Source organism: Camelina sativa, chromosome 20 (genome assembly GCF_030686135.1).
Source record: "Camelina sativa cultivar CO46 ecotype springtype chromosome 20, ASM3068613v1".
NCBI classification, from domain to species: Eukaryota; Viridiplantae; Streptophyta; class Magnoliopsida; order Brassicales; family Brassicaceae; genus Camelina; species Camelina sativa.
Window position 1 is genome coordinate 11,117,150 of NC_141899.1, and position 275,670 is coordinate 11,392,819.

The window sequence follows — 275,670 nt, forward strand, 5'->3', positions numbered from 1 at the left end:
TAAATAGTTTGTTTTTACAAGTAATTACATAAAATTTCAGTAGCACAGATGGTAAATTCTGTACTGTTGACCTCTCCATACCCGAGTTCGAACCTCCAATATGACAAAATTTTATATTCTATCTAATAACAAATTTCATGTAATTAGGTTATAAAATATATAAAACGTAAGAAGAAGAAAAAACATTCTAAACAAAATTTTTATTTTAATTAGATAAAATTTAATTAATTGGAAATTTGAAAACTAAATAAATTAAAAATTATTATTTAAAATATATTAATCTATAATTTAGTCTTGCAGTGTATCACGGGTGAAAACTTAGTGTACATACATAGTTGTAAAGTTATAAAAACATTACAGATACATTGTCTTTAATTAAGAAACCAATTAGGTTAAGAGAAAAAGAAAAACAGAAAATTCTAGGTAAGGTCGAAGGAGCCTTATGGTCTGAGCGCTTTGGGGCCACCGTACCAATCGCGGTGAGATTGACGGATCCTATTGGAGGAATTATCGGAAGTGGGGTGAAAGGACCGAACGCAACGTACGTAGCCACAAATATATGCTAAATGGTGTACAACCTGAAGGAATTTTTATCGTTTCATAATATTCTTTATTATCTCTTTGAGAGACAATTTAATTATAATAAAAGAGAGAGATATGATATCATATCACTTTACTGTTTCTCTCGACCATCCAATTAAAACAAAGGATATATGATCTCATGCAAATTCGTACGGTAAACATGTATGATATATTCCCACGTGAGTCTCGTAGATCCCAAGTTATTTGCCATATTTGTATGTCACGTGTTAATGTGTTATGGATTGGATTGGATACACCACTTACTAATTTCTTGAGAATCCACTTCACAATCTTGCACGATTTAGCTCATGCGTGAGTTGTGAAATTTATAATAGGGATATAATCCTTTTAAAATGAAGAACAAGAAGAAGATATATATACATGGTTCGTATCGTGTACTCCAACTGATTTACAAATTTATGTATGATGTATAAATTTCTTGGATATTTAATCGATATTTAAATTATATGTATAAGAGGATTATAATTTATCGTGTATTCCAACTGATTGTAATTAGTATTTGCAAAATGGAAAAATTACTCTTATATATATATACTAGAATATGATCCGTGCTAGAACATGGGTTGAAATTCCTTCATTTTGTTTATTTTGGTAATTTTTATTTAAAATATTGTATATATAATTATTTTATTTGTTTTAAAAGGTTTTTTTGATGGAAATACTATGACATGAAATCATATACTTAATATGACTTATGAAAATTTACTTGTAATCTACGAAAAAGTGATTAATTTCTATTAATAATGAGATTTTTTTTTTGTCTATATATGGTTAGTTAAATATTCTTTGAGATTTTATTTTATTCTTTGGAATATCTTTTTAATAAGATCATAATCCTAAATCTATATAACATATCAAATAATTAATCTATATAATCTATCAAATAATTAATCTTAGTTATAACCAATATTAATATTATATGATCTACCAATTTGAAGTCGTGTACTTCTGTTTTATTAAATAGAGGATATTTGTTTTTTTGGCAAACACTCTTATATATATTCATGTTTTTTAATTAGTAAACTGTAAACACAAGTATACCACAAACATTTAATTAGTAAACACTCTCATATATGGACAAAATTGGATGAACACCCCAGTAGTCCTAGCCGTAAACGATGGATACTAGGCGCTGCACGTATCGACCGTGCAGTGCTGTAGCTAACGCGTTAAGTATCCCGCCTGGAGAGTACGTTCGCAAGAATGAAACTCAAAGGAATTGACCACTACAAGAAAACATGGATTTACCGACTGCAAAAACAGTAACTATACAGTCGCTAACTACTTAGTCACGACTGCTTGGCGACTGACATACGTAGTCGCTAAACAGTGCGTCGCTAAAAAAATCAGTCGCTAAAAAGTCGCTATGGAGCTACTAATTGGCGACTGTTAATTGGGGTCGCTCTTCCCTCGCCAAACAGTCGCTAAAGTTGCGACTGAATTGCAACGCTTTAGCGACTGATATGGTTACTAATTTGCGACTGTTTGAGTTCTGTTTTGTTTACGTTTTGGTGACTCTTTTGCGACTGTTTAATTATCATGTTTTTTAAAAAATTATGCTAAAAATGCATTATTTGATTTTGTAATACCAAAACTGATTAAGAAAACATGTACTAAAACATAACAAACATGAAATTAAACAACGACATAAGTACCATGTTTTTACAAAAGTTGCAAAAGGTCCAAAAAACATCTAAATATCCAAGAGTATTGCAAATATTACATGAAGGAACCTAACTTTGAAAATCATCAGGGTTTGGGTCATTGGTTTGAGACTCAAGGAAGGCGACATAGTTCGGGTTGGTCTTGAGAAAACTCACCAAGCGTGAGATCTCTGCTTGTTGCTCAGATGCAACCCGCAAAGCCTCAGCTGCAACCCGTGAAGCCTCTGCGTCACGCTGTGCTTGTAGAGCTGCTTGTTCCTCTATCTTGCGGTTAGCGTCTTCAAGCTGTTGTTGTAGGGTTGTGAAAGTAGAAGAGCTTCCAGGGTACTTCCGCTTCCCGTTGATGTAACTTCCTAGGCTTCCAACTCCAAAGTATGTTCCTCTATCATTGACGTAAGTAGACTCCATACACAAAACAGAGAGAAAGAGTTATTATAATTACTTAACAATGAAAAACTTAATAGCTTATTAGAAAGAAGCAAATTACCTGAAGAAAGAGTTCATCATCCTCCTCGTGAGATAGCTCTGATCGACGTGAAGTACCATCTGAAGACTCATCATTATCCTGAGCAGCCAACTTAGCTTCCCTTCTTTTCTTATATGCCTCATGAACTGCTTGCGCTTTCTTATCCACAAAAGTACCATCTTTTTTAGTATGAGTCCTGAGAAAAACTTCAGGAATAGTTGGCGGCCTTCCCAATTCTACTTCCTGGAATGTTAGACAATGAAAAGGTTAGGAACCAGTTGATGTCAAGTAATTAAACAATGAAAAGGTTATGATGTAACTCACCATCTCTTGTTCGATTTGTAAGTAAGACTTCGGCCCTGATACATGTTTGTGAGGGCCAAGACCATTACGGTCAGACATTCGAGCTGCTGAAGTGGTTGCACTCTTTGCCATGGCTTCTTCGGTGTCCCAATAGTCACACATTTCTTTCCAAAGAGTTCTCTCAATCCACCTCGGTTTCACTTCCTGTCGCTGAGCTGCTGCCTTGGAAACCATGTCTTTCATACGGTTTTGACAAATCCTATAGAACTTTACTTGAACCACACCGGTTAGAGAGGGATCCCAGGTGTGTGTTTTCTACAAAAAAAGACTAGTGTTAGTGATAAAAAAAACCAAGACAAAAAGCTATAAATACAGAAATCAAATTGAAAGGAGTAGAAGTTTACCGCGAATTCCAAGAAGTAACCTTCTCTTCTTGAATTCGGAACACAACCCCAACTGTAAAATGGACCATCAAACTTGTTTGTAAACACTTTTGTAATCTGTCGGGTAAGTGATGACTTGTCATGTCCAAACCTTCAAACAAAAACAAATCAGTAGTTAAATTCTAATCAAACACAAACAAATCGATCAATCCAAGTAAACCGGCGTAAATGATTGATCAAAAATAAATTCTAATCCAAATTCTAGTCACAAACAAACACAATCAAATTCTAGTCACAAAATTTAATTCTCATAGTACTATGATTCTATGAATTCTAATCCAAATTCTAGTCACAAACAAACAAACACAATCAAATTCTAATCCAAACAAACAAACACAATCAAATTCTAATCCAAAATTCAAAATTCTAATCCAAATTCTTACCAAGTGGTTCCACGCTCTAATGAGGGAGAGAGGACAGTGGTATACTTCTCACGGCCTGGTTGGACAAGCATGTCATGTAAAGAAGCGAGTACATCAGCTGGGAGATTTGCTTCTCTTGCACCATCATCCTCCGAATTAGCTTCTTCCTCATGTGAGTTTTGCGCTTGAGAACTGTGAAGCGATGCAGAAGCTGCTCGAGGTTGACCAGGTTGAGAAGGGGGTGGTCGATGAGACTGTCGAGGTAGAGGAGACTCTCGTGGTAGATTCGAGACTTGAGGAGACTGTCTATGACGATTCGAGACTGACGGTTGAGGAGACTCTCGAAGTTGACTCGAGAATTCTGGTGGATTCGTCGCGGAGGCCAGAGGTTGAGGAAAAGGACGCCTGGTTGGATCTTCGCCGGAAGGGGATGTTCCGGGAAAGGTCCTCGAGTGCTGGAACAGATTGGTTGGAGGTGGATAGTCTCGGTAAGAAGGTGTAGGTCTCGCTGGAGCCTGGAGGTTTGGGACAGGAGTTCCCTGAGAATCAGTCTCTGGAACTCGATGGTTCGCCGGCGTGAAGGTATACTGGGGAGGAAGATTGTCGGGTCTGTGATTCGCCGTTTGTGAGGTTCCAGAGGTTCGATTAGAGGTGTTTCTTCTTCCTACGCCTCTTTTCTTTTGTCCAGCCATCAAGGGTTTACGGTTTCGTCGAGTGAGGGAAATTTAGATCTAGGGTTTGTGAGGTTTCGCCGTTTCGTCTCGAAGAAGAAGAAGAAGAAGAAGAAGAAGAAGAAGAAATGAGAAAAGATTAGGGTTTTCGTGTTTTGTCACGAAATTAATGGGTTTTCGATTTTTTGTCACGGCCCAAATTTTGTTAAGGCCCAAATTTATTAAAGCAGTCGCTAAATAGTAGCTCTTTAGTCGCAATCTTTTAGCGACTGTCAAACTGGTCTCTAAATTAGTCGTAAATTGGCGACTACACTACGACAATATGCATCAGTCTCCAATTAGCGTCTACTAGGCGACTGATTTATTTTAGTAGGCATTCAGTAGCTAAACAATCGCAAATCAGTCGCTAAATTTAGCGACTGTGTTTTTAGTCGCAAATTGCAGTAACCAATTACATGTTTTCTTGTAGTGGACGGGGGCCCGCACAAGCGGTGGAGCATGTGGTTTAATTCGATGCAAAGCGAAGAACCTTACCAGGGCTTGACATGCCGTGAATCCTCTTGAAAGAGAGGGATGCCTTCGGGAACGCGGACACAGGTGGTGCATGGCTGTCATGGAAGATAGTATATAATACTTTGCATTATCCTCTGTCACCGAACGAGAAATCCAAACGGGTAACATAAAATTTTGGTAAAGATTTTAATATCAGTGATCTAACTATGCAAAACTAAGGATTTCTAAATAATCCTCTTTAAATTGCGGTGCTCTTTTCTTTGCATATTATTGTCCTTTGAGATTTTCAATGCAACATACATTTTATGTGAAAACTAGTTTAGAACGTTATATAAGTACTGATTGATAGAAATCAAGCTTGTAATAAGTTGTAAGTAAATTACGATGTATTCAATGATTCAAGATGTTCCGTAACAAAACCAAAGAGGATAAGAAAGAAAGGTGGCCGACAACAAATAAATAAGGATTCAGAAGGCACCGATTCATGAGACTAGGCATACAACAAAAGATGAAAAGAAAAGCAGCTTTCATTGTTATAAATATATTTTTGTATGTGGTTACAACTTATTTTCTAATTCAAAATTTAGTTTTGAGAATAAAAATAGCAAGGATCAAATACACACCTTACAAACACGCACCTGCAAGTAGCATTCAAACAAGTAGAACAATTTAAAATCATGTTACAATTTCCATGTCAGCTTTTTAAATATGTTTACTCGGAAATATTTTTTATTTAACAATCATATTCAATGGATGCTAGTGTTTCACGTCTATCCAATTGTCATTGTATTATTCTCGTTAGAAATAGCTTTAGTTACATCAAAACCTCAAGATTGATAGTAAATTTGAGGTTGTAATTTGAGCTAACTGAAGTGGTGCATATATGTAAGATGAAATGGTAAACTAAAGGACCAAGATGCAAAATGAAAGTGGAAAGCAAGAAGACTTGAGTTGGATAGTGAGTTGTACGGACAAAACTATGCGTTTTAGATCTAATTGTCCGTACAATCGAATTATACGGGTTTAATCGCAATTTAAGAGGTTGTAATTAATGTCTTTTTCTCTTTTGTTTGACGAGACATCGCTTTTGTTTGTTTTTTTTTTCCTAAAAGAAAGAAAAAAGCTAATGTCTTTGGTATATTTTGTGTTTGGTAATCAGTCACACCCATGTTTTCTTGTTTTCTTTTGTGCCAAATCTTTTGATTTGCAAAATAGAACCTTGCTTACGGTAGTGGAATTTTGTTTGGAACGTTTACAATACTATTGTTAAATTGGTATATTGTAATTAACTTTACAAATAATAAGGCTAGTTAGATGACTGTTAATTAAATGATGAATGTAATTGCTACATTAAAGCATTTTGAAACACACATGTATCTGCGTAAAATGAGAGATGTATATGTTCGTAAGAACATTTAACAAATGGGATGGCCCAACACTATAATTCTGTTCAAATCATAAATACTTAGATTGCACTAAAGTTTAATTGTGGCTGTCGTCATTTTATTGGTGACTACTTTTTGGAGATAGCATAAAATCTACAGGGAGAATTTGGTGGGCAATCACTAAAATCTTTGAGTTTTTTTTTTTCTTATAAAAACTTTTAAGTATTTGATTTTGGGTTAGTATTCAAGGAAATTATCATAAATACCACTAAATTAGTTTTTTTTTTTCCTTCCAAAAATACTATTATTACTTTAGTTACCACTAAAAAGTATTTTCTCTAAAAATACCACAAACTAAAACTAAACTTTAAACCTTCAAAACTAAATCATAAATCCTAAAAAGTAAATTTTAAACTCAAAGTATTAAAAAACCTAATTTTTAAAATTATAAATCCTTAAACACTAATTTTTTCGTGTTGGACCAAAACTTTTGTAGTGATATTTTTTAAAAAGTTAATGATGAAATTTTTGGAACAAAACCTTAATTTAGTGGTATTTAGAGTATTTTTCATAATTTAATGTTTAAAGTTTTATTGGTGAACACAAAACAGTAAATTTTCAACTATTTTATTCGTTGAAATGAAAACATTTGTTATATAGTAAAATTTCTATACATAGAGAGTGAGAGTGATTGTTCTAATATTTTTTCTTTCCGTTATATTAGAACTTAACCTGAATGTAGGAACAGAAGTAGAGGGGAAAAAACATTTATGGGCCTAAGGCCTGAATCAGTAAAGCCCAAACGAAAAAATAAAAATAAGCCTCATAAGTGTGAATTTGGTGAGAAGAAGGTCATCGTGGTTGGGATTTAGGGTTTAAGAAATCGTCTGAAAGGGATAGATTCGAGAGAGAGAGAGAGAGAGAGAGAGAAGGCCAGAGGAAAAAAAAAAATGGGCAAGACAAAGAAGATGAAGGGAAGCCAAAGCTTCAGGCAAAGGCTGCTTCTTTCAACACTTTCATCAACACGTATCACAATCGATGAGATTCGTTCCGACGATATGATTCCTGGTCTCCGTCCCCACGAGATTTCTCTTCTCCGCCTCATCGAAACTGTCACCGATGAAGCCGTCGTTGAGGTTAACGAGACCGGTAAGTGTGTTTCACCTTTTCTTTTGAGCTCAAGCTTATATGATTGGACTACAGATTTGTATCAATTTGGGTTCTTTTTATATAAATTTGATTGGTTCTGTTGCAATATCTATTTGGCAGGTACTCAGTTAAAGTACAAGCCTGGAATTATAATGGGAGGGAAGAACTTGGTTCATAACTGTGCCCTGAGTCGATCCATTGGCTATTATCTGGAGCCATTGGTTGTGTTAGCATTATTTGGCAAGAAGCCCCTTTCTATTAGGCTCAGAGGTAACCAACTAGTTTCCTTCTCCAAATTATGCATCTTCAGTACCTGACTTATTGTTAATTTTGCTCTTCGCTGTGAGCTTGAAGAAGATAGAAGCTTTAGAGTAGTTAGGGTATATGAGAAAAATATGAATGTTCTTAGGTGCTATATATGGATCACTGTACTTGGTTTTGACCATATGAAGTTTGGGCTGTAGGCTTGAGTCATTCATTACATTATATTTGAAAAACTGAAAGGTTACAGTTTTAAAAAGCAAGCAAATGGGATTTTGTTATATGATCTGAGGGAGCAATTATATTTAACTTTTGTAGGAATTACAAATGATCCAAGAGACCCGAGCGTTGACACATTCCGTTCCACTACGTTGCAAATCTTAAAGCGTTTTGGAGTCCCTGAAGAGGGTTTAGACCTTAAAATCGAAGCCCGTGGAGTAGCTCCAGATGGGGGTGGAGAAGTTCTCTTAACAGTTCCAACTGTTAAGACTCTAACTGTATGTACTTGTTAATTTCCTTTTTTTTTTTTTCTTCCTCACTGCACACTTCATAAAGATTTCTTATCTGTTATATCGGTGCTTGCTTCAGGCGGTTCATTGGGTAGAAGAAGGAATGGTGAAGAGGATACGTGGTAGCACTTTCTCTACAAGAGTGACTACTGACTTTGAACATTCCATGAGATTCGCAGCTCGTGGAATCTTTAACAATCTCCTGCCTGATGTTCACATTACCCTAGATCACAGAGCTGGCTCTCAGGCTGGAAAGTAAGAAGATATTAACTCAAAAAACAAAAAACGAGAGATACTTGATTGATAAGAGCTGAATCGTTTTGATAAATACGTTATTGCAGATCTCCGGGATATGGGATCTCATTGGTAGCAGAAACAACTACAGGGTGTTACATGTCTGCAGATACAACAGTGTCTTGCTTAAGAACAGACGAAACTGAGCTTGATGTAGAGAAGAAAGAGAGATTGCCAGCAGAAGACACAGGCGCTGAAATAGCTTCATGGCTTCTTCATGAGATTGAGAAAGGTGGAGTTGTCGATTCAACCCACCAGGTACGTTTTAAAATTCTAAGCATTACCATAGACACCCAAATGGATTGCTTTTAAAATAATGATTTTAACTGCGTGTTGTTAATTCTCTGGATTCTACAGGGGTTGCTATTTATACTGTGTGCGTCATGCGAACCAGACTTGTCAAAGGTTCGAGTGGGAACGTTATCTCCTTATGGTGTGGAGACGTTGAGGAACATACAAGAGTTTATGGGAATTCAGTTTACAATCAAACCTGATCCATTGACAGGGACTGTTATACTCAAGTGCGTTGGAAGTGGTTTAGTTAACCTCTCCAGAAAGCTGTCTTGATTTCGTACAATTGTTGTTGTGTTTTGTCAACACAAACAGCTTCACAGTTTTTGTCTAAATGAAACTTTAAATGGATGTGTATTCTCGACCTTGTTGTAATGGCAGTTTTACATTTAAATTTATGCATTTTCGTCCTGGATATACTTTGTTTTGACAATTTAGATACACTGATATAATAGCACATACTCGTCCGGATTGAACTGAATTTATGAATAACTTTTGGGTTACATTAACGACATCCTATAAGGGGTACTGTAATAAGAGTACAACAGAGAAGCAAAGAATAGGATACGAAGTACTTTTAAGCTCAGACTTGTCTGCTAATTGATCTTCATGGAATGTTAAAGGAGAATCACAAAGCAGAGCGTTCGACTTTTTGATTCGAAGGTCGATAAGCTACAAAGGTGCTATCAGTTGAGAAGGAGCCTGGATTGAAACATGTGGTTCCCCCGAATCTGCATACCGCTTGCTCACTCTTGTCACCTAATACTATCTGTTTTAAAACAACAGGTAACTCTTTATTCTAAGAAATTTTTGGAGTGGACTTAAATCTACAATAAGAAGATTTATGAATACCGTATGAGGAGTTGGGTACAGTCGAAGAGAGTGATCGTAGTTCCAAATGATGGGTTGCACCATGAGAGGTAGAGGGCACAGATGGCTCTGATGAGTTATTGTGTATACAAGCTGCACCAACAAGTTTCAGGAGTTGTCCATCATTACCCAAATTTTTTTAAAATCATTAGTAAAAAAATAATGGAGACGAGAAATGTGTTTACATGCTTAAAAGGGTCCTCAGTTTCTTCCGAGGAAGGGGTTACTAAGCATGAACGACGCATCCTATACAGAAGATCTTGTCGGAAGAACACAATCTCTTGGTTATAGAACTTTACTCTGCATTGTATAAACACAAGATTATGCTGCCGCTTTATAAAGACACATCGTTCACACACCGTATAGAAAAGTCACCTGCAAGGATTGCTTGAAAATATTGCATTGGGTATAATGTTCCTAAGCTCTTCTGTTAAATAGTTCGGTAAAGCGCATCTTGGCAAGACTGTTGAGGGACCTGTCAGATAACATGAGTTTGTTAAAGTCATCTCGCCTCATGGACTTCTGTTAAAGATTATTTCGATACTAACGGTGGTGATAGTACCTGCGTCATCAGGACCTGGAATGAATAAAAACCGACTATTTTCTTTCAGCTTTGGATGGTTTTCAATCATCCTCCCAAGTTTACCAAACTGCTCCCTGCAAATGATACAGATACATGTCATCGAGAAAATATAAGAACAAATTTCCATTAACAATTGAAGAGACTCTAACTACAACAATATCTTACCTAAGGCTTGAATAAGAACCAAAGGTTAAGTTGCATGGGCGAGAACAAAAATTTCCCATAAAAACAAACAAGGAGGGTACTGTCTTCACTCTTTCAAAACCGTCAAGAACAGTTTTCAGCTTTCCGATAACCTTCTCTACGGACAACATATTGTGCCGATCAAGCAATGTCACAAAAGGAGCATAGTCATACAGATAAATGCTAAATAGAGTACTTGATACTCCAACTCACCTCTTCGTCGTCCAACCAGATGTCAGACAATATGACATATGTGTCATCCACAGCTTGTCTTTCAAGGTCTGCTAGTCGTATCTGTTTGCAGGCAAACAAAAAACATATTATGTCTGCTGTCACTTTGTAAGGGATGCATTGAAAAGTTACAAAATTCTCAATCTGGGAGTACAAACAACAAATCAAAGATTACCGTCTCTTCTTTAGTGTGTGTGCCGCCTCCGAAGAAGTCACATTCAGAATGTGTCTTTAGTGTTTTGTCCCTGTCTTCTAAGGGAGGAAACCCACAGGTAATCACCTTCACCATTCACCACAAGATGAGAATACAATTTTAGAAGAGGAAGAGTAGGTCAAAGAACGTATTTTGAAAAAAACTGAGCTTTCTTACAGGCCATCATTCTGCTGATGAGAACAAACATTTGCATAATCCCTCGAATCTATTCTAAGTGTTTTACGGAGAATTGTGTACGTATGTTTTGTTAAAGAGGAGACCCTATACATGACTACTATGACTTAGTTCAAAGTTCCTTCATATAGATAGTGACCCTAATATGATCAATAAAATAAAATCTATGTGCCTCTCAATAGATTATCTCCCTGGTTTAAAAGTAACTAACTCAGAATGTGGGAGAGAAAAGGCCCAGCAGCAAAAGTGCCACCTTCAAGTCTAATTTACCTGAAAGATACCGTTGACCTGCATTTCGCCTTCTGCCAAAATTATAGTATTCTCTGTGAAGAATCCTGTTGTTATCTTGTACTGATCGTCAAAGAAAACAATTCATAGGACAAATAACTCAAACACTATTCTTTACTAAGTCTTTATAAGAATGAGACTTCAAATATTCTGTTCAAATGCAATGTCTAGCTTTTGCAGATATTTGATGTTACCAACTTAAAAAAAAGGATATTGCTTTGGACAGATCAATCTCTACAGAAGCTGAAAGGTCTTCCAAGTAGAAATGTCCATCTTCCAACTGTGAAATCACGCCCATCACCCATTTCCTTCCTCTTTGAGAAATTAGAGACTGAATCGAAGATATCTACTAGTAAGAAAGAGACACAACAAACTCCTTAGTATCAGATTTAACAGAAAGAACCCAAAAGAGAAATGGAAAAAACGTAGACCAACCTCATTGTTCTCAAACTGCGACATTTCAGCATCAAACGCTGGCCTAGTAAAATGCTCTGCGCGAGAAACTCTCTGCGACAGCAACATGAATCGTTCCCTGTATAACGCTGTTTTTGCATAAGCCTCACCATGAATAGGCAGGCTCTTCGTATGCCTTAGAATCAATTCACAATTTAACAATCAATCAGTCCAAAATCGGTTCTACAATCAACAACGGGCAAGAGAACGTATCATCACTATAAATATAAAGCTCCAACATCTAACCACCTAACAATTCATCAAACTCATCTTAAGGAACTCAAAATGGAGACAGTCTTAGTAGGAAAAAGTAGAGAGAGGCCTTACTCGTTGAACATTTTTTTAACAGCATCATATCCAAACTTAGGCACTAGAAACGCGTCGATGACGGCCAACGAAGAAGCACTAGTTGTAGGTTCTTCCGGCGCGTTATGAGCTCCCAGCAAACGATTAATCAATCCTCGAACTGATTCAGCGTCCACAGTGGAAGATTCATCTGCAACAAGAAAAATCCAACGACTTCAGAATCGATGATATAATATTCATAATATTAACGCGGAATAATACGAGAAAGGATTGGGCAAAATACGAGATTCCTGGAGGTTATCGAGGAGAAGATCGATAGCTTCTCCGTCAGCGTCGTCGGGAAATTGATCGGCGAAAACGAGAATCTCGTCTAAGGCATCGACCTTGAGTTTGTAGCTTCTGTTTTTGAATTTCTTCTGAATCAGCTTCCTCTTCTGACTGGTACTGCTCATCCTCGCTACTTCTCTTCTTCGTTTCTCTGAATCTGCGAAACGATTTTTTTTTTCTCCTCTTTTTGTTTTTTTTTGTTACTCTTTTCTCTTTAATTTCTTTTTGGGCGGCAAAATTCTGGAAAAAATCCCCAAATCGGCGGGAAACGAATGTCTCCAAAGAGCCCTAGTCTGTGATTTTGCTAATTCGTTATTTTACATTATTGCCCCTCCAGCTAAACCAGGCGAGTCTTGAACTTTGGATGATAGTATAATAACCGGTTCAGATTTCAATTCCAGTTAAACGCTTTCAAACAATTTCATTAGACACACAGAAACACTACAAAACACACATTAGTAACTGCTTACAAGGATCACTCAAGTGTATTGAGGTTGTATATACCAATAAGCAGAGACAATATATAGAACCGATAAAGCCGGAAAATTGAGCAAGCCAAACTGGTATGGTTAATGTCAGTCAGTCATCTCCCCAAGCATCTTCCCGTTGTTTCTGTCTGGAGACAATCCGGTTTTTCCTGGCAGCTTCTTGGTCTCTTAGCTCTTTAGACCCGAATCCAGAAGCTGGTAGCTTCAATCCCATGCTGTGAGCAATCAACCGTTGAGCTGTTCTCGCTGATGTCTTTGGTCTTTGAGACGGCGGTTCCAAATCTAAAGTTGATTTCATTTAAAGATAACATAGTTACACATGTATGTTTTGGTGTTTCATTAATTACACAGCTTGATCAAGCAGATTAAGGAAGGAAGAATGGTGTGTTAACGTTCATAATCTAATGACATACAAGTGAAAGAAACTAGAAAGAGTTTTTCGGATGATACAAGAGGGAATAATTCTGCAGAACCGTCAAAGATAAAGAGTAGTAGATTACCTTTCCCGGAAATCGAGCCCAAAAGAGAATCGTGATCACCAAGAACACGTATGGTGAATGAACACTGAACATGGTTGCACGCCTCTAGAGCTGTGTCAAATATCAAAATACACAGCAAGAGTTAACTGTACAGGAGAAGATCAAATAAGATTTGTAAACTTAGTTAGGTTCAAAGGCAGAAGTTACATCTTCAACCCTAAAACAAGTTCAATGCAATATCTAATAACCCAAGACAACATCAGAACAGGGAAATTCTATTGCTTAGTAGGATAAAACTTAAATTCTTCCTAGTTAATCAGGTGTATGATCAAAATCGAAGTAACATATAAATACCAGCTGAAGGGGTTTTGAAGACTGCAAGTGCTGTTGTATCATTGACCCAACGAATGATAAATCCACTATCTTTGAAGTCTTTAAATAGCTTCTCCAAATCAGTAGTTCTCAAACTTGGAGAAAAACCAGCAAGTACGAGGACATGGCGTGTCCCATACTTGGCTGCATAAAAAAACAGAACAAAATTAAGGGACTGTGCAATCCTAATCCGATTGATTTAAACCTACAACTTATGGTTGTTACAGATACTACAATCCAAAAAGAGAAAGGAAACATTGAGACCAACAACTTACATTTCAGTGCTTCATCAGTCTTCTCTGAATCACGAGATACATCATTATCTTCTAAATCATCAAACCTCGACTCACAAAAGTCACGATCACTGTACATCACATCCCTCTTATAAGTAAATGTCCCCCTTCCACGCCTCTTAGGTCCTTGAACTTTAGGTTCTTCAACCGAAAGCTTTGATATTTCAGGTAACTCTCCTACATGGAGTAATTTTCTCGGTTCAAGATCTGCAAGGGCTTCCCAATCTGCAACAAAATCAAGGTTCTGTAAACATACACACATACATGATCCCATGATAATGAACATTTACAGGAGGTTAATGCATCTGCAAAGTCACAAAAAATGTGACATACCATCATCTGAAGAATCATGAGTAGCCGAAGTATTACTGGACACTTTTGTGGAATCCTTCGTTTTCCCTTTAAAGATCCATGAAAATGAATCAATAACAGCGTAAAAAAGGCGAAATCAGATAAGAAAACAATGAACATTACAGATGAACAACCATCAGGGGGTGAGACATTTGAGTCAGACTTGAGTCCATTGGAAGCAATAATTTGATTCTCTACATCGTCGGAACCACTGCAATCATAATAAACCCTAAGATCGATCATGAAACCAATACAATTTACCAAGCTTTCAAATTTCCCTAGAAAACACATTAAACTCATCTCTCTCCCTAATTCGTAGTACCTTGAAGATGCAAAATCACAATCCAACGCACGTTGCTTAATGAGGGAAGAACGAGTACGAAGCTCGTCGGATTTGAGGGAAAGCCCTTGAGAAGAGTAGAGATCCGCCAATTGGGTGAGCGCGGCTGCTAATTGAAGCCCAAACTCCGTTCTCTCGCCGGAGCCGGAGGAGGAAGAACCCAACCGCGACTGAAGATTGGTCACCAGAGACTCGAGAAACGAGATCGCCGCCGTGACGTCTCCGGCTGATACGAGATCCTCCACCCGCTCGCTCCAATTTGGTTCGTTTAGCCGCGTGGTCTCCATAGTTAGGTCACAGCGTGTCTGACGCTTTCAGAAATTGCTCACACGTATCCACCACACGAATTAGAAAGCTATGATTATATGATTCTGTGCTTTCTTCTTTATATATATATATTTTTTTTTTTGACGATCACTTCTTTATATATATCTCATCATAATCAATTTGAAATTTTAAAACATGTTAAATTATTTTATGGAAAATTACTATTTTAGTATTTTTCTATTCATAAAACTAGGAGGAAAACCAACAGGTTCTTGGTTCTTGATTCCAAATCCAAGCTGTACATCATAAATTTGTTAAAAAATGAAAAATACCCCATCCATTCACTCCCTCTTCTCTCAGCCAATCAGAATCTTCCATCTAATATTTTATTTAAAAAATAAATTAAAATTAAATTAAAAAGCAACCCAAATTAAGGAAAGAAATTATGTATACTTTTAATTAAGGAAAGTTAAATATTTGGTTTGGTTTAGATTTTTAAAACTAGAGTAGAATTATACGTCGGTTTGGGTTTACAAATGAAGTGGTTAGGGTTTAGATTTTACAATTAAAACGAAATTATATGTCGGTTTGAGTTTACAAATGAGGTGGTTAGGGTTTATATTTTACAATTAGAACAAAATTATATGTCGGTTTGAGTTCATAAATGAGATGGTTATGGTTTAGATTTTACAAGTAGAACAAAATTATATGTCGGTTTGGTTCACAAATGAGATGTTAGGGTTTTAGATTTCACAATTAGAACGAAATTATATGTCGGTTTGGGTTCACAAATAAGATGGTTAGGGTTTAGATTTTACAAGTAAAACGAAATTATATGTCGGTTTGAGTTTACAAATGAGATGGTTAGGGTTTAGATTTCATATATGTCGGTTTGGGTTTATTAAAAAACATTTTAAGTTTTTAATTTTATAATAATGTATACAGATTTTATTTCCTTATTTTATAAAGGATGAATGGAGATGGTTAGGAGTGAACCCAAATATTGTTCTTAAAAAATCTACCTAAATATCTTAAAACTCTACTCAAATCTCTCACAACACCAAAACATACAAACTCCACAACCCTTAGGTAGATTTGTTAGATTTTTTTTTTTATCTAAATGATTGTTGATTATGTGAGATTTACGGGAGTGATTTAGGAAGACTTTGGGTGATTGTGAGAAATCTTTTTAAGAATTAAAAAATGGGAAACAAGAATTTTTTTTTAGAAATTTTTTTTGTAGCACTCTGAATGGCTTCAACATCATCGATTGATGCAGACGCAAGAACAAGTTCAATGTAATTCTTGAGTCTTGCCTTCTTCTTCTCCTTTTGCAATCTAAAATCCTCTCTCTTTCTTGCTCTGTAGCTGTTGGGATTCTCTGTCCTCTTGCACAATCTCTTGGATACACACTCATCTGCACAAACAATTGTTTCCTTTAAACCCCAAGGTTTTTTCCACCTCATCTCCTCAAGCAAATTAGTGTCATTGTAGAAAGAAACTTAACCTAGAACTAATAGAGAATGGAATCTGAAGTAAGAGCTCAACAGCTTCTAAATTCGACAATGTTGTGGTTATAGAACATCATACATACAAACAAAATACCTTCATCGTACGTAAATACAACTATACAAGCATAACCTAGAAACATTACAGAACTAAATCGGAAGTGAGAGCTAGAGAGCTTCTAATTTCAGCACTTCATGTTTAACAGCATCATTCATGAATCAATCTCCTCAACCAATATAGATTTATCCTAACACAAGTAGAAGTCCACCTGAATAATCGATATCAAATATCAAACATAACTAAATAGTAGAAAGAATTGGAGAAGAGAAGTTTGAACCTGACGAAGAGAGAGAGAGAGAGAGAGAAAGAGAGAGAGAGAGAGAGAGAGAGAGAGAGAGAGAGAGAGAGGAGAAAGCTAAAGGAGGTCTAGAGTTTTAAGTCAATTGGGTCTCTCACGATGCAGTTTTTTTTGTGGGCATTTTTCTTTGTTTTGTTTTTAATTCCTTCAAATACCACCTCTCGTGGTGTGATTGTTTTGTTCGTATTTTCCAACTACAAAAGTGAATTCTTTTGAAAATTATTTGTTTAGTTTGAATAACAGTAGATTTGATATGATTTTTAAAAATACTTGATTGAATAACAAAGTATCGTGAATGATATTGGATGATTTTACATAAATTTCATTTTCAATAACATGAGATTTGGGAACAGATTTTAAGATCCTAATTTGAATAACATGTGATTTTGACAAACACTACACCACCGTCGAGGAGATCAAACGTTTCTGCCACCACCGCAGTCATATTTCTAATTATGGTGGAGGGTTCTTGTTTCATCACGTGTGTTGCCTAGTCTTGTTACGGGATACTCGTTTGGTAGCCACGGGAAGCAACCCTTTGATCGTGGACGAGCTGCGATGCAGATGACACAACGGAGGACAAAGTTCTTTTGGAGGGTGGAGTATTAATGGGCCATAGATATCTTAACAGCCCATATGTGCTAAGAAGCTAAATTCTCGCCTTAATTAAGTCGATTGTGTTTGTTGGTTTTCGTTTAGAAATTAGGTTAAATATTTGATTCATGTATATCTTCTATATTCTAGGATCTAGACCCGACATGTATAAATACTTCTACAATATTATGATAAAGGATATGAAGAAAAATAGTTAAAGTCTTGTGTTCTTATAAACTCTGATTGAGACCTTATCATCGTTACCGTGAGGTTCCAACACGGATTGCGTTACATAACATATCTGATATGGTACTACGAGGTGGTGACAGCTCCACGACTAATGGTCACATTGAAATAAGGTTTCAAGGATGCCTTCAAGAAGGCTAGCATATCAGTACCATTTCGTGTGTCTCTTGATGATGAAACAACAGTTAGCAATGACATTGTTGTTACGATATCAGGATAGGATTTGATGGTCCAGAGCAACTTTAACGAAACAACAATACGTAGGATCTTTATATCTACAAAAAGTATCCTAATCAAGACCCCTTTGGCCTATGTTGACGTTGATTTTCTAGGTGATGAGGCCATGCTTCTGGATTTGGGTATCACCATGCCTGCTGATCGTGACCTTGGTATCAAGCCAAACTCTATCTAATTCACTCGGCATGATCGTGTCATTTACACGAGACGTTCATGCACGGACATCTTTATATTCAATATCGCAACAAATACCTTCAAACGCTTGCCGGGTCTCTCTAACTTAAAGCTCATGGATGCTCGATGGTCTCTTCCGTCTTGATATGATTCTTTCTGCATTCCTTGTTCTTAAGAGATTTCTTACACCTTTCGTTTTTAATATCTAGTCGCCTTTTCTTTTTCTTTTCAAAACGTACAGGTTCGGGACCAAGGTTCTTAGTGGACATGGTGAATATATTGAAACATTAGAAATCAAAATATTATAAACATAGACACTGAACAATTAGCTGCCGGAAATTTGTTTTTTTATTTTATTTTACTAAGTTTTGAACCCATGCTACGTGTCGGTTTATTTGATATATTTTGATGAAAATTATATATACTCACTCCTTTTCAAAATATAAGAAATGACCACTTTAAAAAAGTTCAACCAATCATAAATAAAACTGCATTAAAAAATATTAAACTAATTTAAATTAGTATTAAGTAAAAATTTAAATTTCAGATACATAATTTTTAAAAATATAAAAATGAGTTATGTTATAAAATCAAATCAGATCAAAAAAATCATAAATTTAATTTGACGTCCATGTGAGGTGAATCAAACTGGTGACCTCACATATCCTAAACCATTTTTTTGACCACCAGAAAAACGAAATAATTTTATATTCTTGAATTTATCTCGTTTTCATATTTAATTGATCGCTACCACCTATGTTTTCGTGTTTTTATTTCAATGATTTTTTTTATTTTTCATACTATTTCTTGTCATTTTCATTGTCGAATTTTATGGTAATTGTCATCGTTACTTTTATCCAGTTCTTTATTATACTATTCTTCTTCTTTTTCGTCGTCAACTTTTTCACATTCTTCCACTGAAAAACCTTTTCTTTTAGACTACCATACAACTTGTTAACCCATCAAACTCCAAAACCAAAATCATTTCTTTTCTCGTAAAATTTGTGCAATTCATAAAGATCATCATAGTCAACACATGCATCCAATTATTAATAATTTCATCCATATACTTATTCGGATTTAGATCCACACATATTGAAACTTCTCAAATCAAAATCTTTACTCGCGGAAAAAGTAATATGAACACATGTATAGTTAAAACAATATTTGTGCTTTTCGTCGATCCTTCTTCTTTAAACACAAATAACATCAACTCAAGGTCTTGCGACGTCAATCCTTCTTTCTATAAATTTACTTTTTACTTTTTTTTTTCTAAAAAATCTTAATAATATAGATTACTACTATATTTCCAAAAATGTTAATTAACACGATTACAGAGACTACAGAGAAACGCCACAGAAATAATATCTTGAAGACGTGGACCTAACAGAAATAATATCCTTTTTACAGAGAAACGCCGAATAATATAGAGACTACGGAGACCTAACAAAAACACGATTCAACACTAAACAAGGCTAGAGTCTATAGCTTCATAGTGTATTGGATCTTGTATTTCTACTATCAATAATTTGATAAATAAAAAGACTATATTCGACTATTTTCTTTCGTTCTCCGTAGTCTCTAGACGAACGTTTTATTTTTGTCCAAACTGTGAAATATCTAATTCTTATGATCTTATCGGTTGTTTTAAATCCTATATGGACACCTTTAAGAGTTTATAACTTCAACTTTTTATTAGTATATATATAATAATATAAATTTTCTATGGAGGTTAAGCTTTTTTTTTTCGGCAAACCAAATATATTATATCATAAAGAGTTTTACATTATACATGAACCACTCATATACAACCAATGACACAAATAAAGGAAACTGAACACAATTTCGATGAAGAAGTGGAAGTGACCCTGCTTTGCAATCGAAAGCCTTACAGGCTAACAGAATAAATCTGTTACGCCCCCTCTTCACATACTCGTAACTGGCTATCATCTTATAGATGAAACTCCAAAATGCTTTTCGCATTACTTTTGTTAAATGAAAAATCTGAATTGTTGCTTGAAGTGATTCTGATTCTTGTCTTTGCAAACTCAATATGACATGCTCGAAACGCCAAATGCATTGATGTCGGTTAGTAGCCACAATTTTCCTTTTCATAGAAGCATAATTTTTCGACCAAAGAAAGGAGAGAAGAACACCATCACCACTAGCCGCTGTTATCCTTCCCATCACGACCATTACTTGTGTTAGATTATACCAAAAGCTGATCCCATGAATATAACAATGAACTCGTTCCGGTAAAAAGAAAGCTTCCGACCGAGGAAATTTGTCACCATCATCATAAAGGTTCTTCACCTTAACTTTAAAACCATATACTCCACATCACATACAATCGATCGATAAGATGAAATACTCCAAACATGGTAATGGGAAAACATCACCATTGGAAAATGTTAACGTCACAAGAAGTCCGTTGATATGTTTAGAAGAGTACTCAACCCAAAATTGTACACAAATAACCAGAAATCCAATGATAGAACTTAATCCCAAATCAATTCGAGAAACATACCCCGTTAGATCTCTGCTGTTTATGCCCACTGGTTTGATTCCTCCATTGATTCCAGGATCAAAAACCCAAGTGTAACCTCCATACCCTCGGGTAAGAGGACAAACACCAGTTAATAACCGGAAATACACCGGAAACTATGGAAAGCGCCGGAAACAAACCTTCTACATGGAAGGACATCACGATTCCATCGAATCGACATTAGAGGGGAGGAACGACATTGTAGAAAAGATGATTCTATCATATCTAGTGAAAGTCTTTGGTAGAATTGGTCCATAAACCAGACCAGGGATGGATCCCATACAAGGATAGAATTCTTATATGGAAACGACATACTCAATTCCTTACACAACATAATCGTATGAAGCCAAAGAGCGTGGGTTTGTTAGCCATGATTTGCCATTTCTATGAACTTAAAACCTAATATTAAGAAGTAAATACAAAGATTTAAATCAACAGAAAAGGGAAATGATGGTGGCCGACGCCAGCCGGAAATAGAGAAGAAAAACGAACGGTTGTTTTGCCTCGTTGATATCGCTCACGAGAGAGAAAAGAAGAAACCGTTAGAAGTGACATTTTTTTTTTCTTTAACACCAAATTATCATAGATATCAGAAAGAGTTTACAAAGCACAGAAGCAAATCACATACAACCAATTATCACAAATAAAGGAAATTGAACACAATTTCGATGAAAGAGTGGATTAACCCTGCTTTCCAGTCGGAAGCCTTACAGGCAAACAGATAACATCTGTTAAGTCCCCCTCTCACACACTTGTAAATGGCTATCATCTTTTTGATGAAACTCCAAAATGCACTTGGCATAACCTTGATTAATAAACAGAACTTCATTGTTGCTAGACTTGATTCTGAAACTTGTCTTCTCCTTGATATCATAATCTGATTCGCCTTATTTATCCATAATCCAATGTAAGTTTCATCTTTGGCTATCACCCATATGTAACACCAATACCCTCGCCACATATACTTTACCGATGCCTTTACATAAGCATTGTTACAACGAATAATAACATCCTTCAGACCCATCATCGGCAAGAAGAGAGTACCAATCTCACTTGAAACTGTAAACCGCTTCCAAACAGAGAGATAAGAACCCATAACCGTCAAGTAGAGTATTGAGCGGCTCTTGTTAAAGTGATCCGGCCATGACTTCACTCCATCATCTCCAATCACAAAATTTGATATTCCCGGATCCCAGATCTGGTTTTGAGAAATCTGATGCAAATTAGAGACATTGAAAATCTGGAAGCCAATTAGAATAGTTCTTAGCGGGATGACGCCGGCACTGCTCCGATGGTATCATCGGATTGTGGTCGGAAGATATCTCATTCCATAAAAGAGGAGGATAATAAACCATTGAAAACTCCATATCGATCTATGAAACTTGAGAATCATGTCGATAGATTTTATTGTTAAACTATGTAAACAAAAAAACAGAACGAAAATAAAGGGAGATTAAGCCGACCGACGTTGGAGAAGCCAACGCCGGCCGGAAGCGAAGCAAATAATGAAAAACGGTTGAAGGAAAGAGTCGCCTTGTGATCGCCCTTGGCGAGAGAGAAAAAAAATAAAGAAAATTTTTATTTATTTATTTTGAAGTGAGACATTTTCTATGGAGGTTAAGTAATTGTAATATTTTAAAACATCTTATAAAGTTAAAAATATTTTTTAATATTTGAACTTTTTAAAGGTTTCAATATTTATAATATTTTGAAATTTTAAAATTTATAAATTATAATTTTTAAAAACATTTTAAAAGCTAAGAATTTAAAAGTTGTAATATTTTGAAACTTTTTAAAAGCTAAGACTTTTAGAAGTTTCAATATTTATGATATTTTAAACTCTTAAAAGATTTCAAAATATAATATTTGAACCTTTTAAAAATTTTCAATATTTATATTATTTACCTTTTTTTAAATATTAGAATTTTTTTTTGAAACTTTTTAAAGTTTTAATTTGATCAAATAAAAAACCGGATCAAACCGAATAAAACTTTTAAACTTGGACGCCTGATAAATCAAGCTTTCCTGCTTATTCGTTGTTGGAAGCATATTAATCTTATTTATACCGGTTCTGAACCATTGTTTAAAACATTTCTAGCCGATGTGGGACGTTGTACATAGTTATTTTATTTCTATAAATTTAAAATTTTATTTTTTCTAAAAATTCTTATTATAGAAAATTCTGGAAATTAAAAAAAATGTTAATGAATGACATGTCAAATCCAGATAGGTTGTTTAAAATAATTATTACTATAGAAAATTCTAGAAATTAAAAAAAATGTTAATGAGTGACATGTCAAATCCCGATAGGTTATTTAAAATCCTATGTGGACAGTCTTAGGAGCTTATAGCTCATACTAACTTTTCTAGCCGAGGTGGGACGTTGTACATAGTTATTTTATTTCTATAAATTTAAAATTTTCCTTTTACTAAAAATTCTTAATATAAAAAATTTTAGAAATTTTTAAAAATGTTAATGAATGACATGTCAAATCCTGATAGTTTTGTTTAAAATAATTTTTAGTATAGAAAATTCTGGACCGTCCTAAAAAAAAATAGCTGTCTCTCTTTCTACCAAAAAAAACCCCATCTTTCTCTCTACTTAAGGACGAGAAGCATAGACAATTTTGAGTTCTTTGATCATCACTTCATTACAGTAATTGCGGATTCAATATCTTCTGTTTTGAGGTTATTATATTTCTTATAATTCCAAGGTTAGTTCTTCTCCCAGCTTGTTTTGTTCCTTGGTTTCAATTGATATCTTAGGGTTCTCTCGGTTTTTGCTCGTTTCACTCAGATTCGTGTTTTTGATATTTGGGTTTCTTTCGTGCCATTGGAATTATATGCATGTTAGAAGCTTATACATAGCTATATGAGGGTTTAGAGTTTATGGCCTCTAGGCTCATGCATAGCGATTTAAAGGTTTAAGGTTTAGGTAATCATAGCGAGCCCCTTCTTATTACATGTTAGAACGGTTTTTTCTTGTCTGGTTGGAGTTGACAACGAAAAGCTGAAGTAATAACCCTATTTACATTCTCTTGCTCGTTTGCTTACTTTGTATGAATAAAGCATGAAGACTCCTAATTTTGGCTTCTGGTCGGACCTCCCTATGGACATCTTGAGATCTGTGTTTGAACGTTTGAGTTTTGTGGACTTACACCGCGCTAAGATTGTGTGCTTGAATTGGTATTCGTGTTCGAAACAAACGGTGCTCTGTAAAAGAAGACCTCCATGGCTGATTCTGTTTCCAGAGAATGATGTTTGTGCTCTGTATAACCCGGATGAAGCTAAGGTTTACAAAACTAAACGAGACTTTTCAGGGATACGTTTCTTGGCAAATTCAGGTGAATGGTTCTTGGTTATAGATTCTAAATCCAAGCTCTATATCATTAATTTGTTTAGCGAGAAAAAGATCGAGCTTCCACCTCTAGAGTCAATGACGAGTGATAACTATAGTCTTGAACGAGTCGGAGATAGTAAATTCAAGGAGGTAAGATATTCCTCATCAGCTGTCATGCATTATAATGCGAAAGATCTAAGAGGTCTTTTGTGGCTAGATGAGAAGAAAGACGAGTACGTCGTAGTGTGGTACTTCAATAAGAGTTACTTGTGTATGATTCACTATATAGCCGTTTGCAAGAACGGAGAAGATCATTACCGTGAGGTTTTAACAGGCGTGTGGTTACCAGGCCAATGTCATATGGTGGTACTCGAGCGTGGTGGTGATAGTCTTTACGTTTCAATGAGTGATCAATATATGAATAAACTGGATTTGTTTGGACAAGAAGGTTCCGAAGATTCGTCCATGATATATAGATTAGTACCATTTCATTCGCCAGGTCCTCTAAGTGGTCATAAAAAAACAGTTAGCATTTACAATGTTGTTACAATATCAGGAGAGGTTTTGTTGGTCGAGAACATCTTTTGTGGAAGAACAATGCGTAGGATCTTCCGTCTATACAAAAAGGATCCTAATCCAGACCCCGCTAGTATCATCGAAAACCAGATCCCGTTTTTTGAGGTTGATTCTCTAGGTGATGAGGCCCTGCTTCTTGATTTGGGTATCACCGTGCCTGCTGACCATACTCTTGGTATCGAACCAAACTCCATCTATTTCACCCGTTATGACTGTACTTTTAAGCGAGGCAAAAAAACTTCATGCCCGGACATATGTGTGTTCAACCTTGCAACAAAGAACCTCAAACGCTTCCCTGGTCTCTCCAACTTAAAGCTCACCGATGCTCGATGGTTTCTCCCCTCATGATCTTGATTTGTTTTCTTTTCTTGGAGAGTTCACACTTTTTCTCTTTCGTTTATAATTCTTTATCTGTTCTATGTATAAAATATACTTTGAGAAAAGATTCTGGACATAGTAACTAAAAAAATAATAAATCAAGTCAATTCTTCATAGACACTGAAAACTTTTTTTTTTTTTTTAACTCGCATTAGTTTAATTTAATCTTATACTCAATGTCTAATCTATCTAAAAACGTCATCATTAGCCCTTTTTTTTGCGGAATCAATAACTATGCACCACGATCATGGTGATACCAATTAAGTGTAAGGGTATAGAGAAGCACAACACACTGATTCACACTTGGAACGCGCCAAGCCAATGCTTTTCTATTCAATCTTATTAACAAAATTTATCTTTTACAAGGATACAATTTTGTCTCGGCCCTTACTCAACCTATTCTACCCAATAGGATTGAACCCGACTAAGAATGAATCTGACCCCTCTTCTCTTTTCTATCTAAACACACACCTGTGTAGATCTAAGAGAATAAACTCACCCTCTCTCTTTTTAGCTGAGAGATTAAAACTCACCCTCTCTCTTTTCTATCTAAACTCTCACCAGAGTAGATCTAAGAGAAAGAAAAAACAATTCTCTGCGCACTTAATCACCACACTGATTAACGTCACAGAGAACTGGGAACACCCCTTCTAAACCTTATTTTCATGGCTTCGAAGTTTACAACTGTATCAATATTCTAGAGTGCTCAAATTGGCTCGTGGCCTACTCCTAGAATATATATACACGATTTGAGAAACCCTAGAAGGCGAATCTCCAAGTATCACGGGATAAGGAAACTGCTTGTTTCTCAGCCTTATCCTTTCCTTAACTGTTGCGGAGAATATTCTTCATATCTCCAGACAAACGGAAACTGCTTGCTCCTCAAGCTTATCCTTTCCTTATTTATCGCAGAGAATATTTTCCATATCTCCAAGTACAATCTTGTCTCTATCTTCAAGACCACGTCAACAGCCTTCCTTGACGCATCATCACATCCATTCACGTCTTTCCACGTCAGCTCACACATCCATGTCAGCAACTCGGGCGTCTGTGATCTGATGCAGCTTCCTGATTGGCACAACGCTCTGTTCTGCACAACGACTTGTTCCTCACAGCGAGTTGTTCAAGAATCTGCATTTACAATCTCCCCCTTTTTGACTGAGTTTGATACTCAAGCATCTCTCTGGTTCAACCTGAAAAGACACTCCAACAAACACAAGCCAAAAACAGAACAAGCAACAACTAGACAAAACATCAGACATTATCTAGCAAAATTAACCAACAGCTTGTTCAAACAGAATTATGCATAAGAACCTAACAATCAGAAACCCCAGCGGGCTGCAGCGGAAACCATGTTCTTAATAATTCTCTAATCCAGACTTAATCAATTGGCATATTCTCAATCATTAACAACCTAAGATCAATAACCACCACCATCCTAAGATCAACCAATTAATAAATTAAGTCTCCCCCATAAACAATGATTCTCCCGCTAAACCAAGTAGCTTCAAGAATTCTCCCCCATAAGTACAGAACTCCTTATCATTAGGCGTTGAACAAAACACAAAACCAGAATCATTCTCCCCCAGCTTGAGTGATCAACTAAGTCAAAAACAGACATATGTATCACAACAATATACTGAGTTATGGGAATCACTTACCTGCTAACAGTGCTTCGCATCCTTAAGCACTTTGATGATCAGTCAAGTTGCCTATTGAAACAGCTTCTTGTTTGTAGGCATGTTGACTATCCTTGCAACCACAACTGGATGTTGGGCAATAGGACACTGGTAGCCGAGAATTCGAACAGCAGATAGCACTTTGGTCGAATCACAGTGTGGATGTGACCATACACAAGCTTTGCAGGAAAAACAGCATCTTGTGTATCATGATCTATGCTTTCAGACTTCTGCTTCACTAATCAGATGAGCTAAGCACATATCACTTCTCCAATTCGTCATCTGTAGGGAACTCAAACATATGATCATCTGTTAACTCAACTATCATCAGTCTCACATGTCTAATACCCGTCTAGCCAGTTACTCCACCATAATCAAATAGAGTGTTGATCGGTCTTGTGAGACTCCAAATGCACAGTTCCTTACAAGAACAATCACTATCTTGATCAAACCCTTGACAGTTGACAGATTAGCCCCACAAAACACATATACCTTTAGATAAGTAAGGCTTAATCTCAGACACAGTTTTTCAGAAGCCCAGCAGCTTCAAACATCTTCATACATCATCAGTGAACCCAACCACAAATGTTCGTTCTTCAATGGATGTATCACGATTCTAACAACAGAGTATCACACCTCTGTCTTCATTGCTGATAACATGTCTCATCACAATCATATGCACCTGTAGGTCATTAAGGGGAGATGATCACATGTCCTCTTTTGTTGACTCCACGACACTGAAGTTTCAACACACTTACGTAGATGTACCACTACGAAGGATCGATTCCGCAGGCTGTGACACAGTCTTCTTCCCCTTTGTCTTCTTCGTGTCTTGTTGCTGAAGACTCGGAACAAGACGCTAAGCTTCAAAGAGCTGATGAATACGACTGGGAAACGGTGGACGAAGCCCTGACTTAGCTTGCAGACCCAGCTGTATGATCTGATCATAGATCATTCTCCCAAAATCAAACGGGGTGCAATGCATGATCATGTAGATCACCATGGCTCTGTTTGCTGAAATGTACCCTGTGTTCACCGTGGGAGACCAGTTGCTGCAGCATATCTTATGCACATCCTTGATCACCAGGTCCTTGATTGCAGTTGACACCAGCTGCTTGCAGGTCTTCACTTTGCCACCAGATAGAAAGAGAGCAAGATCCTCCTCCATAATCGCAGCTGTCTGTAGTCTTTGTTCGCGTACATCAACCGCCTGAAGACTGAACAAGGCATTAATGCGGCTTGGGGAAAACTCATACACCCAATCTCTGACAAGTACATCAACTGAGTTCTCTTCAATTTTAATTGCTGGAAGATTTGCCCAGAACTCATAGACACCATCAAAATCATAAGACCCAATTTGAGTGACAGTTTTCAGCTGACCGGCTTGATCAAGCAGCTCCCTAGCTGGATCATCTACTTCCAGAGAATAGCAAACCTCAGCAGCAATGGTTCGAGAAGCAAAGAAACTATACCTTCGAGCAGCATCAACGGATATGAATCGTTTTGAGTCAAATCCCTTTGAAGGAGCCCCGCGAGACGATAATGCACACGTCAAACAGCTGATGGGACATAGACACTTGCTTTGTAGCACAATCCATCTTCTGGTAACAGTCCCTTGCATCAAATACATTGATCAAAGACGGAACTCTAATGAATAACCACCTGTTGTACACACATGAAATAACAACTTGCAAGCACAATCTTCTGTCTAGGAGCACTCATCAGCCTCCAGTACATGTAGCTTCATTCCTTCGTATCATGGAACTGACACTATACTCATTTATCAATACAAAATGAGTATCAGTCTTTCGAATCATCCTCATATGCATGATGACTCAAACAACAATCCTCTAAAGCCCTTTCACAACTTGAACCAGGTTGCAGTAACAGCTACTTCCAACCCTTCAGAACTCATGGGACACTTATTTTCACCCAAATAATTAGATGAACACGCAACTCTTTGATCTTACTTCCATGATCAATCCATCACTCAAGATGTTAGACCCTTGATCCATTGCTGCTCTCTGGAGTTTACTTATTAGAGAGTCATGATCATTCCTATAAGCTGAAACAGATGAGCTTAAACCTGAAACACTTAACACACACATCAGTGCACACTTGTTGAAAACATACAAACATTTCTTATCAACAATATTTACAATCAGCCTCGTGTTTCAACAATCAATCATATGAATTTAACTACAAAACATTGATTTTGCAACACATTTTTTCTTTTCAGCCTTTTATACACAACCTCAGACATCCAGAACATAGTTAATCACAGGAAGTGAGGGAACCAGAAAAGCAATATACCATCAAGAGCACTTGTATATTAATTTTACTTCTTAAAGTAAGCGGCTTTCATACCTTGAGATATGTTATGTGAGGTGTGCCAACCACTTGTTTAGGACTTCACCAGAAGCTACCACAACCTTTTGTGAATCTTCAAAGAACAGCTCTATGATCAGTGGCTAGTCTTTCGCTCTGGCATGCCTTTGATTCTCATGGTTCATCATCAACGTGAAGTAGGCAGCTGGAATTTCCTTTGGAGAGTGCATTGATAGGAGTGTATCAAGTCTTTTTTTTTTTTTTTTTTTTTTAACTTTTCATGATACACTACCTTAGAGCTTAGATCCAACAGGCATGAATGATCTTCACAGTTTGATGATATGAACGATCTTCTGCTGAATCTCCTGATTTCTATCAGCGATATCACTTGACTTCTCAACCGCGTATATTTGTGCATTCCCTTGTTATTATTCTTCAGGACTCTGTTACAGACGTACCAGCCACATAACTCTGTTTTTTTTAAAGTTACAAACAACTGGTACTTCTTTCAGAATGGAATGCATAATAATGCCACTCCTCAGCTCTTTGACCTCCTTCTTCACGACAACGTTTTACGAGATCCCCATATGAATTGGCATGACAGGCAGCTGTTTTCCACTGATTCTTCGTTTAGACAGAGTGTTGCTCTTTTATACATTCTAGGAATTCCATGGCCTGTTCTGATGCATGTCCCTGTATCTGATCAACACAACTCACATAACATATTAGATCCCACAAACACCAATGACATTTCTCAGAATCATGTGTTGATCCAAGTCCAAGGGTTTTGTAAACAAATCAGCAATTCGCAAATCAATACTCTGATGTTCTATTACTTATCAGTTTCTCCACAACTACCCTATGAATAAACTAATATTCAGGATCTTATAATTGTAATTCTAGTATGTGACACATGATCTACAACAATATTAACAAACAAACAATTATCACACAACATTGATGCAAGGTCTAAGAATGTACCGTACGCTGTTCTCAATTGTTTGATTTTCATCAGGTGATGAAAACAAGTTCCCAAGGCATTAACCTCATATTTAAAAATTGAACGAGGTACCTTGACAAGCTTCTGAGCGTAGCAGAAGATCAGATTTGTTCTCAGAAGGCAACAGCCACAGGATCCTTCACAATGACTCAAAGAGCGAGATCTCTTCAGGTTTCTGCTAGCTCCTTTCGTCAACACCAACCCTATGTTGGATGTGCCTTTAAAATACTTGACAATCCTTTTAGCAGCTCGCATGTGTGATACTTTACGATCATGGATGTGGCTTCATCTCCACTTCTCTGTAACTCATATGCACTGATCAAACCTTTGGCATACTTGCATTAGTATATGAATATTTCATCATCTCGTGATGAAGTGAATGTGTTTTGTCTAGCGAACTCTCCTTAGAGCTTTGTACGACCAATCGGGCCTTGTGCTCCACAACTTTTCCAACTTGTCCATCTTCTGTTTTCCACAATCGTCACCCATAAACAACAAAGTTCCTTCAGCACAATGAATTCATCAGCCAAGCACTGACCTGCAATAGCATCTACAGACCTAGTACAACCTTTGTAGCTTCACCCATGTTTCAACTTAACTCCATTGGCAAAGCTCTGACATGCAACGCCACTAACTGCATCTGAACAACTCTGTGTAATAGCAGCAGAAACAACAACTCTGCCCTCCTGAATCCTTCCAGCAGCTTCTTGATGGAAGTGATTCTCACAGTTTTCTGAGTGCTACAACTTACACTTGACAAACAGCTAGTTAATACACTCCTTCTCAGATCATGTCTCTAGACATCATAGAACTTTGCTGATTGAACTTTTTTGTTTGTGGATTTGACAACTTCGAAATATAATAGCTATTATCAGAGCACTGACCTTGGACTCAAATATTGTCGCGCTCATCAACCACCTGACATCTTTCCTTGGTGAATGTAACAGCTAAACCTTCGTCACACAACTGACTGATGCTAATCAGATTGACTTTTAGACCATCGACAAGGTAGACAGATTCCATAGTGGGCTGGTCTTTACCTCGAGATACACCTCTGCCCCTGATTGAACCTACAACTTCATCCCCAAAAGTGACCTTGTCAGCTGAGCCTTCTTCAAAGTCGTATAGCCTTCCATGATTCACAGTCATGTACCCTGAACAACCATAGTTCTTCAATACAACAATCTGTTGACCATGAACAATGTGCAAAACATAACGGTTCATGTCACTCTTCTTGAAGTTTACTCGCATGTATCTTCGAACATTTTGTGACACTCCTTCAGATGCGTGAGTGGTATAGTACAATCCAGACACTCAAAGCAGACAGCTTTGTGGAGGCTCTGACTTGCATACTAACAGCGACATGTTCTTTTGTTCAGATCTTCGACACTTCACAGTCTTACCCTAACTTCTAATATTGTCCTCTTCTTCCAACCTTGTGGAACTTCTACTGGACAATGACACAGTTTCCCTCTCAGGTTGTTCATAACAGTCATCTGTTTAGTCTTCTGCAAGTTGAACTGAGACACCCGTTTGACAGCCTCACCTCTATGGTTCCTTATGCCATATTTTGCAATTATAGTACCCTCGTGAGTAATCAGCCCTCTGTGCAGATCTTTTGCTCCTTTACTCATCTTCTTGTTATTCCTTAGCTAATCCTCAAGGCGTTGTCTCAACAAAGACGAAATGACTTTTCCTCAGACAACAATTTCTCAAGAGTGGAGACTCTACAAAGCAGCTCTTCTTTCTCAGACACCAGACCATAATTCTCCTTCTTTTGCAGAATCAGATCTTTAGACAGAGCGATGACTTATTTCTCAACAGATAAGCCAGCCACATCATCCTTAGGTTTCAAAACAGACTCCTGATTCTCATCATCTTCTTGGGCTGAACCAAGATCACTCCATGTCAGACAAAATATCGAATGACCACAGCCTTAACGGTTGTAAAACTTCAACACGCTTCTTCCTTCAAGTGCAGAACATTCTGATTGGAAGTGTCCATAACCTTGATAGTCAGAACTCTGAGATTCTTTCTCTGCACCAGATCTGGATGATGAAGATTGACACTGACGTTGTACACTCTTCAGCCTTCTAAACTGCTTCTTGCTCAGCACTTCCTCATTACCTTGAACAGACGTCTGAGTTTCTACAGTCTTCAAAGTGAATGATTCCTCAGCCTTCTGATCATTCTTTCTCATATGCAGTTCATCTTTCTGAACTAATTTCACACATTGATCAACCTTTTGTTCATCAGAACTTAAGGCACCTTTACCATCAGATTTGTGAGAAAGATATCCATGTGATAAGCTTCTGAGAAATTCCTTGACAAACCTCTTATCCTTATATACCTTCTTCAGCACTACACCTTCCTCACACGGCGAGCTTAGTTGACTGTTGAAATGACAGGATAGTGAGACATCAGATTTTTCCTTCTTCACCCTTCTGGTTTCCTCAACGAAGGCTTCCAAAATATCCCAAGCTTCTTTCGCCGACATACACTCTTGTACCATCGCGAACAGATCCATAGGCAAGCAGCTGAAAATAGTAGATAATGCTTCAGCGTTCTGTTTTCCCTTTAACTTCTCCTCAGCCGTCCATAGCTTACAGGGCTTTACTACAGTTTCTCCTCTCATGTTCGTAAGTGTTGGAAGTGACCATCCATCTTTAACAGCGAACAGGCTTCCATATCACGACTCTGAATCATCTGTCTGATTTGTGCTTTCCAATCATCATAATACTCAACATCAAGCTTCAGCGGATTGTTCTCATCAACGAACTGTTGTGGATTCTCCATACCTCGTCTCAAGATCTCACCTGTTGAAAAGATACACAATTCTTTTATCAGGCGTCTGCTCTGATACCAATTGTAAGGGTATAGAGAAGCACAACACACTGATTCACACTTGGAACGCGCCAAGCCAACGCTTTTCTATTCAATCTTATTAACAAAATTTATCTTTTACAAGGATACAATTTTGTCTCGGCCCTTACTCAACCTATTCTACCCAATAGGATTGAACCCGACTAAGAATGAATCTGACCCCTCTTCTCTTTTCTATCTAAACACACACCTGTGTAGATCTAAGAGAATAAACTCACCCTCTCTCTTTTTAGCTGAGAGATTAAAACTCACCCTCTCTCTTTTCTATCTAAACTCTCACCAGAGTAGATCTAAGAGAAAGAAAAAACAATTCTCTGCGCACTTAATCACCACCCTGATTAACGTCACAGAGAACTGGGAACACCCCTTCTAAGCCTTATTTTCATGGCTTCGAAGTTTACAACTGTATCAATATTCTAGAGTGCTCAAATTGGCTCGTGGCCTACTCCTAGAATATATATACACGATTTGAGAAACCCTAGAAGGCGAATCTCCAAGTATCACGGGATAAGGAAACTGCTTGTTTCTCAGCCTTATCCTTTCCTTAACTGTTGCGGAGAATATTCTTCATATCTCCAGACAAACGGAAACTGCTTGCTCCTCAAGCTTATCCTTTCCTTATTTATCGCAGAGAATATTTTCCATATCTCCAAGTACAATCTTGTCTCTATCTTCAAGACCACGTCAACAGCCTTCCTTGACGCATCATCACATCCATTCACGTCTTTCCACGTCAGCTCACACATCCATGTCAGCAACTCGGGCGTCTGTGATCTGATGCAGCTTCCTGATTGGCACAACGCTCTGTTCGGCACAACGACTTGTTCCTCACAGCGAGTTGTTCTAGAATCTGCATTTACATTAAGTGTGAGAACTTATGTATCGAGTGGTTAGTTGTTGCCAGCTTGTGCAATTCTAGGTACTGAAATATACATGTTAGAAGCTTATATACATAGCAATAATCCAATTTGAAGATTAGTTTGAATCAGAGGTATAATGAAGGGATTGCATTTTCTTTAATCAGGGTTCTGAAATTACTGTGAGTTTTTTTGGACAGATTCTTGTATTGATGTTCTGCTGCAACTTTTTTACTTTGTCTGCTTTGAATTGATAATGTACAGCTGAAATGGTGTAACCAGAGCCACCTTCTATTGCTCGTTTGATTCCTTCTGTTTTCTATTACCTCTGATTGACTATTTCTCAGTTTTGCAGCTAAAATTTTTGTTCGATATAAAAGCTTATGGAGACTCCTAGATAACAGAACTTCACATATATGGAGTTTAATCTCGTGATCAACAGGAAACTTAGAGACCATCCCATTCCCACTACTTCCTGCTTCAAAAGAAGAAGCAAACGGATTTTGCGTTACATGGATTAGAATTTGCTGGTTCTTCTGTTTCACCCTCCAAAGATGGCCTCTTCTCAACATCACTCCACCGTGGAATTTGATCCAAAGTCATAACGTAATCCCCACTCTCTGTTGGGGTTCCTCCACAAGAGGTTGTCGCCATGGGAATGGCCTCTTACATCATTGCAGATCACACAAGAAACCACTCTAAAGAGGATCTTCCCAAGACTTTGTATGTTCTTGTCAAAAGCATATTCACTGGAAAATGGGAGACAAACAATACAAGTAAGTAAGTAACAATACTATCAAAATAGAGTCATCAAGTTAATTTACAATGACCAAGCTAAATTACATTCAAAATCAATCCAATCCCGAGTGAAGAAACTAGCAGAAAGTGTTACAAAATCAACATCAAAAGGAGAAAAAAAATCAAAACTTTAAAATAATCTAATCTAAATCATTGAGCTTTTCCCACAAAATCGAAAAATAAGAAAACCGAAAGGTCGACACATTTAGGATTCACCTGAAATTTGTAACAGACTAAGAGACGTTTGTTTCTTCTCTTTTAGAGAAGACAAGAAATGAGAAATAAACTCTAATTAACTGGAACTTGTTATTTACATCAACGACAACACTGTGGTATATTGAAAACAAACAGACACTAATACATCATAATGAGTTGTGTCTATTTGTACTTGTGACTCTTGGATGAAACGACACAAACCAAAACGTCAGGACTTAAAATCGTTGTGACTCTAAAACTCAATTATCGACCAACAGTAAAACTCAAAGAGGAGAACCATGAAATTGAAAGCGGCAAATTATATGGAGACTAAAGAACACTTCGAAGGAGTGTGATGCTTGAACGAAGCAGTGTGAACGTGTGGACGCAATCCTTGCTGCGAAGGGGTGAGAAGAAAAAACTATTTTCAACCGTAAGATCAATTTTCTTTTATCTAAACCGTTAGATTATGCTATGACGTGAGCAAACCCTTAAAAAATGGGTTTGATATAGATTGCCATTTCAATTCCTCAATAAACTATTCTTGAGAAAATCCTAAAGAACCTTAAGAATACATTCTGAAACAAAAAAAAAGCATGAATCATTAAGGTCTTAGTAGATGGTAATGACCAAGAAGGTGTAAACGCCTTTTGATTAGTCTCAGTGAAGTTTCTTAACATGCTTTGGTGGGGAGGATTCATATCGTCTGAAGAGAGGTGAGAATCGATGGCGCTGTATGATTTTGACGAGGACAAAAGTGTTTGCAGCAAGAAATAGCAAACCCGCAACCCAAAGCTGTAAGAAGACGTTAAGGCCCTTGAACTCGAGCATGTATCCCCATAAAAGCCAATGTGTCTGAGCTCCAATCCAGAGAATGATGCATAACAAGCCTTCCCATTTCAGCTTCATACGGCTCCATGGTAGAATCAAGGGTAGCAGGCAATAGAACCACACAAAGTATTGTGCGGTTATCACCTAGAAGACAAATGGAATCGAAACGAGAACGTTTTATAGCACACTATGGACAAAATAGAGTCATGCATTATATACCTTATTGAAAGCCACAAATGCAACGGTTTGGAGAAAGATGCAGAACACTAGATCCTGCCAGAAGCAGGAGACTAGAGCAAACTGTACTGTAAACTGAGGTAAGAACGAGATAAGCTTCTCCAAAGCTGAAAACTGGCGCTCATAGTGAAGATATATGTGATAAAAGTAGATGGAGAAGTTGTGCCTTGGATCTGTACGAGTCAGGTGATATAAGAGAGCCTCGTGCAAGAACTCGTGTCCATAGAAATAAAAAGAAACAGCATTGCAAGCTAGAAAAACTCCCCCGGATACCAAAGCAAACATGATTCTCTCCCTGGAAAATAAACTTTTCAAGGCAGTGAAGAGACTGAAAAGGAATGTTTTTTTCTCTGTGTTGCTGGTAGGTGTCTTGGCCTGACCGGTATTCCAATCCTCAAGAGGCGGCTTTTGACCAGATCTAAATACTTGGGAATCGAGAACTAAGATGATCGGTAAAGCATAGATAATAGGATATACCCTGAAATGCACAACAAGCCCGTACCAAAGTGCAGCTTGTGACAAATTACCTACACAACATAACATATAGTTGTTATTGTGCCATTTGTATCTATCTCTGTGAAGAAATGAACACAAGAACAATAGCAAACCAAAACCACAGAAGCCTAAAAGAAGTCCCCAAACCACTTCCCAAATACTCAACATTCCTTAATCTGTTACTCTCTGTCTTAAACAGTTCATAAAGAAGACCTTATGCATGAACTTGTAAGAAGGTAAATAAACCCTATTTTGCAACACTTCTCTTTTGCAGCATGTCAACCACATCCAGTACATTTCTTCTACTTTTTAAAAGTCTTGTTATAACCACCTAATGTGAAAGATACACACATCTGAATTGCATTGATATAAACTAGTTCATGGAACTCAATTCAGGGTATCAAAGCATAAAAGCAGCAAGCTTAGTAAAACTCTACAGAGAAAACATTCACTTGAGTTGTACTAGTCTCGAAGTAAGTGTCTACCTCGCATAAGAGAGATGATGATCCATAATACCATGGCACAAACGATGGGTTCACAGTTCCCTCTGGTTCCAATAGTGAATGTAAACGGATTGAAAAGCCAAACCATTACAGAATACGTACATATCTTCTCAGGCACCTTACGTTCTTTCAGAATAGTATGGATAAACCAGCCTACCAACAAATCTGAAACATGAAAATTAAATTCAGAACGACTTAAGAACAAATCATCAAAAATTAATCAATTGAACAAAAAAGGTTGAAACTTTCTACAAAAGAAGGATGAGATAACTCTTAAGAAATTTGCATACCAGAAGCTGAGAAGAGAAACTTTCCAAATGACCGATGAAAGAAGGAATTAGGAGTCAGAAGAAGGGCGAGCAAAGGCGAGTAACGGTATGTGGTTCTCTTGTAAGGAGATTCACCAGATGCCATCAACGACGCAGCATCAGAAAAAACAATGTAATCAACATCAGTGTACCGGACCTCCATGTTAGCATCTTGCCATTCTCCATAAACAATCAAGAAGACTCGCAAAAACATGGAGAATACGAGCAGTGACCGGAAACTCAACCCTACATAATCAGAATTCAATAACCCCAAATTGTTATCCTGAAGTGCCATAGAAGAAGCAACAAGTTCAACAGCTCCAAGATCACAGTATATGCAATTACTAATCCTAATCAAGTTAACCTAACAAAACAGACTAATTAAAAAGAGATTTGAGTGATTCAATGCATCTTTAAGCTTATTACAGATCCTAAAAAGACAAAGGAAACACTTAGAGGAACGAAGTACATACATTTCGGTGGTTCATCATCAGTGTTCTCTGAACCACGAGACATATCGTTATCTTCTGAAAAACCTTGACTCATACAAGTAAACGTTCTCTTAGATCCTTGAAATTTTACGTTCTTCAAGGCGTTTTACGGTGATGATTGAAGTCGCCGGTGTACGCTTCTCCCTCCGGCGATCTCCGATCCAACCTAAAAAAACAGAACACTGAACGGCAAAAGGTTTTGAGCTGTACTGTAAAATGGTTTGTTCTGGTTTACGTTTGATTTCCGGTTTTAATTTGATTTTTTTCGGTTTATTTTTCCGGTTTAGATAATCTGGGGAAGAACATTTTTTGGATTGCAAGTGAAATTTGGAACTCAACCAATTTATTTTATTTACATAAAGATCATAAGCAAACCACACACACTCACTCCACACTGAAACAATGAGATGAACACAAAAACACAAACAAGATTACATATTGCACAAAAGCTGAAACACACTAAAGACCTCAACCTTGTACAAGTTTAGGATTTAGCCCTCTTGACTTCCTCGTCTTCCCCACAAACAGATCCTTCGACTTGATCAACCCGGGGAGGCAACCAACAACTGTCACAAACGGAAACTGAGCCACCGAGTCTTTTCTTCCTAAAGATACAATAGCCATCTCTGAACCGGGCTTGTAAGTTGACATCTTCTTCTTTTTCCCACCCGACATCATCATTACCTTTATGTTCTTCACAACCACATTAGCATGAGTCTCTGCTATATATCCTTGTTTCATCTCCTGTAATTAAGAATCATATAATCAAAACAAGACTCTAACCCCAGAAAATACTATGTAAAAACTGTACTTACCGGGATATTAGTGATATCTCCAATCGCAAATACATTGCTTCGACCCCTAATCCGCAAGTACTCATCAACCATGACCCTGCCTTTACCATCCAAGCTGTCTTCCAAAACAGTTTTATTGAGCCATTGTGAAGACAAAGGTTTCCCAACACAGAGAAAATGACAATCAGCGTGTATAGTTTCTCCTCCTGAAGTCCGGTACATTTTGTTTCCGTCTGAAGCTGAACTCAAATCCACAGATTGGTTCAATATCACTTCCACTTTCTTTGATTCTAACCAGTCAGATGCTTTGTCAGCAGCTTTTTGTCCAACAAATTCAAGCAACCTTGGTCCTTTGTGTACCAGAGTGACCTTCTTCTCCGGGAAATCAACAGCGATCTCGGCAGCTAGCTCCACACCAGATGGACCTCCACCAACAATCAGAACTGATCCAGAAGATTTGATATTTTCATATTCTGCAACCAAATAGACATAAATCACAAATGTGAGGATATCATCATCACTCACAATCTCAATACCAACAGAAATCACAAATGTGAGGATTAAGAAGAGTCATACCAGCTTGGTAATGTGACAGCTTCTCTTGTCTAGTTTTAGGGAACAAGTCAGTGTGGCCTGTAGCAATCACAAGATAATCATAACCAATCACAGATCCATCTTCAGTCATAACATCACCATCAGTGATATTGATCGCCGGAGAAGTTACAACACGGCCATGTTTCAAGTAAGTCTTGTGGTTAATAACTGTTCTTTCAGCAAACTTAGGCTCCACCATTGATCTCAAACTTGCCCATGTAATCTCAAAATACTCCTTCCTAATCTCAACACAAGTTTTAAGCTTTAAGACCAAAACGAAGGAAAATATAAAAAAAAATGATGTTTTTAAGAATTTGGTGAAAGAAACTTACGGATCGATGAGGGTTACGTCAGCATCGATAATCTTTTAATTATTTTATCGATGTGCTTAGTTAAAATTATTTTCCATTTTGTCGTTGGATTGTTATTTGGTATTATTATATGTGGTTGTAGATAATCTTTTAATTATTTTATTATTTAATTAGTAACCTGTGCGAGTAGTTTTTTGTCATTAATTGTTATTTGGTATTATTATATGTGGTTGTAGATAATCTTTTAATTATTTTATTATTTAATTAGTAACCTGTGCGAGTAGTTTTTTGTCATTAATTTTGTGTTTGTAGTGATAGGTTAGTGGTTTTGATTAAAAATGTTTACAAATCTCAGTTAATTACAATTCTGTTTTCATTGTTTTTTATTTCTTATTGTATTTCGAGAATTTGTTAAAAATGCCCCTTTTGTTATACCCTTTTTCAAAAATACCCTCTTTTCTGGCCATTTTTATTTATGCCCTCTTTTAATTTTTAATGACCATTTTACCCTTAGATGAAAATTATTTTATTCAATAAAAAGAAAAACAAAATTTTCCCGCCAAAAAATTTCCGACATATTTTCCCGCCAAAAATTTTTCAAAAAAATTTTCCCGCCAAAAATTTTTTTGTCAAAAAACTTTTGATAAAAAATTTCGAAAAAAAAAATTTTCCCGCCAAAATTTTTCCCGCCAAAAAAAATTTACAAGGTTTTTAAAAGGTTTTATAAGGTTTCTACCTTATAAAAGCCTTATAAACACCTTGTAAAGGCTTTTACAAGATTTTTTAAAGATTTTTAAAAGGTTTTTTAAACAACTTATAAACGCTTTTACAAGATTTTTAAAAGGTTTTTAAAAGGTTTTAAAAGGTTTTTAAAAGGTTTTTAAAAAGTTTTCAAATGGTTTTTAAAAGGATTTTTAAAAGGTTTTTAAACACCTTCTAAACCCTTTTACAATGTTTTTAAAAACCTTGTAAAAGTTTTTATAAAATTTTTAAAAGGTTTTTAAACACCTTTTAAATGCTTTTAAAAAGTTTTTAAAAGCGTTTACAAGGTGTTTAAAAACCTTTTAAAGCATTTACAAGCTTTTTAAAAACATTTACAAGGTTTTTAAAAGCGTTTACAATGTGTTTAAAAACCTTTTAAAAACCTTGTAAACGCTTTTAAAAGTTTTTTAAAAGCATTTACAAGGTTTTTAAAAGGTATAAATTTCAATATTTTTGGCGGGAAAATTTTTTTTTTGGCGGGAAAAAATAATATTTTCGGGAAAAATTTTCGATTTTGGCGGGAAAAAAAATTTTGGCGGGAAATTTTTTTGGCGGGAAAATATTTTCGATTTTGATGACTGTACATTCTTGCTGTCACTCAAAAAGGGTAATTTGGTCATTTTGTATATAAAAAGGGGTAGTTTTAAAAATGGTCAACATGAAGGGGTATTTTTAAAAAGAGATATGGAAAAAGGGGCATTTTGAGAATGCCCCTTGTGTTTCTGCCGTTATGCCTTATTTTCTGTAAGCCTTAAAATTGTGTTGGCCCATTGGGTCTTTATTTTCTGTAAGCCATTGGGTTTTTTTTCATTTTTTCGATCTACAGGACAGTAAGAGTTTTGAAACTATTTTTTTGATGCTTGTAATCCTTCTTCATCCATCCCTTTCATTGATGCACAATTTTTTTTTGGGTGTATTTGGGTGTTTTTCTCTTTGCTTCGCATCTGTAGGAGGTAATTAGTTCTCCCCTCATGTTTTCGTTCCAATTAAGTGTTAATTGGTGTGCAAATCTGTTTTTTTTTTTATAAATTGTTTTCTTCCTTTCATTTTCTATTTAATTTATGCATTGTTTTTGAGATCTAAGTTTTAAGTTTTGTTTCGGTTGGCCCTATAGTGTGGTTTTCGATTGGATGTGAATGGTGTGTTGTAAAATTTAATTTTTGCTTCTATTATGCTTTTTAAAAAATCATTTTGGGGTGTATATTTTTGTGGCCGGTTTAGTAAGTCATTCAGTTTAAGTCTAATGTGAACAAAATCTGGAACTCGAATTTCAGCATCTTTTCCTTCAACTAACGGTGTATGTATCACTTACATTTTCTTCTATTTGGTGATGGTTTTGTCAATTCTGGTGATTAATGTTAATAGAATTTTAGTTGTGTTTCCCTGATCCCCTATAAGTGTTTGTCTTTTTTTTTGTTTGAGTTGTTTTTTCTTTTGAATTTTAAGTAGTCCTGTTTTTCGAAGCCAACAATTTTTATAATTTAGGTGTCCCTGAAGCTAAAGACCTCTTTGCATATGTCTATGTCCTGGTGGTCCTAATACTTTTAAACCTGTTTTTGAGATTGTTTGTGGAAATTTTCTTCAATATGTTGATCTTGTATGTTTTGTTTTTGTTGTCATGGTGGTGGACTTTTTTTCCCCCCAATCGTTTGTATTCTTAGAGGATGATAATTATATTGGTGAACCTTACTGTTTTTTCTTAAGCTAAAAGATTAATTTCAGAGATATCCTTTAGGTGTTCCGAGATGAAAGAATAAAGAAGGGGAGAGACGTTTCAGGTTGCATACCGGCGGACGGCGGAGTGGAGCTTCATGGAGAAGGTTTATTTCTACAGCATATAAAACATGTATTATTAATGGATTGAGCTTTTAAAGAAATATGAAACAAAAGAATAGGAATAGTTTAGTGGGTTATATCAAAAAATTGGGCTTATTAAATTAAGGGAGTGGCTGATGTGGCAGCACCAGGAGAGAGCAAAGTTAACTTTATATATATACTAGGGATGAGAACCCGCGCGTTGCGCGGGCTTGCATGCTAATCAGTTTTAATTTTATTTTTATGTAGACTCAGAGGTATATTTCATTAATTAAAAATCTACATATATACTATTCTATAAAATTATTATAATTAACATTTTATTTTTTGAATCTAGTGTTTTTGCACTCTTATCACATGAGCTTAGTTGGCATTGATTGTGAAACCCCGGCTTGAAATTATAAATTAGGGGTTAAAAAATATATTTGAAATTAAATGTTCCCATGAAAGTGATATTTACATTAATTTTTTTTCTTTTTACTATATAATTATATATGATAGTATTTTGTCTGATTTAGCATTTGGTTTAAATGTGCCATCTGTTAGGCAATTATCGAAAATTTATTTCTTTCCATTTGATGAGCCTATTTGTTTTTTTAGTATTTGATATTTTTGCTTATTATATTTTTTTTTTTTGGTTTAGTTCTGTAATTATTTACTTGTTCTTCCTTTTTTTTTTTTTCTCTGTGAACGCATTGGCTTTGCTCTGTTTCTCTATTTTTTTGTTCTTTCTTCATCCATTAATCCTCTGTTTCCAGCTTCAGCTTTCTCTTTTGTTGTACCAACTTGGATTGCAATTTATGATGTAGTGTGGATACTAAGTGAGTTTCCTATTTCCTGGCTGGGAGATGTTTTTTTTTTTTTTTGATTAAGTTTGTTTTTTAAAATTTTTAATTGTTATATTGTTTGATGGTAATAGTTTCTCCCCCAATTTGATTTATAGGATGAAGAAGGGAAGTAAAGATTTGGGTTGTTTGTCAAATATTTTTGTTTTTAATGCCAAAATATACATACAACTTATTTGTGTGGTTGGATTACAAATCTTACTATACAATTACAATTTTTTTTTTCCTTTATATCTTCTAAACACAGTCAATTTAAGTAACAAACTAACAATGACGGTTAAAGACCATTATTTTTAATTTGTGAAATTGACTAAAAAGTCAATCACGTGAGAGAGAGAACTAAACTTTACCCTCTTCTTTATTTGGAAGCAACACCACATTCTTCTCGCCCGATACTCGCCGGCTCCGATTTGCTTCTTGTAAACACCGGCCGCTGTAGAAACGTTAGTTCTACTTCATCTCAATAACCAGATGAAACAATTATATGGATCATATGAGAACCGACTGGAAGACAGACATGAATAAATGAAACTCTATAAACATAAATGAAACTCATTGTGTATCAAAATGCTTCTATATATAGAATAAGAACTCAAAAAAGAACTCAATGTTCGAAAGAACTTCTATCTTCCTAGGTTTAGACAAAACAAACAGCAAATGTTAAGACTAAGCAGACATGACAAAACTCAATGTGTCGAGAAGAGCTTCTATCAAGCACTTGATCACAAACTTGATGAGCTCTACATGAAAGCTTATCCATATATATATTTGGCAATTTATAACTCTTTCGGCTCAGACTCTCACAATTTGGCTTAAAACCATTAAATAGATGGGTCCTAAGTGTCATGAAACAGCCTCCTAATCTGATCCACGCTGGCCGGTATCAATGTCACCGGACATCGCTTGTACTGTGTGATTACCACAAAAGACGGATATAAGCTTATACCGAGGTTGGGTTTTGGGAATATAGAGAAATGATTCGGAGAACTTACCTTTGTAACATACTTAAATACACATGAGTAGCAGAAAACAAATCCAGAGACCGTGACAACTGATGGATTTGCACGTTTTTGCAAGCACAACGCGCAGAGGGATCTGTTGGGAGGTAGAGGGATTCCTTCTTGGCCATCTGTTAGAAAAATAACCAAAAAGCACTTAGTTGATTGAGTGAAAGAAGTCTACATTAGTTTCAGTAATGCCTACGAACTGACTGATTACCGTTGGGGCTGGAGGAGGTGGAGGGTACACTGTTGGAGCTGATAATCTCTCTTCAGCTGATTGATACCACCATTCCATCATCTAAAAAAAACAAAACACACGAATATGAATGAAAAGGTTCAACTATTTTATAGATGCGATGAAAAATATACCGAGAGACAAAGACACCAAAAATATAGCAATTAGCTTTATGGCTTAACGCTGTGGCTGTAGCATACAAAATCCAACTTATGTAATCTATGCTTAGGACTATTTCCAAAGGATTCTTCTTCAGAATGTGCTGGAAGCTTTCAGACAGTATAATAAGAGAAGAACCATATACTGAAAATATTTGTGGATACTAACTTTAAAGATAAAAACTGCTGCAATCAGACCGGTTTGGGCGTAGTCAAGCACTGCATATGAGCAGCTAAGAAGTGCCCCTTGCACTGTCTAATTCAATATTCAAAACAATACTATCAGACCTTGGATCACTAAAGTGAGCAGTATTAAGAGTCAGCCTATCTCATTCACTAAGTTACAGGAAGTTTAAGAAAACAGAAATCATACTTTTAACCAAGGAGGACCACGAAGCCTCTCACGCTCACGAAGCCTCTAAAAGGAGGGTAATGAAGGCATATCGATTATGGAACTTAGCTTCAACAAATCGAATTAAGCTTAGAAACAGTAAACATTGAGACGGTTTGAACAAAACCGTTCAACAATTCGACTTAATATTGGAAACAGTTAACATTGAAAGGGTTTAAACTAAACGGACCTGGAAGATCAGAATTGGTATTGGCTAGAGAAACCAACTCCTCATGAGTACGGAACCTGAAAAACTCTTTTGGGAAAATACCAAAAGACTCGTCAAGCTTTTCGAAAACAGTAGTGGATATGAGACGGATTGAGAAAGGAGAATCAGTGAGCTTGAAACGTGAGTTGCTTCTGGTGACTTCAAAGTCTGACATGATATATACATGCCCATCACACAGCGAGTTCTCAAATTTGGAAAGGAGGCTAACATTGATCGACCCTTGAATGACACAACTCTAGAGAAAAAACAGAGAAATTAGATAACGCTATCGTAATCAAATGAGAGGTAAATCAAGTAGAGATTGAAGAAACCTTTTCGTCAATGAGAAGGAAGTCAATTCCCATTAGTTTCCCTCCTTTTTTGACGTTTCGGGCCGGCCAGTGACGAAGCATCCTCCCTACAATCTGTTGGTGTAGGCTACCGGCCTTGAGAGTTGCGAATGACCCAACACTGGAATCCATAATAGATAATAGAATTTTCAGATAGTGAAGAAATTGTAAGATGAATGAAATTGGAGAAGAGGGCATTATATAGGATTTGAAGTAACCCAAATTGAATGGTAAGTAGTGGGACTACTATTGAAAGAGAAAACATTGAAGGACTGATTAGGGGGTTTCAAACGTAAACGAAACAATAGCTTTAGAACGGAGGAAACATGAAAAGGCGTGGCGCTTGAGGTCCAACAGCGGCGGCCGGTGGAGAAGACAATCGTGCAGAAAGGGTTAGATTTGTAGATAAACGGATCATTAGATTAGGGGCCCTGAGATTTTAATTAAACAGGGCTTCGGAAAACAGAAGAAGGATATAGTGAAGAAATTGGACTATCAAGGAGACTATAGGATACGTAAATGGGCTTAATTAATTCGTTAAGGCCTTATTTAAACAATTGGGATGCTGACGTGGCTGCACCATGAAAGAGGAAAGTGTACTTTATATATATAGATATATGATTACAAGTTGTTATTTTTTTTTTCATTAGGAGGTGTTAAACTTGCAAGGAATGGAAAATTATCAATGTATCTCTTGTGACCTCAATCACCAACGTTGCAAATGTCACCGGCAAACTTCAACCACCCCTCCAGACATGCCCCTCGATGTTACTCCAGCTTTTTGTTGCCAATGTTATTTTACTATCATTGGTTCCTTTTTTTTTGATAAATATGTGAATTTCATTGAACTAATAGTTCGAGGAACTTACAAAAGCTTGAAACAGAGGTTACTTCTTGCCAAAAAAAAAACTAAAAACAAGGAAGGAACCAAAAGAGAGATATAATACGTCTAAACATACTTTAACCACATCGCCACAGCGGCCTTAAAATGCTTCCTAGTCTTCTTCGCCATGATAGCGTCCCTAATCTGCCTGTCAAGACCCTTGAATAAGATAATAGTCTCAGTGGAGATGTTGTGGTGATGTCTGGCGTTACGTTCCCACCATAGTGCGTAAACAGTGGCTTGAGCAACTAGCCTTCGGAGGGAGCGTGTTGATGTTTTGTCTTTCATGTCCAACCAGCTGGTGAATGCTTCCCAAGTGTGAAAGGAGAATGACCGGTAGCCAAGTATTCTAGTTACTTCAGACCAGAGATCCTCGCTGACCTCACAATGGAGGAATAGGTGATCACGGGTTTCCTGGTACCGTCCACAGAGGCAACAGCTTGCGTCGATGTGTGTGTCCCATCTAGCCAGTCTCGCTTTTGTAGGTAACCTGTCTAGATGCAGAAGCCACATCATGAACGCATGTCTAGGTATTGCGCCCTTAAACCAAACCTGAGAAGTCCAAGGAAGAGGGTTTTGTCTCGGTCTGACCTCCTCCCAGGTCCTCTTTGTTGAGAACGTTTGAAACTCGACCGGACCTGTCATCTAGAAGAAGCTATCTTGTTCCAACGCAAGGTGTGGACTCTGAATCGTAGTAAGGTACATATGGAGATCCAAAGCTTGATTTGTGCGAGCAGGCCTAAGGATCCATCCTGTTGTCGAACAAGCATGGGCCACTTTACCTTGAAGAGGGATTCCCATTTGATTTGGACCGGAAGGTCCGAGGTAGTCTATTAAGGGGCCAAAGGGCGTCCACCAGAAATTTATCAGCTGACCGTTACCGAGCCTTGCCTTGAGGAAGCGTCTTGCAGTGTGTCTAAGATTCAACATGGCCTTCCAGGTCCATGAGGAATGTTTCTTTGCATCCATAGCCCAGAAAGATCCATCCTTTATCTTGGTATTGCGCAACCACAAAGCCCACAGCGAATCGGAAGCAGCAAACAGTCTCCAAATTAATTTGAGACAGAGTGTTCTGTTCCAAAGGCTTAAGTTTCTCAGACCCAATCCCCCTTCTTCTTTTGGGAGACAAACATTACTCCAGGCGACTTTTGCTGACCCTCGCTTGGTTACATCACCATTACTCTCAATCTTCTTGATGCAGCCTTTTGGAAGGATAAAAGCCGAGATCCAGAAGTTTAGAGTACCATGGATCACGGAGGATAGGAGTTGCAGTCTGCCCGCATAAGAAAGAGCTCTAGCTGCCCACGAACTGAAACGCTTTGTTAATGCATCCAGCCGTGGCCTATATTCTGATATCCAGCAGTGGCCTATCATTGGTTCCTTCTTCCTTTTCCTTCTCTTAGTTCAAGTTTTAATCTGTCTCATTCTCATCGCAAAACAAAGTTGTTACGTAGAGCTTTTTGCCGATTCCGTCTCCGTCTCAAACGCAAACGTTTCATCCGCTGATTGGAGGATTGGTTTCGTCGCGAGGAGTCCAGTCACCAGCTGTGATATCTCTCTACGTACTCTCAATTCGCGTTTACTCCGAGGCAGCCAAGTTATCTCCAAATCATCATCTTCCTCGATGTATTCTTCAGGAAACCATATAGAGGTCGTTTTCGAGAAGGTGGTTATGCCGGAAGTTACTGGAGACGTGATTTGGGATCTTTGTGTTGATATTATGTATGCAATGAAGACAGATTCTAATATATATATAAAAGGTTTTTTGATGGCCTTTTGTCCCAATATCCCGGTGAATATCACGATGGATCCGACGGGGAAGGTGATGGGATCGTTGCTTGGAAATGTGAGACGGTGTGAGTATGATTTCCGCAGAGACTTGGCTTAATTCTCTCAGATCATGATGAATCATATATGGTCTCTATTTCTTGGCTTTAGATTATTGTTATTGTATTTTCTGCAACATTAGTTTTGGTTTACTTTATTTTTAAGATTTGATAAAATAATATGAGACATTATAAGAACATGGTTACAACCTTTTTTTTTTGTAAACAAAAGAACATGGTTATAGTCTAATTTATAATTTTTTTCTATTCCATTTGTTCTCATCTTAAAAAAAAGAAGAGTTCAAACATATATAAATCATAATAAAATGAGACATATATATTGTTGAATCTTTGGTCGACGTCCGATCATATCAATGATTTGAGATAAGATATCCTCAAAAAGAACAGACATAAGATATCATGCTGACATGCTTCATGCTTCATGCATTCCCCATTCAATGCAATTGCCTCTCGTAAAAGAATTGCATTTCATTTCGTGTAATTAAGAATCCCATTTGCGTCCAAGTCTATGCAATTAAACGTAGTAATATACATTTGTGTCAATTAAAAACACTCAAAATGATATATGTCTGCCACTTTTGGTTTTGGATACTTATATCACAGCTTAATTTACCAATATTCTAGGCTAACTAGGCTCTGACGATTTATCTTCGATCTTCCGCAATTATGTAATAGGCAAAATCCTCACACCCCATTTTCCCTTCAACTTTGCTAGTGAATTTCCGAGCTAGCAACCTGAGTGGAAATTAATCTAACCCTATATCCGAGTCCGAGAGATTTTTTTTTTTTTTGAACTATAACTCTGTTAATATTTGATAAGTTCTTCGTTAACATAGAGATAAAAAGTTTTCAAGGCCAGTTATTTAGTATGATTTGGAAGCTTGCATTGCAGCGCATTAATAATGTTGTTGATCTGCCAATCGGTTTATCTCTATTGCTGGCTCTCCCTGATCCTTTATCCTACATATTACCATTAACTCAACTGTTCCAGTGTCAACTTGTAATTAGGATAGTCTGAACTCTACTCTTTCTCTTTCTAGTCAATGGTTGCTTAGATTAAGGATACCGCTAGTCCGAAGACTGCTAGTGAACCTTAACCAGCATCGGTTGCTTGTTTGGCCAAAGAGTCTCTTAAGAACCCTGTTACTCGAAGCAAAATCGGATGACCCTCTCAAAGGAGACAGTTTGGGGAAGCTTGGCATTATGATCCCACCTCTAAGGAGTGGGGGTTACCGATGCTTCACCAACTCTCTACCTATACCTTGCTTATTCTCAATGATCTTTAAACCGCTAATCAACTACTTCTTGAAGTCTTCTCATTTTAGCTTGAAGACTAGTGGCATTATGACCCTCACTCCAAGGAAGAGTGGTTACCACAACCTCTTTAAGTATTCTTCTATCAACCTCGGACCAATAACTACATGTGTAGCAACCGGTCATCAGAGCCATAGCAACCCTGCTCGTCCTCTTGGCATCTCAGCTGTGCCAGTTTCATCTCCGCCCAGTTTTCGAAGTCTCAAGACAGTGGCTCCCTACTCCTTTGACTTGCTCATGGAGTCTGCATCGATTTATCTTGATCTCACAAGTTCCATATTGCTCCTAAGCAGATGGTTCACAGCTCTCAAGCTTTTCACATCGATTCCCCATATCTATCTTTGTACTTTTGTTCCTCTATGCTTTTATTTAGCTTACCCTGTGTTGTAACTATCCTGTATGTTACTTTCTGTTTGAATGGAATGATAATATCTATTTGATCAAAAAAAAAAAAATGTAGGATAAAGGATCAGAAAAAGGATAAAAAAAAACATGTAGGATATATGATACTTTTTTTTTTTTTTTTTTTTTTTTTTTTTTTTTTTTTTGGTTGAGTTGCATTTTTAACAGGTAAAATTCAACTCTGGATTGGTTATCCCACAAACTTTCTTTTCTAGTTTGAATGGATAAACTTTTTTTTGCCGTAAAAATTTTTAAAAACATGAAATTAAAATTCTAAACATGTAAAAGCAAGAATAGAAGATTTGAGTAATGGTATAATTTCGGAAAATTACAAAATCAAAATCTTTAAAAATGATTCAAAAGATGTTAAAATCACATGAAAAAAGAGGTTGGAGTTTTTATGTATTTTGAAAATTCATATTTCAAATTGGAATAAAACAATAAAATTGTTAAAGGTCTTTGAGCGAGTTGTCAAAAAATTAGAGGATGCTACATTATATATGAGATTGGATTTTTCAGAGAGTGTTTTCTTTTTTCTTGCAAATTAATTGGGTTAATAATCAGAAGTTAAGAATATTGTAGGCGGAACTATATATATATCCGGTGTGTTCTCGAGTATTAAAATTAATATTTTTCTATCGTTGGTATATATAGTGCAAGATTGTCAATAAAAGTATCCGAATATTGCGGAGAGAGCTGCTCTACATTGTCGTTCATCATAATATCGCATGTAGGTACCATCTCTTTTTTAATAAAAGGGTAGTACACAACCTAAAATTGGTAGACCATATAATATTACAATAAATTATAACTAAGATTAATTATTTGATAGGTTATATGGATTAATTATTTGATAGATTATATAGATTTAGGATTATAATCTTCTTAAAAAGGATATTTTAAAGAATTAAATAAAATCTCAAAAAATATTTAACTAACTATATATAGACAAAAAATCTCAGAAATTAACAGAAATTAATCACTTTTTCATATATTACAAATGATTTCTGATTATACTAAAAATCAAATTTTACCTAACTTTATTTGAAAATTTTGACTGAGTAACGGGTCAAAATTTGAATATTTAAATTCATTTCATATATTTCTTTTGTTGAATTGTATAGTTTTGTATATTTATTAAACTTTTTAAATAATTTAATTTGGAATCTTTAAAAATAGTTTAATTTGATATTATCAAGAATAGTATCAATATATGATACATCAAAAAGTTAAAAATTATAAACACTCTAATTTGATTTGTTATAGCACAGATCAATAATATATCACTATAATATGAACAAAAATTCAAGAAATATGATTTTTTTTGCTAAAGCACGGGTTAAAATTTCAAAAATATGATCTCTTAGATTAAATTTAAGTTTGGAATAATATTGTTAGATAGTTTTTTGCGGGATGATTTTGACAAACATATGTTACATATTTGGTCCTAAAATTAATATGAGCTATACTATATGTAAAATCATAGAATAACAATCAAAATATAATATTTAATTTTAAACACTAAACAAATCAAATAAATTAACAAACAAAAATTAATTTTTTTATCACACAACTTAATCCGCATTATACCGCGGGTCAAAATATAGATATAGTAGAATATATCTTACAAATATATGTTATTTTCATAAGTCATATTCAATATATGATTTCATGCCATAATATTTTATCAAAACAAATAAAATAATCACATATATAATGTTTAAATAAAAATTACCAAACAAAACAAAAAGAACGAATTTAAACCCGTGCTCTACCACGGGTCATATTCTAGTTTATAATATAATTAGATCAAAACTATATACTTATAATGTAGGAGACGATTCAAAGGAAAAATTTGTTTATAAATAGAAAAATTTCACATTTATTTGTATTTTGAAATCAATAATATCTTCAAAACATAATCTGAATCCTATCGACATAAAATTTTAAAGAAAAAAATAAAGTAAATAGGAGATTAAATCGATCTTATCAACACATAAACAAAATATTATATATATTACACATATTCTTTCTTTTCGTCTCTATAAACTAAGAAGTCTTTTTGTCCTCTCCAAACTAAAACACACGTACAAACAGAGAGAACAAAAAATTAAGAATGGGTTACAAAACCAATTCTTACGACATGGCAGAAGAAGCAACTTTGCCGAAAACGCAAGATCGTGAACCCACAGGCAAAGAAGGTGGACTGGTATGCACAGGTTTTTGCGGCGGTATCTTCACCGTCATCGCCTTATTGGTGTATCTCTATAACTTCGTCGACAATGCTCCCTGCGACGCCAAATTCTCAATCGAATCCATTGCCCTATCTCCCTCCTCCGCTACATGGCATGTTGATTTCCTCGTCAAAAACCCGAGCTCTAGGTATCATATATATAGCTTCATCTATATATCAACCCTAGTTTCATCTATATTGTCATATTAATATATGTCTATATATGGTCATATTGCAGGTATTCTATCCTCTACGGAGGCGACGAAACTACGGTGAGGCTAGGTCCCTTAAACGCTGCCGTTTTAAATACTTCTCACGAACGTAAGTCTCCAAGTCACACGGCTTTCTCAGTGGATTTCGTTGCCGAGGGTAATACAAACGGCGTTGTTTTTGAACAATTAGATATCAAGTTAAGGGCAAAGCATAAAAATTACGGAGAGAGCGATAACGCTGGACATGTTGATATAAGGTGTCACAATCTAACCCGAAGACATGAGAACGTTGAGAAGATTCATTGTCACTCTTCTTTCACAAAGTTGGAGATTTTATCACGATATCATTACAGTAATACTACTAATTAGGTGTTTTTCATCTTACAATTCCTGTACTATTTACTCAAGATCTTTTTTCTTCCATACAATTTTGCAAATTAAACTACATAATTTTTCTTTTCATTTGTTTAAGATCTTATTTCATTCTCTTTAACCAAACTATATTTATGTATTTATGACAATACTAGAATTATCATGTTTTCAAATATTTACTACGTTAGATATTGTTAGCTCTTTTCACAAATTCAAACCGAAACTCCTGAAGACAAGGAGGGCCGTCTGTTCTAGCTTTGATGTTCCAACAAGCATATAAGATCCATGATCACTTTTGAAAAAATCGAGGCATTGTTTAACAAACCCAAGAGTATCAGAGGTAGCTGCCAATTCGTTATTGAAAGGTTATTATGCTCTTTTTTTAGTTATCTTGATGGAGTTGGGTCTTTATTTGCATCATCAATTAATAGGATGATCGGACCTTTATCCGGGTTAGCATGTATAGGTTTTAATATCATGTAAATTGAAGTCTTCTAAAAATCTGTTTTGGATTGTTAGAGAAATTTAAGTGATTTCCTAATAATTATATAAATATATTTAGAATATAAATGGTAATTTCGAATTTGAAGTTAATTACTTAAACTAACTGATGAAATATTTGGTGGTATTACATATTGAAATCTAATTATATATGGTTGACTGGTTGCTAAACTTTATTTATTGATTGTTTCCAAATTGAATAATTTTGCATATGCTAATGTTACAATGTTTTCCATTTTTTTAGGTAATTCAAAATTGGTAAAGATATGTGGAAATCTCAGAAAATCTTTCCGTATTTTTTTATTATCATTTTTTTTATTATACATATTAGAAATGATAACAAAATTGATAAAAAGATTTGAATGTAATTATAAATATCTCATTAATTCTCATTAGTATTTTCGTTTTTGTATATTTTTAAAATTTATTTTTCAGATCTTTAAAATTAATTATATAATCATTATTTATGAATTATATATATATATTAAATTGGATTTTCATTTCCGGAAATATATACTAATATATAACCAAATTAATTTAGTTTACATATATAAAAAATTGAGATCTTACTGATTGATAGTATAGATATTTACTAAAGATTGAGATCTTACTGATTTGTACAACCAATTATCTTGTTGCTTAGGAACGTTTTTGGTAGGATTTTATATTGGACCGTTGGACGACATAGTTTTCCTATTTATGTTAGGGTGAATTACTCAAATGTTACTCATTTTAGGTAATATTACCAGAATCTACAAAAAAACTTTTTTATTACTAGAATGTTTCGGGTATTTTCAAAATACCTAGCGTGCCCCTGTTTTATGTTACCGGAAAAAACGTTATTACAAAAATGCCATTGCCACGTCAGACGCCACGTCAGAAATCGCTGACGTGTAACCATAACTCAGCCGTAACGCGATACAGAGTATGTTGCGGCTGAGTTATAGGTATGTTGCGGCTGAGTTATCGGAAAAACATTTGAGTAAGAGCGGACGGCTGACTTATGAAACTCTGGCTGAGTTATGCTCATAAGTCAGCCAAGCGTTATGGCTGACTTATTAAATTTGACTGAGTTATGCGCATAACTCAGCTGTAGTAATGGCTGAGTTTTCACCTGATGGTTGAGTTGTCAAGATTTTGGCTGAGTTATCGCTACGACACGGTTGAGTTGTCAAAATTTTGACTGAGTTATCACAATGACACGGCTGAGTTGCCATTTTCTGACTGGCTGAGTTATGAAAAATGGCTGACTTATGAGATGTAGTTGCGGCTGAGTTATGGTAAAAAAACTATAACTCAGCCGTCATAGGCTGACTTATCGACAAGTCAGTCGTTTGACGGCTAAGTTATAGGCAAAAGATTAATTACTAGAATGTTTTTCAGTTACGGCTGACTTATCAAACGATACGGCTGAGTTACATATTTTCAGTTCATGAAGCGGCTGAGTTTGGCAGCAAATTTTTTTGCTTTTTAATTACTGTAATGTTTTTCGTGTTGTGGCTGAGTTTTAGTTAGGCTGAGTTATGGTATTGTTTCATGGCTGATTTGCCACGTCGGATGCAGCATCCATGTCAGCATTCCATGTCATCATCTTTTTTCTCCGGAAATACGAAACGTCGTTCGACTCTGGTTCTTCAACTGGTTTAATAAGTGAACTATTTACCTTCTTATTCACCTTGTTCTTCTACTTCTTCTTCACTTTCTTTTTCACACCTTGTTCTTCTACTTTTGTTCTACTCCACCTTGTTCTTCATTATATTTCATGGATCCAGTGCCGGTACTAGTTGTGTCCGGTAATTGGATAAAGACACAGAGATATGTATTTAACTCCGACGAGAGAGGGTGTATAGTTGTGCAGATAGATGGAGGCACAACATACGACAAGCTTGTTAAGCTTGTTCTTGAAGACTACGGATTGGACTCGTTTAGACATGAGCTAAAGCTGAGCTACATGTTCTCGAACAGGGCAATGAAACATATGGCGCATGATACTCCACCAGTTTTTGTCTCCAATGATCGACAGTTGCAATGTTTTTTGGGGCTATGAAAAACCGATCAGCTACGTCTCTGTGTAGAGTTTTCGGCGAAAGAGTCTACAGAAACTAGTGGAGCTAGAGGAAGTATGATTCGGCGAAGCAGAGACTCGAAAGCAGAATCTACATACGAAGTGTGTGGTGGGGGATTTGAAGGCACTTGTTTTGATTATGGTATGATTGTTGACAAAGAAAACGAAGAAGAAGCTGTCGAAGTAGCATCTGACGAAGAAGAAGACGATGAATTTTCAACCCGATTTGATGTTTTCGACGACTCCGATGGTGAGTCATCTGATGACGAGAAGTTTTCTGTATTGGGCGAGCCTCAGAGTACAGTGGAAGACCCACCTACTCCGCCTCCTCAGAAGAAAGCTCATAGAGATGATAACTTTGCCGGATCGAAGATGAATCCGGAGGCTATTAGGTTGGAGGTGTCAACGCTAAAAATTGCTGTAGGACAACGATACAGTAGCAAAAAGCAGTTCAGGAATCACGTGAAACTTATTTTGGTTAGAGATGGATTTGATTTTAATGTACCAGTCTCAAATCCGAGACAAGTGGTTTTTAGGTGTTGGGTTAAAGGATGTCTTTGGAGAGTTCGTGCATCTGTACAAGGGGATGACCCGGATTTTCATGTTCGTGTATACAATTCGGAACACACATGTTCTGTGACGGAACGTTCTACTAGATGCCGTCAATCAACAGCTGATGTACTGGCAGGTCTTTACAGGGACTATCTTGGTGATCTTGGTCCGGATGTTAAACCTAAAAGTGTCGGAGTCATTTTCAATAAGCAATTTAGTCTAAAGGTAATTACTATGTTTCGACTGACTTTATTGATAACAATGGCTGAGTTATAGGTATGTATAGGCTGAGTTATTTACATTTTACGGCTCATTTATTGATTATTTAAGGCTGACTTATTCGAATGTATCGGCTGAGTTATTTATATATTATGGCTGATTTATTAATTTGTTGGTGTCGACAGATGGGTTATTGGAAGGCATATCGAACGCTGCTGAATGCAAGGCAGATCCATCAGGGAACTCCTGAGGAAAGTTTTAGCGAGTTGCCTTCTTACATATTCAAGTTAAAAAGGGAAAATCCGGGTACAGTCACGCGTCTTCAAATAGGTGATGAAGATAGATTCAAATATGTTTTTATTGCTTTTGGTGCGAGTATTGCTGGGTTTTCTTTCATGCGCAAAGTTGTTGTTGTCGACGGAACGTTTCTCCATGGTAGTTACAAAGGGACACTTCTAACAGCCCTAGCTCAGGATGGTAACTTTCAAATTTTCCCATTAGCTTTCGCTGTTGTTGACACTGAAAATGATGATTCTTGGCTTCACGTGGAATTTGCACTTACCATTTGTATAAGAACATCTTTGTGAAGTTCAAAGGAAAACATTTGTTCCCTCTGGTGAAAAAAGCGGCAAAGTGTTTTAGGCTAACTGATTTTAATGAGGCTTTCAATGAGATTGAAGCACGTCATCCCGAACTATATGGATACCTCCAACGAGCTGGTGTCCGAATGTGGGCGCGTGTTCATTTCCCGGGTGAAAGGTACAATTTAATGACAACGAATATTGCAGAATCAATGAACCATGCACTGTCAAATGCTAGAAGTCTTCCCATAGTTCAACTTCTAGAATCGATACGGAATATGATGACCAGATGGTTTTCTGAACGGAGAGAGGATGCGAAATCGCAGCAAACAACGCTCACTCGAGGTGTTGAGAAACTATTATAGGTAATTTTACATAAGTCAGTCGTCAATGTTGATAACTCAGCCGTAACAGTTACCATATCTCTGCCGTAATTGTTTCCTTATCTCAGCCATTACCATTATAGTTTTCATAACTCAGCCTAAAACGTTTTTGTTTTTTGTTCTACTCCCTTATAGGACCGTGTCACCGGAGCAAGACTTATGGAGGTACAAACGATTGATGCTGTACGCGTTGAAGTGAAATATGGATCATCTTTGCATGTTGTAAATTTAGAAATAAAAAGTTGCACATGCCGTCGTTTCGACCACGAGAAAATACCATGCATCCATGCAATCGCAGCTGCAGAGCATATGGATGTGTCTCGTATATCCATGTGCGATACGAAATTTAGGAGTGTCGATTTGGTTAACGGATGGGCTGGTTCAATCATGCCTCCAGATGAATCATTCCCTGCTCTTGAAGTTGTGGATAATCAGAAGTGCTTGCCTCCGATTGTTGTGAACCAGCCAGGAAGACCAAAGAAGCGTAGGATTAAATTATCTTTGGAAGTTGCCACTGAAAATAAACGCCCTAGGAAGCAACACGCATGTTCGCGATGTAAGCAAGTTGGACACAATGCAAAAACTTGTGCTCTATAGTTTATTTTGTGTTATTACTCATCTGTCAAAGTATTATTACTTTATTTTGTGGTATTACTCATCTGTCAAGTAGTATAACTCAGCCATAACACACTATAACTCAGCCATCATATGAATCGACGAGATATTTTGTCCTGTATCATGATAACTCAGTCGTAATAAACTATAACTCAGCCATATAATCAGTCGTATAAATCAGTCGTTTGTTTTCATATTGTTTCTTTGATAACTCAGTCATGACATGAATCGACTTTATATTTCGTTTTCCCGTAAAAGCTATAACTCAGCCGTAAATTTTATAACTCAGCCATGACATTAAACTTCGCTAAAATCGTTTTGATTAGTTTCCATTACACTTCATCCAAATAACAACAAAAAATATATATAATAACAACGCCTAAACGAGAGATCTCTGGTCGGGGGAGCCCGATCGAAAAGTTTCGCCACCAACCCTCTAGCGTTCTGGACGGTCCTGCAATCGCAGAACGGGAGCTGGGCCAGATATGTCAGTCTCCAATGGTTCCTCCACTGCGAGTTCGTTCACCGCAATTCGACAGAAATCTCGTACCCGTTGTAAGGCCTCTAGCCTTTCGATTGGCAATCCGGAGCCTCTGGACATCATGTCCTCTATAAAGGCACATGGGCCTTCAAGAAAATGGCGCTCGCGGAAGGCTTCACCCGACGACTCCAGGAAATTGACGTATCGGATTAACCTACTCAAGCAAGCTCGATAGGCCCAGACATCCGTCACGAACGGGAAGGCGGTTTCCCTCAGGGGTTCGCGATCGCCTTTCGGGAGATCGGGTACATCCATCTGATCGACCAGTTCTTTGCACGCCTTGTGCTCATCAAGTAGACGGACCATTCGCCAGTGTGCCAAGAAGTAACCTTCGACGATAAGGTCTTCCAGGACTAGAATGGTTCCCTCTAAACGGTAAAAACGATGGAGCTGGTCAAGTTTCAGCCGAAGCGCCCGAATATACGCGCCCATCCTCTTTCGCCGAGCTCGGTACTCTCGGAGTTCTAGCTGAAGGGGAGACACACCAGGGTCGACAGTATTTGAGTTCGGAGCGACCTCACGAGATCGGGACGTCTCTCCTACCTCCTGTGGAATGGGATTTTCCGGCTCCCGATTGCCGGATGCGGCGGCTATCCTTTCCCGGGCCTGTCTCAGCAATGCAGAACGAGTTCTTGCTGGCATCCTTCTATTTCTTACGCTGGTAGAAGTTAGAATGATTTATTCCCCCAACCTTCATCCTTATTTATATAGAGTCATGGGATGTAACCGCCGCTGAGTCCACCAATCAGACTGCAGCGAAAATTCCGCTGTGTCCCGAGAATAACTATAAAAGACCGTGCAACACATTTAATGAAACGCGTCTTTCGTTTTCCCGTAAAGCTATAACTCAGCCGTTAAGAAATATTTTGGCAAGTTAACCTAATAATTACAAAAACATTTCTTTTGATAACTCAGCCGTTTGTTTTCATATTGTCTTTTTCGATAACTCAGTCATAACTCACTATAACTCAACCATGACATGAATCGACTATATCTTTCGTTTTCCCGTAAGGCTATAACTCAGCCGTTAAGCAATATTTTGGCAAGTTAACCTAATAATAGAATCGACCTTTTTTTTGATAACTCAGCCATATAGATTGTTCATTTTGATAACTCATCCGTTATTCACTATAACTCAGCCGTCACATGAATCGACGTGACCTTTCGTGTTCCCATAAAACTATAACTCAGCCAATACATGAGAGTAGATACTAAAATGTAGAAGCATGAAAGGTGGATACATAGAATTAGCCGAAGAAAAAAAGGGACGTTTAATACATGAAAAAGATGGGAAACTATACGAATAAATGGAAAACAATTATTTTAAAATAAACAGAAATTAGAGTCACGAATTGATAAGGTAAAACTAAAAATCACTGCTGGAAACCCTAAAGGATCTCCGAGACTTTGAGGGACAACCACAGAAGGTAACAGTTTTCGCACGTGATTTCATAGTCTCCATAGCGGAGAGAATGGAAACCATAATACAAACAACACATCACAGCACAAACGGGTTTAAGGAGTGACGGGCTGTCAGGATAGCGATGGGAGGCTGAGTATGAGTTTTTCCGGGCCGTCTTATAACGAGATAAATCATCCAGAAAATAATTACCGGTTACAATGGCATCCGAAGACTTCAGAGGATAATGATTTGCATCAAACAGCTGGAGGTAATGGACGGCCATATCCTCATTCCCTTGACAAATACTTAGTACCCCACATGCTAAGGTGGCATAACCATCGGCCGGTACAATACGACTGAGAATATCAATCCCACGCTGGATATCTCTATCCTCAGCCACAACCCTTAGCCCTTCGAAGTAAATGGCAATGGGGTTGCCGGCGTCAAAGCATTTGACGAAGAAAGGCCTGTGCCGCCCTTCATTTTGGAGGCTACCATCAGGGGCATTGGATGTGTTGATTTCTGATGGATCAGTACAAAGGCAATATATAACAGCTGTCTTTAGAACTTCATCATTGTATACTGCATTTTTCCCCCTACGACCAGCCCTTAAAATAGAACCAAGTGCGGTCCATCCACCATATTCTGCAGCATTTTCTGCAACAAGGGAAACGATTTTGATGAAAACGTCGTCGGGGAGATCCGGCATCTTGGGTGCTAGCGCGGACATAGTGTTGAAAAAAAAAAATTTATTCTAGTTTGTAGTTGAGAGGTAATAGACTAAAAACGGGAATATTATAACTCAGACACTTGGTTCTATTTGTAGTTGAGAAGTAATAAATAGACTAATAATTTTAGGGTTAAGCATATTTTGGCGGGAAACCATAAGTTAAAACTATAACTCAGCCATAACATGAATCGACGTGACTTTTCGCTTTCCCGTAAAACTATAACTCAGCCGTAAAGCAATATTTTGGCGGGAAACTAAACAATAAAATTATTGCAAGTTAACCTAATTTATTGGTAAGCAATATTTTGGCGGGAAACCATAAGTTATTCCTGTAATAGACGCATCGACGAAACCTTTTCAGATTATTCCTACTGATAATTCAGCCATTACTAACTAGAAATCAGTCAATACATGAATCGATGAGAATTATGGCTGAGTTATCATTAGAAACGAAGGTCATTTCTTCAAATTGTTTATAATGATAACTCAGCCGTGACATGACCTGTAACTCAGCCATATAGATTGTTCCTATAACTCAGTCATAACTCACTATAACTCGGCCGTTAAGCAATATTTTGGCAAGTTAACCTAATAATAGAATCGACCTTTCTTTTGATAACTCAGCCATATATATTGTTCATTTTGATAACTCATCCGTTATTCACTATAACTCAGCCGTCACATGAATCGACGTGACCTTTCGTGTTCCCGTAAAACTATAACTCAGCCAATACATGAGAGTAGATACTAAAATGTGGAAGCATGAAAGGTGGATACATAGAATTAGCCGAAGAAAAAAAGGGACGTTTAATACATGAAAAAGATGGGAAACTATACGAATAAATTGAAAACAATTATTTTAAAATAAACAGAAATTAGAGTCACAAATTGATAAGGTAAAACTGGAAATCACTGCTAGAAACCCTAAAGGATCTTAGAGACTTTGAGGGACAACCACCAAAGGTAACAGTTTTTGCACTTGATTTCAAAGTCTCCGAAGCAGAGAGAACGGGAACACATCACAGCACAAGTGGGTGAAGGGAGTGGCGGGCTGTCAGGATAGCGATGGGAGGCTGAGTATGACTTTTTCCGGGCCGTATCAAAACGAGATAAATCATCCAGAAAATAATTACAGCTTACAATGGCATCCGAAGACATCAGAGGATAATGATTTGCATCAAACAGCTGGAGATAATGGATGGCCATATCCTCATTCCCTTGACAAATACTTAGTACGCCACATGCTAAGGTGGCATAACCATCGGCCGGTACAATACGACTGAGAATATCAATCCCACGCTGGATATCTCTATCCTCAGCCACAACCCGTAGCCCTTCGTAGTAAATGGCAATGGGGTTGCCGGCCTCAAAGCATTTGACGAAGAAAGGCCTGTGCCGCCCTTCATTTTGGAGGCCACCATCAGGGGCTTCGGATGTATTGATTTCTGCTGGATCAGTACAAAGCCAATATATAGAAGCTGTCTTTAGAACTTCATCACTATATACTGCATTTTTCCCCCTACGACCAGCCCTTAAAATAGAACCAAGTGCGGTCCATCCACCATATTCTGCAGCATTTTCTGCAACAAGGGAAACGATTTTGATGAAAACGTCGTCGGGGAGATCCGGCATCTTGGGTGCTAGCGCGGACATAGTGTTGTAAAAAATAATTTTATTCTAGTTTGTAGTTGAGAGGTAATAGACTAAAAACGGGAATATTATAACTCAGACACTTGGTTCTATTTGTAGTTGAGAGGTAATAAATAGACTAATGATTTTAGGGTTAAGCATATTTTGGCGGGAAACCATAAGTTAAAACTATAACTCAGCCATAACATGAATCGACGTGACCTTTCGCTTTCCCGTAAAACTATAACTCAGCCGTAAAGCAATATTTTGGCGGGAAACTAAACAATAAAATTATTGCAAGTTAACCTAATTTATTGGTAAGCAATATTTTGGCGGGAAACCATAAGTTATTCCTGTAATAGACGCATCGACGAGACCTTTTCAGATTATTCCTACTGATAATTCAGCCATTACTAACTAGAACTCAGTCAATACATGAATCGATGAGAACTATGGGTGAGTTATTCATGTAATAGACTAATAATCCTAGTGATAACTCAGCCGTCAAGTCATATATATATTTCAGCCATCACTTACTATAACTCAGCCATTACATGAATATACGAGACCTTTCGTTTTCCCGTAAAACTATAACTCAGCCATTAAGCAAAATTTTGGCGGGAAACCGTAAGTTAACCTAATAATAGACGCGACCTTTCTTTTGATATCTATAACTCAGCCATCACATGAATCCGTAAAACTATAACTCAGCTGTTAACTAATATTTTAGCGGGAAACCAGAAGTTAACCTAATAATCGACGTGACCTTTCGTTTTTCTATTGTTTTTCCTTTATATTCTCTTAATTCATTGTATCGTATTTTGGCGGGAAACCATAAGTTATTCATGTAATAGACTAATAATCCTAGTGATAACTCAGCCGTCAAGTTATATATATATATATATATAACAAAGCCATTACATGAATATACGAGACCTTTCGTTTTCCCGTAAAACTATAACTCAGCCGTTAAGTGATATTTTGGCGGGAAACCGTAAGTTAACCTAATAATAGACGCGACCTGTCTTTTGCTAACTATAACTCAGCTATCACATGAATCCGTAAAACTATAACTCAGCCGTAAAGCAATATTTTGGCGGGAAACCATAAGTTAACCTAATAATCGACGTGACCTTTCGTTTTTCCATAAGTTAACCTATTGTTTTTCCTTTATATTCTCTTAATTCATTGTATCGTTTCGGTTTCTTACTCATTGTATCGTTTCCTTCTGCTCCGCTCACAATATATTGCACCTACAAATCTCCTCTACAACCAATATCAATATATCCTTCGATCATTGCATACGTAAGTCTCCTCTCCATCCCCTCTCAATCTATTGCATATTTTCTGATCATTGCACCTATCAGTTGGTGACGGTTGTTTTTATTTTGATAGCCAAGCTATGGACGGAGAGGGTTCCAGTAGACGTCAAAAACGCAAGGCAGACGAAGCATTATCGTCAGCAAGAGTCCCAGATTACGAGTGGGAAGAGGAATCACTATTGGCCGTGTCCGAAGCCTTTTCTCAGACAAGAGCCGCGGTCGAGGCGGAGTCAAAGCGTCGCTACACAAAAATTCTGCGTATGATGGATGAGCATATGAAGAAGAAGGAAGAGAAGACCGTCCTCCGGCATCAACTGGATCTAATCGACGCTCAACTAAACCAACTGAATCAAATCTTGGGTGGAGAACTTGTCGACTTAGCCACAGAGCACAAGAAGTTAGAGGAGATGAAAAAGATTGCGGAGGCCGATGCCGACCAGTGTGTGGTTCCTCCTCCTCTTGATTGGTTTTTACAAGCTCATGGTTCCTCCTCCTCTTAATCGGTTTTTAGAAGTTAATTCCATTGTAATGTCGTCTCTTCTTCTTTATGAACCCTGAACTTGTTTTATTTTTATTTCTTTTTGTAATGTTTCATATTAATATAACTCAGCCGGTATTATGATAAATCAGCCACTAAATATTTTTAAATCAGCCGTCACATGAATCGTTGAGAGTTTTCGTTTTCCCATAAATATTGTAACTCAGCCGCAAAGTCATATATATCAGCCATTTATTTTCATAAAGTTTCTTGAGGTAACTCAGCCATACTCACTCTAACTCAGCCGTAACATGAATCGGTGCGACATTTCGAATTCCCGTAAATATGATATCTCAGCCGTCAAATCATATATATCATTCATTTACTTTCAAATTTTTTCTTGTGATAACTCAGCCATAAGTCACTATAACTCAGCCGTTACGTGACCTTTCGTTTTCCAATAATGGTTATAACTCAGCCGTAAAGCGATATTTTGGCGGGAAACCATAAGTTAACCTAATAATTTTAAAATCCAGTTGTTGGCGGGAAACCATAAGTTAACCTAATAATATTAATATTCAATTGTCGAGTGATGTTCTTCTTCTTAAAAACGAAAATCCCCAAATGTCGAATGCTTAAACCCTAAAAAATCAAATTCTCGTAAATCATGAGCAATGTATCTGGAGATTCGAGTTGTGCATCAAATGTCCGAGAGAGAGGACGAGGTACAGTTGTTGGCGTACCTAAGAGATGTTGGTGTGGAGAAGCAATCGTGGCCAAAAATTCGAAATCGGAGTCAAATCCTTGTCGACGATACTTCCGTTGTGGGTATGCAGCTGCGAAGAAGGTAGAGTCTGTTGTTGGTTATGTTGAATCTGTTCTTGTTGGTTTATATTGAATCTGTTCTTGTTCCAATTGTTGTCTCCATCACCTTGATAGCTTATGAATGATGAACACGTCTTCAAGTGGGTCGATGAGGCACTGTTGGATGAGGTAGAGTCTTTCTCTGTTCAAACTGAAAAACTACAAATGGAGCTTGGGAAGGAGCTATTTGAGAGGGTTGAAGATGCAAAATCAGAATTGAAAGCAAGGATGAAGGTTATGATAGTTGTGATAGTTTTTGGTTATATAATCATGTTTGGTCTATTTAAGATAGCAGGATGAGATAGTGTATCATGGGATTATGTTTCCATAATGTTGTTGTTAATGGGTATTGATTCCAAGCAAACTAATGTTGTTGTTAGTGGTGTTTTATCAATCTTTTTTACTAACTCAGCCATATATTTACTATAACTCATCCATAACTCACTATAACTCAGCCGTCACATGACTTTTCGTTTTCCCGTAAATATTATAACTCAGCCGTCAAGTCATTTATATCACTCATTTACTTTCAAATTGTTTCTTGTGATACCTCAGCCATAACTTACTATAACTCAGCCGTCACATGACCTTTCGTTTTCCCGTAAATATTATAACTCAGCCGTCAAGTTATATATATCATTCATTTACAAGAGTATATCTGGTTTTGAGAAAGTTTTAAAAGGTTTTACAAATTGTTTATAATGATATAAATCAATTTTATTTGCTTTTCTAAAAGCTTTACAAGTTGTTTCTAATATTAAAACAGTAGACTCTGAATAAAATATTTTTTAAAATAGAGTTTACAAGAGCAGTGACTGAAATATTTTATTAAAAAGTACAAAAACAAGATAAATTATTCAAGAGTTCTTAAAATAGATTTGAACTATTTAAGTTCATATTTCAGTTTCCTCTCCCAGCATATTGAATTGTCATCTCTCTAGCCATTGCTTCAAACCTTCTCCTATCAGATTTGTAGAGGTTGGCAAGATATTCAATGGTCTGTTCCTCATCATTGACCTCTGGTTCAATCAACTTCTCCACTAATCTCTTGAAAAGCGTAACAATCGGCAAGGCAGTGGGAATCCAACGGTCGGTCCTCAAAACTTTTAGGTAAATGCCTCCACTATCTGATACATTTGGGTGGCAAATTCTTCTGATGAAAACAACCTGCATTATCAAGAAATTTTATTTAAAAAACTATTTAGTTGCTCAAAAAGAGGAGTCCTAATAAACATGCTTGCTAAAATAAAAAGGAGTATACAAAAATATAGATACCTTGGGGGGGGGACTTCTTGGGTAATCAGGTGGAAAATTAAGCCTCATTTTAAACACTCCCCCTTCATATGGGGTGTTCGCCGGTCCGATTAGAGTGGCCTCCCAATGGAAAATGTCGTCATCAACAGTTACTAATAAAAAGGCAAACACTCAATCTCTTTTATCCTTAACAGTAAAACAAATCTAAACTGAAGATGTATATGTTTACCTGCTGTGACGTTTGGCGAAAGATTCCTATTCAGATATTTCAAATCAGTCCTTATATAGTTTGAAGGAGGACGACAGTCCTACCTACCAAAAGAAATACAAATGTTTTTTACGTGAACTGATTCATAAAATCAGGTGACTCATCGAAGATTTCTGCTGCCATTTTAACACGTATACCCTGGATGTTTTTATCACAGATTCCATCGAAAGACACACCAAGCGCTAGACATTCTATAAACTTTAAAGCGTACACGCCACAGTCACCAACCTGTACGTTTTGCGGGACCTTGGAGACTGTCCTCCTCCTGAAGGTAAACTGTTTGTAAGTAGGTGTACGAATTTCGTGAGGAACGTTTGCGTTCATCATTGCTGGAATCATCCGCGTAAACGCCCTACAAGCATTCAGCATTCTAAGCTCACTCTCTCCGGTTACTTGTCCCACGATGCTATCATAGCAATCAATATGCCTTCTGTTGAGATCCACGTGCAGCGCCACCCAGTGATCGCCTCCAGTTTGTGGAGCAATATACAGGTGATCCACATCTTCTATCCACTTCAAATTAGTTTGTTCGTCTGATGGAATCAAACCTTTAACTAATTCTTCATAACAATTGCCAGTCATTGTAAAAAACTTGGGTGCGGACATGAACATCGGATAATGACGGTGAACCATTTCACTGGTGAACCACGGGTCTATAAACGCAATGCGTTTGTTGTGGAATGGGAAGGGATCTCGTTTGTACCTACACCTAAGGACTCTCATAAACGCACCCAAGTGCTGTACAACTGAAAACTGAGTAGTAAACAACAACGCAGCCATAATGTAATATAAGTCAGACAACGACAACAATAACTAAGACATTAAGATAAACTTACTTCATCAGTAAGCCACCCATATTTACCATATTCTTCTGGCTTCTCTGGCTTCTCTGGCCAGTCCTTTCGTTTGGTGATTAGCACCCTATAGAATTCAATTTCCATTCCGCCTTTGCCTAACGGGATATTCCTAACAAACAAATAAACACAAGTTAATATAATGTTAACAAGCTGTTATTAACTTGTTAAGCAAAAGGGTCTAAAGGGTCATACTCGGCTTTCTTTAGGTGCTCCAAAAGTTTCTGAACCTTGACCGGATCAACAGGTGCCAGAGGATCATATATTCCCGGTCCAGGTGAACAGTTCTTCCTCATGCACGTCAGTCCGTTGTCTCCAATAGTAGGGAAAATCCAGCTTGGATGATCTTGTTGTGTATTCAATGCACTCCCATCCGCTGACAGCTTAACACTCTCCAGCCTTAAAGCTTTAATTCTATCAAGCCTAATCTTTTCCTCCTCATCATCCTCAGATTCAGGTTCAAGTGAGTCGGCTTCAGCAAAATACTCGTCTGTAATATCTTCTGCACCAGCTTCTGCACCAGCTTCTGAACCTCCAGGTAGTACAAATTTCAACGGCTTAACACCAGCAGCCACAACAGCAGCAGTAGGATTTTTAGGCGCCCTACCTCTACCTCTACCTCTACCTCTACCTCTACCTCTACCTCTACCTCTACCTCCACCTCTACCTCCAGCCGCAGCTACTTCTTTAGCCTGCTTTGCCGCAGCTACTTCTTTGGGCTTCTTTAACGCAGCTACTTCTTTGGCCTTCTCTGCCGCCTCTAACTCTTTGGCCTCCTCTAACTCTTTAACATTTCTCCTCGTGGAAGGCCGTGTTTTCGTATCAGCTGGTCTCTTAGTAGCTGGAGACTTCTTAGCATCTGGAGAAGTCAAATAGTTCTTTTCCTGTATATTAAAATTATAATAACTCAGCCTAAACATTCTGAAAAATCAGCCATAAAACAAAGATAAATCAGACATTATAATAACTCAGCCTAAACATTCTGAAAAATCAGCCATAAAACAAAGATAAACCAGACATTACCTTCTCTCCCGCCTCTAACTCTTTGGCCTTCTCTGACGCCTCTAACTCTTTGGCATTTCTCCTCGTGGAAGGCCCTGTTTTCGTATCAGCTGGTTTCTTAGCATCTGGAGACTTCTTAGGAGAAGTCAAAGAGTTCTTTTCCTGTATATCATAGCGAAGACAATTAAAATTATAATAACTCAGCCTAAACATTCTGAAAAATCAGCCATAAAACAAAGATAAACCAGACATTATTGGCTCTCCCGCCTCTAACTCTTTGGCCTTCTCTGACGCCTCTAACTCTTTGGCATTTCTCCTCGTGGAAGGCCCTGTTTTCGTATCAGCTGGTTTCTTAGCATCTGGAGACTTCTTAGGAGAAGTCAAAGAGTTCTTTTCCTGTATATCATAGCGAAGACAATTAAAATTATAATAACTCAGCCTAAACATTCTGAAAAATCAGCCATAAAACAAAGATAAACCAGACATTACCGGAACTTTTGGTGGACCTTTTGATGTCTGGTCAGTCGTGCTCTTTGGAAGCACGAACTCTTTCATCTGCTTGAGGTCCGTCTCAAAAGATCCAAGCCTGGTTTCAATCCTTTCATCCATCTTCTTCTCCAGATTCGCCGATACATTTTCAATGTTCCTATCAACGGTGTCAAACCTTGTGTATAACTTAGAGATCAATTCGTAGAGATCATTTTCCCCAACATCTTCCTCCTCACTTACCTTTTTTTCTTTCTTCTTCCTCTCCTGTGCAACTCCTTCACTAGCTTCCTGACTGTTGGAAACTTTCATCTTCTGAACTTTCCGCTTCTTTGCGGGAGGAGATTCAGACTCAACAACTGCTTCAACTTTCTTTTTCTTTTTCTTCTTATCACTCCCCTTAACATCCCAAAAACCTTTAACAAACGTATTCAGATGTATGTCTTCGATCAGGCGATCGATTGCTGGGTCGTCTTCTTCTTCTGGCCACGAATGAAATAGCTCGCAGCCATTTTCCTTCATAACCATATTAATCACACGCAGATGTAACATAAGAGATTATGAAACCCATCAGTAAGTTTTAACTCAGACAAGACTAAAGTCATTACTAAAACATAACTCAGCCAACACTAAAACATAAATCAGCCATTACTAAAACATAACTCAGCCGTTACTAAACAATAACTCAGCCATAACTAATCATACTCATCCATTACTAAACAATCACTCAACCATATATAAACCTTACCTCACCAAGCGCTTTGATCTCTTCAGCAATTGCGGTTTCCAGCGATGAACATGTACGGTTTCCACCCCATTGAAGTATCGGTATGCCACCATCTTCAGCTAATGCATTCCCAAACCATTCTCCAAAGCATTTGATGGACTCATACGCCCAAACCTGTAACACGGGTGTAAACCCGCTAAGGGTGTACGACTTTCCCGTAGGGTTCAGCATCTTTATGGAATCAACAAGAGCTTCAAATGCTGACCGACCCCACAGATACGTCTTCATTGCTTCATCATCAAAAACTCTTTTGGCACTTTCATATGGAATTCTAGAGTTATGATGCAAACCATAAAGTCCAATGTGTTGAAGAAGCAACAGCCCCAACCATTTACGATGATCAAGGTTAACCCATCCCCGGCACACTTTTAATGCTTCCCTGAGTTCAAGTAGCGTTGGACCTGCCCCACCAGGCACTTTCAAAAGTCGGAAGAACTTTTTGTGTTCCTCTTCAAGTTCAAACTGTTCAGTAGGCATTGCGTCTATGTTTAACCCCGTCAGATAATGAAATTCATTCAACCCAAACCTGATAGGTTGACCGCCGACCACAAACCAAAGCTCCTTCTTATGTACCCTTAACTGGTTACATAGTAGGAAATGAACAACCTTACCAGACCAGACGAATTGGCTATCAACTAGCTTAGAGATTATTCCAATTGGTACTTTCTTCGTTTCATCCCATGCATCCAGTCCTATTGATTCCCTAATCTGAGGGAATTCTTTCATCCTAAAATTTGTGTTTATATCTCTAGACTCTATTTTAGCATATAGTCTTGGGGGAGGTAATCCCTTGCTTGTTCTTCAGAAGAAATAATCACCATCGACATCTGTTATAGTTCATAAGTAAATCATAACATAAATCAGCCATAACATAAAACAAACTCATACATAAAGCATAACATAACTCAGCCACAAACACATAACTCAGATCTAAAGCACAAAATATCTCAGTCACAACTCATCCGTCCGCAAAATAAAACAAACAGTAAATCAGCCATCGAATCGAATAAATCTAACAAATCAGCCATAAACCCTAAAATAACTGAGCTGCAACATAAAACAAAAACTAAATCAGCCATCGAATCGAATAGATCTAACAAATCAGCCGTAAACCCTAAAATAACTGAGCCGCAACATAAAACAAAAAGTAAATCAGCCATCGAATCGAATAAATCTAACAAATCAGCGTCATTAACAACGGCAACAATCAGCCGTAAATCATCGAAAAAACCCACATTCAGCCGGAAAACTCGAAATTAAACAGTCGACACATACCGGATAGACGAAGACGAAGAAGACGAAGAAGACGAAGAGAGAGAGAGAGCCAATTGAAGAAAGAGAGTGCGACGACGAAGGAAGACGGTGAGAGATGACGGTGAGAGATGACGGCGAGAGATGACGGCGGAAGATTGATGGCAAGAGAGTGGACAATGACAGTATCGCCGGCGACGAGAGACGAGAGTTTCGATAATTTTTTTTTCTCGCGGTTTGTGAATAGTTAAAACTATTCACTTTCCCTCTCTTTGATATAAACGAGAGAAAACAAAACTGTGGATCTAAAAAAAACTGCTTAATGACGTGTTAATTCATATCTGATGTGTATTTTAATTTGTTGATGTGTATTTTTTTTTTTTTACTCAAATTCGGAAAACAAAACCCAAGGGGTAAATTGTAATTACACCCAGGGCACTAAACATTCTAGTAATTTTCAAAAGATTTATAGATTTGAATAATAAACCAACTTTTGAATAACATTTGAGTAATTCTTTCTTTATGTTATACTCAGTTTGATATTTTCAGTTAAGTTTGTTTCGCCAATTTAATATTAATAAATTTAAATAAACATTATTTATGTATGTTAGTTAGGGCATCTCCAGTGAAAGTGCTCATCAAAACACTTGTTTAAAAAAAATTAATAAAAAAGAAAAGAGAATCGGTACAAAAATTGTTTCAACAAAAACCGGTTTTCAGCAAAAACTTACAGCCCTCACTTTGTTATTGACTGTTATTAATAAAAAAAATATATATAAATATGATAAAAATAATATATTTTTTTTTGTTAAATTAACTTAGACAGTTGCTGTGGTGGATTTGGTCTTAGTTTCCTAAATTGTAGGAACGATATATATTATCCTAACTATTATGGTTTATTTTTGGGAGAATTTATTGATGTTTATATTTATAATTTATTTTTTGGAAACCCGATAGGGACATACTCAGTATAATGGTTCATATTACATTTTTAGTTATCAACTTATTATATGTTAATTTATTTACATGTATCGTCAAACAAAACTATATAGTAAATTTGACAAGTTATTCTTATTACTCACGTATTGGATATATATATTATTTTATTGAAAATATCACGTATTGGATATTGATCGTAAAATTATAGATTTAAGTAGATAATCATGTCAGTTTTAGGTTTGCCAAAAAAAAAAAAAGTAGAGAATCATATCAAAATTACTAAAATAAAAATATATATAATTAATTGATTATGGGAACAGATGATACCTACCTAATTGAACTTTTTTTATTTGTAAAGATAAACATAAATGAGACTACTTCCCACAAGGAAAAGGATGGCAAATATATATACTTTTTACTTTGGACTCAATATATATAAGTTGTTATTTTTTTTTCATTAGGGGAGGTGTTAATTAAACTTGTAAGGATGGCAAATTCTCAATGTACCTCTTGCGGCCTCATTCACCAACGTTGCCAATGTCGCTGGGAAACTTCAACCAGTCATCCCGCTGAGTCCGTCGAAAAAATTCCGTGTCCACTTCTGTGCTTCATGGCATGCTCTTGTTACATTATTACCGTCGTGCTCTTCCTTCTTATTATAGGCTTTTTAACTCTTGTCTCAAGTGAAGCCAATTATACAAGTTGTTACGTGGAGCTTTTTGCTAATTCAGTCTCCGTCTCAAACGCAAACGTTTCAGCCGCTGATTGGAGGATTGGTTTCGTCGCAAGGAGTCCAAATACAGGCTGTGAAATCTCTCTACATCCTCTCAGTTCGCGTTTACTCCGTGGCAGCCATGTTATCTCCAACCCATCATCTCCCTCGCCGCTTTCTTTAGGAAACAGTACTGATGTCGTTTTCGAGAAGGTGGTTTTGCCGCAAGTTACTGAAGACGTGATTTGGGATCTTCGTGTTGAGATTTTGTATGCTATGAAGACACGTGTTAGAGATGTAAGAGGTTTATTGACGGCTGTTTGTCCCGATATTCCGGTGAAATTCACGACGGATCCGGCGGGAAAGATGACGGGATCGTTGCTAGGATATATGAGACGGTGTGAGCTTGAATTGCGCGCAGACTTGGCTTAGTTTCTCCGATCATGAATCTGTTATCTCTAGTTTCTTGGCTTTTAGGTTATTGTTTGCAACATTATTTTTATTTTCGTAGATTTGATAAATTATATGGGATATATCATAAGTAGGGCTGTCAAAATAGGTAATCCGACCCGACCCATGTGACCCATTTCCACATGGGTTCGAGATTTTTGTGGGCGGGTTCAATCTGACCCATTTATTATAATATGTTGAATTTATATATCTAAATCCAATAATATAAAATCCAATGGCTAAATAGGTTATATAGGTTACCTATATATAAATAAAATAAAATTAATTAATTAATATTAAATCCATAACATATTAAATAAAATAGAATTATTAAACCATTTTTTTTGTTTTTACCAAAGAAGAAAAACATAACATTTATTTTAGATATTTTACATAAATTAGTTGCAAAAATAAGATATTTTACATATTAATATAAACATATATATTATATATATATGTATATTTTTTTATTAACCTATTGGTAACTCATAACCTAATGGGTTTACCCCGATAAACCAATGAACCCGTTGGACGAATCCATCAAAACCCATTTATTTATAAGTGTATAAAAACTTAACCCATACCCGTTAAAATAATAGATAAACAGGGTAAACCCATGGGTTTCTACCCATTTTGACACCCCTAATCATAAGAGCGTGGTTATAATCTAATCCTATACATTTTTTCCTAAGTTATAAGAATTAATTAGTCTATATATCTTTTATAGGTTTAATCATAACCGTTGACAATAATAAAATAAAAAAGTCATAAAACAACATGGGTTTACTTTTCCTTTTCCCAGTTTCTCACACACAGTTTTTGTTCCTAACTAGGTTATATTAAAATTGAATACCAAAAAGAAAAAATGATATTTTTCTTGGTATGAAACGGGAGACAATTGCCTCCTATGATTTTATTAAGAAACTATAAAAAATTATACACGAGCAGTTCGTGGAACAATTGTCCCAACGGCATCCTCCATTAGAATCCCACGGACCCATCAGCTAGCACTACAAAAAAACTCAACATTGATAGCACATTGTTATAGCACGGTTTGCTCAACTGCTATTGAAGGTAATTTACAATTTATGTTATCATATAATAGCTATTCAGTAACGCTATAATAGGATTTCAATAAGCGGGAAACTAAAATCTCTAATTCCGCCAAATACTTAGGCAAAAATAAGACTTTTTGCCTTCACTCTCTCTCATTTCTTTCTTCCTCGATAAACCCTATGACATAAACTTTTTGCCTTCACTCTCATTTCCTCGATTTCAAAAGTTATTGTTAATTTCAAACCCTAAAATTTGTTCCGCCGTCACCTCTGTCACCTTCGTCCCCTCCGTCCTAGAAGCTAATCAGCCGCGACATCACCGGAACTATCGGCCGCCCTAAATCCACCAAAATCTGTCAGCGTTGAGCTCCAATCAAAGGCAAAATTCTATCTTACTCTGTTAATTTCTTCCTTTAATCTGAATTTATCACCGAATATATTCTTGTTGCGTCTGAAAATTGTTTTTTCACAAAGAACAGATTTTTTGTGTCTTTGTTGGATCTGTTCTGAAAATCCGATTTGGTTTGCCACATGCGTATAAGCTATTATATGATTTGGTCGAGAATCTCCTCTTATTGCATGTCTGTTCTTGCAAAGTTTTCTTAAAATCGAGTTTGTTGGATATGTTATCGAATCTGTTTTACCTTCATATGTTCGAAGAATCTGCAGATCTGTTATAACTTTACTGATTCTGTAATATTATATTGTTTTGCAAGTGTTATCGAGTAAAACAATGGGAGTTTGAAGCTTATCTTTCTCTTATCACACAACAGGTTAGTACCATCTTCTCTTTGATTCTGTAAACAAATCGAGTTTGTTGTCTTTTTTTTGGTGTGTTTTCAGATTGCTTTGTTTAAAATATACAAAATTATAGAGTTTGTTATGGTTGAGTTATACATTATATGTGTTTGAGTAATTATATGTGTTTGAGTAATTATATGTGTTTGAGTAGTTTGTTAATTGGTTCTAAAGGTTTAAATTAAGGTTAGAACTTATAATGGTGGACAAGGATTGGGTGCATCTTTGCAGGTAAGAATTTTAGTTATGTAACTTAGATGTTAGTAGGTGTTTGGAGTCTTTACTTGGTTTTTTTTTCGTTAACTCTGCAAAAAAATGAAGAGCTGATCCTGCGTATGAGAGAGGGGCTACAAATTTTGTTCGAGCTGTGTCTGCGGATATGGGAGACGTTGATTTGATTGTATGTCCTTGCATTGATTGCCGTATATTGATCGGCATGCTGGCAGTATAGTAGTTGATCATCTGGTAACAAGAGGAATGGATGAAGCATATAAGATGCAGTCTGATTGGTATCATCATGGAGAATTGAATCCAGTGGTTGATGGTGAAAGCAATCAAAGTCAGTGGAATGATGAGATTTTTGGGTTATATCAAGCGGCTGAATATCTGGATGAGGAGTTTGCTAATACGGATAAGTTGAGTCAGATTGCATAGGGTGAGGATTTGAAAGAAGATGAGTTCCTTGCAAAGCTTGGGGATGCTGAAACACCATTATATCCATCATGTGTCAACCATAGCAAGCTGTCAGCTATTGTATCACTGTTCAGACTAAAGACACAGAATGGCTGGTCTGACAAGAGCTTCAATGATCTGTTGGAGACATTGCCAGAGATGTTACCAGAAGACAATGTGCTGCACACATCACTATATGAGGTGAAGAAATTTTTGAAATCCTTTGATATGGGTTACCAGAAGATTCATGCATGTGTCAATGATTGCATCCTATTCAGAAAAAAGTACCAGACGCTTGAGAACTGTCCTAAATGCAAAGCTTCAAGATGGAAGACTAACATGCATACTGGAGAAGTAAAGAAAGGTGTCCCTCATAAAGTATTACGGTACTTCCCCATAATCCCACGCTTTAAGAGAATGTTTAGGTCTGTTGATATGGCTAAGGATTTAAGGTGGCACTTTAATAACAAGAGTAGCGATGGAAAACTCCGCCACCCTGTGGATTCAGTCACATGGGATCAGATGAATGCTAAATACCCTTCATTTGCATCTGAAGAAAGAAATCTGAGGCTTGGACTTTCCACTGATGGATTTAATCCATTCAACATGAAGAATACCATGTATAGTTGCTGGCCTGTTATGTTAGTAAACTACAATCTGCCACCTGACTTATGCATGAAGAAGGAGAACATCATGCTTACATTGCTAATTCCTGGTCCACAACAGCCGGGTAATAATATAGATGTGTACTTAGAACCACTCATTGAGGATCTACAACATATGTGGAACGATGGGGAGTTAACATATGATGCTGTTAGTAAATCAACTTTTACTCTTAAGGCAATCCTGCTATGGACGATTAGTGATTTTCCTGCTTATGGGAATCTTGCAGGCTGCAAAGTAAAAGGTAAAATGGGATGTCCTTTATGTGGGAAAAATACAGACAATATGTGGTTGAAGTTCAGTAGAAAACATGTCTACATGTGCCATAGAAAGGATCTGCCACCAACTCATAGTTTTCGGTGGAAGAAGTCTTGGTTTGATGGAAAAGCTGAACATGGGAGAAAGAAAAGAGTATTAAGTGGGCAGGAAATTTCTCAACATTTGAAAAATTTCAAAAACAACTTTGGCAATTTGAAACAGTCTGCATGTAAGAGGAAAAGGATGACATCAACTGGATTGGGTTCTGATAGTGAGGATTTATCTAGTGAATCTGAGGAAGATGAAGAGGAAGAGATAGACGAGGAGGAGATATCAAGATGGAAGAAACGGTCAATCTTTTTTAGACTACCTTATTGGGAGGTGTGTTAAGTCTTTTGACATGTTCTATTTTATTGATATTTTCAATTAGGCTTTGTTTGAGACTTATTTGTGTTTTTTGTTTGTATGTTGGTTAGGAGCTACCTGTAAGACATAACCTTGATGTAATGCATGTGGAGAGAAATGTGGCTGTGAGTATAGTATCGACATTGTTGCATTGTGGGAAATCTAAGGATGGTCTTAATGCTCGCAAAGATCTGGAGGTCCTTGGTATTAGGAAGGAATTGCATCCTAGAACACAAGGAAAAAGAACATACTTACCTGCAGCAGTTTGGTCTTTGTCCAAGGGAGAGAAAAAGATTTTTTGTAGGCGACTTTTTGATTTCAAAGGCCCAGATGGATACTGCTCAAACATATCAAGAGGCGTATCATTACAAGACTGTAAGGTCACAGGTCTGAAATCCCATGATTATCACGTGATAATGCAACAACTTCTTCCAATTGCACTTAGAGGTTTGTTACCCAAAGGTCCGAGGGTAGCAATTGTACGCTTATGCGCATTCTTCAATCAGTTGTGTCAGCGAGTAATTGATAGGGATCAGATATTGGCAATGGAAGCTGAGATTGTTGAAACTCTTTGCATGTTTGAAAGATATTTTCCTCCAACTTTCTTCGATATCATGGTGCATTTGACGGTACATCTAGGACGTGAAGCTCGGCTAGGTGGTCCAGTTCATTTTAGATGGATGTACCCATTTGAGAGGTATATGAAAGTTCTTAAAGACTATGTGAGAAACACTGCAAGACCAGAGGGGTGTATTGCTGAATGCTACCTTTCAGAAGAATGCATCCGGTTTTGTAGTGAATTTTTGAAAAAGACTACAAATGTTCAAGAAAAGATGGATAGAAACACTGACTTTGAGAACAACACGATTCTGGAAGGACGTCCAATATCTGCAGGCACTCCAATCACTCTTACTGAAACGGAGAAGAAAATAGCCCATATGGCTGTCATACAAAATATGGCTGTCGTTGATCCGTATGTTGAGTAAGTGCCACAAATTTCACAAATTTCACATATTTCTATTTATATATATTAATTATTATGCCTGTCGTTGACCCTTCTTGTCTATAGACGGTTAGCTTTTCTATATACGTGGTTAATCTCGATTAGACAGTTTCTTGAAAAGAAGCCTTGGCACAAATATACCAGAAAGGACATCAGATGAGCATTACTAACCCCTGTATGAAAAAACTCAACCACCAATTTCGAATCCACCTCCAACTCCACCCGGCAGAAACCTCTTCCCCAAGCCATATGCAAACCATAGTAAACTCCGCACAGTTCTGCCAATGGAGCGGTAAAGACCCTTATGCTAATCGCAAAGCCTCCCAACCATACTCCCTCCCGATCCCGGATAGCTCCATCTGCAGCAGCCAAACCTGGATTACCGCGAGAAGCTCCATCTGTTGTACGTTTAATTTAACCCAACCAACACTCGTTATCTCCCACTTGATTAGCCATTCTACTCCGACTGTCCTCTGCATGGTGCAAGCAACCATAGAGTGTGCTCTCTGCACCTCCTCAGCCATATCCTTGAAAAAGTTCAACTGATCCCTACAAGTCCTTCTCTCACCAAACACATCACTACACCTCCATTTCCAAGCCACCAAACCGTCATACTAAACAACGTAGACCAATTCCCACTGCTATCATCTGAGCCAACCCTCAGATTCCTAAATAACCAAGGCAGCAAAGTCTGCTAAAAAAAGACATGCTGCTTGCGATGAGGAACCAAGTGCCTCCAAATCCCAGAAATTGCAGGACAGTCCCGCAAAACATGTAAAATCGGCTCCTTTTCCCCAGAAAACACACTTTGCAGACTGGAAAAAATACTTGGGATCTGTAAAATATCACAAATTTTTCTTTTTAAAAATTATTTTACTTAAAAATATAATAAACTAGTAGTCACTACGTGCTACGTACGAATTTAGTTTACATTTTTTTTGAATAAATTTTTGTAATTTTGAAGATTGTTAGTTAAAACAATATTAATTAAATAAAATATTATGTAAGATTTGAGATTTGAGGGTTATTAGTAAAATATGTAACTTTTTATTTATAAAAGAAATTGTAGTTAAGAGCATATGAAAATTTATTATTTGATTGGATAATAAATGCTCTAATCTTTATATCAATTAGGTAAATTTAATTCATACTTTATCCGGTTTTGTAAATTTGTTGTTTTTAGTTTTCTTACACAAACTAAAAAAACTATTAAATTGTCTGTTTTATTCTTTATTAATATATTTCATAAATATTTCTAATACTATTATTAATCATTCATTGCAGTCCTATAAATATTATGAAAGTTACAAAAATGAGAGTTAGAACAAAATATAGGATTGATGAAATGGAATAGAAAAATTAATAAAAAATGTGTCAGGTTTATAAATATACATTATTGTGAATGAATAACTAAAATTGTATATTGGTTTAAATATATATTCAAGAGTTAGATATTATAAATATAGATCTATGAACGAGCATCATAGCTAATCAAATTATGAATTTAAATATATATTCACTTCTCTCTTTAAACAGAAATATATAGAGTTATCTCTTTACCAAAAAAACAAATATTTATTCAATCCTCATTTAGTTATTTAGAAATTATATATTAAAATATATTAGTTAATTTTAAATGGATTGAAAATGAAATAAAATAATGTAATATCAAGATCATGTGAATTATTTATATTAAAGTATAGAAATAAAACAGCCAATTATTACTCGACATTCTCCTATACAACCCAAATATTATAATCTTATATTCCTAAACTATTCAATCATCAAATTCTTTGTTAAGTGAAAATTTTATTATGTAAATTCAATTGAATAAATTTGTTACACTAAAAATTAAAAGAAACAAAAGACACTTGTGAAGGAAGAGAGCATCAAATAACAATCTTTTGGAGCTTTGCAAAAGAAAACTTTACTTTATTATTAGATGATATAATATAGTAAGATTTCTCTCATCTCTTACTCTAAGAATCTGACGCCTAACATCATTATATATTCAAATTCTTTTAAAATCAAATACAAATGAAATTATTTATTTTCTTTTATAAATATTTTAAAATGATTGCACAAATCATCAAAAGATGAACAATAGTAAAATTAATTTACATTTGTGGAAAAAATATTCAAGACTTAGTAAGATAATATTTCTTCTAAAGTTAGGAACTTTTCAAAAATGGATGATCCAAACAACGATACTATTGTTACCGGTGTTTTGTTGTTCGTTGGAGATTGAATCGAGGATATAATAGAAAGTAAATGTTTTAGTTTTTACAATATTATGAAAGAGGATGTGCTTGTATGGTAATAGGTTGTTTTTAGAAAACTAAACTTATAGAATGTTTGAGCCTTTAAGAGAGAGAAGGAAGTGAAATCAAATATTAATGATCATAAATTCGCAAGTGTTTCAAAACAATAAGTTAAAAATGAGAAGTAATATAAACAAAAATAATAATTAAGGAAAATAGTGGATAGATATAAGGCAATGCAAAAAATGATGGTATTAACTCATCCCCGTATGAATTGGGCGAAGAAGGTTACGGGGAGTAACGTGAGTGGGAGATTTAGACCAGAAGATCTGATGGACGATGCTTTTGTGGATGAGCGAGTGCAGCTGGTGTTTCCCGATGGTGAGGATGGAGAACCGGTTGTTACCATTGAGAAGGAGGTGTTAGATGTTATGAATTAAACGCCATGAATGAATCTACCCAAAGCCACCATCCTCTTCCTCCCTTGCCTTCGTCACACGAGCTGGTCAGCCACTATAATCCTGATCATCGGACCTTTCTTTTCCTGCGTCATTAAAAGGAGGTGTAAGTAAACAAAGTTTACTTAGTGGAGCGGTCATCCCGTCTCACTAGGCTCAGTTCAACGATCTCAATCTAACACAGGGTATATTCCAATCAAGTCACGCAAGTCAAACAATTCCCATTGGATAGTTGCCTAATTCGTTTAGGCCAACCACCATTCATATTGCAGTAGAACACATTAACCATTAACAAGACAAGAAATCAACGAGATTAAATAAACCACGGGTCAAGAGAATCAACCATGGAACTCGGCCACAGTCACGCACTCATCTTCGGTATCGACCTAAGGTATTGAACTCTCGGTTCCTATGCTCGGATATGATCCCCTCTTCTACACGGACAGATCGATACCATTAATATCCGATATACATGCCATAACCATCGACATATCAAGGTGGAAGGACACTTACCGTTCCTCTCTCGATTTGGACGTAGGATCTTTCGGTTTAAGCTTCGATGGAACTCTTCTTTTTCTCTCTTGCGGTGGCTCTCAGATGCTTATGCAAAACAAGAGAATTTTAAGGGTTTCGTCCCTTATATAGGGTCGACGAAACCGCCCTAAGTTACCTTAGAACGATAAGTCTCATCGCCCCCAACTTCCCTTGTTTCTCGCATCTATCCCTATCTGACTGCCTTTCCTTTTCCGCGAGTTTCCATTTCTCTCGGGTTTCCTTACCCGTGAGTCGGCTTAAATCTCCGCGAGATTACCGAGTCCTTTAGGCCACCCACCAGCCCATAGTCCGATCGATCCATCCTTGTCCATCGGCCCGATCCATCGTTCACCGATGCATTAATTTCTGGATAGTACACTTACTATCACTCTACTTCACTATCACTATCACTTCACTATCACTATCACTATCACTAGGACTTTCACTCATATTTTACTCGAACTGTCTCTCGGACTAAGTACCGAAACCTCTCTTTACTTTATTCGGCAACTTACAGGCCTGTATCTTCGGAAACGAAGATCCCCATTTTCATCCAGGAACTTGCAAGCCTGAACACAATAAACTTGGGATTCCATTTCTTCAATTCAAACGTCTGTGCACTACTTCAGTAGTCTCGAACTCTCCATTTCTATACCAATCCCCTTAACCTATCGCGTTCTATCGTCGCTGACTTCCGCATTCTATCAGCATTCCTCGATACCAAGTATCGGCAACTCTCGGCATTCCTCGATACCAAGTATCGGCAACTATCGGCATTCCTCGATACCAAGTATCGGCAACTATCGGCATTCCTCGATACCAAGTATCGACAACTATCGGCATTCCTCGATACCAAGTATCGGCAACTATCAGCACTGGCTACCGGTATTCCTTGATACTAAGTATCGGTAACTCTCGGCACTAGTTTTCAGCAACTATCGGCACTGCTTCTCGGTAACTTCCGATACTGACTCTCGGTCATTCTCGGTACCGTTTCTCGGCACTTCTCGGTACTGTTTTTCAGCACTTCTCGGTACCGTTTCTCAGCACTTCTCGGTACCGATTCTTCGGCAACTCTCCGTACTACCGCTACCGAGGTTCCGGGTCATTACACTAGGTCCCTTAAACGCTGCCGTTTAAAATACTTCTCACGAACGTAAGTCTCCAAGTCACACGGCTTCCTCAGTGGATTTCGTTGCCGAGGGTAATACACACGGCGTTGTTTTTGAACAATTTGATATCAAGTTAAGGGCAAAGCATAAAAATTACGAACAGAGCGATAACGCTGGACATGTTGATATAAGGTGTCACAATCTAACCAGAAGCCATGAGAACGTTGAGAAGATTCATTGTCACTCTTCTTTCACAAAGTTGAAGATTTTATCAGGATATCATTACAGTAATACTACTAAGTAGGTGTTTTCATCTTACAATTCTTTGGTTTCTTTTTTTTTCCCTCTGTTATTTTTACTCAAGATATTTTTTCTTTTTACAATTACATGTGCAAACTATATTATATTCGTTTATTTTTTTAAGATATCTTTTCATCTAATGTTTTACCAACTAAGATTATCTAACCCCCCCCCCCCCCCCCCCCCCCACCACGCTATGAGAGGGACAGTAATAACAAATAACAATAGTAAAATTATCATGTTTTCAAAATTACGACGTTATAAGCGTACCATCGGGGTAAAGCCAAGTGTGATTTGAGCATATCTCCAAATATTGCTACTATACTGGCAAAGCAAAAACAGATGTTCGTCCCTGGTTCTACTAAATCGTGAAAATAGACAGCAAGTGTTTGAAATAGGTATGCCCCATGAAGCTAACCTTACTCTGAGCCACATTGTGAATGCAGGCTTTGGAGTTGCTCCTTTAACCAGACAGAGTGAAACCACACCTTAACTGAGTTTTAAGGTCTCAAAATTTCTCAAGTCATTGCAGATGAGAAACCTCTGTATTTGACATTTCCAACGAACCAACCACGACTGTCATTCATGGATGATAAGCTAGGTAGCTGGGGCATGGTGAGATGAATGTGTCTTGATCTGATCTTGGTGATGGAAGAGTCGACCACCTTAAATTATAACCTGCAGATACGGAGGCATTGACTGGAATCTGTAACTGTAAGCTACTTGGACCTCCTTCTCCTATATGTATTTGATAAGAGGGCCAAAGGGAGTCCAAATTATCAAACCAGAAACTATAACTCTTTTAAATTAGCCACTACACACTCAGAAACTAGCTCTTTGACCATTACCCACTTCACACTTCAGAAACTTCTCAGCCAAGTGTCTAAGCTTCTAAATAGATTTGTAGTTCCCTGGATCTGCATATGCTATTTTTGTTTCATGGTGTTATCTTTACATTTAATATAGTCAATTTCTTTTGTTTGTGGAAATTAATATAGTCGCGACAGCGACACATCATTCTTCATTTGCGACACTTTTCCTCTCATCTCTAGCGAAACTGTTTTCTTCTCTTCTGTCGCTGTCCCAGCGTTTATTGATAATCTATGATAAACTGTTTTCTACTGTATATGATAATTTATTTAGCAAATAAACATATATAGATATTATCACACAAAACTTTAGTAAATTAACAAGTTATTACTTAATTAATTATTAGAATATTATTTAAATATTTAAACTAGAGGAAGATTGTTAATCATTTTTTTTAAGAGGATAAACACTAAACAAGACTACCTGAATCTATAATATTTTAGATCTAGTTTCCAAAACATTAAAGGCTAGATATATATATATATATATATATATATATATATATATAAGTTGTTATTGTTATCATTAGGAGGTGTTAAACGTGTAAGGATGGCAAAATCTCTATGTACCTCTTGCGGCCTCATTCAACAACGTTGTCAATGTTGCCGGCAAACTTCAAGCACCCTCCCGGACGAGGCCGTCAAAGTTACGTGTCCAGTACTTTTGTGCTGCAAGACATTCTGTATTTACATTATTACTGTCGGTGCCCTCTTCCTCCCTTTTTTAGGCGTTGTAAGGCTTGCCAGTCTTGCCGAAAAAACAAGTTGTTACGTGGAGCTTTTTGCCAATTCAGTCTCCGTCTCAAGCGCAAACGTTTCAGCCGCTGATTGGAGGATTACTTTCGTTACGAGGAGTCCAGTCACCAGTTGTGAAATCTCTCTACATCCTCTCAATTCACGTTTGCTCCGAGGCGGCATAGCTATCTCCAATTCAACATCACCCTCGTCGTCGTTTTCTTTAGGAAACAAAACAGAAGTCGTTTTCGAGAAGGTGGTTATGCCGGAAGTTATTGGAGATGTGATTTGGGATCTTCGTGTTGAGGTTATGCATGCAGTGAAGACCAATGCTAGAAATTTAAGAGGTATTTTGACGGCGGTTTGTCCCGATATTCCGGTGAAATTCACGACGGATCCAGCGGGGAAGGTGGTGGGATCGTTGCTTGGTAATATGAGACGGTGCGAGTATGAATTACGCACAGACTTGGCTTAATTTTGTCCGTTCATGATGAATCTATGATCTCTAGCTATTTCTTGGCTTAAGGTTATTGTTATTTTATTCTTGGCACAGACTTGGCTCAATTTTGTCTTATTTTTTTCGTATATTTGATAAATCATATGGGATATTATAAGAGCATGGTTATAATATAATCTAGAATTTTTTCTCTTTCTTTTTCTATCCTTAAGTTATAATATCATCCTCACGACTTTGAGCAAATGGCTTACTCCGCCAATTTATAACTCTCAAAGAATATTTGTTTGTGTGTCTAACTTGGGGGAAACTGCGTTACTTACTCGAAGTCAAAGCAAATTTAATTTCAAAGATAAGAGGAATTTTCCTCAATCAAGCACCACATGTAAGTATGTGACATATAAAATTAATTAACAATTTAACATATCATGCATGAAGGACTATAAGTCTATAACCCGTGTGCCGTGTAGGATATAAACCAGACCAAGATAGACTTATGTTTACTTGATAATACTTTGTTAGTCAACTGTCCGTACAAGGTTTAGAAGCTCTCAGGCACTTTCCCCGAAGAAGTCTCACCAACTCCCGAAATGACAATTTCCACCGCACCTACCATCTAAACCGCCGTGCATGAGCTCTACTCCACCGCAGCTAACTTTTCCGATCTCTCTTTTTTCATGTTTTTTCTAGCTTTTCACCGTTTACTTCTTGTAACCTTTTGTCCTGGACTGATTACTACCTCCCCATGAGGTTCTCCACTGTTTTTTAGGCTCTCTGCTTTTTAGTGCAGATCTTGGTGGTGCCCCTCCACTTCTTTTGGAGCTGCCTTTTCACTCTTCTCTGGGTTCTTTTACCCCCTTACTGCGTCGCTGCAGTCCTGTTTCCTTTAAACCCACCTATTACTGGTTGACTCTCTGTCACGTTTTTCCCCTGCTTGATCTTTGTTTACGTAACCTCTAGGTTGTGCTCTGTCTTCTCCCTACTTGACTGTCACAGAATTATCTGACTTTTTCTCTACATTCAGTCTAAAATGTCGCCTAGATATTCCAAATCTGATAAAGCAAAATGGGTAGCAGGCTCCCTACGAAGTGCTCGTAGATCTCCAGTTCGAATTCCTGACAGAGATACCTCCAGACTAGCTGACGAAAACAAGCTCACCCTCATAGGGAGGGTTACTAACCCTAGAGTTCAAAAAGCAAAGGCGATTGTCGAGTACTTACCCCAATTCTGGAACCTCGACAACAGAGTTACTGGTCGAGACCTCGGACCAGAACTCTTCCAGTTCCGTTTTGAAACTGAAACGGATCTGCAAAGCGTTCTCAAGAAAGGTCCATACCACTTCAAGCAATGGATGCTTATCCTTCAACGTTGGGCTCCCATCATTTCGGCTTCCTTTCCCAACACCATCGAGTTTTGGATTCGTATCCATAAGCTCCCTGCACTCCTTTGGGACGACCAGACTGTTCGTACAATTGGTAAGGAGCTGGGACCCGTAACTGGCCAAGACTCAACTGAAGCCAGGGTCCGCGTAGAAATCAATGGCCTTTTACCGTTGGAAAGAAGTGTCCCAATACGTCTTCCCTCAGGAGAGGTCACTTCGGTTGAATTAGAGTATGAGAGACTCGAAAAGCATTGCTTCCACTGCCTCTCTCTCTCTCATGAGAAACGGCACTGCCCTCTACTCTCATCCCCTGAGGAAAACAATAGCAAACCCCTGGGAATCAACCAACAACTCACTCTCAACAAACTCGACGACAAACGCAGAATCGACCGTCGAAGAGATACAAGGACACCAAGGTTTGACTCTACCGTTAATCCTAGAGCTCCTCCCTCTGCTAGCACTTTTCGAAACAAAGAAGATCGGCGTGAAGACTCAGTTCGTAGGCATTCCCCCCCTAGGCGCCCATCTACCCTCTCTCATCACACTCGTCAGTACCAACCTCGCCACCACACTTCTAGTTATTCTCACCGTACTCCTGCAGAACCCTCACGAGGTTTCTCCCAAAGCAGTCCTCAACACTCTTTACCAAGAAATTCCGATAGAGATAACTTCTCCAAAGGAACTAATGATGCTTCTCCAAGGAGAACTGATCCTCGAACTCTTTCTGCTGTTTTGGAGTCGGAAGGTGCACGCACTTCCAGAGGAAGACCTGCAAACAACTCTCCACTTCTTCGTGAAGCTTCAGCCTCTGCTCGACTTGACTTATCACACACGCCATCCCCAAGGCCTACACGAAACCCCCCAACACTACTAATCCTCCCTTCTCACCAAGAGTCTGAGGGTTTGCCTATCTCGTCGCAGAGCAGACGCCCTGCCCTTGAACGACTCTCTTTGGGAGAAGGTACTAGTAATCACCTACAAAGACAAGAGGTCTCTGTCAACTCCAGCAAACTTCAGGATGTTGAGGTACGTTATTTGGCTTCTGATGATCACCCCAATGCTCACCTCTCACCCACCAATCCCTTGTCTGCGAGATCCCCTGTTCTCACCCCTGAGAGAACTCCCATTGCTCTCCGCCTAGGACCCTCCACTGCTCCAACTAAGAGGAAACAAACAAAAGCCAAAGCTGGTTCCACAAGATCAGTCGCTAATACAACCTCAAAATCCATTTCAAAGTCTGCGGGCAAACGGAAAGTCCCTCGAGCTCCGGCTAAACCAAGGGGAGCAAGGAGTCCCCTCCAAGGGGCAAGCATAAGAAAAGTGAACTCCATAAGATCAACTAACCCTCCTAGGAAGCGACTGTGCGCAGGTTCCTCTAGGACTTTACCTTGCGATAAGGACAACAATGCAGGCCCCAGCTTTGTTCCCTCAACGCAGCCTGCTATCAACCTTATTCCTGCTACCGTAAGGGAAGTGGTGGATTTTCGATCCCCACTAAACCCTCTTCCTTAGTTATTTTGAGCTGGAACTGCCAGGGTTTGGGAAGCAACCGGGCAGTTCGTCGTCTTAAGGAATTACACCGATGTTTTTCCCCAGACTTTTTGTTTCTCATGGAGACTAAAAATGCAGATGATTTTATTGTTTCCTCCTTTCAAGAACTTGGTTTCACAAATCATTTCACAGTTCCCCCCATTGGTTTAAGTGGTGGTTTGGCTCTCCTTTGGAAAGAAGGAATCTCTATTGATATTTTGGACTCCTCCCCAAATTTCATAGATGTAAAAGCTACTTTCAAACAAGTTTCCTCTTTCATTACCTTTATTTATGGTCCTCCTCAGCAAGAAAATAGAGCGTTATTTTGGTCACACATGACCACTTTAGGTTCTCTCCGTGAAGAGGCCTGGTTACTTACTGGAGATTTCAATGACATCCTCAACAACGACGAAAAAGTTGGTGGTCCTCCTCGATGGGAAGGTTCTTTTTTAAATTTTCGGAGCTTTGTCTCTCAAAGTGGCTTATGGGACGTCAAGCACACGGGAGAGGCTTTATCCTGGAGGGGTAAACGCTACTCTCACTTCATCCGCTCAAGATTAGATCGCTCTCTAGCTAACTGCTCATGGACAGAAGCCTTCCCCCTTGGGCGTTGTAAGTACCTCCGTTTTGAGGGTTCGGACCACAGACCTCTGGTCACTTTCTTCAACGTTACTGTTTGCAAAAAGACAGGTTTGTTCCGCTTTGATCGCAGACTCACCTCAAAACCTGAAATCCGAGACCTTATCTCCAAAACATGGATGGATCAGACCTCTGCAGAAGATCATGTTATCACTAAGCTTAATAGATGTCGCTCGGAGATCATTAAATGGACTAAAGAGCAACATCACAACAGCAGCAAACTGATCAAAGATTTGCAGCAAGGTTTGGATGAGACTCTCTCCAATGCTGTTCCAAATGATGACCTGATCTCTGAACTTTCCTCAAGCCTGGAGCAAGCTTATAAGGACGAGGAACTCTTTTGGCGACAACGAAGTAGAGTCCAATGGCTTCAAGCCGGGGACAAAAACACATCTTACTTCCACGCGGTCACAAGAGGCAGAAGAGCCATTAATGCTTTCTCTGTCATCGAAAATGAACAAGGAGAGGAATTCACCGAAGAGGAACACATCGCCTCTGTTTTTGCCAACTACTATGGCTCCATCTTTACCTCGAATGACAATGAAGACTTCAAGGTGGTTGAAGAAACCCTTCACTCTTCTATCTCCCAATCAATGAATGAGAAGCTAACAATGATCCCTGACAATGCTGAAATAAAAGCAGCTGCCTTCTCAATCCACCCCGGGAAGGCCCCTGGCCCTGATGGCTTTTCTTCAAGTTTTTACCAGACTTTCTGGGACATTATTAGTGAAGACGTTTGCCGAGACATTCGGAGTTTCTTTGTTACAGGTTATCTGAACCCACGCCAGAACGAAACACATGTGAGACTAATCCCCAAGGTGACTACCCCTAGAAGAGTGAGCGATTATAGACCCATTGCCCTTTGTACCACTCATTACAAAATCATTGCCAAAATTCTCACTAAGCGTCTGCAACCCCTCCTACATCAACTCATCTCGCCTTTTCAATCTGCCTTTGTTCCAAATCGAGCCATCTCAGATAACGTTCTTATAACACATGAGATCTTGCACTTCCTCAGAACATCCGAAGCTAAGAAGTATTGTTCAATGGCGGTTAAGACGGACATGAGCAAAGCTTATGACCGCATTGAATGGGGCTTCCTCAAAGCTGTTCTAAGAAAACTTGGCTTCAGTGACACATGGATTTCTTGGATTCTCACTTGTGTTAACTCAGTTTCTTACTCCTTTCTCATCAATGGAGTTCCTCAAGGTCTAGTCATCCCATCCCGTGGATTGCGTCAAGGAGATCCCCTTTCCTCCTATCTTTTCATTCTTTGTACCGAGGTTCTTTCCGGTTTATGCGTCCAGGCTCAGAATCGAGGCTTACTTCCTGGTATCAAAGTTTGCAGAACAAGCCCTCCGATTAACCATCTTCTATTTGCAGACGATACTATGTTCTTTTGCAAATCAAGTGATGCGTATTGTCAAAACCTGTTGAAGATCTTGAGTACTTATGAAAAAGCTTCGGGTCAGTGCATCAATCTTAACAAATCTACCATTACGTTCTCTTCAAAGACTCCACCTTCAATGAAAACCCGAGTTAGGTCTACTCTCAACATCTCACAAGAAGGTGGTCTCGGTAACTACTTAGGACTCCCGGAGAATTTTGGTCGCAAGAAAAGAGACATTTTTGCCTCAAATGTCGATAAAATCCGCCAAAGAGCTCACAGTTGGTCCTCGCGATGCCTGTCTGGAGCAGGAAAACAAGTTCTCCTCCAATCCGTTCTCACTGCCCTCCCTGTTTATTCTATGTCCTGTTTTAAGCTCCCAGTATCACTCTGCAAACAAATTCAATCTGTCTTCACTCGCTTTTGGTGGGATGACAAGCCTGACAAGAGAAAAATGTGCTGGGTGGCGTGGGAATCTCTTACACAGCCGAAATATGCAGGCGGTTTAGGCTTTCGCAACTTAGAACACTTCAATGACGCTCTTCTCGCCAAGATAGGATGGAGGCTAATCAAAGAACCAGACTCATTACTAGCCAAAGTGCTATTAAACAAGTACTGTAGTTCCTCCACCTTCTTAACTTGTTCCTCCTCTCCCCGTGTAGCCTCTCATGGCTGGCGTAGCATCCTTGTGGGCAGAGACCTCTTGCTCCAAGGGTTAGGTTGGGCAATAGGGAATGGTGCAAACATTAGTGTCTGGAACGACCCGTGGTTGTCACTTTCCCAACCTAAGCGCCCCCTCGGACCCCCAACTCAAACAAGAGCAGACCTTAGAGTCCAAGATCTCATTTGCCAAGATTCCAATGACTGGAATGTGGACGCCATTCGTCAACACTTACCTCAATATGAGGCCGAAATTCGTTCTTTAATCCCAAGCTCTGTCCCCGCAACAGACTCATTGATTTGGTTACCTGAAAAATCAGGTTCTTATTCTTCCAAAACAGGTTATGCCTTGGCAAAGAAGCTTCCTCAGAAATCAGCAGGGAATTCCTTTGATTGGACGAAGCTTATCTGGAACACAAAGCTGCCTCCCAAGCTCAAAACCTTCCTCTGGAAACTCACTTCTGGTGCTCTCGCTGCCGGTTCCAACCTAGCAAAAAGAGGACTCAATGACAATACATGGTGTAAGAGATGCGATGCCTTTGAAGATGAACTTCACATTTTTCTTCACTGTGATTTTGCTGAGCAGGTTTGGAGACTGGCACCCTTCGCAACCCATCTAGATCCCCTCCCTCTTACTTCCCCTCGTCTCCTCTTACAGAAACTTCACCATCTGGTGACCCTTCCTCCTTCGGGAGTATCTTTAACTCCGCTTGCACCCTGGATTTTATGGAATCTTTGGACTGCCCGGAACCTTAACCTCTTTGAAGGTCGTCTCTTCTCTGCCCAAGAAGTTATCCTTAAGGCAATAACAGATGCAATCCAGTGGCAAAACGCCCAACTTGATATCCCGCCTCTACGATCCCCTTCCTCTCCCCCCTTAGTCCCATCGGACATTGTTAGTACACACTCTTGCTTTGTGGATGCAGCTTGGTGTCCAACTACCGGAATGTCTGGTGCGGGGTGGATCATTGAGGATGCGAATGGTCTTATCATCTCGCAGGATACCTCCTCACGTTCTTTTGTTCCTTCAGCTCTCGCAGCTGAAGCTCTGGCGATTCGAAGTGCTCTGGTTCACACCGCTTCACTCGCTCATATCTCTCAAATTCGATCTTTAAAGATCTTCTCGGACTCTCAAGTCCTCATCAAGCTGCTCAATTCTGCTGGTAGCCTCAAGGAGCTCTCAAGACTTCTCCATGACATTTCATGTCTAAAGATTGTCTTCTCCTCTATCTCTTTCAACTTTATTCCTCGTTTAAACAATACTGCTGCTGATGCTCTAGCTAAATCAGCTTTATCTTCCTCTTTGAATCTCATTGTATTACCTTCCTCCTCGTTTGGAGGCTAACTCTTTCCTTTTCTTAATATATGAGTTTGACCAAAAAAAAAAAAGATAGACTTATGTTTAAATGAGCTTATTAACTATGTATGCTGCTGCTATGCCTGTTTGTATTTGCACAAAAAAGACTATTCATATATGTCAAGTTTTTTGTAAGTTGTTTGTTAATTTTTTAAAATATGCTCATTATTTTATTTTATTTTTTAAATTAAAAAGAGATAAAATTGATTGTTTGGATTTTGTCTTTAAGACAAATTAGATTTAACTGTAAACATAAAATATAGCATAACAATTTTTGTTTCTCTACCTTTTATTACAATCTTATCATCATATAAAACTTAAAAGATAGAAAAAGAGAAGAAAAGAAGAGAGATCAATCGAAATATTTGTATATTTACTAATTATGTCCCCCCCAACTCGTCTCTCCCTATTTAGTAGGTTAACATCGAATCATTCTTTCCTGTTTACAGTTAGACAGAAAGAGAGACAGAAAGAGCCAAAAGAATAATGGAATTCCAAACTGATTCCTACAACTCAGCCACTCCTCCTCCTCGTCGTAGATGATGGAAGGGAGTAATGATCTTAAAGCCACTTGCATGGAGAGAGCGGTTTGCCTTACACCCTGTTGCGGCGGTATATTCACCGACCACCGTCAATGCCGTAATGGTATATTTCTTTCGCTTTCATGACCATGCTAACTGCGGCACCAAATTCTCAATCCAATCCATCGCCGTCTCTCCCTGTAACTACTTGTATTTGGCTTCATAATCATGTAAAAATTTAATAAAGAAAGACGTAGAAAATATCATGTTAACAACTGTCATTTTCTCTAATCAAGTAGTTCTGATTTTAGCTTTAAAAACTAATTTTCTGTTTCTTCTAAAAGATATTCTCATATGAACCGATGAAAAATTGTTTACAAACAAAACATTCTGCAGAGATGTAATTACATTTGTGTAGTTTTAGTGTATCTAAAAAATTTATATTTTAAATTTTGTGTAGTGTTTATCTTGAATAAGGTAAGACTTAACAAATTAAGACGATATATGTTATTTGGGATAAGATAACTATTTAAAATTACAAACTGCACGTATATATTCATTTTAATAATTATAGTAGATAAACAAAAACAAGGCTACTTCCCATAAATTTCTCTTCGATTGAGCCGGAAAAAGGGGTAAAATATATCAGTTAGATTTGCTTGGCGAATTAAAAATTAAGTACAAAAAAGTACAAAAAGTCAAAAAGTAATCAAAAGATGATTCAAGTATATATATAAGTTATTTTTTTTTTCATAACGAAGCGTTTAATTAAACATCCACAATGTCAAGTTCTCAATGTACCTCCTGTGGCCTCATTCACCAACCTGGCCGATGTCAACGGCAAACTTCAACCACCGATTCCGACGACTGGGTTATTACTCCAGGTTGTTGCTGCACTTGTTACTTTTCTATCATTGCTTTCTTCTCCCTTACTTGTCTCTTTGGTGTGGGTATTGTTAAACTTGACGGAACACAAGATTGTTTCGTGGAGCTTTTTGCCAATTCCATCTCCGTCTCGAACGCAAACGTGTCATCAGCAGCTGATTGGCGGGTTGGTTTCGTTGCGAGGAGTCCAGTCACCGGCTGTAAAGTCTCTATACATGCACTTAATTAGCGTTTACTACGTGGCGTCCAAGTTATCTCCAATTCATCAAATCCCTCGTCCGATTATTTCGTCAAGGGAGACAAAACAGCTGTCGTTTTCGAGAAGGTGGTTGTGCCGGGAGTTACTGGTGACGTGATTTGGAATATTCGGGTTGATGAGATTATGATTGCTATTAATTCGAAATCTCAAGGTTTAAGCGGTCTTTTGATGGCGGCTTGTCCCGCTATTCCAGTGAAATTTACTACGGATCCGGCCGGGAAGGTGATCGGATCGTTGCTTGGAAATGTGAGACGGTGTGATTATAAATACCAGCATAACCTGGCTTAGGTCTCTCAGATTATGAGACGGTGTGATTGTAGTATTATTATCTCTGTTTTCCGGCTTTAGGTTATTAACTTGAAGAAAAAAAAAAATTTAGGCATCCGTATTTTTGTCTAATTCATCAAACAATGCTAACTTTTTTTTTTCTTTTTTTCCCGAAGAGATAAAAGTAATATATACAGTACCTTATAGATAATCAACAATCCTGGAGAAAAAGAAAAACTTATCTTTGTATTTTAAAGAAGTATTTATTAAATTGTATAATGAAAAAAATGAAACTGTACAATTGAAAATTTCCATAATATTCAAATTTCGCAACAATTAATTCAAAATGTATTTTTTCCTTTGAAATTTCAAATTTATTAATCGATCAATCAAATTGAGTTATATACAAGGAAATAAAGTAAAAATTAGAGAGCATAAAGAAAAAATACTTAGGTTTACCTCTCCATTCACTCCCTCTTCTCTCAGCCAATCAGAATCTTCCATCTAATATTTTATTTCAAAAATAAATTAAAATTAAATTAAAAAGCAAACCAAATTAAGGAAACAAATTCTGTATACTTTTAATTAAGTAAAGTTAAATATTGGCTTGGTTTAGATTTTTAAACTTAAAATAAAATTATGTCGGTTTGGGTTTACAAATGAAGTGGTTAGGGTTTAGATTTTACAATTAAAACGAAATTATATGTCGGTTTGGGTTTACAAATGAGGTGGTTAGGGTTTAGATTTACAATTAGAACGAAATTATATGTCGGTTGCGTTCACAAATGAGATAGTTAGGGTTTAGATTTTACAAGTAGAACAAAATAATATGTCGGTTTGGGTTCACAAATGAGATGTTAGGGTTTAGATTTCACAATTAGAACGAAACTATATGTCGGTTTGGGTTCACAAATAAGATGGTTAGGGTTTAGATTTTATAAATAGAACGAAATTATATACGGTTTGGGTTCACAAATGAGATGGTTATGGTTTAGATTTTATATATGTCGGTTTGGATTTATTAAAGTGCGGTTTAAGTTTTTTAATTTTATAATAATGTATACAGATTTTATTACCTTATTTTATTAGGGGGTGAATGGAAAGGTTCACCCCTAGGGATAAATAAGTATAGATAAACAAGAGATTGAGCAAATGAAGTACATATACAACTATACAAGCTTAAAATCACCGCTAGAGTACACCAAACTTGCTTGTGCTAGTGTAGCATAGGGAGCTTAGTCGAAAACTGATAGTCCTGTCAATGAGGCAAACCATGTAACTCGTCGAATACTGTATACTTTTTCGGTGAGGTCGATCACAACATTCACACCATAAGTGGTACACTCTGGCTTGAAAGCCGAATGAGTGAAATTACCATGAAGAAGATGGTGCATCATGTCGGTCCAATCTTGACTAATGTTCGATCTAAACAACGTATGAAAAATCTCATCACAAATCGTGATTGTGAAGGAGGATAGACAAGCAAAGAACAAATAATCTCTAATTTTATATGGTTCTCTCCATAGTGTACACGTTTGGAATTGACCCCAAGCCCTTGTTCCGTCACCAATAGCAAGCTTGTTACAAAAAGTGATGAATGTAAATCGCCGGATGCTTTGGCTGCTAAACCAATTGATACAATACCGATCTACATGCGATACTTTCTATCAAATATTTGAAATGTTTCATTAGCTACATGCAACATGGGGTAAAGTTTTAGAAAAAAATATATTGATATATGCATATATATATATATATATATCAAATAATTTAATTCTTGATTGTGTTTGAAATATCATAACAAACTTTCTCAGGAACAATTAAAATATTAAAGAAGAAAAAAGAATTGGAATCAATCGAAAATTCGAAATGATTGTAATTTTCCAATTTGGTAAACCATGCTCGCTCCCCTTCGTCTTTAGAATTAATGATTAGGCAAACGTCAAAATCATTATCTCCTCTCCTAACTAACACATCCAGAAAAAAAAAAACAAAAAAAAAAAACATAACACAAATTAATAAGAATGGCTTCCCAAACCATACCAGAAGTAGTGATCGGATATCCAATGCCACAATCCTCAACCACTCATCCTCCTCCTCGTGGATGGTGGTCACGACCACTAGCGACTTTTCCGGCACCGAATGATCGTAACCCCACTTGGAAGGAATATACGGCATATGGTACACCCTTTTGCGTCACCGTATTCACCTACATCGCCATAATAATACCTATTCATCATCGCTTCGTCGAAAATGCTCACTGCCGCACCAAATTCTCAATCCAATCCATCGCCGTCACTCCCTCCTCCTACAGATGGCACGTTAGTTTTCTCGTCCAAAACCCTAGCTCCTGGTATATATATATATATATATATATATATATATATACACGTAACACGTGCATTTTCTTTTTTCCCCTCCACAATTTTGTCATATTAATATCTGATGCTCGAAGCAAGTGGCTTCTCCTGACTATGGTTTTTGCTTTTGTAGGTATTCTATCTTCAACGGAGGTGATGAAACTGCGGTGAGGCTTGGTCCGTTAAACGCTGCCGTTTTAAATACTTCTCACGAACGCAAGTCTCCAAGTCACACGGCTTTCTCAGTTGATTTCGTTGCCGAGGGTAATACAAACGACCCTCGTTTCCAAAGAATTATATATCCAATTAAGAGCGGCATATAAGGTTCCAATAGTTGACTTCTTCAACACGCTGGACATGTTGATATAAGGTGTCATAACCTGACCCGAAGCCATGAGGACGTTGAGAAGATTCATTGTCACTCTTCTTACACAAAACTGAAGACTTTGGGTAAATGAAATCGTTTTGATGATCAGGCCTTTCATCATATTCTGCTTTTCCTTTTCTTTTGTTATTAACTTATTATTCTATTTAGATGTTTTTTTCTCTTATATTTAAACGTTTAAACTATTATAAACATAGTACTTTATAAGTTCCGATAAATAGTGAGAACATTTCGTAAGTAGTTCCGATTCCAGCCTAAGTAGTCCTTGATTGTTTCTATATTAGAGTGGTATTTAGAATTTTTCTTTTCTTTTGTTTCTGGTACAAACTTAAGAAAATAAAATTTGAAGTGTGAAAAGAAAAACTGACGTTGAGATGAAACTTTAAACCAGATTTTTAGCTTCTTTGAAAATGTGTTAAATCTCTTAAAAACTATATTCCCTACATTTTTGAGAAACTAATTTATAAAAAAATGTTTTTGTTAAAGCAAAAAAAAAAAACCACTTAAACCTTTCAAATTTTCAAAAATTCTAGTTTCCTAAAAATAGAAAACTAATTATTTTGTAAGCTTTTAACCATTTCCAAAGAAAACCCAAAATCCCAGTATTTTGGTTCCTCAATTCTCTCACCGACGAGTTTTTGTTTGTTTGTTTATAATATACTTGCAGTATATTACAAATATTGTTATCGTTATCCAAAATCCAAAAATTGAACCAAATTCGAAAACTGAAGTACAAAAAAAGAAAAAGGAAAAATAGTTTATCAAACAATTCAACGTTTATGACCCAAGTAAAAGACTACTTCCTATAGATTTGATTGAGCAAGAAAAAAATAAAATAGAAGGAAATATTTTCCTTAGATCTGCTTTCGAATCAAAACAGTCTTCAAGTAGTTGAAATATATGGCGTATTAGATAGAAGGAAAGAATTGAAGCTAGGCCAAATTTTATTAATTTAGCTACTAAAACCCTATCTATAAAAGTTGTCAATTATTCATCAGGAAGTGTTGTTAAACTTCCATAATGTCAAATTCTCAATGTACCTCTTGTGGCCTCTTTCACCAAGATGGCCAATGTCTCTTACAAACTTCAACCACCGTTCCCGGCGAGCCCATCTATATTACGCCAGCTTATTGCTGCAGTGAGTACCTTAGTTACGTTTGTATATTTTTAGTCGGTATGATTATCATCATTTTAGGTCAATCCGAAATTATTCACCCCAAAGAAAGTTGTTACATGGAGTTTTTTTGTCAATTCTGTCTCTGTCTCAAACGCAAACACAAACGCAAACGTTTCTGGTGCTGATTGGACGATCGGTTTCGTTGTGAGGAGTCCAGTCACCGGCTGTAAGATCTATCTACATACACTCAAGTCTCGTCTACTCCGTGGCAACCAAGTTATCTCCAGTACATCACCTATGATGTCATTTTTTTGGACAATATGTGGCTGGGGACAAAACATATGTAGTTTTCGAGAATGTGGTGATGCCGGAGGTTACTGGCGACGTGATTTGGAACGTTAGGGTTGAGGTTTTGTCCGGAGTGAAAACAGATGCTACATATGGAGACGGCTTTTTTTTGGCAGCTTGTCCTGATATACCGGTAAAATTCACGACGGATTCAACGGGGAAGGTGATGGGATCGTTGCTTGGTAATATGAGACGGTGCGAGTATGAATTCCGAGATCACTTGGAATCCCATTAGATTTTTTAATTAATTCTAAAAAAAAAATTATGATCCATATGTTGGCTGGGTGGGTTATTTGTTTTTGTTTTTTTTAATTTTTATTATGAGTTGTTTATTTGATAAAAGAAGATTGGATATGTTGTCAAAAAAAAAAAAAAAAAAAAAGATTGGATATGGAAGCACATTGAGGTTTCTACATCATCCTCTTCCATACAGTGTGAACTATATCATTTCTATATAAGCTGAGCCTCAGACGACAAAAAAAAAACTATATAAGCTGAGCCTCTACGGAAGAAGACCAAATAACTCTAATCTCAAATGGTAGCTAGATTTTATATAGGTTATGAATTCGAGTACCCTGGAAAAATTATTGGCTCTGTTTTGGAGTCTTGGAGTCAGTCTGTGTGTGTTTTGTGATTAAAATTGTTTTCATCAGTTTTCAAACATTGTTCCTTTACATAAATTAACGTTGATGAAATGATGGAGTTTACTTTATGAGAGAAGACACTTGCAATAATATAACACAAGAAGAGTTCCTAATTCAGTATATCATATATACTCTTATGATCCAACTCTTTGAAAGACGAATGGCACTTGGTCTTCTGATAACCGATGGTCAGATTGTGACACCTGATATAGAAATGTCCATATTCGTTTCCTACTCCAGGATGTTTCTTCTTCGCACTAAGTTTCATGTCCAATTCGAAAACTCTTTTATCACACTCCGTAGGCGTAGCCAAATCCACTGAGAAACTCGTGTGACCACCACGTGAACCAGGCTTGCGAGACGTTTTCAAAACGGCGGCGTTTATGGAACCTAGCTTGGCGTACACGTCGTCTCCATCGTAGTTGATAGGACAAAATGAGCTCGGGTTTCTCGCCAGGAAATCGAAGTGCAGTGCGGCGGAGGAGGAGGGGGAAACGTAGATGGATTCGACGGAGAAGCTGACGTGGCAGAAAAGTTTGTTCATGAACAAAAAGATTCCCATAAACGTTACGATAGTCAAGAAGCCGCACAAATAGGGTTTACAAAATATAGCTGATTTCTCTTCTTTAGTGAGTTCCTTACGACGAAGGAATAATGAATGTAGTTGTGTCCACCACCGTGAAGGAGGAGTGACGGAGGACGGTGGCATTGGTAATCCGGTCACTATTTCCATAGACCTGTTTGCCATTTTTCTGTTTTTGTGTTGTTTTGTTGTTAATAAAGAATGGTTTTGATGTGTGTGATTTTAAACCTTAATTAATATGATTTATATTTTAAGATAACTTTTTTTTTTCTATTTCTTTCGAGATTTTGTAAGTAAGATACGAGAGTTTGTTATGATATATAGGAGATCGGATACTCAAGATTGAATAGGTACGGTGCGAGTATACATATTGTTACGATATTTCAGAAATGAGATACGTGAATATCTGTTTACGTTGCAATAGGTTACTTAGTTAAGCCTATCGTTAAATCATCGAAACATATAACTAGTTAATATCATTCACATGAAAAAATTACAGCAAAAATGACAAGGTCTCTTTGTACTTCTTGTGGTCTCAGGCGCAGATACTGCCAATGTCATCCGCAAGATTCAGCAGCCCTAAATGCAAATGCAAACGGTGATAATTACGGAGAAAGAGCGTTCAAGCTTACACCAGCCTCCTTCTGCGTTTTCTACCTCCTATACACTCTCGGAATGTTTGGATTCGCCCTCATCTTCTATTTGAGTCTAGTCATTCCCAAAAACCTGAAAGGGATCTGTTACTTGGAGGTCTTTGCTGACTCCTTCTCCGTCTCAAACGCCTCAAACACAAACGCGACCGCTGATTGGAACGTCGGGTTTACAACAAGGAATCCAGGTAACGGATGTAAAGCTTCTCTCCACACAATGAAATCGCGTCTCCTCCGCGGAGACAAGCTAATCTCCGAGTCATCCAGTCCTGATTATTTCAGTTCACTCGTAACCAGAAAAATCAATGATGTACCGCTTCCTTATGCCGTTTTCGAAACGGTTACAACACCCCGCAACGGCGTGGTTTGGGATATCCTGGTCGAAGTCGTAACTAGCATTAAGATAAATGGTCGATCCGGTCATGGAGTTGGTGTCTTGATCGTGACTTGCCGCGATTTACCGGTGAATTTTACGGCAGATCCGGCTGGAAATGTGAAGGGATCGTTGATCGGATATATGAGGCCGTGTGAGTATATAGTCCAAGACAAGTATCCGGACATATCCTTTTAGATTTTTTCTCTGATCATGACTCTTTTGCGAGTTTTTGCTTTAGTGTATTTTAAGTTTTTTTTTTTAAGTAAGACACAAATTTCAATATGAAGTGATATCCCTCTTGTAAGCAAACATTCTCTTAGGACTTAAGAGTATGTGCAGTGGCCAGCGGAAGACTCTCAGGCTCTTTATTAAGAATTGTTGGAAGTCAATCTTTGATTAATCCACAAATTGGCATCATCAGAGTGTTTGGAAGAAGAAGAATCGAGGAAGAGCATCGATGTGCTAGAGGAGAAGTCGTGAATGAAGAAGAAGAGTTAATGGTTTCTTTTGGGCCTGTTTAATTGTTAAGCCCATATGTTAATGGGTTTGTTGTTGGTCTACAAAACTATAGGTTAAAGTGTTAACCTAAGTATAAATATGTAATGTATGGTGTATAATGAAGTTAAGGAAGCTTAAGATAAGAGATAAAGGCTGGTATCAGAGCACAGTCGATTCCGGTGATCGTGTTTCTACAAAGTTTCTTGGAACAAATGTCAACAAAAATAAAAGACATGAGAAGACAGTGTACAATCTGTAAAAAGAGCAACCACAATGAAGGTGAGTGCTATTTTTCTCAAAGCTATGAATCCCAGTTCTTTAGCAAGCAATTTAGACCAAGAAACGGTTGTTTTGCCTGTGGAGAACCTGGTCACATAGCTAGAGAATGTCAGAAAAGGCGAATACAACCAGAACTAGAAGAGGAGACTGGTTTGTTTAGTGCAGCACAAGTGGGAAATCATACAAATAGTGATGAAATCTGGTTAATAGATAGTGGTGCTACAAGTCACATGACCAAGGAAGAAAGGCTATTTACAAAAATAGACAAAGCTGTTCAAATCCCTATCAGAATTGGAAATGGAGAAAGAATAATGACTGCAGGAAAGGGAGACATAGAAGTGATGACCAAGAAGGGAGTAAGAGCTATCAAGGATGTTCTACTTGTCCCTGAGATAGACAAAAATCTCCTAAATGTTCCGCAGATGACAAGAAACGGATATAAAGTCGTGTTTGAAGACAACAAATGTACAATCTACAATCAAGGAAAGGAAAAGATTGCAGAAGTAGAAAGGGTAAGAAATGCCTACCTGTTACGAATGCAATTAGCTGAGGAGAGTGTAAGGATGGCCAAACAGGAGAACCTGTCTGAACTTTGGCATAAAAGACTCGGACATTCTGGCTTCCATAACTTACACAACCTGCAGACAAGTCAAATGGTCAAAGGCCTACCAAAATTCAAAGTAATGCAGGAGGTATGTGAAGCATGTGTAAAAGGGAAACAATGCAGAGAAGAGTTCCCTAGGATGTCAGAAACCAAGAGCAGAGGAGTGCTGGACTTAATTCACACAGACATATGTGGCCCAATGCAAACTCCATCTTGTAATGGGAGTGTGTATATACTTACCTTTACAGATGATTTCTCACATATGCTATGGGTGTATTTTTTGAGGCTGAAGTCAGACACATTTGCAACCTTCAAGAAGTTCAAGAGTATGGTGGAAACTCAAACTGGCAAAAGAATTAAAAAAATCAGGTCAGATAGGGGAGGTGAATTCAAGTCAGAGAAATTCTCAACTTTCTTAGAAGAAAACGGTATAGAAAGGCAGTTCACTGTGGCTTACTCACCACAGCAGAATGGTGTGGCTGAACGCAGGAACAGGACCCTGTTGGACATGGCAAGAAGCATGTTAAAAGACAAAGGTATGCCAGATGTGTTCTGGGCTGAAGCAATATTTACAGCAACTTATCTTCAAAATAAACTCCCCACGAAGGCTCTAAACCAGACAACACCACTTGAGGCTTGGAGTGGTCACAAACCCTCTGTTGGTCATCTTAAGGTGTTTGGCTGTGTGTGTCATGTGTGGATACCTGCAGCCAGAAGAAGAAAACTGGATGACAGATCAGAGAAAGCTGTGTTTATGGGATATAACACCATAAGTAAGGGTTACAGAGTGTATGTCTTAAGTACAAAAAGGATAGAAGTATCAAGAGATGTGGTCTTTGAAGAACACAAGAGTTGGAATTGGAGAACTCAAGAAGTTGAAGAGAAAAATGAGGACTCACCCAATAAGACCAGTCCATCTCAGAAAACGGATGAGGAAATTCCAAGGAGAAATGAAACCAGTCCAGAAATCAAAACAAGTATCAGAGATGAAAGACAAGGCATAACTCCGATACCGTTTCAGTTAAGTGAAGGAGAAATTGAGCCTGGGAGCTCCTCGCGAATTGTTCACAAAGTCAGAAGACTAGATGATGTGTATCATGATACAGATGAACAAGGAGAAGACGCAAATCATTTTGCAGAAGCATGTTATCTTACTTGGGAAGAACCTTCTACCTTTGAAGAAGCTATAAACAGCAAGGAATGGAGGATTGCTATGGATGATGAAATTTACATCATAAACAAGAATGAGACATGGGAACTGGTAAGGAAACCTGAAGGTAAGAAAGTGATTTCTGTCAAATGGATATATAAGGTGAAAACAAATGAATGTGGTCAGATTCAAAAACTGAAAGCAAGACTGGTGGCAAGAGGGTTTACCCAAACATATGGAGAAGATTATGGTGAAACGTTTGCTCCAGTATCAAGACACGACACAATCAGAACCATAATTGCTTTAGCCTCACAACATAAGTGGAACCTGCACCAAATGGATGTGAAGTCAGCATTTTTAAATGGGGAAATCACAGAAGAAGTTTATGTTGAACAGCCACCAGGGTTTGAGATAGAGGGAGCAGAGAACATGGTTTACAAGTTAAAGAAAGCCCTGTATGGCTTGAAACAGGCACCTAGAGCGTGGTATAGTAAGATTGACTCTTACTTTATGTCACAAGGATGTAAGAGAAGTGACTGTGATGCAGCAATGTACACACTAGAATGCGAAGGTGAGATTATGGTTATCAGTCTTTATGTTGATGATCTCATCATTACAGGGAGTAGTGAGAAAATGATCAAACAGTTCAAGGAAAATTTGAATAAAACGTTTGAAATGACTGACCTGGGAAAACTCAAGTACTTCCTTGGGTTTGAGATTACTTACACTGAAGAAGGAGTGTTTCTGAGCCAAAGGAAGTATGCTCAACAGTTGTTGGAAAAGTTTGGGATGAGGGATTGCAAACCTGTGAGCACACCTCTAAAACCAAGTGGAAAAGATCAAGGTGAAAGTGATTTTCTTCCAGATGCAAGACTATATCGAAGCATGATCGGAGGACTTCTGTATCTTGCAGCAACTCGGCCTGACCTTGCTTTTGCTGCATCTTACTTGTCTAGGAGCTTATCTAAACCCACTGAACAAAACCTACAAGAAGCAAAACGAGTGTTAAGATACATACAAGGCACTATGGATTATGGATTGAGTTTTCATGAGACCAATCAAGTAGAGTTGATTGGATTCTCGGATTCTGATTTGGGAGGTTGCAAAGAAGATACGCGCAGTACTACGGGTTTGTGTTTTACCTTGGGAAGTGCTGTGTTTACTTGGCAGACACAAAAACAGGACACCATTGCACAATCTACAGCAGAAGCAGAGTATATGGCGTTGTGTGCAGCCACCAATCATGCAGTATGGTTGAAGAGACTGCTGGGAGAATTGAGGGTCGACACCACCAAGGCAGTTCCAATTTATTGCGATAACACATCTGCTATTGCAATTGGGAAGAATCCTGTGCACCACAAGAGAACCAAACACATTCAAATAAAATACCATGTTGTTCGAGAGGCAAACAGAGATGGAGTAATTAATCTAAGACACTGTAGTGGGGAGGAACAAACTGCAGACATTCTTACCAAGCCTCTCGATACAAGACGGTTTGAATATCTTCGGTTCAAACTTGGAGTAGTGCAAAATCCAAACCGAGGAGGAATGATTGAGAGAGATCACACACACAAGAGGAAGCAAACCTTCACACAAAAGAGAAGATTCAGGGAACTAGAATCAAAGGAAAACAAAAGGCAGATGAGAATGGAGCATATACAAGTAAAGTGACGAAACCAAAAAGGACAACAGAGCAATTGAGAAATGGAACAATGAGGAAGAAAGATCACTTATCTCAGAGGGAAGAGATCAGTGATTTGAATCATTCGCATGAGCACCTGCAGAACAAGAAAAAGGATCAAGTTTCAGTTAAGATGGATAAGAATAAAGAAGGAGTCAAGCCAAGAGTCATATCCGAGAAAGTGGAAAGTCAGATCGAATATGATGATATTGTGAAGAGCAAGTCGACGAGGGAGCAAGGAAACAAACCTGTGAGCTACGCAGATGTTGTGAGAAGGAGTCTTGTGGTAGAACAGAAAATCAATGGAAGCAATCAGAGGAAAACAGAAATAAGAACCCTAGTGCCGAATTTGGGGATTAATCGAAAGAATTGAGATGGAGTGTTGGAAGTCAATCTTTGATTAATCCACAAATTGGCATCATCAAAGTATTTGGAAGAAGAAGAATCGAGGAAGAGCATCGATGTGCTAGAGGAGAAGTCGTGAATGAAGAAGAAGAGTTAATGGTTTCTTTTGGGCCTGTTTAATTGTTAAGCCCATATGTTAATGGGTTTGTTGTTGGTCTACAAAACTATAGGTTAAAGTGTTAACCTAAGTATAAATATGTAATGTATGGTGTATAATGAAGTTAAGGAAGCTTAAGATAAGAGATAAAGGCTGCTGCACAGTAACATCGAACAAGAATAACTCAACCATTTATCATCAATACATAAAAAAGAAGATACACAACAACATAAGCAAACCAACACACTCACTCCACGCTGAAACAATGAATCAGGAAAAATATAACACAAACATGATTACATCTCGTACAAAAGCAACTCTTAAGATGAAACCTGAAACACTCTAAAAGACTCAACCTTATCACACAAGTTTAGGATCTAGCCCTCTTGACTTCCTCGTCTTCCCCACAAACAGATCCTTGGACTTGATCAAACCAGGGAGGCAACCAATAACTGTCATAAAAGGGAACTGAGCCACCGAGTCCTTTCTTCCTAAAGATACAATAGCCATCTCTGAACCGGGCTTGTAAGTTGACATCTTTTTCCCACCCGACATCATTACTTTGATGTTCTTGACAACCACATTAGCATGACTCTCTGCTATATATCCTTGTTTCATCTCCTGTAATATAATTAAGAATCGTATAATCAAAGCAAGATACTATGTAAAAGCTTGATATATCCTATGATATCATGTACTTACCGGGATATTAGTGATATCTCCAATGGCAAATACATTGCTTTGACCCCTAATCCGCAAGTACTCATCCACCATGACCCTGCCTTTACCATCCAAGCTATCTCTCAAAACAGTTCCATTGAGCCAGTGTGAAGACAAAGGTTTCCCAACGCAGAGGAAATGACAATCTGCGTGTATAGTTTCTCCTCCTGACGTCCAGTATGTTTTGTTTCCGTCTGAAGCTGAACTCAAATCCACAGATTGGTTCAATATCACTTCCACTTTCTTTGATTCTAACCAGTCAGATGCTTTGTCAGCAGCTTTTTGTCCAACAAATTCAAGCAACCTTGGTCCTTTGTGTACCAGAGTGACCTTCTTCTCCGGGAAATCAACCGCTATTTCCGCAGCTAGCTCCACACCAGAGGGACCTCCACCAACAACCAGAACTGATTCAGAAGATTTGATCTTTTTATATTCTGCAACCAAATACACCATTGAATGTTGTAAATCATACTAGAAGAATAAACCAAATATCATCACTCACAATCTCAATACCAGCAGAAATCAGCATTGCCTAAGGAACCAGAAGAGTCGTACCAGCTTGGTAATGTGACAGCTTCTCTTGTCTAGTTTTAGGGAACAAGTCAGTGTGACCTATAGCAATCACGAGATAATCATAGCCAATCACAGATCCATCTTCAGTCATTACATCACTATTTGTGATATTGATCGCCGGAGAAGTTACAACACGGCCATGTTTCAAGTAAGTCTTGTGGTTAATAACTGTTCTTTCAGCAAACTTAGGCTCCACCATTGATCTCAAACTTGCCCATGTAATCTCAAAATACTCCTTCCTGTTTTAAAATGTATCAAAGACAAACTTTGAAGCTTTTGAAGACCAAAACGAAGAACAGAAAAAATGGTATTTTTAAGAAACTTACGGATCGATGAGGGTTACGTCAGCATCGGACTGAAGCAATTTCGCGGCGAGTGAGCCGGCGATTCCGCCGCCGATCACCACCACCCTGTTGCCTTTTCTAGACCCAGGTTCCATTTTAATCGAACTGAATCTCCAAATACACTCTGAACAAAATCTAAGGTTTTTTCGAATGTTCTTCTTTAGGTTTTTTTTTCTTCTTCTTCCAAATCAAACTGAAGAGTCCGATATATATATATATATATAGAGAGAGAAGTGTTGAAAGGTTGACAGAAGACGAAGAGTCATATGACTGGTTAGACGAAGAGTCACTTCCTCTTACATCATCGAATACGATGAATTAGCAATTTTTAATTTTCCTGAAAGAAACTATTGGGTCTTATAAAAACTATTGGACCTTTGAGTTTGGAAGACTGGGCCGAGGCATAACCTATTTCAGTCATATCCTTTTCTTTTATTTTTTCTCTTAACCAGGTGGATAAACCGGTAAGATTAATCTCTGAACGACTGAAACTATATATACACTAAAACCTCTATAAATTAATAATATTGAGACATTTTATTAATTTATAGTGATATTAATTTATAGATATATGTTTAATAGTTTAAATTTTAAAAATTATGAATTGAGACAATTTTAGTAAAATAAGATTAGACTTTCAGATATTATAAATTTTATGTTACTGGAATTGATTTTGTAATATATAGAAAACATTATTAACAATAAATTACAAATACAATAGAAAAATTCACTTATACACATGACATACATAAATTTAAATTTATGAATAGTAATATCAGTTGTTGTATTTAATAGTCAAACAAACTATCTAAATGTAAATGATGGATATCTAGAAATTGAAAACTTAACTATTTCTATGACATGTTACAGAATATTACCCTTGGTTAAAAACTTAACTACTTCTGTTAGGAAAAAAAAAGAAGTCAATATTACCCTTGGTTAAAAATTCCTGCAATTTCGTTTTTTTTTTGTTTTTTTATAAAAGTCTGCCATACAAGTAATGGCAGATTAATTTGTAAGTGGCAGATTTATTGTCGATGACAGTTTTTTTTTGGTAGACTTATTTTAGATGGCAGATTAATTTGCAGAGTTTGACGGCAGATTTGTTTTCTATGGCAGATTTATTTGAAGTGTGTAACGACAGATTTTTTGTGAACAACAGATTTTCTTAACGCGATAGACTTATTTATAAAGTTATGAGAGATTTTCATTGTTTTGGTCAAATTTCTAGGAATTTTGTGGCAGATTTTTTATGATTGTTGTAACAGTTTTATTTTTCACTTAAAAAATCTGTCACATTGCGACAGATTTATAAACGTAAAAATAATTGCTAGTTTGACATCTAGTGATGACAGATTTTTTTTAAGTTATGACTGATTTTTGGATTGAAGGAAAAATCTGTTGTTTGATAACAGATTTTCGAAAGTCTTTTTAAAATTGCTATATTGACCCACATGCACAATATACGTTATGGCAGAGTTTCTTATGTTATGACAGTTTTTTTTCCTACTAAAAAATCTGCTGCTTGATAACAGATTTATTGTATATGAATACAATGATAACATATTTGTTTTTTGTTGATATAGTGATAGCAGATTTGTTATCTGTAATGAAAAATCTATTATTTCGAGTTTGATAACAGATTTTTTTCAGGGTAATGATAGATTTATTAGTGCCTTTTGTGACAGTTTTTTTTTAAGTTAAGCGACAAACTTTTGTAGCAGTTGCCATATATGGCGAGAATCTAGGGTTTACCTTATTTTTTCTCTTTTGTATCATGCCTCCCCTCCCTCTATATCGACTAAAATTGTTTTCTCTTTTGGGTTCATCTTATTTTTCGATAAATTCTTTTTTCCTCCTCTCCAATGTGGATTTAATCATGTTTTCTTTCCTTTTGGGGTTCATAATCGATTTCTCTATTATTTTCTTGAATTAAATAATTGAGGATTGGTATATGAGGATTACATGCTGGATAACAAGGTATTTGATGTTGTCTTGAGTTAAATAATTGAGGGTCGGGTTTTGTTTTTATGTTTTTTGTATTATTAGATTTTATTTAGTATTTAATTTGCTATTTTTTATTTCCTATTTCAGTTTAGTTGGCCTTTTGGTAATTTAAACATAACATTGTGTCAATCTAGTTTTCCTCTAACGGAGGGTGTCAATCTAGCAATATTTTTTCAATTTTGTGTCAATCTGGTCTATTTTCACATAAAGAAAACTCAAAATTATTAGATCTCAGTTCCTTAGCTACATATCAATCGTTTTCCTAAAGCTTGTTCCTCTTCAACACCTCAAATCTCGATCTCAGTTCCTCAAGGTTGCTACGTTAAGCATCGTCTTTTGTGCTTCCGTCGTCGGTGGTAATATCTCGCTTCGTTAGCTTCCTGTCTCTTTTAATCAACCCGTCGGTGCTACGACGCCGTTTTTCACCGCTCTGTTCGCTTATCTTATGACCTTTAAGAGAGAAGCTTGGGTTACTTATGGTGCTCTCGTCTTTGTTGTTGCCGGTGTTGTCATCGCTAGTGGGGTAATCACAGTTCTTCTCTTCCTCTGTTTTCAGTTATGTTAACAATGCCATATATGAAAGTTTGGGCTTTCCTAGATTTGAAAGATCTGATTTGGATTTTAGATGACTACAAGAATCTATTACAGCATTCAAACTACAAGAAGATAGTTGTCTTGAATCTGCAGGGTCTTCAACGTCCAACATGTAAAGATTAGCAATCCTTCTACCTCTTCCAATTGTCAATCCCCTGATAGGATCCTGTATCAGGCAAGAACTAGGATCAAAGATAACACGAGAACCAAGGTCTGTAGTCAACGAACTTATACTGAGAAGATTTAGCCTGAAATCTGGTATATACAGAACATTCCTCAAACTGATAGAACCATTGATCACCACTGTACCAATACCAGCTACCATAACTAAACTGCCATTGGGAAGATTAACATGCTGACGAATAGACATATCAAGATCATCAAATAAACTCCTATCATGACTGACATGATGAGTAGCACCGGAATCAATAATCCATGATCTTTTATTTGTCACACATTGAGCAACAGTCAATATTCCAATAAAGCAATAGGTAGGATTAGAGAAGAGAATAACAGAAGGTGAAGCTTCATTCGTTGATGTTGGTGTGGTCGGAGAGGTGGACTGAGGAACAAGGTGAGAGCTGAAATACGCAATGAAGTTCTGCAACTGATCTTTAGACAAGTTCCCAATCAAACTCTCCAAACCATCGGATTTCTTGTCAGAAACACCAATCGTACCAGAAACTTGGGCTGTAACAGCAGGGGACATACTAGACGATTGAGAAGATTGAGAAGAAGCAAATTGTTGCTTCCTAGGCTTCCATCCAGGTGGATAACCATGTAGCTTGTAACAACGGTCCACAACATGGCCAGTAAAGCCACAATGAGAGCAAATCGGTTTATCCTTCTTATGAGACTGATATGCAGCATTAACAGATCGAGCAGAGGTGGGAGGAACCGTGACATTCATCACTCCAGGATGTGGCACAACATTCCCAACCTGAAAAGCAGCTGGTACAACACTCACACCAAATTGTCTCTAACTATCATCTTGATCTAAGATGTTGTAAACTTCAGCAATATCAGGTAGAGGCTTCTTCATGATGATTTGACCCCTGATGATAGAGTAAGACTCGTTTAAACCAGCCAAAAACTTAATGAGTTGTCCTCTATCAACCTTCGCTTGAAAATTGCGTTTGCTCACACAGTTGAAAGAACGACAACACAAACATGATTCAGTAGGTTCACTGCCGTCAAGCTGATCCCATAGAGTTTTCAAAGCAGTGTAATAGCTTGACAAATCCATGGAACCCTGACGCAGATCTTGAATCTGCTGAATCAAATGAAAGGTTCTCGGCAAGTTTGTCATATGAAATCTATTGTGCAGATCTTTCCATATCATAGTAGCATCATCAAAGTTCAAAATACTACCATAGATCTGCTTAGAAACAGCATTCAACATCCACGATTTGACCATACTGTTGCATCTAGACCAGATCCGAAAGATAGGATTACCTTCATCCGGACGAGGTAGAGAACCATCGATGAAAGCGAGTTTGTTCTTTGCATCAAGAGCAATCTTCATCGCAGAGCACCAGTGGTTGTAGTTCGTACCATCAAGACGATCTGCAACGAGAGAGAGGCCAGGATGATCAGCGCTGTGAAGAAAAAATGGTGAGTGTGGGCTATCCACAGTATCGATCTCAGAACTGGAAGTGATCGGAACACCCAGAGTTGGATCTGCCAGAATCGAAGAGAAAGAGCTCATCGGAGCTTTCGATTTTGAAGCAGAACTCCCAACACCGGTGGATTTACCCTGACGACGAGTACTTTTCCGGATCGGAACTCCCATATCGACACAAACGAGCACACAACAAATCACCAACAATAAAACGATCAGAGTAAAGAGAAAACAAAATCTGAGCTAAGCGTATAGCTCTGATACCATATTAGTTGAGTGGAACGAACAGAATCGATGAAGATGGTAGAGAAAAGAGGAAGAAGATGAGAATGGAAAATGATGATTTCTGTTATTCACAATTAATGTATGATACAGAGATTATATACAAGTAAAGTTTATCCGGTACAAACCGGTTATTTACATAACCCATATTAAACCGTTGTATATCTAATAGATTCGTAGTTAGATGTTCATATGTTGGTGTGAAAGATCTAAACTTGGACAAAAGGTGTAAACTTTGAAATCAGGGTAAATTTGAGTGTTGAATTATCTAAAAAGCTTTAGCCTTTTTTTGTTTATGGTCTAATTATCAGGTGTAGAAATTTTGGTAGAACAACATTTTGGGATCTAACCTTCCTTATTTCTACTGGAAGGTGATATCTTTAACCGCTTAATCAAGTGGTTGGTTATATCCTTTGTGCAGAGACGATCTTGGTTTTATTATTAAGTTTATGTGTAGTGTGTGTATGATGTTGATCTAAAGCACCAAGTTTTGTTTTTGCAGGGTGAGCCAGGATTTCACTGGTTTGGGTTCATTATGTGCATTAGTGCTATGGCGGCAAGAGCCTTTAAATCTGTTCTTCAAGGCATTCTACTTTCTTCTGAGGGGTAAATAATATATCACGCCTTCATTTGTCTTTAGATTCTGTAAAGCAGTTAAGAGGATCAAATCAGGAAAGTTTTGTTGCCTAATTAAGAAATCTCATAAATGGTTGGTTCTTAGGTAGAATGTTGCAATACACTATTATCAGGTTAAGATTTTAACGCATAGAAGAACTAAATTGTTACCAAAAACACCAACATTTATATATGATGTCTCTGTTGTTCCTCTTCTTCTTTCTTTCTCCTGCAGGGAAAAGTTGAACTCGATAAATCTGGTGTTGTATATGTCTCCAATAGCTGTCATTTCTCTTCTTCCCGTCACGCTAGTTATGGAACCAGACGTGATCAGCTTGACCTTGATACTTGCAAAACAACATCAGTACATGTGGATACTTCTTCTAGTTAACTCGGTGATCAGCTGTGTTGTTTTTTAGATTTATGCTTCAATTACTGTTAATGTCCTGATGATCTGTTATGTATTTATGTGGTTCTTGATTTGCCATAGTGAGTTAGGTCTTTAAATGAGTTTTTTTTTTTTGTGTGGATGGATAAACAGATAATGACCGCAACTTCATCAAATAAAGAACTTGCAGTGTCTGTTTCGTTTGGTAAGTTTGAGAATGATTCACTTTCATGGGAGAAATTTTCATCTTTTTCTCCAAACAAGTACTTGGAAGAAGTGGAGAAGTGTGCAACTGCTGGATCAGTAGCTCAGAAGAAGGCTTATTGCGAATCACATTACAAGAAGATTGCTAAGAGGAGAGCTGATATCATCATGGAGCAGAATCAGAACCGGGGAAAAACATACGATAGTGACAATGACGAGTCAATGATGATTGAATTGACTCTAATGCTTGTTATGAATCTAACAGTGAAAGTACTTCAGAAAAAGATAAGCTTTTTGCCAGCATTGCCAATAAAGTGAATGAAACATGTATTTATGAGCCTCTTGAAGAAACTATGGACTTCGAGGATCGTCAAAGCTTGGCTGATGCAGGGGATGATCTGAATACCTTAAAGTTGGAGAAACTTGAAGATACTTCATCAAAGGATACACGTAAAAAGAATGAAACGCCAATGAAGGAGAAAAAGAAACAGAAAGATCATAATCCAATCAAGAAGACAAATAAAAAATATTGTATATTATTGTAAAATAACATCTTAAGGTATTTGATGTATAGATGTTTGAGAAAAAGGATCAAAGGATGGAGAAATAGTAGAGATGTTTGAGAAAAAAAGTGGGTGCGTTTAATGAAGTGATAGATGGGAAATATATCTGTTTAGAAGCTATTAAGGAGTAGAAGATGGAGCATTTGCAGAAGATAGAAGAGTTGCAACATAGACGAAGGACAGAGATTTGTTTGGTTGTAATTAATAGAATTTTAGGGTGAATGTGAGGTTTTATGTACAACTAAATCACTTAGGTACAACTGAGAAAATTTCAGTATAACTTGAACTATTTGGTGCAACTGTACTAGAGCTACTAAAATAAGTTTAAATATGGATAATGTGAAAACGAAAAAAAATAGATTTTTTGGCGGCGGATATTCATTTAATATCATCACGTGTGGTAAAATGAACCAAAGACAACAGGATATTAGTAAAAAATTATTTGGTATACACATAATTATACATAGTTGTCCAGTTGTACTCTCATATTCATAGTTGAACTTTTGTATTTTTTCGTATTTCCAGTTGGACTATAATATAAATTATTAAGCAGTTGGCCACAAGATTTATCACTATTAATTAGCATATACAAGGTTTTCATAACACAATGTTCATAAAAACTTGGGTTTCACCTCTTTTGCTTCATTTGAGGTGATCACTTACTAAGTCTTCCTTATACTATAAAGAGTGTTTAATGTGAAAATGATAGTATATATTAGAAAGTGATAAATTCTTGTATTGTTGATTAAACATGGTTCTTTAATAGTTCAATATGTTTTAGAAATTCTTATAAACCTTAATTATCATTTTCATATTTTAAATATAAATGCAAATCTAAATATATATTTAGTTGTACCTAGTTGAACTGAGTATTGTATATTTATGTTATCTAAATATTACCCTCTATAGTTAAAATGTAATTTTGTGTGGTTATTGTTCATTACCTCTCGAAAATATGATAAATAAATAAACAATTACGAATTACCTAGAAGAAGATATGTTGAAGATGACTATAAAATTACAATAATATTGTTCATTAAAACGGATTTATGGACCTACACTAAGCAAAAGAACGTTATGTACGTACACTAATCTCAAGAACATTATGTATGTATAAGTTCATATGTATGTACACGTTTATATGTACGTACACGTTCGATTTTAGGTTTAATGAACCCGTTACCAGAATATCCTCGTCTTCTACCTCTAACATACGACTGAAAACCCTAATTTCCCCTGCCTCACTTTATTTTTTCACGACTTATGTCTATTTTTTTGGTTTCACTTGTGGGGTTTTTACTCAAGTATTATAGATTTTCGACTCAACATCTGATTTCTAAATTAAAAACCTATAAAAAGTGAGTTATATAGATTTCCGAAACGATATCTTGCTCTTCCATGGATGAACCCAGAGGAAAGATTTCCGAAACTGAGTAGGAAAAAGACGTTTGCTCCGGCCGATAAACAGAACATGATTGATGAATCTGCTACAAACTTTATTACATGAGCACCATTAATCGGAACTACAGCAAACGTGTTTAGATCTATCCCCAATAAGTCTATCACAACGCTAGACTGTCTTTGCCAGCTCAAACAAATTCGTATTATTCTGGTAAGACTTTACAGCTGTCAAAAATGCCTACTAAATCTACCACAGACTAGAAGTCTACCAATACACTACGAAAACTATTGAGAAAAACAAACAAAGTATACCAAAAATATATGTAAAGGATAAGGTCTGTCGCATAAATCTGTCGCAATAGGCCATTAGTCTACCATAAATATCTTTTGGGTCATATTGACTATCGAAGGTGTACGTCAGATATTTTTGGTACACTTAGTTTTTGATACACATATACGTCCACCGATAAATGTACCAACACTACAACTAAGTGTACCATCTACGTTGACCGATAAGTGTACCAAGACTACAACTAAGTGTACCAAAAATATCTAACGTACACCTTTAATTAGTCCACCTGTATAAATCTACCATCAAAGGATTGGTAGACTTAGTCCTAGTTTCCAATGTTTTTTTTTTACTAATGGCATTACCCGTAATTACGTTTTTTTCTCAACACTAGTTTCAAGGGTAGTATGGGTACAAAGTTTATTCTAGTAATTACCAACAATTATGTGTTACTTTTGTAATAAGGAAGCTTTTATGTAAAATTCTAGTAACTCACCCTATTTTATATGGGAATTTCAAAAAAATTATAATCTTATTATTTTATCGAATTTTGTTATTTTTTACACTGGTCCGACTTGGGACTATCAAAATTTATTAATTTATAGTGTTTTTAATTTATAGAGTATTAATTTATAGAGGTTTTACTGTATAACTTAAGATATGACTATTAATAAAAAATGAAAACAATATATTTTCAAAGTTGCTCATTAATTTCTTTTTCTTCAACAAAACTGTTTCTTTTGTGTTTTTTTTAAATAGAAAAAATATCAAAAAGACTAAAAGAGATAACATAGATTGTTTGGATTTTCTCTTTGAGACATCATGATATAAAAGCATAATATCCTTAAATTTTGTTTTTATGTATTAATATCTTGCTTTTTAATTAATGTAATAAAGATAGGATTTGATTGTTTGGGTTTTGTTTTTATAAGACAAAAGATAGGACATATCATAAGAAATGAATTCAAGGCCAAATATAGTTTAATATTATACATCGACATATATATATCTTATTATATAAAGTTTGATGTCAAAATTACTCATTAACAAGATCGTGACACGTGTCAGTTATATCATTCAGATGTTGACACATGTCAATTCTAAGTTTTTAAAATTTTAAAAAATAAAAATGTAAAAATTCAAAACCTACCATAAAAAGGTTTTATATAAAAGTAAAATAGAGAAAAGAAAACCTAATTTTATTTAATTTTTTTTTTTAAAAACCTACAGCTTTAAATTTTTTAAAAGATCATTATAAGGAGATTATATATATAGACTAGATTGCGGGTTTAAAGTTTTATAAATTAAATTAAATTTAACAAAAATATATTAAAATTTGTTGTATGTTATTTCTAAATTTTATTTTGTTATAATACACTGATTTATATCTATTTACAAATCTTTTAAGTATATAACTTTTAAAAGTGTGTTTTTTTACACCTAAATATACTCTGTGTTACAAATATATTCTTTATCACCACCTAGAAAATGTCTATATGAACACATTAAGCCAACTATTTTACTTTCATTTATGTATAGTTTTTTAATTACTAAAATTGTTGGCTCAAATAACATTTTGAATAAAAAATATATTACATAATATAATAGTCAATGATGTATCATCATAATAATGTATGACCACCATGGAGAAAATCTTGGCTCCGCTTTCATCCCTTTATGGAGAGAACCTTGCGTCCAACCTCCTCCACCTTCCTCTTTTGGAAAGATAACCTTGTGTCCAACCTTCTCCACCAAAGAGAGAACCTCGGATATGCCCTCCACCTGTATGGAGAGAACATGATCACGTTTTTTTGCTATCTCAAAATGGCTTGCTCCGACAACTAATGAAATTAAAAACTTTTTTCTAACATCATAAAATCTTTTGATAGTAACTAATATTAAATTTCCCAATGTATTCGTAGAAGTGTCTTTGACACACCATGATGTAGCCTGTCTCTGTAACGCCTCAACCGCCACCTTGCTTAGTGAGCCTATGTCCACTCTCAGTCCATGGGCCCACCTTCCTAAGTTTCCCTTACATCTATTCCCGGCCCGTGAACCGACCCATATTCGATGGGTGGTTTGTTACGTCTGAGAGACTTTAAAAACTTGTTTACCGATCCTACAAATCTACAAATGATCTTTGCCTGTGTTTTGTCCTCACTCTCACAGTTCTGACAATCACTTCTAGGAGGTCACCCATCATGAAGTTCTCTCATGACTCTTGACCAAAAAAATAAGTGTATTTTGGTGACATATGTGGCCAAATCAATTCTTTTAAACCTTTCCGCAAACGTAGGTGTTACAGTCTTTAAGCTCCTATGAATCTATCAACAATGATTTATGGTTTTCCAATCTATTTATCTATGTTTGTTGTAAGCTTGTGTTTGATTAGCCTATTTTATCTATCCATTAGTTTGATGAGCTTCTACTCGTTATCTCCCTCTGGAATTGAATGAATAATGGTAACAATTATGTTTGCAAAAAAAAAAAGGTTTATGACCAACCAATCAATGTTGAGAAATTAGAAGAAATTAATGTTGCATAATTAAAGAAAAAACAGAAAATTATAAGTATGATAATATATGAATCTCAAATAATTCAAAGATGAAAATATAAATTAAATAAAACAATCTAAAAATACTATAATAAATTTTAAAATACAGTATTAGGAAAAGAAGACGCATATATTAACCTTTTTTTTGGTCAACATATTAATCTTACATATTCCCAACTGAAAAAGGAGAAAATTTTAGTTTAAAAAAATAAGAAAAATTTACCTTCCCATTAAAAAAAATTCCAATTAAACAAAGTTGAAAGCAGCATTTTTGATTATTTCCTTAATCCTTTTTCTATATTTTTTTTGTAGAATTAATAACTTAAAATTAAAAATAAGTAAATAATATTAGAATTTCGAATTTATGAAATATATATATATATATATATATAATCTCCTTATAATTATTTATAATACTTTGTATTATTTGATAAATTCTGTCATTTTTGTTAATTATCCTTTTACATTATTAATATTTTTTATGTAAGCAAATTCTTACTATTAAATATTAACTTTTACACATGTCAAAATCTGAGATTGATAACTTGACACGTGTCATAATCATGTTAATGAATAACTTTGAAAACCAAACTTTATATAATAAGATATCAATAAATTCAAAATTATAGTATAGTTTATTTATTTGTATTTTAATTTGCTAATTTTACAAGAAAATTTACTTTTTATATAAGATAAAAAGATAATTGTAAAAATATACAACTAATTACTGTTTCTAAAAAAATGTAAATACTCACCTTTACATAAAGAAAAAGATGGTTGAAGTAAAAAAAAGATAGATCGTCTCATATTTTTTTTCCACCAATCAAATAATTTATTCAAAAGACTGCTATTGTAATATATAAGATAGGAGTATATAATATTAACGTATGTATTTTTGTAACTATAAAAATGTTAAGAGACATATAATAGGTTATTTAATGTATTCGTAAAGACAATTTGTTGGTAGTAGTAAAGAATAAAGATTATATTTTAACAGTAAAACATATAAAACATATTTGTGTATACAAATACACTTTTAGTGGTAATGTATATAGTAGATTTGTGAATAGATATATTATATATTAGTGTATTATAGCAAAAAAAAAAACTATTTTCTATAATTAAAAAAAATGATTTTTTACTCTGCCAAAAAAAAGATTTTCTACTAGTGATTCTAGTTTAAAAACATAGAAAAGAAATGGCCACAGAGATGGCGACGATTAGATCAGGTTGTTGAATATTGGTTTCCGATGAGTTCGGGAGACGGAGAGAGGGTCTCTCATGTTCTCTGGTGGGTGAGGGTTATCGGGGTCATATCGGAAGTCTGATTCTGAGTATCAATGGGGATTTTTCTCTGGTATGGGTTCCTAGTCCTTTAAGAAGAGATTTGATTCAATCGGATCTTAGAGATTTCATCTGGCTGGTTTTGATGATTCTCTTCTGGGGTAATGGGTGGATTTGAATTAAGGATTTGTTTTCGGATCCGGATTGGGATTCGATGGGGTTTTTGTTGGAGATATCGATTCGCTATTGGGGTAATGGATGGATCGATTTTGAGGGTTTGATTTTGGATTCTGATTGGGATTAGATGGTACTTATGTTGGAGATATCGATCGTGTGTTTTCAGGCTGCGATTCTTTGGTTACTTTGCTATAGAAGATTTTGTTTCCATGTTCGATTGATTCGGGGATACGGATTTGATTGTTTAACGATTCTCGGGTGTGCTTTTGGAATCTTGTTGATTGGAATATCTCAGCATTTGTGTTGAGGCAGCAGGAGTGGTGTTCGGGTATTTATTTGGCGACTGGAACTCATCCGTTCCAACCGTGTTCCTCTCGTTCACAGTTACTTTTGTTCTGTCTGGTGTGTTTTGCGTTGGGTTGTGGTTGGAAAAGTTTGGATATTGAGGCTTGTGATTCCCTCAATGGCTCAATCAGCGCTTATCAAGGGTAAGGCTCCTTTGGTGCGTACAGAGGTAGTGAAAATCCCTAACTCGGTGATGGCTCAAAGGATTCAACAGTTTTCTCTCACCCTTATAGGGAGACTGATGAATCCTTCAGTTCAGCGGATAGAGTCTTCGGTGTCCACTTTGCCTAAGATTTGGAAGCCTGAAGACAAAGTGGTTGGAGCTGATTTGGGTCAAGGTACCTTTCAATTCAACTTTGCTGACTAGTCTGATCTTCAAGGGGTTTTACAAAATGGTCCTTATCATTTTGATGGTTGGATGATCTCTTTGGTTAAGTGGGAGCCAATCGTATCGTCCACTTATCCTTCCGCTATCAACTTCTGGGTGAGAGTTATTGGTATTCCAATGCACCTTTGGGAGATTGCTACTTTGGAGGCTATTGGTAAGAAAGTTTCATTCGAGACATTGATGAAGAGACCGGCAGTGTTTGCTTCACTGTTAATGGTTTCAACCCTCTTCTCTTCAAGATGCTTGTGCCTTTTGAATCTGGAGATGAAGTGGTGGTGACTCTCGAGTATGAGAAACTAACGGGTTTTTGTGAACATTGCTCGCGACTTACTCATGATGAGAGAGGTTGTCCAGAACTCAACAAGGAAGTTGGGAATCAAGTTTTTGTGACTCAAGTGGATACCCGAGGTGTTCAGCAGCGACATCAAGGGAAGGTGAATCAAGGGGTCTTTCACAACGAAGGTGGTTGGGAGAAGCCCAGGAAGTTGCCAAGAGAGCCTTGGACTTTCAAACGCATGATTCTGTTGCTGGAGCGGGTAGCTATGGAGCTTACCAACATGATCGTTACCATGGTTTAGTACGAGATCAGAAACGATCGTACGGTGCGGTTGTGAGGGAGTCAGGTGATAAGCGTGAGGTTCAGAGGTTCCAGGGGGGGGGGGGGGGGGGGGGGGGGGGGTACATGGGGTAGGTTAATTCTCTACCTCTTAATCGTAAGGGTACATGGGCAGTTTGGCCGAAACCGTTATACAAGGTCAAAAGTGGTCATAAAGACAAGAAGATGCAAGAGGTCCTTGGTGATGGTTCTTTTGTAATTGAACATAATTCTTCTCAACAGGATACAAAGATGGAGAGTTCTCCTCCTCATGGGACTGGTAAGAATCTGGCTGGGGACTTTGATGAAGCCAATGATGATCTTTTAGAGGAGGGTGAAGCTCCGCAAGGTAACCTTCTAGAGGAGGATGAGGTTGCGCTTGGGCAAGGGAATGTGGTCTTGACAGGTATGGGGTCGGGCAATACTGCTTCTACTGAAGATGATCTGGAAGGTATGCCTTTATCATCCTTACCGATTGATTTGGATTTGAATGTAATACGTTCTGCTTTGCAAGAGGTTACTTTAGGCCAGAAGATGGATGAGGTCATAAGGAGGACTAACTCTCAGTCTAAGAAACTAGTTAGAAAATATGGTTCGATTTTAGGATCTCCCGGCAAACGTTTGCTTGCTAAAGTTTTATCTAAATCTGCAGGGGAAGGAAACAAGCAGAAAGGGACGGGGAAACAAGGGAATAAGGCTGTGGAAGGCAAACCAGCTGGAGGTGGAATCAGACCAGTTAAGAAGGGGATGGTGGCTCTCCCAAAACCACCGGCTAAAACGTAAAATCATGAGTTGGAACTATCAGGGCTTTGGGGCGGATCTGACAGAGAATTATTTGGGGGATTTATGGAGGAAGCATTAGCCAGATATTTTATTTTTATCAGAAACAAAAAAGTGTAGTTCTTATTTAAAAAAGTTTCAGAATAAATTTGGTTATGAAAAATTATTTTCGGTTGACCCCTGGGGTTCTCGTGGAGGTTTGGCTGTTTTTAATATGGATGAAATTAAACTTTCTATTTTATATGAGAGCAATCGTTTAATTGATGTTCAAGCTTATTTTGGACAGCAATTGGTTTTTTTATCTTTTGTTTACGGGGATCCGGTTCCTCAACATAGACAACAGGTGTGGGATAAGTTAGTTGATATTGGTGCATACCGAATCGATCCATGGTTTATGATTGGTGATTTTAATGAACTTGTTGGGAATCATGAAAAATCAGGAGGGGCTGTGAGACCAGCCTCTTATTTTGTACCTTTTGCTTCTATGATCCGTCACTGTGGTATGCTAGAATTTCCATGCTATGGTGAGCAACTCTCGTGGCGAGGTAATAGACGGAATGATCAGGTTGTTCGTTGTCGTTTAGATCGGGCATTAGGTAATGAGGACTGGCACTGTTTATTTCCACACTCAAAGGTAGATTATTTAGAGATGATTGGATCTGACCATTGTCCTATTTTGACAACTTGTTTTAAAACGAATCTGAGGAGGCAACGGCAGTTTCATTTCGACAAGCGCTGGCTAGGAAAAGATGGTCTATCTCGAGCGGTTGAGTCTGGGTGGAATCGCACAAAGAATTTCCGAATACCGGTTTTCGTGGATAAACTAAAAAATTGTCGAAATTCGATTTCTTGGTAGCGGAGGAATAGTGTTGTTACTGGGCCTTCGGTTATTTCCTCTTTGAAGGCGGCCTTACAGGAAGCTAAGATGGACGATTCAATTTCGCAGGAGGAAATCTGCAGTATTGAAAGGAAACTGAAGGAAAATTATTGGGATGAGGAGGTTTACTGGCAGCAGAAAGTAGGAAGTTTTGGTTATGAGTGGGTGACAAAAACACGAAATTTTTTCACGCTTCCACGAAACAGCGGAGGGTAAGAAATTGAATTATTGGTCTATACAGTTCTAATGATACCTTGACGAATTATTGGTCTATACGGGTCTGATGATACAGCAGAGGGTAAGAAAGTCGGATTTGGGTATGGAGGATATTGCATCAAATTATTTTGCGGATCTTTTTAAATGGTCTGATGTAAGGGGTGTCTCACATATCTTACAGGAAATTCCTCATTTCATCACAGATGGTATGAATAGGTCTGTAATTAGGGAGATCACGGAATCAGAGGTTCGCAAAGCTCTATTTGCTATGCATCCTGAGAAGACACCAGGACCTGATGGGATGACGACATTGTTTTTCCAGAGGTTTTGGTCATCTCTCAAAGGAGATCTGGTGGCCCTGGTAAAAGAATTTTTCCGTACTGAACGTTTTGATCCTCGGTTAAACGAAACGAATATTTGCTTAATTCCTAAGACGGAAAGGCCTGAACAGATGACGGAATTTTGACCGATTAGTCTTTGCAATGTGTGTTATAAGATCATATCTAAAGTACTGTGTTTTCGGCTTAAGCGGTTTCTCCCATCTCTAGTCTCGGAGACCCAATCAGTTTTTGTTTGTGGTCGTCTAATTACAGATAATATTCTGGTGGCCCGTGAGATGTTTCATGGCTTAAATACCAATCCACGATGTAAATCGGAGTTTTTGGCCTTTAAGACGGATATGAGTAAGGCATATGATCGCGTTGAGTGGAATTTTCTGGAGGCGGTTATGGTAAAAATGGGTTTTGATAGAAAATGGATTTCCTGTATTATGTGGTGTGTATCTTCAGTCTCGTAGGGTTTATCTCCATGACTCACAACAAGCAACGGATAGCCCCGAACTGTCACGTGTAAATCGAGTCAGCAACTCGAAGAGGTCTGCGCTCATCTTGATTTTCATATGGTTACCAATTATCGCAAGCCCCACTGCATTACGGACGGTGGAAATCGACAGCTGCGAGAACGCAATCTTCCGACGCGCACAAAAGCTCGTCAAAAATTCCAGGATAGGAAACCACAAACTGCATTCGGTAATCTAGTCTACATAAACGCAGAGGTGACCTTCTGGACAATCCCACGGCCGCGCGTCTTCACTTGGTAACACAAACTTCAGGTCGCCTGGCATTTGGAAGAGATCAAGGATGCAGGCTATGGAACTCTCATCGCATAAGGTACTCCCTGCGTCACGGGAAATAAGTTCGTTATTTCCCGTACGGTCTCTACGACGTCTCGAAGTTCCATCACCAACAGCTAGACCAGCAGCTAGAGACCTAGGAGCATGCTCCACAACGGTTCGTTCTTTGTACGAAAGAACCTTCCCACGACGCCGACCTGGAGGAAGGGGAATCAGACGGAGCGATTGGTTACCCGTTGGGAACATTACTTCGAGCTCCCAAACATCTTCCACCGAAAGATCCGCCAAATCCGTCACAACACCGTTTCCTTCTGATGGTTCCCACCAAGGAAATTCCCTTCCCGTCTCGTCAAGGTCCCCCTCTAACGCGCCATACTGGTCATCTCCAAGCTCTTCCGGAATATCACCAAAGACGTCATCTACCAAAGCCATGGCGCGAGACCTGGCAAAACCAACCAAGCAACCGGTCAGTATGGAGTAAAGACATCTCGAAAGCACCACAAAATCCGGATAGAACGATCACACCCGAACGAACCACGTATTGCGTACTGCGCATCATCACCATCACTTTCCATACTTCGCAGTGCACTGTCCAGTCTCGCCCACATTTCGACTGTGATGAGCTCGATCCTCCGCAAGTGGCGAGCTCGTCAGAAAACGCTCCAGCCAGCTCGATCTCACCACCAAGCATCTTACTCGCGTATGCAGTAACTTCCCAATCCGCAGCAAGGAACTCGCCACAACGTCGATCTCACTAAGTTTCCAGCCCGACACATTGACCTCGAAGTTTTTGATTAGATCCCATCATCCCGCAAACACGCCAATCTCCAGAGCACGCTAATCCTGCCAAGTCGAGCTCGCCATATTCTCGTATTCAAACCCCATGACTCGCTGTGGTCTCGCAAGAGTCCCCATTTAGTCCCCGTACGACGACCATCTCGCCATCTCGCCGTTATGCGCATCTCGCGGAAGGACCATCGACTTCGTCTCTACACGGTCTCACCATTCTCACGATCCCGCCAATCTCGACCCTGCAACTGTCGAACACACTACTCTAGCTTGGTATTTTTTTGAGCTAGCCACTCCCGAGCTCGCCGGTTCTTGAATACCCAATCTCCATACGGAACCCATCTCGCCATTGACTTCACCACCGAAGGTGCAACTCGCCATCAAGACAACCATCTCGCCCCTATACGAAGTCCATTCCGCCGTCAATCCGATACATGGTTCTCGCTATTAACCCCACGGAAAAATCGATTCAGCTACGTCCATCTCGCCATCTTCAACGGGACCTCGCGAACACACAATTTGAGCTCGCCAAATTCAACCTCGCCGTAAAAAAATCCTGATCTCTCCAAGCCTCTACCATGATAGAGGAACAAGCACGCCCCATCTCAAGACTAGCACCACCGCGCCACCGCCCCACAAAGTGTGCCGTCAACATCTTTTCTCTGTTGCTTGTCCGCTACAATCCATCATCGCGTCTCGCGTGGGGGTCGGATCAGGACGCCTCACGGTCCCGATCCAGATGACGGGGCATGGCGGCAAGGCAGGCGAGACCAGAACGCCTAACGGTCCTGGCCCGGATGGCGAAGCACAGCGACGAGGCAGGCCTGACCAGGACGCCTAACGGTCCTGGCCCGGATGGCAAAGCACGGCGGGCGAGACCGGCGAGACCAGGACGTCTAACGGTCCTAGCCCGGATGACGAGCACGGTGGTGCGGCAGGCAAGAGGCACTCGGTGGATTCGGCCAGATCTGGCTGGTCGGGGAGCGGCTGGCGACGATGTAGGAGTAGGGCCTCTCTGGCAAGAGGCGTATGGAGGCGGAGCAACTCGCGGATTTGGTCAGCTCCGTGGCGGCGGAAGGGCTGAGCATGCGCAGATTGGATCCAGCCGCATGGAGGCAACACCGTTGGACTGAACTGACCTCATTAACGGACGAGAAACCAGCGGCGCAGGCATGAGGCGGCTAGGAGAAGGACCTTCCACGGTGGCGGCGAAGATCTCAGGAAGCGGCGGAGATTTCGGGAGGACCACCGGTGAGAACGGACGGGGGCCGGAAACTGAATCCCCCACGGCGGCGAGCTTATGGTCTTACAAACTAAAAAATAAAAATAAATCTAAGAGAAAGAGATAAGGGAAGGAGATAAGAAGCTTACCTTGTGGAGAGAAGAGTAGAAAGTTGAAGTAAAATTAGGTCTAGGTCAAGGGAACATATTTATATGGAGGGACCAGCACGTTGGCCGAGGTAAAAAGGAAAACCCTAATTTTTAAGCTGCCTCTACTTCCCGTGCCTCGGGAAACGCGCAGAACACGAAAACTCTCGTTTAAAGCCCAACGGACCTTGAAAAATGTGCATAATGTGTTATTCATCCCGGAATTCCCGGATGTCTCAAAAAACGTGCGCAATGCACTATTCATCCTGTAATCTACAGAAGGTCATCAAAGTCCCTCAGATCTTCTGTTCCTTCTGCAAAACAGACCTCGAGATACAGAAGTGCATCCGACGAGCTCAAGAAAGCCATTGCTCATCGGACTAGGGGGGACCATTGTTGGATATGGGCTCTGCTCCCAACATTTACAGAAGCCCAAGCAGAAGATTTCAGGAAGATTTGGGCCAGAAGTCTTGGATTTGGCCCAACAGGCCGCAGGAGCAAAATTGTAATTTTACAGAGGGACAGAAAAAACCCTAAGTCATTGGCCCACTATATATAGCAGACATCATTGTCAGAAAGGATGATCCACGTTTTCTTGGGCAATTAGAGAGAGAAGAGCTGTTATTTTTCGTATTAAGCACTTAGCTCCCTAATTGTCATTTTCTGTAAACTCTTCTATTAGATTCTTCATTAAATAAAAGAACCAGATCCGATTCACCCCATTTATATTCCTATTATTTATATTGTCGATTTCATACATCAACACTCAGCAATGCTCACTGCAACACCAAATTCACAATCCAATCCATCACCGTCTCTCCCTCCTCCGCCAGGTGGCACGTCGATTTTCTCGTCGAAAACCTTAACTCCAGGTATCACATATAGACCTTAGTTAATTTTTTTCCCCAAGACTTTTGTGTCATATTATATTAACCTGTCTATGTAGGGTCATCCCAAAAACTTTTGTGTCATATTAATCTATCTCTATATGGTCATATTGCAGGTATACTATCCTCTACGGAGTTAATGAAACTGCTGTGAAGCTCGGTCCCTTGCACGCTGCCGTTTTGAATACTTCTCATGAACGTAAGTCTCCAAGTCACACGGCTTTCTCAGTGGATTTCGTTGCCGAGGGAAACTCAACCGACGTCGTTTTTGAACAATTGGATATTAAGTCAAGGGCGAATCATAAGATTTTCGGAAATAATCCTAAACCTGGACATATTGATATAAGGTGTTATAATCTGACCCGAAACCAAGAGAACGTCGAGAAGGTTCAGTGTTACTCGTCTTTCACAGCATTGGAAGTTATTTAATTAGGCATTCTACTTTTCCGTCATCTTCTTGTTTTAGTTATTTTCTTTCTGTTATGACTTTTGTTATTAACTTATTATGATCTTTTCTTTTCCATACAATTTGTGAAACTATATACTATTAGTTCTTTATAAGCGCCTCTAAGCGATTAAAAAAACAAAAAAAAAAAAGATAAATCCACTTCATATTCTTGATTAGTTTCTGAAAACTTAATTATCAAACAAGAAAAAAAAGTAGATCCGATTTTAGGGTTAAAATAAAAAATTTAGAAAAAAACTAGATAAATAGTCCCGGTTTTTCCTTTAAACACTTTTTATGTTTAGCTTCTGTTGAATGCGTTTCTATTTAGTATATTATACTTTTTTTTTTTTGTCATCTGATAGAACTTCAAAGAGAAAGTGTCTGGAAAAGTACAAACGAAAACCAAAAATGAGCAAAGAAAGACCGAAACAAAACTAAACCGCCTCATTTCTCACTTGATTGTGGAGCCAAGAAGACCCTCCAAGTGAGAGATAAGACTGAAGTCTACCATCTTTTGTTACACTCTTCGCAATTGCCACAGCCACTGTGTTTGCAGAAACCGCGACCGCTGAAGCTCTCCAAAACGTGAAGTTTGATAATTTCTCATGTATGGTACTCAGGAGTATACTGAAACGCGGCCAAGCAGAAGGATTGTTAATCGCCTCTATGACCATCCTGTTATCCAAAGCAAACTCGACTTTGTCAATATGTAGAATAACTAAAGCATCCAATGCCCATAGGAGGCATTGCAGGGCCGCTACAAACCGGGAATCAGCAGGTAGAAGTGCACCCCTCGCATGGTATAGAACCTGGCCAGTCTCATCTCGCAAAATCCATGCACCACCATTTAGATGTGACGAGTTATACCATGAAGACCCAACATTGCATTTAACAAACCCAGCCATCGGTTTTGTCCATTTCTTTTCCACATTACCTTGCTTCATGTGATCTTGTACCGTGATGTCTACTGGCCTAGACTGAGCTTCCTTCCACTGAGTAGAATCTTCCTGTGCTTTTATGACTAACTCTCTTATATCTCCGTTTTTTCCTTGGAACATCACAGTGTTTCTATGTTTCCAGATTCCCCATAGTACCCACGGAATAACTAACCTCACAGAGCTGGGGATCTCCGCATCCTGCATGACCCTCAGTAAGTGTTCCCAGTTTTTATCAATATTCGCAGCAGAGAACCCGCCATTAGGGCTAGGAATATTGGCAAAAGCCAGAGCTTGTCGAGCCACCGGACACTCAAACAGCAGGTGACAGATAGTTTCAACAGTTGTGCCACATCTCAAGCATCTAGTATCTCCACCACATCCTCTTGATGCCAAACGTTCAGAGACCGCTAAGGCACCGGACAGCATCCGCCAGAGGAAAGTTCTGATCTTGGGAACAGTTTCCACCTCCCATACTCTTGCCTTTAGTTCATTGAGCTTAATCAAGTCTTCAGGACGAGGCTCGTAGAGTGTAGCAAGTGTCTGCACCAGCCAGTAACCACTTTTAACCGAGTATGATCCTGACTTTGTGTATGGCCATATAAATCTATCTCGATGATCAAGCTTCAATCGCATAGATAAGATTCTCTTAGCATCATCTGGAGGAAACAAAGAAAGGATTTTTTCCTTATCCCATGTAGCAGAGCCTGGTTCTCTGATCTCAGCTACTTTCAGGTTGATATCAAAGAAAATCTGGGACCGAAATGGGGCTCTTGGATGCTTGTCCATTATCCATTTATCTCTCCAAACCAATGTATCACAACCATCACTAATCGACTTCATCAGACCAGCCTTCAGCAATTCACGCCCATGAAGAATGCTTCTCCACGCATAAGATGGTCGCGATCCAGTACCACACTCAATGATACATGTTTTGCGAAAATACCTACTCTTATAAAACCTCGCTACCAATGAGTCAGGTTTATTGAGAATGCGCCATGCCTGCTTAGCCAATAGAGCCTGATTAAAATCTCCCAGATCCTTGAAGCCCAAACCACCCTCTGACTTTGATTTACACAACTTCTTCCATGCAACCCAAGCAATCTTCCGTTTCCCCTGGCAATTACTCCACCAAAATTCACACATCGCACTCGTTAACTTTCTACATAAGTTTTTACTCAGTCGGAAGCAAGACATGGCGTACACCGGTAATGCCATAGCCACCGCCTTCAACAGCACTTCCTTTCCACCCAAAGATAGTGACTTAGCAAACCAACCCAGCAGTCGGTTTTGGAGTTTATCACCAATGAAGCCCAGAAGCGCCTGTTTAGAACCACTAAAGTACTCAGGAAAGCCTAAGTATGTTCCCGTACCACCCTCTTCATAAATGCTGAGTGTTTGCTTAACAACATTCTTTATTTCCTCACTTGTCTTCTTCCCAAAAGTAACCGCTGACTTTGAGAGATTTATCATTTGGCCAGACGCCTTACCATAACTTTGCAAACAAAGCATAAGCTCCTCACATTCTTCTTTCGTTGATCGGCAGACAAACAAACTATCATCAGCGAAGAGTAGGTTTTGTATAATTGGGCAAGACTCATTGAACCTGAAACCTGTGAGTCGCTCCTGTTGATGACTTCTCTATAGTGCATACACTAAAGCCTCTGCACAAAGGATGAAGAGGAAGGGAGAAAGTGGATCTCCCTGGCGAATACCAAGTCCCGGTTTGATCAACCCAAAGTCGCAACCATTGATGAGAACTGAGAAGGAGACGGATCTCACACACGTCATTATCCACTGGATCCATTGTATGTCAAAACCCATCTTGAGGAATAGCTTCTCCAGAAAATCCCACTCTACTCTATCGTATGCCTTCGACATGTCCGTCTTCACCGCAATGAAACTCTCATCGAACTTCACATTTGTCTTAAGGGCATGACGATCTCATGAGCAATTAATATGTTGTCTGATATCAACCTTCCTGCGAAGAAAGCTCCCTGAGTTTCAGAAACTAGTTCTGGTAGACATCGTGTCAGGCGAGAGCAAAGCACTTTTGATAAAATCTTGTATAAGACAGAGCACAAACTTATAGGCCTCATGTCACTCATTTGGTTTGCATTTGGTTTCTTAGGGATCAGGCAAAGTTGAGTATGATTCCACCCTTGCGGCATCACACCTGTCCGGAAGAAACCTTGTACCTCTGCAATGACATTCGCACCAACAACATGCCAATATCTCCTGAAAAAAGCACCAGTCCATCAATCCGCACCAGGTGCACTATCACCCTTAATGTTAAAGGCAGCTTTTTTGATTTCCTAAGCCGATACTGGAGCTGTTAGACGCACATTCATGTCCTCTGACACTCTCAGTTCCATTCCTTCGAGTAGTTCCTCAATACCAACAGGATTTGAAGTTTGGAACAGCTGAGAGAAATACTCCGCAGCTATATCGCCTTTAGAACCCTCTTCAAAGCATTCAACCCCACTTTTGTCAATCAAAGACACCAGACGATTCTTCAATCTTTTATACTTGACACTCCCAGAGGAAGTATGCTGTGTTTTTATCCCTTGTTTGAAGCCAAGTTTCTCTACTTTTAGTCTTCCAGTACACCTCTTCTTCCCTGAAAGCAACATTTAGTGCCCATTTGATCTGTTGCAGACGCCTAAAGTTTGGACGGATCTTTGTAGATTCAAACTCCAGATCTTTTCTGAGCAACTGGATTTGTGTAGCAGAATTGGTCGTGTGGGTTTTCTTCCAACAAGACAACGCACGACGACATTGAGATAAACTTGTCATCACCGAACTGCTTGTTGTCTTGTTTCCCGCTTCCCACTGCTCTCTAATGATCTTCTCAGTATCAGGTTTGTTGATCCAGCGTTTATCAAACATAAACCTCCCTCTAAAACGTGAGTCAGCATCAACCAGTCGAGTGATTATTGGCCTATGATCTGATCTTAGCAGGTCTAGATACTCAATGTTAACTCTGAGAAATAGATCAAACCAGCCAGTGTTAACTCTTGGGGAGGCAGAAGAGAGAATGTATGGGTGCAGTGTATATTATACCTTTTAAAAATTAAAAATTCATTTATTTTTAGTGTTCTTAAAATACACTAAGAATTACATACATATATATATATTTATATTTATATATATATATGTATATATTTATATATATATTAATAATTGAAGTAGATATACAAGACTACAACCAAAAAAAGATTTAAGAAATCAAAATTGAGCCAAAAAAAAAAAAATTCCCTTAGATTTGCTGTCTCGAACCAAAACTTAAGAAATCAAATTTTATTTTATTTACTTACTAAAACCCTAGCTAGCTATATATAAAAATTATATATATATATATATAAGTTGTTATTTTTCATTAGAAAAGTCTTCACCAACATGGCCAATGTTCCCTGCAAACTTCAACAACCACACATGACATGCCGCAGGATGGTGTTACTCCAGCTTTTTGTTGCTGTGTTTATTTTACTACCATTGGTATATTGTTTTTTCCTATTCTCATCCCTGTAGGTTCTAACAAACTCTTCAACAACGATAATTGTTACATTGAGGTTTTTGCCGATTCCGTCTCCGTATCAAACACAAACGTTTCAGACGCTGATTGGAGGATAGGTCTTGTTGCGACGAGTCCAGTCACCGACTGTAAATTCTCTTTACATACACTCAAGTCACGTTTACTCCGCGGCGATCAAGTTATCTCCAACAAAACGAATGTCGTTTTCGAGAAGGTGGTAATGCCGGAAGTTACTGCAGGCGACGTGATTTGGGATTATCGGGTTGAGACTTGGTTTGCAGTGAACACACGTTTTATGTACGGGAACGGCTTTTTGATGGCCACTTGTCCTGATATTTCAGTGAAATTCACGGGGAATACGACTGGGAATGTGATGGGATCGTTGCTTGGGAATAGAAGACGATGCGATTATATTTTCCAAGAAATGTTGGCTTAATTCAATCTGATCATTATGAGTCTATTTTTTTTTTCTTTTGTCAACCAAACATTAATTTAAAATAGGACTCCAAGGTTGGTTGCCCAAACTGGAGGAAAAATGTTTACAAAAGAATTTGCGGAAAGTAAAGATCTTGAAGATCGAGCAAGGCAATCTGCCCGAACATTGGTCGTGCGTGGAATCTTCAAAAGCTGGAAGGAAGGAAAGGAAGAGGGAAGCAGATTGAACTCATCCAGTAAATTGGAAAAAGCTGGCCACTCATCCGGGCATTGCACCATTGACACTAATTCGGCACATTCTGACTCGAAGAGCTGACAATCAACACCTGACTCCGAAAGGGAGGTCATCGTCAATAACAGCGCCTATAACTCCAAATTTAAGGGTGAAGGACCGCGCCACTGACTTCGTGCTCCTAATAACAACGTTTTATCCTCACTATTATGAAGCCACCAGCCTAAGCCTTCCAAAGGGTCTGAGACTTTCCAAGATCCATCTACCTGGCACCGGGGAACAGAATCTCGAACCTCCAAAGGTAAAGAATCCTGAGGGGCCGCATTGAAGGACCTGGCCTCCTCCCATAGCAGCATGTCAACGTTCGCCTGGTTTATAACCTCAACAGGCTCAGCTTCACAGCCTTGAAAAACTTTTTTATTCATGTCCTTCCAAATTGACCAAACTACCCATAACAATTTCAATCAAAGATCTGAAGCAATCGGCGCCCGCCAAAACAGAAAATCTAAATTCGCAAAAATAGAGGCAAAGGGAAAGCCCTCGATACCAGAGCCAAATGGGGACAAATCCCAAATGCGACGTGATCGGGGACACTCAAAGAGAGCATGATTAATAGTCTCTGCCTCCAAACCACATCTACTACAGAGCATCGCGCACCGGACCCCCCGGTGTGCCAAACGTTCCATCACAGGAGGATAGCCGGAAGCCATTTGCCAGAAAAAGTGCTGGATCTTCGGGGGAACCTGGAGTTCCCAAGCCTGGGCCTTAAAAGCTGTGCACATCGGGCCAGATTAATTCACGTGCAATGCGGTAGCCAGATTTGACCGAATACCTCCCTGATCTAGAATAATGCCAGATTAATTTATCCGGTTTAAAAGATTTACTTATCTCCATCGATGAAATGATTTGAATATCCCCTGGATCCATGTACTCTTCCAAAATTGGTAAATGCCACTCCTTGGTAGAAGGATTAATCAAATGATTGACCATAAGATTTGGATGTAAAAATCTTCCTCTACCATTAGCCGGTCTTGGCTGATTATCCGGGATCCACGGATCTCACCAGACCGATATGTTACAACCCGAACCTATTGCCCATCGTGCTCCCTGTTCCACTATGCCCTTAGTTGAGAAAATACTCCTCCAAGCAAACGAGGGGGAATACGGCTTCTTAGCCTGAAGAGGATGTTTATTTCGAAAATATTGACCTTGCATGACCCGCGCCATCAGAGATGATGGATAATGAATTAACTGCCAATACAGTTTAGCCAGCATTGCGTCATTAAATTGTTCCAGGGCGCGGAAACCCAATCCACCGTCACCTTTATCCTTACATAACTTGTCCCAAGTAACCCAATGCAATCCTCTCTCCTTATCATTAGACTTCCACCAAAACTTTGAGATGGCACCAGTTAATTTAGACGTTAAGTCCGTTGGCAATTTCTAACAAGACATAACATGGGTGGAAAGTACCAAAGTCACCGATTTAATCATTACTTCCTTTCCACCTTTCGATAAAATCTTTGCAGACCAACTATTCACACGATCCTCCAATCGCTCATTAACGTAGCTAAAAACCTTATTTCTCGATCCCTGTAAATTCTCAGGTATACCCAAATACGAACCCATACCACCTTCCTTGGAGATACCCATAACAGATTGTAATTGGGCCCTTAACTCTGGGAGTACTTTTTTGTCAAACATAATTGATGACTTATCCAGATTAACCACCTGTCTCGATGCCTTCCCATAATCACTTATAATTCCCATAACTGTAGTACATTCAGCTGCCTCTGCCTTACAGAAAAATAGACTATCATCAGCAAATAACAAATGGGAGATGGTGGGGCAATCCCTAGCAAACTTAATACCCGTAATCCTCTGTTCGCGTTCCGCCTTCTTAATATTGGCAATCAACACCTCTGTACATAGAATAAACAAATAAGGGGATAAGGGATCCCCCTGCCGTAATCCTCGTTGTGGCTTAATATAGCCACGAGGCTGACCATTAATTAGAACCTGATACGAAACGGTAGATACGCACCACATAATCCAGGATATCCATTTTCTATCAAAACCCAACTTGACCATGACCCCTTCCAAAAAATCCCACTCTACCCGATCATAAGCCTTGCTCATATATGTCTTAAATGCCAAAAACTCCGACTTACACCGTGGATTTGTGTTTAAACCATGAAACATCTCCTGAGCGACCAAAATATTATCTGTAATAAGACGACCTGAAACAAAAGCCGATTGGGTTTCTGAAACAAGAGACGGAAGAAACCGCTTAAGCCGAAAACACAATACTTTAGAAATGATCTTATAACACACATTACAAAGACTAATAGGTCTAAATTCCGTCATCCGTTTGGGCCTTTCCGTTTTAGGAATAAGGCAAATATTCGTTTCGTTCAACCGAGGATCGAAACGGTCTGTACGGAAAAATTCTTTCACTAAAGCCACTAAATCACCTTTGAGATTGGACCAGAACCTTTGGAAGAACAAAGCCGTCATCCCATCCAGCCCTGGAGTCTTCTCAGGATGCATAGGAAACAAAGCTTTACGAATCTCTGATTCCGTGATCTCCCTGGTCAAATTCCTATTCATACTATCCGAAATTAACTGAGGAATTTCCTCAAGCATCTGTGAGACATCCCTCACATCAGACCGTGTAAAGAGATCCGCAAAGTAATTTGATGCAATTTCCTCCATTCCCGAATTAGACTCAGTCCAAATATCATCAGGCCCATACAGACCAGTGATCCTATTCCTTACCCTCCGCTGTTTTGTGGAGGCGTGAAAGAATTTCGTATTTTTATCCCCCACTCTTAACCAAAATTTTCGACTTTTCTGTTGCCAATATACTTCCTCATCCCTGTAAGCCTCCTTTAGTTTCCTTTCAATAGTATATATGTCCTCTTGCATTGTCTATTTTGAGTCTATTTCTTATCATTAGGTTTTTTTTTTGTTTTTTAATTTATTTTAGCATTGTCTTTGTTATTTTTTATTAACTAAAATTGATAAAAAAATATGATGTGATATTAAAGAACATGGTTATAATCTAATCTATAACTCTTTTAATTTTTCTTATTAATTTTTTGTTTCCTAAAATATTTATCTTGCTCAGAGTTTTTTAAAGGACTAAAGACAATTTTTTCCAAATTTCACATTGTACCAAAAATTCTTAATATATCATTTATCTCGTGCTAGTTATTATTAAAAAATTTAAATAAGAAATAACAAAGAAAAAAAAGTAGAATTAAATATTCAAATTCACTAAAAACATAAAATTAAAATACTCAACATGTGTCATTAGCTAGCTATTCTGACTTATTATAAGACCATTTGATATATAACTAAATTTATGTGCTTTCAAAAGAACCATGAAGTAAAAGTTAACAACAATATGGATGAATAGTGAATACTAGACGATATTTTATATTTACATTTATGTGCTTTCAAATGATTTTTTTCATCCAACTGATTGATCACATAATTCAGTAATTCAGTTCAGGATCAAAATAATATCCCCGAAAAATCATAACATAACTGTTTTACCAGCACAAAATTTGAAGAAGAAATGAAATTTGATATGAATCGGAATTATTGTAAATTTGTAAACCTCGCCATAAAAAATGGTTAGGTTTAACATCAAATCTTTCATCCTCTCCAAACCAACACAAGCAGAAACAACAACAAAAAAAGAATGGCTTCCCAGACCCATTCTTACACGGCGCCAATGCCACCGTCCTCAGCCACTCCTCCTTCTCGTCGGGGATGGTGGTCACGTCCAATAGTGACTTTGCCGGCAGAGCATGATCGTGAATCCACTTGCGAGGAATGTACGGTTGCCAGTATACCCTTTTGTAGCGGTATATTCACTGCCCTTGCCGTAGTGGTATGTATCTTTCACTTCATGGACAATCCTCACTGCGACGACAAATTCACAATCCAATCCATCGCCGTCTCTCCATCCTCTGCCACATGGCACGTTGATTTTCTTGTCAAAAACCCGAGATCTAGGTAATATATATAAAATGTGTTCTCATATTAGTCAGATGCTGGACGCAATGACATGTTTTGTCTATGTTCTGTACCGGGTCATGCAGGTGTACTATCTACTACGGAGACGATGAAACTGCGGTGAAGCTCGGTCCCTTAAACGCTGCCGTTATAAATACTTTTTACAAACGTATGTCTCGAAGTCACACGGTTTTCTCAGTGGATTTCGATGCAGAGGGTAATCCGAACGACGACATTTTTAAACAACTATATGTCAGATTAAGGCTAAGCATATAGGTGACTTCGATGATGATGACGCTGGACATGTTGATATTAGGTGTTACAATCTGACCCGAAACATTGAGAACGTCGAAAAGATTCAGTGTTACACTTCTTTCACAGAATTGAAACAAGAACTCAGATTATGATAAAATTTAGGCTTTCGACGTTTTCCAAATTATCTTCTTCTTTCATTTTCTGTTATACGTCTATATATTAAATAAGACCTTTTTCGTCAATAAAATTATGTTATTTCTCTATAAACACTACAAGAAATAAGATGGAAGACGTCGGTTTATTAACGTCACTTATTAAACCGACTTTAAATTTGTTAACAGGACGGGATTTAACGTCACTTAATAAACCGACTATTAATTTTAATAGGATTGGCGTCACTTAATAACTTTGTAATCAATGAATGTGTCAAATAGTAGGATGTTCCAAATTTCTAAGTCCGCCGTACGTAGCTTCTTTGTAGTGCCGTCGTACTCCGAGCCGTTCTTTTAGTTTTCGTCATCTTCTTCTACCTCATCCTCTACAAAATCACTGGTTCTCTCAACATCGACTCCTCCTCTTCGATGCTCTCTCGCATTTTTACCTCTTTCAATGTCTTCTTCGTCTCCCAGTAAGTGTTCTATAATTTGGTATTCGATTTAGGGATTTGATTCTTGTTTGTATCCGGTGAGTGTTCTATAATTTGGTATTCGATTTAGGGATTTGATTTAGTTCTTCGTTGAAATTGGAATCAGTATGGCGACGGTTCTGGAATTTTGTTCTTCGTGTGTTTCGTGCATTGAAATCGCTCCACATTATAAAAATCGTGTTCTTGTTGCTGGTACTGCTAGTAGTAGAATTTGAGTTCGATTTTTGGATCTCACAAGTTCATCTCCAAGTTACTATGTTCTGCATTTTTATTCTAGGATTAGTTACCTATGAGGAAATTGAGGAACCTAAGCTAGAAGATGTGTTGCGTAGAGCTGCAACTAAAGATTACTTTGGATGCTAAAGAGTATTTGCGTTGCAAAGAAATGCATATTGTTTCAGACTTGAAACAGAAGGTGTTGATTTCTCTGGTAGCGAGACTTATTTCATGACTAGTTCTTATTTGAAAATGATGTGGAGAAGAATCGATTTTCTTTCGGACTGTTCTTGAAAAGGATTACAACTTTGTTTTCACGGTATGTTTCTTATACTCTTAGTAACTGAAAGCCAGAACTTAATGGTTCTTATATTGAGTGATTCATTGTCTTCCCTTTTTGATCTCCAGGCTGATAATGTGATGTGGTTCAGGAACTTATTTGTTTCTCAATGCTTTCAGTATCCAATGCTTTCTTTGATGAATTGCATTTGATTGAGAACTCTTGTGAGATCATTGACATTTACAAAGCCTCTGTCTTATTGGCAGAGAATAGTATTATGTCCTTTTTGTATGATAAACTCACAGGACACATAGATCATGCACTTTGGGAGGCTAAACGTGTCATTTCCAAGGTATATATATATTATGGTATTAGCATGAGAATTTGAGCTGTGTCTATGTCTATGTCTCTGCACTGTGATTTCTGAGATTGTCTTGTTTTCTTAATCAAAAAGGGGTCTTCCTAGCCAATTCTGTCTTGACACATTGTCTCATACAACCAGAAACCTCACCACTCTACAATTTGTGTAAGTTAATATAGCCTTTGCTATGTTTGATTATTGTTCTGCAATTTATCTTCTTGCTGAGCTTATGGTTTTGTGGTGAGTGCTCCTTCAGAGTTTCACACCGGTTCTTTTGTTGCCTGTTTTTTAAATTCCAAATCAATTCAGTCTTGTTTCGTTCTTGTTCAGTTGAGTTTTCATGCAATTAAACAATAAGAGTCTTTTCTATTCAAGAGCTAGGGACTCACTCTAGTAGGAGGATTGGTCACAGTGCTCTGTTCTTGCTGTGATTTCATCTGAAACTAGAATGTTATCATCTCTTTTCTGCAACATGTGTAATAAGTGTTTTACCTAAAGCTCTTTCTCTCTTCTTATACTCATCAGTAGCTGTGATTTTCACTTGAAAATAGTAGTCTTTATGGTAAATATAATGTTTTTATTAAAGTTTTTTTGTTTCAGAGAATTTTGGGACTTCGTACAAGCAAGCTTAGCTTACAAAAGACGTTCGGCGAGTAACTGCGAAGACGTAGAGATATACACTTATTTTACAAAATTATATGTATTTTTATAGACAAAGTATGGTTTATGTAAAACTGTATATTCAAATAATCAAATAATTTTTTGGATTAATAGTCTTTCTAATGTTAGTAAATTGCAATTCTAATTAGACTAAATACAAAAATAAAATAAAATAAAACTGTTATGGATTTGTATAATCGTTGTATATGACCCCAAGTAAGAGTTTTAACGTCAATTGAAACCGACGCTAAGTTTAAACAAAAGTGACGTTATAACTCTGACGCTATTTTTAACGTCAATTATATAAGTGAAGCAAAATATTTTCGCGTCGGGAGATATTACGTCACTTTTACAACCGACGTTATTATATTCGCGTCAGTTTTATACCGACGTTAACAATTGAAAAAACCGACGTGAAAAGCCTTATTTTTTGTAGTGAAGCGCCATCTGAGAAAGAAAGATCGAAAAAAAAAACTCCACTTTTAGATGCTCGTAATTAACAACTTAATATAACTCTATAAGTTTCGATTCCCCTGCCAAAACACTATAAGTTTCGATAAATATTGAGAACTTAGCTTCAATTAAATGAGGAGTAAGAACTTATATTAACTATACATCGGTTTTAAATTAACCAAGAAACAAAAAAAAAAAAAGATACTGTTGACAGACGTGATTTTCAAAGTAGTTCCCATTTGATGTAACAAAAAAAAAAGTAGTTTCGATTTTTCTGTTAAAAATAAAAGTAGTTCCGATTTCCTTTTAACACTTCAACTCACTTTTGATATTTTCTTTTGTTCAATACTTGTTTTTACTAGTAATTTATTACTTTTAAAATAAAGCTATAATTTCATTTTCTTTAGTATAATTATTAGAATAAGCTATTTATATGCCGAAAAAATATGGTTTGAAAGATGGCTCTTAGATTTGCTTTCGAATCAAAACATTTTGAATCAAAACATTTAGAACTGATAATTTATTTATTTAGTTACTAACCCATACTAACTATATATAAGTTGTTATTTTTTCCATCCGGAAGTGTTGAACTTAATATCCATAATGTCAAATTCTCAATGTACCTCTTGTGGCCTCATTCACCAAGATGGCCAATGTCGCCTACAAACTTCAACCACCCCTCCCAGCAGGCATTACTCCAGATTTTTGCTGCTTTTCTTATTTTGTTACCATTGGTTTATTTCTCTTCGTCTTTCTAGGTTTTTCAGAAATTCACGCCAAAAGACGCATTTGTTACGTGGAGCTTTTTGCCAACTCCGTCTCCATCTCAAACACAAACGCTTCCACCGCTGACTGGAGGGTCGGTTTCGTTGCGAGGAGTCCAGTCACTGACTGCAAAGTCTCTCTCAGCGGCGGACCCAGGATAAAAATTGAGGGAGGTCAGTTATAGGGAAAAAACTAAAATTTTGTCATATTGGAGGTTTGAATTCGGGTGTGGGGAGGTTAACAGTGCAGAATTTACCATCTGTGCTATTGAAATTTTATGTATTTACGTGTAAAAACAAACTATTTATCTAGTTTACCCAGGTCAGGTGACCCACCTACTTTCTAAGTAGGTCCGCCCCTGGTCTCTCTACAGACACTCAAGTCGCGTTTACTCCGTGGCGACCAAGTTATCTCTGATTCATTATCCCATTTGTCAGGATAGTACGGACAATTTTTGACGAGAGACAAAACAAATGTCGTTTTCGAGAAGGTGGTGATGCCGGAAGTTATTGACGACGTTATATGGGATTTTCGTGTTGAGATTGTGTCTACAGTGAACACAAATGTTGGAGATGTAACAGTTTTTATGATGGCCACTTGTCCCGATATCCCGGTTAAATTCACGACGGATCCGGCCGGAAAGGTGATGGGATCGTTGCATGGAAATATGAGACGGTGTGATTATATATTCCGGCCTAACTTGGGATATTAGCTAGAAAAATATGAGACGGTGTGATGAAATGTAAAGTGACATTCTTTGTGAAACAAAGAAAAAAGTGCAGAATGACACTCTTTGTGAAACGGAAGGAGTATTATTTATCATTTTTGACAATTAGAAAAAAGAGAGTAGTCATATGGTTATGTAATTGTTACATACATATCTTTACGCCTAAGATTTGTTTTAGTTTCGTACAATGTTTTGTTTCCAGTTTCCTAATTGGGTTTATAACTAGAGATACTTAGGGTACAAATGGTTGCATAATTGAAAATGTTGAAGAAGTTGAAAAAAATTATTCAACCAAGTTTCACCATTTGAATGGAAGAGGTTGAAGAAGTTGGAAAAAACTATTCAACCCATTCAACTTAAAAAGTTGAAAAAAAAACTAATCCTACAGCAAATTTATTCAACTTGTTCAACAACTATTTTGGAGATGAATGACTTGAATAATGTTCAACCACTATCTTAGTGTTTTGTTGGAACAAAATTAAGTAGAAGGAAATGAGAAGGAACATTTCGAAGGAAAAGCAAAAGATATAATTTGAAGGAAACTTGAAGGAAAACTTTTCCTACGAAAGGATAGAAGGAAAATAGTCAATACCGCCTTTCCATTTTCCTACTAATTTTCCTTCGCCTCTTCCTTCGAACTGTTTTCATAGGAAATTTCTTATGAATTCCCTTCCAAAACCGATTTCCTACAGGCGTTTACCTCCACAATATTTCGAAGGAAAATGGTAGAAAACATGTGTTTCCTTCCGTTTTCCTTCGTAACTTGCGGTAGGAAATTGAATGTTTTCTTGTAGTGATAGTATACACAATTTTGATCTAAGAGACGAAACGTGTTAACGTTCTGTTGGCCAAACAAAATAATAGAAAAGAGAAAAAAAATTATTTGCGAGAGAATTTCATTTGTTTTCGTCTCTCTCTCTTTCTCTCGCGATCGAAGTCCCAAAACGACAAAGGTTTGAATTTGGAATCGAAGGGTCTGGAGGAAGAGGAGATTGCGGTCGGAGGAGATACGTAACGGAGGCGAATGACTTGGCCGTGTCCCATCGCGATAGACTGAATCTTCTCCGAGATTGTATTACAGGCGATTTGAATTTGGAGTCCACTCAATCGGAAGAGATTGAATCAATTGGAATCAGAGGGTAAGTTTCTCAGTACAATATAGACTGTAATACCGATTAGGGTTCTTTGATTTTGGATCATAATTTAGGGTTATTTGATGTTTCTTAGAAAATTAGGGTTCTTGGTGTTCATGTGTTCCGATATGATCTATATTTTTAGTAGAAGTTGTCTTATTAATGTTTGATTATGATGAAGCAGAAAAGATTTGGGTATGTGTTTGTTCTTCCAATTTATAGTGATGCCTTTGATTGATAAGTGATGCTTTAAACGGATGTGGGTCTGTTTGTGTTCTTGACACATGATTGTATAATTTAAGAGTACATTGTTCTTGTTCGATTTAGCTTGTAGTAATATCCTTTGGTATGCTTGACAAATTCAAATTTATTTGGCCATGAATGATTAATTGTACTTCGAAATTGGGCTTGATTATGATATATATCTCTCTTTTGTTTTGAGGTTAAATGGACAAACATGGATTGATGGATTAATGAGTATAGAGTGTGCTACCTGTTTGGCCATAAAGGAAGGTAATTATCATCCTCTTCTTTCTTCATTTATTTGGTGTTAGTTTAGGTATGAGTCGAGTCAGTCATTGATGTTAAAGCTTTTGTTTGTTGGTTGTGATAAATACGTTTAGTATTTGTTAGTGTAGGTATTAGTCGAGTCAGACATTGATGTTATTGTTTGAAACTTTGTGTTAGTTGGTTGTGAAGATTTTTAATGTGTGGTTGTTGTACTTTAGGTAAACACTTAATTTCAAAATTTAAACCAACTAGTTGTATAAGTAAATTAAACCTAAACCTTAAAATTTAAAGACTTCCTCTTCATAGTAAAAAAACAAAACACAACTCCTTCACCCTTTAGCAATCTCTTCATTCTCCTTTAACAAAAACAAACAAAGTAGGATATAGATTCAGACGACTACATGAATCAATATCGTCCCTCCTCTGGCTTTTTCAATCTGTTACAAAGTCAACTAGATACCCAAAACCTCGAATACACTCCTTCTGAGAGTCCATGTTCTGAAGCTCCATCTGAACATGCATCCCCTCAAGAAAACTGCAAGTCAAGGCATGCATGGTTACCAACAGATGATATCATGCTTGTCTCCGCTTGGCTCAACACGAGGAAGGATCCGATTGCTTCGAATGAGCAAAGACGTGGTGCCTTTTGGGGAAGGATTGTGGATTACTTTGCATCCTGTCCGAATGCTGCAGGTCGGCCAAAGAGGGAGGCGAGTCATTGTAAGCAGAGGTGGGGGAGGATAAAGGACTTGGTGTGCAATTTTGTTGGTTGTTATGAGACTGCAACAAGAGAGAAGTCTAGTGGGCAGAATGAAGATGATGTGATGAAGTTAGAACACCAAATATACTTCAATGATCATGGATAGACGTTTACCTTGGAGCATGCTTGGCGAGACTTAAGATACGATCAAAAATGGTGTGCGTCCACATCTACTAAAGGGAATGGAGTGAAGAGGGGAAGGGTGTGTGTTGATGGGTCTAAACAGGATGCACCGATGATTGATGTCGATGAACCAATGCCCGTCCTCCTGGTGGTGATTGATGTCGATGAACCAATGCCCCGTCCTCCTGGTGTTAAGGCTGCAAAGGGGAAGTCCAAAAAAAGCACTCACGCTAAACCGGATGTGGAGAAAGATGGAAAAGCTTTTCTTGAGTTTCAGTTGGAGCGTGTTGAGAGGATGTATGAGATGAAAGAGAAGGATTTCGCTTTGAAAGAGAAGGAGTTCGCTATGAAGAATGAGCATATGAAGCATGTGATGCTTGAAAATCTGATTGCTAAAAAGGATTCACAAACTGAATCCAAAAATGCTCTTAAGGACAAGCTAATTGATGACATGATGTCATCAGGTTGAATGTTAAAGAATGTAGTGTTTTATTAACTATCTTTGTGTCATTAGTGTTTTATGTATTCAGATGACATATTTGGATGGTTTCTTGTGTTTTTTGTAATCGGGTTCTTATTAATCTGTTTAAGTTTGTGTAATCGACTGGTGTTAACTATAATTTTGTAATGAACTGGTGTTAACTTTGTTCTTGTTTCAGTTTGTTTGTGTTTTTGTTTCATATTTGGATGCTTTATTAATTGGTTGGTGTTTCAGTTTGTTATGTTATGATAATTGTGGGATGTTTTATTAGATGGTTTCAGTTTATAATCGGCTAGTGGTTTATCACTGTCATGCAGGTCAAACAAGAAGCAAATCTCTCACCCGTGGCACCAAAAGAAGCTAGAAGCAATAAGCAAAAAATGACCCGTGACACCAAAAGAAGCTAGAAGCAAATGGATTCATCTCACTATTGTAGCATTGTACTTCTACCACATAATTGTAGAAGTACATATTTACTTTTGTATAATGTTGTACTTTGACCACATATTTTTACAAGTACTTTTGTATTTTTGTACTTCTACCACACATGTTTTCTTATCATTTTAGACCACATATTGTTTCCAATGTTTGTGTACCACAAATTTAAAGTTTTTCTATACCACAAAATTTTCTACATAATCTCCAAAGCCAACACACGAAATGTTCACACCAAACCGATCAAGGTTTCCCAAAAAACACAAATTCTTTTCTAAATTTTAAACACCAAAATTCAAGCTCTTTATTTCCAAACTCTCTAAAAATGGCTTCTTCTTCCCAAAATGATGTTGATGACATAATTGATGAATGTTTTAATCAAACATGTGATCAAATCACCAATCAAGTATGGCAAAATCTTTTTACTCCACCGGTTCAACATCAGCGACCACCTAAACCAAGAAAAAGGCGAGTTTACATTGAAATAAATCGAGAAGTGGGTCATGACCACTAGTGGAACGATTATTTCAGTGAGGATGCAACATACACTCCCAACATTTTTCGACACCGTTTTAGAATGAAAAAGCCATTATTCATTCGTATTGTGGATAAACTCGCAAACGAAGTTCCATTCTTTCAACAAAGAAGAGATGCTACCGGAAGGTTGGATCTGTCTACATTGCAAAGCGTACAGCAGCAATCCGTATGATGACATATGGTTCTGCAGCTGATGCGGTTGACGAATACCTCCAACTTTCTGAAACCACCGCTCTATCATGCTTGGAAAATTTTGTTGAATCAGTCATAAATTTATTTGGAGATGAGTACATGAGAAAACCCACACCAGAAGATCTTCAACGACTACTCGATATTGGCGAGTTTTGTGGATTTCCTGGCATGATAGGAAGCATCGATTGTATGCATTGGGAGTGGAAGAATTGTCCCACCGCATGGAAAGGTCAATACACCTGGGGATCTGGTAAGTCCACAATCGTTTTAGAGGCGGTAGTTTCGCAAGATCTCTGGATCTGGCATGCTTTCTTTGGACCACCAGGTACATTAAACAATATCAATATTCTCTAGGACCATGCAAAATATCATCAAAGACTGGATATCAGTCAAGAATATTGATATCGTTTAATGTACCTGGTAGTCCAAAGAAAGCATGCCAGATCCAGAGATCATATGAAGCCACCGCCTCTAAAACGATTGTGGGCTTTCCAGTTCCGCGGGTGTATTGACCTTTCCATGCGGTGGGACAATTTTTCCACTCCTAATGCATACAATCGATGCTTCCTATCATGCCGGGAAATCCGTGAAACTCGCCAATGTCGAGTAGTCTTTGAATATCTGCTGGTGTGGGTCTTCTCAAGTACTCATCTCCAAATAAATTTACGACTGAATCTGTAAAATTGTCCAAGCATGATAGCGCCACGCATTCAGAAAGTCGGAGGTATTCGTCAAACGCATCAGCTGCACAACCATATGCCATCATACAAATCGCTGCTGTACACTTTTGCAATGTAGACAGACCCAACCTTCCGGTAGCATCTCTTCTTTGTTGAAAATAGGCAACTTCATTTGCGAGCTTATCCGCAATACAAATGAATAATGGCTTGTTCATTCTAAAATGACGACGGAAAATGTTGGTGGGTAAGTAGGATCTTCACAAAAATAATCATTCCACAAGTGGTCATGACCAACTTCTCGATTTCTTTCAGTGTGAATTCGCTTTTTTCTTGGTTTAGGTGGTGGTTGAGTTTGGATTGGTGGAGAAAGAAGATTTTGCCAAACATGATTGGTGATTTGATCACGTGTTTGATTAAAACATTCATCAAGTATGTCATCAACATCATTTTGGGAAGAAGAAGCCATTTTTAGAGAAGGATAATCAAGAAAAGGTGCTTTGGTGTTTAAAATTTTGAGAAGGAGTAGTGTTGGTAATCGGTTTGGTGTGAATATTTTATGTGCTTGCTTTGGACATTATATAGAGAATTTTGTGGTCAAAGAAAAACTATAATTTTGTGGTACACAAACATTGGATACAATATGTGGTCTAAAATGATAGACAAACATGTGGTAGAATTCAAAAAATACAAAATTATAGTACAAACACGGTTTCTTTTTGTGTCACGTGTAACAGTGACTTGTCGTGTACTTGTACAAACACGGCTTCTTTGTGTCACGGGTAAGAGTGACTTGCCTCTTGTCGACCTGCATTACAATGACCAACCAAAACCAACTGATTAATAACAATACAATGACAAAACCAACTGATTAATAACAATGACCAACCGATTAGTAAAGCATCCCAATAAGGAAGCAAACTTAAACATAGTTCATTCGATTAATAAACCAACCGATTAATAATACATCCAAATACACAAACATAAACACAAAGAAGGAAGCAAACTTAAACATATAGTTCATTCGATTAAAAAAACACAAGGAAGCAAACTTAAACATAGTTCATTCGATTACAAAAAACACAAGGAAGCAAACTTAAACATTTTTGATTCGAACAAAACTCATACAACATATGCAAACTTCTAAAGTTCAACCTGATGACATCATGTCATCAATTAGCTTCTCCTTAAGAGCTTTTTCTGATTCAGTGAGTGAATCCTTTTTATCAATCAGATTTTCAAGCATCACATGCTTGATATGCTCCTTCTTCATAGCGAACTCCTTCTCTTTCAATTCAAAGTCCTTCTGCTTCATCTCATACATCTTCGAAACTCGATCCAACTGAAACTCCAAGTAAGCTTTCCCATCTTCTTCCACATCAATCAGTTGGGTGTTAGAGCTTTTTTTGGACTTCCCCTTGGCAGCCTTAACACCTTTTGGACGGGGCAATGGTTCATCCACATCAATCGGATGGTGTGCATCCTGTTCAGACCCATCAATACTCGCTCTTCCCCTTTTCACTCCATTAGCTTTAATAGATGTAAAGGCACACCATTTTTGATCGTATCTTAAGACAAGCCATGCATGCTCCAATGTAAACCTATGTCCATGATCATTAAAGTATATCCCATGTGCTAACTTCATCACATCATCTTCACTCTGTCCACTAGACTTCTCCCTAGTCGCAGCCTCATAACATCCAACGAACTTGCACACCAAGTCGTTTATCCTCCCCCACCTCTGCTTACAGTGACTCGCCTCTCTCTTTGGCCGACCAACAGCATTCAGACAGGATGCAAAGTATTTCGCAACACTCCCCCAAAAGGATGCAAGTCTTTGCTGGTTGGAAGTAATCGGATCCTTGCTAGTGTTGAGCCAAGCGCTGACCAACATGGTATCATCTGTTGGTAACCATGCTTGCCTTGACTTGCCGTTTTCTTGTGGGATGCAGGTGAAGATGGAGCTTCAGAACATGGACTTAGAGAAGGAGAGTAATCGAGGTTTTGGGTATCAAGTTGACTTTGTAATAGATTCAAATAGCTAGAGGTGGGACGATATGGATTCATGTAATTGTTTGGATCCATATTGCCAAAGGGAGAAGGAGATGTGTTTGTTTGTGTTAATCGGAAAACAAGAGATTGCTAAAGCAATCAGATTTGTGTTAATCGAAAAGCAAAAGATTGCTAACACAAGAAGGACTTGTGTTAATCGAAAAGCAAGAGATTGCTAAAACAAGAAGGACTTGTGTTTTGTTAAATGAGAAACAAGAGATTCCTAAAGCAAGAAGGGGTTGTGTTTGGATCCATATTGCTAAAGGGAGAAGGAGATGTGTTTGTTTGTGTTTATCGATAAACAAGAGATTGCTAAAGCAAGAAGGACTTGTGTTTTGTTTGTGTTTGAATTTATAAGGTTTAGTATATATTTATGTTGGTTTAAATTTTGAAATTAAGTGTTTACCTAAACTCCAACAACCACACATTAAAAATCTTCACAACCAACTAACACATCAATGACTGACTAGACTAATACCAACAATAGCAATTACTAAACCTATTTATCACAACCAACAAACAAAAGCTATAACATCAAAGACTACACTAATACCTACACTAGCAAGTACTAATTCTATTTATCACAACCAACAAACAAAAGCTTCAACTAACACCAAATAAATGCAAAAAAGTTGAGGATGATGATTACCTTCCTTCATGGCCGAAGAGATCCATGTTTGTCCACACTCAAGAGATCCTTCACAGTCTATTCTCATCAATGCATCAATCCATGTTTGTCCATTTAACCTCAAAACAAAAGACAGATCCGCGGTTAATGAAGCCCAAATTCAAAATAAAATTAATCATTCATGAACAAGCTAAATCGAACAAGAACAATGTACTCTAAAATTATACAATCATGTGTCAAGAACATAAACATTTACTAAATCATCATTAGCTACCACAAATAACAACATCAAAAACAACTGATAACAACACAAAAAACAATCATGTGTCAAGAACCGGAAATATTACATATCCATCTCCACACATTATCTAAACTTAACCAAAACGGATCATCATTAGCTAACACAAGTAACAACACCAAAAACAACAAATAGCTTATGTTGAATCAAGTTAGTAACTTTATTCAGCATATTGCGATACATTCATGGCCAAATCTTTTCAAATTCATCATAACCGGAGTTAAAAAATACTCATCTGCTAAAGTAAGGATCAAAACGGAACACATGAACACCAAGAATCCTAATTTTCTAAGAAACATCAAAAAATCCTAATTTTCGATCCAAAATCAAAAAACACTAATCGAGATTGATTCAATCAGTAATTGAATTGAGAAACTTACCCTCTGCTTCCAATTGATTCAATCTCTTCCGATTGAGTGGACTCCCAATTCACAAAACCCTAATTTCCAAATCGTCTCTCCTACATGCAATCAGAGCCGATTCACGATTCAATCACAATATCACAATGGGACACGGCTGACTCATCAATTCAGGATGATGAGCATCCCCTCCGACAGCAATCTCCTCTTCCTCCACACCCAGACGATTCCAAAAACAATTCTTCGTTTTCTCTCAATCGCGAGAGAAAGAGAGAAAAAGAGAGAGAGAGAGAGAGAGAGAGAGAGAGAGAGAGAGAGAGAGAGAGAGAGAGAGAGAGAGAGAGAGAGAGAGAGAGAGATAGAGAGAAAGAAAATGAAAGAAATGGGAAGTAAAAAAGAAAAAATTTCCACGTTTTCTATTTTTTCGTCCACCCAATACCACACTGACACGTAGCGTCTCTTAGAGCAATAATGGGTATACTATATAACAACTCCCCTTACATTTTTTTCAATTTGTTCTCATTTATTTTTTGGCACTAAAACACTAAGAGATTGGGGTTGAACCCACCGATAAAGAAGGTCTAAGATCCTCAAAATATGAACCCCCATTGGCCTTGCTCTTACAAGATATTTAAAAAGAAATGGAAGCAACCTATATTACAATAAACTAAAATAACTACATATTGAATTTGTTAAGATAACTACATATTGAAAATATATATTCAGAAATAAAACTAATTTTTGAACTAGTAATAATCAAATATCGTCTGCCACCTTTCCATGAATAAATTTAAATAAATTATCAGTAATCTCGATTCGGTTTAGCTAGATCTCGTTAGTCTTTTAATAATTATATCATATCTCTTTTCAGTTTCTTTTAATTGTTTAAAACTTAGTTAAGAAATCATTTTATGTAAAAAGGTTGACCACCATTACTGGTAGGTACTCTCAAGATTTCTCTTTGGATTGGGCCCCAAAATTGTAATAAAAAATGTATATCCAGGTCCATTAGCCTGAGTATCGATTCTTTGGCTAGCAATTGAAGCAACACAAGAGTAACGTTACGTGGCACACATGTATTGGATGATACAGAAATACAAAAGATAATTTTCTTTTTTCTTCCCATTTTTTTTTCTTTGTTTCGAGAGTCTCTCTTTCCCTTCTCTCTCGACAGAGAAGGCGACTCGACGACGATTAACAAGGGAAACCGGAAAAATCTCTCGATTCACCTCGAAATCTTCGATTTTTCCGGCTAAAACAGAAATACTTTAGTTGAGGAAGGCGTAGGACACTGCGATCGGCTTAACCCGGAAGCTTCGGTTGTGACGACGAGCAACCACCTTCTGCGACAACGACGGCGGCGGTTCTGATGGCGTTAAACGGACGGCGAGATCCACTGGGAGACGAATAAGGAGAGAAGGTTAAGTCTTCTCATCTCTTACTTATTGCATGTTGTTAATGTTAGGGTTTAGGATTAAAATCGATTTGATTAGATGTTCAATTGGTTTTGAGATTTGTTTGGAGAGATGGGATTACTAAGGCTGCTCTGAATGATGGGATTGCAGGTTGGTGGTAATAAGTCGGAGTGTGTTAGCTTCGATCTTCGTCCTTCAGATGCAATTAACATAGCTGTTAGATGCAAGGTATAATTAATTAGTTATATTACTTTAAGTCCATAACCATGTTTTCAGAAACAATCACACAAGAGTTCTCTTCATGAGATCATATTAGCGGAATATTAACTGTTGAAAAATGGTGTCAATACTCACTCTTTTTAGGTACCTATTCAAGTTAACAAGTATGTAGCTTATAGTGATGGAATGAGAGTCATTGATTCGGGAAAGCTATTAAAGCAGACACATGCCTCAGATGGTTTATTATTCACTGAACTAGACAGGTAATCCTTTGAAATGTGAAATTAGTCATTTAAGATCCTTTCTTTTGCTGATAAGTTTACAAACTTAGTAACAATGTTTTCATTGGGTTAGGCCAAATGGTCAGCCTTGTTTTGATACAAAAGAGTTTGACTTATTGAGGAACATGATGCAAGCTGTTGATGAAGAACGGTATGATGAAGCCGGTATGAGTTTACACTATTTCTTTTGCAGTTTCATGTTATGTATATCACAGGTTTACCTTTTAACTTGTGTTTTAACATTGTGTTTTTGCACCCACCCATTAATTTAAGAAGTTGATGGATTTTTTTTTGTAGAGTGATCCGATGGCTGTCATGTATCTGAAGAAAAAGGATGGGAAGCTTGAGGAAGTTGTTCAGACATTAGTGTATGCCACCCCTCAACACCCAACTATTCTTTTCTCATGAGTATTGTTTGACCACTACAATACTGTCAACTTATATGACTTTTTTTTTTGTTTTTCAGTTTTCACGTGTATGATGTTGATACTAGATTTCATAATGTGCCTGTGAAGGTAATATTTTCACTGACAGTACAATCTAGTGACAGTACAATCTAGTTCAGGTCATCATATGTAGCTGTGTTGGTGTCACGTGAAGGGAAACAAGTTTGATGTGAAGTGAATGGAAGATGTTTGAATGTTATCACGGGTTGAATGTGTTGATGTTTTTACCCGTGAATGTCTTTGTTTGTAATGTGTGTCGGCTTTTCACTTTTGTTTTTGTTGTATGTCTTTTGCCCTTTGTAAGGGTTGTATGTCTTTTGCCCTTTGTAAGGGTTATATGTCTTTTGCAAGGACAGTCATGCTTCTCCAACCCGTGAATGTTGTATTTGGTTGTGTGTCTTTTGTAAGTCTATATATTGGACAAGTTTATCACAACTGCATTTGCTTCTCATCCGTTTCTTCTCTTCTGATTCTTCTCATCTATTTTCTCTTATTTTCACATGTTTTGTTACAAAATAACATCTTCAAAATAACATCTTCTTTTCTTTTTTTTACATCTCAACCTATTCTTCAAATCATATCAACAAAAAACCATTTCCAATACAAAATAAACTAAAAAATGTCTAATTGGAGTTCTGATCAAGAAATTGAAGAAATGGTAGAGGAGGAGGTTGATAGTATAGTGGAGGAGATCCAAAACAACTACACTCACCCAGATGTACCACCAGCTCCAATAATCCGAAGAGTGCACATTGAGAGAGACCGCGAAGAAGGCCACACTCGGTTGTGGAATGATTATTTTAGTGATAATCCGACTTACACTAACGCTATGTTCCGTCGTCGCTTTAGAATGAACAAACCATTGTTCCTTCGTATTGTTACCGCTATTGAGAATGGAGTCCCATACTTCAGACAAAGGCGAGATGCTACTGGAAGGCTTGGTCTTTCTGCACTTCAAAAATGTACGTCAGCTATTCGTTTGATGGCTTACGGATATTCGGCAGATGCGGTGGATGAATATTTACGACTCGCTGAAACAACCTCCCACAAATGCCTTCTACATTTTGTTGAGGGAGTTATAAATCTGTTTGGCGATGAGTATCTCAGAAGACCTACAGCGGAAGACCTCCAACGATTACTGAATATTGGAGAACATCGCGGTTTCCCTGGAATGATAGGGAGCATAGATTGTATGCATTGGGAGTGGAAAAATTGTCCCACTGCATGGAAAGGACAATATACATGTGGATCTGGTAAACCGTCAATCGTACTAGAGGCTGTGGCATCACAAGATTTATGGATTTGGCACGCATTTTTTGGACCATCGGGTTCGTTAAATGATATCAATGTCTTGGACTACTCCCCGGTGTTTGATGATATCCTAGAGGGCCGAGCTCCGAGAGTTAGATACATTGTCAATGGACGGCAATACAAAATGGCGTACTACCTCACAAACGGTATCTATCCCAAATGGGCAACTTTCATCCAATCTATTACACTTCCACGTGGTCGAAAAGCAAAACTCTTTGCTCAATGGCAAGAAGGATGTCGTAAAGATGTAGAGCGTGCATTTGGAGTCTTGCAAGCTCGATTTGCAATTGTGAAGAATCCCGCACTTTTTTGGGATAAAGGAAAAATAGGAAAAATAATGAGAGCATCTATCATCCTGTATAACATGATAGTGGAAGACGAACGACATGACTACAATTTCTACGATCCAACGGAATCCCATCATGGATTTGGTGCAACTGCACAATAAATCTTATTCCAAATTCTGTGTAATATGTTTAATATTTTCAATTTTATAAAATATGTTTACTATTCCGAATTTTGTAAAATATGTTTAATATTTTAAAATTTGTAAAATATTGTTTTCTATTTTATGTAATATAAAAAATTAAATAATTGTTTTATTATTTTTGGTAATTAAAGTTTGATAATTAATAAACAAAAATTAAAAAAATTATGATTTAAATACTTGAGTAACCTTCTTTTGGGGTTCTCTAGTAATAGGGTGATTTTGTTTAAGTTTTCTTAGAGTTACTTTACTTAATTTATAATTATTTATATAATTAATTAATGTGAGAGTAACTATGGTGGGTTACTCCACTAATGATGGTCTTAGGAAAAAGAGAGGATGTAGTTGATGTGAAAGAAAAGAAAAAAAAAAAGAAAAAAAAAAGAGAGAGAGCTGATGTCGGTTTAGTGTAGAAGAAAAAACAAATTTTAACGGAGATTAAGGGGGTGTTATTGGATTGAGTATTTTAATAGATTTTAATTAATCCAGGACATTAGTGGATTTAAAAGTCTATTGCATTTATGTGGACTTTATAATGCATATAAGGTGGATTTGAAAGTCATTGATAATGTATTTTTGGTGATTGTTATAGATTTTTTAAAAAGTTATTGTTAGAAAAAAATATATATATATCCATAAACTGTGTTATACACCAAAATTATATTAAATTAATAACACCCAGACTTTTACACATGTCATAGAAAACTTGAATTAAACTGTATTTGTTTTCAATCCAGATTTTTGGTGTAATTAAAGAACCCAGATGTCATGAACCCAGAAAAAAAAAATTAAAGAATACAAAAAAACACAGATCTGATGAATAAGTGTGATTATATACAAAGGGTTTGAGGAGGAAGAAACAGAGATTGAACCCAGAAAAAAAAAGTGTGATTATATCATAAACCAAAAAAAAAAGTTATAGATCATGAACCCAGAAAAAAAAGTTAAAGAACACAAAAAAAAATTCTCAAAAATAATACATATCTGATGAATAAGTGTGATTATATAAAAGGATTGAGAAAAAAAATCAAACAATAATATGTCAAAGGCTAGAGATACATCTGAAGAGAGGAGAAGAAAATGAAATGATTGAGAAAAGTGTGGTATTGTGTTTGTTCATATTTTAGAAGCAAAGTACGTTGAAATCCAAAATTACACAAAATCCTGTAGATATTGAATAACACTAGATTTTAATGGACTTTTAAAAATACCCAATTGAATAACACCTGATTCTTAAATACATCAAACTCCTTTAAAAACCACAGTCCAATAACACCCCCTAAGAAGAGTTCCTGATCATTGTACATACTTTTACCAATGATCCCCCTCTTGTCTCTATATACCTAACGACTAGGTTAACAATCAAAATCTTTCTTTCCTCTCCAAACAAAAAGAGAGAGAACGATATCAGAATGGCTTTCCAAAACACCGAATATCAAATCCCACCATTCTCTGGTCCTCCTCCTCCTCCTCGTAGATGGTGGTCACGACCAATAGTGACTTTGCCGGCAAGAAATGATCGTAAAGCCACTTGCATGGAAACTACGGTCTGCATTTCACCATGTTTCGGCGCAGTATTTACCATCGTCGCTGTAATGGTATATATGTTATACTTCGTCGACAATGCTCAATGCGACGCCAAATTCACCATCCAATCTATCGCCGTCTCTCCATCCTCAGCCATATGGCACGTTGATTTTCTCGTTAAGAACCCAAGCTCTAGGTATTCTCACACCGTGTCCAACAAATATTTTTATATATTTAATTTTCTTCCCATACTTTTTTTTTTCATACATATGAATCTGATGCTCGAAGCAATGGCTTCTTCTGTCCATGGTCTTGCAGGTTTTCTATCTACTACGAAGGCGATGAAACTGCCGTGAGTCTCGGTTCGTTAAGCGCTGCCGTTCTAAATACTTATCACGAACGTAAGTCACCAAGTCACACGGCTTTCTCAGTGGATTTCATTGCGGAGGGTAACCCAAACGACGTGGTTTCCGAACAGCTAGATATCAAATTAAGGGCTAAGCATAAGAGTTTCGGAGACGACTATGATAACGCTGGTTATGTTGATATAATGTGTCATAATCTAACCCGAAGCCATAAGAACGTTGAGAAGATTCATTGTCAGTCTTCTTTCACGAAATTGAAGATTTTGTATGGAAATCATTTTAATAATTAGGCCTTTTTTGCTTCTGAGCTTTTTTATCTTTACATTTTCACCCAAATAAAATACTAAAATCATGTTAATTGATTTCATTTAAGAATACTGAATACCAATTAATTGCATAGTCATCAGAGAGAAGTGTGTATTAAAACAAGCTGTTGGATAATTATTTTGATAATTTAATAATCGCATTTAACCAAAACAAAAATTATTGAATTATACTACTGTTTACATTATTCTATTAAACATACAGTATCCAATCTTGCTAGAAAAATTATCCATTTAAGAGAAGGGCGATTCAACAGTTAATTCCAGGAATATAGATGATTTGTGTATTTTCTCTCCTAATAGAGTTCCTATCCTGCGGCGATGACTTTTTTCACCGATGTGTAGCCTTAACTGATTGTGTAGGTATTGCGAGTAAAGCTTGCCTATAATTTTGGATCGTTTCTCGCAACTGTGGTTTGTTTGTTTCTCCTATATAAGAAATATATATATTATATATATATTCAAAAACATTTGTTATATATCTGTAAACAATCGGAATGCTTAGTCAAACATTTGTTAAACTCCCTTTTAATTTTTTTTTGTAAGTTCTTATTTTTATTTTAAATTGTTTTAAGTTTTATTTATAATAACGTAAAGTACTAAGTGGGATAAACATTTTAGTAGTATAACTGTAAACTTCAATAAAATTAAGAAATTGATAAATGGAGTATATATATTGAAGAAAAAAATAAAGGTTCAATACTATAAAACAAAAGGTGATAAAAACTATAATTCCAGTGTACGTTTATATAAAACTTGTTATTTTCTTTCATTAAAGCGTGTTAAAACCTCCATAATGGCAAGACCTCAATGTACATCTTGTGGCCTCATTCACCAACCTGGCCAATGTAATCCCCAGACTTTAGCCACACCAGCAGACGTTTCCTCGTCGTCGGACATTACTCCAATTTGTTGTTGCACTTGTTACTTTTCTGTGATTGGTTTCTTCATCTTTCTTTATCTCTTTTGTTTTCTTCTTTCACTGATTTCCATAAGAAAAAGTTGTTACGTAGAGCTTTTTGCCAGTTCCGTTTCCGTCTCAAACGTAGACCCAAACGTTACAGCCGCTGATTGGACGATCGGTTTCGTCGCAAGGAGTCCAGCCACCGGCTGTAAAGTCTCTATCCAAACACTCAACTCACGTTTGCTCCGACGCGGCGAAGTTGTCTCCAAATCATCATCTCCCTCGTTGGGTTATTTCGTCACCGGAGACAAAGCGGAAGTCGTTTTCGAGAAGGTGGTTATGTCGGGAGGTATCGGCGACGTGGTTTGGGATTCTCAGGTTGAGATTATGTTTGCGGTGAATACAAATGCTAACAACTTGAACGGTTTTTTGTTGGCGGCTTGTCCAACTATTCCGGTGAAAATCACGACGGATCAGGCGGGGGAGGTGATGGGATCGTTGCTTGGAAATATGAGACGGTGTGATTATATATATCAGAAAAACTTGGCTTGATTCTCTCCGATCTTGTTTTTCATTTTTGTTTTATTTTATTAGTTCGTAATGGTATGTTCTTGATTAAGCGTATTGGTTTATACAGGATCTATACCCATTTTTTTTTTTCTCCCAAAGTTATAATCATGTGGTTACACTGTTTTCATATTTGATGGTAAAGAAAATAGAGAAATCCAAACCATCTTTTAGTAAAAGTTATAAAAACAGTAATTAGCAGAAAGCAACAAGAGTTCCTAATTCAATAACTTATAGTTGTTCCAATGTTTTTGAAAGACAAATAACACATATAATCTTCTAATAACTGAGATTCAGATTCTGACACGAACGTGCATGATATCAAATCGTCCATATTCCTCTCCTAACATATAATTTTCCTCTTCTTCGCACTAAGTTAGTTTCAGATCTTTGAAGTTTTGTGAACTATATATCCTTCATTATTTTTTATTTTTTTTTTAAGATACCATTTTATAACATAACATTTATCCTTCATTATGTTGACTCCGAAAGGTATATAAAATCCGGCCGGTCTTGATTATAAAATGGTATGTTAAAAAAAAATATATATATATATATATATATATATATACAGTATCCGGAAATATCATAACAATCTTTATCAACACAAAATTTTGAAGAACTAAAAAAAGAGATAAAATCTTTCTTTCTTCTCCAAACCAACACACTCACTCACACACACACAAAAGAGATATCGAAAATAAGAAGAGCTTCCCAAACCAATTGTTGTTACACGGTCTGTGCCGAAATAGAAAAGGGATAACCAATGCCATCGACCTCCGCCTCTGCTCGTCGTCGTGGATGGTGGTCACGACCAATTGTGACTTTGCCGGCAAAGTTGTTGGAGCAAATTGTGCTTATCACATATTTGAGAGGATAGAAGAAGTTCTGATTTGGTTTTATCTACATGATTTTGTATTATCTGTATTTTAGTTGTACATGTAGTTAGAGATAATTATGAGATCGATTATTACGGTCCAAGTTTTGTAAGACTATATAAGCCATGTTTTGCTTATGAATGAATTAGAGTTTTCCAGCAATCTAAGCAAAGAGCTTTTACATTAACAAATTGGTATCAGAGCTTTGTTAGAGTGAAAATGGGAGAAGAAAAAATGAAGTTGCCACAGTTCGATGGGCACTGGGATCATTGGAGTGAGGTCATGGAGAACTTCTTCAGATCAAAGGACTTGTGGAACACGATCGAGATCGGTGTCAAGGAATCATCAACCTCGACAGATCTCACGGCGGTGCAGACACAACAACTTGAAGAAGCCAGGAAGAATGACCAAAAGGTGAAGCACTACCTCTATCAATCCATCGATAGAGTGACTCTTGAACAGATCTTGGACAGGAGTACGTCCAAGATCATTTGGAATTCAATGAAAAAGAAGTTCGGTGGAAATGATCGAGTCAAGAAGTCCTTGCTGCAGAAGCTGAGAAGAGACTTTGAAGTGCTAGAGATGAAGGAATCTGAGAGCGTGAAAGAGTATTTCACGAGAGTCCTTGCAGTCACAAATCAGATGAGGAGCAATGGAGAGATGATGAATGAGTCTAAGGTGGTTGAGAAAATTCTCAGAACACTCAGTGAGAAATTCATGTATGTGGTAGTGTCCATTGAAGAATCGAAGGAGATTGAGAACATCTCACTCGATGAGCTGCAGAGTTCTCTCACTGTTCATGAGCAAAAATTCAAAAAACCTGAGAAGACTGAAGATCAAGTGTTGAAGGTGACTCATGGTGAGGGCATGGACTCAAATCGTGGCAGAGGAATGGGATCAAGAGGAAGAGGCTTCAGTGCAAGAGGCAGAGGTAGAGGTCGTGGCAGAGACAAAAGCACAGTGGAGTGCTACAAGTGCCATCGCCTTGGACATTTTCGAAATGAGTGTCCATTGTGGGATGAGGAAGCAAACTACGCTGATTTTGTTGAGAAGGAAGAAATGCTCCTAATGGCACATATCGGAGAAGAAGATGGAAAATATGTTGAGGATGAGATTCAGGAAGTTGCAGATAGGCTATTTATGGCGTATTCTGGGAAGAATAAAGAGATAAGAAAGAAAGTTTGGTTCCTTGACTCTGGCTGCTCTAATCATATGTGTGGAGACCGAGATGCTTTTCACACAATGAATGAGAATTTCAAGCATACTGTCAAGCTGGGAAATGATAAGAAGATGGATGTCATAGGAAAGGGAGTCGTGAAGCTGAGCTTTAATAATGTGAACTGTACAATCAGCGATGTTTATTACATTCCTGAACTCAAGAACAACCTGTTGAGTCTCGGACAACTTCAAGAAAAGGATCTGACAATCATCATACAAAAAGGAGTTTGTAAGATATTTCATGAAGAGAAAGGTCTCATTGCTACAAGCAATATGAGCTCAAACAGGATGTTTCTACTGCTCAATCAAACCGATCATGAAGGAGAAACAAGTCAACAACACTGTCTGCAAACAACAGCAGAAGACACTCTGAAGCTCTGGCATGAGCGTTATGGACATCTCAGCCATACTGGAATGAAGATGTTACAAAGTAAGGAGATGGTGCGAGGTCTACCAAGGTTTGATGTTCTGAAGTTCACGTGTACAGATTGTCTAATAGGGAAGCAATCAAGAAATCCTATTCCCAGAAAGAGCTCGTGGAGAGCAAAGGAGGTTCTTGAGTTGGTACACTCTGACATATGTGGACCTATCAGTCCCATGACCACACATGGAACAAGATACGTGCTGTGTTTCATTGACGACTACAGCAGGAAAGCATGGGCTTATTTTCTCAAGGAGAAGTCTGAGGCATTTAATCAGTTCAAAATGTTTAAGAAGAAGGTAGAGACTGAGACGGGAAAGCAGATCAAGTGTTTGAGGACTGACCGCGGAGGAGAGTTCACCTCAATCGAATTCTCTGATTTCTGCAAAGAACATGGAATTCGAAGACAACTGACCACTGCTTATACTCCACAACAGAATGGCGTAGCGGAGAGGAAAAATCGCACAGTTATGAACATGGTGAGATCAATGTTGTCAATGAGGAAGGTACCAAAGATTTTCTGGGCAGAAGCCGTTAGTTGGTCCTTCTATATTTTGAATAGATGCCCTACTCTAGCTGTCAAGGAGGTTACACCACAAGAGGCTTGGAGCGGATTTAAACCAAGTGTGGAGCATTTCAGGGTGTGGGGAAGCTTAGCACACGCACATGTACCAAGTGAGAAGCGAGGAAAACTTGATGACAAGAGCAACCCGTGTGTTTTGTTTGGCTTCTCAGAAGAATCAAAAGGATATCGACTCTACAATCCAACAACAAAGAAGATTGTGGTGAGTAGAGATGTGGTATTTGAGGAAACAAAAGGGTGGAGCTGGGAAGAAGATCAAGGTTACACCGAGTCTGAGTTGAAATGGAGCGATGATGATCAACCATGGGGAGACGATGACAGTGACGGGGAAGAAGAAGAACCTACAGAGACTGCAGAAGAACCTGCAATTGTTAGAGAAGAGGTTCAAACAGAACCACAAGCTGCAGTCAGGGAGGGAAAACGAATTACAAGAGCTCCACAATATCTTAGAGACTATATCACTGAAGATGATGAAGTGAATATGGCTCAAATAGCTTCGTTTATTCCGTCAACCTTCGAACAAGCTCAGAAATGTCTTAAGTGGAGAGAAGCCATGGACACAGAAATAAACTCCATCGAGAAGAATCATACATGGGAGCTGTCAAATCTACCAAATGGGGCAAAATGCATTGGAGTAAAGTGGATATACAAAACTAAACTTAATGAGCTCGGAGAGGTGAACAAATACAAGGCTTGGTTAGTGGCGAAAGGATACTCTCAAGAGCATGGGGTCGACTATACGGAGGTTTATGCACCTGTTGCTCGCATGGACACTATTAGAACAATAATCTCAACTGCAGCTCAGAAAGGATGGGACATCTTCCAGTTGGATGTCAAGTCAGCGTTTCTTCACGGGGTTCTTGAAGAAGACGTATATATTCAACAACCAAAAGGCTATGAAGTAGACGGAGAAGAGGATAAAGTCTACAAATTACACAAAGCCTTGTACGGACTAAAGCAAGCTCCAAGAGCCTGGTTCAGTAGAATCGAGGAATATTTCACCAAGGAGGGTTTTCAAAAATCAGAGAATGAGGAGACTCTGTTTCTCAAAACAAACGAGCAAGGTAACCTTTTGATTGTTAGTGTATATGTGGATGACTTAATATACACTGGAGATGATATCTCACTGATGAGAGAGTTCAAGTTGTCAATGGAAAAGGAGTTTGATATGACTGATCTTGGAAAAATGAGATATTTTTTGGGGTTAGAAGTGTTGCAGACAAGTCAAGGAATTCACGTTTCTCAGTCAAAGTATGCGTTGGAGATTCTGAAGCGTTTTGAGATGGAGAATTGTAATGCAATCTTGAATCCTATGGTGCCTGGAAGCAAGATTGATTTGGATGAGAAGGGTGAGCGTGTTGATGAGACGTTCTACAAGCAGATTATAGGAAGCCTCATGTATATCACAACAACAAGGCCAGACCTCAAGCAGATTATAGGAAGCCTCATGTATATCACAACAACAAGGCCAGACCTGCAGTTTGCCGTGAGTTTACTAAGTCGATACATGGCAAGACCGACGACACTACATTTGCAGGCTGCTAAGAGAGTTCTAAGATACTTAAAGGGGACAATGGATTTTGGGATTTGGTATAAGAGAGGTGGAACCGGGAAGCTGTTGGTGTATACTGACAGTGATTTCGCAGGAGACATTGATAGCAGGAAGAGTACCTCAGGCTATGTGTTCCTTATGGACAATGCAGCTGTAGCATGGTTGTCAAAGAATCAACCAATTGTCGCGTTATCTACCACGGAGGCAGAGTATGTTGCAGCTTCGACTTGTGCCTGTCAAGCTATTTGGTTCAAAAGAATTTTGAGAGAGTTGGGATATGAAGTAGAGGGAAGTAGCACTGTCATTCTTTGTGGCAACACCTCAACAATTAAGCTGTCAAAGAATCCGGTTTTTCATGGAAGGTGCAAGCATATTGGAGTTCGTTTTCATTTCTTACGTGACTTGGTTAAAGATGGGGAGATACAATTGGAGCATTGTGGCACAGTAGAGCAAGTGGCGGATATCTTTACAAAGCCTTTGAAGAGAGAGACGTTTGAAAGGTTGAGGGATCAGCTTGGGATTTGCTCAGCAACGGATAAGCTAAGCTGTGTTTCACCGAGCTTAGTTTAGGGAGGGTTTGTTGGAGCAAATTGTGCTTATCACATATTTGAGAGGATAGAAGAAGTTCTGATTTGGTTTTATCTACATGATTTTGTATTATCTGTATTTTAGTTGTACATGTAATTAGAGATAATTATGAGATCGATTATTACGGTCCAAGTTTTGTAAGACTATATAAGCCATGTTTTGCTTATGAATGAATTAGAGTTTTCCAGCAATCTAAGCAAAGAGCTTTTACATTAACAAAAGTCTGGTGATCGTAATTGTACTTGGAAGGAAACTACGGTTTGCCTTACACCATGTTGCGGCGGTATCTTCACCTTCATTGCCGTAATGGCATTTCTCTTTCACTTCCTCGACAATGGTCACTGCAACGCCAAATTCTCAATCCAATCCATCGCCGTCTCTCCCTCCTCCCCCTCGTGGCACGTCGATTTCCTCGTCAAAAACCCTAGCTTCAGGTATCATATATAGTTTCATCTATATATAAACCCTATTTCATCTACATATATATAAACCCTAGTATGTATTTGTTCCCAAAACATTTTTGTCATCATATATATATTAGTCTGTCTATGGTCATATTGTAGCTATTCTATTTTATACGGAGGCGACGAAACTACCGTGAGGCTCGGCTCCTTGCACGCTGCCGTTTTAAATACTTCTCACGCACGTAAGTCTCCTAGCCACACAGCTTTCTCAGTGGACTTCGCTGCCGAGGGGAATTCAACCGTCGTTTTCGAACAGTTAGATATCAAATTAAAGGTGAATCATAAGGTTTACATTGGTTATCCTGAACCTGGACATATTGATATAAGGTGTTATAATCTGACCCGAAACCATGAGAACGTGGAGAAGGTTCACTGTTATTCTTCATTCACACCATTGACCGAAGTTATAATTTGATTAGGCAATCTACTTTTCCATCATCTTGTTATTTTTTGTTATGATCATTAATTAAGACTTTTTCCATACAAATAATTGTGAAACTATTTTATTCCTTTGTAAGCGCCTCTAGCTAAGCGATAAGAAAAAGAGGAAAAAAATAACAAGATGATCACTTCTATATATATTAGTAAGACTTTTTTTCCATACAAATTGTGAAACTATTTTATTTCTTTATGAGCGCCTCTCTAAGCGATAACAAAAAGGGAAAAAACGAGACAACTCCACATTCATTGAGAGCTTAATTATAGGAAAAAAAAACAAAAGAAAATAGTGAGAACTTTTTTTTTTTTTTTTTTGTCGTCTGATAGAACTTATTAGAATGTTTAAACAAGGAAAGGAAATGCAGAAAAAAAAACAAAAAACAACAAACCACAAACTAAAATGCCTCATCTCTCACTTAGTTACCGCTTTTAACGAAATATGGGATTTCCTATAATCCTAAGTAGTTCCGATTTTTAGTGTTAAAATAAAAGAATAAAAAACGAATTAAATATTCCTTTAACACTTTTATGTTTAGCTTAAGTTGATATTTTTTTTCATCAGGACGTGTGTTAAGAACTTGGGAAAACTTGCAAGATGGCAAATCCTCAATGTACCTCTTGTCGCGTTACTCACCAAAGTGGCCAATGCCCTCATGACATTCCCCAGGAGATTACTCCAGCTCTTTGCTGCGTTATGTATTTATGGACCATTGGTGTATTGTTCCTTTTTCCTCTTTTCGTTCTAGTTTTTTACAATCTTGCCGAGAAACAACAAAGTTGTTACATAGAGCTTTTTGCCGATTCCGTCTCCGTCTCAAACGCAAACGTTTCGGCCGCTGATTGGAGGATCGGTGTTGTTGCGACGAGTCCAGTCTTCCACCGTAAAATCTCTCTACATACACTCAAGTCGCGTTTACTCCGTGGCGATCAAGTTATCTCCAACTCATCATCTTCTTCGTCGGAGTTTTTCGGAGAGTCTGTCAACGGAGGAAACAAAGCAAACGTCGTTTTCGAGAAGGTGGTGATGCCGGAAGTTGTTGGCGACGTGATTTGGGATTTTCGGGTTGAGATTTTGTTTGCAGTGAGCATTGATGTTAATCATGGGAACGGCTTTTTGATGGCGACTTGTCCCGATATTTCAGTGAAGTTCACGACGGATACGACGACGGGGAATGTGATGGGATCGTTGCTAGGAAATATAAGACGGTGTAATTATATTTTCCAGCATAAGTTGTCTTAATTCAATCTGATCATCTATTTCTTGCATTAACTTTGTTTTATTGCTTGGATATAACAGAAATTTCTTATAAAATACAAATTTTAATATCTATTTTTATTCGATTGTAGAAATAACACTAATTTAACAGTAACAGAAAAGAAAAAAAAAATGTTTTATCGAGAAGAAAATAAAAAGAAATCTAAGAAGAGTGCCTAATTCATGAACTTGTTAGAAAGATTGCTTGAATATTTCGAAAGACGATGAGTGACACTTAATCTTGTCATAACCGATATTGAGATTCTGACACTTGATATCATAATGTCCAATGAGATCATAATCGTCCTTCGCACGAAGTTTCAGTTCCAATTCGAAACCTCTAGGAGAAGAAGCTGCAACGACGTGGCTTTGATTACCTGCCGTAGCTAATTTTACCGAGAAACTCGTGTAGCGGCCACTCGGGTCATCATAATCCATGCGAGAGGTGTTCAAAACGGCGGTGTTGAAGGAACCAAGCTTGGCTTGCACGTTATGGCCGTTGTAGTAGACAAGACATCTCGATAATGAGCTGGGGTTTTCCACGTGGAATACGACGTGCCACCACGTGGCTGAAGCGGAGGAAGTAACGGAGATGGATTCCACGGAGAAGTTGACGTGGCAGTGAGAGTTGTTGAGGACGATGGTGGTAATGACAGCGACGAGTAAGATTGTGAACGTGGAGTACCACATGGGTTTTTCTATAGCTAATTCCTCATTTTTAGTGAGTTCTTTACGACGACGGAATAATGATTGTAACTGTGCCCACCACCGTGAAGGAGGAGGTGTTGTAAAATTAGAGGAGGAGGACGACGGTGACGTTGGCAATCCGGTCACTATATCCAGCGGCCTGTAACTGTAAGCCATTTTTTTTTTTTGCTTTTGTTGGTATGGAATGAAGATAATGATTTTGTTTTTGTAAATTAAAACTTTAATGATTAAATTATCGTTAGCAATATTTTCGATTGATTTTGTTAGAAATCCTATTTTCTCTCTTTCTGATTGATTTTTTAAGTTGTTGTGAGTGGATATGAAAGTTTGTTAGAGTTGAATAGGTAAAAATAGTTGAAAAAATAGAAAAAAAAAAGACTTGGCAATTACGACTACAAATTGTTAGGATACGTGAATGTCTTGTTGCCAAAACCTCCTTTGGTTTATTCATCACAAAGTTTTAGCTTAGTTAATGTTACATTACATTAACTAAGTATCTTCTCATGACAAGGTCTCTTTGTACTGCGTGTGGTCTCAGGAGTAGACACTGCCAATGCCTTCAGCAAGCTTCAAACACAGACAGTGACAGTGACAGTGACGATGCAAGCAGTGAGGGTGCAAACAGTGACAATGAAGAAACTGCGTTTAAACTTACACCAGCTTCCTTCTGCGTTGTATACCTCATGTACGCTCTCGCATTTGCAGGCCTCTACTTCATCTTATCTGTGCCAATAAACTTTTTCATTTTAAATCCAAGATGCTACGTGGATGTCTTTGCTGAGTCATTCTCCGTTTCAAACCCTTCAATCTCAAATACAAGCGCTGATTGGAACGTCGGGTTTACAACAATGAGCCCAGGTAGTAACACTTGTAAAGTCTATCTCCATACAATGAAATCGCGTCTTATCCGCGGAGGCAAGCTAATCTCCGAGTCAGCCAGTCCTGATTATTTCGGTTTACTCGTAAGGGAAAAAATCAACGATGTACCGCTTCCTTATGCTGTTTTCAAAACGGTTGCAACGCCCCGCGACGGCTTGGTTTTGGATATCCGAGTGGAAGTTGTAACTAGCGTTAAGATAGACGGTGGCTCCCGTTATGAACATGGTTTCTTGATCTTGACTTGCGGCAATATACCGGTGAATTTCACGGCAGATCCGGACGGAAATGTGAAGGGATCGTTGCTCGGATATATGAGGCCGTGTGAGTATAAATTCCAGCAGGAGTTCCCACTCGCATCATTTTAGATTTGACTTTTACGAGTCTTACGGTACTTTAGGTTTAGTGAATTGTGTTTTATTCGTTTATCAAAATAAGTTAGGATAATTAGAGTTTAATCACCAATATCAAAGTATTGTATCACTTGAAAAACCATCTAATCTTTTTTTTAGAAACTAAAACTTTTTGTTTTCAGTTATATATTTCAATACAATTTAACATATATCAAGAAAAGTAAATATACTATCGGAAGGGCCACATATTTTTTAGACCGTCATTTCCATTTGACCGGCCCATATATCATAATGTGATACTCAAATTTATTTGTTTCTTGATTTCTTACTTAAAGAATTGTAGTATAAAGAAGATTCGTCGTCTCTCATCCAAAAGTGCTTTTCGTGGTAATTATCACCAAAGAACTGTGGAAGAAAAAAACATTTATTTTGTTCTGAGTTGATAAAGATTAAAAACAGCTTTTTCCCGAATTTCGCATAAAGTTAAATAGAAGCCCATTGGTAAAAAACAAAAAAAAAAGTGTCAAGAGTCAAGACTATAGCTGTGCGATAGCTTAGCAATATGGTTACAAATAGAAATAAATTCATAATTACGATACATTTAACCACCAAGCTCCACTTACATAAATATCCCTCAAAACTCCACTAGTAACCTTCCAATATCTTTCACCCACCAAACAAAACAAACCAACAAACAAATCTCTCTCTGCAAGCCAAAACACTAAACGCCACTTCACGGTACAATGACGGAGAAAGAGTGCGACCACCATGACGAATATGACGAAAGGAAGAGGAGACGCGTAATATGGGCGTTGCTAGGCTTAATCGTTGTGGCTGCGTTTGTCGTTTTCTTGGTCTGGGCTATACTTCACCCGCACGGACCGCGTTTCGTCCTCCAAGACGTAACCATTAATGACTTCAACGTCTCCCAGCCAAATTACCTCACTTCGAATCTTCAGGTTACTGTCTCTTCTCGCAACCCAAACGACAAGATCGGAATTTTCTATGACCGTCTCGACATCTATGCCTCATACCGGAACCAAGAGGTAGCGTTTTGCGTTTAATTGCTATTTTCTTGTTGATTTGTTTGGTGCAATGTGTATGAATCAGCAAGTTTTAGTATGTTATAACGTTAAAACCACATAACATGATCCATCTTAACGTATGTCTTAAGAATATTTAAATATCATCAATTTGATTTCACAAATGTTTTTTTTTTTGTTAAAATTTATATTTATCATCATTTTGGGTTCATAATAATAAACCTGCAATGTTGAAAAATCAATACCACCATATACATATTTGTCTACCAATTGCAGAATTAATCATTTTTTTTTCTTTTTTCTTTCTGGAAGAGTTATAATATATTAACAAGAATAGAATGCTCTAGAGCTAACACTTACTGTTAAGGGATACTCCTATATATTTTTGGTAGAAGCTATTAATCGAAAATTAAAAATACAAGAAGAAACAAAAAGGACCTATAAATCACATTCATAAGGTTTTTTTGTTTTTGTTTTTTTGTTATTTGTCTTCTAAGCGTTTACGTATTAATGTATTATTTAATTATAATGTTATTTTTTCCGTATTAATTAGGTGACGATTGCGAGGCTTTTGCCGACGACGTATCAAGGACATCTGGAAGTTACGGTGTGGTCACCGGTTCTGATTGGCACCGCCGTTTCGGTGGCTCCTTACTTGTCTCCGGCATTGGACGAAGACTTCATGGCCGGGTTGGTGCTCCTCAACATCAAGATAGACGGTTGGGTTAGGTGGAAAGTGGGCTCGTGGGTATCCGGCAGTTATCGCCTCCACGTTAATTGTCCGGCGTACATTAACGTGCCCCGCCAGTTAGTCGTCGGCGTTGGTCCGGCGATGAAGTACCAGCTTGTTCAGCGATGTGCTGTTGACGTATGAAATACAAAAGCAAAGCTAGAATATATATTTTCCAGGGGAATATAAAGTTATAAGGTAAAGGTTAAATAAATTAGAGCATTTTGTTGTCTATTTGTGTGGCTTGTTAATTACTTTTTTTCTAAAAGGTGTTAAAAAGAACAAGACGCTGATTAAGCTTTTTTTGCTTTTCACTAATCTCCAAGGTACTAAAGTATAAGAATTTATCAGTAAGTTGACGTGTGTTCCTTTTAATCAAATGCATAGCTAGTATAATGTTCGAATTGAGAATGCATACTTTCAAATTAGACTAACGTAAGATAAATTTATTTGTGGTGACTTGGAAGGAGATTAAATTGTTCCCTTGATCCTTTTTAATTAAACACCCACGTTAAATTGTAAATTTTACATGAGTTTTAGCATATTATAATATATACCATAATAGTATAATTTTATCCATGAGTGTGATTAACAAGTTGACACTTGACGTTTTTAGTAATCTGCCGTCTGCACACGAAATTGCCAGAATTAGGGAAAACTTACAAGGGTGGGTTTATTTTCTAGTTGGATATGAGTCACATGACAACGACTATGTAGCAAAAATATATTTTAAAATTAGCAATCTAATAATGAGAAGCACTTGCTCTATCACTACCAAAAAAAAAAAAAAACTTGTTATATTTATTAATTGTCAAACTTTTTTGCAATTCGACCTTTTAAAAAAAAAATTACAATCCGACAACACGTACAAATATTTTTAACATGTAGAAATTGTAGAAAAATATAGTTTTAGATTATGTTCCATGGGATGATGGGAACATAACAAAATCATGTGTGTGTACATGTACAGTTCACTTTGTACTATCAGTTCCTTTTGATGGTTTGTTGGGCACTGAATTTTAGTTTTCAAAGACTTTTTGTCGTGAAAGTACTTGAATGCGGACTTCCCAAGTAAATTTATTTCTTTACACCCAAATTGTCTTCTTGTAGGTTCAGCTTTAAATATGGTTATCCTAGTTTCTATTCTAATTTGTAGACATTATTAATTTGGCTGGTTAGTTTTCTACTTCTTATCTATGGCATGAGCTATATAAGAAGCTGATTGGTTAGAACTTTAAAGACTTCAAATAATTTTAGAAACTAATCGAAATCGATTATGACATTTTAGAAACTCCAAACAGCTCAAAAAATGGTCTCATTAGTTATTATTTCAGAAATTAGCTTCTTTTTTAAAAAAATCTAGCTAATTAAAATAAAGATATTATATTATAAATTTTCAAAGTTAGTTGGCTGCAAACTCATGTTTGGTGTGATTTGTACGAGGACTAGGAGTATTCTGAATCAAAACAAGAAGAAGATACTAGATACATACTATATGATATATGATATGGACACTCGAAAAACTCCACCAAAGAAATCCCATGAAATAAAGTGTAGATGATTCGTAGTTATAAGATGACTTAGTCTAATGCATGTGAGTTGTGAAATCATCGTCATGTTGGTGACATTTGCACGCCTTACGGTGTTATGTAGCGTGAAGCACAATAATCTGAGATATTGTATATCTTCATGCTTGGTGACTTCATTTTTTAGAAAACTTGATAACGTGAGAGAAAATAATAAAATTTACTACTTTTATGAACTTTGTAACTTTTGTGATTTTTATAAAAAGTTTCGTTTACAGATTCTTAAAGCCAAAAAAAATAAAAGGAATAGAAAAGAAAAATTGATAACTACTTTAGCGAATATTCGTCAACAAACTTTGTTACTTGCCTGCCGCGTGCAATGACGTTGCAAACTAAACCCACACTTGTAGTCTTGTAGTAGAGAGAGTGTCAGGTACAGGTAGGTAACTTTCTTTGAGCATCCAGTTGCTATATATGTTTCCCACGTTTAAATTATAACATCTGGACCTGAAAGCTAAGGTTTCTTATGATCAACATAAATGAACAAAATTAGCTAATGATGCTGATCTCGTCTTTAGTAGTGGTCCTAAAGGTTAAGTACTTGTATAGCTTCTGACTTATGTAGAACTTCTAAGTCGTTTCTTGTAGACGTGTTATTGATCACAACAATAATATATAACTCATGCTTTTGTATTTGCACATTTTACTATATACAACCATTTCAAAATATTTTATGTTTTAATTAATAAGATGCAATTAAAAAATGTTTAACTTTTTTTAAATTCAACCAATCAGAAACAATACTTCATAATATAAAATATTAAATTAATTTAAAATATTCATAAAAGTTTATAAACATCCTATATTATACTCCGTTGATTACTTTATTGATGTAAATCTAGTTTGATATGTTAAAAGGTTTTAATGGTCCTAAAGCTAAGTACTTCATCTACTATTATCTTGTCTAATCATTCAAATTAGATCCGAGTGTCTGCATTCAGATAACAAATGTTCTTATTGCATTGGTCCTATGATCTGGCATCCCTAGGTTTTCGAGGTTCCACAAAAAAAGTGACAAATACAATTCTGTGATTTTGTTAGGAACAAGAAACCAAAAAAAACAAAAAAAACCTGAAAACTGCTGGGCTTTTATGTCATTGGGCTTAACCAATAAAATGACTTGAATTTTGTGTAAAAGCCCGTACATCTGAGCCCAAACATACGACGTCGTTTTAACTTTGAACTGGAGAAGAGTTCTCGCTTCTGATAGTGTCTGTCTGGTCAGAAATTCTTCAACTCACAATCTCGATTTCTGATGTTTTGTCTCTCTGATTGAAAGGTAAAATCTTTTAGATTTTTGTGTTTCGTTCCCAGGCTTTTTGTATTTGATGATGATCAAGCTACGCTTTTTTCATTTTTGTTTGTTCTGGCTAGGTTTCTTAGTGATAGAAATTGAAGTAAAATCTCCGATTTCCTCAATTGTTCGGAAGTTTTTTTTAAAAAAAATTAGTCGAGTTTCCATATATGTGATTTCAGAAGACAGGGGAATTTCACTAAAACGAAAACTTTTTGATCATATCCTTAGTTACTAGATATTATCATCTATCCTGATGAAGATTTGACTTGTATTGGTGGTGGTGGTTCATAGATGTCTGATGTTGTACATTTCATTTGCTTGAGCTTCATTGTAAAATGGATTCTGATATAAAAATATGTATAGAGTTTGGTCTGTTAATAAAAAAAGGTTTTGATGGTCTTAAAGCTAACTACTTATATAGCAGCAGCTACTATAGAAGCTTTTCAGTCTCTCATGTTCATGACTCTGTTAATAACGAAATAATGCCAGCATTTGTGTATATGAGATTGTATTAAAAAGGCCCACCTGCAGTATTAGTGTGATTGCTGCTTTAGGCGATGCAGAGTTTTGATTTTGTTAAACCCAAAAAATGCTTATACATTGTGGTAAAGTCATCTTTTGCTGAACTATAATATGACTTTATTATCTTTGCGGGTTTTGGACAATGTGATATTTCAATGTTTCAATACACCACTAAAATGTAGGTGTTATAGGTTCTGATTCAAGATGGGTAACAAAGCTACGACTGTGAAAGAAGAACGTGAAGTGATCCACTTGAAGGTTGTACCTCCGTTGGACAAAGTTTTTCTGCGTTGGCTTGCTAGAGATCTCCAGAGAGTTCACGGAGTCAAACCGAGTATCAACACTCGTGCGATCACTCCTCCAGATAGCTACATTGAGTTTATGCGGTTAAATGGATCCCTTGATGTGGATTTAGATGACCCTGCTCTTGCCCATTTGTTCAAGTAAAAACAAAAACAAAAAAAAAGGTTCTTTTGGTGTCTTCTGTGTTTGTTTTGTATGAAGCTTTCAAACTCTTTATATCTCTTACCTTATGATCACTCCATACATAAGCTTTTTGTATTGAAAGCTCGTCTATAGATATTATCTTGATCTAACAGCAGAGCATTCAAATGATATCCGAGTGTCTGCATTCAGATGACACATGTTTTCTATTGTCTTGGTGCTATGATTTGGAATCCCTAGGTTTTCGAGGTTCAACAAAAAAAAAAAAAGGTAATTGATGAGAGACTCATGAGCGTTACAGTTCTCTTCATTAATCCTTACCACCAAAAACAACTCCAAATCTGATATTACCAGTAAAGTTATAGGTTTTACAGTTTTAATGATGTTTTTTTTTTGGGCAATAGTCACTTATGTACCACTTGACAGATATAAGCTTAAAGGGTTTGCAAACCAAACCAAATTTTAGTATAAATCCAAATTTTTTTTCTTTTCTTTTGTCAATCTCTTTTTTTTTTTTTTTGCTTGCCTCTTCTACAAATATTTTTATATATAAAAACGTATATATGTTCGACAGATATTGACGATAATTGCTCACGCTTAACGCGTGTAACAGATGCAACAGTTTGTTGGAATATTTATGCTTCCAATTCTTAACATGAATAAATCCAAATTTATACTTTTTTTTTTTTTTTTTTCAATTTCAAGGAAATATATCCCAAATTAGTTAACTAGCTTTATTATTAACTTCGTTGACAAAAATTTAAAAAATATACAAGTAAATATAATTAATTAATTAAAAAAGAGGATTAATTTTGGTTGAGATATTGGTTAAAGAGAGAAATTAAGAAGATATCAGTAGTGTTGTTGTTACAAGTAGCGCAGCTTCCCTCCACATCAGTAATCTAAACCAAACGCAACTCATTCCCTCGTTTTCTCTCTTTTCTCTTCCACCGTCTCTTTTTTTTTTTTCTTTAATCCCTTCTCCTCCTCTTCTTCTTCCTCTTCTTCTCTCCCGCTTTTTTTTTTTTTTTCGATTCGTCGATCTCTTCACATTCTCATCCCGGAATCTCCGTAATTCTCTCCGTAGATCTGCTTCCGTATACCTAATTGGATCTCTGCTTACCGGAGATCCGTTTTTCCGGATATTGAATTTTCGGTTTCTTTTTTTTTTTTTTTTTTTTTTAATTTCTTATTATCGAGATTCGTTCCTCATGTCGGAGGAACCTCAGCAATTCCCACCTTCGAAGCGGCAGCATCATCCTTCTCTGTCTTCTATGAAGCCTCCTTTAGTTGCTCCCGGCGAGTATCACCGCTTTGATTCGGCGGAGACTCGTCTAGCTGGTGGTGGAGCTGCTCCTGCTCCTGCTGATCACGCCGTCTCTGACTCGATTGTTATTAAATCTACTGTGAGTCCCCCTTCACCCCCCTAGTGTCAATTTTGGTTTTTAAATTCCCCTGTGTTCTCAGAGAATTTAAATTCCCCTGTGTTCTCGATTCTCTGAGGTTTGATTAAATTTGTGATGATGATATCGTAGCCTGAGAATTGTGTTGTGATCTGTATCTGGCTGTGAAATTGCGTTTTGTGTAGTATATGGAATTAGCATTGCGAGTTATTATTTTCTTTTGAGTAGTTTAGTTGTTGAACTAGGGTTTATTTGGTGTTACTGTTCTTGCTATTTTAGAGCTGATTTATGCATTGTTTATGTTTCTGTTTTAGTGAATTAGGCTCTTTTGGTGCTTTTAGATTTCAGCGAAGTGACAGTATGATGCTGATAGGAGTTTTTCCTATAATTGAGTGTTATTTTAGTGGTGTCAGCTTCTGTTAATTCATTTGTTCAAGTATGTTTGTTTTGTTTTCCTTGTTGATGTGTACAATTTTTGGTGTCTTTATTGGCAGCTGAAGCGTAAGACAGATGCGGTAAACCAAATAGCTGAGCCCAATGAATTGAGTACTTGTGTTCTCCAAACACCTGTATCAGGGAAAGGAGGGAAGGCCAAAAAGACTTCTAGGTCTGCCAAGTCTAATAAATCTGGAACGTTAGCTTCTGGTTCTAATGCAGGTGAGTTTCGCCCGAATGCTCTGTTTCCTTTTTTAATCTATATACACGGGCGACTGTTAGTAGGCCAATGATAGATATTGCTTATGTGCTCATCTGAGCTAGACCTTCTATTTTTTTTTGGTTTAGTTGCAATGAAAGAAAGAGTGATATCATTGCAATGTAGTGACAAGGATCTTCTGTGTTGGCAGGTTCTCCTGGAAATAACTTTACACAGGCCGGTACTTGTCGTTATGATAGTTCACTAGGTAATAACTTATTTTCGCAAACCTAAGTTTTTTTATGATCTTTTATACTCCAGGTCTTTTTAATAATAAGTTTTTTTTTTTTTTTTTGTGATCTAATTTGCTTCAGGTCTTTTGACGAAGAAATTTATCAATTTGATAAAACAAGCAGAGGATGGTATTCTTGATCTAAATAAAGCAGCTGATACGTTAGAGGTGGCATATTCAAACTCTAAACTGCCTTCTTGATGTATTACTTTCTGTCAAATCTTAACTGCGTGTTTCTGTTGTTGCAGGTACAAAAGAGACGGATATACGATATAACCAATGTGTTAGAAGGAATAGGTTTGATAGAGAAGACGCTCAAGAACAGGATTCAGTGGAAGTAAGCATGTCTTCCGACTGTCAAATCCTGGATTCCTTCCATTTGGTGCCTCATGTGTGTTGATACTCTGATTTTTTTTGTCTGTCTTAGGGGTCTCGATGTCTCAAAACCAGGAGAAACAATTGAAAACATAGCTAACCTACAGGTACAGTACAGGCCTATGTATTCATTTACCTTTTAGTTACACGTGTGCTCAGTATTATCACCTGTATTATTATTATTTTTACGTTGAGGGTATATGTTAGTTTAGATTGTCTTCTTGAACATCTTGTGAACATTCGTATAATTCATGTTTTGCCTTTTTCCTGAGAGTCCTAGTAACTAGGATACAAGAAAATATATCACAAACACAAAAATTGAAAACCTGTAACCACAAGCTCTGTCTTGTATCCAGTATCCCTCTACTAGCACATTTTGAAATTTGAATGATGTGCTTCTGTTCATGTTTCTCATAGTTAATTACACAGCTGTTGACAAAGTGATTAATTGGTTACTGTTTTCGATCTCATTCATTTGGATTTATTTATTTTTTGGTTCTCTGTTTGAAAAATTATTCGGTCTATACAAATTCCCATTCCCAGTTTCGTTTGACATTTTGTTACCCTCGATCCTCGTACAGGATGAAGTACGTAATCTCACAGTTGAGGAGGCAAAACTAGATGACCAAATCAGGTATTCTCATAGATCATTTTCCTTTCTTTTTCTTATTTTGCTGTTTTTGTGTCTTGTTGATAATCGACTTATTTGCAGAGAATCACAAGACAGACTAACAAGCTTGAGTGAGGATGAAAACAACAAAAGGTAAGCTTCTCCTGCTATTTTTTCCTGGCGAAAGGTATGATACAACATATTTGTTTGTTCTGACTCTCCACATTTTAGGTTACTGTTTGTCACCGAAGACGACATTAAGAATCTACCATGCTTCCAGGTTTGGTCTTCTTCTAGGAATTAGGTGTATATTTTTGCTTTGCATTCTTCTCACTTGGAAACATGTTTTGTGGCGTTTCTCACGCGTACTGTAGAATAAGACGCTGATAGCTGTGAAGGCACCACATGGAACAACTCTTGAGGTGCCAGATCCTGATGAGGTAAGCTTAATAGCACACAAAACCAAATGAGCAACGAACAGTCAGTAACTGTTTCCACCTTCTGCCATTAATCAGGCTGGTGGCTATTCTCAGAGGAGATATAGAATAATTCTGAGAAGCACAATGGGACCAATAGACGTGTACCTAGTCAGGTAATCCCTGTCCTCTAAAGTTATGCTTGCCATTGATAAATCTGTTCAATGAAAGTGGTGAGACTGACAGTGATATTGTGGTTTTTCAGTCAATTCGAAGAGAGTTTTGAGGACATTCCTCACGCTGATGAACCTTCCAATGCTCCTGCTGAGCCTTCAAGTGTTCCTGATGAACCCTCAAATCTTCCATCAACATCTGGTCTCCCTGAGAACCATGATGTAGCCATGCCAATGGAAGAGGACAGCACCGGAAGAAAGATGGAAATACAGGAACTTGATGATACTCAAAGAGTTTACTCTGACATCGAATCTCATGACTTTGTTGATGGTATCATGAAGATTGTTCCTCCAGATTTGGATGTAAGTCCCAACTGCTTCCCCAGCTTTAAAATATTTCACCACATACATAATCATCACAGTTCAGAAACTTCATATAGCCAGGAAAAGTAATAAACAAAGATCATATCTAGAAAAATATGCTCGGCTTGATTCATTATTTGTCTGTATGTTACACAGATGGGTGTAGATTACTGGCTTCGATCAGAGGTAGGTGAAGTCAGCATCACAGACTTGTGGCCAGATGAATGTATCCTTCAACTTCTGTCACTGCTTTTTATCTAATTTCTCTATAAGCTTCTTGAGTTTTCCTCCCCAAATATTTAAATCTGTTAAGAGCTCCTTGACTTATCTTCATTAGCTGGACCGGACTGGAACCATATGGGTTCATTTGATCAAAACCATGCTGGACCGAGCAACACAACCTTGGAGCAGCCACAAACTCCATCGAGCCCAACTCCAGAAGATTCCACTGGTACGAGATCAACAGGTAGCTGAAGTTACCATACCACAGGAAAAGCACCACCATATATCTGTATATAGAATCTGATTTGGGTGAAATCCAGAGTTGTGTTGTACTTGTACAGTAGCTAGCTGCATTGCGTTATCATAGAAGTAGACATTGCAAAATAAAAGTAGAGAAACCAACCCTTCGCTGTATCATGCATTTTCTATTTTTTTAGCATCTTGGCTTATATAGAATAGCCTTAACCCATTAATTTCTTAAGATTGGTCTTAATATAGAGTTTCTTTTAGTCGGGAGCGTAAATAAGCTTTCAAGGTTACTCAAATGAAACCAGAATTATATTTCGGTTTAGATTTATAGATTCAATTCAAGGTTTGGTGATTTCATTTTGGTTGGAATTGGTTTCTATGTCCAATCGATAATTATGAAAGTAAAGGGATACACGATAACACTAGAGGTAGTTCCTTACAAATGATAGCAAGATCGAATTGTTTTTCTTTAAAAAAAAAAGAGAAATCCATCATCAGCATTCAAAATTGTGCACCTCCAAAGCAATGAGCAATGCTGAATCTCCAAGCTAAGTAAGGAAAAAAAAAGGTTCCTCTTTTAACAAACTTTCCCACACCAACATCCTCACTCAATAATCTCAACTTGTTTTCTCTTCCCTCTTTGTAAAAACATAAACATGCATTTCAAGAAGAAGATGAAGTATATACTCAAAACCATATTCAACCCCATCTTCATGGCCTGCCGTAGTGGTTGCGGCTCTACCGTCCGGCCTTCCTCTCACAGCCATTACACCCCGGGGCTACAGGTTTCTCCTACGGTTTTACGCAGTCCATGTCCTAAGATCGACGAGAGCGTCGCGATGGCTAAGGAGTCAAACAACCCCTTCGAAGATTACAAGAAGTCGATGAAACAAATGATTGAAGAGAGATATATCGAGACAGAAGATGATCTTAAGGAGCTTCTAAGGTGTTTCTTGGACATAAACCCTCCTCCTCAACACAATCTCATCGTCCGGGCTTTTGTAGATGTCTGTTCACATCTCCGGCCACCACACGACCGCCGTGGGAAGTCCCTTGGGAAATTACTTCGCTTATATGTTAATAATCCTCTTGATAAGAATGATAATGATGACGACGACTTACACCAACCCTAAGATGAGTATGAGGAACTGATCCTTCCTCGTCATGCATCTCTTTCTATACATAATACATGTAACATGTTACAATATTGTGAATAATTCGATTTTATGATTCCATGCAAGGCTATATGTGAACCCTTAAACAACAAGAACAACAAAGTTCAAAAAAAAAAAAATGCACATTATGTTTTCCAATATGTAGGATAAAGTGAAGTATGGGTTAAACAAATTTCTTTTTCGATTTTTCCTTATGATTACAAAATAAAATGTTATTATATACTTCAAAGGTTAAGCTCTACTCAACATAAAAGTTTGAAGTGTAAATTTGGTAAGATTTAAATCCTATATATATAAGTCCATTCACATTTGATGTTAAAATTGGTCGTTCTCCTCACCAATTATTTCGGTGATATAATTTGGTTAAACGAGGGATGAATAAAATAATTTTGATTAATATTGTATAAAAATGATTAAGAACAATGATTAATTGAGTTAATTAAATCAAAAAGCCTCTAAACCATACAAAACTCCGGCATGTTTCTCAGCCCCATCCTCAACGAAATACAAATCCCTCATCCTCTGAAACGCCTGCCACGTCAGCAAACTATCCGAACCGGCTTGATGACATTTCCCAACCGCCCGGTTAACCTCAAGCGACCGAGCAACCCGGTCCAAACCACCGTACAATCTCCTCTGCTCACAAAACCTCATAATATGTTTCACATCGTAAACCCTCTCACCGAAGAAAGCTCTGAGTAACCCCAAGAACTCACGCAACGCGCCGGGAAGCTCCCGGCGCGTGAGTATCTTCACTAAGTAACCGAAATCGTACGCGCTATGAAACGTCACCCAGCTCACCGACTCGTTACAGATCAACCCCGACGACATCATCAGCTCAGCGAACCTCTCCGATCGAACACCTTCGCGTCGGTTACGCTCGAAATCGATCCCGTGACGACGGAGCAGCTCGATCGAATCCGCCGCGTGGGGGTCACGCTCCACGTCGAAGTCGCGGAAATTGAATTCCCAGATGAAGCGGCGGTTGTTTTGAGATCCGAGATCAGGGAGGTTCCCGTCGGCGTCGGAGAGGGTGAGACCGACTTGGATTAGGCTTAGAGCGTCGACGTTGGATTTGAGAAAGTTGTAGAGGTAATTAGGGTTTCCACGGCGGAGTACGGCGAGATCAGCTTTGAAGATCACGCCGGGGAACTCTGTGTCCATGGAAATGAATGGGTAGTCTTCGACGATCCCGCTGATTAGCTCGAACTCTGATTCGAGATTATGAGCCCAGACGTCACGGATCACAACAGAGAGATCTGAGTTGATCATAGTTTCTAAAAAAATTTCCAAATTCTTGATCTTTTTGGTCGTTGTCTTTAAAGTCTCTGCTTTATTGTTGTTGTTGTTAAATCTGAAGGTTTGAAAATGGTGTGTATGTATAGTGGAGTGAAGGGTTACGAGGAGGAGGAAGAAGAGAGGACAAGTGTGAGAAACGCGCACGTTTATGACTCACTGTGTCTTCTTGACTCGGTCCAAGTTGGCTTCTCCTTGTGACTCCAATTATTGCATACTGATCAACTCGTTGTATTAATTAAAATCTAAAATCGTTACGACCAGTGAACTTACCACGAATATTTGCTATATTGCCAATAAAACATTGAATTATATTTTTTAACGTATTAGATGAATCATATCGGCTTTTTGACTTGATGAATCTAAAAGCCATCATAACTTTTTTCGGCTTATAACTGCTTTCGTGGATTCAAAGCAAACCAAGTCATTCACTTTGTCAATATATAAGAAAGAAATTAGTAAGAAAAGGAATTCAAAGTTTTGATTACCAAATGATGTCAAATTAAAACTTCGCTGGTGGGAGACTCCACTAAGTCAGGTAACTTGAGACGGTCAAATTTCTGGTAATAAGTCACCTGAGGGAAATCTTGGTGACCTCATCTTGCACGTGCTATGCTAGCGTCATATTTTATGGCAGTGAAGGGAAGCTTGGAGACAAGCCTTAAGGTTGTCAAGTAAAACTTGGAATCACGGTTGGAGTATAGGACCCTGGAGCTGGAGCAATCCAGAATTTTTGAAGAAGTTTACGTTTTGGTCCAGGCTGAGTCACCAGGCCTACAGAAACACATCCTACCTCCATAAAACTTTTTGGCCACGACACACGAGTCACCGGGGGAAGTTGTTTCTGTAAATTTATTTTCAGTAGGATTTGGGATAATAAGTTTTTTTTTTCTTGGTATTTTCCCAGCAAATAAATACACGTCGAGGTATACAACTTATGTATTATGATAGTGTCATAGACTCATAGTGAAGGTTCTATATAGCATAAAACTAGAAATAGGCTCGCGCGATGCACGAGATATATTTAATTTTATTTTTATTAATTATGATATATCTTAAATTTACAAATATATTTTCAAATGGATTTTTGTTAAATGTTTAATATGTGTTCTTTTATATATATGGTTCTTAATGTTTGGACGCAAAATAAAATAAACAAAAACATATCAAACAAAATTTGATTGAAGTAATTAAATCCCATAAAGTTTTGTTGTTTTAAATTTTATCGTTTTGTGATAAATTGTTAGGTTCTTAGACCATCTCCATTGCATATACTACTGGTGTCTTTGATTCTTTTTTTAATATAAATGTAAGACATGCTTGAGGAGAGAGACGAAGAAAATGTCTTCTGCAAGACAATTATATTATAATTTTTAATTTAATTTTTGAGTTTCACTTAGACACTCCATCGGTATCACCGATAAAGATGTCCTTAGAGCATCTCCAACCTCATTCTATTTTAAAGTCAATACTCTGTTATAGAGTAATATTTGCTCTAACCCTACTTTATATCTTATTCTAAAATAGAGTGAATGGTATGATTACTCTATATGCAACATTATTCTTTTACACTAACTCTATTTTAGAGTATAAAATAGATTGATACATTGAAAAAACTATGCTCTATTTTAGAGTAAAAATAAAAATATATATTGGAGATAGTCTTAGCACACATGAGGTTAAAAACATATATTATTTTTATACTTTATAATTAGAAAATTGATTCATTTTACTTGAACATAGAAAATAGATATTTCACTAGAACTTTCAAATTATTCTACAATAAATTCTTGGTTATATTTTTAAAACTTTTTTAAAATGAATCCTAATAATAATCCTTTTAATATCCGAAATTCTATTAATTATCTTTTTTCCTATCCTAATCTTATTGTATTGTCATGTGCTTGTATCTTATTATATTTGAAGTTTTCCTAATTTCATTTGTTTTCACAATAATTATATTTTTTTTTCTTTTTTTTTTGGAAATTATGTAACTTTTAATAATTTTAAATTTAATTTTAATCGTATTGTTGTAAATATGTAGTAATAAAATTTTAATTATTACTATAAATGTGTTGTTATCAAATTAAGTAAAAATAAAAATATAAAGTGAAAATAGTAGGGTAAGGAGTTGAATTTTATTAAACAAAACTATTGTAGAGGTTAAAATTGATTTGGGTGTTGAATGATTAGGTGGAGGAAAGAGAAAATGATGTGGAGTGTTAAAAATTGAGGTGGAGGGTGTTGAAAAAAAAACCATTGTACATGGTCTAATGAAAGCATATACCATATAACCTAAAAATAAAACTACTGATCAAACCAATTAAAACAAAAAAAGTTTTTATACTTTAAAAATAAATTGAAATAAATTAATTTATGATAGACTAATTTTAATTAAATATATATGTTATAATATATTTAAAAATCACATTGTATTCAATAATCATATATATTGTATTAAAGACAAAATTCAGATAAAATTAAATTATATTTAATATTCTATAAGTTACAGTTTGACTGTCTTTAAAACGTATGTACTAAAAGAAAATAAATAATAATATAATTGCTTAATCACCCCATGAAATAATAGAAAACTATAGTTTCAAAAAATAATCTAATGGTAATTATACTATTTATTTTAAAATTATTAGAAAATAGAGATAATATATCGAATCTAAAAAATATTAAATATGACACACTTTTCTTTCATGAATTTTATTCAAAATTTAATGGGATATATATTATAAGATATTTCATAAATTTTTAATATGCATTATTCCAAAAATTTTATATTAAGGGTGATTACAAGATTAGAGCGTAAAAACTAGAGCATATGATAAATCGTGAATACACTTATTAATTATTCAAAATAATCATTGGTGATTCTTCTGTTACCTAATAAAAAACATTAAATTTGACACATTTTTTTTCCATGAGTTTTATCCAAAATTTAATGCGAGATATATATATATAGTATAAGATATTTCAAAAAAAAAATTATGACATGAGCCATATTTTAATATGCATTATTCCAAAAAGAATTTTATTAAGGATGATTACAAGATTATAGAGTAAATACTGGAGCATATGCTATATCGCGAATACACTTAATAATTATCAAAATGATCATTGGTGATTCTTCTGTTATCTTGTAAAACATATTGTCTAGATTCATAATCTTATTAGCACAAAATTCAGGTTTTAAAATTTTAGTTTATTGATTGGATGAATTTGAGTCGGTCTGATTTTTTTTCTCACAAATCTTATTTTAAAATCATCAAAATCTGATGGAAAAGTCAACATATAAATTATAAGTTCAAATATAGTTAATTAAAAAAAACATTTAGATGTAAGTTAAAAAAATTAGAAATGTAGTTATGTCAGAAAAATAATTGGAATGTAACTACTGTTGATATCAATTTTTCTGATTTTGTCTTCCCTTCCATCTACACCAATTGACATGTTGGAGAGTTCATTTTTTTGATAATTAAAAAAATATAATGAATAAGAATAGAGACAAGGACCGAGAAATAACCCATCATCATAGAAGTATAACACATTGTAAGCATTCATATAGAGTTTCTAATTCACAAGAAATTTGTTAGGAGGCTAATTGAAGGAAATAACACCATAGCAACATATTGTGGAGTCAAAAAGAAAATCAAATATTAAGATTAAGTTAAAGAATATATAAAGTTGTAAAACCACTCACAAAGAGATAAATATTTATCAACTATTTTTCTTTATGATTGAGAGTAAAACATAAATTTTTTTTTATTTTTTTCATGGTTACTGAGTTTTGATAGTAATTTTATGGTTATAGAGATCTAGCGAATCATCATATAATTCTTGATCGCATCCATATATTAAAGCTTTGGAAAAGATGTAGGGAAAGATGAGATTTATCTATAAATATTTGTAAACTATTATCACTACTCAATTTTTGTTTTGAATGTCTGATATATGGTTTTTACACAAACCTCATTTGTGCTAAGACTATCTCCAATATATATTTTTATTTTTACTCTAAAATAGAGCATAGTTTTTTTCAATGTATCAATCTATTTTATACTCTAAAATAGAGTTACTGTAAAAAAATAATGTTGCATATAGAGTAATCATACCATTTACTCTATTTTAGAGTAAGATGAGTAGGGTTAGAGCAAATGTTACTCTATAACAGAGTATTGACTTTAAAATAGAATGAGGTTGGAGATGCTCTAAGGACATCTTTATCGGTGATATCGATGGAGTGTCTAAGTGAGACTCAAAAATTAAATTAAAGATTATAATATAATTGTCTTGCAGAAGACATTTCTTCGTCTCTCTCCTCAAGCATGTCTTACATTTATATTAAAAAAAGAATCAAAGACACCAGTAGTATATGCGATGGAGATGGTCTAAGAACCTAACAATTTATCACAAAACGATAAAATTTTAAACAACAAAACTTTAAGGGATTTAATTACTTCAATCAAATTTTTTTGATATGTTTTTGTTTATTTTATTTTGCGTCCAAACATTAAGAACCATATATATAAAAGAACACATATTAAACATTTAACAAAACAATTCATACTAAAAATCCATTTCAAAATATATTTGTAAATTTAAGATATATCATAACTAATAAAAATAAAATTAAATATATCTCCCGTATCGCGCGAGCCTATTTCTAGTAGCATGAATGACTTGATTAGGGTAAAAAAGAGAGAGGAATAAGATGTTGGTCACAACTTTGACAAAGAAAAATACGAGGAACTTCCTCATTGTGTTGAACACCGACACACCTTGTGTGTTGCCATACTTCACAAATGTCACAACACACCATCCTCTCTCCATCTTCTTCCTTTGCTCCACACTCACACTCAATCCTCTTATCCTTCTTCTTGTTATCATCTTCATAACATTTCATCACTTCAACGTTCATCATCATTCCTACATTCCCTTCTAACACCAATCCTTTATTCCCATTCATTAACGTTGCCATTTCATCGACCCTTGTGATGATCTCCTTTTGACCGTCCGCCACAGACTCCACCACGACGTCTCTTAGTTCCCAATAGATATCTCTAAAGGCTCTCTCTGCCTCTCCATACACTTCACTCAATGTTGCATCTTTGTTCACCACTATGCATTCTTGTGGAGGCATTGTTATCTCGTTGTTATGATGATGATGATATTTCGGCGCAATTGTGCAGAATATTCCTAATTTGTCCCCTCCATCTAAGTGTAATGTTTTCGCCGATGTATCTCTAATGTAGTGATATTCTTTGATGAAGTACTTAGCATCGAGGATTGCCCTTGAAGCCATTCCAATTTGGTTCAGTATGCCTCCAGTGGGGCTTAACACTCCCTTGTAATCCATGAGAATATGTTTGTAAAAGTAAAACATGTCTTTCATCACTTGACCTCTCGTGATCTTATTGTGACCGTTCGTCGTCATCTTCCCGATTGAGCTTTGATTCTGAGGTGTCACGAGTTCATTGTTACTACTTGGTAACAAATTTGATATGTCCTCCAAGCAATACTCTAGCACTTTCTTCACCGGATTTAGACTACGTCGGACCAAATAGTTCCCGACCACCTGGTTCCCGAGCGACTTCAACACGAAATCAAGCAAACCAGTGTCCCCTATGTAATTTCTAGCTGCATCCCTCACTTCTTGTCTCGATATCCATCGGTATTCAACTCTTTTCAATGACTCTATAACCACTTTGATAGCCATTTGGATCCGTTTTTGAGACCATCTGCAGTTGGTACTATCAATGGAGATGATTTGGTTTCGGGGATTATTCATGTAGTTATCTCTTGGAAGACGTGAATGGAGATGAAGCATAAACCTGAAGAGGTCACTGAGAGTGATCAATGGATCGGTGGATAAACTTTGGTACTTTGACAAGAGGATTGGAGTGTCTCGGTTCAGGCTGGTTAGGTGATGGTTCAGCAAGCACAAGGGTATGTTGCGGACTGATTCAATTGCCTTCTCGTAAATCTTTTGAGTCACTCCGTATGTCCCTGTCCCGAACCGGTAACCCCAACGACCGAACCATGGCTCTCCTTTTGCTACCCCATGCAGCAGCCTCAGCTCCATTCCTTTTTTGTGCGATGCATCGTTCAACCCTATTTTCCTATACATGTAAAGCGGAAATAAAAATGATTAATTATGTGTGAATACCGATTAATAGCTAGGAAGAATCCATTATGATATAAACAACTAATTGAATGGTTTTTACGACCATATATTATATACAAAAAATATAAAGTCTTATTATACATACCTAGCCTTTAAACCGGTGCAGAGCCGATCCCACAAATCCATGACTTGATGACCGGTTAAGTCGGAGCCGGTTTCAATGCCGTTGAGAGAGATCAAGTGACCAAATCCGTTGGAGTGAAAGAAGCCGTGAAGGACATGGCCTTGAAGCTCCACGAGATGCAATAAACTTTCCTTTTCGGGAAAAGCGTAGCTTCCACCTTCCAGTTTTAGAAAGGCTGCCATTGTTTCCTTTGAAGGGATCACGAAATGGTACTTCTTGTTGCATATCATTTGGTTTGCCCAACCTGCAACGTTCAATACAAATCACTGTATAATATATATTTTTGATATGTACATATATAAATGCATCACTTTTTCTGTTTTTTTCCTCTGTTGAGCTAGGTGTTAGCTTAGCTGTTAGCATATGTAAATAGAGGCACCATGTTACTTTCTTTTTTTTTGGTATGAAACATATTACATTTTCCTAGAACATGGAGTAACAAAAACGTATATTTACCAAGTGAGGATCGACCTATAAAATAAAATCATGCAGCGATGAACAGCATATCTCTAGCTATTACCATATCAAACTATTATTATTGCTATTTTTGTTCCTATGTACGTGCCAGCATGCATAGGTATGCAAAGAATAATGCTTACATGCTGAGCTATGTCGAGCCTAGATAGATAGGTATGAAAAAAAATTGTCTACAGAGTCATACAAAGAGAGAAGGGAAAAGAGAGAGAGGACGTTCACCAACATATTGGCAATGGTTGCAGCGGAGGTTGAGAGAGGCTTCGATGGGCTCTTCGACGACAAAGAGAAGCACATAGAGAGGATTTGGGTTGCGATTAACCTCAAGCTGAAAGGACCAACTTCCCATGAGACCGGAACTCTCAAAGTGACCAAACTCAAGTAGCTTCCCGAGGTTGTCTCGAAAAGACAACTCATTCATCTCAGCTGGATGCCCTGTCTCCCCGAACGTCTTCAGCCTAAAAACCCTACTTTCCCCTCTCTTCCTCTTCTTAGGAAGATGCTGATGATGATCTGTTCGGATCAGATTCGCCATGGAATCAGAACTGTGATTTGATGTTGACAAGAGGGGAATGATCGATTTGGATTATATATATCTTATGGGGTTTGTTATAAGAATAGCCCGAGAAGTGTTGAGGAAGTGCGTGAAGGGTTTAGAGATATAGTAGTCATTAAGATGATGATCACACAATTAGTGCTTTGTGGTGAAAAGGAAAAGTGAGTGAGAGAAAGAGAAAGGGTAATTAAATTCTGATTTAACAATTGTTACTATTGGATTGGATGTTAGGTCTTGATATGTGCATGACTTGTAACATTAACAACTTTTCTTTCTTATTCGTAATAGTTAATTGAAAATATTCGAAACCCCCACTGATTCCCAAATGTATTTCATTTCAAAAAGTACTATTCAAAGGATTATAATTATATATAGTTTTATACACATATGTATCATTTGTGTACAATATGTGGCAATGGCATGCAAAAAGATCGAGGGGTGAGGAGGAATGTCACGTGACTTGAGAACATGAGAAGAGAAAATAATAAAATAATGAAGACATGCATTTGAGCTTCTCACTTTTTTAAAGAATCAGATTAACTCTGTGTTCCGTCAATTTCTGTCATGAGCTACCTGCACCTATCTATTTATATGTATATACAGACACGTGTGTATAGTTGGTGTTAATTAGCGTTCGTGGTTGGACAATTTTTTCAATCTCGTAATTCGAATTATGGATTTGTGATAGTGTTGATGATTTGAAAGTTCAAACCCACATAATAATTAAACTTTGGTAGCCACTGATAGCATGAAAGATGGTAGATAGAGTAGAGTGAATAATTTGTTGATAATTTGTATCATTTTTGTTTCACAATTCTCAGTAACAACGACCAACGATATGAATTAACGACACGTCTTATCTTGTTTGGGTCTTTATTCCGTTTTATAGTTGTTGGTTATATATATCTCAATATATCACTGATAGATAGGTCTTACTTAATGATCAACAAAAACATTTAAATACTAAACGTTTTAAATTTTACACCGATAAAATTATTTTCGGCACTCCTTGACTCCTACTAAATCTTTGGAAGGATTATACAACAAAAGACACTCAACGTATAATACAATATAATTTGGGATCATTGCAAACTCAAATGAGATAGAAACTTAGGAGGCGTCAAAACAATGTTTTCATTTTCTTTTGGTTGAGCTTTCTCAATGAAAGAAAATAAGAAAATGTACACAAGAAGTAAATTGGAACCACAATTAGATTAGACCTCTTGTTAGTAAGATTATATATCTTTAGTTTCAAATATTTTGTAAACTTTTCTCTGTATCTTTAGTTCGTTCAATTGAATTTGCCAGTAGTGGTATATATGATGATAAAAATGTGAAAAATCTACTTAGGGTGTGAATGGTTGCATCGGTTGGGGCTGACAAATCTATTTATGGATTAAACCATTCATTAACTTTAGTGCGCAGTGGTACGGTCCAAAAGAAACAGAGAAAAACTGTAGCGGACCAACTGTGTACCGTTTTTGTTTACAAATACAGTTAGACCGCAGCGGTTTGTTGTCAACACTAAAACAGAACGGTTTAGTCTTCAGACGGATTTGTCCGTCCCAACCACGGTTATCATTCAAACCCTTAAAAGGAGACGTGTTGTTTCTTTTGATAGTTGGGAAAGGAACAACGCACACGTAATGTTGAACCCGACATTAATGTGAAAACCAACATGCATTTTTTTATTAGTAAGTCTCTAGTTGAAGATTTTCATATTCCTAATAAGCATAACTCTTTTTCATGATTTTATAAACATTTAATTTGTTAGTTCAACAACTTTGGTAACAAGTAAACCAAACATATTTATTGTTTGATGTGTATATATATGTATATACTTCGCATTTAACGCTAGAATTACTTAGTGCAAAAAATGGAAAAGAAAAAAGTCATTGTTACGTTCCACATTTTTCATATTAAAAACATAACTAAGTATGTCATGTACATGTACATTGAACTTACTACAAGTCAACAACAACCATTTTCCATTTATAAAGTTAAATATCACAATATATAGTCAAAAAAATATAGAGCATCCTAAACCGAATACTATAATTTTTTTGATGAGGACATATCCATCATCATTACTAGCCATTAATCAACCGCTAAAACAATATTATGATGGATTGTAAAACATCATTAGTTTTAGTTCCGTTGCAAAAATCAATATTCATTGCTTATTTTTCCATAAGAAGTTATATTCATCGCTAAATGGTCAGTATTAATACTAATGATATATTTTACAAAATAAAAGTGTATATTTGGATTCCATGAACATAGCCGTTCATCATAGATTATAATAAATGTGGCAACAAATCAAGAAGAAGAAAAAAAAAATAACATTCTTAATTTGATATATATTTTCTTAATTAGTGCTCTTCTTGCTATGGTTTCCGGTGAGAAAATTAAGCAAAACATGGTTGTTGCATCTAGGGCATCTAGGATCACTTTCTAAAGAGATGATGATGTACATGATGCAATTAGGGCAACCAACGACCACCATTGATTTAGCCTCTCCTCCTCCACCCTCAGCTTCCTCCGAGCATAACGATGATGATGAGCTCTCAGTCAGCAAAGAAGAATCCAACGATGGTGAAATGTTTAATTTCAGATCAAGTTCAAGATTACTCGTAGCTCCTTGATTCATGTTTCTTGCTTTCCAAGAAGAATACTATGTGTGTTGGTATATGATTCTACAAGAAACACAATAAGTTTCAAATCGGGGATTGCGTAACAAAAGCTTAGATGGAGATCGATGTTTGTATATCAGTATATACATATATGGAGATCAATCAAAAAGTGAAGATGAAAATAACAATAAGAAAAGTTTTTCGATGAGAACAAATGAACTTGGATCTCGGGTTCCAAAATTAGCTTACCTTAGGGAATATTAGTAGAGTCTAGTATTTGTTCTTGTTCTTGAGATCTAAAGAGAGATAGTTTGACGTCTTCATGTCAGTGGCTGTTGTTATATATAGAGATAGAACATAGAAGATACACGCAAGATGATGAGAGAGAGGGTCTCATTGAATGTATTTAATTAATTAGTGGGATTAGTAGTTTCATCTAGCTTTCGAAATAAATATTCTTGTAGAAAATAATTACAAAATAAGTGTTTTTTTGCAATAAATGTGATTTGAAAATAATATGCAAAAAAAGATTGAGTATATGACTTGGGCTCTCAAATTGCATTTATTACCAAATAGTATTTGGATAAATACAAACAAGATATTTTGTCCTTTTACATATATTCTCATACTTTTATCATGAAAACTGAAATTCAAATGGAGAGAGGGAGAGAAGTAGACAATGCATTTGTTTCAAACTTGTAAGGTTGTAGTGTAGTTAAATCGATGTTCACATAAAAAAAAAATGTAGTCAAATGGGTAGGTGATATTATTAGTTTTCCACTACAAATAAATAACTATTATAACATTCAAAATATATATATTTTTTAAAAGTCGTATCGGATAAAATATTCAATAACAATTTGCTAGCATCAAAAAAGTATTGTTGAAAATTTGAATAATATTGGTGACTATGAATTTGGATAGCTTAGACGCACGGCCAACAAATGATGGAAAGATTGACCCAAAAAGAGATTGAAAAAATTAATGAGTAGGTGAAAATTCCAATGGGATTTGGTTTTAGTTTGACTTAGAGAACAACAAATATGGAGTTTGTGGTTGGTGTCCAAGAGAGATGCAGGCTCTGACCGATGGAATCATGCGAACCATTTAAAAAGCAAAAAAAAAAAAGAATATGACATTCATATGACATAAGATTGCTTTTGTCATCTTAGACTTTCGTTTTTAGTTGAGAAAAAAAGAAACTTTCGTTTAAGCCTCATCAGTCAAAGTAAAATCTAACACCCAGTTACACCACAACCAAAGTTTGACTTTACAAAGACATCGTTTATGTGTTTCATGTGTGCTTTTCTTAGATAATTGATAGAATCGATCAACCATAATAACTAAGGATAATATTGCAAGTACACTAATTCTTAACTTTTTTAAGACACTTAAAAATCTCAAACCTTTTTTCATGAATAAGGTAATACAACACTCCTAATCGAATCATCAGCAAGGTTTGAACACATCAGAAATAAATTACAACATTTTTTTTTACGTACCATTTTGGGTTATTTATTATTAGAGTTTGTGGTAACGGAGGAAACATTTTAGTCTTCCACAATGTGTTTCCTCTCCAGCTCAATGAAGTGTTTGTTTAGATTGGAGGTTTCAGTGGCGTTTCGTGTCTCGTTCTCTCCTTTACATCGCTGTAACTGCAGTTGAAGACTTCGTACAAGGTCATTTAGCCTCTGGATATGTCTCTCTTGTGATAAGATGATCTGTAAACCATTAACATAATACGAGTTAAGAATTGACAGGTCTCCATTTGAAGGTTCAAGAAAAGACAATATGTATATATTAAGGTTGGAAAAACTATGCCGAAACATGAAGTTAGCATACATCCAATGGAACTTCAAGGTCGCAAGACATAAGTTCTTATACTATTTTTTTCTCCACTAACGATTATTTATTTGATGCAATCAGGGGAAAACACAACAGAAGGCTCAAACCAATCCTTATTTCTATGCATAATTAAGAATTCTGATCAGACACTGATGGAATCCAGACACATTCTCTGAAGAAGAAAATGAAGTAAAGATATGAAATCTAATCCCAAAAAAGGTTAACTTTTTGCAAAGTCCCATGTAACTAGAAGCATTTCATTGCTAATAAAAGAAGCCAAACAAGGTATTTAGGAATCTTCAGCATCAGAACGTAACTAACTCATCATAGTCTAATCTCTTCTGACGTTTACTAATCTACAAGACACAATTCCAAAAACCAATTCAGATCCTTCACATACAACTGAAAGCAAATCTACTATTGTGGACACACATAATCTTCCAAAGTTCCAAGAAAAAGAATCAGAATACAAGTAAGTACCTTCTCCTTGACAGCTTCTTCCCTCTTTGCAATTTGCTGATGTTTCTGAGACAAGCTAGGAGCTGCATCAAGCTCAAGAAGTGGTTGCCTCCATTCAAACTGAGACGTAACTATAAGTATAACCAGAAGAAACACAAGCATGATCGGCCTCGACATTTTTCTCTCTAATTCAGCTCCTTACAAAACCTGTTCCAAATTTCCACAATCAAAATAATATAATACCATTTCATACTAATCCTAAACACACATATACAAGAACACGCCTAATCGAAAATGAGATTGATGTAACTAAAAAAAAAATCACCAACCAGTTCAAAAGTTTCTAAAACAAAACCAAAAATAGAACAATTTAATCAGTGTAAGCTACTACTACAAAAAGCAAAATCCATCAATAACCTTGTAGATTTTTTCAACACGAATCCCCAATTCCTTCTTTTAGCTACTACTAAGGAGGATAAGCTAATATCACCTACCAAAACCTAAAGAGCTATAGAAAAAAAAAATTGAATTTTTCTCATTCAGCACCACCATACAAACAAAAATTGAAAGCATCATCTACCAAGATGATCTCTCCAACTTACAGATCAAAATTGAACAGTGAAATCAAACTTCATTATCGAAATCCTCGTCTTCCTCCCTAGGGTTTCTTTTTTGTTTACCGGCGCGGCACCGCGAAAAATTGAAGAAACGAATCGAGATCTTTCGATTCAATTCGTTTTCTAACGGAGTATTTGTAAAAACCTTCGTCTTCTTCTCCCAACTATGGGTTCTTCTTCGTGTAGAAGGCAAATGCAAGAGCAGAGAGGTTTAATGGCGGCGACAAATATCTACAAATCTCAGTGCAAAACCGTCTGGACGAAAACGAAGAGTACGGAATTAGAAAAAAAATACTAATTTACTAAATTGCCCCATCATTTTTCAGTTTTCATTAATTAACACCAACACTCTTATCTTGATCACTTAAAACATCTTCTTCTTAATCCACTTTCTTCTTGGAGTAGAATTATAGAAAACATTAAACTCAAAAAAAAAAAAAAAAAAAAAAAATACAAACATAATCTATTCTTCTTGACAACATGGAGAACAAAAACAACACAGGAGGAGGGACACTGGTTCCTACTTTTTCTTTTTTCTTTTTTTCCATAAGAGACTTTTAGTTATTCTAGATAAAACAGCATTGCTACCAGAGCAACTGCACATATAATTACGTCCCATCGTGCCCTGTTCACTGATTTGATCGAGTATAGACCAACGAAGCAGCTTGATAATGATTCCCTGGCGTCTTGTCCTTTCTTCTTCTGTGATGGCCTTTCCTCTAACAATGATGACATTTGTTTGTCTATCATGTTTGGTAAAGGAAGTACCCTTATCTCCATTGATGCTGATTCAAGTGTTGGCACTTCGTTTGATGTGTTCCCTGTCTTCACCGCTTCATCAAGATTGATGATTTCGTCCCTTAGGATATCCGCAAAGAAATCCTCTTCATTATGCATCTATAACACACACACACACACACACACATCAAATTCATTATGAGAAACAAGAACCTGGACATAGCTTTACATGGATAGGTGGAAAATAAGATAAACAAAACGATGGTGACGAACCTGTAGATTTTCTGATGATTCTGCCATTTCAGCGAGCAACTTGTCCCCTGATTCACCTGCTAGGTAAAAATCAACCAAGTTGTCCCAATCAGATGGGCTCTCTGAACTAATAGCACCATTTTGCAAAGGCATGTGGTTCTCGGCTACTAAATTTGGCTGTGGTGTCTTCTGACTTGTACCACTATGATTTTCTTTGTTCCTCCTAACCCGGCAAACAACCATAGCATCATCCTAGAAAAATGTACAAAAGATAATCAATCAACTCAAGCCAAAGAACAGAATCCTAATTTGTTACTGTATTCCTCAACTATACGGCTTGGAGACTCCCAAAGTAACCAGTGTAGCTAGCTAAAGTAGCCAAAGTCACCACTTATGTAATATGTTTTAACAATCAAATTAAGTAAGACAAAACAAACGCTCAGGAGGAACAGTTTACCAGTGATACCCCTTTCATGCAGTACTCGTGCATAATCCAGTCAGTTCTTTCGCCTTTTGGAGCACGGCCAATATGGAAAACAAGCGTCCGCTTAGTTCCAATGACCTCAGAACCAGACTTGACATCACGTTCTTTCCCAGTGGCTTTCCAGTATCCCATCTTTGTTGCTCTCCTGTTCTGTGAACCATGTGGATACTTCTTGCCACGGGCACAGAAGAAGAACCACTCGTTATCAGATTTAACAATCGACTTATCTGGAAAGCAAAAAAACACACAAACATTGTTTTTGTCAATTCCCAAAGCCAAATCATAGAAACATTAACCATCTCAACATAATCTAAGCAAAGATGTCGTGTAGCAAAGACAACAGTCCTAAAGTTGTCAAAGATATGGACTTTTCTAAAACAGGATAATGCTTAAAGACAACCAAAGCATGTCATAGCCCAAGATATGCCCAATTGTATTAAAATAAGAAGGATTCACTGAGTCATAGCACACTGAAATCATTCAAAATTGATCCAAAAGGTTGCTAAAGTTTCAACAATCCTGTCTCTAGAAATCAATATCTACAAAAAAGATAGTAACAAATTGAAACAAGTTACCCTAACTTCAAATGGTTCCCAAATCTGAAACATCCTCTTTGCCCCCAAAAATAAGACTTTTTTTTTGGTTCTTTCCTAAAACACACAAACAAAAAGAAACCGATCGGTTTCAGAAGACAAACCGGGCAAATCCCAAGGCTCGAAATTGTAAATCTCAGCGTCAGGTATAACCTCGACGGACCTCTCCAAACCATCCATCTTCCTCTTCAAGTAATACGAAATCAGCTCCACATCAGTCGGCGAGAACTTAAACCCAGGAAACACCGTCGACGCTTCTACCGACGCCGCCGTTGCCTTAGACATTCCAAACGCCTCCGTTTCCATGAAGGCTCCCCCGTACACAACAGTCGCCACGAAGCCCGTTAATACTCTTAACTCACCGCTCAAAAACAAAAAAAAAAAAAAAAAAAAAAAAAAAAAGTGGGAATGTTCGAGAAATCTTTTTTTTGGGTTCTTTCGCTCGTAGTGGCTCTCTTCTCACGTTTACTTAGCTTTGAATAATTTGCATTCGATTGGAACACTTCACAGGTGCACACATGGTTTTGTGCGTACGTGTTGCGCGGGTATTGCTTAATCTACGTATAAGTGCCACGTCACTAAACCTAGTAAAAAATTGTCGTTTTATTTCATTTAGACCCTTGTTGTTTTGACGTAATCTCAATTTATGACTTTTAGTTTACGTTTCACTAGTAAATAGCCCCTTGAACTGAATCAAGATCATCGATGCAACAACAAACCAAGCCGAAATCAACATAACCAAATAAGAAAGAAGAGACATTTAATTGTAAAAATGCTTATAAAAATGTTGAAACAAAAAAGTATGATAGAAACTGAATAATAATACAAAACCAAAACTTTTTCAAAATAAAATTGTTTATTTTTGTGAAGGTAATAACTTGAAGCAACAGAGGGGACACTTGTGACCAACTCGAAGCCATGTTTCAATACAAGACCTGTGGAAGACATGAGAGCAAGGCAATCTGGTTGCTTCTTCTCCAAGAAACATCTCCCCAACGCAAATCGTACACGGATCGAGCCGATCCATGTCTGGTCCAAGCACCTTTAAACGCTCTAACCTCGATGAAATCTCCATCCCCACCGCGTCCTTCATTGCCTTCTTTGCTCTCATAGACACATAAGAGGAACCCATAAAATTAGTGAAACCCATCTCCGATATAGCTTCTCTAATTTGTTTTTTCCATGACGACAAAGAAAGCATATCCTCATTCTTCTCCACTCTCTTCTTGATCAGATCCGATTATCTTACTTTTAATCAATTCCTCACATTTTTTGTCCTCACGTCTCATGAGCTTGGTCTCGTAATCAACATGCGTTGACTCAATTCTTCCGCTGACTTGAAGCTTAAGAGTCAACCACATATCATCCAAACAAAACTCATCCTTCTTGATGACTTTCAACTGCTCCACAAGACGTCCGATTTCCTCAGGTTGGTTCACCAACTGACGGAACAAGAAAGGCGAGTTATCGTAAATCTCACTCCGCAAAACCTCGTACATCTTCGAACTAGTAAAATCTGTGAACTCTGTTTCTGTCTCAAGGTACGAACAGGGAACACGAAATCTGTGAGTGGACACTGTTTTTGTATCAATCGTGGATATAGGGTTGTAGATAGTGACCTCGTTATACTCAATCTCTATGAAAAATTGAGCATACGAGAGAGTCTTCTCGCACTCACGCCAACCATTCTGTTTCCCGGGTGATTTCGTCAGAACAATTTGGTTATACGGTTCGAGGGGAGGAGGTCTAAATCTTTTTAACCAAGGGCCATATACGTGTGTTCTTGACGTGGCATTCAAGACACGTTCCTTAGGAAACCTGACCTGGTCGCAATTGCTTTTGACGTGACCAATCATACCACAGTTGTAGCAAAAGTCGCCTAAGTTAACGTATTTGAACTCCACGAACCGGTTTTGGTTTTCGTCTATGTAGAATCCAGGTTTGAGTGGCTTCTTGAGATCTATTTCCACTGTGAAAGAGATATTCCCGTGGCTTATATGGAGAACTGAACCGTCGAATTGAGACTCGAGATTCTTTACGGAGTTTTCGCTGTAATAAAGATACGATGGAAAACCCACGACACGGACAGTGAAGGAAACAACAGTGAAATCAATCATTGCAGAAGATTTTAGATCCTTGATTACTATTTTTCCGTTTGATTCTTGGTCAACTCGTCCTTCCTTGAACACTATGATAACTCCATTAATGAAGTAAAATTCGTCCACTTCAACCATCTTTTTGTCATTCTCTTGTATGAATTCGAACAAGAAGATATCGTCGTCGTCGCCTAGCTTTTGGACAGTCATGTCGCCCGAGAGAACCCATTGTTTCCTGAGCGATTCTTCTGTTTCTTCTAAAGACGGCGGAGTCGTTTTCGTGAAGAATTTTCCAAAGAGACGGTGTGACGAAGACTTATCGGACGACGACATGTTTACTTTCTCACAATCGTATGATCGATGTGTTATGTCACATTGCTAGTTTCATATGTACTTCTATTTATGTTTACACTACGAAAAAAGGAAAAAAAAAAACCTTTTCCTTTTTCTTGTTAGATCTGACTAACTTTTTTAATTCTTTTGTTTTCTAACTAACAAATCATTAATGGAAATATCATAGTAATGATATGAAAACTTCCATTTATCTGTAGAAAAAATCTCATAAAGTGATAAGAATAATAATGTTTTTTTTTTGACATCGATAAGAATAATAATGTTAAATATTGTATTTTTTAATTATTTTTTTTTGTCGGCCAATTTCCATTAGATAGAAAGAAAGAAAGATACAACGTTCAAAGAATTATACACTAACACATATTTAGTGGAAGGTTAGGACGTTCAAAGAATTATACACTAACACATATTTAGTGGAAGGTTAGGCCTTATTTATTGGGAGGTTTTGGGTAAAAAAAATAAATCAGAAATGGAAAAAAATCGTAAGATCTCCCCTTGTATAAGAGATCGAATCTTTGTTTAAGAGGCGATACGTGTCGCCATTCTATTGGTTGAAAGAATAAAACAAAAGAGGAAAAAAACATTTCCTGGATTTTTTTTTTCGTCTCTCTCGGGGTTGCGATTGAATCGACGAAACAAACGATGAATTTGGAATCAGAAGCATGTGTTCCAAATTGATCATTTGATTTGATATTGTTAGTGAAATTGATCATCTTTTTTTTTAATTCCCTCTTTCTCTGTTTTGAAATTGGAATTGAATCTGATATCAATCTTTGTTTTTGGGGGCGGGTTTAATGATGATGATGTCGTCGCTTGGTGGTGGTGGTGGCGGAGGAGGAAGTTGTGGTGGTGGAGTTTGTTGCAGAAATAGTAGATTTCTGTGATTTTCTGTTACCAACACAAGCAGAGAAAGCTGAGCGTGATGAGGCAGTGGCGAGTGTGTCAAGTGTTATTAAGTATATCTGGCCGAGTTGCAAGGTACGAACTTTCGAAACTTCAATCTCTCTCTCTCTGAGTATATTGTTTGATCTCAGAAACTGCAATCTCTAATTCTTGCTTATTCTCTGTTGCAGGTTGAGGTTTTTGGGTCATACAAGACAGGGCTGTATCTTCCAACAAGTGATATAGATGTAAGTGTAGACACCAGTTTTGTTTGATTGACTCTGTGATACATAATTAACAAGAATACCTTATCTCACATCCATTTGGAGCTATTATAATACTGTTTTGATACTTAGACGTTAGCTACTGTATAGATTAGTGTTTGGAAAGATCTTCATGTCTAAATCTTCATCCCTTTTTGCTGTATGTATAGGTGGTGATTCTGGAATCAGGTCTCACTAATCCACAGCTAGGTTTACGCGCACTCTCGAGGGCATTGTCACAAAAGGGAATTGCAAAGAATATCTTGGTATTTTGACTTTTTATTATTACTATGATATGGCAGTATCTCAGTGTGATCATGTCGTATAATTAGCTCTCTAATTGTTCAGGTGATTGCTAAGGCTCGTGTACCAATTATTAAGTTCGTTGAGAAGAAAAGCAACATTTCATTTGATCTAAGCTTTTTTTATCTTCCCATTTCCCTACTATCTTCACTTTTGGATTCAGTGTGCTTTCTTCTTAAGTAAATTGTAATCTCAATATCTTGGATCATCTTCTTAGCTCATATTTGCATCAATCCGGTTCACTTTTTCTTTAAAGCTTCAGTCTTTGTTGTCTTGTGAGATCTTGTAGATTTTGTTTATGCTACATTGTCTGGTTTGATTGAATGCAAATTCCCTTTTTTATCCTTTTACTATAGTGGGTGTTTGCTTATTGTAACTCATATGTCTAGAGTCTACCTGTAATCCGTTTGTATTGTATAGAGATGGTTGACTAATATTATGAGATAGTGCAAGTGAGGTGAGCCCTCATGGTCTGATACTTTTGAAGCTTTTTATTTCAAGCAGGCAGATGATTCTGGTGTTGAGGACAAGTCTCACACAAATAGTGTCATCTGTTGAGATGGATTCGATGAGTTTAGCTTATGGCTGTCCTGATCTCAAAACTCTTGATCTTTGTGGCTGTGTATTAATTACAGGTAAACCTTTAAACTTTACGAAACCCGAATCAAAGCTTTTGATTTCTGCTCTTAAACATTTGTTGTTGTTTTTGTTGTTGTTGCAGATGAGAGTGTTGTGGCTTTGGCAAACCGGTGTGTACACTTGAGGTCATTGGGGTTATACTACTGCAGAAACATTACAGACAGAGCGATGTACTCATTGGTTCAAGCGGTATGCGATACATTCCCAGCGCTCCACACTTGTTCAGGCAGGCATTCACTTGTCATGAGTGGTTGTCTCCATTTACAATCAGTTCACTGTGCATGCATCCTCCAGTCTCACGAAACCCACACCGCTTTCCCTCACCGGCTCATTGAACCGGTGTGTAAGCCAGAAGGTCTTCTCTTTGGTATATGTGTACACATAAAAAAGCCTATGGTGTTAATAAAAACTTCTTTGAGTTTACTTCTTGTCTTTTGATGCAAAATCTCAAGATTTTAACATTATATACAATATATCAATCTTGTAAATGATTGCCAAATACTTATATCTAACAATTTGTTAAGCTTGGTCCAACAATCACACCATCATTAAAACTTGCAAGATGATTTGGTTGAGAATATTTAAGCAAAATTTGAAGCAAATCAGTATTAAAATTAATCATTTTCTCCATTTATGAATTGCACTTCTATTGTAATATGTATTAATGTTTTTATTATGTTTTGTATATTCTAAAATTAATTAAATGTAATATTTTCTAATTTTATAAAATCTTAAATGTTTACACATTTATACCACTTCTATTCTATTTAAAATTTTAAAATTTTAAAAAACAATAATTTCAAAAATAAGAGATCCAAAATAAGAACTTACCAATAAAAGAGAAAATTTTATCTAAGAGATCATAGGTTCTTATATTCCAAACAGTACACAATTAATTCATAAAAGTTTTAAGAACTCCTCTTATATGAACCCCCAATAAATATGCTCTATATCCTTGTTTCCTTTGCTAAAGTGACCGTGATAGTAGCTCATGCCAATGAACTCAAAGTGATACAAGTCTTTAGCTAAAGCTGTGATATTTGTGAGACCCAAGGAGGGGTTGGTATCCTTGTTCAGCAACTTTCATTAGGTGTCCATATAGAGAGAGCGAGTCTCCACATGAAGTGACATTGCCATATTTTAATTAAACACTTCATTTGGAGAACTGCTTCTTTTAAGGCTATAGCTTCTACTTCCATTGCTGATTCTGTAGGATCAATTGATGCAGAGCCCTTAAGGATATATCTTCCTTGGGAGTCATGTAAGCTCAATGCCCGCAACATACGTACCTCTTGGCAGAGCCGGCCAAGGACACAAGCAAGCCCGATTATTGATTAAAAAAATTCGGCCGTAATAATTGGTAGTAAACTTACCTGTAGTCTGGTGGTTATGTTTAGTTAATTCTGACCTTCACCTCCTGAGTTTGAGGTCCAAAGTTATTATTTATTTTTCATTTTTATTCAAAAATAATAGCTTTCAAATTATTTGAAAAATATCTAATAAATATTACTTTTTTAGAAAACCACAGGAAAAAAAATTCAATTAAGGGATCATTTTTTTTCTTTCTCTAGCTTTTTACTTGTTTTAGTTCACTATTGTCTATTTCTCTGGTTCTGAATTTGCCATCCTTTTTGTTCTCAAATCATCAATTTTGCTTATGAATCATATACCTATTATATAGTTCATCTGATAAATTTTGGTTTTATTAATTAGGTAAGCTTTCTTGGCAAAACTTGACTATGAAAGCTTGATGGATGAGGAAGAATCATTTTCAAAGAAAAAAAATAAAATATATATATATATATATATGATGCTTTAGAACTTTTAGTGTTTTTGTTAAACATATCCAGAGTTATTATTTAGTTCGATTAAAAAAATTTAGTATGTACATATGCAAAGCGGCCATTTTTTTCTGCTGGCTTGTAGCCATATAAAACATAGCGCCGGCTCTGCCTCTTGGTGAGTAAGTGGAGTAGGCATCGTATCCTTTCTGTGTTTTATAGTATGTTGAGAAGCAATTATGTTTGCTTCTTTCCACATACGTAGATCTAGAAGGGCCTGATGAAAAATATCAGGGGTAGACCATTGCTTATTGTTAAACAACCAAACAACCAAATCAAGATCATCGATGCAACAAACCAAGCCGAAATCAACATAACCAAATAAGAGAGGAGAGACATTTATTGTAAAAATGTTTATAAATAGTTTGACCAAAAAAGTATGATGAAAGTGAATAATAATACAAAACCAAAAACAAATTCAAAAGAAAATTGTTTATTTTTGTGAAGGTAACGTAACTTGAAACAACATAGGGGACACTTGTGACAACAGTTCGATGAAATCTGCATCTGCACCGCCTTCTCCATCGCATGCTTTGCTCTAATAGACACATAAGAGGGATGCATATGATTAGTGAAACCCATCTCCGATATTGCTTGTCTGATTAGGTTTTCCCAGGACGACAAAGAAAGCAAATCCTCATTCTTCTCCACTCTCTTCTTGATCAGATCCGAGATCTTACTCCCGATCAATTGCTCGCATTTTATGTCCCCACGTATCATGAGCCTGGTCTCATAATCAACATGCGTTGTCATAAATTGTCTGTTGATCTGAAGTTTAAGAGGCAACCACTTATCATCACAACAAAACTCGTTCGTCTTGATTAATTTCAACTGCTTCACGAGGTTTCCGATATCATCAGGTTTGTTCAACGGCTTATGTCCGAAATCGGCGAAAAAAGACGGCGCATTCTCCCTAATCTCCCTCTGTATAACCTCGTACGCCTTGGAAGTAGTGTTGGCAGTAAAATCTGTGGACTCTGCTTCTGTGGTGTCAATTAGGTAAGAACAAGGGAAACGAAATCTGTGAGTGGACACTGTTGTTGTTTCTATCGTGGATATAGGGTTGTACTTGTAGATATTGACCATGTTATACTCAATCTCTATAAAGAATTGAGCATAAGAGAGGGTCTTCTCGTACTCACGAAAACTATTCTGTTTCCCAGGTGATGATTTCGTCAGAACAATTTGGTAATAGGGTCCGAGGGGAGATCTTAACCAAGGGCCATAGACGTGGGTTCTTGACGTGGCATTCAAGACACGTGTCTTAGGAAACCTGACCTGGTCGCAATTGGTTTTGACGTGACCTATCATGCCACATTTGTAGCAAAATTCGCCTAAGGTAGGGTATTTGAACTCCACGAACCGGTTTTGGTTTTCGTCAACGTAAAATCCTGGTTTGAGTGGCTTCTTGAGATCAATATCCACGAGGAAATACATATCCGAGTTGCTTATTTCGAGATATAATACCGGATTGTTGTCGCCTACTAGAGACTTGAGATCTTTCAAGGAGATTTCGCTGTAAAGATACGATGGAAAACCCACGACACGTACAGTGAAGGAAACAACAGTGAAATCAATCATTGCAGAAGAGTTTAGATCCTTGATTACTATTTTTTCGTTTGATTTTTGGGAAACTCGTCCTTCCTTGATCACTATGATAACTCCATTAACGTAGTGAAGTTCTTTCTTTAGAACCATCGCTTTGTCGTTCTCTTGTATGAATTCGAACAAAATAATATCGCTGTCGCCTAGCTTTTGGAGAGTCATGTCGCCCGAGAGAACCCATTGCTTCCTGAGCGATTGTTCTGTTTCTTCTAAAGACGGCGGAGTCGTGTTCGTGAAGAATTTTCCAAAGAGACGGTGTGACGAAGACTTATCGGACGACGACATGTTAACTAACTTTTGCTTGATATAAAACCTTGGTTTTTAAAATTAGTAATTTAGGTGATCCCAATATCGATTCAATATTTTGCCATGTATAAAACAAGAAATTTACTTTTACTAGTTTTTCTTAAAAGTAAAAAGACAATTATAAGAAAATTATAGTTCTCAACGATCTTTTAAAAATGTAAATAAATAATTTTTATACGTATATTAACAATAAAATTTTGTTTAGTAATTTTAAAAATGCAAAGATTATAAGAAAATTATAAAATTAACAATTTTTTTTTTAAAGATCATTCTAATATGTAAATTAAAAAAAAACTGTTTTGTTTTAAAAGTTTTAAGAATGTGAAAAGATAACTATATGAAAATTATAAACTTAAACAAATTTTAAAATGTAAAAAAATAGTTCTAAGATGTATATAAACAAAACAAAACTGTCTTTGTATATTTTAAAAGTGTAAAGAATAATTTTAATAAGTATATTCAAGAAAAATAGAAATTATAAAATTAGTTACTAATTATAATTTTAAGTTACTAATTCTACATGAAAAAACAATACCTTTTTCCTAAAAACATAAAAAGGATAGGAAATGATACAATTCATTCAAATAAATATTAACTTAGAATATTACACGACAAAATGGTAATCCTAAAAGATTTATTTTATATTTCTCTCATATTTTCTCACCAAATAGTATATTATCTTATAAAACTTCACAATTGCTTTGACTTGGTTATATTGGTAAAGATTTATTTTTAAGAAATTCTTATGAAGTTGTCTTATTCTTATGAGAATGTTTTATATTTTAAAGTAAACCTACACGACAACTGTACAAGCGGTCTCATATTTTTAAAAAATTTATGAGGCCAACCTTTTCTAAAAAAATCACGTATAACTCAGAAGATATGTTAATGTATTATGCATATATCAATCTCGTTTATTTTTAACATGAAATAAAATTATTACTTATGAAATAATGATATATAAATAATATTAGCCAGTGTTAGTTTTCCAAAAAACTTAGTGCTTTTTCATTTTGTTCGTCAATTTTTAGTTCTAATTAAGAAATATTTTTGATATGAAGCATAGATTGTGTTTGATATCATTTTAACTATATCCCATATAAGATAAGTATGTAAAATTAAACTATTTCATAATGATGTTACAAATAATTAAATTTTTATTTGAATGATACAATGAAAATAAAAAAAGGAAAAATAAAGGACACATAATTAAATATTTGTTCATATATGCATTATAGGATAAAATTTGGTGATATATGTTTTATATTAATTAAAATTCTATTATACCCTTAATCAAGCTCCACCGTATATATTTTTCAAAGTCATGCATTTAAATATATATATATATATATATATATATATATATGTGTAGTAGTTAATTTAGCATTTTTGTCTTTTTACAAGAGTGTAACTTCAAATCTTACAAGTTCTTCTACTTTTTTTCTTTTTAAGGGCCTACCGGCCTAGACTGTTAAACATGTCAAGCAAATCCAACCGACCTAGCAAATCTTACTATATGAATTGGGAATATGAATTGGGAATATGAATTGGGAAGTACAAATATTAAACTAACTTTAAAATATGTAAAAATTTACATTCAATTGTCATTAGAAAAATTTAATTAAAATAAATGTAATTAATTAAAAATTAAAAATGCTTACAGGTCAAGAATAAAAAAAATCTAGAAAAGTAAAAAAAATCTATTTTACATTCAATTGTCATTAGAAAAATTTAATTAAAATAAATGTAATTAATTAAAAATTAAAAATGCTTACAGGTCAAGAATAAAAAAAATCTAGAAAAGTAAAAAAAATCTATTCAAATCAAAACTAATTTGTATTTGAAAAAAAATAAAAAATAAAAGTTAACAGTTAATATTTTTAAAAAATACTGATAATTATTAGTTTAAAAAATATTTTCTCTCTCTAATAAAGTTATGGACGAAAATTACTAAATATTGTTTTTTAAAATATAAACCAATCAGAATTTTTAAAAATAAGATTTTATATCCAAGTAGACAATAAATTATTTTAATAACTAGATTTTGAAGATTTTATTAAGATTTCAAATTATAATCCTCCTATCATCTTTCTTTTATTTTATTTACAAATTGTTTGAAATTTTCATATAATACTTATGATTAATAAATATGCAGAATTTTTTCTGCATATATTGTGATTAGACTTTTTTAAAACGGAGATATACTACTTCATATTTCACAAAATATTCATGGAAATACAACAAATAAACAGTATAAAACTGTAATATTCATAAAAAATAGGGAAATTACCTAGAATATTGCATAAAAGTAGGTTTATTACTAGACTAACACGTTGAGATTTCTGTCTTACTAGAATAATACATAAAAGTTTGCAAATTACTTCTATATCTGAGTTGTATGTTTTATTACGTTTTATTCCATTTATAATTAAATTTGGTTGAAAAAAAAACTTGAGATTTTATGCTTTTGATCTTGAGATCTGATACACACAACTCAGATCTGATACACACAATTTATAATTAACTTTCTCTCTCTTATCTCTCTCGCATCTTTTAGAGAGAGGAAGTTCTTTCAGATTAAAATCGAAATCTCTTTGATTTTAATCTGGTTTTTTTTGTTGTAACATATTATCCAGCTTAGTCTGGATCTTCTCTCTCGTCTAAGTACGAGTTTTGTTTTAGCCGTTTTGGCTATCTTCTTTTATTTTATTCGGTTTTCCCCTTTTGCAGAAACAAAATCTCTTCAATTGATTCAAGTGAAGGAGACAAACGCCGAGAATGAAGATCAGAGGTTCAGAAGATCATCAACTGCTTGATTTCCTTGCAAGAAAGAATAAATCCTTCATACCCTATTGGTGCCGTAATCGGCTTAGGATGAAGGTCTTTTTCTTTGTTTGTGAATCAGGATGATTGGAAACTTGATGGCTGGTGAAGACAGATTCAACAGATTCAGAAGAGCGTGTTTTGCTGCTGGGTCTAAAGCCTCTTGCTTTGTCATCGGTTCCGGCGATTCACTCTTGTTGGTGTTTGGATCTCTCTTTATTCATGCCCGGAGAAATCTGCAAAAGGAGTTAAGGTGGTGATTCTGAAGAGTAGCTGATTTCAGAGAATCCATTCTGGATTCGATCGAAGGTCAGCCATGGTGGTGATGGCGGTGACGAGTCCAAGACGAGTCGGTGACGATTCCTAGATGAGTCGGGGATGAGTCGGTGACGAGTTGAATGCATCTCCGTGTTCAAAAACGCGGCCGCCAAGACCGATTAATCGCCGATTACACGCTTGGCGGAGGGCAACCGCCGCGATTTCACCTTATGCGGCAAACAAATCGGAATTTTAGGTAACTAATCTTTTATTACCCCTAATTTTGTTTTCTGATTCTGGATTTGCTCTCGATTGATGCTAAATTGGTCACGTTATCTATCAATTTGATGCTTCTATATAGTCGCTATATAGTCGCAGATACGGGTTCGGATGTAATTTGGAGCAATTTCAGGATCTGAGGTGTCCTAGAGATTTCAACGGAGCAAAGATTTAGGGTCTGTATTGATTTAATGCAAATTCTCTTAAGGTTTTAGTGGGATTTTTTTCCGTTTAGAAATATGGAGTTGTCCGTCTCTCCTCAAACCCAGAATATGAACTTGCAAACTCCCCGTAAAAGCTCACTTTCAGGGTCTAGGAAAGATTTGTGGTTTGCTATTCGAGAAGGGTCATTGGTTGATGTGGATTCAGCACTGACCACGCTGAAGAAGAGCAGTGGCAATATTAATTTAAGGAATGCCTATGGTCTGACTCCTCTGCATATTGCTATCTGGAGAAACCACATTCCTATTATTAGTAGACTTCTTGCAGCTGGCGCTGATCCAGATGCTAAGGTTTATGACCTTTCCTCTATTTGTGTGTTTATATATCTAAGTATTTGTTTCTTCTTTGTACTTAGTCCTATCTATTTTACGTCTCTTTTCAGTAAGTTATTTGGTTTCTGTCTCTATGTTTGTTGCAAATATTGTATTCATAATGCTTAGGAAATTGAGCTTGCTCTATATTGTACAATGTCCTTATCAGGATGGAGAATCTGGTTGGAGTAGTCTTCACAGAGCTTTGCATTTTGGACATCTTACGGTAGCTAGCGTACTCATCGAGTCAGGTGCTTCTTTTACTCTAGAAGACATAAAACTGCAGACACCGGTTGATTTGGTCTCAGGTCCAATAGCTCAGGTTATTGGCGAGCAATAGAGTTCAGGTAACTAATCTTTTCTCAACCTTGACCTTTAAAGGAAAACATGATTCTTCTGGTCCTTCTTTTTTAGACTACTTTTGAGAAGCTGAAATGTTATGTTCATTCTTTTGCTTCTTTTTTGTAGTGGCTACAGAGGTTTTCAGCTGGGGAAATGGTGCAAACTACCAACTTGGGGAAATGGTACCATTACTTTTAAATTCCTGCTGAAACAAAAAGCTTGAAACTTCAAACCTCATTTCATCTTTGTTGGATACACTTGTTGATACGTATGTCTTTTAAGTTCCTACTATGTCGCATATGGTGTTTCAGAGCGTCGTTGCTCCCAAACCCTTATCTCCACTCAAACCCTGTTTACCTATCCCTCGTCCACTACCCAATCTGCCTTGTAAGCTCCGTCGTGGCTTCGTTAGGGCTTCCTCCTCTTTTCTTGTTGATGATTCAGTTTCGGGTCTCGAGCGCTGCTTACAATTGCCTACGGGAGTTGAGTTACGCCCTTCTTCCTCTGGTTCCTTCTCTGCTAGTACTCAGATGTGTCTTATGATGAAAGGCAAGTTTGGTTCCGTAGGAGCTGTTACTTTGGAAAAGGGGAAGCTTGATATGACCCTGAAGATATCTGAGACCAGCCCTGAGGTTCAACTCTCTCTCTTTTTGCAAGAATTTTCATTATAACAATCCTAATCCAAGAATTAAGAACTAGTTTGGTGAAATTCTCTCTAAAGGATGTCTCTTTTATCTATGGTTTGGTTATATCAGCATGTCGTTGCTTGTTTTATCATCTTTGTTTGGTTATATCAGCATGTATTAACATGTATTAACATGTATTGCAAAACTCTATCTTTGTTTGGTTATATCAGCATGTATTAACATGTATTGCAAAACTATATCAGCATGTATTAACATCTTTGTTTTATCTATGGTTTGGTTATATCAGCATGTATTGCAAAACTCTATCTTAGGGCTTAGGAAACCTTTAATCTGTGGATCAAGAACGTTGATAAATATGGATGGATTTGGTACAGGATTATGAACGTTCAATTAGGGGAAAATTCAAGACAGGCATGGCTAGGTGTGGAGGCAGACCCATTGGCGCAGTCAGATGATCTGCTGGCAAAGGCATACAACCGACCCTCAGAGGAAGCAGTAGCAAAGCCATCTTCAAGATGGTTTATCTCAAAGAATGCAATTGTCTCAGGGCTACTTGGGAAGAAGCAAGAGGACTCAGTTTCAGATCCTGCACCTCCAAAGGCTAGACAAAAAAGGATTGTGAGGAAGAAGGTGGCTGCATCTGCCTCTTAAATAACCAACAAAACCTCTAAAATGTCACAATTTTCAGAGTCCATGAAAGAGCAACAGTGAGGTTATGTTGTTCATTTGAGGCACACATGAAAAAGTTTTGTTGCCAGAGGAAAAATGAATCACCAAACTAGGGGAATTGGAAATGATCTATAGCTTTTTTTTCTTTATGACTGAATCTCAAGTTTTAAGTTCTTTTGGAAAGACAGTTCTATTTTTTAGGTGTGGTGATGATTGCCATTCTGTATTTTCACCTTTTTTTCCTTACTTTTCTCAAGTGCTAATAAAATTAGCCACATATTTTATGTTGTTAGTGCTTTTTACAATATTTTAAAGTTGGTATATAATGTGGTTTTCAGGTAACCTTTTATGTAGAGTAAACTTTAGACCGTCTGGTCATAATAATTCAAAATTCAAAATTTTGTCCTAAGTATGAACGTAAATTCTATCACTTGAGTGTAGTCAGTTTCACAAGTTTAGGTCAGTCATGATTGCTTAAGGTATCCTGTAAGTCATGATTGCTTAAGGTATCCTGTAATATCTACTTAGAAACTAGAAGGAATAGAAGATGGAGCCTTTGCAGAAGATAAAAGAGTTGCAACAGAGAGAGATTTGTTTGGTTGTAATTAATAGAATTTTAGGGTGAATGTGATGTATAACTAGATCACTTAGGTAGAAAATTTCAGTATAACTTGAACTACTTGGTGCAACTGTACTAGAATTATTAAAATTTAATTTCAATATGGATCATGTGAAAACGAATAAAAAATAGATTTTGGCGGCGGAATATTCATTTAAAATCATCACACTGTGGTAAAATGAACCAAAGACAACATGATATTAGTAAAAAATTATTTGGTATACACATAATTGTACATAGTTATCCAGTTATACTCTCATATCCATAGTTGACCTTTTGCATTTTTTCGTATTTCCAGTTAGACTATAATATAAATTATTAATTAGCAGCTGGCCAAAAGATTTATCACTATTAATTAGCATATACAAGGTTTTCATAACACAATGTTCATAAAAACTTAGGTTTCACCTCTTTTGCTTCATTTGAGGTGATCACTTACTAAGTCTTCCTTATACTATAAAGAGTGTTTTATGTGAAGACGATAGTATATATTAGAAAGTGATAAATTCTTGTATTGTTGATTAAATATGGTTCTTTAATAGTTCAATATGTTTTAGAAATTCTTATAAACCTTAATTATCATTTTCATATTTTAAATATAAATGCAAATCTAAATATATATTTAGTTGTACCTAGTTGAACTGAATATTATATATTTATGTTATCTAAATATTACCCTCTATAGTTAAAATGTAATTTTGTATGGTTATTGTTCATTACCTCTCGAAAATATGATAAATAAACAATTACGAATTACATAGGTTGTTCTAGTAACATCTCTTACTTTTTCTAGTAACATCTCTTACTTGTTCCATTTCCGGTGAACAACAACGACAATATTAGCTAGGGTTATAGAAGAAGATATGTTGAAGATGACTACAAAATTACAATAATATTGTTCATTAAAACGGATTTATGGACCTACACTAAGCAAAAGAACGTTATGTACGTACTCTAATCTCAAGAACATTATGTACGTATGCGTTCATATGTACGTACACGTTTATATGTACATACACGTTCGATTTTAGGTTTAATGAACCCGAAATTACCAGAATATCCTCGTCTTCTATCTCTAACATACGACTGAAAACCCTAATTTTCCCTGCCTTACTTTATTTTTTCACGACTTATGTCTATTTTTTTGGTTTCACTTGTGGGTTTTTTACTCAACTATTATAGATTTCCATCTCAATATCTGATTTCTAAATTAAAAACCTATAAAAAGTGAATTATATAGATTTTCGAACAGATATCTAGCTCTTCCATGGATGAACCCAGAGGAAAGATTAACGAAACAGAGTAGGAAAAAGACGTTTGCTCCGGCCGACAAACAGAATACGATTGATGAATCTGCTACAAACGTTATTACATGAACACCATATATCGGAAGAACAGCAAACGTGTTTAGATCTACCTCCAATAAGTCTATCGCAACGCTAGACTGTCTTTGACAGCTCAAACAAATTCGTGTTATTCTGGTAAGACTTTACAGCTGTCAAAAATGCTTACTAAATCTACCACGGACAAGAAACCTACCATCACACTCCGAAAACTATTTCAGAAAAACAAACAAGTATACCAAAAATATCTGTAAGGAGAGAAGGCTGTCGCAAAAATCTGTCGCAACAGGCCATTAGTCTATCATAAATATCTTCCCACCCTTTTACGTTTGCCGCTACACGCGCTAAAAACAAAAGTCTATCATCAAAGGGAAATTCCTCTACCAACTTAATCTACCGAATCGATTTCATGTACGTCCACCGATAAGTGTACCAACACTACAACTAAGTGTACCATCTACAGTGACCGATAAGTGTACCAAGACTACAACTAAGTGTACCAAAAATATCTGACGTACACCTTTAATCAGTCCACGTGTATAAATCTACCATCAAAGGATAGGTAGACTTAGTCCCAACTTCCAATGTTTTTTTTTTTTTTTTCTAATGGCATTAGCTGTAATTACGTTTTTTCCCAACACTAGTTTCAGGGGTAGTATAGGTACAATGGGTTAGTCTAGTAATAACAAACAATTGTATGTTACTTTTGTAATAAGGAAGCTTTTATGCAATATTCTAGTAACTCACCCTAAAAAATAAAATACTAAAATATTCTGAAATTATAAATATTAAAAAGACATATATAGAATTATAGAATAATTAAAAATAAATATTATCTCAAACAAGTAATTTTTTAAAAATATATAACAATAATTTTTATTATTATATTATTATTATTTAAAAATATGTTGATCCGTGCTTAAAGCACGGGATATCTCTTAGTTCATATATTAATATAATTGATCCATTCAGCTTGAATTTATGGGTTGTAGTGAGTAACCCACAAATATTTAGTAATATTATATAACATTTTTTGTGTACAAAATTTTCTATAACTTTAAAATTATTTTTCTTAGTAAAAATTTAATAAAAAAATTAAAATTAAAAAAATAAACACAGAAAAAATCATAGTTAATAAATTTTGATAGAAAATATCTTATTTTTTAATTTTAATTACTAAAATTTATAAAGTATTAAAATTTATGATTTATTTAAAAACAATTAGCCTGATTTTGCTCTCAATTACAAAATTTATTAAAAATTATATAAATTATTGATATATATATATATATAATGTTTTAAGATGTGTATTTACCCGCGTAATATATATATATATATATTTTTTTCTTTTTTTTCTTCTTTTTTTCTATAAAGTTATATATATATATAACAAAAAATAAAAATCTAATCATTATAAATTTGCATCTTTTACAAAATTTGTTTTTTTAGAGGAATTCCTCAAAATGCCACTAAAAATTTATTTTCCAAAAATACCATTTTTTAGTTTTTTTTTCAAAAATACCACAAATGTTTTTTTTCTTAAATACACAAACACAAAAAAAAAATATGATTTTTAAGGGTGTAGATTTTTTTTTTTAGGTTGGAATTGACAAATTTAGTTTTAGGGTATAGTTCTTAGGAGGTAAGGTTTAGTATTTAGTATTTAGTATTTAGAATTTAGGAATTAATTTTTAGTATTAAAATTTAAATTAATTTTGTGGTAATTTTAAAAAATATATTTTAGTGATATTTTTGAAAAAATTAGTATTGTTGGAAAAAACCTATTTTATTTTAGTGGTATTTATGAAAATTGCTTTCTTATTTTTCAATGTCAGTACGACGAAATTGACTTTTTAAAAATATAATGAAGAAATAAATAACACGATAAAGAGAGAGAGAGAGTTAATTGACCACCACCAAGAATACAAATCACAAATCACAGAATTATCTATCAATCAATACTTCACCTTGATCAAGTCTGAACAGAGCATATAAATTCAACACTCAAATCTGGCTTCTTTAAGTTCCTCTAAAACTAATCGAAACAGTACCAATAGCTCTAAAGCATATAGAGAACACCAAATGAGTCTTCTTTCCCAATTAAACTGAGCATAAGCGTAAGTAACACAGGAACAAGAAAACCCAAAATTGAAAATTTTCACACTTACTTGCTATAATCTCTTCATAGACAGATTCAGAACGCTTAAAATCAACAGCGTATCGCCCAAAACTAAGGATCTGAGTGCTCGAACTATTTATTTCACGGTGAAGTATTTAGTATTTAGTATTTAGAATTTATGAATTAATTTTTAGTATTAAGATTTTAAATCAATTTTGTGGTAATTTTGAAAAAATATATTTTAGTGATATTTTTGAAAAAATTAGTATGGTTGGAAAAAAACCTATTTTATCAGTATTTTATTTTAGTGGTATTTATAAAAATTGCTTTCTTTTTTTTTCAATGTCAGTACGACGAAATTGACTTTTTAAAAGTATAATGAAGAAATAAATAAAAAGAGAGAGAGAGAGTTAATTGACCAGGCACCAACCAAAGAAGAAGATACTACCAGAATCCACTCATTTCCTCTCTCTATCTCTCTCCTAGTGTGATGACCAGTCAGCAAGAAATGTCTCTCGTCACGGCGGCTTCTCCTGTCAACGTCGATCAAATCTTCCCCGAAGTTGACATGTCCACCGCCGCCGACTCCTCCTCCCTCTTCGTACGAGCTACCGTCGTCCAAGCTTCCACCGTCTTCTACGACACTCCCGCCACACTAGGTTCCTCTTCTCTCCTTTTTTTTCTCATCGGAACTTGAGAGTTTATTTTTTCTGAATTTTTTGTTTCCCCTTTGGTTAATTGATGCGATGAGATGAGATTATTTATCTTCCGGGATTTGTTTGCAGATAAGGCGGAGAGATTGCTTGCTGAGGCGGCGGACAATGGTTCACAGCTCGTGGTGTTCCCGGAGGCTTTTATCGGCGGTTATCCTCGTGGCTCTAGCTTCGAATTGGCGATTGGTGCTCGAACTGCTAAAGGAAGAGATGACTTTCGCAAATACCATGCTTCCGCCATTGATGTTCCTGGTATATATATACATAGTCCTCCATCTCTACGATTAGCTTATCGATTCGTCAATTAGTTCGAAATTTTTAGCTAGCTGCTGTGGTTTATGATGTAGTAAGAAATTGAATTAATCTGAAACTGAGATTGTTCCAGAACTCTGAAATTCTGAATCATCAAGTGTGTCTAAGATTACATCTGTGAATCTTTTTATCTAGGTCCTGAAGTGGAACGATTGGGGGAAATGGCCAAGAAGTATAAAGTATTCTTGGTGATGGGTGTGATAGAGAGGGAAGGCTATACGTTATACTGCACTGTTCTTTTCTTTGATTCACAAGGTGAGTTCTTGGGTAAGCATAGGAAACTCATGCCTACAGCTCTGGAACGTTGCATCTGGGGGTTTGGAGATGGATCAACCATCCCTGTTTTCGATACTCCCATTGGGAAGATCGGTGCTGCTATTTGTTGGGAAAATAGGATGCCGTCTTTAAGAACCGCAATGTATGCCAAAGGTTAGTAGTCTTTCTTCTTTAGAGCTTCTACATAGGGACAATGTATTGTATTTTACAGACTAGTTTGTAAAGTATTCATGTGTGGGGTTGTGATTTGATTTTTGTAGGTATTGAGATTTATTGTGCACCTACTGCTGATGCTAGAGAAACTTGGCAAGCATCGATGACTCACATTGCTCTTGAGGGTGGATGTTTTGTTTTGTCGGCTAACCAATTTTGCCTTCGGAAAGATTATCCTCCTCCACCGGATTACTTGTTTTCCGGTTCAGAAGATAGCTTAACTCCGGACTCTGTTGTCTGCGCCGGTGGGAGCTCCATCATTTCACCTTTGGGAATTGTTCTAGCTGGACCAAACTACGAAGGAGAGGGTCTTATCACAGCTGATCTAGGTAAATTACTAACACTTGTTTATCATTTACCTTTCTCATTCTTTACATAAGAAAAAGAAAAAAAAAAAAACAATCATATCCTTAAAATCTCTGAACAGATCTTGGGGACATAGCAAGAGCCAAGTTTGATTTCGATGTGGTTGGGCATTACTCGAGGCCTGAAGTGTTTAGCTTGAACATAAGGGAACATCCGAGAAAAGCTGTCAGCTTCTTGACGACGACTAAAAAGGTAACGAAAGATGAATCCGTCAGTAAATAAACAGACATATTTGTAAGACCCAAACTCTCTCTATAATTTGATGGAGTTTATGTGATGTATAAATAAACATTTGTAAGACCCAAACAAACGTACGTTAGACTTTTGATTGAAATCATTATCAAATCCAAAACGTGTTATATTGAGTTTTTTTTCTTCTTATCCTCGTTCGAATTGTGGTTCTGTTCGTTTCCATGTTCTTTAAATGTGTACATATAAAACTAGTGATTCTTGTGTTTCTTGTGTTAAGGATGAGTTCTTTTTAGATAAGTGATATCAATTAATATAACTTAACCTTTAAATGAATAATCCAATCAAATACCAACAAACCAAACCAAAACTGCATCAAGCCGAATTGAAACTAACCAAAGATTGTTCTATTTGGTTTCAAACCAAATTTCCGAAAACTAAATGTCTGCCCATGTTTGAAAGTTGAAATGATCTGTCCACTGACAGTTGCTAGTTGGAATGTCTACAAAATAGTGTTTTGAAGATTCATTGAATGTATCAAAGATTTTATGCAAGAGACAAAAGGAGACAAAGAGATAAACCACACACGAACTTGATAAGATCATGCTGACAAAATATCTTACCTATTAATCGAATGTTTTTAGCATTTGACATTTCTCATAAAATAAATGGTTTCATTGGGAGAAATTGTTTAGCCTAGTGGCACCAAAATAATGCTCCCTCTCTACTACTATTTGCTAGGTTTCAATTTTGTTATACGAGTTAATAAATTTATCCCCCAAACTTCAACTATGTTAAAAAAAGCTTTGTGAAGATAAACTTTTGGCACCCAAAAACCCTTGTTTCGATTTGATTTGATAATGGTTCTAAGCGAAAATGTTATATTATGTGAAGGAATTGTTATATATGCATTTATCTTTCACACGAATTGCGGAATTGGCCTATTACAAAAGAGAAGAGCCATATTTTGGATGAACAAAAAGAGAGTCATTTTTGGGTTTCTTTCGTCATCTTATTAATTTCGGGTTTGTAACTTTTTGGTAGATTTTTTAGGGGAAAAACGAATAGGGTGAAACGTAACGGATAGTTGTGAGACAAAATCACATGGGAAGATGGAACGATGCTGTCCGATGTCCACACAATAATTAATCGATAAAATGTCGTGTTTCATTTTTTGATTAAGCTCCTTTAAACTAATCCCTCCTTGAGACGATTATATATCACATTAATACATTATTGTCTTTTGATTCGTCTACTAATTGTTGTAATTATTAGTACTATGATTTAATTTACACCAAACCGACGTTTCCATGTGTATATCATCAATGCCACAAAAAAAAACGAAATAAAGTCTTTAATAAATTTCCTCCAATTCAAAGAAGTTGTATATACAATGTATATATCCGAGCATGATTTGATTGATATTCTCATGTTCCCCACATCTGAATGACGGTCTAAATTGTAACCAGCATAAGAGCCCATTCTTAGTGAGTTGTCCTCTAAAACACCGCACGTAAATTAAGTTCCCTAATTGAATTTTACATATCAACTAATAGAAATACAATAATAAAATTTAATTACACAAATAAAAATGTAATATTTCGATGAATCGATTTTGTTTTCCGAAACTAAATCCAAAAACTATTATGCCTGTATAAAAACGGCCAAAAAAGGAAAAACGTAATTTGATTTTGTTTTTGAAATTAAATCCAAAAATTAAATCGAATATATTACAAATAAATCATTATGTATATATAATTTTTTTTTTACTCGCCGGCAGTGTGATTACACAAACTCAGAGCTTGGTAAATTCCGATGATTCCACTGCTCCGGCGATGAAGGACCGATACATCTCACATTCGAAACAATGTAATCTCTCAGAGTCTTTAATGATTCATCTCTCTCTCCATTCTCAACGATCACTGATCTCTTCTCCACAGGATCATCGCCGGAGCCACTTTCTCTCCGGCGATCAACATAACCCCACTTACTTCCACTCTCCATATTCAACTCTATCGACTTAAGATCACTCTCCTCATCATCATCATCAGAACCAGAACCATCAATAATCTCCAAAACCCTACGGATCTCCGACGATGACACATTCCCTTCTTCACCATCAAAAACCCGCCGGAGCTCCTTCTTTATCCGCTCCACGGCGGCGTGTTTCTCCTCGAACTCAAACCTCGCCTCCGTTAGCTTCATCTGAACTCTCTCTTCCCTCAAAACATCAGCTATATGCATCATCTCTCTCTCTTTCTCCATTTCCTTCTTATCATCTCCGATACCTTTCGCTAGCTCATCGCAAACCTCTTCAAGAACGTCTTTAGCTCTCTTCTCTCTCTCCATCTCCTCTTTCATCTTCCTCTCTCTTTCTTTAGCCTCCGCTAGCTCTCTCCCTAGTCTCCTGTTCATCTTCTCCGTTTGTCGCCGGAGCTTTCTCTCAATCGCCGCTTCTTCTTGTAGCCTCTCTATCAATCTCCGCTTCTCATCTTGCTCTGCATCGAATTCACTCATCAGATGCTTTAAAGAAGATCTTGCTCTGTCTAGTTCGCATAACAGAGCAGAGTTTATGCGTTTGTTTGCTGTCTTGTGATCATCTCCGAGCTCACCGATACGTTTTAAAACCTTTACGAGTTCTTTAGACATCGTTAAACCGTCGCTGACATTCTTAAAACGAGTTTTCACCTGTAATTTAACTAATCAGAGGCTTTCTTCTTCCTCAAGGAAGGTTTTTTTTTTGGTTAAGTAAGCAAATCATACCGAGTTTGTGCCGATGGTAATGTATTCGATTAGTTCTAGCTTCTGAGGATTTGTTGATCTTTTACGAACTATATCTTCTTCGTGGAGATCTATTCTCTGTAAGATTTTGAATATCAGTACATGGAAGTTGAGAAAAAAGAAAAAAAAAACAGAGGAAACTTGAAACTGAAGCAAACTCTAACCTCTGAGCTCAGTCGAGAAATCGGATCGGATGATTTTAGCGGGAAATCAATGGAAGAGAACTCTGTTGGTCTCTTCGCTCTGTTTTTTGACGGTTTCTTGCTTTCCAAGCAGTCTTTATTGGAGTTTAGAAGAGGAGGAGGGTCTGTGCCGTCGTTGATCTCCCACAGAGTCGCGGCTAGCTTTCTCGCGGAGACGCTGCTTTTCAGAAACTGATGTTCTGGAGGAAGTTCTTCCGGGGAGAAAGATAAGAGCACAGGAGTTTTAGCGGTGGTGATGGACTTGACTGGAGTTCCTGAGCCGCCATCGCCGCCACCGTCATCTTGAGCTGTTCTTTTCCCGGAGAAAATTCCGCGTTTCAAACGGTTTTGACGAGCAATAGAAGAAGAAGAAGAGGAAGAACCACCTCTCTTCCTGATCTTACAACCTCTCTTCCGTTCCATAGTTATTATAATATAAAACAGACAAAACTGTATCAAAATCTTGCCCTATATATATAAGAAGAAAAAGAATGAGAAAGAGGGTTAAAAATAAGAATTGATTGGTGCTTTTTAGGAGATATGGGTCATGAGGAGTAGGTTGATCATCTTTTTAAGATCAGAAGCAGTTTCTTGAAGATTTTGCTTTTTTTTTTTGTTTGAATCTTTATAAAGTGAGTGAAAGACAGAGAGAGAGAGAGAGAGAGAGAGAGAGAGAGAGAGAGATAATACAAAAAGAGAAAGTTAAGAGGATGATGTTTTCTTGCTTCTTGCTTCTTGCTTCTTTTGCTTTTTCTGTGTTAACAAAAGAAAAAAGGAAGAAGAAGATCAGAAGAAAGACTCAGAATCTTAATTCCGACGTTGAAAAAGAAGTTTGAATCTGGGAAATTGTGTTTTATTTCTTGGGACAAGAGAGAGAGATATGTGGAAGATGAGGAAAGAGAGATGTAGACAAGTGAGTTGTTTTTGTTTGTGTGCGTTGTCTAATTGGGGCATTGTAAAAAAAAAATTGTTTTGTAGGGTTCATGAACCGAAGTTTTCCAATTTCGTCAATTTGTTTTAGAATTAATTTATCACAAATAATATTTCCATAATCAAACAAGTACAAATCTAGTTGCCGCTAACTCATAAATGCAACAATGACTTGCAAAAAAAGGTATCATGGGATCCATCTTTTTCAAATTAGTGCTTTCTAAAGAGTGTAGCATCTTTTAGATCACAATATCAGATTAGACGGGATCCAATCCTACTCTTGATAGGCTTTTCTTTGGGGGGAAAATATATGAGTGTCAAATAAAGACAACGTACTACATTATCAAAACTAGCCTCAACCTCTATGCTACGTCAAAATCTAACATTGTCTCTTCAACAAAACATGTATATAGTGGTTTATGCATAGACAAGATACATGTGCGAAAAATGTATATTGGTTAGAGATTGTGAAGTTTCAAATAAAAGAAAATCCCTGTTAGGAAATTATTTTTAAAATTTTAGTTTTGAACTTTTAACACAAATTCCGAATTTAAATAAGAGTGAACCTAAGTATATTTCTTTAAATAGTAGTATATTGTTATATTTATCAGTAATTTTAGCTAAACAAGCTAAACTCTACATAACTAAATAATTATATTGACACAATAAATAATGAATAAATGAGGGTTTGAGATAAAATTATTAATGAAATATTAGTTATAGGTATAAAAAGAATATGAAAAAGATTTTGAGTAGTGTTAAAAAAAACCTCAAAATTTAAGAGCTTTAGAGATGTCCTTAGATTTCATCAAAAATGTTGAACTCTATATAGCTCCAAAACTTGTTAGTATTTTTAGATTGTTAATCAAACCTAATATTTCCTAGATACACTTAGAAAATTATTAGCATCCAATCAAAAATCACAACTCCAAACCAATGCAAAGAAATGAAATTATAAGAAATGTGAGAATAGAAAATTCGTAGTTTTGTGTTTGGCATATGAAAGACAGGCACATGCTGAGTACAATAATAATAAATACTTATGGAACATCCCAAGAGATGCCTTCTCTGTCAGTCAAATCAAATCCTTTTAACTCTATACTATTTTATACAGTATATATTTTTTTTCAATAATAACGATTTTAAAATAGAATTATACGAGTAAATAATTCATATATATGTGAGGCTAAGAGGGTCCCTACGATGATACAAGAAAATAATACAAAGATGAACGGCTCTAATTAAAATAGGTCCTACTCTGTTTAGCTCTCTTTATCCTTTTTTTTTGAGTCTTTGACTACTACTCGCAACTCACATGGAGAAATTGACAAAAATGTCATACTACAACACTTTTGCAATTATTCCAAGTATTAACCACTCTTATAGCAAACAATTCCTTTTACCGTAAGGTCATTCATGTAAAATCTACATGTGCCCTCCTAGTTGTTTACCTATAACGTCGGATGGTTATGTACTTATGTTAGCATGATTTTTGCAAATTCAGCTAACCTTTGCTCTTTCCAATCTGTTGTTGTCCGGATTAAATAAAAGGAAAAAGAGACTTCTTCTCCCACCATTTACACAATAATTATAATTAATAACGAACACGGTCAAAATGGTCCCATGGTCTAGTGGTCAGGACATTGGACTCTGAATCCAGTAACCCGAGTTCAAGTCTCGGTGGGACCTCTTTCTATAACTCTCTTTTTACGGCACTTTCGTTTAGTCTCTTCTTTTGGTAACAAGTGGTTTATCACTAACCGTTGTTTGTTTCCAAATTAAATGGCTCAATCTCAATGACAAAATTTGAAGTGTATATGTTAAAAACCAAGTGCATTTCACAAAACTGCAAAACCATTTTATAAAGGAGATCGAAATCACTAAACATTTGTTTCTTAACCATATCAGAATATATCAAAATACTTCACCCTAGCCGTTGGATTTTTTTAAGACATAACTGTCCCTTGTCTCTAAAGTGTTGAACGACCTGAGCTTCGGTTTATCCGGTATTATTCCCACTTTGACTCTCCTCCCAACCCGATCTCAACTTCCATGGGAAGATCAATCACTACACTCTTCTTGCTTTGGTTCTTTTCTGTTTGCTTCTTCTTATTCCTATTGTTGTTCTCTATCACTTTCACTAGACCTGTCTCTTGCGCGCTGCTTCTCTCCTTCTTCTTCTCAATATTGTCTCCAGAAGAACCCTTTGACACATCGTCCCGGGCAAAGATTTCTGCGAAAGAGGTTTCTGCATCATCGATAGCATCGAGTTCCTCCTTTGGAATAGCCTTTTTCTGTTTCTTCTCAGTAGCATCATCATCAAATTTGTTACTTGAGGTATTCTTCTTTTTAGGTTCTTCTTTTCTCTCTGTTTCAACTTGATCTACATGTGGGTTGCTCTTAGACTTCTTCTTCTTGCTCTTGTGATCATCATTATCATTGTTGGCTTCTTCTTCTTCGTCTTCTGACTTGTTTCTCTTGGAGCTCTTCTTGCTTTTTCTATCTTCTCTGGATTGTTCTTCTTCTGTCGATTTGTTGTGATGAGCATCAAAGGTTTCATCATCGGTATCAAGCCGGATATGCTTTCCCTTCCTTGAGATTTTATCTAGTGGTTGAGCGTTGAATACATTCACTGAAGAGGGGAGCAACTTTATCACCTGTGACATTACAACATTTTCCCTCATTCTTATTTCAAATCCCCATTCAGTGAGACACTAATCGCAACCGAAAAAACAGAAGTGCAAAAATGGTTTTTACCTGCTTAGCTGACTTATCGTTATCCGAGATCAGGTTTCCTCGAATATTCAAGTTTCGTAAGCAAGATAATGTCCCCAAAACCTGACAATTTTGACAGTTTATTATTAGATCAATGCAAGAACTTGCCACAAGCTAGGGGATGTGCTTTCTTTTATCTGAATTACATAATACCTCTAAACCAGAGAGTTTCGTGATCATGTTGTTTCCCACATCCAAATTCAGTAGTCTTTTGTTGACAGCTAGTTCAGCCGGAAGAGCCTGAAGAGTTTGAGCGTATATGAAATAAGTACCATTCACAACATAAACAATAGATTGTGGTGTGTCCTGTAGATTGTATCAATGGAAGGAAAGATCACCTTAATCTCATTGTGGGCGAGTCGTAGCTCTTTCAAATCAGAGCATGACTTGAGGGAAGCGCCAATAGCTTTTATCTTGCAGTTGGATAAAGAAATCTGAAACCAGCGATTGATTAGACCAAGGACCAGACTTAGTTGTGATTTAGAAATAGGTGAAAACTCGAGCTTACTTTAGTGAGTTTTTTCGACTTTGAAAGCGAGTCACCGATTTCACTGATCGGGTTCCTAGAAAGAACTGCATCCATAACGAAGCAACAAAGTTTAACTTGATGAAAAATCGAGTAACATGTAAAGAAAAAAACATGTTGAACTGATGTAAGAACATATACCGAGACTGTTTAAGTCTTTCAGTTGATCTAGCTTACAAATGGAGGAGATTTCATTGTCTGAAACAAGAAAAGTGTAATCTCATCAGTACTCAGTAGTAGTAACTCGTGGATGCAAAATACAAAACCATTTGTAGAACTCACCGTTCAAAATCAAGGCTCCCAAATTGACAAGAGAAGATACCTCATTCATGGATTTGAGCTTATTCTTTCCAGCATTTAGCACCTTATACAATATAGACACCACACAAATCAATTCAGTTTAGATAAGTGATGCACATCTTCATATGCAAACGAAACAATCAGTTCCAATGATGGTAGAAGAGCATTGAGAACCAAAACAAGAATTGATTTTACTGGAGCTTACTGTAAGCTTAGTTAGTGCTTCGATTCCACTTAAGCTTTGCAATTTATTTTCCACAACTGAAAGCCACTTCAAATTCACACAAGACTTGAGTCCCTAAAACCAATGAAACATGAACATCATAAGCTACTAGCACGTTGGAAAAAAACAAATAAAAAAACACAACTTTGCTTATCAATCAACCTGAAGATCCTTGAGGTTGTTGAAACGAAGGTCAAGCTTCTCCAAGTTTTTGAATTTGCTCAAACAAGACACCTAAAAGGATATAAAATTACACCAATTAGGGCCTTCGTATCACATTTTCTCAGGAGAACAGAGGAGTTTCGAAAAAAAACAATACTAACATCGGTGAGAGCTTTGTGGCCAAGGTTAAGTTCCTTTACGGAATCTGGGTCATGGGTCTTCTTCTCTTTGAGGACTTGTTCAACTGTTAACGAATTCATCGCCGTCTTCGTCTTTCTTCCTTCTCACAGACAAAACAAAACCCTAGTCTTTTGGTTCAGAGCTTGTCACCGTTAGTGAAAAGATTCTCTGTTCCCGACGGTGCTAGGTGTTTTTACAGAAAAACCCAAAAGTTTTCTATTGTGTAGAAATTTGGTCTTATATTATTGTACGAATCAGGGACACCCTCTTAAAACCCTAATCCCAAAGTTTTATAATCTCTGGTAGTAGTAAGTAGACTTTCCTTTACAAATACTAGGATGTCAGCCCGTGCGGTAATATAACTTGAAATGATTAACATTGTTAATTTCACATTTCGAGTGAAATTTTTTTGGTAATTTTTAACTTTATAATATAAAAGTCAGAAATAATGACTAAGATGAATTTACCAAATTAGTTAGATAAAATATTTGTTATACATATAAAAATGAAAAATGGATTTGGTGACAATAAGAGAATAATATTAAAGATATATAAATCTAGGTTTACTGAATCATACTCAGATAATCAATTTTAAAAGATATTCAAAGAGAATAGAATTTAAATCATTATTCTATCAAAATTTATAAAAAAATAATAAGAGAATAAGAGAGAAAGAGCTCATAGCTGTAACTGCAACCAACCAAATTGACTAAAAAGATAAATCTATGAAAAATTAGAAATCACAATTAATTACCTAAATTAATACTTGAAAGAGGTGATCAATACAGTTAGATAGAAAACGACACCAAACAAAAGTTAGATGAATGAATCAATAAATAAAACAATCCAAATTTTTTAACAAAGATGAGTGAATTAATCATACTCAAAAAAAAGAAACTCTTTTCAAAGTCCATAAAAATCTGTATATATATAAAAGCAAAGAGTGTGAAAACAAAGAGGTGTGAAACAAAAATATGTGAAACAAAAAAGGTGCGAAAACTAACAAGTGCAACCATTGAAAGCTGGGGGTACAACGAAGAAACACAATTGTTGGATCAAAACATTGCAACTTTATATAAACAAAGAGGCGTAAAACAAAGAGGTGTGAAAACTAACGGGTGCCAACCTGGAAAGCTGGGGTGCAACGAAGAAACATAATTGTTGGACCAAAACTTTGCAACTTTGAGATCATTAACAAAGGGTGAGATCATTAATAATACTCAAAGAACAAAAACTCTTTTCAAAGTCCATAAAAATCTGTATATATATGAAAATAAAGAGTATGAAAACAAAAAGGTGTGAAACAAAAATGTGTGAAAACTAACAAGTGTAACCATTGAAAGCTAGGAGTACGACGAAGAAACACAATTGTTGGATCAAAACATTGCAACTTTATATAAACAAAGAGGTGTGAAACAAAAATGTACGAAAACTAACAAATGTGAACATTGAAAGCTGGGAGTACGACGAAGAAACACAATTGTTGGATCAAAATATTGCAATTTTTAAGATCATTAACAGATCTAAACAGTTAGATGAGATAATAAAATAATCTCATCCGTTATATTTAAATTGACCCCTGAAAGTGAGTTTGCTATGATATATAAACATATAAATCTATGATTTTATTTATTAACTTGTAAGTTTAAAAAATACTTAGAAGACAATAAATTCGAAACTTGTTTTTGTATTCCATAAAAGTTTATATATAAAAGAGGTGTAAAACATAGAGGAGTGAAAAAATGTGAAAAAAATTAATAGGTGCGATTTTTGAAGATGGAGGTACGACGAAAAGATGCAAAAATATGAAAATAAAGACGTGTGAAACAAAAAGATGCAAAAACTAACAAGTGCAAACATTGAAATCAAGGGATACGACGAAAAAACACAATTGTTGGATCAAAACAATGCAACTTTATATAAACAAAGAGGTGTAAAACAAAAAGGTGTGAAAACTAACGTGTTCCTACATGGAAAGTTGGGATGCGACGAAGAAACACAATTGTTGGATCGAGTCTTTGAAACTTTTGAGATCATTAACAAATTGTGAGATCATTAATAATACTTAAATAATAAAAATTCTTTTCAAAATCCATAAAAATCTATATATATATAAAAACATAAAGATGTGAAAACAAAAATGTGTGAAACAAAAGTGTGAAACAAAAAGGTGCAAAAACTAATAAGTGCAACCATTGAAAGCTAGGGGTACGAAGAAACACAATTGTTAGAACAAAACATTGCAACTTTATATAAGCAAAGAGGTGTAAAACAAAAGGATGTGAAAACTAATAGGTGCCAACATAGAAAACTGGGGGTGCAACGAAGCAACACAATTGTTGGACCAAAACATTGCAACTTTTGATATCATTAACAAATGGTTTAATAGGTGCGATTTTTAAAAGATGGGAGTACGACGAAGAAACACGATTATTGAAAAAAAATTTGCAACTGCTAGGATCATTAATATTTTTAAACCGTTAGATGAGATAATAGAAACAATCTCATCCGTTAGATAAAAATTAATCCTCAAAAGTGAATTTGCTATTATATATAAACTCCCTCTGTTACAGAGGGGAGTACAACTTTGTTCGTTTTGAAGAGTTTGTTCGAAGTCAATTTAAAGAAACCCAACTAGTGTGATCTTACCTAAATCTCGAGACCGCCCAAAGAATTGATGTCTAAGTATTCATTAGTTAGCACCACAAACAAAAAATTTATAAACTAAGAAACTTCATACTAGAAATGACACACAAACATTACGAATTCAGAAAACCAGTTGTACCCCATTGGATTAGCTAGAGTTTTCCATGTCATAGCATTACAAAAAAAAAGTTAAAACGAAGAACTCGCAGAAATTTTTGACAATGTTTTAATGAAATGTTCGATGATTAGTGTTTGTTCTCATGAGATGTATTTTTCTTGTTGCTCATGCAATAGCTTTGCTGAAGATTTGGCATCCAGGTAGAGTGATGTTACTTCCTCTATATCAGCCTGCCAAAAATTAAGAACCAAGGGTATTAACAACATAACACTCTTATTTTTTGTATTTGCTTTATTGTTCTAAGACTCGCAAGTAAAAATATGTACCTTGCAAATATTGTCACGTCCATTCATTTTCGCTACGATGCTGGCAGGAGAAAGAAGCTGCACCGCATGCCTGAAATTGAAAGGTTTTTTAGATTAAAGACAGAAAAAACTCTTGCATCAAAGAAGCAATGATGATTGTTTAGTCTCAAACCTTAGTGAGGTTCTTTGCCCAATGTCACCAAGCAGAACCAAGCATTCTTCATCCACAGTTAATTCTTCCACTTGCGCACGAATGGCTATAATCTGGCGACATTACAAATCTATTAGAATCTTGTCAATTAATTGAAATCCAAAAGACTAAATGACAATTGATTAACCTGTATCATTTCAGAGGGATTATAGATTTGAGTCCGGATAATGACCAACCGATCCAACAGGTCAATAGGGACTCCATGGGGACTGGGCATATCAGTTCCTCTGCAAATAAAGTAAATCACAGTTAACTGAAACTCACTAGATTTCCAAAAATGGTTTTTTTTTTTTTTAACAAAGGTCTAGCGCTTTTCCTCACCTTACGTTGCAGACACCTCTATTTGTTGCAAATATCACTATCGGAGATAATGAGCTCTCAAGAGCACGGTTTAAGTACGAAAAGCACTCCATATCAAGCATATGAACCTGAAGTTTTGTAATTTAGGAATGTTATCCTTACTGCTCCTGAGCCCAAGCAAGATCAAATATGGTGAAATGAAGAAAAATACCTCATCGATAAATAGGACACCTGGAACAAGTTCAGCCACGCCTTCATCTATATAACGGTTCACAACCTGCAATTAGCATACGGATACCATAGGATAATATTAGACATTACAAAGGAGAAGTAAGATTCAAACAAAAAGCAACCACCATGTTCTAGTGAAAATTACCTTGTTAATTTCTTGCCGAAGCTTATCAGTGATCTCAGTCTTCCGGGGTTTCATCATCTGGCCCATCAGAGAAAGTATATCCTGACCACCTTGAGGTCGAGCATTTGCTGCATCCAGATCTTGGAGTGTGACATCCTATCCACAGTGAAGGTAATTTTAGAGTATACCATAAAAAAATGTACAAGTTACAAGTATACAGCATAATAAGCATACGAACTAAGACTAAACCACACATACACATTAATCAAAGAAAGGTAAACAACAAAGATGATAATTACTGCTACACAAAAGGGAGAATTCTTGAGTTAAGCAGAAGTCCTAGAAGGTAAACCTGCACTATCTCTTTCTTTTTGTGAACCTCTCCTTTGGGTAGCGGAACATATTCTTCTGCTTCCAGATCAAACTCAGTGGCAAAAGCATCACTTCTACCTACTCGTTTGACAGCTCCACTGTTTGCTTCGATATATATAACATCACCAACCGCCACCTACGAGTCGAAAAATATAACAAGAAACCAATCAGAATGAAAAAGTAATCAGCAACTTCACTAACCACAACTGTCCAGACAGAATGATATAGTTACAAAACCAAAAAGATTAAGAAAATACTAGGTTTTGAAGCATGATTCTAAATTGATAAGCATAAACTTAGAGAAAAATACACCATCCAAAACGTGCCAAGAATTTACAGAACTGACCTTTTCCTTAATCAAGGCATCGTATATAGTGGGATCCAACTTCAATTGTTTGGTTCCTTTGACTGTCTTGAGTGCGATGATAACATGGCTGATGCTTTTACCATAGCCGCCAGTGAGGCTTTCAGTTTCTTCTGGTGTTAGCTCGGTGACCTAAAACACAAAGAACTCATGTAAAAAATCTAACAGCTAGACATACTATTGCATAAGAACACAGCAAAAGGAAATCGCTTATAGCATCACACCTCTCCTTCATAGACTTCTTTGGTTTCCTTGATACGTAGACCAATGGCACGTCTAAAGTTCTCCATGAGAACCTCTGTTTTCTTAACCTCTGATGAGTAAACCTCAGATCCAACCATTGGACAGAATGGAACCTGCAGGCAAGTAAAAATGCAGATAACATAAGCTGCAAGTAAAATGGAATTGCCTCATATGGTATAAAACGTATCTGATGAAGCCATGTGGAAACATCGCATAAAGAATATGCAAAATAAATTCTTCCAAGATTACCTTACTTCCCAGCTCTTGGGAAATTCCAAGAGCCAATGCTGTTTTGCCGGTTCCAGGAGGTCCAGCAAGCAAAAGAGCCTCGCCCGCCATTTTCTTCTGCTTAATCATGTCCACTACAAGACCAGCTGCCTCTCTAGCCTCAAGTTGACCAACAAATCCAGCCGCCAATGTTATAGGGATACCGGTTGGCTAGAAAAGGAGACACAATGTTAGCAACGGAACTGATGCTACTAGCTATAGAAAGAGATCACACTAACGCTTGAGAAAATACAGTCAATGAAGGAACCACAGAAGTAGAAGAGCACCATCAAGGCAAGGTATGGGTCTAAACACATCCGTCGGTACAATATTTCATATTAGATGCATTGGTATTGAAATTACTTGAACCGAAAAGAGTCTAGGAAGATACCAAACGAATCAATTAACTTCAAAATCTTAAAAAAGCCTACAACTTTAAACCCAAAACCTGAACAACTACGAACAATACAAGCATACTGCAATCTACTAAAACACATCTAGATGCATTATCCCCACAAAATTCAAGACTTTGCAAAAGCTTTGCTAGAACAGAAAAGAGTCACAGAGAGTAACAAAAGAAAGCAAATAGCTTTAAAACCCTAAAAAAGCATAAAACTTTAAAAACCCTAAAACCCTAACTAAGCCCTAAACCCAAGCAAACTGCGAGCAATACGAGCATACTACAAGAGCCAAAGAGAGAGAGAGGAAGAAGAAGAAGAACCTCGAGGCCAAGGCCTTTGATATGGGTGTGAGTAGCAATACGCTGCTTCTTAGCGGTGGACTGAATCTCTTCAATCTTTACTTTATCCATCTCCCTCAACTGGTTACTCTGTGATCTTTTTAGGTCTTTTGCTGTATTCTCCGATGAAGAAGACGACGGCGGAGAAAGAGTTGAGCTTCTTTTGAGTTTGCAAACGCCTCCTCTGCAAAGTTTATATGTTAAACCTTTGTTGCAACAATGGGGCCTTTATTCTCTCTTTTATTTACGAAATCACCCTCACACTTATTAATGTCAAAAACTGAAAGAAACAATTGGAGAAAAGGAAAATTTCTTTAACAGAAGTGACAAAACAAAAGTTACGGGGTGAAATAAAGAACTCAGTAGTCATAAATGTAAATTAAGGGGTGAAAGTAAAATAGACCAATAATGAAAGGGTCTTCGTTTTGGTAACTTTTCGTTTCTCCTCCATTAACACCAATAAGGATAAGCTTCTTCTTCTTCTGGACAAAACCAGAGGCCCCATGGAGACTCTCTCGATTCCCGCCGCTTCTTGGTTTTCCGGCGGCGCTGTTCCTCCACCACAGGTGAGAATTTCTCCGACGTATCACCTTCGGAAACCACCGAACAAGAATATCGCACGTTTGTCCGCCATTAACGCCGCTTCTCGCTCTGGTGACAATCTCTCTCTCTCTCTCTCTACGTTTTATATCTACTATGAAGCTTTTTTCTCAGATGTTCCTTCGCTTTTGTGGGAAATTTCATGTCTTTTTGGTGTGTTTTTGGTTCTTTAGTGAGTGAGCTAGTAGTGGAGGAGGATGTGTTGCAAATGTTCTTGAAAGACAGAGAAGAGAATGGAGATTTCATTTCTAAGGTTTCTGATAGGCTCTGGTTAAGGGACATTCTCGAATCTATTGATCTTAGTTCTAATAGAGCTTCCTCTTCAACTCCTGGACTTGATACTCAGGTAAAATCAGATATGTTATGTGTTTCTTTCAAATGTTCATTTGAAATCAAGTGTTGGTTTGTGCTTTCATGGCGACAATCTTCTACTTGGAACTGTTACTTTTTTTTTTATCAATGTCTATATATTATATATGCAGGAGAGCTCAATTGATGGCGTAGATGAGGATGATGAAAGTGGTTTCTTGAAACTTAAACCAACCCAAGAATGGATTGGTTGGGAAAGTGATTCGGCCCCTATAAACAAGAAAGCTCTAGCTAAGGTGGGTCATCTATTTTTGAATGTTCTAGTTCTCATTGCAGTAGCATCATGCTGCGTATAACCCTTTGGGTTTTGATTGCAGGCACTACAGGATGATAGCGAGAGAAGGAAGAAATTTAACTTGCTGAAATATGAAGCTGTATGATTATTCCTTTCAGTATGTTTCTTAATTAGTCTGCCAGTCAAATCTTTATCATTCAACAAAACGCTCTATAGTGGAAAATGGTTGTTCAGTCTGTGATGGCCGTAGTGGATTTGTATGGTTTAGTTACCGAACTTACTTTGGAATTGCTGCTTTTGTGTCTTTATTTTTGTAGCTGAAGCGTGAGCTTATGTACTTGTCAATTGTAATTGGAACCGGGGGCAGCGGATATTGCTTACTAGCTTTATCAGCCCAGGTAAGCTCTCTTGTGGGTGTTCTTTTCTTTCTTTGCAAGGTCTATTATATGAATCAGCATCCCTAAAAAGCATAGTATTTAATGGGTATATGGAGATACAAAAGTGTTTAAGAGGCATTTTTGGCTTAACTCATAGTAAACCATAACATGTATCTTTGTCACTGTCACTCAGACCACATTTTTTGTCTCATTTTATTACTTTGTTGCAATACAATACACTTTTCTCTGCTGCGTCTCTTTAAATGGACCATATAATCATATCTGTTTGTGTCATCTCTGACAGGCTGCGGTCAGTTATGCAGTTGGAGTTCTTTTCAGGTTTGTTGTCTATTTTAGTTGGTTGACTCACATTGTATTATATAAGTTAAGCAACATGCTTGCTCGTGTATTCCTAACCAAATGTTATTCCAGTGCAGTTGTTTGTACCTTCAGCTTTTGTATGGATACGCTGATGGTGTTTCACGTGAAGCAGTTCCTGATATCTTCCGGAAGAGAAAGTCTAAAAAGTATACACCTTGAGAACTCTGTAGTCTGGTCATATTCTCCGTGGAATAGTTCCTGTTACTCACATTGCTCTTGCTTTTGTATTGTCCGAACTCAGGATTGGAATTAGAAGTGAAGACCTTGAGGACTTTGTAGAGAGGACCCTCAGGGGCAGTGGCATGGCTCTCTCTTCTCCACGCCTGGTGATTCCAGCTGCAATTTATGGTTTGTGGGTACTCTCACACAAGTATTTCCAGAATGACTTGTTCGACTTCCAGGTAGCTATTCTAAGCTAATTGCTTACCACAAATTCAGAAAATTAAAAATCTTTAGTATGTCTTCTTACAAATTTCACCGTCCTTATCCACATAACATTAGAGAAGAGGATCTTTTGCATATTCTTGTCGGTGTTACACAAACATTAGCGTCCGAGAGCTTAAGTCGAATTCTTTATCCAGCTTCTATATCTATATCCTTCAGGAACTTCAAGTTCTGTTTGCTAGGTTTCAGCTTTGTTTATCTGTGTCTCCACAAAGTTTTGATTTTAGTTCCTTTCGACTTCACTGTTAATCGCTTGCTTTTGACATGTTCTTGTGACAAGTTTGAACCTTTTTAATCTCGACAATGGTTGTTACTTGCAGATAGTTCCAGCCATGGTTGGTTTGTTTGTATACAAAGCCGCAGCTCTGGTTCAAGTGTACAGAGACAACCAAGATCTTCAGTTCATCTTCCCAGATGACTACTAACTACAAAGTTCACAAGCATAAACAGACCTTCCGAGATAGACCGCAGGTTTGTGAATTGTCAGTACATATTTGCAGAAGAGAACAGAAGCTGAACTCATCTGATAAGACTGAGGATGTAGTAGTGAGTTATAAATCATAACGGCGTTGTTTGGCTTTTCTTAAAAACAACCTTGTATTTTTGTTCTCTTAGCAAAAGATGTCTTATTTCTTCAATCTTTGTGGAAAGTAGCCCTCTGATGTTCATTTTACTCATATATCAAATTAGTGGCGATTTGAGACAAAGGAGGTTATATGCCTGAAAGTTTTTGCTTATTTTACACACTCAAACGGTCAAATCTCATCGACAAACCAATACAAACGTGAAAAAACTTTCCACTTTCCTTATATCACAAAGGCCACTCCGATAGAGTAGCAGAGATTTTTAGTATTTGGCCTATTGGTAAAACATTATCAGCAAAACTTTATAGGGCAAACTAAAATGAAATGACCCTTTTAAATGGTATCTTCACCTTTTCTTTCTTTCTGCACAACATCTGATTCTCTCAGGCTTCTGTTTCTCCAGCTTTGGACAAATTTTGATTCCGCAAATAAATGTTACAGCAAAGAAGAGTATAAAATTCAAGACCGTAAACTCCATCCGCGTGCAGCCAATTCACGCCGTACTCTTGTAGCTGCCTCTGCTGTGTCATTCAATGGCGGATAACTCCAACTTACCGACATCTATAAATAACCATTGAACCCAAATCAATTAAGACATAGAGAATATAACAAAACTCTTACCAGATATCTCTCTAATATTAAAAAGAATCCATTAGATGGAGAAAAAAAGGGAGAAAAGATAGCTCTACAATGTAACGATACTTACATCTTCGAAACCTGTAAATGGGCGGACAACTCCTCGCTCCCTCAAAGACTTTTGGAAATCTGCAATCTTCCATTTACAGTGATCGGTTCCAACAACATACACTGGTTTTCTGCAGAAGAGAATGTATACACAGATTGTAGTTTTAAGTTGTTGGAAAAAAGAAAAGGTATATCTCAGCATATTACATACCCGGTGCTACAGGCTTCGCTGATCAGACTGACAGAATCTGCTGTCACCACAAACGCATCACCCCAAGCTAGATGTCCCATGTACGGATTTGGTTCTGAAATAGAATTTTAACAACCATAAGAAACTTTTGTCATTGCATTGTACTTACGTACAAAGCTGAAGCAGTAGTTTGCTATGGATTGTCGGTACCTTGGCCATTCCATATGTAAACTTTTGGGTTATCTCCAAGTTCTTTGAAGATTACTCTTGAAACCTGCTTGCGTAGTAAAGTACCAGGTGAGACTCAAGAAGAATATCAGTTATGACTGTGGGTAGAAAAAGAAAAAAGTGTCAAGAGACCTTTGCAGGGGTTTTGTAGGAAAGAGAAATTCTGACACTTCCACAGGTAGCAAGGACATCAAGAATGGAGTCTGTTAGCTGCTTTGCGACGTCTGCTCCATACCGACAGTTACCTGTTCAGAAAGACAAAACAAATCCATGGCAAAAAGGTTAAAGCTCAGTATTCAAGAGATTCAAACGCTCATGTGTTATGTTATATAATGGAAATGTAAGAAATCCTTCTAGTTAACTTAAAAGAGTAAACAGAACCTACTTCTAGGCCAGCCGATGTTGACCACAACTAACGGCTTTGGAAGAGCAGCAAATTCATCATGCCAGGCACTAGCTGCTTTACGGAGTAAGGCATAATCGATCTGGTGTAGAGCTCCTGTAGTCAAGACCTGAAAAAAAAGCGTGTCCATTCAAGGTAATTACAAATGAAATCTCCAAAGAAAGATTAATCTACTGTATTTCTTCAACATTATGGAGAAAAGAATTGAGCATACAGCATGGTAGCTACTATTTAGTACTTACTACATGATCCTGAGGAGGTTCACGTGGAGTGATCCACCTCCGCATGAATTTAGGAACCTGCTCTTGTGCTTCAGGCGTTAGAGGGTAGTAGTCATGACGAGGCGTGATCACCATGTCAAACCTATTTAAATGTGATCTAGGATGTTGTATCTAGAAAATGAAGACCAAACAGCACTATTTTAGAATTCACAGGACCAGGACACAAAAATTCTTCCTACCATTAAATAAAAATATTATCTCGAATTGTATCTCTAAGTCCACTATGCTATCATTAGTAAAATAACAAAAAGGTTAAAGGTTGTAATAGACCTGAACAACGAAGACGTTTTCAGAAGCCAAACGCCTTATCGAGCTAGCAATAGAAATTGTATCTCTTCCACATGCAATCACTACCAACGGGCCTTCCCTGTGACAAGAAGATAAAATCACTTAGCCACATGTGCAATACGATTCCCAATCCATGGACAAACAGAAATTCGAGATGGAGGAAGGAAAGGCATACACTCAGGCTTGAATTCGCTTAAGTACTACTTGTAACTCATAAAAAGGCAATAGTGTCCAAATGAACAAGCACCACAAAGAAATTTCGGAAAGATTACATACTTTTCATAGGTTTGACGAGCCATATTTACAATGCTCTTCACATCAGAATCAAGAATAGAGGCCAAACCTACACTACCACCATTCTCCGAGGGTACAGATGTGATGTATTTACTTTGTTTGGATCCAAGCATCAACCTGGAGTAGAGGTAAATATGCCTGAGGATAAAGTCCAAATTCTTGTGAAACCCAACTGGAAGCCAATGCAGCCACTCATTTAGCCCTCCTTTAGGCCTTGTCACTCGCTTGAATCAAGACAAAAACAGACAATCTCAGCAAAACAAACACCATGTTAAAAGTAAAAGTATGTGAATGTCAACACTATTGTTGATCAAAGAAACTCGAGATGCCAGACACATAAAACAGTCTTGATGCATGCATCAAAACTGATCAAAAAGCATATTAAAGACTCCACTACCACTGTTCCTTCTAAATGAAATTCAGTAGTTGCAGCAGCATCATGCTCTACCTAGGACTAATGCTACTATTAAGACCTAGCAAAACTCTTCAATCATTTACCCTAAATTTTGCAGAACTTGAGATATTGACAAATATACATATCCATCAATTCCTAGTTACCATAAAAATTTACATACAGTACATGCTAAAGAAGTACTAAAAATTTAGAAATTCCCACTCCTGTGTAGACCTAACAAGTTAAGAACGTAGAATACATAAAGAATTCCTAAATCCGAAAGCAATCATCAATCTCACTACCAAAGCATACGACGCCCTTCTACATAAATCGAATTATTAGTTGGGAAGAGTTGAAGAAATGAAAGTAAGATGCTAAAAACCGGAAACTCACGTAGAGTAGGTGATTTTCGGCCAAGCCGAGGGCACGAACGAGACCGATACACTGATTCTCGGAGCCAGGGAAACCGTTACCGATGACGACGGCGCGTCTGACGACGTTCTGGGGTCCGCCTTGTTCGAAAATATCAGGTACGCCGGTTGATAGACTGGGTGGATCCGGTAATAGGATTGGCCTCATGCCGGTTCGATTTCAATTCCGATTCCAATCAGGATCCAAAACCCCTAGAGGAACCACACCGTCACGATTAGGTATTGATCTGTACGCCAAGAAGAAGGAGAAGAAAGAGAGAGGTCGTGCTTTGCGAATTGCGTAAAGGTCGCAGAAAGAGATTTTTTTATTTAACTTCAAAAGCGTAAAATTAATTAAACTAATTCGTTAAAATTAATTAAACTAATTTTTTTACTTAACAAAAACATACAAGGGGTGGGCTCAGGGGATACGCTTTTTCAGGTAGAGGGTTTTCAGTTCACCTTGCGTGATAAAAAAGATTAGTTTACCGGGAAAGTCCAATCTTATCTGGCTTGCAGTTTTGACCTAGCTAGTTCATCTTTTGCTAGAGCCTGCCTCCATCCACAGTGGTTAACGTTTTGTGTGGTGTAAAGGTTACGTGTTTGAGGAGCTTTGTTGGGGAATGGAGTACGCTCTTGACAAGGCGTTAAAGGAGATATCGATTGATGATGATGATGATGACAAACCAAAGGATCACGCAGTCTTTACACATATATCTGATCTTCCAAGTGATATAGAGGAGGAGGTGCTCTCTAGGGTTCCGGTGACATGTTTGGGAAAATTGCGATTGACCTGTAAAAGTTGGAACACCTTAACGAAAAGTGAGAGCTTTCTTCTTCTAAAGAAGAAACAGAGGAGGAAGGGATTAATTGAGATGGTGGTGTTGTTGGAATATAGAGTTTCCTTAATGAGTGTCGATCTCCTCTCTCCATCTTCTATAGAGCTTATAGGTAATCTCCATGCAGATGGAGTCGACATATCTCAAGTCATTCACTGCGACGGTTTATTCTTATGCATCTCTAAAGGCAGAGACGACGACTCACCTGGGCGGCTTGTTGTTTGGAACCCTTATTTGGGACAAACAAGGTGGATCGAACCAAGCAATTCTTACCACAAATATGAGGTGTACCGTGTACGCTCTTGGATACGACAAGGAGAAGAAGCATAAAGTTTTGAGATTTGTGACTCGGTACGACCAGAGTGGCAACCGAATTTGTGAGAGTGAGATGTACAAATTAAACTCTAATGCATCGTGGAAGGTCATCGATGGTTTCGCTCCGGACTGGCGTATTCCGTCTTCTCATCGTGGCTTGTCTCTAAAGGGCAACACTTACTGGTATGCCCAAGAGAAGTTCCCATTTTATGAAAAAATATCACCAAATCACCCTGATTTCCTACTCTCCTTTGATTTCACAACGGAGAGATTTGGACCGCGTTTGCCTCTACCTTTTCATGCTCGCCTTATAGATATTGTGACTTTTTCTAGTGTCAGAGTTGAGCAGCTTGTGGTGTTATTTCAGGAACATCGTGCACCCCTCGTCAAGATATGGATTAGTAATAAGATTGAGCCCAATCAAGTGTCGTGGAATTTTTTGTTCTTAGCTGTTGATGTGGAACCAATCATTCGTTTTCGGTTTCGTTTTTCTTTTACTAAATGTCCTGTGAGTTTCTTTGTTGACGAGGAGAAAAAGGTTGCAGTGATTCTTGATAGAAAAACAGGTCGATCTTCCACCAGCCACACTGCTCACATCACTGGAAATAATTTCTACGAAAAAGTTGTTCTTGGCGAATCTACGGCCTATGGGTGTGACCCATCTATGGTCCCTTATGTTCCAAGCTTAGTGAAAATTTGTAAAGCACCCTAAACTTTTCGTTGTTTTTTTGGTTTCTTTCTCTATTTTTTTGTTATGTCCAACTGATAGCGAATTAAAATATACTATTATTACATTATTTTCTTTGAAAGCTTTCTTATTACTAGCTTACATTTTTATTTTGTGTTTGGTTGGTGGTTATGCTGCTAAGAATTCTGTTTATGCCCGAGAGGAGCCAAATATGCAAGCAAAACGGCATTTAAGTTAAGGATACTTTTTAAATATTACCATTTTTGTTATCTTTGGAGTTTTGGAGATAATTTGTTAAAAATGCTTAAGACTGTTAGAATATAAAATGATTAATCATTACTATATATATCTTATTATATAAAGTTGGGTTTTGTAAGTTAGCCATTAACAAGATTTTGACATGTGTCAAGTTATCAATCTCAGATTTTGACAAATGTAAAAATTAATATTTAAAAGGAAAAATTTGAAAAATAAAATATTTTGTTTTAAAAATATTAATAATGTAAAAAGATAAATAAAAAAATTACAAAATTTATTAAAAAATACAAAGTTTTTTAAAATAATTATAAGGAGATTATATATATATATATATCATAAAATTCGAAATTATAATAATATTTACTTATTTTTAATTTTAAGTTATTAATTCTACAAAAAATAGAAAAAAGATTAAGGAAAATATATAGTTAATTATTAATTTTAAATTTTTTAAATATTCACTTTTATATAAACATAGATTGTCTTATATTTAAATAATTTATTCAAAAATACTGCTTTCAATTTTGTTTAATTGAGAAATTTTTTTAATGGGAAGGTAAATTTTTCTTATTTTTTAAACCAAAATTTTCTCCTACTTTTTACTTTTTTCAGTTGGGAATAGGTCAGAATACTATGTTGACAAAAAAAATATATTAATATATGTGTTTTTTTTTCCTAATACTGTTTTTTTTTTTATTGTAGTATTTTCGATTGTTTTATTTTATATTTTTATCTTTGAATTATTTGGGATATATTACTGTGCTTATAATTTTCTATTGTTTCTTTAATTATGTTAAATTAATTTTCTTCTAATTTTTCAACGGTTGGTCATAAACCCTTCTTTTTATCGCAAACATAATTGTTACCATTAATTATTCAATCCCAAAGGGAGATAACGAGTAGAAGCTCATCAACATAATAGATAGACAATATAGGCTAATGAAATACAAGCTTACAAAAAACATAGATAGTTAGATTAGAAAAACATAAATCGTTGTTGATAGATCCATAGGAGCTCAAAGACCGTGACACTCTGCTTTGCGGAAAGGTTTAAAAGAATTGATTTGGCCACATATGTCACCAAAATGCACTTATTTTTCCGGTTAAGGGTCCTGATAGAACTTCATGATCGGTGACCTTTCTGGAAGTGATTGTCGAAACTTTGCGAGTGAGGACAAAACACAGGAAAATATTATTTGTTGATTTGTCGTAAACAAGTTTTTAAAGCTTCCCAGATGTAACAAACGGCCATCGAATATGGGTGGGTCCACGGGCCGGGAATAGATGTAGGGCCCACTTAGGAAGGTGGGCCCATGGACTGAGAGTGGACATGGACTCACTAAGCAAGGTGGCGGTTGAGGCGTTATAGAGACAAAAGCTACATCATGGTGTGTCAAAGATGCTTCTACGAATACATTGGGAAATTTAACATTAGTTACTATCAAAAGATTTTGTGACGTTAGAAATTTTTTTTAACTTTCATTGGTTGTTGGAGCAAGCCATTTTGAGATAGCAAAAAGGCGTGAACATGTTCTCTCGACACAGGAGGAGGGCAGAGCCGAGGTTCTCTCTATAGTGGAAAAGGTTGGACGCAAGGTTATTTCCCCAAGGGAGGAAGGTGGAGGAGGTTGGACGCAAGGTTCTCTCCATAAGGGATGAGGGCGGAGCCAAGGTTTTCTTCATGGTGGTCATGCATTATTGTAATGATACATCATTGATTAGTATATTATGTACTCCCTCCGTTCTAGTTTAACTGTCGTTTAAGGTTTTTGCACACAAATTAAGGAAACTATTAAATTTTATGTTTTGCCCTTCATTAATATATTTTATAATTTTTTCATTAGTTGAAACTTTAAAACAGCAGGGATAAGATTGGAATATTCATCAAAGATCTGCATTGAAAATCTAAAACGACAACTAATATGAAACAAAATTAAATCCTAAAACGACAACTAAATTAGAACGGAGGGAGTAATATATTTTATATTCAAAATATTTTTTGAGCCAACAATTTTAGTAATTAAAAATCTATGCAGAAGTGAAAGTAAAATAGTTGGCTTAATGTGTTCATATAGACATTTTCTAGGTGGTGATAAAGAATATATTTGTACATAAAGTATATTTAGGTGTAAAAAATACACTTTTAATAATAACACATAAAAGATTTGTAAATGGATATAAATCAGTGTATTATAACAAAAATAAAATTATAAATAACATACAAATTTTTTTAATATATTTTTATTAAATTTAATTTAATTTATAAAACTTTAAACCCATACATCAGGCGGGTCCTCATCTAGTATATATATATATTGTTACATGTTCTCATCTCCAAAATCTTATCACAGTACCAATCTAGTTTTAGGTTAACTATATATCTATATATATAAAGTTACATTTTCTCACTCCTGGTGCTGCCACATCAGCCACCTCTTCTTTAATTTTGTGGGTCTTACAGATTATAATAAGTCCTTTAAACAATCATACAAAGTTTAGATTTCATCCTATGGATTCAACCTGATAAAATTTCGCGATGGTGGTGAGAAGGACATTTCACCTTCACACGTTTCTCTCCTCCTTAACCCTCGAACCATGTTGTTTCACCATCCGATGTTGCAACGCATACCATTCAAATTCAAATTCTCAATTCCTATATACTTTCACACATCCTTTCATATCTTCCGTCACCAGTGTAACGGTTTAGTTTGTAACGGCTAATTATGTTGTTCCAAAAACAAATATTCTATCTATAGAGAACATCTACCCCTCGATCATAATTCAAAAAAGCATTAAGTAGGGAGCAAACAAAATAGAGATTAACGAGACTATAATTTTATTATTCAACCATAAAAATAAAAAATAAAAAAAATAAAGAAAAGAATAAAGCATCTGCCCGATATATAGGAAGTAAAACATTGAATTTGGAATAATATTATTACGTTTTGTACCTAATTTTCTTTCATGTATCGTTTATGCTTAGTTCTTTTACATATATATGCATCATATGGTTGAGACACATAATTATAAGAGACAAATAAAATATTTTCCTAGCTCAAGAAGACAAGAACTATGATTAGAATCTCCATTGATCTTGTAATTATATATCATCATTTCTAGCTACAAAAACATCCACCTAAGCAATATATATATATTTTTACTTTAAAATATTTTTTTAGTGCATATTTATGTTAATTATAATTAGTAGAAATTTTAAATAAATAAATAATTATGTAAAATAAATAAAATGTGAAAACAATACTATAATTTTTTATTAGTGGTAATAATATAATTAAATTTTCTACTAAAATTATCATAATTTAAAATTTTAAATGTATTATTGAGTTTTAGAATGGAAGTAAATTTTAAATTTATGATAGAATAAAAAAAATTATGTAATTGCGTATTATTGAGTTTTAGAATGGAAGTAAAATTTAAACTTATGGTAGGATAATTTTTTTATGTAATTGTGTATTATTGAGTTTTAGAATGGAAGTGAAATTTAAAATTATGGTAGAATATAAAAAAATCTGTAATTGTATTTATAAAATTTTAAACAGGAAAAATAAAATTAAAAGTGAAATATTATTTTATAATATGATCAAAGAGGAAAACAAATTTGATATTTCATAAATTGAATCAAATACTTCTAATCTAAATTTGAGTGTTGAAAGATAGTAATTAAAGAGAAAATAGTTCTAATATATCTTGAAAATCATTTTACAGTCTAATATGTGTTATATGTGAGCCAATAGAAGGTGAAAAAAGTAGATGTCAAAAGGAGTGCATCATCAATAATGACAAAAAATTATCGTTAAAATTGTTTGAAAATAAATTAGTAAAACTTAAAAGATAATAATACACAACTAGATATTCACCCGCGGTACACCGCGGGGCTAAATTTATTTTTTAAAAATGCAAAATGTATTTTGTTTGGTAGATTAACTATATATATGTAACTAATTTTTGTATTTTGTAAAAGTACAGTATTTTGCATCTATATATTACGTAGTGTCCATTTCTATGTTTTAGGTGTATATCGTGTATTTTTTATAATATAGAAAATAATATCATATAGTTTCTTAAATATTTAAATTGTCGAGAAGTGTTTTTTTTAGTTTTCACTGTAGAGATAGTAGTATTTTAATTATATTATAGTTTTTTAATAATATCAGTACAATATAAATGGCTTTCTATTTTTGTTAGTTTCATATATAAATAACCTAACACTTTAGTATATTTAGTTTATGTGTGCAATGAAAATAAAAGTAAGTTAGTTTTTTATATGAATTATACTAATTGTTTACTTTTATAAACTTTAATTAATTGATTAAAAATATGTGCATATAATATGTTATCTAGAGCATCTCTCACTTTTGGTAAGTATAAAACATATTCATCATTTTTTTAAAAGTGTATACTGTATAAAGTTAATTTATAGAGTTATTAATTTACCGATTCTTAAGCATAACCATAAAAAAAAAATGGGACCAAGTAAATATATTAATTTATCAAAATTTAATTTTTATTAATTTATCACTAATTTTAACTATAATTTATATACATAGTTTAAAATATGGAGTAAATTCTTAGATCAAATATAAAACATTCATCCTTTTCATAAAATTGCTGGAAAAATTTGTCAATTGTTATCACACAATTTATTATAAATTACCAAATTATATATTACCAAATGAAGATTATAATGGAGAAACCAAATTGGTGGTTATTTAAAAAAGGAAAAATGACAATGCTTAGTATAAGACACCAAAAAAGTACATAAGATAAAGGTTATTTACCCAAAAAAAAACTAAAACCGACACATTATCTCTTCCTTTCTTCTTCTCTAATTCTTCTTAATCTCATCGATTCGATATGTCTCTTACTGATTCCTCTATCCCTTCGTCTTCTTCTTATCCTTATACGCCTGAGACCCGCGGGAAACCGGTGTTCACGCAGGCACTAAGGCAAGCAGTCTCATATGATTGAAAACGACCAAAAAACTTTTCTCAGGGCCATTATATAGAAAACCAAGATCTGCTCTATCACATATGGTCTCACTCCCTATTGGTCAGTTTGCGACCCATTAAAAACAAAAGACAGAGAAATAATGGTTAGATATTTGTGTTTCTATATTATTACTTGAGATTGAAAATGATATGATATGTAAACGCACACTGACCACCTAAATGAAACTTTCATTATGAAAGTTATGAAGACAATTACCCAGCATCTCTCTACTTTATGTATGAATCGTAAATTCATAGTATGAGCATTAGAAGTTAATGGCTTTGTTTAAGATCCTCAATCTCTCAAAATCAAATGGAAAGATGTCAATGCTAAAAGATGAATAAAACTTACCACATGAGCACCAATTAACAGGTTTCCAGATTTGATCTTAAACAAATTTACTAAAACATTTGTTTTATCTAATAACGTCAATTCCTCCAAACCAATTAACATAATTTTTGGTTTTATACCTAATCACATACTTGCCATGGCAATAGATGTGAGGCCTTGCTAACGATGCAACACACTGGCACATTTAATATATACTGATATTATTTTCTACAACAAACTAATATGAGAGGTCAAAAAGTAGAAGAAGAACTCAATGTTGCAAGTCGGCGTCTCTCATGTATATGCAATCCGGGATAAAAGAAGCTCCTGTTGCAAACCAAGGCAGCATATATAGAGGAAACCACAAATTTTTAGCAAATTACAGAGCAAATAGAGCTGGGCATTCGGGTTACCCGTTTGGGTTCGGGTATTACCCGTTCGGGTTCGGGTTAATGGGTAATAGAAAATAGAACCCATTCGGGTATTTTACTATGTTTGGGTTCGGTTCGGTTCGGGTAGTACCGGGTTCGGGTTGGTTTGGGTTACAATTTTCAGAACCCAATTAGTATCCGAACTACCGGGTACCCGAAAAAATATAATTAAAATTAATAAAATTTAAATAAATTTAGTTAAAGTTTGACTTATGTGACAATATATTTTAGATATTTTGATTATTTTTGATATTTAGGTATAAAACTAAATGAAATATTCAAAATTATAATCATAACTTTAGGGTAATTGCATTATATTAATGATAAATATTATAAATATATTTATATGTTCGGGTTTATTGGGTACCCAAACGGGTATCGGGTATTACCCGACCCTAACCCGAACCCACGGGTATTAGAAAATAGAACCCAATAGGGTTTTATAGGCAAACCCGAACCCAACCCGAACCCGGTTTTTCGGGTCGGGTTCCGGGTTGGGTATTCGGGTACGGTTTTTATGCCCAGGCCTAAGAGCAAATATGAAACGAAATTAACCAAAAGGGATTGATAGGCGGTTTGGATTGAGTATGAAACAAAACTAAATAATAACACGCCTACATCTAAAAATCGTAACGTTTCAGAACAAAACTTTAACTTACCAGGACAATGTCGTATGTCATCAATACACAGAGTCTGCTCCTGTCGCCTGTACCAAGAGCACTGGTAAACATAACGAAAGATAGCATCTCTACTTTCTATCCTAAAAAGAGCAACACATACCAACAACACCAAGCCAAAGACAATTGTTAGTTCCTTGCAAAACGTTGCAATGAACATGGAATAATGTTTGGAGACTATCACATACTTCGCAAGAGTCCCGGTTTTCTGCAGGAAGTTGATCAAATTATTCTCTTCTTGCCTAATTCATAGAGATGAAAAAAAAACAGTGACACCAATTAAACCCAAGACGTACATTGCAAAGTCACCTCAATTTAAATTCTACTAAGAAAAAGAGAGTTACCATCTTTATCTTGTTCATGGAACCATAAAAAATTGTTAAAATCATCACTCTTCTTCTTCCTCTTCTTATCTCTCTTTTTATTTTTCTCCTCGCCATACCTTGTCTCAGGAGCTGGTTGCTTCTTTCCAGCTTCGTTCATGTCTGAATCCCTAATTTACTCTTCTGATTCCAAATCTCAGATCTCGTCTTCCCCTTTCTCCCCCAATTCATTGGCTAAACCAATTCTCTATTTGAAGATATATCCAGTTATCTCTTTAATATTTTATCTAAATACCTTTGATGACCTTCTCCTATAATTATTTTTTGCAACAATGATACTCTCTCATGATGATGGAAGTAAATCTCGGAGAAAAGAAGCACAAAGAAGAAAATCTCTGCAAATGGTTTTAACAACGATGACCGCAAAAGAAGATAAAATTTTCATTAGGTTTACTGTTTACACGACCCGTAAAAGTTCCACCTGTTTTCTTTGACCCGATCCGACTTTTTTACCCCGTGGCAGTCTTGTTAATAAGTTGGAAGTCCAGGATTTATTCTATAAATGTTTCTGAAAATGTATATATAGATTACACATGCCTAACTTAAAATCTCTGATATCTCATTAATTGTGTGAAACGAATTAATTTGTAGAAAAATAAATGACATACATTATTAAATAGATTATTAGATTCCAAGTCGGGTTTAACCATTTTGCCATATAATCATGAAAAGTGGGATAAGATAGACCCATTCATGAATTGGTCGTTTATGGTACGTTGCAATTACTTCAATGGGTAAAGCACGCTCGGTAAAGATGTTATAACGATATGATATTATATTTTACCTTTACACTAACTAATATTCATGAGATTTGGTATATTCAAATTTATACAGAATAATGTTATGATAGTATCAACATCTAATCATAAAAAAATACATACAATTAGATCCACAATCGATCATCAAAACTTTAAAAAATGTTTTAATGAAATATGAATAAAAAATAAATTTTTTTAATGATAAAAGGTCTTGAAGTAGTGAAGTGACCTTAGTGCAGTGGCAGGAGGTAAATCAATTTGTAGATGGCACCATCACACCCGGAATCGAGTCTCTACTCCTACGAATGTAGGAATTTGGCTAATGGGCCGGCCAGTTGTGACCCAATAGTTGACAAAAAAAAGGTCTTGAAGTACTCATCAATGTTGTTTATTTTTCCAAATATTACCACTTGACATATATTTATAAAGATTTATCCTCAAAACTTTGAATGATTATATTCGAGCTCAAGAATTTATACTAATAGAAAAAGTTTTAAATTAAAATCTCGTGCTTGCGCGAATACAAATTCTAGTTTATATATAAAGTTAACTTTGCTCACTTCTCCTTCCTCCACGTCAGCATCTACCTAATCAACTTCTTTTTTGCATTAAAAAATACTATTTTTAATATTCATTCATTGCATATTTATTACTTATATTAATAATAATAAAAAATAAATAAAAATAAATTATTTAAAATTAATTAAATTTAAAAATAGTATTGTGACAACCCGTCCCGTTGACCCCACTAGCCCACTGCTAGCTTGCCCCCATAGGCCCCAAGCTGGCCCTGCAGGATATCGATCCTAACCCCTCACTGTGGATATCCATACTTGGTGACAGCTTATCCTGTGAGAAGGTTGTTAAAGGGTGGGGACCAGGGTTCGAGGAACGCCTGACGCACCAATAACCTACTGGTGGATTTGGATGTCCACAGTGAGAGGTTAGGATCGATGCCCTGCAGGGCCAGCTTGGAGCCTATGGGGGCAAGCTAGCGGAGGCTAGTGGGGTCCATGGGACAGGTTGTCACAAGTATAAACAATAATATTATTTTTTAGTAAATAATAAAATAATAACTATCTAAAAATGAATTAAGTAAAATAAATGAATTTGTTTTAGTAATAATGTTATTATTAAAAATATAACTAAAAATGATTATATTCTAAAATTTAGAATGGGTTAATGAGTTTTAGAATGTAAGTAAGATTTTAAAGTATGGTGGAGTAGAAAAAATAGTTATGTAATTGTATTTATAAAAATCTAAACATGAAAATAAAATTGAAGTGAAACATTAGTTTCTAAGAAACATATACCATAAAGATTTATTATTAAATTTCACTTATAAAAAAGAAAAGATTAATTACTTAACTTAACTTAAAAGTTTTGATCTAAAACAAAGACATTATAAGGGGCACACTTTTTTTTGGGAAAACTATGAAAAAGAATTTTGAAAAAATAATCTATCTAAAAAACAAAATAAATAGTCAGGAAATATAGAAAAAATGATATGTAAACCATTATAAAAAGTGGCATGTGATTTGTGTAGCATATCTCATAAGGTATATTATCAACTGGAGCTACAATTTTATAACATGATATATAACATATATAACAAATATAACATATATTATCAAATGCTTTTAACAACTGGAGCTATAATTTTAGGTCAACGATCGACATTGACGTTAGGACTTTTAAAATTATGTTTTCATGGGATATGAGTATGGAATGAACTCTTTTAAAGATAACAGGTCAAAAGATTGTCGACAATATTATTGTGACACTAGACAATATATGTTATATATAGATTAGTAAAATAAGTATGGTATTTATATAGATTTATCTTTTAATCTTCAAATTATATTTATATTCAATGATTCTTATTGATAAAATTTTTACATAAAATCGCAAATTGATATAACAAATAATTATTATCTTCAAAAATATATATATTGTATATCACTGAGTAAAGTAAGTTTAGTATTTATACAGATTTATAATCAAAATTTGGAATGATTATATTTGAACTCAACAATTTATATTGATAAGAAATATTTTAAAATTCCACGCATGTATAGGTACAAATTCTAGTATATATATATATGGGAAAGTTGGAATTAGTACGTTTTGAAATTTTAATATGAGATTTATTACATATACTATTTACAATTTGATAATTGGGTGGTGTGAGAGGGTGTGAGTGGATGTGAGTGCGTGGGTGAAATGTAAAGAGAGAGAAAGTGTTAGGTGGAAATTACAGTTAGGGGTTTTTATTAGTGAGATGTAGAGGGGGCAAGAGTCGATGACTCATAATTGTGAGGAAAGGATTTGGAAAGCTCTTGTGCCTTTAAAATATATGAAGGCCCAATTAATAAAAGGGATCTATGATGAAATAGGGTAAAGATGTTACATTGTTTGGTGATCGAGGTTGATTTGTAAAATGTAGTGCTATAGTGTAAGAATTAATGATGCAAAACTTTAGAGAGATGTATAAGGGAATAAAAAAAAAGCATAGGTTACAGTCGGAAAAGGTGTGAAATGAAAAGGAGATTAATCAAGATTAATAAAGAATGGAAGGTAAGTAAAATAGATTAATGATCTTATATATATATATTTTTTTTGTCAACCAAACATTAATTTAAAAATAACTTCAAGGTTGGTAGTACAAAACGGAAGAAAATAGTTTACAAAAGAAGTTGCTGAAATTAACGATCTCGAAGAGCGAGCAAGACAGTCAGCCCAAATATTATCCTCGAAAGCATGAAGGAAGGAAAGGAGGACCGAAGTAAACTGAACTCATCTAGCAGATTGGAGAAAACGGGCCAATTATCAGGGGATTGCACCATCGCTAGTAATTCACCACAATCCATCTCAAAAATCTGACAGTCAACGCCACATGCTAAAATGGAAGCCATCGCCCAAACCAATGCTTGAAGCTCCGAATGAAGAGGTGAAGGACCGCGACGCTGACTCCGTGCTCCCAATAACAACGTTACATCCTCGCTATTACAGAACCACCAACCTAATCCTTCCAAAGGATCTGATGCCTTCCAAGATCCATCGATCTAACACTGGGGAGCAGGGATCCGGACCTCCAAGGTTAAAAGATCAGAAAGGGTTGAAAAGGAGGATCTGGCTTCCTCCCATAATACCTTATCAATAGCAACCTGAATAAGAACATCATCCGGTTCTGTCTCAATACCCTGATATACTTTTTTATTCCTATCTTTCCAGATAGACCAAACAATCCATGGTAGGCGAGAACTAATATCCGAGACAGCCGACTGGGACGACGCCCGTAAAAGGAAATCAAGATTTGAATAAAGAGAACCAAAGGGGAATCCATCAATGCATAAATCTAACAGGGACAAATCCCAAATCCAACGCAATCGAGGACACTAAAAAAGAGCATGATTGATAGTTTCCACCTCCGAGCCACATCTTGTACATAGAGGATCACACCGGACACCCTGATGAGCCAAGCGTTCCAACACAGGGAGGGAGCCGGAAGCAATCTGCCAAAAAAACTGCTGGATCTTTGGGGGAGCCCTAAGAGGTGTGCACGTCGGCCCATATTCTACCTCTCTTATTAAATCACGAGCGAGCCGGTAACCAGATTTAACCGAATATTTCCCAGATTTAGTATAATGCCAGATCAGTTTATCCGGTTTAAAGGATTTACTAATCTCCATAGATAAAATGATTTGTATATCTGCCGGATCCAGAAACTCCTCTAGGATTGGCATATGCCACTCCTTCGTAGATGGATTAATCAAATGGTTGACCATTAGATTGGGATGTAATTGCCGACCTCGACCATTTGCTGGTCTCGGCTGAATATCCGGAATCCACGGATCTCGCCACACCGAGACGTTACATCCCGACCCAATCGCCCACCGAGATCCATGTTCCACCAAACTCTTAGTTGAGAAGATACTCCGCCAAGCAAACGAAGGGGAATAAGGCTTCTTAGCCTGTAGAGGATGTTTCTTTTGAAAATATCTACCTCGCAATACTCAAGCCATCAGAGACGATGGATTATGAATTAACCGCCAATACTGTTTGGCCAACATTGCATCATTGAATTGTTCCAGAGCACGAAAGCCCAAATTGCCTTCACAACCTATCCCAAGCGACTCAGTGCAAACCCGTGCCTTATCATTAGACTTCCACCAAAATTTTGAGATAGCATTCGTTAAGTGCGTTAACTCCATTGGCAACTTGTAACAAGACATAACATAGGTTGGGAGAGCCAGAGCTACCGATTTAATCATAACTTCCTTCCCACCCTTCGATAAAACTTTGTAGACCAACCATTCACACGATCATCCAAACGGTCATTAATGTATCTGAAAACCTTAGTTTTTGAACCCTGGAGATTCTTCGGAATACCCAAATACGAACCCATACCACCCTCGTTGGAGATACCCATTACAGCTTTTATCTGAGTCCTTACTTCAGGGGGTACTTTTTTGCCAAACATGATGGATAATTTCTCCAAATTTACCTCCTGCCACGACGCTTTCCCATAATCTCCGATAATATCCATAACCGTACTACATTCAGCAGTCTCTGCCTTACAGAAGAACAAGCTATCATCAGCAAAAAACAAATGTGAAATGGTGGGACAATCCCGAGCTATCTTGATACCCGATATCCTGTGCTCTCTTTCAGCCTTCTTAATTGGCAATTAAGACCTCCGTACACAATATAAACAGATAAGGAGATAAAGGATCCCCCTGACGTAGACCCCTCTGTGGTTTGATATAACCTCTAGGTTGGTCATTTAGAAGGACTTGATACCAGGCGGAAGAAACACACCACATAATCCAGGAAATCCATTTTCTATCAAAACCCATCTTAACCATTACCGCTTCCAAAAAATCCCACTCAACACGGTTGTATGCCTTGCTCATATCCGTCTTGAAAGCCAAAAACTACGATTTACATCGTGGATTGGTATTTAAGCCATGAAACATTTCCTGAGCCACCAGAATATTATATGTAATTAAACGTCCAGAAACGAAAGCCGATTGGGTTTCAGAAACAAGGGATGGGAGAAACCGCTTGAGTCTGAAACATAGTACTTTAGAAATAATCTTATAACACACATTACAACGGCTAATTGGCCTAAATTCTGTCATCCGTTGAGCCATTTCCTTCTTAGGAATGAGTCATATATTCTATTCGTTTAACCGAGGATCAAACCGGTCAGTGCGGAAAAATTCCTTCACCAAAGCTACCAAATCTCCTTTAATAGTGGACCAGAATCTCCGGAAAAACATTGCTGTCATCCCATCAGGACCTGGTGTCTTCTCGGGATGCATAGCAAACAAAGCCTTGCAAACCTCTGATTCCGTGATTTCCCTGGTTAGACTCCTATTCATATTGTCTGTGATCAAAGAAGGAACCTCCTGAAGCATCTGTGTGATACCCCGCACATCAGACCGTTTAAAGAGGTTCACAAAATAGTGCGATGCAATATCCTCCATACCCGAATCCGACTCGGTCCAGATGTCATCGGGTCCATATAAACCAGTAATCCTATTCCTTATCCTCCGATGTTTCGTGGAAGCATGAAAGTATTTAATATTTTTGTTGCCAACCCGTAACCATAACTTCCTATTTTTCTTCTGCCAATATACTTCCTCATCCCGATAAGCCTCCTTCAATTTTCGCTCTATGCTACAAATTTCCTCCTGATAAATCAAGTCATCTATCTTCGCCTTCTGCAAAGCCGCCTTGAAGGAGGAAATAACCGTAGGCCCTGTACAAACATTGTTTTTCCTCCACCATGAAATTGAATTTCGACAATTCTTTAATTTATCCACGAAAACCGGAATTTGAAAGTTCTTAGTGCGATTCCACCCAAACTCCACTGCTCCAGACAGACCGTCTCTCCGCAACCACCGCTTATCAAAACGAAACTGTCGTTGCCTCTGTAAGTTCGTTTTTAAACAAGTTGCCAGAATAGAACAATGATCAAAACCAATCATTTATAAATAGTCAACCTTTGAATGAGGAAAAAGACAATGTCAGTCTTCATTACCTAAGGCTTGATCTAAACGACATCAAACCACTTGGCGCAAAAGTAGAGGCTGACCGCATAACCCCTCCTGATTTCTCATGGTTCCCAACCAATTCATTAAAATCACCAATCATAAACCATGGATCAATTCTGTATGAACCAATATCAACTAACTTATCCCATACCTCCTGTCTATTTTGAGGAACGGGATCCCCATAAACAAAAGATAGATAAACCAATTGTTGTCCAAAATAGGCTTGCGCATCAATTAAACGATTACTATCAAAATAGAATAGAAAATTTTATTTCATTCATATAGAAAACAGCCAAACCACCACGGGAACCGCAAGGGTCAACCGTATACAAATTATCATAACCAAACTTAATTGAAACTTTTGTAAATAAGAATAACATTTTTTTTGTTTCTGATAAAAATAAAACATCAGGATGATGCGTCTTCCACAAGTCTCCCAAATACTCCTCTGTCAGGTCTGCCCCAATGCCCTGACAGTTCCAACTCATGATTTTCACGTTCGCGCCGGTGGTTTCGGGAGAGCCACCATCCCCTTCTTAATTGATCGACTGCCACCAGCTGGTTGACCATCCACTGTCTTGGACCCTTGTTTCCCCATCACCTTCTGTTTTTGACCATCACCTGCAGGTTTAGATAGAGCTTTAGCAAGCAAACATTTGCCAGGAGATGCTAAAGACAAAACAGGTTTTGTTAACTAATTTCCTAGACCGAGAGCGTCATCCATTTTGTGACCTAAAGTAACCTCTCTCATAGCAGAACTGACACCACTCACATCCAAAACAATCGGGAGAGAAGATGTAGAGATACCTTCCGGATTAGCCTCGTTTGAAACATTACAACCCGACCCCATACCCTCCTCCAACTCAGTATCCTGCTCTATCGCGACCTCACCCTCCTCATGAAGATTACCATCTGGAGCATCACCCTCCTCTAATAAATCATCATTTGCTTCATCAAAATCTGATCCTACCAAAGACTTATCATCCCTGTGTTGAGGAGAACCCTCCATCATTGTATCTCGTTGAGAACCAACACCAGAACCCTCTTGCATCCTCTTATCCTTCTGACCAGATTTAGCCTTATATAAAGGCTTAGGCCAACCTGATCCAGATCCCTTTCGATTCAGTGGAAAGGAAGGAACCTGCCCCATCTGATCCCCAGGAACAGTCTGAGCGCCGCATTTACCTCCCAACCCCATTGCAACCGCACCATACTATCTTCTCTGCTCCCAGGCTGAACCATGATATCTCTCCTGTTGGTGAGAACCGGAACCACCCTCCCCAGCAGAAGACCCATAAGCTTGAAAAACCAAGGCTCTCTTTACATATTTCCGAGGCTTCTCCCAACCACCATCATTGTGAAACACACCCTGTTTCCCCATGCCTTGATGACGCTGAACCCCTCTTTTATCTGCTTGAAACTCAACACCATGACTCCCATTATCCTTGTTGTGCTCTGGACATTCTCTCTCCTCATGAGTAAGCCGAAAGCAATTATCACAATAACCATTTAGTTTATCATACTCTAGAGTAACTACAACCTCATCACCTGATTCAAAAGGCACAACCATCTTGAAGAGAAGGGGGTTGAAAACGTTGACAATAACACACACACTACCTGTCTCCTCATCAATTTCTCGAATGACCTTATATCTTTTATTTCTTTTGTTTATGGGTTGTGTACTCACACGAGAAAGTGTGCTGTGATTGTAGTGGATGATACAGTTGTCGTTCAACCCGGAATGTGGATACTGGATAGCAAGTTGGGATGGGAATTCAAGATGGACACCAAACTACAAGGAAGGTGTGCTAGGTTGGCGTCTTTAAGATGTTTGAAGGATTAGTTGAAATAATTCGTCAGATGTACGGAGGTGTTAGCTCAATATGTCCTATATAGTTAAGCTATTTGTTTGAGGACAGACTAGCGCAGATGAATGGTATTGCTACTGCACCAAAAGTAATTAGAGACAAGAGAGAGTTCAGGTGTTTCAAATCGCTTACTCTGGAAGATAAAACCATTAATCTATTTGTTTGTTTCAGAAACATTGATGGGCAGATTTGTGGCTCGGTACATGACAGTGGTGTGGGGGTGAAGGTTTCAGGGCTACAACCACCTTCTAATTCAAGTGCAGCTGTTCGAACGGTGGTTGAACATGAGAAATCATCAAAAGGTGTAGTGGAAGTAGGGTTCTTTGCAGGGCTGATATCAGTTGTGAGTGAAAAAAATTGCAGAGTAGCAGGATAGGGTGTAAGAACTGATTTAAGAGTTTCAAGTGAGGACAGAGGGAATGTTTTAGGAGTAGGAGATCTGAGTAGAGACGTCCTACTTAGACATGATGTGGCAGATGAGAATGTTATTAGAGGATGTGATGAAGTTCGTTGTTCTCCATTGAGTGATGATGTGCTGCTGAAGTATGTGGAAGCAGTTGATGATAGCATGTTGATTGTGAAATCATATATGGGATTAGAAGATGAAAACAGGGAGAGTGGAGAGGATATTGGAAAAGTGACATAACCTGATTATAGTAGATATGGAGGGAGTGAACAAGAGGATGATGAAGCTGTGACAGACCCATGTAGATATGAGGATAATGAAGACAACGATGATGTTTTTGTTGACTAACCGCCATCAAGAAAGGCAAAAAGGCAGAGAAAATTCGTGATGAGAAGTGGAAGTGGAGAAAAAAAAGATGAGATGAGGGAGCTGAGGGAGAGTTTTGAGAAGAGGATAACCATGACAAATATTTATGGATATGAGGACCTTGATCCTATGTTCGGGGATGATGAGATGGACGCCAAGGCAGCACATGTCGACTTGAGTAAGGAGGACGACGGTATGTATGTCGGAGAGACTTGCCAGATTGTGTTTTGAATGAACACAACGTCCAAGTTACATACTGGAAGGCATGGAAAACGAAAGAATTGGCAGTTGTGACAACGGAAAGGACTAAGGAGAATAGTTATCTACTGTTGCCCGTGTATCTCCATGTGCTTCAGCTTGCCAATCCAGGGACACTGTATTGTTTGGAAACAGAGATAGATGAGGCCGGTGAAGACAGCTTCAAGTGGTGGTTAACGGGACACACCTGTTTGGAATGTATAGGGGTTGTCTGCTTACAGCAAGTTGTTAGGATGCAAATTTCCATATCTTCCCGTGGCTTTCGTTGTAGTGGATAGTGAGAACGATGATTCATGGACATAGTTTATGACACAACTAGCTGAAATAGTGAAGGATGGAGCTGATTTGTCATTTGTTTCTGATCAGAATCAGTCCATCTTGAAAGCTATCTTGGATGTGTTCTTAGAGGCACATCACGGGGCCTGTCTAGTACACATCAGAAGAGATGTGAAAGCAAAGTATTTGAAAAAAGTAGATTACTTTCACTGGTATGGAGAGCATGCAACATGTTCAGAGTGAAGGATTTCGAGACTGAGTATGAAAGGATAGAACGAAGGAACCGATCGTGCTGGAATTTGTTGGAAGAGATAGGGGTTGAGAACTGGAGCAGGGCGCATTTTAAAGGAGAGAGGTTTAGTTTGATGTCATCAAATACTGCATAATCCTGGAACAACGCCTTGATTCCTGCTTGGGGGAGCCCAGTGGTTGCTTTGCTAGAGTTTATAAGGAAAATGCTAGCAAGGCGGTTTGAGGCGAGGAAGAAAAAAATTGCAAGAGCGGTGATATTCTAGTAGTAGTTGAAAGGGAGTTATTAAGCGTTTCAAGGGAGGATTATGTATGACTGTTTTGGCTGTTGGAATGTGGGTTTTCGAGGTTATTACAAAGGAAAGGGTGCAGTATCTTGTATCATTGGAAGATAAAATATGCACCTGCTTGGAGTTTCAGAAAATAAAACTCCCCTGCACTCACGCAATGGCTGCAGCTCATGATAGGGGTTAGGAGTATAGGACTCTTGAAACGACTCGACCAATTTTTTTTTAATAATATAAATAATATAATTAAATACCCTATAATATTTAATTACAACCAAACCAGTAAACCAATAACATGCACAGCGGAATACATATAACAATAATCAACAATATATCATCAATACAATAACATTCCTAACCATTCTATCCAACAACCTAGCATAACTCTATCCAAGGTTCTATCATCACTAACATAACCATAACACAATAACCGAGACCCTAGATCATCCTCCTCCTCATCGCCATGATTCCACATAACATACCTTCACAACGCAAACAGCAATTGAGATGCGTAAGTATTATCACAAGTACTTAGCGAGGCAATCCTCCCATCCACTAGGCTATACACATAAGCAACTGAGATTCCAATGTTAAGCAACACAAACAACATAACAAACCAGGAAAAAACAAGCGTCAGACAAGTTGGTGTCGATCGACACTGACCCCTACTTGGTGTCGACCGACACTGACCCCTACTTGGTGTTGACTGACACCCACCTGGTGTCGATCGACAACGACTCCGTAGACCGTTCTACTTAAAGCTGATCATCGAATTTACAATTCTAACCACCTCCAATCCGTTCCAAAACTCGCCCAAAGGGCACATGAAACTAAAGGAACCCTATAGCATCCAACACAAACAAGAAAAACACCACAACAACACAAAACAATCAAAAGAAAAGAGATCTCTGGCTTAGATCAGCCATGGTCATGCACTCACCTCTTTTGCAGTAAGATCTGGCTCAAAAACGATGACTCCAACACCTTAAGAAACTTCTCCTTCGTTCCCAGCAACAACATTCCCATCCACAACAACAGATCTCACCCAGACAGCCAAGAAAAATCCAAAAACCTCTAAACTCACAAACCCACTAAAACCCTCGACTTGGTCGATTCTCCGCTTAAATACATCCCACTTAAACCAAACCAGCCCAAATCGCCAAAACAAATCAACCCGGTCGAACCAAAATTGATGGTGTCGATCGACACTCGACTTGGTGTCAATCGACACCCACTCCCAAAACCCACAATTTGTTTGCGGATGTTACAATTCTCCCCCTCTAACAAAAATTCGTCCTCGAATCTGCAAAACACCGCCACTCGAACGCAAAACTCATGCAACAACCGTCCCAACGGTTTGCACCATCCAATCATCCGGTCAGCCGCAACCACGACACCGCTGGTCCAAAACACCTTGACCCCACTGGTCAACACAAATCAGACCCCAGCAGTCAACCCAAACCAGACCTCATCGGTCAACCCAAACCAGACTCTCCCAATCATCACATCTCTGGTCCCCCCTGGCCAGCATAAACCTGAACCTCCTCGTCAACACACAGAAACCCCAAGATTGAACTCCAATCAACCCCGAGATCTGCATCCGATCACAACAGGAAATCTGAGATTAAACCCCCATCAATCTCCTAAATCCACATCCGGTCACTGAGCTTATCTCCACGTCCTTGACACTTTTGCCCCCAACTCATCCGCTCTGAGGTTGCAACCTTCAGGCCATACTGATCACACTTTCAGACCCCCTCATCGTCGAGCCATACCGTCTCACCCTCGGGTCGTTACCCTAAAGATCACGATACCAGGAGAACCCCCATCTCCTCTGCCACTCTCAGGAGCAGAGCCCCTCGAGCTTTCGGTATCTAGGGAACCTCCCGTCCCCTTAGGAGAACCCTCATCTCCTCATGAGTTGTTCAGGACCCCCCGCCATTATAGCAAACAGTCATAACGTTTATAAGCATTTCTTCAACAGGGACCACCCCCCGTGATCCACATAGAATATTGCAATGTCCTACCAACACCATATTCCCTCCCGGAATATCACCACTGCCATGTTCACCTCCAGGCCTCACTTTAAAGCATCTCAAACACTTCGGTGTTCGCACTCCCCTTTCCAAAAATAGACAAGTTCTAACTATACATAAAAATTTATATTTTTAGTAACTTTTATTTTTGGCAACTTTTCATTTATAGAACTCCCGAGCGATTTCCTTTCTCCACATGCCCCACAAATCAAAAGTCCATAAGAACTCCATTTTATTAAAACCTCAAATGCAATAATCGTTTACAACACCAAACCCAAAAATACATAACTGAAATAAAAAGAATCAAAAGCTAAACTAAACTCTGGGTTGTGCACCCGGTCCTCCCTTCGGCTGCGCCACTACCTCCATCATCTGCCTCCACTTGGGACAGAAAGGCTTGATATGCCCCTCCTCTCAACAATGATAACACGAACGATGATATTCCTGCAGATCATCCTTCTTGGAACAGTCTGCCAACCTGTGATTCCTGCTTCCGCACCCGAAACACCCTCGCGCCCCTTGCTGCATACCTGACGTGTCTTCCGAATTCCTCTTCTGTCTCTACGCCGGTTTGCTCCCTCTGACAGGAACAACCTTCTCTGGCATCTCCTCTGCCTGGACCGTTGGGCTAACCACCACGGTCTGCTTCCTCAGGTCTTCCTCGATCTCAGCTGCGATCTCCACTAGCTTCGCCCTCGTGGCGTAACTCCTCCATTTACAGTGGACCCTCAAGTCCTCACGAAGCAGCCTCATGAACCTCCTGACCTGAGTCTCCTCAGACTCTGTTGCCTGGCCTCTATACAACAGAAGTCGACTGAACTCCACGTCCAACTCCCGCACAGACCGCATCCCTTGAGGAAAATACTTGCGGTTGAACTCCTCCACGAAGTTAACCTAAGTCATCTCCTGCTGCACCCTCCTAGCTACCACTGATCTCTACCACATGTGAGCATCACCAATCAGACTGTGGACCCCTATGTCCACCCAAAACTCCTGAGGACATCTGAGAGACTGGAAGTTACAATCCACTCTCGCCCTCCACACATCTGCAGCGGTAGGGTCAGAATCACCCGAAAACCTCCCAATACCGATGTAGCCCATCTCTCTCTGCATACTGACATAACAAGAATGAGCTCCTACATCCGCAGCCACTGGATGCTGCACCTCCGCCACCACTGGCGGTTCTACCTGGGCCTCAGCCGGTACTACTGATAACTCTCTAATTTACATGTTTTAAGCATCCTTTTTTGTCCATATTTTGCATTGTTTATACCCTAACCTTAGCATTTTTAGGTCATTAACTGTATGAATTCATATTTAGGCCATTTAGGGTGTTATATTCTTGCATTTGCATATTTTGGATGAAAACAGTTGCTTTAGATCCTAAAATGGGGAGAAATAAGGTAAAATCCGAGCATGTTCCCAAGGAGCTATTGAGAAGGAAGAACAGTCCGAACCCCAACCTGATCGAGGAGGATTCAAGAGAAGGAAGAACAAGCCAAAGACCTACCCGAGGAACAACTCGACCATATCCTCGTGCACCCCATCGAGCAGAACCTCGGGCAGGACTGGGAAGCTAGGTTAAAGGGGTTTACATATATGAACCCCCCTCTTCTTCCTCTCACCCTAGCATGCCGTAGACACTCAACACAGAGAGCGAGAGCTTCTGAGAGAGATTTTGAGCGACTCAAACACTTTTTTTACTTTGTTAGGATTTATTTTATATTTCTTTGTTATCCTTTTAGATTTTTACTCTGTACTCTTCACTTATATTTTATTTTTCAATACAATGCAATTTTCGTTTATCTATGCTTTTATGTTTTTTGCAATGAGATCTGAGTAGTGAAACAAAGTTTCTATGGATGGGATAGACAATTATGTGTTCTTGATCGGTTAGGATGTCTTAGCTTGATTATTTATGATTTATAAATTTCTTTCTAGATTGGTGTTCTTAATGCTATCAACAGACCGATAGGTTGAGATTAGATCTAGGGTATTTTACCATCGAGAGATGTAGATGAAATGCTTGAATCAATCAATGCTAGTGATTTACTTACTTAGCCTAAGAGATTAGATGTGTAAGGAGTTTATTGACAATAATGAATCGGTTTGTGTTGCCTGCTTGGTCATGTTTCTCCAACGAGAGTTGGGTAGGGGAGTGATCAAGGTTTATTGTTTCTATCACGAGAGTGTTTTAACAAGATTTTAGAGATTCATTGTCTAAGAAATATTTGCTTGAAGCATGTAAGACATCCATACTGGTCAGGAACACTTAGGAGTCAATTATCCCATCCTTAGGAGCTTGCGCATCTTGATTGTTTACATTTTTATTCATAACTCGACCCTATACCCGAACTGGTACTCGATCACCAGCTTCGTGTACACCTTCGAGTTGTTCATACTCTTTTTGTTTACTCGATCACCCCATCCGATCCTGTACTCGAATGCTTGCATCGAGGGCTTAGGTCGTGTGGTTCTTGTTTATTTAATTTCTTTTAATTATTTTAGGATTGTTAGATCAAACCCATTTATTGCTTGGCTTGACTTGCATAGTTCTGATCATATCTCATCTGTTAGCATAACAACCATTTGGATTGATAACCCTTTGTACTACAACTGCATAGGGAATTGATACCCTGGGTGAAAATCCTGTTATCAACTACTCCCTGCAACCGCTCCAGCACCGCGCCAACAAGTCCGCAATCACAGCATCTCCACCTACTGGAACTCTTGCACTCGGAACTCCAGTACCACCGGCCAACCCGACACCAACACCTCCCACACCGACGACCCCTTCAGCGCCTACGGTCCTATCAGCACCACCACCGGCCACACTCATAGAATCCTCCTAGAATGCATGCGACTCGCCAACACCCTCCACCATCACACTCTGGTCCACGGTACCACTAGAAACATGGCCTATGCCCCTACCACGACCACGTCCGCGTCCACGACCAGTAACAGCTCCACCTCTAACCGTCAGCACTACAAAGAGCAAAAGGCTGAACACACAATTCAAAACCGTACACAAATAACACATCTTACCGTGGAATCTCATTGAAGGCTCGAATAGGATGTTCTAGGATTCCATGCCACACACAATTGACTAACTCACATAATCAATTAAAACATGCAAATCTACAACATCAACAACAGAAACCTAGTGAACCCAAACCTAGAACTGTAAGGACTATGATACCAAACTGAAACGACCTGACCCGATTTTTTTTTTAATAATACTTATAATATAATTAAATACCCCATAAATTTATTTGCACTATTTGAAGACGATAAAAAAAAACCCCATAATATTTAATTACAATCTAACCAATAAACCAATACATTCACAGTAAAATATATATAACAATAATCACCAATATATCAATAATACAATAACATTCCTAACCATTTTATCCAACACCTAGTCAGCATAAACATGACCCTTCCGGTCAACGCACATAAACCCCAAGATTTAGCCCGAGAGTCAAATATAATAAAATTGATATGAACTATTCCAAAAGCTAAATATGCAGAAACATTTTTAAAATATTTTAACACACCACTCAAGTTATACTTCCGAAACCCAACACAGTTAATATTCTATAGCATGAATAAACCAGTCCGTAAATTTTAAATGAATACTAGATAATGACCCACGCTTTAAAGCGTGAGAAAATATTTACGTAAATTTGAATTTATTTTTACAAAATAATAGTAGAAATTTTATTTATTCTATACATTTTATAAAACTATATATTTAATTTACTTAATTTCATACTCCGATTTCGAACCGTAGTCGGTACTACTATTTTGGTTAGGGTACAATATCAAATTCGTTAATTATAAATTCGGTAAAGTCTAAAAAAATCCAATCAAACATGTATTGACTCGTGATTTGGTATTACAAATTGATGTGATATGGTGTTTAGAGATCTTAATATATCAAATTTACAATCGTGATTGGCGTTAATATTAACACCATTGTAGTTAGTAGTATATCATGTTAGTATATATTAACTTTATACGTGAAAATTACAATTAGATTATATATATATAAATATATATATATATATATATATAGTCAACATTATGAATTCAGTATTGTTTACATAGTGAATATTATGTATAAAAAAAAGTTTTAGCCAATTAAATAGTTTGTTATAGTTTCCTAAGATTTCTGAAACAATAAAAAGAATCTGTTAAATAATTTCATTAAATAATTTTGAAAATATTGTTTTATTCTTTTATAAACAAATATAAACTTTTCTTTTGTTAGTAATTAGATTAACTAAAATACAATATCATTTTCGTAATATACCACATCAAAACTGGTTAAAATTCTAACAACATTGCTTAAATAAGTATATGGAGATATTTTTAAAATATAAGCAATGTTTAGTCTTAGTTTTAATATATATCTATCATTATTAAACAATTTAGATATGCAAATATTTAATCTTAGTTTTATAAATAAAATTAAGTTTTTATAATTGTTCTAAATAGTTGTTATTGTTTCCTAAGATTTCTGAAATAATAAATAGAATCTGTTAAGTAATTTTATTAAATAATTTCAAAAATATTGTTATATTATTTTATAAACTAATATAATTTTTTATTTTGTTAGTTATTAAATTAATTAAAATATAATGACATTTTTTTTGTAGTATATCATATGATAGTAAGGTTAAACTTTAACAACATTACTTAAATAAGTATTTAGAGATAAGAGATTACCATTAATTTTGAGCTAATGAATAATGAAATCAATAATTATTTTCTTTTGTATTATCAACTAATGTGTGAGATATTATTTTCTTTTGTATTATTGAGTGAGAATATGTAGTTGGGTTCGTTTCGTGAAAGGTGGCTGATTAGGTTTTTACTTTATTATTTTTTTCTTTTATACTTTTTAAACAGTTACTCTATTTATTTATGGGCTCATTTTATTTTTATATTGTAAATTTTATTCCAATCATTCAATTGCTATTTTTATGGGTAACCATTTTCTGGTTACAACAAATTAATATTAAGATTTTGTTAGTATATTTTGTAATTTAATACAGTGGTATTTTGTGTAATATATTACAGAAAATAGAGTTATTTGTTTAAAGGGTTGCTTAAATAATATAATAGAGATTCAATGTAAATAATCAAATCATGGCAACAAAGCCTTCATTTGGTCCCAACGTAATATTCAAAAAAAAAAAGGAATCAAAACAAAAGAGTTGTTAAAAACAAAAATAAACACAAAACACGTTGTAACAAACTATTTGGATTTTTGTTTCATTTTTTAATTTGCCACAGCTAGACATAACTAGAAGATATTTGTTAATAACTTATAACTAGAAATTTCTACAACCACAATAAAAAAAAATTAAATAAAGAAACACAAAACTTTATTGACAGAATACTCATAATATAAACTCTCTCGACTCAGACGTATATAATTAGAAATCACATCTCCAATAACAGCCTCTAAATAAAGAAACAGAAAACTTTATTGACAGAATACTCATAATATAAACTCTCTACTCATACGTATATAATTAGTTATAAAGCTAATTATTAGAACGTCATCATAATTACACATTTAGCACGAACATACATAATATATATAGCCAGCAAAACTAATACGGAATAGTGACTCCCTAATCCCTATTAAGTTAAGTATCCTGATTCAAATATATCAAGTAACACAAAACTTTAATAGGTTTGTTATTCTTTTTCTGATTAACCAAAAAGAAAAAGAAGAATAAGATTTAAACTATCCTTAGTGTGAATTCGATTGCCATTAAGATAAGGTTTGATACACGCAGCGTGTACATACAAAGTCTACAGAGAATGTGATGATAAGTGTAGCAAACGACGTTTGTGGTTCCTAAATGAGACCAACTAGTATTTAAATGAGCTTTGTCTCATCACCATTTCATCAATACAAGCTTATAACCCTCCACATATACATTGTGCAATCAAACAACTGATCAATTGAAAGATGGAAGGCAAAACTTTGATTCTAAGTGTGCTCATAATAAGTTTTGTCATGGCAGAGATTCAAGTCGAGGCAAAGAGTTGCTGCCCGAACACAACTGCTAGAAACTGTTACAATGCATGCCGTCTTGTTGGAACTACTTCTAGGGAAACTTGTGCAAAAATTTGTGGATGCAAAATTATTAAGGGGACAATATGTCCTCCAGGATATATACATGACATTCTTGAAAACTCTGGTAATTTCATCTTTTTTTTTGTTGTTTCATTAAGTTATATTTTTTTTAAATGTTGGACCAAGATTTTTATGCAAGTTCTAAATATTTTATTTTATTTTATTTTTATTTAAGGTGATGCTGTCAACGAATATTGCAAGCTGGGTTGTGCATCCTCTGTGTGTGGTACCTTAACTACTCTCCAGAATTTCGGTAACACAAAAACTCTTTAATATTATTATTATTATTATTAGACTTTTGGAGCAAATGAAAATCAATTAATTCTAATATTATTTCTGTGAATTAGATGCAAGTGAAATTGTGAATGGAGCAGTTGTACAATGCACCGACGCATGTTCTAAGTTATGTACCAAGGGATCATCCAATGAAGTTGGAACTGCCTAACAAGCATATCCACGAACTATGTGTTGTTGTTTTCCCTTTTTTCAATAATTGTCGTGTATGTGACAAATAAATGCTAGAGTCTTGAGCTAGCTTCTACTATTTCCAAGTTTTCTATGTGATCGTAGAAGAAGGTCATCGATCCCTAGATTGTTTACCCCTTCTACTTGCTATTATCCAAATAAAGAAAAATAATCTGTCTTTAACTTCAATGATCAAAACAAACTCTCGCTTTAACGTAATTTTCTTACAATGAATTCATATATATCTTTACAACATCCAATGCAATCTTAGCAAAACAGTTAAGACGTATAAATCTCAATTTATATAAAACCATTCAGAATGGAATCGATAGGTTGATGTAATGGAAAACTTATAGTCATGATTGTTAGAGTAGTAACCAAACAGACCTTTTGTTTTGGTGAACAGTAATCCAATAGACTTCAAAAACACAAGGGAACAGTGAAATTCTTGGTAGTATATTATTAACCGAATGATTACATCAAGTACTTCCAAGAGTTGTTTCAAGCTCAAGCTAATTAAAATTTGATTTTGGTGTTATAGGCTGCAACGAAATTAGCAAAAATTAAGTAAGCGACGGTAAAGTATATTAATCTCACTCATTATTAATTAAAATAAATAAATTTATTATCTATATTAACATTTTTTAAGTATATTTTATGTTATGTCTTTAGTTTTATTTATTTAAAAAAGTTATTTACAACATTAACCCTTAAAACATCCAATACCATCTTAGCAAACAGTTAAGACTTCTAAATCTCAATTTATATAAAACTATTCAGAATCCAATCGATAGGTTGAAGTAATGGATAACTTATTGTCATGATTGTTAAAGTAGTAATCCAGCAGACCTTTCGTTTTGGTGAACAGTAATCCAATAGACTTGAAACACAAGCACTACAAGAATATACGCCAATTGCGACGGCAAGATTTGTCGCTCATCCCTCGCAAAACGGTAATAGTAACGGATCACAATACATGTCTCACAAATTGACAAACATAGAACTTGCGATGTACAATATATTTCCCTCGCAACAAACACACAAATTTCGATGTACAATATTCGTTGCAACTTTCTTGCAAAATATGTCGTAAATCCCTCTCAGATTTGCAAGACTTTTGCGACATTTTTTCCATCGCAAAGTATTTAATAATATCATAAACCCAATGATATATTTCCTCGCAAATTAGTAGTAATTTTGTATTTATCGTAAATCCATAGCATAAATTTGCTACGGATTTTGGCTTTTTTTTTTCATTTTGATATTTACATGTTTATATTTTAACATTATTTCTTTATAAATAGAAATAGAAAATAATTCAAACATATATATAAATAGAAAAGAAATATTTGATTACCAACAAAGAATTGTCTTACAAACCATGTTCAAAAAACCAAGTTCAAAAAAAAATTAAAAGTTAAAAAGCTTGTGATACAGAGGTTCCAGTTCCGGTTCTGGTTCATGTGTCTGTGCCAGTGCCGGTGCCGGTGCCAGTGTCGTCTCCTATCTCTGGTATGGTTGGATTGCAGTCATGTTCAGTCCTCGTCGGAGTTCTGCCTCCAAACATAGCAGCAAACTCAGGATCCTTCACAACAAGGTAGTCAAAGTATGCATCATAGCTATGCATTTTTTTCTGCATTGGCTTGTAGTTGAGTGGCTTGAATTGCCAGAGTTTTGGCTTAAGTTGCGAGAGTAGCTTCAGCGACAGCAAGCTTCTAAGCAAGAACAACCGAATCATCAGTAGGCAGAGGCGATGGACCAAAATGGGCTGAAGATGCTTCATTTTTCAAAGAACCAACTCCATAAATTCTGTTTTTCTTCTTCGGCGCAACCTGTCAGCAATACAATCAAACAATTACTATCATAGTCATATGAAAGAAAGACCCAACAACCAACATACAAGCTTCAGGTCCTAGAACAGACACAACAACACAAATCTAACATATCCTACAAACACACATTACAATTAGACCAATCCTTAACATATCATATGACAAACAGAAAACAACAACACAAACTAACAAAAGAAAAAACTTATAACATCCAACAAAAACACAAGAAAAACTTACAACATCCAACAAAAACACAACACAATAAGGCAACAACACAAATAAGTTAGAAGTTTACCTCGGCATAAATTTTGTTCTTGGTATGAATAGACAACCCACCAGAAGTAGAACTTTCCATGTTATCCCCTGAACAAAGTTGAGATTCAACCTCTTGTATCTTCAATCACACTTCATTGTAGATGGACTCCGACTTTTCATCGACAAAACTCCCATCGGGTTTACTGTGAGTCTCTTCGAGGATACATAGGTAATCCGGAGTGCTTTCACCAGTCTGCTCAGACTAAAACAAAGGAAAAAGGTTATTAATTAGTAAGAAAAAAAGAATAGTAAAGAAGTAATTGTTAGAATTCAGAATCACCATTATCCCTCCACTTTCCCTTCCACGGACTCACTTGATCACACATCCGCTCCTTCAACTTTTTTTCAAACTCAAGCCTAACTCTACCGTTTATAGAACAGTCCCAGTTATATGTTTGCTTGTAAAAAAGAAAACAATATATATATAAGTAATGGTACCATCGATCAATATATATATGTAATGCTACATAAGTTAAATCAAAACACTTCATACCATCGATCTACGACCCGCTCTGGCATCCGTATCCTTGGCATGAGGCTCTTTGAAATCTCTTTCAAAGATGCTTCGGACAATGACTACAACGCTCCCATCTTCAGAAAACCTAGGGAAAAAAGAATAAAGAGATTGGATGTAATCAGTTTAAAATTGAACCGAGAATTAAAATTTCAAATTTAAAATTAATTAGTTTAATGAATTTCTTACCAGAGATTAATCAGTTTCAGGAGGGCGGTTTGGATCTAATCTTGTTAGCTGTTGACGACCGAGACTCTCGAGTAACTCCTCCAATGTCATATTGTATAGATGTTGAAGCAAAGAAGTAGATGCTGGAGATGTAGGAGTGGCTGCAGCCGCACCAATGGATTGAGATGCAGAAGCGGTTGCAGCCGCACCAATGGATTGAGATGCAGCAGCGGTTGGAGGCGCACCAATGGGTGGATATGAAGCAGTTGCTGGAGGCCTATGCTGTGAGGTTGCATGTCGAGAATCCTGAACCCCCGATGAGGTTCCTCGAGCACCACCATTGCATGGACTTGGAGTATTAGTCTGAGAGAGGAACCATGTGTAGTCGTTCCCAGAAAACATCTACAAGAAAGAAAAAGAGTATGAGACCAAACATACAATAAAAACTTAGGGTTTATCGGAAAACTTAAATACACAGATCCGGTAGAATAAACCACAGATCAATTGGTTTTAAGCAAAATAAAAAAACTTAAATCGAACAAATAAAACTGTAAATCGCATGAAGACATGTCTATACCTTTTTAAATACACAGATCTGGTAGAGACAATCTCAGATTTACCGGAGATGAAGGAGAAGAAGAATCGAATGAACCGAAGAAGAAGAAGAAAGAGGAAAAAAACTTAGGGTTTACCGGAAACGTCGAAAGGTTAACCGGAGAAAAAGAAGAAAGAAGAAATAATGTAACAATTTACCAGAAACGGTGAGAGGTTAACCGGAGAAGAAGAAAGAAGAAGATAGAATTTTAGGGGGACAATTTTAAAAGTATACTAAATTTAAGAAATTTAAGAATTACACTTAATATTATAGTTATTTGAAAACTACACATTTGGAAAGGGAAATGGACAGAAATACCCTTATTATTAAACAATGTTAACAATTAAATTAAAACAATAAAATTTTAATTTATATTTAAAAATAAATCAATTTTAAAAATAAATTACTTTTAAAAATTGTTAAATTTGGAATAAATTATTTAATAATTTAAAATTATAACGAAAATTATTTATTATATTTTAAATAATGATTACATCAATCAATTAATGATCTTAAAAAAAATAATTTAAATATTTTTGTTGATATTATTTAGATTTAAATTTATTTTGTTTTAGACTTATTTTATCAATGTTGATTTATTTATAATGTCGACTTTTTGAACAATTATTTTGTTTTTCACTTCTGTTGACTTAATTATCTTCGTAAACGACTTATATTTAAACAGTTGACTTATGTTATGGTTAGTGGACTTATAACATAGTCGATTTTTTAACAAGTGACTTATTTTCTTGTTCATCGATTTATATTTGTTATCTGTTGATTTGTTTATTTATTGTTGACTTATTACATTCTACATTGATTTATTAATAAGGTCGATAATTTGAATGGTTGACTTAAGTTTAATTTTTGTCGACTTATTTATTTTTCCATCGATTTATTTTAAAATTGTTGACTTTTTTTTGTTTGATTATTCTTTTACATAGTCAACTTTTGATGATGTTGATTTATTTGTTTTGTTTATGACTTATATTTTTTTTCCCGTCGATTTATTAGTCTAAGTAGACTTATTTCATTTTAAGTTGACTAATTAATATGATTGACTTTTTGAACTGTCGACTTATATTTTATTCCTGCTGATTTATATTTTTTATGACTTATATTAAAAAGTCAATTTATTCTTATTTTTCCATCATTGATTTATTATTTTATTAATTGATTTGTTACATAGTCGATTTTTTTGAACTGTTGATTTATTTTCTAAAAGTTCATATTTTTATTATTTTATTAAAGTTAACAATTTTCAAAATAAATTAAAATATATAATTATTTTAATAAAAAATTTACTAAATGAAAAAATTTGAAGAATTATTAGTGAATTAGAAATGTGATTTTGTCATTTTTATATTGTTTATGTTTTATAAAATCACTTTTTATTTTTTTATCTGAATTTTAATTTTATCTATTGATTAATATTTTCCACGATAAACTACTTCATCATTATAAAAAAATAAATCAATATCTAAACTATAAGCAGTGATTTTTAAAAATAATTTTCTAACAATGATGAGTTTAATTATTTCTTGTTTATTTTTTTAATGTTTAATTAATTATTAATTAAGGGCATGTTTTAATTATTTATCTTAATTTAATATTTTAGTTATTGATTAATATTATAAATAATAAATTAATTCATCATTTTTTAAAAAACAATTCAGCAAAATTCCGAATATCTAGTTTACACAATAGTTTTAAAAATATTTTTTCAAATAAATTAATTTACTTATATTGTATTTAGTTTAATTGAATTTGTACTGAGGACAAAATAGTCATTTAGTTCAACACATAAGGTACATTTCAAAGACTTAAAAGATTTAGTATGGAGTTCAAATTTCCTATTAAGTTTGAGGTATGTATTCAAATTTTTTTAATTTTAGGGTTTTGGTTGCGGCTTGGTTTGAGCTTGCTCAAACTAGGGCTTCCGTGTATATATAAACTTATGTAGCCTCGCACTTCCGTAGAAACTATTGCAATGGCTTTGCTAGTCTCCCTCGCAAATACATCGCAATACAAAACCAGGAATAAAACAATAAATCTTTCTATAATTAGGAAAAAAAAATAAAAGCTATATATAAAATGTGTGTGTGTTTCTACATAAATACTACGTAAAAACATTAAGAATGATTGACATAAGGGCTGAAAACAATAAAACAAGAATAAATAAAACTAAAATCTTCATATATTTAGGAGAATATTGGGAGGCATTTGCGAGGGAAGGCTCGGTAATCTTGTGACACCCTGGTTTCAGAGCGTTACAAGTGGTATCAGAGCCGAACTCAGCCAAGTGTTGAGTCAAGTGGGCTCACACCGTCGGGGCTGACAGCCTTGGTGCGCAATGAGGACGTTGCGATCTGTTAGTGGGGATAATTTGTGACACCCTGGTTTCAAAGACTTATAACGCCCCGACCGCCACCTCTCAGTGGGCTCCATGTCCAATCCTAGTCCATAGGCCCACTTTCCTTAATGAGCCTCACGTCCTTTCACTAGGCCCGTGGGCCCATCAATATCTGACGGTCGGTTTGTTACGTCTGAGAGGCTTTAAAGGCTTGTTACCGTCCCTACAAATCACCACATGATCTTTTCCTGTGTTTTGTCCTCACTCGCACAATTCCAACAGTCACTTTCCAGAAGGTCACCAATCCTGAGACTACTCGAGCTCAAAGTACACTTTGATGATATAGATGGCCAAATCAATTCTCTTAAACCTCTCCACAAACCAGGTTGTCACAATTAACCCCCACTAACAGATCGCAATGTCCTTGTTGCGCACCAAGACCGTCATCCCCGACGGTGTGAGCCCACTCGACTCCACACTCGTCTGTGTTTGGCTCTAATACCACCTGTAACGCTCCGACCACCACCTCTCAGTGGGATCCATGTCTAATCCTATTCCATAGGCCTACTTTCCTTAATGAGTCTCAAGTCCTCTCACTAGGCCCGTGAGCCCATCAATATCCGACGGTTGGTTTGCTACGTCCGGGAGGCTTTAAAGACTTGTTACCGTCCCTACAAATCACCACATGATCTTTCCCTGTGTTTTGTCCTCACTCGCATAGTTCCGACAGTCACTTCCCGGAAAGTCACCCATCCTGAGACTACTCCAGCTCAAGCACGCTTAATTCTTGAGTTCTCTCAGGACCCTTGTCTGAAAATATAATTGCACTTTTGTGACATAGGTGGCCAAATCAATTCTTTTAAACCTCTCCGCAAACCGGAATGTCACAAATTTGTCGCTATTTTGCGAGGGATTAGTTACGACTCCTCGCGAAGACCTCACAAATGCCTTGCAAATAAGTTGGACCTCGCAATTATGTAGGAAAACCATCGTAATATATATATATATATATATATATATATATATATATATATATATATATATATAATTATGGACAAAAACACAACAAAACACCTTTACAATTTATTCAGATTCATTATAAAGTTCATTATCCTCATTATAATCTACGAACTTCATCAGATAATAAAAATTCACCTAGTTCCACCACTTCTATGCATCCAACAAAGATATCTTATACTTCTCTAATTTGTGGATCAATGTGGGTGATATTTTATGTTGGTATAGCATATATATGTTTTCACATTAATACCATGTAGATACATTAATATGATTAATATTAGAACTAAAAACAATAAAACAAGAAGAAATATAACACAAATTTTCATTTATTTAGGATTTATTGCGAGGTATTTACGAGGGTTGCCTAGCAAAAACCTCGCAAATGATCTAAACCTTGCAATTACATAGCAAAGTAGTGTTTTGGGTATACGATTTTGTGAGGGATTACCAAGATCCACTAAGCAGTCACTCGCAAATCCCTCACATACGTGTTTATGGTATACGATTTTGCAAGGAATTACCGAGATCCACACTTAGCAGTCCCTCGCAAATCCCTCACATGCATCATTAACCATATCATGAAATATGATTTCCTCATTATACCCATAAAAACCAAATTGATAAGATTCTTGATGCCCATAATTACTAGGTTGATCAACAACATAATTCATACTACTATTTCCAGCATTACTGCTACAACTATCTCCATGACGTAACCATACATAGTAATTTGGCATAAATCCTCTATTATAAAGATGCTTCTTCACTAGATTAAATTCCAAATATTTATTTTTTAAGCACTTACGACATGGACAAAATATTGTACCGTTTTCACGAGCAAAGTCTTGATTTTTCGCCTGGTACATGAAACCGTGCAAGCCATCACAAAACTCCTTCGTCACATCACCGGTCTCCGGATCTCTGTGATTGTACATCCACCATCGTATTGTATATATCTCATGCTCTCCACCTCCAAACATTATTATGAAATTAAAAAAATTTCTAGGCTTTTTTCTGTAGCCATTTTTTTGGACAAGATTTTTTTTTTCTTGGGTGGCAAAAGTTTCTTTTTTAGTGTTTTGTGTTGTGGTTTCCATGTTCCATTGACTTGCTATTTATAGGCTTACTAAAAATAATTGTTATAGATTTGCTAGGGAAATTTGCAATGGATTTGCGAGGGATATTTTTAAAATTTATTTTTTAGCTACAAATTTGCGAGGCTGTTTGATTTTTGCCGACAATACAGTTAGACTCGGGTAAAACGTGCTTGCCGACATCTACAACCCTCGCAACTCCATCGCAAATTTTCTACACAATGAGTTATCGCTAATACATCGCAAATTTGTGAGGGATTTTCGAGTGGTTTGCGAGGGATTTACTCGGCCTCGCAAATCTGTTTCACTTCCCTTGCAGATTTGTGAGGGAACGGTCCGTCGTAAATTTTGCGAGGAAATTGCAATTACCCTTTTCTGTGTAGCAATAGACTCGCAAATCCATAGCATATTTTTGAGGGCCTATTTCCATTGCAAAGAGCGTGTTTTTTTGTAGTGAAGGGAACGGTGAAATTCTTGGTAGTATATTATGAGTCGAATGATTACACCAATTACTTCCAAGTAGTTTCAACCCAAAGCTAATGTTTGATTTTGGTGTTATAGGCTGCAACGAAATAAGCAAAGATAAGTAAACGGCGGTAAAATATATTAATCTCACTCATTATTAATAAATTTATAATTAAAATAAATAAATTCATTATTCTAGTTCTAGATATCTAAAATGAACCCAAAATAATAATTTATTTATTTATTTTGATCATAAATTTTTTAAAAATGAACTGAAAAGACCACTTTACAAATATATATTTTGAACTCTACTATAGAGAAAGAAATAGAATTTCTCTATATATAAAATAGCAAACACTATTTAAGAGGTGGAAATACATCCCGAGCCTAATTTTGAGTGGATCTATCGACACATGATTAGTGTTGATCTACACCATCAAAATTGTGATTATGCGGTTTGTTTTGAAATCGTCCAGTTTAGTTCGGTTTGGGTTTAGAAATCTAAAATCTCTTTTTAAAAGGCACGAACAGCCTCTCTTTGGTGGGTTTTTTCTGTTTTGTCGCTTCTAGAGAAAGAGAAAAGAGGGAGAGTTGGCTTGTGTGCTTGATCCAGAAGCTTAAGGAGAGGATTCAAGAGAGTTAAGAGGAGCATAAGAGGCCTGTTTTGGTGTTGTCAAGGGAGTGGGAAGTAGATCAGTAGATGTTCAAGCGTGAGAAGGTCATTGTGGTGGTTGTGTGGGCTGTTCTTATCTAAATTCTTTCTAAATCAAGTAGAGTGCGTGGAACCGTAAGGGCTCTGATACCAAACTGAAATGATCCGAACCACTTTTTTTTTAATATAGTAAATAAACTAGTGATCTCATATTCACTAACATACTAACCCCAATAAACACAGCAGCGGAAATAAATATGAATAAACCAATAAACATCAATAATCAATTATCCAATAACCAATAATAATTCATAGCAACTAAACCAGTAAATCATTCCAACATAAACCAAGGAACCAGCAATCATAGACAACAATCTAAGGACTCAACTCTATCAACCTAGAAGAAGCCAGACAACAATCAATCGAACCACTAGAACATCCTCCTCTTCATTGCCTTGATTCCACGATCACACTTTGCCTTTACCTGCACCATAAACACAAATTGAGATGCATGAGTAAGTGAGGCAATCCTCCTATCTACTGGGCTATACACACAAGAAACTGAGAATTTCAATACCAAACAAACAGCAAACAAACCAGGAAACAAGTATCAGCCGCCTGCTGAAAGGGTTGTTGTCGACCGACACCCTCCTGGTGTTGAACGATACTGACTGGTGGTGTCGACCGACACTGCTGGTGTCGACCAACAACATAACAAGCAAAACAAAAGAAATCTCAGGCTTATATCAGCCATGGTCCTGCACCCACCTCTTCTAACAGAAGATTCTGACCATCAATTGACGAAAGCACACTCCTAGTAAGCTTCCCACACGATCCTAGTTTCAGGTCTCTCAAGAACAGCTATAAAACTCCAGCAATCTCCCAAACTCTCAACAACTTATCCTCTCTCTAAAACTCTCTGGAAACGGCAAACAACACTCTATCCACGACCTTGGTTTGGAGATTTCACTTAAACCAAATCAAACCAAATTGACGATTTAAGGCAAACCGGTTGAACCAGAATTTGTTGGTGTCAACCGACACCCTCTTTGGTGTCGATCGACACCCACCTCCAAAACCGACTATTTGTTCGTGGATGTTACATAAACATAGTAATATATTTAAAAAAAAAAAAAAAAATCATATATGTGAACATAATTTTTTGGTGCATTCTCAAAAATGCCTCTTTTCAAAAATACCCCTCCATGTTGACCAATTCGGAACTACCCTTCTTTATGTACAAAATGACTAAATTACCATTTTTTGAGTGATAACAAGAATTTACAGTCACCGAAATCGAAAAAAGTTTCCGTCAAAAAAATGAAATCCCGCAAAATTTGTTTTTCTGCCAAAATGAAAAAAAAAATTCCTGCCAAATTTTTTGAAAATTATACCTTATAAAATTTGTTTACTAGGTTTTTACAAGATTTTATAAGGTTATACAATTTTTATAAGGTTTTTCTACGGCATTACAAAGTTTTTTTTTTTGTCAACCATTGGGCCACAACTGGCCGGCCCATTAGCCAAATTCCTATATTCGTAGAAATCGGGACTTGATCCCGAGTGTGATGGTGCCTTTTACAAATGGACTTCCCTCCTACCACTGCACTAAGGTCACTTCACGCATTTACAAAATTTTTATAAGGTTTTTATAAGATTTCTACTTATAAATTTTTTATAAATGTCTTATAAATATTTTTAAATTGGTTAAAATCTTATAAAAGTCTTGTAAATTTTTTTTGGCGGAAAATTATTTTGTCGAAATTTTTGTCATAAATTTTTTTTATCAAAAATATTTTTGGCGGAAATTTTTTTTTCAGAAAAATCTTGGCGGGAAAGTATGTTGGAAAATTTTTTGCGGAAAAATTTTATTTTATATTTTTTTGACTAAAGTATTTTTTAAATAGGAGTAAAATTGTCATTAAAAATTAAAGTAACGAAAAAGGCTAAAAATTGTAAATGACTATAATTTTAGGGAAAATTATAAATAAAGGAGCTTTTTCCAAAAATTTGGTCATCTACACTTTTTTTTTAAAGATTGTCAATTGTGACGAAAATGCCCTACTAATAGAAATAGTGAAGTTTTGAAAAATTTGAACCAATAAACAAACAGAAAACCCATGTTAGTATACAACTGTTAAAAAAAAAATTTGAAAAAAAATGTTTTGGGTGTCAAAAATCAGTTTGTAAATTGCTGATTTCTGGTCTAAATTGTTTAGAATAGACTTTCTACGATTTTTTCTCTTTCTGAAACATTTAGATTGTTTATTCTACAGTTTGTACATGTTCTAAGAAGTTTAGACGGAAAATTTGTTCTAAAAGTTTCAGAACCTGAATTTTGTATGTTCTACAAAATTAAGAATATGTATTCTACGTTTTTCTTCATTCTACATCAATTCAGAATTTGTTTTCTACGTTTTACCCTATGTACTAAAAGAAATAGAAGATATATCATAGAAATTTTAGAATTTGTAATCTGTAAACCTTAGAATACCCTAAAATAGAAAGAAAATAAATTAAATAAGGAAAGTGAATAATTTTAAATATTTTTTAAATATTCTTAATTTATGGTTAAGATTTCGTAATTATTGTTTAGATTTGTTCTAATACATTTTAGAATGCGTATTCTAAATTATTTAGAAGATAAACAAATTAAGAAAAATCGACATTATACCTTAACGTGATCGATTAGCCCTTTTGGGAAAAAAATTTAACCTTAATTGGTTTCCAATCGATCAATTTCCCTTACTTTGTCAAAACCCAAAACAACAATTTAGGCCCACTCGATGAAGCCCCAAAAACCGATTAATTGATGTTTTCTTAATTTCAGGGGACAAAAAATCAACAAAATTTATCTGAAAAAATAATTAAGGGCATAATTGGCTAATTTTATATCATAAAACCTATTTAACCAAACTTTTGAAAAAAAGTGTAGATGGCCAAATTTTTGAAAAAAGATTCTTTATTTATAATTTTCCCATAATTTTATAAATCTAGTGGAAGAGTAAAGTAAACATAAAAAATTATATGATAAATTAGCCTTATGTATTAATTAAAAAAAAAAATTGTGCAACATACAGTCATAACGCTTTATCAGTAAAAAGCCCAACCGTTACTGTTTTAGTGTTTTTACTTCTTGTGCCTCGTTCTGCTATCCCAAGCAGTAAGTTTCTTTGTTAATCATCATTGAATCACCAATTCACCATAAGTTGTGCCGTTGTTATGGCGAGAATCGCATTCCGATCAGTCGATCAATTACCTTTGTAGATTGCTCGCGGAGTGGAGGAAACATATTGTTGTATAAATCTGTTGTCTAGTTCCATCCATATCTCATAAATTTTTGCCTGATTGCACTTCTCCTAGGAACCCTTCACAAGCTGTAAGTTTTCTCTCCCTTACAACTCATATATATTTTGTGCAGGTGTAATTGAGGTTTTGTGAGCACATATATCTAAACTAAATTGCACAGTTTGTCAAATTTAAAACTCATTTGCTCATGGATTTATCAGTCAAAAGTTATTTATATATATATATATATATATATATATATATATAAAGCTAGAGATCTCAAGACTCGAGAATAAGGAATATGAAATTGCAGAAATGATTCAATATTTATAATTATATATCGTAGCTGTTACCACGTTAGATGTTGAATTTAGGAAATTAATTTTTTTGTTAGTATTATATTCATCGGTTGTTTACTTGTTTACGATGATAAGATAATTTAATGTACATGTTGTATACAGTTAGGACTATGTAATAATTGAACTATATATTATAATATTTTAGTTGAATTCGAAAAACATACAGTATGATGGTAAGATGATAATCTCGTGGAACACACTAAGGGAAGTGATTGCACATGAATCATTGGAGATCCACAAACAAATAATTTCTTTTAAGGTGTTCACATATGACATTTATATTAAGTACCACCTTGAGATCTCTCCAAAAAAACATACAGCATTTGGATCACGAAAGATCAAACCACAAAAATGGATCCATCACTCAAAATAATACCAACGTACAGATACCCTTTGACCATCTCGTCTCGTTTTGTTAACGATTCTTGTAAAGGCTGCAATGTAATAGGTCCCATCTATGGTGGCTACCGTTGCAACGAGCCTTCCTCAACTGGTGTGTTCTTTCACAAAGAGTGTGCCGAGGCTCCATCAGAGATCCTCGACCATCCATCTCATCCTCAGCATCCTCTCAAACTCCACAATTCACTAGGAAAACCAAGTGATGAATGTAATCTATGTGGCAAGTCTCTTATTGCTCTTGTTTATCGTTGTTCATCAAAATGCGACTTCGCCGTGGATCTCACATGTGCGATTAATCCATTGCCACTTACTATTGAACATCCGAAGTCTCATCATCATCCAGTTGTCTTCTTAAAAGAACCGGCTAACCTGGGTGGACGCCAATGTGGAATTTGCAAGGGCTATAATGGTGGATGTTCTTATGCATGTCTTGAATGCAAAGTCCACTTTCATGTCGAGTGTGTCAATCTTTCCCAAGAGGTGAATCATCCTTCTCATCCTCAACATCCTCTCGAGTTACTCTTATACGAATCACTAGACAGTGATGCCGAGAAGACATGTCTTCTATGTGGAGAACGACCAAACAAGGTGCTTTATCGTTGCTCGATATGCAACTTCAGCATATGCTGGTTTTGTACAAAATATCCCCCTCCTCTTGCTATCGAGCATCATAAGACACACGAGCACCGACTTGTCCTCTTATCAAGACACATCTCATTTGAATGTAATGCTTGCGGGATGCAAGGTGATCGAAGTCCTTACATGTGTATTCAATGCGGCTTTGTTGTCCATCGGACTTGTATTGACTTACCAAGTGTCATAAACATCAACCGTCATGATCATCGTATCTCTCGCTCATCATCTCGGCGTTGGGTATTCGAAATGCGGGATTTGTCGAAAAGATATGAGTCAATACAATGGAGCTTATTTTTGCACTTTGTGCCCCAACTACGCTGCTCATTCACTATGTGCAACAAGAAAAGACGTATGGGATGGAGTAGAACTCGAAGGGACACCTAAGGAGGATGAAGATATTGCGCCTTTCAAAGTGGTGGGTGATAACTTGATCAAGCATTTCAGTCATGAAGAGCATAATCTAAGACTCAACAAGGACAATCTCAATCGTGATGAAAGCTCACGTTGTGAAGCATGTGTCCTTCCTGTGTATTCCGATCCGATCTACAACTGTGAGGAATGTCGTTTCATTCTCCATGAGAAATGCGCTAATCTTCCAAGAAAGAAACGACAAGTATTCCACACAAAACCATTCAAACTATGGTCCAGACCGCCTCATACATTGCCATTGGCTAGCAAAGATCATAGATTCTTGGATGTTTTCCGTTGTAAGGCTTGTAGAACAGAGTCTACTGGTTTTAGGTACGTTTCCGATTGGTGGGTTCTAGATGTGCGTTGTGGTTCGCGTTCTGAACCAGTTATTCATGATGGTCACAAACATCCTCTATATTACGAAAAGAAGAACAATCACTGTTGTGATGCATGTTTTAAGGAGATAGATGGTTATCTACTTTGCTGTGATACTTGTGACTTTGATTTGGATTTATACTGTACTGATTTACCAAAAATGGTAAAGCACAGCTGTGACGATCACCCTCTTTCCCTATGCTATGGTGAAAATGCAAACGGAAAATATTGGTGTGATATTTGCGAGGCGGAAACAGATCCAAGTAAGTGGTTCTACACTTGCTCTGATTGTGGGGTTACTGCACATATCAAATGTGTACTTGGAGACTTTTCACGTCTCATGCCAGGACGCATCATCATCTACAGTAGAGTTAAAGTTGAAGTGGTTCCTAACAACCATAGTTCTCGCCCGTTCTGTGCAAATTGTCACTCCAGATGCGCAGCGCCTATTATTTTAAAAGCTTTGTGATCCACGCACTGGATACATTTGTTCCGATGCATGTGCAATTGTCTATCCGTACAGGTAGGAGAACAACTATAGGTGTATATTTCATTCAATCCTTTCTCCTAATTTTTTGGATGTAAGAGTTTCTTTCCATAAAGGGCTTACAATTTCTTGTGCTGAAACTATTTTGGTTAAACCTTTCCTATAGTTCAGTTATATACAGTTTAGTCTTCATGATGGAGGAAGGATTAAACTGAATCTAACGCTTTGATTGGATTGGACTGTTAATGCTATAGTGGTAAATCTCCAATGGTTTCTACAAGGTTATTGCAGAGAACACAACCGGTGTTAACATTAGCGTTCCAGAGTGCCATTCTTTCGCCTGTTGCTATTCTGTTTTTTGTCACCAACCAA

The 275,670-nt window shown here is 36.5% G+C and overlaps 44 protein-coding genes, 3 long non-coding RNA genes, 1 other non-coding gene and 10 pseudogenes across 78 annotated transcripts; 34 read left to right on the plus strand and 24 right to left on the minus strand.

Annotated features, from left to right (window-relative positions):
- Positions 1-2,336: 2,336 nt before the first annotated feature.
- Positions 2,337-4,519, minus strand: LOC147918710 (uncharacterized). Its single transcript, XM_087503656.1, has 5 exons — positions 3,863-4,519; positions 3,441-3,570; positions 3,058-3,351; positions 2,755-2,976; positions 2,337-2,669 (listed from the first exon to the last, which is right to left on the minus strand). The coding sequence occupies exons 1-5, from the start codon at positions 3,931-3,933 to the stop codon at positions 2,337-2,339; spliced, it is 1,050 nt and encodes a 349-aa protein (XP_087359782.1). The 5' UTR covers positions 3,934-4,519.
- Positions 4,520-7,247: 2,728 nt separating this feature from the next.
- Positions 7,248-9,329, plus strand: LOC104770530 (putative RNA 3'-terminal phosphate cyclase-like protein). Its single transcript, XM_010494968.3, has 6 exons — positions 7,248-7,559; positions 7,680-7,829; positions 8,139-8,317; positions 8,409-8,584; positions 8,671-8,881; positions 8,981-9,329. Exons 1-6 carry the CDS (start codon positions 7,361-7,363, stop codon positions 9,188-9,190), a joined length of 1,125 nt encoding a protein of 374 aa, XP_010493270.2. The 5' UTR covers positions 7,248-7,360; the 3' UTR covers positions 9,191-9,329.
- A 34-nt stretch (positions 9,330-9,363) lies between these two features.
- LOC104770531 (DNA polymerase epsilon subunit B-like) lies at positions 9,364-12,779 on the minus strand. Its single transcript, XM_010494969.3, has 13 exons — positions 12,500-12,779; positions 12,238-12,406; positions 11,893-12,046; positions 11,672-11,803; positions 11,440-11,517; positions 10,957-11,061; positions 10,764-10,844; positions 10,533-10,663; positions 10,347-10,441; positions 10,160-10,259; positions 9,970-10,084; positions 9,767-9,877; positions 9,364-9,683 (listed from the first exon to the last, which is right to left on the minus strand). The coding sequence occupies exons 1-13, from the start codon at positions 12,666-12,668 to the stop codon at positions 9,543-9,545; spliced, it is 1,581 nt and encodes a 526-aa protein (XP_010493271.2). The 5' UTR covers positions 12,669-12,779; the 3' UTR covers positions 9,364-9,542.
- A 159-nt stretch (positions 12,780-12,938) lies between these two features.
- LOC104770532 (uncharacterized) lies at positions 12,939-15,420 on the minus strand. 2 transcript variants are annotated; one of them, XM_010494971.3, is made up of 7 exons: positions 14,849-15,420; positions 14,661-14,737; positions 14,509-14,574; positions 14,158-14,400; positions 13,865-14,026; positions 13,532-13,621; positions 12,939-13,313 (listed from the first exon to the last, which is right to left on the minus strand). In XM_010494971.3, the coding sequence occupies exons 1-7, from the start codon at positions 15,151-15,153 to the stop codon at positions 13,123-13,125; spliced, it is 1,134 nt and encodes a 377-aa protein (XP_010493273.2). In that variant the 5' UTR covers positions 15,154-15,420; the 3' UTR covers positions 12,939-13,122. The 2 variants fall into 2 exon arrangements, with proteins under 2 accessions (XP_010493273.2, XP_087362236.1); XM_087506110.1 differs by having other exon boundaries at positions 14,661-14,755; positions 14,849-15,252.
- Positions 15,421-20,015: 4,595 nt separating this feature from the next.
- On the minus strand, positions 20,016-21,109 carry LOC104772431 (uncharacterized). The gene is given in 3 exon segments (XM_087503657.1): positions 20,016-20,677; positions 20,777-20,905; positions 20,908-21,109. Coding segments are annotated over 3 exon segments (993 nt in total).
- A 2,757-nt stretch (positions 21,110-23,866) lies between these two features.
- Positions 23,867-25,060, plus strand: LOC104770533 (F-box protein At5g25290 pseudogene; annotated as a pseudogene).
- Positions 25,061-35,305: 10,245 nt separating this feature from the next.
- LOC104770534 (GPI mannosyltransferase 1) lies at positions 35,306-37,920 on the minus strand. The gene is made up of 5 exons (XM_010494973.3): positions 37,678-37,920; positions 37,187-37,450; positions 36,879-37,061; positions 35,881-36,425; positions 35,306-35,805 (listed from the first exon to the last, which is right to left on the minus strand). The coding sequence occupies exons 1-5, from the start codon at positions 37,748-37,750 to the stop codon at positions 35,491-35,493; spliced, it is 1,380 nt and encodes a 459-aa protein (XP_010493275.1). The 5' UTR covers positions 37,751-37,920; the 3' UTR covers positions 35,306-35,490.
- A 101-nt stretch (positions 37,921-38,021) lies between these two features.
- On the minus strand, positions 38,022-39,477 carry LOC104770536 (uncharacterized). Its single transcript, XM_010494974.3, has 4 exons — positions 39,416-39,477; positions 39,066-39,322; positions 38,511-38,962; positions 38,022-38,439 (listed from the first exon to the last, which is right to left on the minus strand). The coding sequence occupies exons 2-4, from the start codon at positions 39,280-39,282 to the stop codon at positions 38,164-38,166; spliced, it is 945 nt and encodes a 314-aa protein (XP_010493276.2). The 5' UTR covers positions 39,283-39,322; positions 39,416-39,477; the 3' UTR covers positions 38,022-38,163.
- Positions 39,478-42,941: 3,464 nt separating this feature from the next.
- On the minus strand, positions 42,942-45,623 carry LOC109124538 (peroxisome biogenesis protein 12-like). 6 transcript variants are annotated; one of them, XM_087505070.1, is made up of 7 exons: positions 45,407-45,544; positions 45,142-45,280; positions 44,792-45,065; positions 44,380-44,462; positions 44,035-44,115; positions 43,809-43,945; positions 42,942-43,249 (listed from the first exon to the last, which is right to left on the minus strand). In XM_087505070.1, the coding sequence occupies exons 2-7, from the start codon at positions 45,220-45,222 to the stop codon at positions 43,156-43,158; spliced, it is 750 nt and encodes a 249-aa protein (XP_087361196.1). In that variant the 5' UTR covers positions 45,223-45,280; positions 45,407-45,544; the 3' UTR covers positions 42,942-43,155. The 6 variants fall into 6 exon arrangements, with proteins under 6 accessions (XP_087361196.1, XP_087361194.1, XP_087361198.1 ...); XM_087505068.1 differs by having other exon boundaries at positions 45,142-45,623; XM_087505069.1 differs by lacking the exon at positions 42,942-43,249 and adding an exon at positions 43,335-43,724 and having other exon boundaries at positions 45,142-45,623.
- Positions 45,624-46,108: 485 nt separating this feature from the next.
- LOC147918711 (uncharacterized) lies at positions 46,109-46,687 on the minus strand. The gene has a single exon (XM_087503658.1). It carries the CDS (start codon positions 46,685-46,687, stop codon positions 46,109-46,111), a length of 579 nt encoding a protein of 192 aa, XP_087359784.1.
- Positions 46,688-51,687: 5,000 nt separating this feature from the next.
- Positions 51,688-52,475, plus strand: LOC104772432 (uncharacterized). Its single transcript, XM_010497047.2, has 2 exons — positions 51,688-51,987; positions 52,077-52,475. Exons 1-2 carry the CDS (start codon positions 51,722-51,724, stop codon positions 52,417-52,419), a joined length of 609 nt encoding a protein of 202 aa, XP_010495349.2. The 5' UTR covers positions 51,688-51,721; the 3' UTR covers positions 52,420-52,475.
- An 11,632-nt stretch (positions 52,476-64,107) lies between these two features.
- Positions 64,108-64,604, plus strand: LOC147918712 (uncharacterized protein At4g04775-like). The gene is made up of 2 exons (XM_087505122.1): positions 64,108-64,287; positions 64,380-64,604. The coding sequence occupies exons 1-2, from the start codon at positions 64,108-64,110 to the stop codon at positions 64,602-64,604; spliced, it is 405 nt and encodes a 134-aa protein (XP_087361248.1).
- A 7,028-nt stretch (positions 64,605-71,632) lies between these two features.
- Positions 71,633-72,289, plus strand: LOC147918713 (uncharacterized). The gene has a single exon (XM_087503659.1). It carries the CDS (start codon positions 71,633-71,635, stop codon positions 72,287-72,289), a length of 657 nt encoding a protein of 218 aa, XP_087359785.1.
- Positions 72,290-74,976: 2,687 nt separating this feature from the next.
- Positions 74,977-77,144, plus strand: LOC104772433 (uncharacterized). Its single transcript, XM_010497048.2, has 2 exons — positions 74,977-76,134; positions 76,230-77,144. The coding sequence occupies exons 1-2, from the start codon at positions 74,992-74,994 to the stop codon at positions 77,142-77,144; spliced, it is 2,058 nt and encodes a 685-aa protein (XP_010495350.2). The 5' UTR covers positions 74,977-74,991.
- A 6,101-nt stretch (positions 77,145-83,245) lies between these two features.
- LOC104772434 (uncharacterized) lies at positions 83,246-83,905 on the plus strand. Its single transcript, XM_087503660.1, has 2 exons — positions 83,246-83,549; positions 83,616-83,905. The coding sequence occupies exons 1-2, from the start codon at positions 83,246-83,248 to the stop codon at positions 83,903-83,905; spliced, it is 594 nt and encodes a 197-aa protein (XP_087359786.1).
- Positions 83,906-92,140: 8,235 nt separating this feature from the next.
- LOC147918714 (uncharacterized) lies at positions 92,141-92,791 on the plus strand (annotated as a pseudogene).
- A 1,925-nt stretch (positions 92,792-94,716) lies between these two features.
- On the plus strand, positions 94,717-97,215 carry LOC104772436 (uncharacterized; annotated as a pseudogene).
- Positions 97,216-97,733: 518 nt separating this feature from the next.
- Positions 97,734-98,372, minus strand: LOC104772437 (uncharacterized). Its single transcript, XM_087504402.1, has one exon. The coding sequence runs from the start codon at positions 98,370-98,372 to the stop codon at positions 97,734-97,736; it is 639 nt and encodes a 212-aa protein (XP_087360528.1).
- Positions 98,373-98,473: 101 nt separating this feature from the next.
- Positions 98,474-99,550, plus strand: LOC104770538 (uncharacterized). Its single transcript, XM_010494979.3, has one exon. It carries the CDS (start codon positions 98,712-98,714, stop codon positions 99,426-99,428), a length of 717 nt encoding a protein of 238 aa, XP_010493281.1. The 5' UTR covers positions 98,474-98,711; the 3' UTR covers positions 99,429-99,550.
- Positions 99,551-104,111: 4,561 nt separating this feature from the next.
- LOC104770539 (uncharacterized) lies at positions 104,112-105,914 on the minus strand. The gene is made up of 4 exons (XM_010494981.3): positions 105,567-105,914; positions 105,223-105,479; positions 104,650-105,101; positions 104,112-104,568 (listed from the first exon to the last, which is right to left on the minus strand). The coding sequence occupies exons 1-4, from the start codon at positions 105,677-105,679 to the stop codon at positions 104,308-104,310; spliced, it is 1,083 nt and encodes a 360-aa protein (XP_010493283.1). The 5' UTR covers positions 105,680-105,914; the 3' UTR covers positions 104,112-104,307.
- Positions 105,915-110,570: 4,656 nt separating this feature from the next.
- LOC104770540 (uncharacterized) lies at positions 110,571-111,613 on the plus strand. The gene is made up of 3 exons (XM_087503661.1): positions 110,571-110,694; positions 110,939-111,098; positions 111,245-111,613. The coding sequence occupies exons 1-3, from the start codon at positions 110,624-110,626 to the stop codon at positions 111,611-111,613; spliced, it is 600 nt and encodes a 199-aa protein (XP_087359787.1). The 5' UTR covers positions 110,571-110,623.
- A 5,632-nt stretch (positions 111,614-117,245) lies between these two features.
- On the plus strand, positions 117,246-119,936 carry LOC104770541 (uncharacterized). Its single transcript, XM_010494991.2, has 2 exons — positions 117,246-119,345; positions 119,547-119,936. The coding sequence occupies exons 1-2, from the start codon at positions 119,081-119,083 to the stop codon at positions 119,675-119,677; spliced, it is 396 nt and encodes a 131-aa protein (XP_010493293.1). The 5' UTR covers positions 117,246-119,080; the 3' UTR covers positions 119,678-119,936.
- A 3,924-nt stretch (positions 119,937-123,860) lies between these two features.
- On the plus strand, positions 123,861-130,297 carry LOC104772438 (uncharacterized). The gene is made up of 5 exons (XM_087503662.1): positions 123,861-123,991; positions 124,339-124,523; positions 124,739-124,928; positions 125,060-125,279; positions 129,893-130,297. The coding sequence occupies exons 1-5, from the start codon at positions 123,861-123,863 to the stop codon at positions 130,295-130,297; spliced, it is 1,131 nt and encodes a 376-aa protein (XP_087359788.1).
- A 3,973-nt stretch (positions 130,298-134,270) lies between these two features.
- Positions 134,271-138,902, plus strand: LOC104772439 (uncharacterized; annotated as a pseudogene).
- On the plus strand, positions 135,199-137,083 carry LOC104770542 (uncharacterized). 3 transcript variants are annotated; one of them, XR_015592370.1, is made up of 5 exons: positions 135,199-135,437; positions 135,733-135,990; positions 136,080-136,303; positions 136,406-136,477; positions 136,899-137,083. It is a non-coding gene; the product is annotated as an uncharacterized LOC104770542 (long non-coding RNA). The 3 variants fall into 3 exon arrangements; XR_015592369.1 differs by having other exon boundaries at positions 136,913-137,083; XR_015592371.1 differs by lacking the exon at positions 136,406-136,477 and having other exon boundaries at positions 136,913-137,083.
- A 2,059-nt stretch (positions 138,903-140,961) lies between the features above and the next one.
- LOC104772440 (glutathione S-transferase T3 pseudogene) lies at positions 140,962-141,426 on the plus strand (annotated as a pseudogene).
- A 1,641-nt stretch (positions 141,427-143,067) lies between these two features.
- LOC147918715 (uncharacterized) lies at positions 143,068-143,600 on the plus strand. Its single transcript, XM_087503663.1, has 2 exons — positions 143,068-143,338; positions 143,443-143,600. The coding sequence occupies exons 1-2, from the start codon at positions 143,068-143,070 to the stop codon at positions 143,598-143,600; spliced, it is 429 nt and encodes a 142-aa protein (XP_087359789.1).
- A 32-nt stretch (positions 143,601-143,632) lies between these two features.
- On the minus strand, positions 143,633-143,983 carry LOC147918716 (uncharacterized). The gene has a single exon (XM_087503664.1). It carries the CDS (start codon positions 143,981-143,983, stop codon positions 143,633-143,635), a length of 351 nt encoding a protein of 116 aa, XP_087359790.1.
- A 932-nt stretch (positions 143,984-144,915) lies between these two features.
- Positions 144,916-145,659, minus strand: LOC104774007 (glutathione S-transferase T3-like). Its single transcript, XM_010498674.2, has one exon. It carries the CDS (start codon positions 145,657-145,659, stop codon positions 144,916-144,918), a length of 744 nt encoding a protein of 247 aa, XP_010496976.2.
- Positions 145,660-149,912: 4,253 nt separating this feature from the next.
- LOC147918717 (uncharacterized) lies at positions 149,913-151,367 on the plus strand. Its single transcript, XM_087506594.1, has one exon. It carries the CDS (start codon positions 150,083-150,085, stop codon positions 151,220-151,222), a length of 1,140 nt encoding a protein of 379 aa, XP_087362720.1. The 5' UTR covers positions 149,913-150,082; the 3' UTR covers positions 151,223-151,367.
- Positions 151,368-152,545: 1,178 nt separating this feature from the next.
- Positions 152,546-155,079, plus strand: LOC104770543 (uncharacterized; annotated as a pseudogene). Its single transcript, XR_015593821.1, has 3 exons — positions 152,546-152,984; positions 153,107-153,342; positions 154,490-155,079. The product of XR_015593821.1 is annotated as an uncharacterized LOC104770543 (transcript).
- A 7,360-nt stretch (positions 155,080-162,439) lies between these two features.
- Positions 162,440-163,439, minus strand: LOC147918718 (uncharacterized). Its single transcript, XM_087506585.1, has one exon. The coding sequence runs from the start codon at positions 163,206-163,208 to the stop codon at positions 162,537-162,539; it is 672 nt and encodes a 223-aa protein (XP_087362711.1). The 5' UTR covers positions 163,209-163,439; the 3' UTR covers positions 162,440-162,536.
- On the plus strand, positions 163,431-164,462 carry LOC104770545 (uncharacterized). The gene has a single exon (XM_019242130.2). The coding sequence runs from the start codon at positions 163,556-163,558 to the stop codon at positions 164,294-164,296; it is 741 nt and encodes a 246-aa protein (XP_019097675.2). The 5' UTR covers positions 163,431-163,555; the 3' UTR covers positions 164,297-164,462.
- Positions 164,463-164,803: 341 nt separating this feature from the next.
- On the plus strand, positions 164,804-166,408 carry LOC104770546 (NDR1/HIN1-like protein 1). Its single transcript, XM_010494993.3, has 2 exons — positions 164,804-165,327; positions 165,878-166,408. Exons 1-2 carry the CDS (start codon positions 165,025-165,027, stop codon positions 166,196-166,198), a joined length of 624 nt encoding a protein of 207 aa, XP_010493295.1. The 5' UTR covers positions 164,804-165,024; the 3' UTR covers positions 166,199-166,408.
- A 2,409-nt stretch (positions 166,409-168,817) lies between these two features.
- On the plus strand, positions 168,818-170,055 carry LOC104770547 (uncharacterized). 2 transcript variants are annotated; one of them, XM_019242230.2, is made up of 2 exons: positions 168,818-168,919; positions 169,642-170,055. In XM_019242230.2, exon 2 carries the CDS (start codon positions 169,664-169,666, stop codon positions 169,904-169,906), a length of 243 nt encoding a protein of 80 aa, XP_019097775.1. In that variant the 5' UTR covers positions 168,818-168,919; positions 169,642-169,663; the 3' UTR covers positions 169,907-170,055. The 2 variants fall into 2 exon arrangements, with proteins under 2 accessions (XP_019097775.1, XP_019097776.1); XM_019242231.2 differs by having other exon boundaries at positions 168,834-168,919; positions 169,651-170,055.
- A 711-nt stretch (positions 170,056-170,766) lies between these two features.
- LOC104770548 (transcription factor E2FB) lies at positions 170,767-174,860 on the plus strand. Its single transcript, XM_010494995.3, has 14 exons — positions 170,767-171,309; positions 171,801-171,963; positions 172,152-172,208; positions 172,315-172,400; positions 172,481-172,569; positions 172,660-172,714; positions 173,189-173,241; positions 173,320-173,370; positions 173,449-173,497; positions 173,592-173,657; positions 173,733-173,809; positions 173,899-174,169; positions 174,326-174,395; positions 174,507-174,860. Exons 1-14 carry the CDS (start codon positions 171,115-171,117, stop codon positions 174,641-174,643), a joined length of 1,419 nt encoding a protein of 472 aa, XP_010493297.1. The 5' UTR covers positions 170,767-171,114; the 3' UTR covers positions 174,644-174,860.
- Positions 174,861-175,274: 414 nt separating this feature from the next.
- LOC104770549 (transcription repressor OFP10-like) lies at positions 175,275-175,952 on the plus strand. Its single transcript, XM_087505621.1, has one exon. It carries the CDS (start codon positions 175,297-175,299, stop codon positions 175,771-175,773), a length of 477 nt encoding a protein of 158 aa, XP_087361747.1. The 5' UTR covers positions 175,275-175,296; the 3' UTR covers positions 175,774-175,952.
- Positions 175,953-176,190: 238 nt separating this feature from the next.
- Positions 176,191-177,560, minus strand: LOC104770550 (putative CCR4-associated factor 1 homolog 11). Its single transcript, XM_010494996.3, has one exon. The coding sequence runs from the start codon at positions 177,085-177,087 to the stop codon at positions 176,260-176,262; it is 828 nt and encodes a 275-aa protein (XP_010493298.1). The 5' UTR covers positions 177,088-177,560; the 3' UTR covers positions 176,191-176,259.
- A 4,152-nt stretch (positions 177,561-181,712) lies between these two features.
- On the minus strand, positions 181,713-184,514 carry LOC104770551 (PHD finger protein MALE STERILITY 1). The gene is made up of 3 exons (XM_010494997.2): positions 184,128-184,514; positions 183,393-183,675; positions 181,713-183,242 (listed from the first exon to the last, which is right to left on the minus strand). Exons 1-3 carry the CDS (start codon positions 184,438-184,440, stop codon positions 181,808-181,810), a joined length of 2,031 nt encoding a protein of 676 aa, XP_010493299.1. The 5' UTR covers positions 184,441-184,514; the 3' UTR covers positions 181,713-181,807.
- Positions 184,515-186,664: 2,150 nt separating this feature from the next.
- Positions 186,665-187,481, minus strand: LOC104770552 (protein salt-induced and EIN3/EIL1-dependent 1 pseudogene; annotated as a pseudogene). The gene is made up of 2 exons (XR_015592339.1): positions 187,344-187,481; positions 186,665-187,157 (listed from the first exon to the last, which is right to left on the minus strand). The product of XR_015592339.1 is annotated as a protein salt-induced and EIN3/EIL1-dependent 1 pseudogene (transcript).
- Positions 187,482-188,490: 1,009 nt separating this feature from the next.
- Positions 188,491-190,270, minus strand: LOC104770553 (uncharacterized). Its single transcript, XM_010494999.2, has 3 exons — positions 190,001-190,270; positions 189,420-189,605; positions 188,491-188,815 (listed from the first exon to the last, which is right to left on the minus strand). Exons 2-3 carry the CDS (start codon positions 189,573-189,575, stop codon positions 188,645-188,647), a joined length of 327 nt encoding a protein of 108 aa, XP_010493301.1. The 5' UTR covers positions 189,576-189,605; positions 190,001-190,270; the 3' UTR covers positions 188,491-188,644.
- Positions 190,271-190,313: 43 nt separating this feature from the next.
- On the minus strand, positions 190,314-192,578 carry LOC104770554 (NAC domain-containing protein 89). The gene is made up of 4 exons (XM_010495000.3): positions 192,187-192,578; positions 191,463-191,716; positions 191,027-191,257; positions 190,314-190,912 (listed from the first exon to the last, which is right to left on the minus strand). The coding sequence occupies exons 1-4, from the start codon at positions 192,386-192,388 to the stop codon at positions 190,577-190,579; spliced, it is 1,023 nt and encodes a 340-aa protein (XP_010493302.2). The 5' UTR covers positions 192,389-192,578; the 3' UTR covers positions 190,314-190,576.
- A 2,194-nt stretch (positions 192,579-194,772) lies between these two features.
- On the plus strand, positions 194,773-196,838 carry LOC104770555 (uncharacterized). Of its 3 annotated transcripts, XR_015593967.1 has the most exons (6): positions 194,773-195,510; positions 195,606-195,662; positions 195,848-195,943; positions 196,026-196,166; positions 196,485-196,615; positions 196,702-196,838. It is a non-coding gene; the product is annotated as an uncharacterized LOC104770555 (long non-coding RNA). The 3 variants fall into 3 exon arrangements; XR_015593969.1 differs by lacking the exon at positions 196,026-196,166 and having other exon boundaries at positions 195,132-195,510; positions 196,482-196,615; XR_015593968.1 differs by lacking the exon at positions 196,026-196,166 and having other exon boundaries at positions 195,134-195,510.
- Positions 196,839-202,376: 5,538 nt separating this feature from the next.
- LOC104770557 (uncharacterized) lies at positions 202,377-206,210 on the plus strand. 11 transcript variants are annotated; one of them, XM_087504351.1, is made up of 7 exons: positions 202,825-203,162; positions 203,277-203,708; positions 203,814-204,243; positions 204,434-204,611; positions 204,733-204,788; positions 204,918-205,238; positions 205,628-206,210. In XM_087504351.1, the coding sequence occupies exons 3-4, from the start codon at positions 203,971-203,973 to the stop codon at positions 204,602-204,604; spliced, it is 444 nt and encodes a 147-aa protein (XP_087360477.1). In that variant the 5' UTR covers positions 202,825-203,162; positions 203,277-203,708; positions 203,814-203,970; the 3' UTR covers positions 204,605-204,611; positions 204,733-204,788; positions 204,918-205,238; positions 205,628-206,210. The 11 variants fall into 11 exon arrangements, with proteins under 11 accessions (XP_087360474.1, XP_087360475.1, XP_087360478.1 ...); XM_087504358.1 differs by having other exon boundaries at positions 203,865-204,243; XM_087504357.1 differs by having other exon boundaries at positions 202,847-203,162; positions 203,825-204,243.
- LOC147918719 (uncharacterized) lies at positions 204,897-205,904 on the plus strand. Its single transcript, XM_087503665.1, has 3 exons — positions 204,897-205,238; positions 205,463-205,524; positions 205,628-205,904. Exons 1-3 carry the CDS (start codon positions 204,897-204,899, stop codon positions 205,902-205,904), a joined length of 681 nt encoding a protein of 226 aa, XP_087359791.1.
- Positions 206,211-210,347: 4,137 nt separating the features above from the next.
- Positions 210,348-212,248, plus strand: LOC104770558 (bifunctional nitrilase/nitrile hydratase NIT4). Its single transcript, XM_010495002.3, has 5 exons — positions 210,348-210,662; positions 210,789-210,968; positions 211,164-211,457; positions 211,565-211,846; positions 211,945-212,248. The coding sequence occupies exons 1-5, from the start codon at positions 210,494-210,496 to the stop codon at positions 212,103-212,105; spliced, it is 1,086 nt and encodes a 361-aa protein (XP_010493304.1). The 5' UTR covers positions 210,348-210,493; the 3' UTR covers positions 212,106-212,248.
- Positions 212,249-213,593: 1,345 nt separating this feature from the next.
- On the minus strand, positions 213,594-216,068 carry LOC104770559 (uncharacterized). Its single transcript, XM_010495004.3, has 3 exons — positions 215,018-216,068; positions 214,836-214,931; positions 213,594-214,760 (listed from the first exon to the last, which is right to left on the minus strand). The coding sequence occupies exons 1-3, from the start codon at positions 215,456-215,458 to the stop codon at positions 213,858-213,860; spliced, it is 1,440 nt and encodes a 479-aa protein (XP_010493306.2). The 5' UTR covers positions 215,459-216,068; the 3' UTR covers positions 213,594-213,857.
- Positions 216,069-217,582: 1,514 nt separating this feature from the next.
- TRNAQ-CUG (transfer RNA glutamine (anticodon CUG)) lies at positions 217,583-217,654 on the plus strand. The gene has a single exon. It is a non-coding gene; the product is annotated as a tRNA-Gln (tRNA).
- Positions 217,655-217,801: 147 nt separating this feature from the next.
- On the minus strand, positions 217,802-220,397 carry LOC104770560 (uncharacterized). Its single transcript, XM_010495005.3, has 10 exons — positions 220,113-220,397; positions 219,952-220,023; positions 219,772-219,864; positions 219,549-219,630; positions 219,408-219,464; positions 219,249-219,313; positions 219,079-219,174; positions 218,894-218,980; positions 218,723-218,803; positions 217,802-218,622 (listed from the first exon to the last, which is right to left on the minus strand). Exons 1-10 carry the CDS (start codon positions 220,209-220,211, stop codon positions 217,975-217,977), a joined length of 1,380 nt encoding a protein of 459 aa, XP_010493307.1. The 5' UTR covers positions 220,212-220,397; the 3' UTR covers positions 217,802-217,974.
- A 2,500-nt stretch (positions 220,398-222,897) lies between these two features.
- LOC104770561 (ruvB-like protein 1) lies at positions 222,898-226,398 on the minus strand. Its single transcript, XM_010495007.3, has 12 exons — positions 226,034-226,398; positions 225,295-225,483; positions 225,027-225,158; positions 224,785-224,934; positions 224,419-224,574; positions 224,088-224,222; positions 223,923-223,988; positions 223,733-223,839; positions 223,539-223,638; positions 223,373-223,464; positions 223,222-223,291; positions 222,898-223,125 (listed from the first exon to the last, which is right to left on the minus strand). Exons 1-12 carry the CDS (start codon positions 226,121-226,123, stop codon positions 223,036-223,038), a joined length of 1,377 nt encoding a protein of 458 aa, XP_010493309.2. The 5' UTR covers positions 226,124-226,398; the 3' UTR covers positions 222,898-223,035.
- LOC104770562 (uncharacterized) lies at positions 226,351-229,164 on the plus strand. 4 transcript variants are annotated; one of them, XM_010495008.3, is made up of 9 exons: positions 226,351-226,705; positions 226,825-226,997; positions 227,134-227,256; positions 227,338-227,394; positions 227,573-227,653; positions 227,937-227,971; positions 228,070-228,159; positions 228,255-228,414; positions 228,778-229,164. In XM_010495008.3, the coding sequence occupies exons 1-9, from the start codon at positions 226,555-226,557 to the stop codon at positions 228,880-228,882; spliced, it is 975 nt and encodes a 324-aa protein (XP_010493310.1). In that variant the 5' UTR covers positions 226,351-226,554; the 3' UTR covers positions 228,883-229,164. The 4 variants fall into 4 exon arrangements, 1 of the variants encoding a protein (XP_010493310.1); XR_015594103.1 differs by having other exon boundaries at positions 226,456-226,705; positions 227,338-227,412; XR_015594102.1 differs by having other exon boundaries at positions 226,461-226,705; positions 228,065-228,159.
- Positions 229,165-229,174: 10 nt separating this feature from the next.
- LOC109124457 (mitochondrial fission protein ELM1) lies at positions 229,175-232,582 on the minus strand. Its single transcript, XM_010495009.2, has 10 exons — positions 232,197-232,582; positions 231,392-231,633; positions 231,098-231,194; positions 230,789-230,938; positions 230,529-230,655; positions 230,276-230,388; positions 230,126-230,189; positions 229,937-230,030; positions 229,748-229,856; positions 229,175-229,602 (listed from the first exon to the last, which is right to left on the minus strand). The coding sequence occupies exons 1-10, from the start codon at positions 232,380-232,382 to the stop codon at positions 229,501-229,503; spliced, it is 1,284 nt and encodes a 427-aa protein (XP_010493311.2). The 5' UTR covers positions 232,383-232,582; the 3' UTR covers positions 229,175-229,500.
- Positions 232,583-232,836: 254 nt separating this feature from the next.
- LOC104772441 (F-box/kelch-repeat protein At3g16740 pseudogene) lies at positions 232,837-234,079 on the plus strand (annotated as a pseudogene).
- Positions 234,080-238,973: 4,894 nt separating this feature from the next.
- On the minus strand, positions 238,974-241,545 carry LOC104770564 (uncharacterized). 5 transcript variants are annotated; one of them, XR_015592453.1, is made up of 4 exons: positions 241,106-241,488; positions 240,950-241,003; positions 240,744-240,844; positions 238,974-239,377 (listed from the first exon to the last, which is right to left on the minus strand). It is a non-coding gene; the product is annotated as an uncharacterized LOC104770564 (long non-coding RNA). The 5 variants fall into 5 exon arrangements; XR_015592451.1 differs by having other exon boundaries at positions 239,005-239,377; positions 240,744-240,790; positions 240,865-241,003; positions 241,106-241,545; XR_764581.3 differs by lacking the exon at positions 238,974-239,377 and adding an exon at positions 239,839-239,980 and having other exon boundaries at positions 241,106-241,465.
- Positions 241,546-244,607: 3,062 nt separating this feature from the next.
- Positions 244,608-246,818, minus strand: LOC104772442 (uncharacterized). Its single transcript, XM_087503666.1, has 5 exons — positions 246,600-246,818; positions 246,191-246,478; positions 245,351-245,876; positions 245,055-245,260; positions 244,608-244,949 (listed from the first exon to the last, which is right to left on the minus strand). The coding sequence occupies exons 1-5, from the start codon at positions 246,816-246,818 to the stop codon at positions 244,608-244,610; spliced, it is 1,581 nt and encodes a 526-aa protein (XP_087359792.1).
- Positions 246,819-251,168: 4,350 nt separating this feature from the next.
- LOC147918720 (uncharacterized) lies at positions 251,169-251,861 on the plus strand (annotated as a pseudogene).
- A 7,672-nt stretch (positions 251,862-259,533) lies between these two features.
- Positions 259,534-260,518, plus strand: LOC104770566 (thionin). Its single transcript, XM_010495012.2, has 3 exons — positions 259,534-259,934; positions 260,046-260,123; positions 260,218-260,518. Exons 1-3 carry the CDS (start codon positions 259,703-259,705, stop codon positions 260,313-260,315), a joined length of 408 nt encoding a protein of 135 aa, XP_010493314.1. The 5' UTR covers positions 259,534-259,702; the 3' UTR covers positions 260,316-260,518.
- A 12,795-nt stretch (positions 260,519-273,313) lies between these two features.
- Positions 273,314-275,408, plus strand: LOC104772443 (uncharacterized; annotated as a pseudogene).
- The last annotated feature ends 262 nt before the right edge of the window (positions 275,409-275,670 follow it).

What these genes read in the sequence shown, in the direction of transcription:
- LOC147918710 (XM_087503656.1), bottom strand. Translation starts at nt 3,933, where the DNA reads ATGCTTGTCCAACCAGGCCGTGAGAAGTATACCACTGTCCTCTCTCCC. An exon ending in GTTACTTCTTGGAATTCGCG is followed by an intron (nt 3,352 to 3,440) that starts GTAAACTTCTAC and finishes CTTTTTTTGTAG; the next exon opens with AAAACACACACCTGGGATCC. An exon ending in ATGATGAACTCTTTCTTCAG is followed by an intron (nt 2,670 to 2,754) that starts GTAATTTGCTTC and finishes TTGTGTATGGAG; the next exon opens with TCTACTTACGTCAATGATAG.
- LOC104770530 (XM_010494968.3), top strand. Translation starts at nt 7,361, where the DNA reads ATGGGCAAGACAAAGAAGATGAAGGGAAGCCAAAGCTTCAGGCAAAGG. An exon ending in GCTGGCTCTCAGGCTGGAAA is followed by an intron (nt 8,585 to 8,670) that starts GTAAGAAGATAT and finishes ACGTTATTGCAG; the next exon opens with ATCTCCGGGATATGGGATCT. An exon ending in TTGTCGATTCAACCCACCAG is followed by an intron (nt 8,882 to 8,980) that starts GTACGTTTTAAA and finishes TGGATTCTACAG; the next exon opens with GGGTTGCTATTTATACTGTG.
- LOC104770531 (XM_010494969.3), bottom strand. Translation starts at nt 12,668, where the DNA reads ATGAGCAGTACCAGTCAGAAGAGGAAGCTGATTCAGAAGAAATTCAAA. An exon ending in TCTGGTTGGACGACGAAGAG is followed by an intron (nt 10,664 to 10,763) that starts GTGAGTTGGAGT and finishes TCCGTAGAGAAG; the next exon opens with GTTATCGGAAAGCTGAAAAC. An exon ending in TCCAGGTCCTGATGACGCAG is followed by an intron (nt 10,260 to 10,346) that starts GTACTATCACCA and finishes GTTATCTGACAG; the next exon opens with GTCCCTCAACAGTCTTGCCA.
- LOC104770532 (XM_087506110.1), bottom strand. Translation starts at nt 15,153, where the DNA reads ATGGAGACCACGCGGCTAAACGAACCAAATTGGAGCGAGCGGGTGGAG. An exon ending in TGTGATTTTGCATCTTCAAG is followed by an intron (nt 14,756 to 14,848) that starts GTACTACGAATT and finishes GATCGATCTTAG; the next exon opens with GGTTTATTATGATTGCAGTG. An exon ending in CTTCAAAACCCCTTCAGCTG is followed by an intron (nt 13,622 to 13,864) that starts GTATTTATATGT and finishes TATTTGACACAG; the next exon opens with CTCTAGAGGCGTGCAACCAT.
- LOC104770534 (XM_010494973.3), bottom strand. Translation starts at nt 37,750, where the DNA reads ATGAGTCAAGGTTTTTCAGAAGATAACGATATGTCTCGTGGTTCAGAG. An exon ending in TGATGATGAACCACCGAAAT is followed by an intron (nt 37,451 to 37,677) that starts GTATGTACTTCG and finishes CTGATTATGTAG; the next exon opens with GGTTGAGTTTCCGGTCACTG. An exon ending in CATCATCTCTCTTATGCGAG is followed by an intron (nt 36,426 to 36,878) that starts GTAGACACTTAC and finishes TATGTTGTGTAG; the next exon opens with GTAATTTGTCACAAGCTGCA.
- LOC104770536 (XM_010494974.3), bottom strand. Translation starts at nt 39,282, where the DNA reads ATGGTGGAGCCTAAGTTTGCTGAAAGAACAGTTATTAACCACAAGACT. An exon ending in GCTGTCACATTACCAAGCTG is followed by an intron (nt 38,963 to 39,065) that starts GTATGACTCTTC and finishes ATTTGGTTGCAG; the next exon opens with AATATGAAAATATCAAATCT. An exon ending in GAGATATCACTAATATCCCG is followed by an intron (nt 38,440 to 38,510) that starts GTAAGTACAGTT and finishes TCTTAATTACAG; the next exon opens with GAGATGAAACAAGGATATAT.
- LOC109124538 (XM_087505068.1), bottom strand. Translation starts at nt 45,357, where the DNA reads ATGCCCTCTTCTCCAATTTCATTCATCTTACAATTTCTTCACTATCTG. An exon ending in TACCAATTCTGATCTTCCAG is followed by an intron (nt 44,463 to 44,791) that starts GTCCGTTTAGTT and finishes TGAATTAGACAG; the next exon opens with TGCAAGGGGCACTTCTTAGC. An exon ending in CAGCAGTTTTTATCTTTAAA is followed by an intron (nt 44,116 to 44,379) that starts GTTAGTATCCAC and finishes TGTTTTTTTTAG; the next exon opens with ATGATGGAATGGTGGTATCA.
- LOC147918711 (XM_087503658.1), bottom strand. Translation starts at nt 46,687, where the DNA reads ATGACAGGTCCGGTCGAGTTTCAAACGTTCTCAACAAAGAGGACCTGG.
- LOC104772432 (XM_010497047.2), top strand. Translation starts at nt 51,722, where the DNA reads ATGGGTTACAAAACCAATTCTTACGACATGGCAGAAGAAGCAACTTTG. An exon ending in GTCAAAAACCCGAGCTCTAG is followed by an intron (nt 51,988 to 52,076) that starts GTATCATATATA and finishes GTCATATTGCAG; the next exon opens with GTATTCTATCCTCTACGGAG.
- LOC147918712 (XM_087505122.1), top strand. Translation starts at nt 64,108, where the DNA reads ATGAGCAATGTATCTGGAGATTCGAGTTGTGCATCAAATGTCCGAGAG. An exon ending in GGTATGCAGCTGCGAAGAAG is followed by an intron (nt 64,288 to 64,379) that starts GTAGAGTCTGTT and finishes TCACCTTGATAG; the next exon opens with CTTATGAATGATGAACACGT.
- LOC147918713 (XM_087503659.1), top strand. Translation starts at nt 71,633, where the DNA reads ATGGCAAATTCTCAATGTACCTCTTGCGGCCTCATTCACCAACGTTGC.
- LOC104772433 (XM_010497048.2), top strand. Translation starts at nt 74,992, where the DNA reads ATGTTACCAGAAGACAATGTGCTGCACACATCACTATATGAGGTGAAG. An exon ending in TTAGACTACCTTATTGGGAG is followed by an intron (nt 76,135 to 76,229) that starts GTGTGTTAAGTC and finishes TATGTTGGTTAG; the next exon opens with GAGCTACCTGTAAGACATAA.
- LOC104772434 (XM_087503660.1), top strand. Translation starts at nt 83,246, where the DNA reads ATGGCAAAATCTCTATGTACCTCTTGCGGCCTCATTCAACAACGTTGT. An exon ending in GATTACTTTCGTTACGAGGA is followed by an intron (nt 83,550 to 83,615) that starts GTCCAGTCACCA and finishes GAGGCGGCATAG; the next exon opens with CTATCTCCAATTCAACATCA.
- LOC104772437 (XM_087504402.1), bottom strand. Translation starts at nt 98,372, where the DNA reads ATGGCAAACAGGTCTATGGAAATAGTGACCGGATTACCAATGCCACCG.
- LOC104770538 (XM_010494979.3), top strand. Translation starts at nt 98,712, where the DNA reads ATGACAAGGTCTCTTTGTACTTCTTGTGGTCTCAGGCGCAGATACTGC.
- LOC104770539 (XM_010494981.3), bottom strand. Translation starts at nt 105,679, where the DNA reads ATGGAACCTGGGTCTAGAAAAGGCAACAGGGTGGTGGTGATCGGCGGC. An exon ending in GACGTAACCCTCATCGATCC is followed by an intron (nt 105,480 to 105,566) that starts GTAAGTTTCTTA and finishes ATTTTAAAACAG; the next exon opens with GAAGGAGTATTTTGAGATTA. An exon ending in GAGATATCACTAATATCCCG is followed by an intron (nt 104,569 to 104,649) that starts GTAAGTACATGA and finishes ATTATATTACAG; the next exon opens with GAGATGAAACAAGGATATAT.
- LOC104770540 (XM_087503661.1), top strand. Translation starts at nt 110,624, where the DNA reads ATGTGCATTAGTGCTATGGCGGCAAGAGCCTTTAAATCTGTTCTTCAA. An exon ending in ATTCTACTTTCTTCTGAGGG is followed by an intron (nt 110,695 to 110,938) that starts GTAAATAATATA and finishes TTTCTCCTGCAG; the next exon opens with GGAAAAGTTGAACTCGATAA. An exon ending in TACTTCTTCTAGTTAACTCG is followed by an intron (nt 111,099 to 111,244) that starts GTGATCAGCTGT and finishes ATGGATAAACAG; the next exon opens with ATAATGACCGCAACTTCATC.
- LOC104770541 (XM_010494991.2), top strand. Translation starts at nt 119,081, where the DNA reads ATGCAAGAGGTCCTTGGTGATGGTTCTTTTGTAATTGAACATAATTCT. An exon ending in TACTGAAGATGATCTGGAAG is followed by an intron (nt 119,346 to 119,546) that starts GTATGCCTTTAT and finishes CTAAATCTGCAG; the next exon opens with GGGAAGGAAACAAGCAGAAA.
- LOC104772438 (XM_087503662.1), top strand. Translation starts at nt 123,861, where the DNA reads ATGAGGCGGCTAGGAGAAGGACCTTCCACGGTGGCGGCGAAGATCTCA. An exon ending in CCCACGGCGGCGAGCTTATG is followed by an intron (nt 123,992 to 124,338) that starts GTCTTACAAACT and finishes AATCTACAGAAG; the next exon opens with GTCATCAAAGTCCCTCAGAT. An exon ending in CAGGAAGATTTGGGCCAGAA is followed by an intron (nt 124,524 to 124,738) that starts GTCTTGGATTTG and finishes CTCTTCTATTAG; the next exon opens with ATTCTTCATTAAATAAAAGA.
- LOC147918715 (XM_087503663.1), top strand. Translation starts at nt 143,068, where the DNA reads ATGACATATGGTTCTGCAGCTGATGCGGTTGACGAATACCTCCAACTT. An exon ending in TCAATACACCTGGGGATCTG is followed by an intron (nt 143,339 to 143,442) that starts GTAAGTCCACAA and finishes AATATTCTCTAG; the next exon opens with GACCATGCAAAATATCATCA.
- LOC147918716 (XM_087503664.1), bottom strand. Translation starts at nt 143,983, where the DNA reads ATGAACAAGCCATTATTCATTTGTATTGCGGATAAGCTCGCAAATGAA.
- LOC104774007 (XM_010498674.2), bottom strand. Translation starts at nt 145,659, where the DNA reads ATGTTGGTCAGCGCTTGGCTCAACACTAGCAAGGATCCGATTACTTCC.
- LOC147918717 (XM_087506594.1), top strand. Translation starts at nt 150,083, where the DNA reads ATGTCTAATTGGAGTTCTGATCAAGAAATTGAAGAAATGGTAGAGGAG.
- LOC147918718 (XM_087506585.1), bottom strand. Translation starts at nt 163,208, where the DNA reads ATGGCTTACAGTTACAGGCCGCTGGATATAGTGACCGGATTGCCAACG.
- LOC104770545 (XM_019242130.2), top strand. Translation starts at nt 163,556, where the DNA reads ATGACAAGGTCTCTTTGTACTGCGTGTGGTCTCAGGAGTAGACACTGC.
- LOC104770546 (XM_010494993.3), top strand. Translation starts at nt 165,025, where the DNA reads ATGACGGAGAAAGAGTGCGACCACCATGACGAATATGACGAAAGGAAG. An exon ending in CCTCATACCGGAACCAAGAG is followed by an intron (nt 165,328 to 165,877) that starts GTAGCGTTTTGC and finishes CGTATTAATTAG; the next exon opens with GTGACGATTGCGAGGCTTTT.
- LOC104770547 (XM_019242230.2), top strand. Translation starts at nt 169,664, where the DNA reads ATGGGTAACAAAGCTACGACTGTGAAAGAAGAACGTGAAGTGATCCAC.
- LOC104770548 (XM_010494995.3), top strand. Translation starts at nt 171,115, where the DNA reads ATGTCGGAGGAACCTCAGCAATTCCCACCTTCGAAGCGGCAGCATCAT. An exon ending in TCGTTATGATAGTTCACTAG is followed by an intron (nt 172,209 to 172,314) that starts GTAATAACTTAT and finishes AATTTGCTTCAG; the next exon opens with GTCTTTTGACGAAGAAATTT. An exon ending in AAACTAGATGACCAAATCAG is followed by an intron (nt 173,242 to 173,319) that starts GTATTCTCATAG and finishes ACTTATTTGCAG; the next exon opens with AGAATCACAAGACAGACTAA.
- LOC104770549 (XM_087505621.1), top strand. Translation starts at nt 175,297, where the DNA reads ATGCATTTCAAGAAGAAGATGAAGTATATACTCAAAACCATATTCAAC.
- LOC104770550 (XM_010494996.3), bottom strand. Translation starts at nt 177,087, where the DNA reads ATGATCAACTCAGATCTCTCTGTTGTGATCCGTGACGTCTGGGCTCAT.
- LOC104770551 (XM_010494997.2), bottom strand. Translation starts at nt 184,440, where the DNA reads ATGGCGAATCTGATCCGAACAGATCATCATCAGCATCTTCCTAAGAAG. An exon ending in CAACCATTGCCAATATGTTG is followed by an intron (nt 183,676 to 184,127) that starts GTGAACGTCCTC and finishes TGAACGTTGCAG; the next exon opens with GTTGGGCAAACCAAATGATA. An exon ending in TGCACCGGTTTAAAGGCTAG is followed by an intron (nt 183,243 to 183,392) that starts GTATGTATAATA and finishes TTACATGTATAG; the next exon opens with GAAAATAGGGTTGAACGATG.
- LOC104770553 (XM_010494999.2), bottom strand. Translation starts at nt 189,575, where the DNA reads ATGTCGAGGCCGATCATGCTTGTGTTTCTTCTGGTTATACTTATAGTT. An exon ending in AAGAAGCTGTCAAGGAGAAG is followed by an intron (nt 188,816 to 189,419) that starts GTACTTACTTGT and finishes AATGGTTTACAG; the next exon opens with ATCATCTTATCACAAGAGAG.
- LOC104770554 (XM_010495000.3), bottom strand. Translation starts at nt 192,388, where the DNA reads ATGGAAACGGAGGCGTTTGGAATGTCTAAGGCAACGGCGGCGTCGGTA. An exon ending in CGAGCCTTGGGATTTGCCCG is followed by an intron (nt 191,717 to 192,186) that starts GTTTGTCTTCTG and finishes TTTGCTTTCCAG; the next exon opens with ATAAGTCGATTGTTAAATCT. An exon ending in GCATGAAAGGGGTATCACTG is followed by an intron (nt 191,258 to 191,462) that starts GTAAACTGTTCC and finishes ACATTTTTCTAG; the next exon opens with GATGATGCTATGGTTGTTTG.
- LOC104770557 (XM_087504348.1), top strand. Translation starts at nt 203,971, where the DNA reads ATGGAGTTGTCCGTCTCTCCTCAAACCCAGAATATGAACTTGCAAACT. An exon ending in GCGCTGATCCAGATGCTAAG is followed by an intron (nt 204,244 to 204,433) that starts GTTTATGACCTT and finishes TGTCCTTATCAG; the next exon opens with GATGGAGAATCTGGTTGGAG.
- LOC147918719 (XM_087503665.1), top strand. Translation starts at nt 204,897, where the DNA reads ATGTCGCATATGGTGTTTCAGAGCGTCGTTGCTCCCAAACCCTTATCT. An exon ending in TATCTGAGACCAGCCCTGAG is followed by an intron (nt 205,239 to 205,462) that starts GTTCAACTCTCT and finishes TGGTTATATCAG; the next exon opens with CATGTATTAACATGTATTGC. An exon ending in ACATCTTTGTTTTATCTATG is followed by an intron (nt 205,525 to 205,627) that starts GTTTGGTTATAT and finishes GATTTGGTACAG; the next exon opens with GATTATGAACGTTCAATTAG.
- LOC104770558 (XM_010495002.3), top strand. Translation starts at nt 210,494, where the DNA reads ATGACCAGTCAGCAAGAAATGTCTCTCGTCACGGCGGCTTCTCCTGTC. An exon ending in TTCCGCCATTGATGTTCCTG is followed by an intron (nt 210,969 to 211,163) that starts GTATATATATAC and finishes CTTTTTATCTAG; the next exon opens with GTCCTGAAGTGGAACGATTG. An exon ending in AACCGCAATGTATGCCAAAG is followed by an intron (nt 211,458 to 211,564) that starts GTTAGTAGTCTT and finishes TGATTTTTGTAG; the next exon opens with GTATTGAGATTTATTGTGCA.
- LOC104770559 (XM_010495004.3), bottom strand. Translation starts at nt 215,458, where the DNA reads ATGGAACGGAAGAGAGGTTGTAAGATCAGGAAGAGAGGTGGTTCTTCC. An exon ending in TTTCTCGACTGAGCTCAGAG is followed by an intron (nt 214,932 to 215,017) that starts GTTAGAGTTTGC and finishes AAAATCTTACAG; the next exon opens with AGAATAGATCTCCACGAAGA. An exon ending in TTACCATCGGCACAAACTCG is followed by an intron (nt 214,761 to 214,835) that starts GTATGATTTGCT and finishes GTTAAATTACAG; the next exon opens with GTGAAAACTCGTTTTAAGAA.
- LOC104770560 (XM_010495005.3), bottom strand. Translation starts at nt 220,211, where the DNA reads ATGAATTCGTTAACAGTTGAACAAGTCCTCAAAGAGAAGAAGACCCAT. An exon ending in GCCACAAAGCTCTCACCGAT is followed by an intron (nt 220,024 to 220,112) that starts GTTAGTATTGTT and finishes ATATCCTTTTAG; the next exon opens with GTGTCTTGTTTGAGCAAATT. An exon ending in ACAACCTCAAGGATCTTCAG is followed by an intron (nt 219,865 to 219,951) that starts GTTGATTGATAA and finishes CATTGGTTTTAG; the next exon opens with GGACTCAAGTCTTGTGTGAA.
- LOC104770561 (XM_010495007.3), bottom strand. Translation starts at nt 226,123, where the DNA reads ATGGATAAAGTAAAGATTGAAGAGATTCAGTCCACCGCTAAGAAGCAG. An exon ending in AAGAAGTCTATGAAGGAGAG is followed by an intron (nt 224,935 to 225,026) that starts GTGTGATGCTAT and finishes TTTGTGTTTTAG; the next exon opens with GTCACCGAGCTAACACCAGA. An exon ending in AGAGGTGTCTGCAACGTAAG is followed by an intron (nt 223,639 to 223,732) that starts GTGAGGAAAAGC and finishes CTTTATTTGCAG; the next exon opens with AGGAACTGATATGCCCAGTC.
- LOC104770562 (XM_010495008.3), top strand. Translation starts at nt 226,555, where the DNA reads ATGGAGACTCTCTCGATTCCCGCCGCTTCTTGGTTTTCCGGCGGCGCT. An exon ending in TACTAGCTTTATCAGCCCAG is followed by an intron (nt 227,654 to 227,936) that starts GTAAGCTCTCTT and finishes CATCTCTGACAG; the next exon opens with GCTGCGGTCAGTTATGCAGT. An exon ending in CGGAAGAGAAAGTCTAAAAA is followed by an intron (nt 228,160 to 228,254) that starts GTATACACCTTG and finishes GTCCGAACTCAG; the next exon opens with GATTGGAATTAGAAGTGAAG.
- LOC109124457 (XM_010495009.2), bottom strand. Translation starts at nt 232,382, where the DNA reads ATGAGGCCAATCCTATTACCGGATCCACCCAGTCTATCAACCGGCGTA. An exon ending in CCGAAAATCACCTACTCTAC is followed by an intron (nt 231,634 to 232,196) that starts GTGAGTTTCCGG and finishes TCTTGATTCAAG; the next exon opens with CGAGTGACAAGGCCTAAAGG. An exon ending in GCTCGTCAAACCTATGAAAA is followed by an intron (nt 231,195 to 231,391) that starts GTATGTAATCTT and finishes TTCTTGTCACAG; the next exon opens with GGAAGGCCCGTTGGTAGTGA.
- LOC104772442 (XM_087503666.1), bottom strand. Translation starts at nt 246,818, where the DNA reads ATGAGCAAGGCATACAACCGTGTTGAGTGGGATTTTTTGGAAGCGGTA. An exon ending in CTACAAAGTTTTATCGAAGG is followed by an intron (nt 245,877 to 246,190) that starts GTGGGAAGGAAG and finishes CATCCTCTACAG; the next exon opens with GCTAAGAAGCCTTATTCCCC. An exon ending in TGTCCGGTGTGATCCTCTAT is followed by an intron (nt 245,261 to 245,350) that starts GTACAAGATGTG and finishes TGTCCCTGTTAG; the next exon opens with ATTTATGCATTGATGGATTC.
- LOC104770566 (XM_010495012.2), top strand. Translation starts at nt 259,703, where the DNA reads ATGGAAGGCAAAACTTTGATTCTAAGTGTGCTCATAATAAGTTTTGTC. An exon ending in TGACATTCTTGAAAACTCTG is followed by an intron (nt 259,935 to 260,045) that starts GTAATTTCATCT and finishes TTTTTATTTAAG; the next exon opens with GTGATGCTGTCAACGAATAT. An exon ending in AACTACTCTCCAGAATTTCG is followed by an intron (nt 260,124 to 260,217) that starts GTAACACAAAAA and finishes TCTGTGAATTAG; the next exon opens with ATGCAAGTGAAATTGTGAAT.